The sequence below is a fragment of the Canis aureus genome, chromosome 9 (genome assembly GCF_053574225.1).
Source record: "Canis aureus isolate CA01 chromosome 9, VMU_Caureus_v.1.0, whole genome shotgun sequence".
NCBI classification, from domain to species: domain Eukaryota; kingdom Metazoa; phylum Chordata; class Mammalia; order Carnivora; family Canidae; genus Canis; species Canis aureus.
Genome location: NC_135619.1, coordinates 31,398,693 through 31,687,050, shown reverse-complemented (window position 1 = coordinate 31,687,050; position 288,358 = coordinate 31,398,693). Strand labels below are relative to the sequence as shown.

The 288,358-nt window shown below is 40.3% G+C and overlaps 3 protein-coding genes across 8 annotated transcripts; 1 reads left to right on the top strand and 2 right to left on the bottom strand.

Moving 5' to 3' along the window:
- Positions 1-37,409: 37,409 nt before the first annotated feature.
- NID2 (nidogen 2) lies at positions 37,410-98,344 on the top strand. 2 transcript variants are annotated; one of them, XM_077909290.1, is made up of 21 exons: positions 37,410-37,865; positions 38,512-38,820; positions 48,085-48,317; positions 51,852-52,573; positions 62,853-63,002; positions 63,433-63,678; positions 64,892-65,092; positions 66,453-66,683; positions 74,826-74,969; positions 75,650-75,778; positions 76,630-76,773; positions 83,129-83,248; positions 84,041-84,271; positions 90,450-90,671; positions 91,273-91,442; positions 93,713-93,842; positions 94,310-94,481; positions 94,959-95,116; positions 96,338-96,461; positions 97,273-97,385; positions 97,679-98,344. In XM_077909290.1, the coding sequence occupies exons 1-21, from the start codon at positions 37,425-37,427 to the stop codon at positions 97,687-97,689; spliced, it is 4,401 nt and encodes a 1,466-aa protein (XP_077765416.1). In that variant the 5' UTR covers positions 37,410-37,424; the 3' UTR covers positions 97,690-98,344. The 2 variants fall into 2 exon arrangements, with proteins under 2 accessions (XP_077765416.1, XP_077765417.1); XM_077909291.1 differs by lacking the exon at positions 97,679-98,344 and having other exon boundaries at positions 97,273-97,393.
- Positions 94,696-113,675, bottom strand: RTRAF (RNA transcription, translation and transport factor). 2 transcript variants are annotated; one of them, XM_077909293.1, is made up of 8 exons: positions 113,506-113,675; positions 111,803-111,927; positions 109,473-109,572; positions 104,650-104,736; positions 103,695-103,783; positions 101,172-101,240; positions 98,899-98,947; positions 94,696-94,993 (listed from the first exon to the last, which is right to left on the bottom strand). In XM_077909293.1, the coding sequence occupies exons 1-8, from the start codon at positions 113,564-113,566 to the stop codon at positions 94,914-94,916; spliced, it is 660 nt and encodes a 219-aa protein (XP_077765419.1). In that variant the 5' UTR covers positions 113,567-113,675; the 3' UTR covers positions 94,696-94,913. The 2 variants fall into 2 exon arrangements, with proteins under 2 accessions (XP_077765419.1, XP_077765418.1); XM_077909292.1 differs by lacking the exon at positions 94,696-94,993 and adding an exon at positions 98,449-98,780.
- Positions 113,676-143,503: 29,828 nt separating this feature from the next.
- GNG2 (G protein subunit gamma 2) lies at positions 143,504-257,395 on the bottom strand. Of its 4 annotated transcripts, none has more exons than XM_077909288.1 (4): positions 257,176-257,395; positions 240,542-240,583; positions 170,143-170,258; positions 143,504-146,739 (listed from the first exon to the last, which is right to left on the bottom strand). In XM_077909288.1, the coding sequence occupies exons 3-4, from the start codon at positions 170,227-170,229 to the stop codon at positions 146,611-146,613; spliced, it is 216 nt and encodes a 71-aa protein (XP_077765414.1). In that variant the 5' UTR covers positions 170,230-170,258; positions 240,542-240,583; positions 257,176-257,395; the 3' UTR covers positions 143,504-146,610. The 4 variants fall into 4 exon arrangements, with proteins under 4 accessions (XP_077765414.1, XP_077765413.1, XP_077765415.1 ...); XM_077909287.1 differs by lacking the exon at positions 257,176-257,395 and adding an exon at positions 256,741-257,058; XM_077909289.1 differs by lacking the exon at positions 257,176-257,395 and adding an exon at positions 256,143-256,235.
- Positions 257,396-288,358: the final 30,963 nt, after the last annotated feature.

Sequence of the window (288,358 nt, the reverse complement as noted above, 5' to 3'; positions counted from 1 at the left end):
GAGGATTCCTTTTACTTCAAATAATGTCAACACTTTCTATTTCTTGTGCTTCTGATTTTAGCCATTCTGACAGGTATGAGGTGATATCTTATTGTGGTTCGATTTGCATTTCCCTGACAATTAGTGTTATTGGCTATCTTTTTATGTTGGCCATTTATATGTCTTTGAAAAAAATATCTATTAAGGTCCTTTGAGCATTTTAAATTAATTAACTAATTAATTTTATTTATTTTTTCCCTTTGCACATTTTAAAATCAGAATATTTGGTTCTCTTTAGTGTGGAGCTGTATAAGTTCTTTATGTATTTTGGATACTAACCCCTCGTCATATATACCATTTGCAGATATCTTCTCCCATTCAGTAGGTTGCCTCATTGTTTCATTGATTGTTTCCTTTCCTGTACAAATGTTATTTTGGTGTATTTACAATAGTTTAATTTTGTTTTTGATTCCCTTTCTAGGTATGGAGACATACCTAGAAAAATGTTTCTATAGTTGATATCAAAGAAATTACTGACTATGTTTTTTTTTTTTTCTAGGAGTTTTATGGTTTCAGATCTCACATGTAGGTCTTTAATCCTTCTTGTGTTTATTTTTATGTATGGTGTAAGAAAGTGGTTTAGTAAAAAAAAAAAAAAAAGTGGTTTAGTTTCATTCTTTTGCATGTTGCTATCCACTTTTCTCAAGGCCTTTTGTTGAAGACATTGTGTTTTTCCCATTATATATTCTTGCCTCCTTGGCCATAGATTAATTGACCATATGTTTAGTTTTATTTCTGGGCTTTCTTCTGTTCTATTGATCTATGAGTCTATTTTTGTGCCAGTACCATACTGATTTGATTTCTTTAGCTTTGTAGTATATTGTAAAATCTGGTATTGTGATACCTGCAGTTTTTTTCTTCTTTCTCAAGATTGCTTTGGCTAGGGCATCTGGTTGGCTCAGTGGTTGAGCATCTGACTTTGGCTCAGTCATGTTACCAGGGTCCTGGGGTGGAGTTCCACATTGGGCTCCCCACAGGGAGCCTGCTTCTCCCTCTGCCTATATCTCTACCTCTCTCTCTGTCTCTCTCATGAATAAATAAATAAAATCTTTAAAAAAAGAGATTGCTTTGGCTATTCAGGGCCATACAAATTTTAGTATTAATTGTTCTAGTTCTATGAAAAATTCTGTTGGTATTTTGATAGAGATTGCATTGAATCCGTAGATTACTTTCAGTAGTATGGTCATTAAACAATATTAATTCTTACAATCCATGAACATGGAATATCTTCCCATTTGTTTGTGTCATCTGCAATTTCTTTCATCAATGTTTTATAGTTTTTAAAGCATAGGTCTTTTCCTCCTTGGTTAAGTTTATTCCTAGGTATTTTATTATTTTAGTGCAATTGTAAGTGAGATTGTTTCCTTAATTTCTCTTTCAGCTACTTAATATTTAGGTTAAAGAAATGCAACATATTTCTATATACTAATTTTGTATCTTGCAACTTACTGAATTTACCAGTTCTAGCAATTTTTTGGTGGATTCTTTAAGATTTTCTAAATATGGTATCATGTCATGTGAAGGAGTGAAAGTTTTATTTCTTCCTTATCAAGTTGGATGCCTTTTATCTCTTTTGGTTGTCTAATTGCTGTGGCTAGGACTTCCAATACCATGGTGAGTGAAAGTGGTGAAAGTGGACATTCTTATCTTCTTCCTAATCTTAGAGGAAAAGCTCTCAGTTTTTCACCATTGAATATGATGTTAGCTGTGAGTTTTTCACAAATGGCTTTTATTATGTTGAGGTATATTTCTTCTAAACCTACTTTGTTGAGAGTTTTCATCCTGCATAGATACTGCACCTTGTGAAATGCTTTTTCTGCATCTATTGAGATAATCATATATATTTTTTTAACTTTTTCTTGTTAATATGATGTATCATATTAGTTGGTTTACAATATTGAACCACTCTTGCATCCCTGGAACAAATCCCACTTGATCATGATGGATGATTTTTTAAATGTAATGTTTTTGTAATGTTCAGTTTGCTATTATTTTGTTGAGAATTTTTACATTGATGTTCATCAGAGATGTTGGCAGTTTCCTTTTTTTGCAGTGTCTTTATCTGATTTTCATATTAGGGTGATGCTGGCCTCATAATGAATTTGGAAGCTTTCCCTCCTTTTCTATTTTTTGAAATTGTTGGAGAAAAATAGGTATTAAGTCTTCTATAAATGTTTGGGAGAATTCACCTGTGAAACCATTTGGTCCTGAATTGTTTGTTTGAGTTTTTTGATTACTGATTCAATTTCAGTACTAGTAGTCTGTTCAAATTTTCTATTTCTCCTTGATTCAGTTTTGAAAGGTTTTATGTTGCTAGGAAGTTATCTATTTTTTCTAGGTTTGTTGCCTTCTAATTTATCGCCATATAATTTTTCATAATATTCTTTATAATCCTTTGTATTTCTGTGATGTCAATTATTTCTCCCTTATTTCTTTTCTTTTTTTTTTTTAATGTGATCCATATGTTGTTTTTTTTTTAATTTTTTATTTATTTATGATAGTCACACACAGAGAGAGAGAGAGAGAGAGAGAGAGAGAGAGGCAGAGACATAGGCAGAGGGAGACGCAGGCTCCGGCACTGGGAGCCCAACGTGGGATTCAATACGGGATCGCGCCCTGGGCCAAAGGCAGGCGCTAAACCTCTGCGCCACCCAGGGATCCCTCTCCCTTATTTCTGATTTTATTTATTTGAGTTGTCTCTTTTTCTTGATGAATCTGGCTAAAGTTTTATCAATCTTGCTAATCTTTTCAAAGAACCAGTTCCTAGTTTTACTAATTTATTCTACTGTTATTTTAGTCTCTATTTAATTTATATCTCCTCTAATCTTTATTATTTCCTTCCTTCCACTGGCTTTGGGCTTTGTTCTTTTTTTTAGCTTTTGTAGGTGTAAGATTGTTTATTTGATTTTTCTTGTTTCTTGAGGTAGGCCTGTATTGCTATAAACTTCCCTCTTAGAACAGCTTTGTTGCATCCAAAAGATTTTAGACTGTTATGTTTTCACTTTCATTTGTCTCCATGTATTTTTTATTTCTCCTTTGATTTATTGGTTTCCCCATTCATTGTTTAGTAGCATGTTATTTAACCTCTGTGTATTTGTATTTTTTCCAGATTTTTCTTGTGATTGATTTCTAGTTTCATACTGTTGTAGTTAGAAAAGATGCATATATGATTTCAATATTTTTGAACTTATTAAGACTTGTTTTATGGCCTAACATGTGATTTATTCTGGAGAATGTTCCACATTCACTTGAAAAGAATGTGTATTCCATTCTTTTTGGATGGAATGTTCTGAACATATCTGTTAGGTCCATCTGATTTAAGGTGTCATTCAAAGCCACTATTTCCATGTTGATTTTCTGTCTGGATGATGTATCCATTGGTCTAAGTGGGGTGTTAGATTCCCCTACTAGTATTGTGTTACTTTCAGTTTCATCCATATACCTATTAATAGTGTTTTTATATATTTAGGTCCTCCCGTGTTGGGTGCATAGATGTTTATAATTGTTATATCCTTTTGTTGGATTGTTCCCTTTATCATTACGTAGTGTCCTTCTTTGTCTCTTATTAAAGTCTTTGTTTTAAAATCTATTTTGTCTGACCTAAGTATTGCTACGCTGGCTTTCTTTTCATATTCATTTGCATGGTAAATGTTTTTCTAACCCCTTCACCTTTAATCTACATGTGTCTTTGGGTCTGAATTGAGTCTCCTGTAGGCAGTGTATAGATGGGTCTTAGCTTTTTTATTCATTCAGTCACCCTATGTCTTTTGATTGGAGCATTTAGTCCATTTACATCAAAAGTAATTATTGGGCAGCCCCGGTGGCTCAGTGGTTTAGCAATCCTGGAGACCCTGGATAGAGTCCCATTTCAGGCTCTCTGCATGGGGCCTGCTTCTCCCTCTGCTTGTGTCTCTGCCTCTCTCTCTCTCTGTCTCTATGAATAAATAAATAAAAATCTTTTTTAAAAAAGTAATTATTGATATGTATGTACTTACTGCCATTTATTACTTGTTTTAAAGTTGTTTTTGTAGTTCTCTGTTCCTTTCTTCTTCTCTTGTTCTCTTCTTCCCTTGCTTTTTGATGGCTTCCTTTAGTGTTATGCTTGGATTCTTTTTAATTTTTTGTATATTTATTACAGGTTTTTTATTTGTGGTTATCATTACATTCATATATAACATCTTATGCATATAGCAGTCTATATTAAGTTGATGGTTGCTTAAGTTTGAACCCATTCTGAAAAGCACTAAATTTTTATTCCACCCTCCATGTTTTATGTATTGGGATTTCATACTCTACATCATCTTATTTTGTGAATCCCTTGACTGAATTTTGTACATAAAATTGATTTACTAGTTTTGTGTTTTCACTCCCATACTAGTTTTACACGTGATTAATCTACTACTTTTATTTATGCTTGCTGTGAAATTTTATCCATTTCCTAATTTTCATGCTCCTGATTATGGCCTTTTTTTCTCCATTCAAACAATTTCCTTTAACATTTCTTGTAAAGCTGGTTTAGTGCTCATGAATTCCTTTAAGTTTGTTTGTCTGGGAAACTGTTCGTCTCTCCTTCTATCCTGAATGCTGGGTAGAGTATTTGTCAGCCTTACTGGATAGAGTATTTGTAGGTGCCAGTTTTTTTCTTTCAGCTTTGAATATATCATGCCACTCTCTTCTGACCTACAAAATTTCTGCTAAAAATTAGCTGACAGCCTTATGGTGTTTACTTAGTATGTGTTTTCTTCTCTCTTGCTGTTTTTAAAATTCTCTCTTTTCAGTACCATTTGCATTTGCCATTTTAATTGCTATGTGTATTGGTGTGAACCTCGTTGGGTTGATTTTGTTGGGAGTTCTCTGTGCCTGCTAGATCTGGATGTCTCTTTTCCTTCCCTAGATTTGGGAAAATTTCAGCTATTATTTCCTCAAATAAATTTTCTGCCTCCTTCTCTCTCCTTTCTCCTTCTGAGATCCATGTAATGTGAATATTATTATGCTTGATTATGCTATTGAGTTTCTTTCTTTCTTTCTTTCTTTTTCTTTCTTTTTTTCTTTCTTTCTCTGTTTATCTGAGCTTCCTTTCATTACCCTGTCTTCCAAGTTGCTGATCCATTCTTTTGCCTCCTCTAATCTGCTATTGATTCCCTATTGTGTATTTTTTATTTCAGTTATTGAATTCTTCATCTCTGATTAGTCCTTTTTTATTTTTTCTATCTGTTTGTTGAAGATCTCACTGAGGTCCTTCACTCCTTTTGTCTCAAGTCCAGTGATTATCTGTATGATCATGACTTTGAATTCTATCTCAGGCATATTGTCTATCTCCATTTCATTTAGCTCTTTTGCTGTGATTTTGTCCTGTTCTTTCAACTGGGATGTATTCCTCTGTCTCCTCATTTTGTCTAAATCTGTGTTTCTATGTATTAGGAAAGCCAGCTGTATCGCCTGCTCTTGAAAGACATGGTCTTATGAAGAAAGCTCTGTAGCACAATGACCCTTTTCACCAGGACCAGCACTTCAGGGGTGTTTTCTGTGTAGGCTACATGTGCCTTACTGTTGTGTCTGACTTGCATTTACCTTCAGTCCCATTGGCTGCAGTGGTTCACTTTACCTGTTATGGGTACAACGGGAACGGTTTGGTTGCTGTGTTGTTAGGGGGCCAGTCTACTGCAGGTTTGTAGTTGGATAGTGTCAGCTGGCAGACCAAAAGACTGATATATGTGTGTGTGTGTGTGTATATAAATATATATATACATTTTAATATATAGATTTATATATAATTTTGATTACATTTATTTTTAATATAACTTTCTTCCCCCAGTGTTAATTCCCTAAGAAGAGTGCATCTTCCTTTTTCTTTTTTTAAAATTTTTTGTGTATTTTTTTATTTATTCGATTTGCTGACATATAGTATAACACCCATTGCTCATCACGCCAAGTGCCCCCCTCAGTGCCCATCATCCAGTCACCCCCATCTCCCTGCCCACCTCCCCTTCCACTACCCCTTGTTCATTTCCCAGAGTTAGGAGTCTCTCATGTTCTGTCTCCCTCTCTGATATTTCCCACTCATTTTCTCTCCTTTCCCCTTTATTCCCTTTCACTATTTTTTACATTCCCCAAATGAATGAGACCATATAATGTTTGTCCTTCTCTGATTGACTTACTTCACTCAGCATAATACCCTCCAGTTCCATCCACGTCGAAGCAAATGGTGGGTATGAATCGTTTCTAATGGCTGAGTAATATTCCATTGTATACACAGACCACATCTTTATCCATTCATCTGTCGATGGACACCGAGGCTCCTTCCACAGTTTGGCTATTGTGGACATTGCTGCTAGAAACATCGGGGTACAGGTGTCCCGGCGTTTCACTGCATCTGTATCTTTGGAGTAAATCCCTAGCAGTGCAATTGCTGGGTCATAGGGTAGCTCTATTTTTAACTCTTTAAGGAACCTCCACATAGTTTTCCAGAGTGGCTGTACCAGTTCACATTCCCACCAACAGTGCAAGAGGGTTCCCCTTTCTCCACATCCTCTCCAACATTTGTGGTTTCCTGCCTTGTTAATTTTCCCCGTTCTCACTGGTGTGAGGTGGTATCTCATTGTGGTTTTGATTTGTATTTTCCTGATGGGAATTGATGCGGAGCATTTTCTCATGTGCTTGTTGGCCATGTGTATGTCTTCCTCTGTGAGATTTCTGTTCATGTCTTTTGCCCATTTCATGATTGGATTGTTTGTTTCTTTGCTGTTGAGTTTAATAAGTTCTTTATAGATCTTGGATACTAGTCCTTTATCTGATACATCATTTGCAAATATCTTCTCCCATTCTGTAGGTTGTCTTTTAGTTTTGTTGACTGTTTCTTGTGCTGTGCAGAAGCTTTTTATCTTGATGAAGTCCCAATAACTCATTTTTGCTTTTGCTTCCCTTGCCTTCTAGATGTATCTTGCAAGAAGTTGTTGTGGCCAAGTTGCATCTTCCTTTTTCATGTGTCCTTTATTTAAGTTCGTAGTTAGAGTTAACAAATGCTTCTTCGATAAATGATGACTATTTATATATATAATATTTATCAATATGTAAATAATACTGTTTAGAGTAACTAAATTACTTTGAGCATCTAACATTTATAGAATATTTTAATTTATTTATATTTCAATGGTGTTTCATAAGAATATATCCTCTATAATGTTCCTCTATATACCTGTGTATAAAATTAATAGAATATCTAGGGAAGATGGTAGACTTATTCTTTTTGTGGTTTTATTGAAATGTAATTGACATGTAACACTGTGTTAGTTTTAGGACTACAATATGATTTGATATGTGTATATATTCTGAAATGATCACCACAATCAGCTTAGTTGATACCTATCACCGCACATAGTTAAATTTTGTGTGTGTGATAAGAACTTTTTAAAATTTTTATTTATTTATGATAGTCACACACAGAGAGAGAGAGGCAGAGACATAGGCAGAGGGAGAAGCAGGCTCCATGCACCGGGAGCCCGACGTGGGATTTGATCCCGAGTCTCCAGAATCGCGCCCTGGGCCAAAGGCAGGCGCTAAACCACTGTGCCACCCAGGGATCCCTGATAAGAACTTTTAAGATATACTCTACTAGCCACTTCCCAATATATGATACAGCATCATTAACTTTAGTCATCATGCTCTCTGTACTTTACATCCCTAGAACTTATACATCTTATATATTTAGAAGCTTGCATCTTTTGACCACTTTCATCCACCCCACCAACCCCCACCTCTGGCAGCCACTGGTCTATTTTCTATTTCTAGGAGTTTGGTTCTTTTAGATTTTAGATATAAGTGAGATCATATAGTACTCATCTTTGTCCAAGTTATTTCACTTAGCATAATGCCCCCAAGGTCTATCCATGTTGTAGCAAATGGCAGAACTTGCTTGTTTTTTTCTTATAGCTGACTAATATTCCAGTGTGTGTGTATACACCTCATTTTCGTTATCTATTCATTTGTCAATGGGCACTTAGGTTGTTTCTGACTTGACTAATATAAATAATGCTGCAAGGAACAGGGGGAATGCAGATATCTCTTCAACATAGTGATTTCATTTCCTTTGGATAAATACCCAGAAGTGGAATTGGTGGATCATGGGAGAGTTCTATTTTCAATTTTTCTGAAGATACCTCATCTTGTTTTCCATAGTGGCTGTACTGATTTACATTCACATAAAAGTGCACAAAGGTTCCCTTTTCTCTACATTCTTGGTAATACTTGTTATCTCTTATCTTTGCTGATGGCCATTCTGGTAGGTGTGAGGTGATAACTCATTGTGGTTTTGATTTGTATTTCCCTGATTATTAGTGATGTTGAGTACCTTTTCATGTATCTGTTGGCTATTTGTATGTCTTCTTTAGAAAAGTATCAATTCAAGGGTGCCTGAGTGGCTCAGTCAGTAAAGTGGCTGACTCTTGGTTTTGGCTCAGGTCAAAACCTGGGATTGAGCCCTGCATTGGGCTCTGTACTCAGCACAGAGTCTGCTACAGTTTCTCTCTCCTTCTTCCTCTGCTCATCCCCCACTCATGAGCGTGCGTACTCTCTCTCCCTCTCTGTAAAATAAATACATAAATTTTTTAAAGAGAAATATCTATTCAATTCCTCTGCCCATTTTTTAATTGGATTGTTTGGGTTTTTTTTTTTTTTTTTTTGCTATTGCATTGTCTGAGTTCTTTATATATTTCAGATATTAACCCCCTATCAGATATATAACTAGCTGGAAATATGTTAATATTTAAGTATTGATCTCTATGTCAAGGCTACTAAACCTTGTCCAGCTAAGGATGGCTTTTAGATGTATAAATGGTCAGAAAAAAATTGAAAGGAAAATAATATTTTTTAACATGTGAAAACGTATGAAATTCAAAGTTTAGTGTCCATAAAACAAGCTATATTGGAACACAGTCATGCTTGTTTGGTTATGTATTGTCTGCTTTTGTGCTATAATGAAAGAGTGGAATCATTGCAACAGAGACTGTATGGTCTACAAAACTTAAAATATTCATTCTCAGGTCCTTTGCAGAAAAAGTGTGTGGACTACTGCTCTAACGCATTTAAAGACATAGCCTTACACAACTGAACACCCTTACAGAGGTAGAGATATAAGAGAGATGTCCCATGTGACTTAAAATCAAGTATTGAACTTATGTTCGCTAAATTTGTAGTGCTGCTAAATCAGGCAGGAGGAGAAAAGAGTTGTTAACCACATATCAGAAAAAGTATTAAAAATAAATATGATAAATGATTAAGTTGAAGTGGGTGTTTAGGATCTAATATGAAATGCTACAGGTGCAAAATAAGGAAAACCTGAGGGTATGGCATTAACAATCTGATGAAAGTTGTCAAATTATAGTGTTAAATAGTAATGCCATATTCTCAAGAGAACCAAACACAGGTAAGGTTTAATAACAATGACATGCTTATCAGTTTGAGATCAATACTCAAGCCTTGGGGCTGTACTTAGTGCTTTGGATCCCTTCACAACACATTCAGCCAATAAAGGCTATTGACACATGACTCTATATATATTAGGGTATCTGCATTTTGGATCTCTGAGTGCTAGTAAGACATGGGACTTAGGTTTCTAACAAAGATGATCTTAAATGGAGAGAAACAGATGTATGAAAAATGGTCAAATAATCTGGTATATTTAAATGGGGTAAGGAGCAGTTTAATGCTGTAGAGCAAGGATATTGTGAAAGATAAGGTTAGTTTCTAACGCCCAGTCTTACTACTTCTAGTTATGTACTATCTAAGCTTCTTTATCTAAATAATAGAAGCAATACCTACTTACATGATTTTTGAAGGAATTAAGTAAGATAATATTAAAAGGGCTTTGTAAATTCTAAAACACAGACAGATTTGGGAAAATGTTCTTGCTAGGAAGACAGGCTGTGAGAATGACTTATCCTGCAGTACTGATGAATTACTTTATACAGTTGTAAGGTTTGTTTGCTGCACAAAGGGTTGCAGCCAAGGAAGCAAATGGGGGCTTGCCAAACTGCTCTGGCTTAGGCAGAATTTGTCAGTAAGAGGAGCACATTTTTTTCATACCATGGCATCTTCTGCTCACCAGAATATATGCACCCATACAGAAGATTTATCTTTCCTCATTCATTCTTATGAAGGTGTAATTTTTACATGTTGATATATAGATATACAGTAGCATTATATATTCTGACAGTAGTCAAGGGGATAATGCTAGGTAGTTGTTTTTCATCTCCTTGAGAGAAGATGGGACATCGGCTCAACTTGTAATAACAAGGATCTCAGCCAGGCAGAGAAGCTGTCTGTTGATCTAAAAGAGCTCAAGCATTAGACCATGCAAGGTGAGAACAGAATACTCATCTTTGCAAGACCTTTTAAGACAAAATAGAAAACCTTCCAAATGCTTGCCATTTAACATCTGCCTGACGCTCCTGGTTCTCTGATTCTCACATTATCCTCAGATTAAAAGATGTGGGGCCTGCCTTGTGCATTACCCTGTGCTTCACATTTACTTGCCAGAAAATGATTGTGTCATTTTCTTAATGAGATTTACATTTATCAAACATCAAACTGTACTGCATGATGATAACAAGAAAAACAGGAAATACTTGAAACTTTTTGGAACTTTATATCTTATTTCCTGTGCATATATCTTATTTATGATTTTTTCCTGACATTTATTGATTAATCCACTCAATGCTTAACCTATGCTGCAGAAATGCTTTCTTTATAATGCTTCTCCATTAGCAAGAAACTGAGGGTAACACTGAGCAATATCATCTGCAGGCATTAGCAGCAATAATACTGTCTTCTCTGAGCATGTCTTTCTAGGTTACCTGTTTGCCTGAGCCAGATGTAGCTTTCAGTGATCCCAGCATGATGATTTCTCTTCCACTTTTGGAAATCCTGAGAAAATTGTAGCTGAAACTTTCTGAATCTTTATGCGAGGACTCTTTGCTTTCAACACATTTTTGTAAAACAATAACCTTGTCACCTGTATAAATTTGTACTATAGGGGACCATCTGTTTATTTCAGTGATAGCAAATGGCCCACAACATAATACTGCTTAAATTGCTTTTAGGGAATGAAGAGGTGCTAAAACACTTTTAATATTGAATCGTTTACATTCTAAATGCCTTTCTATAATTATATAAACTTTTATAACTCTGTGTGACACAGACAAATATGGTCCTTGTTTAGCAGAGGAGGAAATACATTTGGAAAGAGTCAAATGTTGGAATCAGGATCACACAAGAAATAATTAGCTAAATCAAGTTTGACCCATTACTCTTGCCAGATTCTTTTTGGGCCACTGTCTTTGAATAACAAGCAGAAAAAAAGAAGCTTCTTTTTGGCTATTCTGAAAGATAATAAGCAGATACCACCACCAGATCACATTGGATGTTAAATTATATTAATCTAGTCAACCTCCTTGCCACTGCATTTTCCCATATCACATGGTAAAAATTATTTTCAGAGGCCTCATGAGTAGAGTATGGGATAAGAAAGGAAGATTTTGACCTGCTTTTCATTGTTCTTCATTTCTCTAGGTTTAAACCTGTAGGAGTTATTTTCATTCCATCATCAATCAATAAAACTCCTCATTCACGTTAAATGCCCGCCCTTGAGAAATTTACAATGAAGTCAAGGCGGGCTGACTATACATATTCAAAATGGAAAATATCTGTGCAATCCTAGTGTCTAAAGCTGGTAAACACACTGTGGTCCCATTGACATACATATCTACATCTTGATGGCATTGATTACCAGAGGTACAATGTCTTCCAGTGTCTTTATCCCCAAATAAATCTTGGCATTTCCAGAATGCACACTTGTGTCCAACACCCTGTCTTGATTATTGAAGCAACAGGTATGAGAAAGCCAAGGTCCTGATCTCCTTGTTCTGACAGCCCCCAGAGGTGTCTCTGATGATGGTGAACACTGCTTGCTCTGCATGGCCACTGACAAGCGTATACATGTGGTTCCCACCAAGATGCACCTGGGCTGTCTTCCAAGTGTTGAGAATACTTCTATATTGTCCTCCATCAGTGCAGGAGAGGGAAACCTATTTATTCAGCAAATTCTTATTGACCATCTGTTACATGCCAGACACTATGACATCTAGGCACTGATGGTACAGTGGTGAAAAAGAGGTAGTCCCTCATGGAACCTATGTTTTCAATGGAAGAGAAAGACAATAAACAAATAAGGACACAATCTTGTTAAAGCAAACTCCTGAAGAATCAGTTTTTCCAAGGGCTTCAGTCTCTTTTTGGTGTTGTATCATCAGTAAAAGGCAGAACAAGGCAAACATGTATGAGGATAATTACAAATATAAAAAAAAATGGAAATTGTTTTGCATTCAATTTTTAGTCAGTCTAGGCCTAATCAGGAGAGTAAGTCTCAAAGGATTGGTTTGATCGATTTTAATTAAACAAGTGACTGTTATCCCTTTTATTAATTAATTGTTTTGTCTTTTTTGACGTATTTACCCAGTTCCAGAAAAATACATTAAATATTATCAGACAGCAACTTGGCTGACCAGGAAATGGGCCAGGGCAATTTTATTACTTAGGACTATTTTAGCCAATAAATGTATTCTAGCCTCTTGAGCAACTCAAGATTGAGTTTTCTTATTTTCTGTGGGGGACCATCGTCAGACATAAATTATGAATCTTACATTATAGTTCAGGAATCCTTGTGTAAACCAACAAAATCTATATTGGACAGCTCTTGGTAAGTTTTGTAAAGCTCTCAAATGTAAGTAAATGATAGAATGGTTTTAAACGCTTGGAAAGAACACATTACCATGTCCAAAAAATATTTTAGTATGGTAAGGACAAGAGGACTATTTCATTATTCAATAAGAATAGACTCAAGAGTATTGAGGTACTGTTACATGAGAATAGGGACTAATAACAATCTGATTTTATTTTATTTTTAACTTTTTTATGTATGTATGTATTTATTTTAACAATCTGACTTTAATTGGTCTAATTGTAGAGGACAAAATCCCAGGAGTGTTAAGAGAAAATGCAGTGATTCCTGCAGTTTTATGGAAAAATAGTTTGGACCAGTTTGCATGATTAATCACATGTCTCCTTATTTTCTGATGTCCTTGCATTCCTTTGAAGCTCGGAAAAATATCAGTAACAGGAGCTAATTGGTGGGGATCTAAAATCCCACTGAAGTATAGAGATGTGTCAAAGTTAAAATATGTATATTTTAGTGAATTTGGGGGCTATAGATTAAATTTATTATGCAGAAAGTTTAGTGGTCACTGCAATTCTTAGAGAAAGGCAAATTTAGTTCAGAGAATTCTATAGGAAAGGAAGTAGTTGAGAAGAGATTGAAAGAAATTAACACAAAAATAAATAAAGAAGAGACAATAAATCTTAAGTTTAATGATAGGTCCTTTGACCCAATCATAGATGTTCATCCAAAGGTGTTGAAAAAAAACTATCTATACTTAATGACACCTTTTTTCATTCATAGAGGGTTGGGAAGTAAGCTGATGACTTCCAGAAGTTGTCTTGCTTTTGGAGGACTTTTAGTGAACCTTGAGTCAGATATATAGTGGTCTAGACTTTAGGATACAAATGGAGGATACTAAGTATGTTTACTGGCACACATGTGTCTACAATATATGTCTTGGAATTTAAGAACAATATGTGTGACTAAGAGTACCTGAAATAGTCCTTTTTGGTGTAGTGTTTGTTTTGTTTTTTTTTTTTAAGGAGGCTCCATGCCCAATGTGAGCCTTGAACTTAGCACTCTAAGATCAAGAGTTGCATGTTCTACTAACAGAGCCAGCTAGACGTCCCAACATGTATTGCATTGCATTTTTTTTAAGTAGGCTCCATGCCCAGCATGGAGGCCAATGTGGAGCTTGGACTCATGAACCTGAGATCCAGCCCTGAGCTGAGATCACGAGCTGGATGTTTAACTGACTGAGCCACCCAGGAGCCCTGCATTTTTTTTTTTCTTTTCTTAAGAAAACTCTATACCCAACATGGGGCTTGGACTCAGTGCAGTTTTAAGGCTGATTTTCACTGGGGTCTGTTTAAATATATTTGGTCTCCTAAATCTATATCCTGTAGTGATAAATTCAACTATGTACCTTTTATAATGGCAGCTCACATCTTTTGCACCTGTGACCACATACCTACCTGATCATATCTGACAAGACCAAATAGAATCTGCCAGGGAAAGAGTCAAGCTTAGTCTCACAGTGCTTTATGCAGCAATTTTACAATTTTTTCACAGTGCATATTTATGGAGGTTTTGACAGATTCCATTAAAATGGAAAACTGGGACATTTTTTATTTTCAAGTACCATTAGCTCATTTTATTTTCATAGAGTTTCAGGAAGGATATTTCAATGATATATTTCTTTAAATATTTCTGCATATATTTTAACTGTAAAATGAGATTTTAAAAAAAATCATCCAGTTTTTCCTGAATTATGATAGCTAAATATAGCAGGATTTGATCATCTGTTGAGTCTCTCAGGTAAATTTTTTCCCATTCAGTTTTGTAAAGTCTGAACCGATTTAGCCCTACCACTGTCGCTTGGGTTTTTGCGAGTATGTGTGTGTGTGTGTGTGTGTTGATTTGTAAGTATAAAAACTTAGAGATGTGGTTTGGAAAGACATCAAGGGATGTGAGAAAATTTTGAAATAGTATCTTTTCTTTTTCAGTGGAGAAGATTGTTATATGTGAGGAACTCTATTTTATTCAGAAATCCTATAGAACCACTGTATTTTAATGGTAGTAACACCCGCAAGGGGTATTTGTTTTGTATAATAGTAGGTTAGTCTATTTTCTTTTAGAATGGTGCCAGTCTGAATTAATGAGACTTCCCTTTGGATATTAGACTGTTCCAATAAGTAGACATTAATTTTTTAAATTTGTAATTGGAGTTTCCAAGGAGGTTAGAAAATCCCCTTTTCTGGAATAACGTCAAAATCATGAAAAATATCAGCTTAGACATGTTTTAATTGTGGCATACTCATGTCAGAGCTATCTGAGGAGAATAAGCTATTGATAAAAGAATATCTAGAATCTATTACTCATGCAGTACAAACTATGTATTGATTATTCTTAAAATGGGACAATCACCAAATATATCATTGTCATGAGGGTTGAACAGTCCAATCAGAACAGAACAGGCTTTGAACAGCTCTTTCATGTCATGAGATTCTCTTATATTAGGAAGAGAATAGAATGTCTGGCTGCCTCAGTCGGTAAAGCATGGGACTCTTGATCTTGAGGTTGTGAGTTTGAGTCCCCTGTTGGGTGTAGAGATTACTTTAAAAGGTTTTTTAAAAAAATTTTTTAAAAGGGAAGGTTAGGGAGAGTTATTAGGTTTGGATCAAAGCGGCATTTAATCATGTATTGGAAATAGACAGCACAAGAATTTAATAGGTGAAAATCAACCAGCCTAAAATGCTGGTTATTGTTGGGTTGCCTCCAGCAGATAAACAAAGTATATAAGCCTTAGATGAGGGGTCAAGAGAAACATAAGCAATGGACTTATGATGAGCTCCTACTTTGGAATAAGTACCCTTAAAATATAACCTTGTCCGTGATGCACGTATTATGATAAAGGGTTGGTATAAGTCAAAATGTCAAAAGTAGAGAGTTAGTCGAGTTTTTGAAGAAAAGAAAGGCTCATTTTGTAACTGGATCCAGAAAGTGAGCATTGATACAATTATTTCAGTCACTCGTATAGCTGATGGAGCTAATTAAACTATAAAGAGCATGAAACATACCTTATTATTTTAATATCATTCCTTTTATAAGGTGAGGGGATAATTCTTTTTAGTTACCTAAGGACCATCTGGAAAACCTCAAAGATATTTAGATGTAAAAGACTCTTCACAGATTTTTTAAATAAAATTGAATTGGGGGTTTAAATTTTTAAAAGACAAAAGAGTCTCTATGCATTTAGGAATAATGATGCAGCATCTGTAGGATGACTTGGAATGGAGAAGGCTGGCAGCCAAGGAGATTAGTTAGGAAAATATTGCAATAATTTAGGTATGAGGTAGTGAGGACCTGAACAAAAATCTGTTCTTGAGAATGGAAAGGAAGGGAATGGTGTACAGTAGGGAATGAAGGGAGAACTGGCAGGTCTTAGTGAGTGCCTGAGAGAGAAGGGACAGGGGAAGCCAAAGATAAAGTCTAACTTTGATCCCAGGTCACTGGGAGAAAGAAGGGAACCTAGGACAGAAATGGGTTTAGAGTACAGGGGAGCTGAAATTTAAAAGGCAGGGGAAAAGGTATGTGTAATCTTGTAAAGGAGGAGATAGAAGGAAAGTTATGTGTATATTCATTCATTCATTCATTCATTCATTCATTCATTCATTCATCACATTACCTCATTCCACAATGGACCTGAAGCCACTTATAAAATTACAAAGTATAAATAGACAAGAGAATCAGGTGGTAAGAGAAATAGGAAGTATCAATCAGATGTGATATCAGCACATAAGTTTGCATGCTTAAAGACATTACACTGGATCTTACTAGGTCTATAGCCACATTTCCACTATAAACCTGATAAGACTAGGTTTTTGCTTACTAAGCTGCTTCTCCTCCTGCACGATTTGAAGACAACTCTGCCTTTGCAGACTCTTTCCCCCTGGATTTTGTTGATGACTAATTGAGAGAAAAGGGAGAAGGATGGGAGCCAAGATATGTGTGAACTAAGATTGGGAGAGAAACCCTCCAAGGACTTTGGGAGGAGTTTTGGCTTAAAGAAGCTATGAGGCATGAAAGAAACACAGAAGAACAAAATGCCCCCCCCCCCTTTTGTTTAAAGATTTATTTATTCATTTCAGAGAGGGAGAGAGAGTAAGAACATGAGGGGAGGGGCAGAAGGAGAGGGAAAGAGAGAATCTCAAGCAGACTCCCCACTGAGTGCAGAGTCCACTGAGGAGCTCAATTTCATGACCTTGAGATATGACCTGAGCAGAAATCAAGAGTTGGACACTTAGCTGACTGAGCCAGCCAGGTATTCCAAGAACAAAATGCTTTTAAGAAACATTGCTGTTGGGCAGCCAGGGTGGCTCAGTGGTTTAGCGCCACCTTCAGCCCAGGGCCTGATCCTGGAGACCGAGGATCCAGACCCAGGATCGAGTCCCACGTCGGGCTCCCTGCATGGAGCCTGCTTCTCCCTCTGCCTGTGTCTCTGCCTCTCTCTCTCTCTCTCTCATGAATAAATAAATAAAATCTTAAAAAAAAAAAAACCATTGCTGTTGATTATGTATCTCCCTCATAGTGTTTGAGAAATATTAGTCAAAGATTGCTTCACTTAGAAATCTTAGTTGGTGCTGCAACTTTTTCTGTGGATGTTGGCACCATTCTGAGACTGATGGATGTGGGTCATGGTGCCATTATGGACCTACAAGGGGCTTTCAGGTGTGATAGCAGACTCGGGTGCTGGACAGAAATCACCAACACAGATAAGAGCCAAGAAACAGTTTCCCTCTGATGGTTAGACCAAGAGCACTGGAACAGGATCCAAACAAGACTTGCTCTACTACAAGTTGCCAAATAAGGGATAATGCATGTAAGTATGTTCACTTAATTGATGTTTCATTAGAAATAAAATGAGGGGTGCCTGGATAGCTCAATTGGATAAATATCCAACTCATGATCCAACTCATGATTCTGGCTCAGGTCATGATCTCATGGGTCATGAGATGGAGCCCTGGGGGCATGGAGGTCCTTGCTCAATGGGGAGTCTGCTTGAGATTTTCTCCCTCTGCCCCTCCCCCACTCTTGCATGCACTCTTTCTCTCAAACAAATACATAAATCTTTTTTAAAAAGAAATAAAACAAAAACAAGACAGGAATCTCAAGAAATGACCAACTTGAAGTTGTTTTGTATGTCAATATATATGAATGCCTCCTTTTTAAAAGAGCTCCAAGAAGAGGTAAAGGCCAGATTCATGTTTTGCATGATTGTGATTGTTCCAGTAGCACATTTAATTATAGGACATTTCTTTGTGAAAGCTGCAAAAAAATGAGTGTTCCTAGCCTCTCCTTTGTGCCTCTATTGCTCCCCAGAGAAGATTCTGGCTTTATCTAATGAGCTTTCTTCCTCCTCTCCTACTAGGCAGTGTCCTGCCCTTAGTAGAACAATGTCTCTGGATTTTTCCTAGAGATTTAGGAGTGAGAATCAGTGGGAACTATAAGATGAGATGGTTGATCCCAGGTGGCATTTTTTTTCCAGTAGCTTTATTAGTTTTTACAACCTCATTGAGGTATAACTGACATACAATAAACTGTACATATTTAAAATATACCATTTGATGAGTTTTGCTATATGTATAGTCATGAAATTATCATTACAGGCGAGCCTGGGTGGCTCAGCTGGTTGAGCATCTGCCTTTGGCTCAGGTGGTGATCTCAGCATCCTGGGATTAAACCCTGTATCAGGCCCCTTGTTCGGGAGGGGGTCACTTCTCTCTCTGCCTCTGCTTCTCTTCCCTCACTCTTCCCTCCTTGTATTCTCTTGCTTTCTCTTCCATGCTCTATCAAATAAATAAAATCTTAAAAAAATAAGAAATTATCATTACAATCAAGATAATGAACTTGTGAAAATAAAGAAAACCATAATTATTAAAAATGGAGTCAGGAAGCCCAGAAGGGAAGTTCTCACACACTACTATTTTCATACTCCAGCAGAGGGAGGGGAGAACTTCTCCTTGTCCAGCAACAGCTCAGCCAATGAGAAATTGCTGCATGATGAGCAAGAATGTTCTTTTTTGTTTTTTTTTAAGATTTTATTTATTCATGAGAGACACAGAGAGGCAGAGACATAGGCAGAGGGAGAAGCAAGCTCCCCACAGGGAGCCAGATGCAGGACTTGATCCCAAGACCCCGGGATCATGACCTGAGCTGAAGGAGGACACTCAACCACTGAACCACTCAAGTATCCTGAGCAAGAGGGTGCTGAGTAGCACTTAGGACCTAGCTAAGGTTGTGTGAGCCCAGCCAGGCCTAGCAGCCTGAGATCACAGTGGGAAAAGCCAAGGGCTAAAGAGACTGGGTGAGGCCAATTACCCAGGGAAAGCTATGAACCAGGCTCTGGGGTCCAGCCTCTGCATGGGGAGAAGTAAATCCAGAAGGAGGTTGGTGTTCAAAGCAAATGGACCAGAAGGGTATTGTTCTGTGGGACTTTGGTTCAAAGTTAGCCTGAAGAAGCTGAATTCTGAAAGAATTCTGAATTTCTTAATTCAGAGAAAGAGACTTAAAGTTTAAGGTCTTGGTGGTGAGAAGTTGCTATCACTGTGTATCCTGGGAAAATTAAACTTGGAGGAAAGTTAAAAAAAATGTGCTCTAGGTACACAATGAACAAGCTGTGCAACCTCAGAAACAGGATTTCACCTCTTGGAGTCCTGTTATCAGAACAAAGTGCAATTCTAAAGTCCTATTTGTCTTTCTGGCTTCCATAGTAATGCAGCAATGGTGATATAGCTCATGGTTCAGAATGAAGGAGCAGCTGTCCATAGATAATCTTGATTTTACCCTGCTATAGAGTATATCAAATATATTACATATTCCCAGAAGTCCCTCCAGCAAAAGGAGGAGGTGGATGGTAGAGATAAAGAGGAAGTGATAGAACTTCCCCAGAACACTGAAGGACCTGCAAGGGACCATCCTTTCCACATCCTTCCTTCACCAGCTTATAGGGTGTAGCTTCCGGAACTCCACCAGTGCTCTTAAGTCATGTCTGCTTTCTCCTTTTTCTGCTCCACCCTGGCACACCCTGGCAACAGAGTGAAAAATGAATGGATGACCCTTTACCCAACTGCCCAATTGGACTGCCTTGAGCCATTGTGCCTCCACCAAAGGACATCAACAGGAGGGTGACCAGCTACTCCTTTAATGATGTGGGAACTAAGAGGAAGGCTTGAGTGTAGACAGGAATCCAGCCCTGTGGTTGTCTGGATTATTCTACACTATGGCAAGTGGAACCTCAGGCCCAGGCCCTTCATGTATATGCCTCTGAACCAAAGATTTTATTTCAAAAATTTATTCCTCTGGGCTCAATGAATTTGGATATTTTGAAGCTTGTTACACCCAAATTTTTAGCTACTTTTTTTTTTAAAGAAAAACAAAAAGGATGAAAGCTTTAAGATATTCTAAGGAGGAAGATTCTCTTGTTGGCATTATATCAAATTCTTTTCTCTGGGGGAGGCCTGCTGTTGGGGCAGGGTGGGGTGGGTTCAAAAGGGTTGTAACATATTCTGGCTTTGGGCCCAACATTGTTGAAAAATGCTCAGAGGAGACTCAGAGCACTTAGATGTTTGGCTTTAAAACTTTCTTTGTTTAGATGTTCAAATTTGTTTAAATATTTTCTGAAACAGAAACAATAAAAGAACTTGAATAGAATTTTTTTCCATGAAACAAATTCTTTCCTGACTTAGACTGACAAGTTCACTCTAAAATCACATTCATGTCTTTGTTAAATATTGTGCAGAAGTGAAATATATATAGGATTTGGTTAAGTTTTAAACTACTCCTGACTTTCCACACAATAATAACAACCACTATTTGATGTTAGGTCCTAGGTCCGATCCTAAATATTTCACATACCTTCTTTCACTTAATCTTCTCAATAGTTTTTAAACTCAGTAGTATTATTATCTCCACTTTAAGGGTCAGGAATCAGAGACTTGTGGCTCCAGGAACTTGCCCAGGGAACATTAGTGAGTGCAAAGTTTAGGTTTGGTTGCAAACCTGGATTGATTGGACCTCAAAGCCTGGTCTCTGCCAGTAGTGTTCAACATCCAGCTCTCTGGTACAGGAGTGGAGGTCTGCTTTAAAGAGCTTGCCAGTTTCCAGTAGTATAAATATTCAACTACCAAACAATAAACCACCAAATGTTCAAGCCACCAACTTGACCTCATTGAACACAGAGTGAGGAAGAAATACACAAAACCAACTCTTGCTGCTATCCACTGCCTCCAGTACACCACAGTTTACCCTGCAGATTATGTTGTCATCAAATACATGTTGGCGCCTGGAGGAAACCTGTGTCACTCACCATTGAGTGGCAAGGAGTGAAGTCTTATTACTCCTCATATTCCCACACATTTCCTCTTGTATGTTGTTCTCTTGGAGCACTGCTCCCAGGTACTTCACCTGGCCAAGTCATAAAGACTTCCCACACAATTTTCTCATCTGATTTTCTCTATAGTGGGAGACTACTGTTGTTTTCCTTCTTTCACAAAATGAGGAAACAGAGGCAAGAGTTTAAGTACTTTGGTGAAACACACAGCTCACAAGTGAGTGAAGTATTGTTAGACTAAGGCTAGCCTTGAGTCTGTCAATTCCTTAGATGATGAACTTTTCAGGAAGAACTGGAAAATAAAGGCGGAAGAGAGGTAATGTTAGCCAAGTAAGATTTTACATAGATGAAGTTTATCTATATCATGCCAAAAAAAAAAAAAGCTATGAGTCTGATAATAAATATCAAAATGATTAGCTGTGTTTTTAATTTTAAAAATCTGGATAATTTGGGAAAAGCAGTTATGGTACAGTGAAGAGAATGTGAAGAAATCAAAGAGTCTGGATTGAGTTCACTTCATCCAATGGATAGATACATGATCTCCAATGTGTCCCTTGACGTTTCCTAGCTTTGATGATCTCATCTCTAAAACGGTTGACTAGACATCAACTGAGACAATTTAAGTGAATGGAGTTAACCATCCAAATGTTTATATAATATTAAGTTTTGGTGTTGAACAGACATGGCTGAACAAAAGAAACTTCCTTTTGTTTACAACTTTTGAGATTTCAGGGAAAATGTTAAACATTGAGAATGAGGGGCACCTGGCTGGCTCAGTTGGTAGAGCATGCAACTCTTGATCCCAGGGTCATGAGTTAGAGCCCCACATGGGGCATGGAGTCTATTTAAAATAAAAAAAACAAATTGAGAATTAGATTAATAATTGCGTAATTTGGGTTTTGATGATGAAAAATGATACATTATTTTTTAATCTTCAAGAGTTTTAAAGAATGTGTCCAAAAAAGCTATTTTTTCATGGAACTAAAAAGTCGTGAATTTATTGGATGAATATCTGGAATCAGTCTTCTCCAGGAGAACATAGTCCAGTTGCTTTATTCTGTTTCTTAGACCTTTTGGTTCTTGCTGATTTTAAGGTTAGGATAGAAAGCCACCTGAATCTAGATGGACTAAACCTGTTGTTCCAGGTCCCTTCTTAGGGCTGTCTCTCTAAGTTCAGTTGGCACGGAAATGGTAGGTTTATCTAGCCACAGGCTTATGAAAGTTTTCTCATACATCGATACATGCAAATCACAGGCAGTATTAAGACTTGATGCTTAAGGAATTAAATCCTCTACATTCTCTTTTGACCAGAAGGAATGTTGAGAAAGAAAAGTATAGCTCTGTTCCCCCATAGATGTGATAAAGTCTGAGCCTTGCAAAAGAGCTTAAGTAGTACAACTTGTGTAAGAAGAATTCTTTGGGTGCAGTTAGTATAAACAAAGGGTCCTTGGCACGAACAGAGAACTAAGCAGCTGCAAGAGATTTGCTTTAAAAACCAAAAGATTAAATACTCTTAGGAGAGAGAGAGAGAAACTCACTAAGGTCTCTGATATTTCCTTTTTCTTTCTTACTTCTGTGTAGTCTTCTAGATTTAAATAATGCCTGTCTGTGGTTAAAAAGACCAAAAGAATCTTCTGCTTAAGAATGACCATATTGTCAGCATTTTTCCCTTTATCTCTCTCAGTTTAAGCAAGCATAGGAGTCTAAGGTTAAGTCACAAGAAATAAATCATTTTCATTCCCTTGCCACCATATCTGTTCTCTATGAGATCATCAATGAAAGGATAGTGATAGTAATTTGACCCCCATGAGAATATTATGAGTTAGTGGGAGTGATTGATGCAGAAAGTAATTGCCTTGAAATGAAATAATTAAAAGTACATGCCAGAACCAGTTTGTTTATTATGGAAAATCCTGGTGAGGAATAATATAGTGTAATAAATTTCTTTGTAGTCTTGCTATTCCTTATGATACAGCAGCTACTCACATGCCAAGTTTCTTAAGACATAAACATGAAATTGATTAGACTTTGTTTTATATTTCCACATAATTCAACTGGTCACATCTTTCTAAAACAGTCCTTATTGCTGCAACATAATTCTCAGTTCAAAGCTGGGAAATGCGCAGTGCATAATTTCATCAGGAAGTTTATACAACTTTAAATTTTACTCAGGTATACTAGAAATACAATTGCTATTACATTGAAGCATATGGAATTGTGGAAATGTGATTTCTTTAACATAAAAAACACAGAAAATTTTTTTAATTGGAAAATATAACACATTAGATGATTGAATAAAGCATACAATCGAATAGCATGATGTAGAAGGCTAGCCAAGATTATTGTTGGGTGATAAAAGCAAGTTTTCAAACTGTATATATAAAATGCCACTGTTTTTGCACTTGTATAAAACTATACTATATACATACTAGAGCACATCCATAGACACTATACGGAGGAATATACAGCTAAGCTGTTGATAGCAGCTATAACTAGAAAGTAAAATTATTAAAGGAAACTTTGGTATTCAATCTATTATATTTCTGAAACATTTTAATTTTTTAATAACAAGCTGTATATTGTGTTTGAAATCAGATAAAGGCATTTTTTAAAATCTGTATATACAGATGGCAAATAAGCATATGAAAAGTTGTTCAACATCATTCATAATTAAAGAAATACAAATTAAAACCACAGTGAGGGAATCCCTGGGTGACTCAGCGGTTTAGCGCCTGCCTTTGGCCCAGGGTGTGATCCTGGAGTCCCAGGATTGAATCCCACATTGGGCTCCCTGCATGGAGCCTGCGTCTCCCACTGTCTGTGTCTCTGCCTCTCTCTCTCCTCTGTGTCTTTCATGAATAAATAAATAAAATCTTTAAAAAAAATAAAACCACAATGAGCTACCACTACATATTTATCATAATGGCCAAAATGAGAAATAATGGCAAAATCAAATGCTGGAGAGCATACAGAAGAAAACAGATCATTGATGCATTGCTGGTGGGAATGTAAAATGGTACAACCATTCTGGAAAACAGTTTGGCAATTTCTTATAAAGTTAAACATACTCTCAGCATATGACTCCGTAGTTCCACTTCTAGGACAAGAGAAAGAAAAATTTAATTTCCACACAAACACCTGTACATGAATATTTCTAGCTGTCTTAGTCATAGTTACCAACATCTGAAAACAGCTAAGTGTCTTTCAACTGGTGAATGGATAAACTGGTATTCCAATGGAATGAACTACTATTCAGCAGTAAAAAGAAACAGGCTATTAATACATATGCAACGACATAGATGAATCTCAAATGCATTATGCTGAGTGGAAGAAGTCCACCCAAAGAGCTGTATGTTTCCATTTATATGACATTCTGGAAAAGGCACAACTGCAAGTTGGTATCCAGGGATTAGGGGTGGGGTGAGAAAAGTGGAAGCACTGGACAGTGTTTTAGGGTGATGGAACTGTTTTTGATTTTGAGTGCAGTTGTGGTTATACAACTCTAAACATTTTCAAAATTCCTATAACTATACGCCAAAAAGGTGAATTTTATCATATGTGAATTTAAAAAATACTTTTTAAATGCTATTAAAAAGGTCTAATTAATATTTTTATAAATCCACAAGTTTTGATTCATCCCTTGAATTTTCTGGGTCGTATTAAGAGAAACTGCTTTTAAATTGACCAAGGCGGTTGCCAATTGTAAATTAACTGTGAGATTCTTGCTACTTAAGGAGAGATTGGGAGTTCAGAGCCATATCTTGCAAAGTCTCTGCATAAATGAAGACTGTATGACGTGCAGGTCAATACTCGTTATTCAGGAGTAGACTGCAGATTGTAGGTGCCTTCTTTTAAGGCTTTAACCCCCTTTGCACCAGAGGGTGGCATTACCCACCCGTCACTTAGATGCAAAAAATTGTTTGATCACCTTTGTCTCAAATATCTATGCTGCTTCTTCCTTGATTCAAACCATAGTAAAGAAGGCCCTAGAGGGCTCCAAAACCTAAAATGAAATGCTTAGTGGGCAGCATTAGAATAATCTTTAGGGCAGCCTGGGTGGCTCAGCGGTTGGTTTAGCACCACCTTCAGTCCAGGGCATGATCCTGGAGACCTGGGATCGAGCCCCGCGTCGGGCTCACTGCGTGGAGCCTGCTTCTCCCTCTGCCTGTGTCTCTGCCTCTTTCTCTCTCTCTCTCTCTCTCTCTCTCCCTCTCTCTCTCTCTGTGTCTCTATGAATAAATAAATAAAATCTTTTTTAAAAAAGGAATAATCTTTAGCAGTTAGCATGGTACTCTGCAAAATAAAAACACTTTTCCAATTATATTTCCCTTTATGTTTGTGTGTCTTATGGAGGAGTAAATAAATGAATAAATTTTTAAGAGAGGAAAAAGAAGAAAATGGAGAAGACAACACAACAAAATCTGCTGCCTAAGGCTGAAAGCCTGAGCTTTTCTTGGCCACATCCATTTTACAGCTCAGCTTAGAAATGAAGTCTACTCATTTCACATGGCTTATTAATGAGTCAGGCTTGATAAATTTTGGTTTGTTAATAGAAGAGGCTGAAACAGATTGTTCCATATAAATAAGTTCTCAGAGTAGCACCCTAAGTAATGGTTATGATGCACCAGATGTTCTTAATGAAGTGACCACTTCACATAACAGCGTAGGCTAGAGTCTAAACTTAAGGAAGTTCCCCCTCCCCACCAAATGCCTGTCTATCATTTTATTTCCCTTCTTCTAATAGAACATCTCCTCCTGTCCGCATCAGAAAATAACAGTGGGGGGGATCCCTGGGTGGCGCAGCGGTTTGGCGCCTGCCTTTGGCCCAGGGCGCCATCCTGGAGACCCGGAATCGAATCCCACATTGGGCTCCCGGTGCATGGAGCCTGCTACTCCCTCTGCCTGTGTCTCTGCCTCTCTCTCTCTCTCTGTGACTATCATAAATAAATTTAAAAAAAAATTTAAAGAAAATAACAGTGGGACACTAGCTTGCTGCCTCTTTGCTTCTGTCATTCTGTTTACTGTGGCTGCCAGCTGCTTCAAGTCAATGCTAATAGTAGGTCTTTTCAACCCAGAGCATCAAGCTAATGTTTCCATATCTCAGTCAAGCGAACAGAGTCTATTAAGTCCTTCCTATAAACTTTGTCTTTGACAGGGTAACAGCCAGAAAGCTCAGGAAAGAGGGTACCACCACTGCTCGGCCCCGATCTGAGAGAGGGTGCTTTTTCTCACCATCACTGTGTATCTCTGGCATGCCTGCGCTAGTGCAGCAAGGGTGGCGCTCTGGCTTTGGGATTGCTAGCCTGGGAACTAGGCTTGATGTGTTCCTCCTGGTGCTATGACCTGTGAACAAGTGACTGTAACTTTCTGAGTCAGAATTTTGTCACACTAAAACAAGGAGATTAGATGACGGGATTTCCTGAGCCCCTTCCAGTTCCTTTTTTATTTTTTTTACTGGAGTTCAATTTGCCAACATATAGCATAACACCCAGTGCTCATCCCGTCAAGTGCCCCCTCAGTGCCTGTCACCCACTCACCCCCTCCCCCCACCCACCTCCCTTTCCACTACCCCTTGTTCGTTTCCCAGACTTAGGAGTCTCTCACGTTCCTTCACCCTCACTGATATTTCCCACTCATTTTTCTCTCCTTTCCCCCTTAATCCCTTTCACTATTTTTTATATTCCCCAAATAAGTGAAACCATATAATGTTTGTCCTTCTCCGATTGACTTACTTCACTCAGCATAATACCCTCCAGTTCCATCCACGTTGGGCTATGAGTCTATGCAAAAAGGGGAAAAGATGGGGTCCAATCAGTAGTGGAGTTCAAGGATACACAAGGCCTAGGATTCTTCCTGAATCATTAACTCACCTGCATATCAGTATACTACTCATTCAATACACAGACTACAGAGTGAAGAAGTGGTGGGTACAGGCAAGTGACACTATTAAAAGATGACAATTGGGCAAGATTGAGATGTTTCTAAAGTCCTAGGGCACATGGCATAGTGACATTAGATACTCAAGTTTTTGAGTCAGCCTGCCCTGGTTCAAATGTTAGTCTTATCAGGTAGCTGTGTATCCTTAGCCAAATTCCTTGCTTTGGGGCCTTTGCCCATCAGATGTGAAAAATGATAATAACATTACTCTCCTCAGAGAGTTGCTCTGAGGATTAAATAAAATAATGCATGCTTGCCTGGATCATGAAACATTTGAAGTCAATTACCAACACCACTTCTGCTGCTTCTTCCACATACAGTTTGTAGTGAATGATATGCTCCAGAACCACACTGAGCATCAGGCAGTGGTGGGGAAAGGAATAGCAGTGGTGAAGTGACTAAGGCACCAGACTTGGCCTCCAAAGTTGGATTTTACTTCAAGATAACACAGAGATCAAGAATGTGCCTGCAAACAAATTCCACAGTTTAATTTACGCTAGGCATGTACCGCCACTTCCTAGCCGGGTGACTTTGACCATGTAGCCAACCTCTCTGAGCCTCAGTGTCCCCATGACGGCACTAATGCTTATCTCTTAAGGATATCGGAATGAGCTACGTGAGATAATGCACATGAAATCATGCATTGTAAACCACAAACTCCTCCACAAACGCAAGGATTGCTATGTGCCAGTCAGAGTATGAATGAAAACTTAGGACAGAAATCTTTCTGAAATGATACTCTGTTTCTCCGACATACTGAAATAATTTGCAATTTTTTTTAATGACTCAGGGTTACCTTTGTGAACATCTATTACAAACAAAACATACCTGTCTGTGGTGCTTCACAATTTTACCCTGTTCACAGACCCAACTTCCTTCTGTTCCATCTGAGAGGTGCAGAAGCTGTTTGTTCTCATCCTGACCCTGTGCTTCGTTCCCATCAGCATCTTCCTTCACAGCTGCCATGGTCTGGCTGCTGCTCCCACTTCTTTTCTCTCATACCACATAGCTTTTATTGGAAGCAGATGTAAGAATCCTATCAAACCCTTCTGCCCAGGACGTGATCCTGGAGTCCTGGGATCAGGTCCCACATCAGGCTTCCTGTGTGGAGCCTGCTTCTCCCTCTGCCTCTGCCTCTGTCTCTGACTCTCTCTCTCTCTCTCTGGTCTCTCATGAATAAATAAATAAAATCTTTTTAAAAAAAAGAATCCTATCAAACATTCATCTTGAATGCTAGGGCAAGGGGAGCCTTTGAGTAAGGAAGAGGCACATTCAGGTGTTTTAGAAAGCTTACCTAGCAACCGTTGATATGACGGGATGAAGATGGGGACTGGGGTCAGAACAGAGTAGTGTTATTTACTGACAAGGAAAGATGAGAAGAGCCTGTATTTGAATGATGGCAGGCAGGAGCAGGAGGGGGTAAAGCCTAAACAGAGTACCAGGCAAGCCAGCAAGTCTCTAGACCTTTTTTTTTTTTTAAAGATTTTATTTATTTATTCATGAGAGACACAGAGAGAGGCAGAGACACAGGCAGAGGGAGAGCAGGCTCCATGCAGGGAGCCAGATGTGGGACTTGATCCCGAGTCTCCGGGATCACACCCTGGGCCGAAGGCGGAGCTAAACCACTGAGCCACCCAGGGATCCTCTAGACCTTTATTCATTCGATAAATATTTATCAAACATTTACCCTGTGTCAGAGATTGTACCAGGGAATACATTGGTGGGTGAAATAGGCAGAATCTTGATGTCTGTGAAATTATGGTCTGTTCCATTAACTGGAGGTCAGTGAGAAGGGAAAAGGGAAAGTCAAACAGAGGGTGCCAGTGTTTCTAGCTTGAGTGTCTGAGGAAATGCTGGTGCAACTGACAACAAGGAAAGGTGGGAGGACTGGGTCAGTATGAAAGGTGACACATTCAGCGTTCAGCATAGTGGACTTGAAGAATTGGTATCTAATTTAAATGCTTTCCTAAAATGAAATAAGCTTCAACTCTTGAGTTCTATGGCTGGAACCAGGTGATCTGTGTGGAGTGGTAGTTTCTCAGTGTCTAATTAGAGAGACATCCAGATTAGACTAGAGATGCTCATTCCTGGTCTCGGATTTGGGGAGACTTTTTTTTTAAACCTAAAATGAGAAAATTCATTAACATAGACAATATCTGTAAGTACAGTTTTAGAAAAAGATACTAAAATATATGTCAAGTTGACTTTTCCCATAAAGACCTTCTATAAAGTTGAAAGCATAAAAATAAGTCTTAACCCAGTCAAGGTATTTTTTGGAGGCAGCAAGACAAAATAATCCAAACACATTTATTTATAATGATATAAGTTAATATAGGGATGGAATATAGAACTTATGTCCCATAGGCCATGTTTCAAACATCAGATGAGTCTAGGAAACTACTGCCAAGGGCTGGATTTTGGTTAATTCTTGGCCAGAGAGATTCCCTGCCTGCTACCTAACACAGCAATATTCAATGTGCTCATCAAAGAAAGCTCTGTAGGCCACTGATACGGGCCAACAGAGTTGACATGCTGCTGGAAAAATTTAGAAGCCTTCCTCTTTTATTCCTTCTCAGGCCAGAGATCATTCCACTTCCTCATGGAGGTGTGCCACTGAGATGGTAAGATCATAGTTTCCTCAAAAATAATTAAAAAAAAAAAGTATAGTGAATCTGCTCATACTTTTAACGGATTTGTTTAAACCTTACTGCTTTGAATCATAACTACAGAAGAGATCATTTTATCTTGAAAAAATATTAAGAGTAGGTTCACACAATCAGTGACTTATATATAAATAGGTTTTCCTTAGGTCAAGGTAGCCAGCAAGCTATTATTTATAAGGTGTCTGTAGAACAGTGGTTTTCAACCTTGGCTATATTTTGAATCACCCTGGGAACCTTAAAACATATTGATACCCGAGTCTGACCCCAGGGGCTCTGTTTTAATTGGTCTTTGAGAGATAAAAAATTTCCTAGGTAATTCTCATGTGCAGCTACTGTTGAGAATCATAATTGTAAAACACTGGATTTGGGAGTAAGACCATATCCCAGGGACACAAGCTGGCCAAAAAACAAGGTCCAAAGAGAAATCCTTATTTACTATGACTCAGTGCTTACTTAGCCCTTTTCACTTTGATGTACTTTACTTTGGTGGTAGAAATGCACCCTAGCCAATTCAAGGAGTATCTTTATCAGGTTACATGTGCACGGTAGAAACAAAAAAACAAAAGAGAGGGCAGCCATGGGATATAGCCCCTTTACATCATTTAGAACTTGAGACCTTGTTCTTACTCATGTTAACCTTGGTAGTAGTATTACATTATAAAGAAAAAGAAGTAGCATCTGATATGGCCGCTCTACTGCTTGGGGGAATCTATCAATATATTAATGGAATCAAGCCCTGAGAAGGTTTTGTAGCCTTCACATTTTTGTCTTTTCTTCATTTATTTATCGGTTTTGTTATTTCTGCTACTTATGCTTGGAAGATTGCTAGCTCATTTTGGTGCTCACGCTCATTCTGGATGACTTATGTACCAGATTCCTGTCACTGGATGCATGAAACACAATCATATTTACATCTGATGTGACTGTTGGGGCCATCAGATCATAGTTCAGCTACTGCTTGTTGTTATAGCCTGAGCAAGTCAGTGTAGGTCTCAGAATCTCATTGTCCTTGTCTTGTAGGGTTGTTGTAAGGATTGCAAATAATATATTACAGTGTCTATTGCATAATAAATGCTCAATAAATTATAGCTGTTATCTCCAAATCTAGATTACGGACTCCTTAAGGGTATTGGGTCATATTTTCTCTATGAAGTTTAGGTATTTATAGTTCCCTAAACATGCACGAGATGGTTTCAAATAAAGGTAATACAATTCCAGCTTTATAAATGATGGGGAATATTAGAACGAATTGCCTTTATCAGGCATACAGAATTGAAGATAAACTGTCTACGACCATGTTACAGAAAAAAGTGACCATCAGGTCCACAGTCTTAAGAGGGTAAAAGCTTGGGTCCTAGAGTCAGACCACCTGAGTTTGAATTCTGGTTTCAATTCTTGCTGGCTGATTTTTTGCTCAAGTTGCTTAATCCCTCTTCACTTGTTTCTTCATCTGAAAACTGGATATGTTGAATGGATGAATTAAATAATGTATATACAGTCCTTACCTAGAATCTGGTACAATATAAAGGTTCAGCTAAGGCTTGCTATTATTATCTTTGGCTTTATTAGCATTGTTCTGACTCATGTACTAACTTCTAGAGGAAGGGACAATGGCCAGCAGGTCACATGCAAACAGAAATGAGGTGACTCAATTTGGTAAGAAGCACAGGATGTCTAGGAAAGAAGCACAGATGAAGCCAAGGACAACAGCCTTTGGAAACACAACCACAGCCACTACCCGATGGAGACAGCACACACTGAGGTCACTCTTGGGCAGTCGCTCAACTCATCAGAATTTGACCAGCCCTATTTATTCAACATTGTGTCCGATAGTGGTGAAAATATTTAAAGGAAGTGAAAAGTAGACCCTTAGAGGAACTTCTAGTCTGGGTGGGGAAAGAAGTCTTTGTGAAGAAGGTGGATGCTGATGTTAAGTGCTAACTTGTGAGGTTCAGCCTGTGCTTGCAGTGGAGTTACAAGAAGAGAGAGAACAATTTTGGCCCTTCTGCCACCATTCTTTCTAGAGGAAAATAATGCTGTTACTCATAATACCTTAAAATATAATTAGTAGTGAAGGTATCCTGGCTACCAACATAGAAGCCACACCTTTTAATTCCTTTTATTCCACAACAATCCAGGATATAACTAATCTGTGAGGAATCAGGGAGTAGATTATTCAGGAAAAGGTGTGGGAGTTATGGAAGATTTCTTTTTATTTATTTATTTGGAAGATTTATTTACAACACTTTTCCCCAGAAATAGCCCAGAAGGTTGTACCAGGTACTGTGCTAGACCTGTGATGTTTAGGATGAGAAAGATACAGTCCTGCCTTCAGGGTTGGTTCACATTCTAGTGGCCTATCAAGGTCTGTTTCTTTCTCTGTGCTCAGGATTGTGGTCAAATGATCTGAAATAGATATACTGAATCCATATGACTATATAAGAAAACAAAGAAGACAAAGATGTGCCATTATATGAAAACTACCCCTTGAGGCCCTTTTAACCAGTTGAAGGGACAAATATAAACAGAGCACTTTAGTATTTTTGGTGAGGACCTGAGACGGGAGTGTGCCCAGGTGTTACAACCACTTGTGGGGTAGTTCTCCGCCAGAACTCTGAGAGGCTGCAGATGTGTAGTGATGTCTGAACTGAAGTCCCAGAGGGAATGAGGGATTATCAGGTGATAAGAAGAGTATTTTAGGCAAGGAACAGCATAAATAGGGCACACTGGAGTCAAGCTATCTGTGGGGATGGAGAGCTACCAATAGTTTATTATCCCTGACGGTATAGGTAGGAAAGGGCAGGAATTGACAGACTGAGGGCAAGCCACAGGGCCTTTCCAGCTAAAGATTTAGCCTGCAGGTGAGGGAAGATCCAGCAAAGGGTCCTAGACAGGAATGTGTGGTGGTGAGATTTGTGCATTAGAAAGATGTAGAGAAAGGAGTTAGCCAAGTATCAGGATTAGGTACTGTTGCACCTAATGTTGGATTAACACCAGTGCAGGTTTGTTTTCTCACATAACTGACTATCTGGAGGTAGGCAGTTACGACCAAGTCACTCATCTCCTATCTTTATACTTTGCCATACTTTTGTCCTCATAATTGTCACTTTATAGTCAGGAGAGGGTTGTCCAGGCTCAAACCAACACATTGATATGTAAGGCAGCAAATGGAGAAAGACACAACTATGCCTGGAAATCACTTGCCTTCCAGCAAACTGTTAGCAGTTCAGCCTAACAGTTTGGTAACTAATGGTGACTCCAGCCACAAGAGAACCCGAGAGAGCACTCATCTCCTTCCATCTATGGTGGATTCTTGCAAGGGAGGAGATTGGGTATACAGGTTGGGTAGATAACCTGTCATTTCTGCCACAAAAGCTAGCCAGTAAGAGGAGACAAGGACTGGAAACAGGGCAATGGTAAGAAAGAAAGAGTGGTCATTGCTGCCACTAACAAAAACTGAACACTCAGAAATTCTGAGTAGTGGATCTGATTCTAGGAGTGGGTTTGATGTGTCATCCCACCTGGGGATGGATATAAATGAAAAACTCAAGTGAAAGCCTAGGGTTTGGGATATATTTGGAGGTCATTAGAATGTAGGGATCCCATCAAATATATCCCAAGCACTACTGGGAATTTCTAAGCAGTGCATGGTTTTTCTTAGGCCTAACAACTTCAATTAAGCCTAAGTCTGTGGAGACCTGCTAATTTGCACAGCCCTGTTTTTTCTACATGTTAATAAACCCACCCTGGAATTTAATGGATAGTAAAGTTATGCAAAGAATCACTGTGTGCAACAAGAACCAGAACATTTTCTGCCAAGCCCACCTCCAATACAAACACATACACATACCAGTCAGGGCTATACATAGAACTTGCTCTTGAAACCCAACATCTATTTGCCACACTGTGGAGCAAATGTGTTTTCATTCTCTTGATTAAAATAACAGGAAGTATCATCATTCTTGAAGTCTTGGTATTTATAACAGACATATAACCACACACAAAAAAATATAACTATGGAGACTCTTGATGAGGTCTGTTGGCAAGGTGTCTGGTATGATTCCTGGCTTGGGATAAAAAGTCCTGCACCTGAATCATCTTACCTCTCAAGTAATAGTGCTCAGAGCTACCGTGAAGATGCAATCCAAGAAGACTTCAACATCTATAGAGGTCCTCTTTGACCGCCAACCCAAAAGGGGCCTCTGCCTTTTCAGCCAGTCTGGCAAGTCATGGAAATTCTACTCTGGAACTGGATACAAGAGAGGTATTTCTTCAGTATTTACTTTGACCAGTGAAATTACTATGACAGATTTTTTTCTTTTCCTCAAGACACAGAGTGACATTTTAAAGGAGAAACCACTTGGTGCCATAGTCTTTTAAAAATAATATTAGAATAAGGGCTCAAAGGAATGTCTGCTCAGGCACAACTGTCTATAGCCTCGTATTTCAAGAAGAATTCGGCCACTCTAAGCAGACAAGGAGCCAGAACTGCTTATTTCAGCCCCTGCCCCTTCGCTGTACTCGGCATCAGATTAAAAACTAGTGACATCCTCTCAGTGCAACAGCTCTTTTGGCCTGTTTTTAAAAAAAACTATTTGAGAGAGAGTGAGAGAGAGAGCGAGAGCCCAGCAGAGGGGGAGGCAGAGGAAGAGGGAGAAGCCGACTCCCCATGGAGCAGGAAGCTGATGTGGCCTCATCCAGGACCCTGGGATCATGCCCTGAGCCAAAGACAGAAGTTTAACCTACTGAGCCACCCAAGTGCCCCTCCTTTTGCCTGTTTTGCTGCCGAATCTATGCTACATGGTGGTGTTGCTTTTTTCATATTTATACTTCATTTTCCTGACCAGATTAAGAGTTTCTTGACGTCAGGGGTCATACTTTATAATCCAATACATCTTGCAGAGTTGTGTTTGTCATGGTAAACTTGCAGAAAATAATTGTTGGATGGATGAATGAAAAAATAACAAAAACTGAAAAACAGTGGAAGATGAGTTGCTTTACAGCCCAGTAAAGAGGATTACGAAACTCAGGTCAGATTAACAGGAAAGGTGGTATGGGGGAAAGAATGTTTCATTTGTGTCAGCAGACATGGATTTTAGCCCCAGGCTGCCTTGCTGGTTTTCACTTATTCAACAAACATTTCTTAAATTTCTCCAGATGAGCGATGAGCGGTGTAATCCTTGCAGCAGGCCCTAAATAAGACCAAGTCCCTGCCCTCACAGTGTGGTGGTGAGGGTGAGGAAGACATGTGACAGTCAGGGAATATGGGAGATACAATGTGATTGGCAATACGATAATGGCACACACAGGGCACATGGAGATTCTAAATCAGACTGTGGATTTTGGGAAAGTTTCCGGAAAGAGAAAGATTTTTTCAAGTGTTGAAGGATGAATGAGTGATGGGTAGAGGAGATTGATTGAGAAAAGCATGATAGGTAGAGGGACTATCATGTGAAGGCGTTACGTACCATAAAATGGAAGATTGCATTTGAGAACTAAAGGCTCAGCTGTAATGGTAGCTGTGGCCAGAACTGAAGTTAGAGAAGTAGGCTAGAACTACCTTGCAAAGGGCCTTATGGAAATATGATTTAGTGCTTCAGAGCAGACATTTAGAAATCAGACAGAACTGAGTTCAAATCCCAGCTCTGGTAGTTAGCAGCCACATAGCTAACTGATTTTTTTTTTTTTTAACTCTAAGTCTTGGTTTCCTTAGCATAGTGTCTAGCTCTATCATTTATCTATTGCTGCCTAAGAAATTATCCCAAACCATCACACATTTATTAAATTCTCAGTTTCTGAGACCCACATTGGGTCCAAAATCTGGTCCTCTGCTTCAGGATCTCCACAAGGCTACAGTCTAAGTGTCAGCCAGAGATGAGGTGTCATCTCAGAACATGACTGGAGAAGGATCCATTTCCAAGCTCCCTTACATGGTTGTGGGCAGAATTCAGTGTCTTGCTGGCCATTGGCCAGAGGCTGCTCTCAGTTCCTTGCCATGTGGGCCTCCCCAAGATAACAGCTTGCTTCATCAGAGTCAGTAAGAGAGAATCTGTGGCCAAGACAGATGTAGCCTAATCACTAAAGTGACTTCTCAACACTATTGCCACATTTTATAGGTTAAAAGTCATCAGGCCAGACTACACTCCAGGGGAGAGGATTTTAAAAGGAAACGAGCACCATGAAACGGGGATCTTTGGGAGTCATTTTAGGCCACTAGCCTATAGATGGTAGCTTATATTACCACCAAATAAATGTTAGCGATTTTTATTATGCTCAATTGAGAGATTTGGAAAACCTAGAGAAAGCTGGTGAAGGATTTTATATCAAAGAGTAACTTTAGCTGATTTTGGCTAGGTCAAATCATGTCATGTCTTTGAGCCTTCATTTTCTCCTCAGTACAGTGAAAATACCTACTTCCCATAGAAATGAGAACATACATGTGCAAGTATAAATACATTTTTGTAACAACAAGCATACAACTCATCACAGTCAGAGGAAGCAAACTGCTTCGGGCCAGTTTTCCATTTTGTGTTGATACTGTGAGACTCACCGTCTGATATCTTCAAAGTTTTCAGGGCTTGGCCCTCTGGGCCCAGAAGGATTTGTATAACTGGAATAAACACCCACAAAAAGAAATTTGTCTTTTGAACATCCCTTAAGGCATTTCTAAGGGTTTGCTTTTTTCCCCCTTCTTTTTAAATACCTTTGCTTCCAAGGACCCCATGGGGGCTAGAGAGAGAAAACAGACTATCTGGGAAATTTCAAGCTCTTGATAATAAAAGTGGTAATAAAATCTCATCTGGCTCCTGATGCTTCACATAGGGTTTGTTTGTGGTTTATGGGGTTCCCCCACATCTAGCAGCTGGTTTCCAGTCCCAGGGAGCGACTCAGGTTACTACCCTCTTGCCCACCCCAAGGCCAACCCCTGTGCCCACAAGGCAGCGGGTGAGAGACGGAAGGTACCCCCCCCCCCCCCGCTCCCTAGCGCCACGCCCATTTCCGCTTGGTGCCCAAATGGGATGCTTCATTCCATGCCCCACGTGGAGCGGATCACACACAGTCGTGTTTCATGGTCTTCCCAAGTGCTGTTTTCCCTGGGAAAGGTACACAGCGCTCTCTTGACCCAGACGCAGACGCAGACGCAGACCCAGGCCGGTGGGCATTTCGGCTGGGTAGCCCAGTCTTCCCAGGTGGTAGCCTCTGGATGGGGGTCGGAACTTAGGAATTAGAACCCCCACCCCTGCACTCCACCCCCGCCCCCAGCCTTCATTCCGGCTTCACACAAAGGCGCGCTTCTCGTCGGGGCGTCTCTGGGTGGAGCAAGGGAGTTGCGGCCGCGACAGTGCCTCGAGAGCAGGGGCACCCGGGACTCCACCCCCACACCCAGGTCCTGCCAGCCTGGCGGGGCTGCACACGCCGCTGCGGGGTTCCCCCTTGGCGCGGAGCTCCCCGCTCCTGCAGCGCCGCTGGCCTCGGACTTCGCGGGCCATTTGGTCTCGGGGGAGGGGCTCGCCGACCCTAGCGGAGCAGTCCCCGCAGGAGGGCGGGAGCGAGCCCGGCAGCTCTCGGGTTGCGGAGGCAAGAGGCGGAGCAGCACTCCGGGCAGCCCCGGCCCGAGGCTTCTACCTCGCCAGCCCCGCCGCTCCGGCGACCGCTGCCGCGGAAAACTTTTAATAAGAACCAGATGTCGAACTTTCCCCGAGCCGGTGATTGGGCCCCTGCCGGGGGCCGCAGCCAATCAGCGCGCTGGGAGGGCCCGGAGTCCCGGCCCGCCCGGGCGCCCGCGGGGATCCAGGTTGCAGGCTGGCGCGGCGCAGCTAGCGGACCGGCGGGCCTGGCGGGCCGGGCGGGGACGCGCTCTGCAGCGGGGCAGCCCAGGAGCCGAGCCAGCATGCGGGGGGACCGGGCAGCCCGGCGACTGGCGCTGCCGCCGCTGCCGCCGCCGCCACTGCTGCTGCTGCTGCTGCTGCTGGCCCGGGCTGCGGCGCTGCACCCAGGCGAGCTCTTCCCCTACGGGCAGTCGCGGGGGGACCAGCTCCTGCAGGAAGGCGACGACGAAAGCTCAGCCGCGGTGAAGCTGGCGAGTCCCCTGCACTTCTACGAAGCCCAGTTCAGCTACCTCTACGTAAGTCCATCCCCCGCTTGGTGTGGAAACCGGCAGATTTCTCGCAGCTTCTTCCCACGGGTCGATGTAGTGTGGATCTCCCCGAGCCCCTGTTTTCCAAGGGGAGGAAATAAATAGAACGCACGCCGGGCTGTCCCCGAGCGCCCCCGGGGTGGGACCTGGCTTTGCAGCGATGCTGCTGACCTGCTTGCTTTGCTTTACCTCGAGAGGAAGGGCATTAATTCAGACCCACAGATTCGCAGCCACACAAGCGTCCCAGGCAGGAAAGGAGGTGGGGATGCTGGGGCGGCCAGTGGGATTTCCAGGAAGGACCGCGAGCAGGCTGCGCGCTTCTGCAGAGCCGGCCGGTCCCCCCTCGGACCCGGAGGTTTTCTCCCGCGCTGTGCGGGAAGTGGGAAGACACGTGGACCAGAAGTTTTGGGGGATTCCTGGACCCATCGCACCGCGCTGTGGGTTGGGGTGGCGGGTGGGACGTCGGCTGCAGTGGCGCTGGTCGCCCTGAATCCGGAGGCCGGTTCCCAGAGGGTGGAGAGGGGGGAGCGTCAGGCCCCCGGCCGTTGCCTTCCCTCCGTGCGCAGCAGGGTGGCCGCCCGTGGGCCTCCTGCCGCGAACGCGAGCGTCACCTTCTGTCCCCCTCCTCCCACAGGTGGGCACCAACGGCATCATCTCCACTCAGGACTTCCCTAGGGAGACCCAGTACGTGGACGATGACTTCCCCACAGACTTTCCGGCCATCGCCCCCTTCTTGGCGGACATCGACACGAGCCAGGGCAGGGGCCGGGTCCTGTACCGTGAGGACACGTCCCTGGCCGTGCTGGGCCAGGCCGCCCGCTACGTGCGCGCAGGCTTCCCGCGCACCGCGGCGCGCTTCACCCCCACTCACGCCTTCCTGGTCACCTGGGAGCAGGTGGGCGCCTACGAGGAGGCCACCAGCCGGGCGCCGCCCTCAGGAGAGGTGAGCGACCCGGGGTGCTTGGCCGCTGGGCCAGCGGAGGGGTGGGCTTGAATTCTGGGCTGGACCCCCGGCCCGGGTTTGGAGCTGCTCCCGTGCTGAGCCTGAGGGATGGGCGGGTGGCCCAGGGCTGACGTGGCTTGGAAGCGAAGAAGGCTGTTTTCTCCAAGGGCCCTCTAAGGTGGACCTGAGGGTGACTGCTTCAAGCAAGGCAGTATGAGGGCCCAGCCCAGATGCGGAAGGCCCTCCGAACACAAGGAGGTTCACTGTTAGGTTGTTTATATTTTTAGAGTCACCTCTAAGTATCTAAGAATTATTTCTAATTATATGTTCATTGAAGGAAAACATCAGCAAATACAGGCAATTTAAAAAAGAACAACCATCCATTTTCCCACCACTCAAAGATAATCACTGTTAAACATTTTCATTTCTATATTCCAGAGTTCTTTTTTTCCTATTGATATCTGTATTTATCTGTCGCTGTCTGTTAACACTAACGGGTTCACACAGCACGTACTGTTTTATAAACGATTTTTTTTCCCACTAAATAGTATATTGTGAGTATGTTTCAATAGAATCATCTATACTATTTGCATAATATTGCACCCAGTGAATTTGCCACTGAGTCCAGGGGTCATTAAGGTTATTTCCAATTTTTCATCATTATAAATAATTTTATGAAGCACTTTTTTTTTTTAAACTAAACATTTCCACATGTCCTTACTTGATATTCCAGGAAGTGGAATTGGTGGGCCACAGAGGATATACTTTTTATAAAGGTTCTTGATAGCTTTTGCCAAATGCCCTGCATACATCAGTTTACATGCTCCCTAGTTTGTAAGAGACTGTCCTCCATTTGTTTTATAGTCTCTACCTGAGAAGGTAAAACAACCCAAGCTCCCAGTCTTTAGATTTGGCAGCAACATTTAAGGTACTCTAAATGGGGGAGCCCGGGTGGCTCAGTGGTTTAGTGCCTGCCTTCAGTCCAGGGCATGGTCCTGGAGTCCCGGGATCAAGTCCCACATCGGGCTCCCTGCATGGAGTCTGCTTCTCCCTCCACCTGTGTCTCTGCCTCTCTCTCTCTGCGTCTCTCATGAATAAATAAATAAAATCTTTAAAAAAAAAATAAATAAAGTACTCTAAATGGACATCGGGTGGAACCAGGGTAGCTTGGCAAATGGGGAACTGCCTCATTCCTGGAATAGTTAAGGTTTTCCTCCCGTGAAATTAGGCGGAATCTAAAATGTCATACTCGAAGGGCTGAAACTCTTATAATTTATCTCTATTTTAACTCATCAGAGTGCTTCTAAGTTATAGAAAGATGGCATATATCCTCCCTAGAAGATTAAGTAGCTTGCTCACTCTCACTGAATCGTTCAAGAAGATGGCCATTCTTGTTTTGTGTTCAAAAAAGAAAAGAAAAATAAGAAAAATATTCCCAAAAGATATCTAAGAAGACCTAGAAATAAAAGATATTTGAATTTGTGATTTTTTTGACATTCATTTTTTTTTTGTCAGGCAGCATTTAGTTTTGTTTTTTGAGTAACTTTTTTTTTTACAGTTGTGGGTTTGACATTTCAGTTATTCAGGGCAACAGAATACACTCAATTTGAACAAATATATTGGGCACTTCCCTTTTGCAGTGCATTGGGCTAGGTGGAGGGCTGGAGAAAGATGAATGAGAAAGGGCTCTCCATTATTATGTTACATTCATTCATTCATTTTTGTATATAAGTTTTAAAAACATACTTAAAATTAGTGGTGCCTGCTTGGCTCAGTCAGTTGAGCTATGGACTCTTGATTTGGGCTCAGGTCATGATCTCAGGGTCCTGAGATCAAGCCTGGTGTCAGGTTCCTGGCTCAGCAGGGAATGTTTCCCCTCCCTTCCTCCCTTCCTCTGCCCCTCCCCCAGCTTGTGTGTGTGCTTGTGTGCTTGTATTCTCTCTCTCTCTCTCAAATAAATAAATAAATAAATACTAAAAAATTAAATTAGATATAACATACTTATAGTAAAAACTTAAAAAATAAGCATTATTTATAATTATAATTAGCAGAGGTTACCACTCCTAATAGCTTATTGTTTTCTGTCAATCTTTTTTTGTAGACATATATCTTATATGTGGTATATTCATATAAATGTGTGTATAAGTCATTTATATTTAAATATAGTTAAGATTTATTCATCCAGCAAATTGTACACTTACTATAGTTCAGAACTGGTACAGATACAGTGAAAGGATCTCATAGTTTAGTGGAGACATTGATTATGTTCAAATGGTAAGTGCAGTAGCATCTTCACTTGGAGACTAACTCTGCTACTTCCTGGTTAGGGAACTCAATCTGGGAAGGTTTTAATGAAGAAGCAGTTTTGAATCTGAGTTGAGCATAGTGGAACAGTCTCCAAAGAAATAGCATGTGACATATTACCCATGTTCTGTAAAGTATAATGTGTTTTGGGCATTGCATGTGGTACATTATTACTGAATAGGAAGGGTGTTTAGGCATGAGGATGAAAAGGCCATGGGGTGGGGGCAGATCATGCTCTTCTGGGAGTTTGGACTTGTTTCTTTGGCAGTGGACAGGTTTTGAAGAATTTTAAGCAAGGGATTGAATTTCTTTTTCCCCAGAGTTCTTTTTTGTCTATATTGAAAAGGTAAGGGCTCACAGGAAAGACTACTAAGACAATTATTATATATGTTGTATATTCAAGCTACCTAGTTAATTCTTAAAACCATTATTTTATCATATTGTCTTCCCACAACAATCCTACAAGATAAGTACAAGAATTACTGTTTGCATTTCACAGATAATGGCAAATAGAAGATAATGCAATTGTCCAGAATTCTGCTTTTAATGAGGCAAAGGTCAGTTTAGAATACACATTTGATTCCTAGTTTTTTTATTGCCTTTATTTTTAAGTAATCTCTACACCCAGTGTGGAGCTTAAACTCATGACCCCAAGATCAAGAATTGTATGCTCTACCAACTGAGCCAGCCAGGTGCCTGTTTTGTTTGTTTTTTGTTTGTTTGTTTTCTTATTGCTTTTAGCCCAGATTTTTTCATGCAAGACCCATTTTCTTGGCTCAAGTAATGTAGGTGGACACAATGATAATTGTGCTTTTCCCAAAGACTTCCAATAAATAAGGCTTGATGTGATCTTAGTATCAGAAGAGTACTTGGCATCATATTTCATTCAAAGGAAAAATGGACTTGCAATGAAATTGGCTGGCAAGGATGCTGCTGATACCTTAATACTTCCAAATTAGCATTCCAGTGCTCTGAATTCAGCTGCACCTGTCTTACTTTTTCAACAATATAAAGATGAAGTTGAGTTGAGTGAGAGGAGTCAGAGAGATGAACAGTTGTACAGAAGTGCTGGGATGGTGAAATCACACTAGAGCTTTAAGATTTCATTTTTTCACAGCTTATTTGAAACCAAAAATTACAATACAGAAAAGGTGACTTCGTTACTTATTGTTTCAATTTCGCCTGTAGCCTGGGAATACTGCTCTTTCACCCACCTTTCAGGGTGGTTGTGAAGACAATGACAATACAAAAACAGTTTGAAAGAAGATGTGGGTTGTGAAAGGTTAGCAGTGGCTTTGGAAGCAATGACTTAGCTTCATTCTTAGATTCCGAAGCTGTAAAATGGGGGACAAATGCCTACCTTACAGGACTGTAGTCAGAATTAACTAAGGTGACGTTTTTAAGTAGTCATTGTATTCTTTTAGACCTAGTGGATGTGGCTGCTCAGCCAATCTGTGTTCCTATATGTTGGCATGATAGGGGCAGATTCTGGTTTTTAAATTTCTCTATCTTGTAAGGACTCAGTGATGTAAGGCCTTTACATTAGAACTCTTTAAATATTAGGTTTTCTGAACTACAACTTCTGTTTGATCTCTTTTGGGTGGGAACTACGGGAAGATTTGTAGATTCCAGCTCTCTTTTCTAGTTAAAATCATTCTTCAGATATTGCCATATGCTGAGTTGGCTTCAGAATTTGTTTCATTTCAAAAGAAGATAAGGGTTCTGTTTGGAGAGAGGATGTTTTTTCAATTACCCATATTGAAGGTTCTTCAGAATACTTTAAAGAGCTCTGTGATTTGAATTCTTATTTTAATAGTTCTTTGGAGATAGATTTTGGCAAGCAGTCATCTGCCTTGCCTGAAGGGCTGTGTGAGTTCTACGTGGCTTTCTTAAACCTTGACACACTAACCCCTGTTTATCTGGGAAACTTGAAGATACCAGAGGAACAGGCATCTTTACCATTTAAAACTATTTCAGTTGTTGCCCTTCCTCTCCATGGATATTCACGGGGGGTATGACAAGATGTTGTACCTGATGTTGCAGGAATGGCAAAGTGTAACTGCAACTAAAAACAAAATGGATAAATATGGGGTGCCTCAGTGGCTCCGTTGGTTAAGCATCCAACTCTTGATTTCAGCTCAGGTCCTGATCTCAGGGTCGTGAGATCTACCTCGTTGGGTGCTTTGGATGTGTAGCGTGCTTAAGATTCTCTCCTTCCCTCTGGCTCTCTTTAAAAAAAAAAAAAAAAAAAAAAGGAACAAATAGTGTTTATCAGTTCAGTTGATCTGAGACTCCTCAACTGTCATAGGTACCTCACAGGGCAAAGAAGTCACAGTATTGACCTTCAAAGAACTTGTTGACAGAGACATAAAGAGGACTGCTGTTTACTTCAGCTGTGGTTTGCAGGGAGGGAGAGAATTGTTTTGTTGTTGTTGGATGGATGGGAGTTATGGAGAACTGGTCACACAGATCTTTGTGATATGCGGATTGTTTTGTTGACCTTGAATGTCAGTTGAGCTGAAAGGGCTGAAAGAATGGATCTCAAGAATGAAGCGGCAGGAGAAAATGTTCTAAGCAAGGCCTTGTTCTGGGAGCAGGCTGAGAGAGCTGAGGTGGGAGACATGGATGGAGTCATGGAGCCGTCACACATGAACGGAAGTCCATCGGGACTAGAGGGTGTTGACTTGTTTCAAGGGATGATTGTCGTTGATGGAGGGTGGTGAATCCACAGAGAGAATGAGAGGTAGAAGGACTTCATTGTAGCTTTTTGACTTTTGGAGCTGAAGTCCAGAAGATGGGAGGTCTGGGTCTATCCGAAAACATTTAACCTGAGGCTAAGACATAGCTGTGAAGATGTGCTGAATAGAGACATATATGGAAATTGGTTCATGAAATGTTTAAGCTTTCCTAAGGACTAAGAGTCAGGAAGGATGTCACGTTAGAGACAAGAACATATATCTTTGAATTTTGGGCAGGATCTGTAGGATTTAGGGCATAAAAAAATGAATGAGGGGAAATCATGCATGTGACAGCAACATACAGGTACTGGGAGGTGGAGAATTAAAGTAAGGGATGGAGGTTAGTGCTCACACCAAACACTGGAGGCCAGAAGTCAGTGATGCTACCACTGTAGAGAACATGTGACCCTAAGGAAGACTGGAAAGAGAACTTTGTGACCCCTGTAGGATTTACCCTACTTCTGAATTTTTATCGTAATCTTTATAAGCCACTATAGGCAAACCTGTTTGAGACAAGGCTGGCACCATTCTGTTTCTTTGCCAAATGGCTGGAAATTAATTAAATGAATTGTAAATTTAGAAGCCTATAAAGTAGCATGTTTTGTATCCCTCAGCCTGGTTCTGCCGAGTGTCAAGTCAACATTGATTGGTGATGTCCCATACCTGAAAGAGAGAGTCAGACCCTGCCTGGTTCCTGCTGACAACTCTGGCTTTTCTCTCTGATAACAGGATGGCAGAAACTTTGAAGCAAGGCAGCCACTGGCCCTGATCCTTTCTGTGCTACTTCTCTTCCCATGAAGGCCCCTCTCTCCTCCCTGGGATCCTGAGGAAGTTGGGAACCGGTGACCCTTTTGTAGGGTTTGGCAGCCCATCTGAGGGTTTATCTTCAGAGACAGAGCATGTGTGGTTCTTGCAAAGGCACTGGTCTCCAGGAATGTGAAGACCTTTCCGGTCTGGAAGCCAGTCGAGGAGTGTTTTGGGAGGAGGAGTCCTTCAGGACTTTAAGAAGTATGCTCTTTAGCAATTAGATGTAGAATTTTGTAGAGCCAAGAGAGAGAACTCTAAAAGTGATCATTTGGTGTGTGGGTGGTTTTTAAACAGCCAAACTCTTTTGGCCTGTACTTTAGTATCATAAATTCTATCTAAAATCCTCCTATTAGCCTTTTTCAGTGGAGACAAGTAGATTAAATACAGCCTTGCCACCTATATAATAAGTGCTTGCCTTAGGGATGGCGTATAAAAGGCATTGAATAAATTTTCATCAAACTGGATTTTTTGACTGACAGAATGAATAAAATAAAGTGCTAAATTCCCAGGCTCCACAGTAAAAGCCAGACACTCCCCTTCACAGCTCTGTTTATTTTCTCCCTCCTCTCCTCCCCCATCCCCTTCAGTTCCTCACAATCCATAGGACCCCCCCCCCCCCCGCCCTTATCTTACAGAATTTCTCTAAACTTAGAACCAGGGTTCTTCATATCTTACATTTGTTATAGGTAATCAATGCCAGGAGCTTGGAAAGCTTAGCTTGTTACAAGTCCTTTCTCTCTCCTCAAGTACTTTGATTTCCCTAGCTGAAGTTTGTTGATTCTGACCAAAGGAGTACTCTGAAGTTATGGAATCAACGCTAATCAATGACATAGTATGTATTATGTATAGACATACTGCAGAATAGGCTTTGTTTACATTTGGCAGAAGTTATGGTTTCCTAGCTTTGAGAAATTCTAGAAAGCATCTTTTGCCTTTTGTTTCTGGAACCGTCAAACTTTGCTGATGAAACTATCAACAACTGTAAAGATAACAAATATAAAGCCCTCTACCTCCACCATCTTTAAGTGTGTGAGCTTAAAGAGAGAAAGCAGGGGTGCCTGGCTGGCTTAGTCAGTAAAGCATGCGATTCTTTTTAAGATTTTATTTATTTATTCATGAGAGACAGAAAGAGAGAGAGAGAGGCAGGCAGAGACACAGGCAGAAGGAGAAGCAGACTCCATGCAGGGAGCCCAGTGTGGCACACGATCCTGGGACTCCAGGATCACGCCCTGAGCTGAAGGCAGATACTTAACCACTGAGCCACCCAGCCATCCCAAGCATGCGATTCTTGATCTTGGGGTTGTAAGTTTGAGTCCCATGTTGGATGCAGAGATTACTTAAAAATAAAATCTTTAAAAGAAAGCAAAATAAGTTAAGTGTGTCTATGTTAGAGAACAAAAAGAAAGATTGTGTGCTTTTTTTTCTTGAAAAGCATTTAACACCTGAATTGCTGTGTCCTATAAGCAAAATGTCAGAACTATACTTTGAAATTAAGCATTGGAGAAAGGAAGAATAAACATTGGAAGAGTCTGAACACCATATGGGGAAGGGCCCAGGACAGAATGAAATGCAAGGCACTTTCCTATTGTTTGCTATTTTATTTAGTAAGATATGATGTTCTTTTCTGGGGCCTACTTTTGTCTGTCTAGCAAAATGGAGAAATAATACTCCATTTATTTAAAATGTTATTTAAAACATTGTTTCAAATAACATTTCTAAGAGTCACATTATTTAGGAAGTAGTGGTATTTATAAATAGCTCCCAGTTCCCTACCAAATTGTAAAAGGAGAGGGATTTAGTGAGAGAAAGGAGTCCTAAATATAATACCGGTTTAAGATAAGGAAATACCACTAACAGATTACTTGGGGGTATGGATGGAGATAGCATTATATAGGTAAAGGCAAAAAGCGTCTGGCTGAAAATACAAGAATAAATTGAACTTTAAGGAGTGATTTTATGAGGGCCTAGGTGTGGAGTTTGTGGCTAATTCAGACTCCTGGCCTCTCACTCTGGTCTGCTTTGGCTCCTCCTGTGTTTATTAATGTTCACAGGCTGCCTCTGTGATGCCTCCCAGCCTAAGCCTGACACCTCACACACCCTCATCTGGCCTGTACTATCTTCAACAGTAACTGTCCTGAATTCCAGCCATGGCCGTTCCCTTCTAAGTATAAGACTGTCCTGGGCAGAGACTCCCTTCTTTGCTCCATTTTCTTCAGCACCAAGTGTAATGCCTCATGTTTAGTAGGTACTTGGCTGAATTAATGTGCAAGTGAATTAATAAGTGGAGTTTACAAACACAGAAACAGCTAACCAGGCAAGATGGAGGTAAATACTAACCAGAAACACCCACAAAGGTGTTATGGGTGGTCAGAGAACAGAAATAAATCTACAGAGAATCATAGAATACCTCAGAAGGGCAGCATTAGAAGGTTAAGGGGGTTTCCAGACACAGAGAAACATGAGCAAAAATACAGAAGCATTAAAGTATGTTAAAGCACAAAGGGGAATATTACTCAGTGTGATGAAGACCCAGCGGATCTAAACCTGGGGAAAGAGTTTGGGGCAGTTAGAAACCACCTTGAATGGGATGCTAAGGAGTTAGGATGCCTAGTGGTGCAGGGTATGGACTCTAGAGCCGGCTGACCTTAGGCAGATCTGTTAGCCCACATGTCTTGTTTCCTGGTCTGTGAAATGAGAGTCAGATAACTCAGGTGCTGGTGTGAAAAGGCAGATGAAAGAGAAAAGAGAGAGGCTGTGAGAATAGTATGGAGGCTTTTGGTCAGCCGGCCAATGGCTAACACCATGCCTGCCCATAATAGGCATTCAGTAAACGCACAAATGAATGAATGAATGAATGCTCCACATGAGTGCCCAAGGCAGTAAACTAAGACAGCAATTGTGGGAATACACAGGTGAATTTTGGTACTTGCTTTTTTTTTTTTTTTTAAGATTTTATTTATTTATTCATGAGAGACACAGAGAGGCAGAGACATAGGCAGAGGGAGCCTGAGGCAGGACTCCATCCCAGGACCCCAGGATCACGACGTGAGCCAAAGGCAGATGCTCAACTGCTGAGCCACCCAGGTGCCTGATACTTGCTCTTAAAGACGGTTGGATGAGAGAAGTTTGAAACCTTAAAAACATTATTTTTGGAACCTATGGTTCTTACCTATGCATATTTCAAGTATTGACCTAAATGATAAAAGAGGATTATGGTAATGATATAGCTTATAAAATTATAACTTGAAGAGGAATTTGAATGGAAAATAATATATAAAAGCAATTTGGAGGAATCCCGAGAAGGTAGGAGACCCTTTATACTTTAATGATGCTTTGCTTGCATTGTTTTCTCTATTCTTATTTAATTAAGAATCTTACCTATTTTTTTTTTTGTTTGTTTGTTTGTTTTTCATAGCTGAACACTTTCCAGGCAGTTCTGGCATCTGATGAATCTGATACCTACGCCCTCTTTCTTTACCCTGCCAATGGCCTTCAGTTCTTTGGAACCCGCCCCAAAGAGTCTTACAATGTCCAGCTCGAGCTTCCTGCTCGGGTGGGCTTCTGCCGAGGGGAGACCGATGACCTGAAGAGAGAAGGACCCTATTTCAGCTTGACTAGCACTGAGCAGTCTGTGAAAAATCTCTACCAGTAAGTAACATAGGGCATAAGCCCTTCCCTGTCAGATGTAAGGACCCTTTGCAGCTACCCAAACTTGAGTGGCCATAACACCATTAAATAATATCTTGATGACTTCTTTTTTTCTCTCTATTTAAAGATTCTATTTATTTATTCATGAGAGACACAGAGAGAGAGAGAGAGAGAGGCAGAGACACAGGCAGAGGGAGAAGCAGGCTCCCCATTGAAAGCCCAATGTGAGACTTGATCCCAGGACCCCGGGATCACAACCTGAGCCAAAGGCAGATGCTCAACCACTGAGCCACCCAGGTGCCCCTCTTGGTGGCTGCTAAGGGAGGCTTCAGGTCAAAACCAGGAACTAGATTAGACCCTGGGAGGAGCAAATTCACCAAAATATAAAAGGCTCCCTATCCTTTCTGCCCTATTTGGTACAGACATCAGAAACAGAACAGTGTGTATGTGTTTGCACAGCCACTGAGGCTTGCTATGGAAAACATTGCTCTTGGAGCCACATAAAAATATCCAGTAATATAACAGATTTTTCCAGGTTAATCATTTCACAGGAGGAGATGTTGTGATTTAGTCATTTAGACAGATACACGTTAAAAGTTAAGTCAAGAATAGTGTAATTTGGGGCAAAGGGAAAACCAAACACATTGGTAGCATTCAGAGGTCTCAGGGTTTCCGTACAGCTTCATCAACTGAAACCACACTGGTTGGTTTTCCATGAGGTAGCTGGCACATTCCTGAGACCCATCAGAGGTTTACTCTACTAGTGCAGTAATAAGCCCCTTTGCTCTTTGTCGGTCCACATAGTACCATATCTGGGTTAGCACCAGTTGGTATTTGTTAATTTTAGGGCTTGTGAAAAAAAAATCTTTGCTTTTATTTCTTTCCCAAGTCCGGGTCTAGAAGCCAGGCGGAATACACTGGTTACTTAGCCTCGCCTAACTGCTTTTCCCTTCCATTACATTATTCCTGAGCCCTGGAACACCTTACACTTTTGCATGCCATCTGCTTTGCTCGGCTGCCAGCAAGCAGGCCCTACAACCAAATATGGTTACTTAGAGCTGGCATTTATTGAGAGCTTGTTATTTGCCAAACACCATGTAAAACACTTTCCACAAGTTATCTTAATTAAAACTCACAAGAATCCTAGGAGGTAAGTTCTACTATTTTTCTCAATTTGACAAATGTGCATAGGGAAGTTAGATTGCCTGTGACCTCAGAGTTATTCAGGGGCAAGTTCAAAATTCAAGCACGAGCCTGGAGTTCTGAACTACTTCTTTTGTGCTGAATCCTCATCTCCTTTCCCAGTCTTATGACCCACCTTGGGCATCTTTAGGTCTCCACCCAGACTGCCTTTAGAAATCCAGTTGTGAGAAAACTTAGCTCTTTGCTTTCTCTTCTATGGTTGGTTGCACCTTCCTCTTCCACTTTTCCACAGATTCTCTTCTCCTCACACATTATTGAGAGATCACAATGGGCCAAACACTTGAAATACAAAGATGTCTGAAACATAGGCCCCGCACACACTAACAACCTGCACTCTGGTAGGGGCGACACACAAACAGATCAACAATTCCAGAGCATTGGAAAGAGTGCCAGCAGTACTCAGGGTACAGGAGGCAATGGGGGCCAAACAACCTGCAGGAAAAAGCAGTTGTGCTTCCCCACTGCGGTGATAAAGACCCTTTGGAACTAGGAGACACATGCGCATGTGCATGCACTCACACACACACACACACACACACACACACACACACGCAGCGCTCGCATTTACCTCTGTCAGTGCCTGCCCTCAGTTTGTATTTTTGATGCTTCCTAGAGATCTCCAACTTGCTTGATGAGAACAGAGAAAGATGTGGTACAGAGGGAGGGACTTTTCTTTAGTATAATCCATGATTAACATAAAAAAGAAAGCACAGACTTTAAGCACAAATTACCCAGTATCACTACCCATTTCACGTGATAACCAGTGTTAGTTATTTGAGGACTGTAGGACCATGCAGAAACTTTTAAAAACCAATATGGTTCTTTTGCTATCCATGCGACATTTTCCCATTTATCACTATTTTATAGGTATCATTCAGGAAGATACGTGTGTTTTTTCTTTTAATCATTTTAAGACTACAAAACACTGCATCATAGTTATACTATACCATTAAGATAATAACTTATTGATGAACACTTAACATGTTTTTTTTTATTTTTCTCATTATAAATATCATTGCAGAAACAGAACACACGTTGCTCAGATTCTCATTTCCACTAACGATAACTTCTTAAGAGTAGAATTGCTGAGAAAAGCTATACACAGTTAAACATTCTGATGAACAGGAACATACTGCCCTTCCAAAATGTCCAGTGTATGTCCTCACAGGATAGAGCTGTGATCAGCAGCTTGTCAATATTTTATTTTATTTATTTATATATTTATAAAGGTTTTTATTTATTTTATTTGAGAGAGAGAGTGTGCACAAGCAGGGGGAGGGGCAGAGATAGAGGGAGAAGCAGACTCCCCACTGAGCAGGGAACCCAACAGAGGCCTCCATCCCAGGACTCCAGGATCATGACTTGAGCCCAAGGCAGATGCTTAACTGACTAAGCCACTCAGAAGCCCTCTTTTCAATATTTGTGAATCTGATCAGTGTAAACGTTTATACTCTCACTCTGATTTCTTTGATTAGGAGTATAATAGCTATTTATCTATCTTTGTGACTTCTCTGCCCCTGTCCTTTGCTATTTTCTGTTGGAGTGTTTGCAAAGAGAGCTCGTAAATAAGAAAAAATATAGTGAGTATATCAATCCTTTTATATGATGTGAATATATTTGTCCAGTTGTTCATCTTTAAAGCTATTTACCATCTAGAAGCTGTAAGTTCAGGGTTGGCAAAGTTATTGTTCTCTTCCTTTATGATTTTAGGTCTTTGTTACTCTTAGAAAGTCCTTCTATACCTTCAATTGTAGGAATGTTCCTCAATTTAATATTCTATTTTACTTTTCATTTAAATTTTCAAAAATACACAGAAGAATTGAGGGAATACGTAAATGAACACCCAAAATCTCATCCCCTGGATTTAGAGTTGTTGATATTTCACCATATTCATCTTTTTTTAAGTATTTTAAAGTCAATCCCAACATTAAGGATCCAGGACATCACTAAGTCTCAAAATTATGTACAATAATGTATCATTATTGTTTGTTTGGCAAAGATTTTTAAGCATACATTTTCCCAAGCGTGTTAAAAGTAGAGAAGGCATAAAATACCCCATCATTCCCTATTCGTTTTCAAATAGCCAGATTTTAGACAAAATATGTGAATTTTAGAGATTTCTAATTTGATGGTCTAGCATTCTGAAACCTAATGTCAAAATTTCAGTATGGTCCTTTTAGTTAGCATGTAGGCCTGGTTCTATTTGGTTTTATACTAGGGAAAACTTTAAATCTGATCTTAATAGCTTTCAGTTTTGAAATAAATTGCTCACCATTGTAGGATGGTGGGTAAGTGGACACTTTTGTTATGCACCGTTTCCTTTTTATTTAGACAGAGCAACCTGGGGATTCCTGGAGTGTGGGCTTTTCATATCGGCAGCACCTCCCCACTGGACAATATCAGGCCAGCCACCATTGGAGGAGACCTTACCAAAGCCCACCCTTCACCTCCCCCAGAGCAGTCCTTCAGGCCTGAGGCAGCCCTGGAAAGTGACTACACTGAGGACAATTTGGATTATTATGATGAGAATGAGGGAGAAGTGGAATACCCCCCGAGTGAACCTGAGGAAGCATGGAATGGCCACAGCAGTATTGACGTTTCCTTCCAGGCGAAGGCTGAGCTGGGACCTGGAGGAGGTGGGATATCTCCACCGGATTCTGTTCCAGCCTCCCCTTTGCCGCCGCATCTGACAGCTAGTGATGGGCAATCCTACCCTGAAACAGAGTCTGCCACCTTGGACCCTCAAACCAAAGAGGGGAGAGTTCTAGAGGGGAGAGATGTTCCAGATTTAAATGGCCGAGTGGAGTCTTCTGAACAGCCAGGGACCAGAGGCCCAGCCCCATCAGAGATAGAAAGTGATTCACTGGATCCTACCCGGGGAACCCCACATCCCCATCCAGGTAGAGGGGCACCGCTTTCAGAAGAGGATGTTCCTCCAGCCCATCCTGGAGGAAAGGCAGTTCTTCTGAATTACTCCGTGCCAGCTCATACTCCACTGGGTCAGGGGAGGCAAGTGCTAGGTGTGGAAGATGTCATTGGTTCCAGCACGGAGGGTAAGTGCCTGAGAAGACTGGGTGCTGGGATTTCATTTTTAAGATGCTGGTTTGCACAGAGTTGCGATTTTTCTCTCAAGTGAGTTGGTGTGATGTTTAGCAAAATGAAGATTGGAATGGACTTTTAAACCTATGTTTCAGGAGATGGAGTAGCTTTCCTTTGCCAAATAAATCTTGGCAGGCAGATTCTGTTGGAATTTCTTGACCATTAATAATGTTTTCTACAAATGGGCCTCATGAAGCAAGTGGGGAAGAACTAGGTTGCTCGGGCCAGCTATGCTCTCAAGTGTAATGAAGTATTTCAATTTGAAAGTTCAGCAAAGGTGAAACGTTCTGGGGTTTCATAGACATTACAGGGATGAAAGGGTTAAGGCAGTTGTTTTAAGTGACTGGTTATGCTGGCTCAGAGGATCATTCCAGATTCGTACTCCACTATGGGACAACGCGTGTGCTCTTCTTGGTGAGAGATGCCTCGGTGGCGTGTGGGAGAGAGACCCATGGGGAAAGAAAATTGCTAACCACCTGTGTCTTGTCATTTTTGGTTCATGGCTGTGCAGCTGTGGTATTCACCTCCCTGGAGTCTTGTCCTCATTTCATGACTCACTGACCAGAGTGAGGGGCCAGAAAAGAAATGCTGAGAGGAGGCAGTGGTTAATTAATACAGACACGAAGTCATGTCGCCTTCCTTTCCTTGTTAAGACTTGTCACATTGGTTCTTTCTTTCCAATCAGGGATGTAAACATGTGAGTGGGCAACTGAGCCCATTTGTTCCAGGGATTGCTCTTCTGACCTCTAAGAGGAGGAAAGGGGCCAGAGGTGAAAGCATTCTTCAGGACCTCTTTCCCCCTTCCCCCCCCCACCTTTTCTGTTTCCCATTCTTTTGTAGTAAAAACAAGTCGACCTAGCAAAGAGGGCCTTCTGGGTTCTTCTGCCGTGGTAGGGATCAAACAAGAATATGTTTGAAGATGTGCCTATTCTAGGAGGAAAGAAACGATTTTGTGATGAAAGTGGCCTCGTGTAATGATTAGAGGGAGAGCTATTGGTGTCAGAGTTAGATTTGAATCCTAGATGCTTTGCTTGCTTGTGCGTTTGCTTGAGGCACTCATGGAACCCCCAAGTCCCTGATTTTTCTTAAATTTGCTGAGGGGACTAAATGAGATAACAAAGTTCTCAGTGTCTGCACTAACTGATCCTTAATAAATTGTGGCTGTTGTTTCTATAGGAGATTTAAAACAGGAGGAATGGGGTGAAGGGATGGCAAGAGACTAGCCAATAGGCTTGTTGAATCACCGTGCTTTATTTTGTGCTGAAGGGCCACATTTCAGTTAAATCCAAGATGTGAATTTTATCGGAAGGCTTCAGAACCTTCACTTCCTTATGACAACCTCCTGACTTTTCAGTGAAAACTCTGTATATCTAAAGAAAATGTAAAGCCAAGTATCAAAGATTCATAGTAAAGGGATTTTGAGGTAAAGATGGAATCCTAAAATGGTCTCTTCCCTTGTGACTTCCTGGCCTGGGAAGAGGTTGGAATATTAAGCAGATCTGTGGAGTGATTTATTAAGGAGTTAAGAAGAAGGGGCTGCACAGCCTGCTTTGAGCTGTGAGAGGTTAAGCTCGCTGCAGTAATAGGGGAGGAGGCTTAAGGAGAGTCAAGAACAGAGGCGGCAGCCATAACCCTTCTGGGGCATGAACTCTGATATTTAGCAGCTGCTGGAGGGCGTTTACTCCTGACGTCTTAAAAATGGCAGAATGCATATGAAAAAGCCGGTTAATACACTACGACATTTAGGGGGGAAAAATCCAACCAGAAACATTTGAACAACAACAAAAAAATCAGCAACAGCATGTTAGAAAGCACAGAGAAAGACTTGGAAACTTGAAAGCACAGAGGGAAAATGGGCAAGCTTCTGCTTTCCCCTCAGGTTTTAGGAAGACTGTGTGGCTTATGGGACTATGCAGTTATGACATTTTCTTTTTTCAGATGAAACATTGGCACCCCAGAGGTCTGTGTGGACTTCCTCTGGGACAGCTGGTGGGTGGGGATGGTGGAGACTCACACAGAACATTGCCTACAAGTGCCCAGCTGTGAGCCATCCTGCCTGGCTGTTTCTACTGATGGAGTAGAGAAGCATGGCTTTAGGTGTTAGGTGAACTTGAGCTTGATTCCCAGCTCTGCTGTGTGGTTTTTGGTAAGATGTATACTCTGTTTGAGCCTCATGTTCTTCAGCTATAAAATGGAGGAAATGTAGACCTCATGACGTAGCTGTGAGAATTAAAGTTGAATATGGAAGGCACCAAGCCCATTGCATTTTAATTTCCCCTTTAAACTTAGAAGTCATCTTGCCAAATTAAGATATTAAGATTTAAAGAACCCCCAAATCTCTCTCCCTTTCAATTTTTTCCCCTTAGGGACTCTTTTTAGAGGCTCTTCTTGTTATTGAGAAATCTAGATTCTTTTCAGAACATGTGTATACCACGCAAGAATGTCCCAACCACATTCTAGTTCTGTCCTCAAGTGTATTACTCACTTTGTTCTGTTCTCATAGACCACAGAGCCAGCCATAAAGTGGAAATGCAAGCATCCTGTCTGAGGTGCCTTGTGACTCCAGGGAGCTCCAGTAGCTTGTCGACAACCCAGAAAGTTACATGAGCACCTACTGCATGTCCTTCTCTGACTGAAACACTAGTAGAAGTTTTGCCTGGCATTTACCACATACCCAGTGGGTTGCTAAGTGGAACTTGCTTTAGTTTGTGCTGCCAGGGTCACTCTTCTGAGCTTCCCTGTGAGGTAGATACTCTTATTGTTCCCATGTTACAGAGAAACTGAAGCCTGGAAATACTGAGCGATTTGTCTGAGTAAGAGGCAAGGAAGCCATGGAAGGATTGGCACAGGTGGTAAGGTAACAGAGCAGAAGGTAGCCCTACGTGTCCCTGCGGTCTGGGAAGTCTTTGTGACGGAGGAGGGCCTTGAGCTGGACCATGGGCTCAGGGTCTGAGAAGGAAACTGGGGAAACAGTCTGCACAGAGGACTGACAAGTATGGAGATGGAGAGAGAGATGATGAGGGGGTGGGTGAGAGAGGTCAGAATTACAGCTGACCGGGTCTGCCTGTGTGGTGGGGAGCAGGGGTCATGACTTCCAGAGCTCTTAGATATTCTTACACCTGCTGAGGTGGTGCTCCCAGGAGCTTCATCTAGCCTCAGTCTGCATGGTGAATTAGAAAGGGGAGGGACACCCGGCTTTCAAAACCTACTCATACAGACTCCATTGTGGGATCCTTGTGTTCCTACTTAGATGGCAGTCGAGCTGGGAAAGCCCAGGCTGTCACAGGGATTTCCCTGTGGCTTTTAGTCCAACCATCCTTAGAAGAAGACTTTTGGCTTTGGGAAAGGCTGCAAGAATGTGTTACTCATGCAGCTTCCACCTCAGGATGAATTAGAACAGGCTCTGCCTCCCCATCCGACCTTCCAGAGGAGAAAGCGTCTCTCCTAGGTACACCTCCAGGGTGCTCAGGGTCTGTGAACACCAAGGCCTCCCATACCGGTGAAGACACCTGCAAGGGAGAGCCTGCTGGTGATCCTAATAACTGTTTGTCCAAGCAGCATCGCTACACCACACACACACACACACACACACACACACACACACACACACAAAATAAACACACATGAAAACTGGAGGAAAAAGCATGCCACTATTTTTCATTTACAAAGTTGGATGTGGTTTTTCTTACTAATCATTCTTCAAGGCAGGGAAACAGGAAGATCTTTCCTTTAGTGAAAATGTGGGTCCTTTTTTGAGCAGTGAAAGCTGTCAAAAGTAAAAGTCATGCCAGCTGCCAGGGGCAGCCCCATGCCGGGAGCCCTCTGTCCCCTCTCTTCTCGCACACTGTGCCTGGAGCCTGCCCACTGTCCCCTTCCACGTGGCTCCGTCAGAGCTCTTAGAGAAGGGGGCAGGCCAGGCCCAAGGCTGAAAATAGGTGCTTAAATGTTGCTGGCAAAAGGAAAAGTGAAGGACAGATCCAAAGCAGTGCAGAGAAGTTTCCATATGCGTGAGTAACTTCCAATTAGGACACATCTCAAGTACTTTGGTAATGCCTTTGCTTCTTTTCTCTTATGTATCCCCGCCCCATTTTTCTTTCTATTAAGGATATGAGTAAAGAAGCATTAAATGGGGATCCCTGGGTGGCGCAGCGGTTTGGCGCCTGCCTTTGGCACAGGGCGCGATCCTGGAGACCCGGGATCGAATCCCACATCGGGCTCCCGGTGCATGGAGCCTGCTTCTCCCTCTGCTTCTCCCTCTGCCTCTCTCTCACTCTCTCTCTCTCTGTGACTATCATAAAAAAAAAAAAAGAAGCATTAAATGGGAAAAAGAAATGATGTAAAAGTCCTCATGTGACGATTGCTTCAGCTACTGTCTAACCAATTAACAAAGCCTTTGCAAACTGATCACATCAAAACTGGCTGGCCTCCATCCTCCTGCTGTACCCTGAGTCACCAGCAGACTTGACTCTACTGTTCTGACTCTTTGGGACAGGTGCTTCCAGGCAGAGAGTGGGTCCCAGGAGGGTCTGGAAGACAGCCTGTGGGTAAATTCAGGAGACAGGAGGCCATGGAAGAAAAATGATTTATTAATATATGGACTCTAGTCCACTTGCCTCTGATTCACCTGGGTCTTTCTTTAAGATGCCACTTTCCACACCCCTTCTCCACCTCCTGAACCAGAATCTGCATTTTTAAACCAGGGTCCCTGGATGATTCCAAAGGCCACACTTGAGTACTGCCCGGTGTAATAGAGCATGGGACTTAGAGCCAGAAGACCATATTTCCATGGGCCTTAATTTTCTCATCTGTAAAATGGAGATGATATCTATTTACCAGAATAGAAAGAAGTGTGAAAATATATCCAAAATTGATGTGGAGAAGCATATAAATGATGACTGAAAGAGAAAACTGCCACTTTGTTTTGGGACATGCTCATCACACATCTCATCCAGTTGAGATTCAGACATTGACTCTATACCTTCAAGTAGTTCAGCATCTTTGGATCTCTCTGCATTTCCCATAGAAATTTGGCTTGAGGTTGATAGCTGCATGTGGGATCCTGTTTCTAGGTCCATTTCTGCCTTTTCTTCAGGGAGGGGATTTGGCTTCGAGGCTTCTGGATTCCCTCCACTAAAGGATCTTCACTTTGCATGCTTGTGGATCTGGGCCTGAGTGGGCAATAAGCACCGAGTCCTCCTGCTCAGCTGGCCAGGAATGAACGTGAGAGCATTCCCTGAAATCCCACCACCCCAGGAGCTGCTGTCAGATGAAATTCATTTACCACGCACGTTAATGAGCATTCTCTAGCTCTGAAATGGAAAATTTACAGATGTCCCGAAGGTCATTACCTATGGGCATAAGAACCACCTGGGGAGTGGTGCAGGTGCAGATACCTGGGCTCCACCCCTAGAGCCTGAATTGGTAGGGCTAAGATGTGCCCTGGGAATTGGCATTTTTAACAAGCCCTCCAGGTGATTGTGATGCAGTGATCCCCCTTCCCCAACCCACAGTGAAATGCCAGCTCTCCTTCTGCCTGGTTGAATGGTGCCCTGCTGAGGCTCTAAGTCCTGTGGGAGGGAGCAGAGCTTCCCTGATGCCTCCAAGCTGTTGCTTGAATGGATCCCTCACAAGCCTGCCCCACCACGGTGCCCCTGTCTCAGGAGACGGCAGCTCACCGAGATGTGAAGGTCACCATAGACATCTCTCTGTCTTCTCTTTCTCCCTCGCTCTTGCCTTCTCTCCCTTTCTGCCCTTGTTCTCTGCTCCATCCAACCCATCAGCAAACCCTGTCAGCTCCATCTTCAAAATATTCCATATCTGGGCCCTCTCCTCTCCAACAGCACTTCCAACTGCTGGCACCCACTTACTGGCTCGTTCTCTGAGGTATCCTTAAGTCTGATGTCATCACTCCTCTGCTCTGGACAGCTCAGTGGCTCCCCTTCTCACTTGGACTGAGGCCCAGCTCCATCCTATGACCTGCGGGGGCCCTCCATCAACTGGCCCATACATCCCCAGCCTTCTCTCACTGCCCCTGCTCCTCTCCCAGCACCCCCATGTCCTGCTGATAGTGTCCCTGCCTTCAGCCTCTGCCCGGAGGTACCCCCTCTTCTCCCATGGTCTTCTCTGATCCTGCTGTTCTAAAGAACAAAGTCCCCTCCCCATCAGCCCTCTTGACCTTCCCTAAGATTCTGCACAACTCTTAATCAACATCTGTGCTAAATAATTTACCTGTCTGTTCACTGCTGCCTAGGAGAATGTAAGCTTCAGTACAAATGTTTGTCTGCTGTGTCTCTAATTCCTAGAACAGAGCCAGGCCCTTAGTGAGTGCTCACATTATTTTTTTAAGATTTTATTTATTCATGAGAGACCCAGAGAGAGAGGCAGAGACAAAAGCAGAGGGAGAAGCAGGCTCCCTGCAGGGAACCCGATGTGGGACTCATCCCAGGACCCCAGGATCACAACCTGAACCAAAGGCAGATGCTCAACCACTGAGCCACCCAGGTGCCCAGAGAGCTCACATTATTTGCTGAATTAATAAATGAAAGAAAAGTGCAACGGGCATTTACCTTTCCCCTAATGAGCTGTTGTAAGGTGTGCATCTGTGTGCACATCTATGTGAAGGCAGGCACAGAAAAGCCATCCTAAGGGAAACATGTGTTCCCCATTAGGAGTGAACCCATCTTTTCCCTGTGTAGCTGTCCTGGGGCTGGAAGGCTGAGCTTCTATCTGTGATGCAACAAGCTCCATCCTGCGAATGCAATGTTCCCCCCGAAAAAAACTGCTTATGAATATCCCCGAGCCAGCTTCCCAATAACCACTAACCTGTCATAATAATAGTTTAAGCCTCCTTATGGCCTTTCATGGAAGCCTAACCAGTGTTTTTTGTTGTGAGGAAAAGTGCAGTCTGGATGGCGGTCAGCTCAAACTTTTGCACAGTTGCCTTTGTAAGCTGCTGGCTGCACTACCAAGCTCCTCTCCTGTTGCCCATATGAAAGCCATGCCTGCGCCTTTTTAGTTAAATTAACCCACTCTCCGTATTTATTGTCTTCCCGTGTCCCAGGTCTCCCTGTTTGATGACTCACTCTTGCAAAGGGGACTGAGTGCAAGGACACGTCTTCACCAAATAATAGAGGGAATATAACATAAACTCACAATTTAATTCAGAAGAACCGTGTTTAGAGCTTGGTTTTATTTTTCCTCAACCTGAAAATGACTACCCTTTAGATCTGCATCAGATTGCTTTTTTACCTTGGTACTCAGAAATATGTTCAGAAAAAGTGTGGCTTCTGGCGATGAAGGTATGAGAAGTCTGTCACCCTGATTTTAGAGAGGAAGGAATAGTGCATTTCTGCGGATTGCACAGAGCCACCTGAGCTGTGGCCAAGGTTGAGTTCTAGAGGTGGGGGTGCCCCCCCACTGTAATCCCCTATGCCATGTCCCTCCCCACCTGGTTCTAGAGGAGAGTCCTGCCTGAGGCAGTGCCCTGAGCACTTACCAGTGTGCTGCTTTCACTAAGCGCTTACCTTTGGAGCTGGAGAAACCCAAGACTGACCAGTTACATTAGTCTATTTTACTCAAACTAGGTCCCCACAGACTTCTTAAACCAATGGTAGACAATGATACGTAGTTTTCTTCACAACAGCATCTATAATATCCGTTCTGGTTTTTGTGGTGATGGTGGTGGGGGAAGGATGCGAGTTGTATATCACTTTCCTATTTCAAAAAAAATGTTCAGGGCAGCCTGGGTGGCACAGCGGTTTAGCGCCGCCTTCAGCCTAGGGCGTGATCCTGGAGACCCGGGATCGAGTCCCACGTCGGGCTCCCGGTGCATGGAGCCTGCTTCTTCTGCCTGTGTCTCTGCCTCGCTATGTGTCTCTCATGAATAAAATCTTTTAAAAATATAAAAAAATGTTCAGGGTTATGGCTAAGTTTTTATTTTTATCAAACTGAAATTTGTCAGCTGTATCATCAAGGCCATATAGCAAGTCTTGAGTCATTGACTTTATTCTCATGATGTTCACAGATATTCCACTTAAACTGTATTACCGTCCTGCCAGCCCCTCAGCCTGCTGCTTTCTCAATCTATAAGCAGCAGTCAAGTACTGCCCGAAAGTTAATGCTCCTCCTATGCTTTTTTTCTCTGCTTGCTGTAATCCCCATCTGGAACATCTCTGCTATCTCCTACCATTAGGCTTGATTTCTAAAGTATGCCTCACATGTTACTTGCTGAAGCCTATGCTGACCAACCTCAAGCACCTGATCAGATCCTTAACCTACCTCTCATGGTCTAGGTACCTGGGTTCCATTGGAGCACAGCTATTAGGAATCTGGAGCCAGACCTCCTGGGTTCAAATTCCAACTCTGCTACCTACCACCTGTGTGACTTCAGGAAGGTCCCTTTAATATTTTTTTGTTGTTGTTCAGTGATTACTATTTTTTTATAAATTTATTTTTTATTGGTGTTCAATTTGCCAACATATAGAATAACACCCAATGCTCATTCCGTCAAGTGCCCACCTCAGTGCCCATCACCCAGTCACCCCCACCCCCCGCCCACCTCCCCTTCCACCACCCCTAGTTCGTTTCCCAGAGTTAGGAGTCTTTCACGTTCTGTCTCCCTTTCTGATATTTCCCTCTCATTTTTTCTCCTTTCCCCTTTATTCCCTTTCACTATTTTTTATATTCCCCAAATGAATGAGACCATATAATGTTTGTCCTTCTCCGATTGACTTACTTCACTCAGCATAATACCCTCCAGTTCCATCCACGTCGAAGCAAATGGTGGGTATTTGTCATTTCTAATAGCTGAGTAGTATCTTTTATCTGCAGAACAGGAATAAAAAGAGCCCCTGCTCACATGCAAATTGAAAGCCTTAATAAACTTCACAGTAGTCTCTGGCATAGAGGAAACACTATTTAAATGTTCACTTTGTTCGATTTTTACTTGCTGATAAGTCCCTTTCTGGCTGTGTTGTGACTTACCATGGTGCTACATCTTCCCTCTGTTGGTTTGTTTTCTGTTCTTCCCCGGAATCCTGTGTGCCTACCTGTTGATCTTTCCATTTCTTCCTTACCCTCTTGTTTCCTCTTTCTCAGACCTACATCTGAAGCACAGCTGCCACCTAGGTTTGTCTAGGAGTAGGGTACCTGTCTTCCTTGGGAGCTGGCACTTCGCAGCAGCAGCAACAGAGTCCAGCACTGGGGTTCTGTGCTGTCCCTGGGCTCCCGGAGTCTCCCAACTCCCTCTTGCCCCCGGGGAAGGTGGAGGCCAGGTGTGCATGGCCACTTTGCCTCCTGGTGGCCACACTCGGATTAACATCATCCCTGGTGTCCAGAGAGAGCCTTCTCTTTTCCCTGAACGTCCTCTAGTCACACTCCACTCCCTTGGTCATTTCCTTTATGGACAATGGCCTCTGCCCCAGTTCCTTTGTTTCTTGGGAGTACAGATGGTTGCCTTTTTATTAATGGGCAGAATAAGTGGAAGATGGAAGGAATACTACTGGTCCACTGGGGTCTCCCAGAAGAGCTGTGATTGTGACCCACTGTCTTATACTGCACAGCAATCTTGCTTGTGCCATACTTGCCACCAGAAACCCTGCAAAGGCATAGGACATCTAACAGCTGCATTCCCCTCTCCCTCCTCCTCCTCCCTCCTCTCCATACACTTTCCTTAGGGGGTGTGCCCTTGAAGGCCCTATTCAGAAGAGAATCTACTTCCCTGGGCAGTGAGAAGCTACAAGTTATTCTCTCTAGGGTCAGTGTCCCCTAGAAGAAAAGCATTCTTGGACCTGAGACCACATTTGTTATTTCTCTCTTCGGTCTTCCTCTCGGGGTCGTTGCTCTCAGGTTGAGCCACATAGAACTGCTGCTATGTGACCATTGTAGGTTCATAAGATGGCAGCTTTGTGCAGGTTGGCCTAACCTGTGCTTACTGGTTGGCTTTTATGTTCCTGCACCACCCCCACCCGAGTGGTGAGTGGTGCAGCCTCCTCTGACTTCACCAGCTCTATGGTGAGACCAGATGGGAGCAGTCAGCAGTACTTCTTGTCAGAAGACCAAGTAAGTGAGTTCCCCTGGGTTGAATGTTGTTCCTGTCTCCTACACATCAACCTACTTGTTTATTACAATCTGAACTGATTTTATGGAGTAGATGTGGTGTCCCTAATGAAATTTGACAGCAACGATGCTGGAATCACTTAGTCCTTTTAACGCAAGTTTGTTTTTACTTTCCAGTCTTCACGTATAATGCTGCCAACAAGGAAACCTGTGAACACAACCACAGACAGTGCTCCCGGCATGCCTTCTGCACGGACTACACCACTGGCTTCTGCTGCCACTGCCAGTCCAGGTTTTATGGAAACGGGAAGCACTGTCTACCAGCAGGTAAGGGATACAGGCTTGACTGGACTGGGGGCTGCTCCGTGGGTATTTTCACTCATTTCCAACTGCTGCTGTGAGCTTATGGACCTTGCATCTCCCCTGCTTGAATCAAAGCACTGCCAACTTGCAGGTGCTTAATAAATGTTTGAGAAATGAACACATTTGGGCTGATTTCCCAATTTGAGGATTAGCCAGAAATCTTTTCTCCTCTTTGCCAGCTCTCATTAGAGTCAAAGTGGATGGGAGAGTGGGAGGATGGGAGAAGAGAAATCGAAGACAGGTCTGTTTTGTATGTAGATGGTTACTTGGTTGGTGACAGCATCACGAAGATGGCTAAAGACCGAGTTTTGGGAATTGTGAGTGGAATTGTTTTCTGTGCACCCATCCCCAACCTGGATGATGGTCAAAATTGATTGGATTTGCTGTCTTTTAGGAGCGCCTCATCGAGTCAACGGGAAAGTGAGTGGCCACCTCCGCGTGGGCCACTTGCCCGTGCACTTCAGTGACGTGGACCTGCATGCTTACATTGTGAGCAATGATGGCAGAGCCTACACGGCCATCAGCCACATCCCTCAGCCTGCGGCCCAAGCCCTTCTCCCACTCACACCAATTGGAGGCCTATTTGGCTGGCTCTTTGCTTTAGAGAAACCAGGCTGGGAGAATGGCTTTAGCTTCACAGGTGAGTAGGAGGGGCCTTTGAAGAGGAAAGAGGATTATTCCGTGAAAGAGGATTTGTTTGTTCAGTGTTGCAGAGCCACAGGTGTATAGTTTTCTGTGTGGAGGTAGTTGGGAATGGTTTGGTCTTACAGGACTGCTTTTGAAAGACTGATTTCTTCCACACGTTCTCCAAGTTGTCATGAGAAATAGGATGATGCCATCTGGAGCATTTATGTCCTCTCACTTAAATCAGTTGAAGCTTGTCAGGTTGTGTTTACTTGAGTTGTTAGATGCAGATCTGTCAAATAGGGATGCATGAATGGTGATTCCAGGGTATCTGGAGAGGAGTTTACTTCATGAGCAGACTTCCTTCCTCCTCTCACCCCTACGACCCTGACCTATAATGGTACAGACCAGTGCTTCTCAGACTCCATGTGCAGCCCTTGTGAAAGGGCAGATTCTGGCTCTGTGAGCCTGAGTGGTGGTTGGGAGGGCGGGGGCTGTGATTCTGTTTTCCTAGCAAGCTCCCAGGAGATGCTAATGCTGGTCTAAGGACCACATGTTGATAGCAAGTGTTTTGAGGATACTTTTTGCCTCTTTCCTCCCTACCTGAAAAGGCTTGTTTCCTATTGGATTTATCCTTATCATAGGTACTGAGAGAAAAGTTCTTCCCCCACCTCTAGCTATAGACTCAAGAGCTATTTGTAAGAACTTGTTTTTCAGCAAATTTTGAATGAAACTTTGAGTTAGAAGTAGGTAGAGTATATCCAGTCACATTTGAATTTCAGGTAAACAGTCATCATTTGAATAACCTAGTAAAAGTACCAAATATTGTATGAGATGTATCATACTAAAAATACACTCATTGTTTCTGAAATTCAAACTTAACTGGGTATCCTAAGTTTTTGTGCTAGTTTTTTTTTGTTGTTGTTGTTGTTAAATCTGGCACCTTACAAAGAGAAAGCACAAGGTGTTCCTAGTAGCTTCTCACAGAAAACAAGCTGTTACAAAGAGAAGCAGTTTGAAATGAGGCAGGATAAAATCACACTGTTTAATAGAAGATTTGGGGAACCAATGAAATCAGCAGCTGGTAGTACTTAGTTCTGGATATCCAATGATCTTCTGAGGCACTGTTTCCAACAGTGGTAGAAATTAAGATGTATGACGTGGTAATTATTACTGGAGGGTACTACATCTCATCCTAGCTGTGTGCTGAAGTCTCTCTTCCTCTCCAGGTGCAACCTTTACCCATGATATGGAAATCACTTTCTACCCAGGAGAAGAGAGGGTTCAAATCACTCAAACTGCTGAGGGACTTGACCCAGAGAACTATCTGAGCATTAAGACCAATATTCAAGGCCAGGTGCCTTACATCCCAGCGAATTTCACAGCCCACATAGCTCCCTACAAGGAGGTTTACCACTACTTGGATTCAGGTATGTGTAGTTTTGACATCTATAAAATGGGGACAGTACATACCTTATGAGATATTTGTGAGGATGACGAGTTATTACATGGAACGTCCTTAGAACATTGTGTGGCACATAAAAGGAGCTCAATGTCCTTTTTATTACTCTTACCAGGTATATAGTATAAGGGAGAGAAGTGTTGGCTGCTACACAAATGAATATCAAGATCCCTCTCCCAGTACTAATGTAATGCCAGTAATTAATCAACAGCAACCTTGTCTTGGGGGGTGGGGGGTGGGGTGTGGGGTGTGGGAAGGGGTTGTATAATTACATACAGTTTTTAACCATCTGTGCTCTTTGGGACACAGGAAATTATGGACTGTTGGAATTTTTACTTGTCCTATACCCTTGTTTCAGCCTGTTTTAAAATGAGATGCTGCCCAGTGTTGTAAAACTAATGCTAGATTTGGAGTCAGAAGATCAGAATTCAGATCATGGATGTGTAGTTTAAAATATATGGGAATAAGGTCACTTACCATCGGAGGGCCTATTTTCTCCTCTTTAGAATGAGCATTAAGAACACCTTTTCTCTCTGCCTTCCATAGTTGTTACATGTGAATTGTGATGAGTTTTGGAAGACCACCTGAATGCAAGACGCTGGCTTAGCAGTTGCTGGCCTGCAGCACTGCAGTTTGCTTTGGGCTTTGCCCTTCCTCCTTCTGTGGGGTGAGAGGTAGAAGCCAGGCAGGAGATAAAGAGAGGAAGATGGGTAGTGGAGACCCAGGTGGTAAACAGAACAGCTGATGGCCAGAAAACTAGCCCAGGCTTCCAATTCCACACTCAAACTGAGACAAACGGCCCCTTCCTTGGCCCAGAACTCTTCAGACTTATGTGCAGGGTGTTGGGAGCTGTCACATCTGTGTAATCTAGAAAATGGACTGGTTGAAAACTTGGGGTATAGAGTCAGGCTGCCTTGTGTTCCAGTTTCAGCTCTATCCCACACTGGCCTTGTGTCTTAGGCTGCTTCTCAACCTCTGTAAGGCTCCCTGTACAGGATCACAGGCTCACGTTGCTGGTATGAGGTATATATAAGGCAGTGCTTCTATAGCACTTGGCATGGCTGGCACAGAGAAGCAGAATTTATCCTTTGCTAATAATGACAGCAGTGATTCTATCTCCTGCCGCTTAGCACTTTGGCTTTGTGTCTTCTCAGATTCCTGGAATTGCCTTGCAGGTTTTCCATATAAACTCAGGAACTCCCAAAGGAATGTGCTCCAGGCATCATATGAAAAGCTGTACAGAAAAAAAAAATCTATGAAAATCTCCCACATGAAAATCTCTAACATCTTAAAAATTTACCAATTGGGCTAACTAATGTCTATTGCAGCTGTGACCTCCACAAGTTCCAGAGACTACTCCCTCATCTTCGGTGCTATCAACCAAACACGATCCTACCGCATCTACCAGAACATCACTTACCAGGCATGCAGGCATGCCCCCAGACACTGGGCCATCCCCACCACCCGGCAGCTGAATGTAGACCGAGTCTTTGCCTTGTACACGGAAGAAGAAAGCTTGCTTAGATTTGCTGTGACCAATCAGATTGGCCCAGTTGAAGGTATGTTTCCTTCTGTTGTTTTGGGCGAAAGTGGAATCTATTTCTTCCTTCCTTTGTGAGTAGCCTTAGAATGACTCAGAGTTTACTAAGGGTTACTGACTGCCAGACTCTGTGTTAGGTGCTGAGAGTAAGGATGAATAAAGCAGGGTCTGTCTTTGAGGTGGAGACAGGTAGGAATGGAACTTTTAGAACAGTGTTCCTGCCAAACTAGGGAATAGAGTGAAGCTGGTGTGTGCCAGTCTGTGTTGGAGAGACACATGTGAACAAGGTGAGACCAGTCAAGAGGGAAGATGAAGTATTATAATAAGAACAGGGTGCTGTGAGCCTCCTCTGGAAGTTGAGGGAAGGGGTCCCTGGAAAGTGACAGTTTAGCTAGAGCTTAAAGGATGAGAAGGATTTCACCAAATCAGGATAAGACAAAGAGCCAGTGCCTAGAAAAACAAAAAGAACCACATTTAAGAAAAACCCAAGTTAACATCATACTCAGGAGAGACTGGATGCTTTCACTCTCAGATCAGAAATAAGACAAGGATGTGTGCTGTTGCCACTTCTATTTAGCACTGTATTGGAAGTTTTAGACCAGACAATTAGGTAAGAAGATAAAAGGCATCCAGACTGGAAAGGAAGAAGTAAAATTATCTTTGTTCTCCTGTGATATAATCTTATATGTAGAAAATCTAATTCATTAAACTATTAGAACTAAGTTTGGCAAGGTTGCAGGATATAATTTTTGTGTATTGATCTTTATTTCTATATAATGAGCAAACTGAAAGGGAAATTTTAAACAATTTTGTGGCAAAAATGTTTAGAAATAAAAAAATTTTAAGTGTAATACTTTTCACTTTTACATTAAAACCTATAAAGCAAAAAAAAAAAAAAAAAAAAAACCTATAAAGCATTTAAAAAAAATAAGACCTGGGACACCTGGGTGGCTCAGCGGTTGAGCGTCTGCCTTTGGCCCAGGATGTGATCCTGGAGTCCCGGGATCAAGTTCCACATCGGGCTCCCTGCATGGAGCCTGCTTCTCTCTCTGCCTCTCTCTCTCTGTGTGTCTCTCATGAATAAATAAATAAATAAAATCTTTAAAAAAATAAAATAAAAATAAATAAGACCTAAATATAAGAAAATCAGAAGACCTTCTTTGATGGTTATGAGTCAGATGACATAGTATTAACATGGCAATTCTTCCTAAATTGACTTCAAGATTCAATACAATCCGATTCACTGACCTTTTTGCAAAGACTGAGAAATGGATCCTAAAATTCATGGACATTTAAGAAACCCAGAAGAGCCAAAACAATAGTGAAAAAGAACAAAGTTGGAGGAATTCCACTTCCTGATTTCAAAACTTAAGAGTAATGAAGACCATGTGGTCCTAGCATAAGAATGGATATACAGATCAATGGAATAGACGTGAGAATCCAGAAATAAACACATTTATAGCCAATTGGTTTTTCCCAAGGTTGTCAAAACAGTTCAGTGAGGAGAGAGTTTTTTTTAACAAATGGTTCAGGAACAGCTGGATATCCACGTACTAAAGAATGATGATGGACCCCTATCTTACACCATATATAAAAATTAACCAAAAATGGGTCAAAGACATTAATTTAGCTAAGATTTTAGAAAAAAAAATAGGGGTGAATTTTTATGACTGAATTTGGCAATGGCTTCTTTAGATAGGATACTAAAAGCATAAGCAAGAAAGAAAAAATTGGGTGTCATCAAGATTAATAGCCTGTGCTTTAGAGGATAGTATCAAAGTGAACATACAATCCACAGAATGGGATAAAATATTTGAAAATCCTATATATTTTTTTAAAGATTTTATTTATTTGAGAGAGAAAAAGCATAAGAAGGGGGAGGAGCAGAGGGAAAGGGAGAAGCAGGCTCCTTGTTGAGCAGAGAGTCCATTGTGGCTGGATCCCAGGGCCCTGAGCCAAAGGCAGATGCTTAACTGACTGAGCCACCCAGGTGCCTCCGAAAATCCTATATTTTAATAATAGACTTGTATCTAGAATATATGAAGAACTCTTACAATAAAAAGTAATCTAAAAGAAATTTAGAATATTTTTCAGAATATATACAAATACTCAAGCACAGGAGAAGATGCTCAATATCATTACTCCTCAGAAAAATGCAAACAGTCAAAACCATAATGATGCAACTTTACATGCATATGGACAGCTATAATAAAAAAAGTAGGTAATAACAAGTATTGGTGAAGATGTGGAGAAACTGAAACCCTCCTACACTGCTGGCAGGACTATAAAATAGTATGCCTACTATGGAAAACAGTCCAGTTTCTCAAAATTAAATACAAGGTTACCACTTGCACAATTCTACTCCTACTTACAGAGCTAAGAGAAATGAAAATTTATGTCCCCACAAAAATTTACACATGAATGTTCATAGCAGTATTATTCAGAATAGCCAAAAGGTAGGAACAACCCAAATGTCCATCAATTGACAAGTGCATTTTTTAAATGTTCTATATCCATGCCATGGAATATTGCCAAGACCTGAAAAGATGAGGTACTGATATGAATTTTGAAAACATGCTGAGTGGAGGTAGCTAGTCACAAAGGACAACCTGTTGCTTGATTCTATCTAGTGAAATATTCAAAAGAGGCAAATCCACAAAGACAGTAGATTAGTGGTTGCCTGGGGCTGGGCCATAATAAGAGGATCGGGAGTGGATAGCCAAAGGGTACTAGTTTCTTTTTTTGGGAGGGGGAGGTTCAGATGTTTTAAAATTGATTGCAGTGATGGTTGAGTAACTGTAAATATACTAAAAAACGTCTAATTGTGTACTTTAGATGCGTGAATTATATGGTGTGTGAATTATATCTTAACTGAAAAAAAAGTTGGGGGGGGGCGAAAAATACTAAAGCAGTGTTTCTCAATTTTGTTAGAATTAACCATACCGTGAAGCTTGATAAACATGATTTAAAAAGTTCTAGGCTTTTTAAGGCACCATCATGCCTTGTTAAGGCATTAAGGGTGTGAGGAATCTTAAGTAAATATTGCTAAGTGAGAAAAGCTGGTCTGAAAAGGCTTCAGCTGTGTGATTCCAACTACAGTTGACCCTGAACAACATGGGTTTGAACTGTGTAGGGTTACTTATCTGTGGATTTTTTTTTCAATACAGTACTGTAGTCTTATGATTTTCTTAACATTTTCTTCAGTTTATTATAAGAATGCCGTATATAATATACAAAATATGCGTTATGAGTAAGGTTTTTGATCAACGGTAGGCTATTAGTTTTTGGGGTGCCAAAGTTATGCAGATATTCAATTATGCAGGGGGCAGCACCCCTAACCCACATGTTGTTCAAGGGTCAACTGTATATACATTCTAGGAAAAGTGAAACTACGGAGCATAAAAGGATCTGTGGGTTTGGGGGAGGGAGGCGGGGTGAATAGGGAGAGCACGGGATTTTTAGGACAGAGAAGCTATTCTGTATGCTACTGTAATGATGAACACATGTCATTATACATCTGCCCAGACCTATAGAACTACATAACACAAAGAGTGAACCCTAATGTAGATCATAGATTTTAGGTGATATATCAGTATTGGTTTATCAGTTGTAAATGTACCACACTGATACAAGAAGCCAATGAATTGCAAATTGGAGAAAGTGGAGGGCTATGGAAGCTTACTTTCTGCTCAGTTTTTCTACAAAACTTAAACTGTTCTTTAAAAAAAAGAAATTTTAGGTGAGCCAGAAGATGAACCTGCGAAGTCTGGAAACCCTAATAGGTAGGAAATTGTCAGATGAAAGGGACATTTTAGTTCTGAAAGCCAATAGCTAGCGCTTTCCCCTAGAAGGGGCAATGAGGGGAAAAGAGAAGGTCTCCTTCCCTTGGCTACACACTGATACTTTGGAGGCCAGAATTGGTACCTCTGCGAGGTGATTCTATGACTCAGCATTGGAGAGGAGGGCTCCTCAAGCCTCCTCAGGCTCCAGGTGGGGCTGCCACTTCCAAATTATGATACTGAGATTGAGGCCTGAAGGCTGGACTCTTAAAGAATGCAGAGGTGACTTGAAATGAGAATTCTGAGTTTGCTGGTGCGGGGTGGACGGGCAGTTTGGTTTTAGGAAACTTGCTTGCAGGGTGCAAGCATCGGGAGCCCAAAGATGATAAGGTATTGAATTAATAGCATGAAAATGTCTGTTGATTTTAGAGAAATGTACATCGGAAGAGGGGAAAAAGATTATTGCCTATTTCTCAAGAAAAGATTTGAACAAAAACAACTGAGCAAACTGTCCTTCTACACTTTGCTAAGCATAGATGTCTGTATAAAAACAATGATTAGTGGAGGAGCCTTCCAGGCCCAGAATCCTGCTCAGATTCTAGAATTATGGAGGGAGAAGATAAATCTCTGGTTGTATTTTTCCTGGAGACCTACCAAGATGGGAGTAACAAAAAGAATGCCAGCAAACTGGCAGGTACCAAGCTGCTCGTCTTTTAGAATTTTATGTGATTTTTCCCTTCCATGCAAGTCAAACGATAACAGTAGCAAAGGATGGTTTACTGGGTGCCAAGCACTGTTCAGAGAACTTTCACAAATTAACATTTTTAGGTCCCACACAACCCCCTGCCCCAAAAGGGGATCACCATCCCCCATTTTACAGAGACTGAGGTATAGACATGAAGTAACTTGCCCAGTCACAGCTACAAAGTGGCCAGCTGGAAACCAGGCCTGGGCACCAGCCCCAGAGCCCATCTCATAACCTCACCTGGCACTGCTTTCCCACATGAACTCCACTGGCCTCAGGATGGCCTTAAAAATTGGGCCAAATTTCAAGAGGGAATGTGTATTTTAACCCTGTGTGTTTGTCCCCTGTTTCAGCCACCCATATGGAAAACTGCAGTACGGTTTATGCAACCTGAATAGGAGAGATGGGGGGGAAAGAAAACAAATGACAAACTAAAACCTCCCCTCCCATTCTTGCACCCCACCCCACCCCACCCCTGGCCCCCACCTCCCTGCCCTTGGTGCATCACAGTATCTTGAGTGAGTGTTTCCAGCCAGACCGTCATTCCCTCTGGAGGAAGGGAATGTGTGGGACCCAGCACAGCCACACCGGCTGATGTGGGCGCCCGTGGCTTCCCTGTGCTTGGGAGGCAGTGCTGTGGGGTCTGCCCAGTGACAGTCAGAGCCTGGGGCCCGGCCCGCTTCCCAGCTGCAGCTCCTACACCTCGCCAAGTGTTTGCACTTCAGGTGTGCGTGGGCGGTCTCTCCTGGGCTCCTGGAATGGGACCCTCTTGCACCCACCGTGGGGCTCCTTCTCGCTACTTGGGGAGACTGGGCAGAGGGCCACTCAGTGAAGCAGAACGGACTGTTCCTTGAAGGAAAACCGTTCTTCTCTTGATTAAATGAGTAAATTAGTTCCAGATCTCCTGTCAGAGAGTCAAGCTGTTGGAGAGGGTGAGGGCGAAACAGAACTGGTCGTGAGGAGGATACTGCTGTTCTTACTATAATAGGAGAAAGCTAACAAGCCATGGAGAATGAATAGCCACATGGCTTTAGAAATGTATTTTTAAAACTATATTTTTGGAAACCAAATTCAGCGAACAGGGCCTATGCTCAGAAGGGCTTTTATACTTGATTTAATGCTCTGCTGCTGTTCTTGTGAAACTCTTAATTTTTGAGCAAGGGGTTCCACATTTTCATTTTGCACTAAGCTGTGTGTATTATGTGGCCCATCCTGTCAGTGAAGTATATTTTAAATCAGTGTCAGATAATTATGGACAATTTTTCCCCTCGATTTTTAGGGAGGGCGGGGTATTCTGTTCAAGTTTGAAAGTCAACTTTTGCACTGCATGTTTTGCATGCCTAGCAGGCATAAGCTAGCAGACATAAGCTCTTGACATCTATGCATACTTACTGATCTGTGCCAGAATGTGCCACAGTGCAAATATGATGTTGGAAAGTACTGAGCAAAAAGGTTAAGCGTTAGTATTTACAAATTAAAACATTTCAGAGCTCACTTCTCCCTGGGTAGGCCAGGCATTTTATACAGAATCTTCTTCTAAAATGGAGAAATAAGAAAGAATTGTCTTGCATTGGGTCTTTAGTGAGGACATGACCCTGCTGTTCTTAATTATAACCATGCCAGGGACTGTCTCAGGAAGTTGGTCTGTCCTACCCTATAACCCCAGAGTTGTGCTTCCATCCTGTCCACCAAGAGATCCAGAGGTAAGAATGAAGGATATGCAAGGGTATCTGCTTGATTTGCAGAAGTCAGGCTCATGTGGACATACTTAAGTTCATCAGGTTTAAAAAGGGCCAGAGCCATTTGTTGGTCCTTTTTTCTTGGCAAAGATTCTGTGACATAATCCAGCTAACATCATTGAGGCAAACTGAAGATAAACATATGGCCCTCTTTTTTTCCCCCCTTTTTGGACCATAATGTGGTAATAAGAATAGTCCATTATGGGAACACATGGTGGTGTTTCTTTTAAGGCAATGGGAGGAATTTTCCAGAAAGCAGGGGGTCCCTTCAGAGACTCAGCCAAGGCATCCCAGTTCACAGCAGATTAACACAGAATATTGGAAGAGTCCACGTGGGCAATGGGACAAGCTCTGGATAGGTGGATGGACCTCCTGCAGGACTGGTAGGGAGTCTAGTCTGAGGCAGGTGGCAGCAGCAAGCACTTGGGTGTAGACCAAGAGTTACTTTGGGCAAAGCCCACCCACTTGAGATAAGGGGGCGTGAGAAGATATGGGTGAGCTAGAGAGAAATGAGAGGGAATCTGGAAGGAAGTGGGTCTAGGAAGTTAAAGTAGGTGGTACTGCCAACATGTCTACTGATACTGAGAGGTTAGTCTCTAGAGCTGTTGAGAGCAAGGCAGGTTTGGGTGAAGTTCCTAAAATCTTTTAAGTCTCAGATCAGAATTAATTCTAGGGACCGAGACAAAGCTGAAATCACATGAAGATGAGCAGTGGCCCCCACTGAGGAGGGAGAAGGAATGGAGTCACTAGGAACTGGGTAGGCCTTTCCATGGAGGAAGGGGGGATGCCTTTCACATATATCATGTCAGTTTTTCTTTATTCTCTTCAGTTTTTGTAGGTATCAGTATTATCTTTATTCCTATTTTACACAAGGAATCTAAGGAATGAATGGAAGTGCCCAGAGTTAATGGATTCATTGTGTCTGGGGCTCTTTCTAATACCATCTCTGTGCCCTTGGCTTAGATACCTCTCTGAAGGTCCTTTGGTGGTGGCTGTAGCAAAATGGTGGAAAGCAGACTGCCTGCTCCAACCACCTCTTCGGACTGTGTGAGCTTTGGCAGGTTACTTGGCCTCTCTGTGCTGTACTGAAAGTAAAGATAGTAATACCTTCCTCACAGTGCGGTGGTGAGGATTTAAAAGATAGTATGTGTAAGAGGTTTAGAACAGTGCCTGGCAAATACGTGTTACTACTGTGCTCTATTTAGAAATAAAACTTTTTAGGGAAGATTTGAGATATTAAGAGTTATCACTACCTAGGAATGGGTGGATCTGTGGCAAGGTTATTCCTAAAAAGTAAATACTGCAAAAATCATTCCTCTTTAGTCTTCCAGATCTTAACAAAGCAAGATGCTCCCAGTAATCAAATTGACTTACCAAATAGTTAATTTTAGTGAGAGATTGCCCAGTTTAGAGGCAGAAATTTTGGATGTGAGTTCTTGCTGTACCATTTCCTGGCTTTGTGAAACGGGGCATTTTTTTCAATGTCTCTCACTTATCTGAGAGACATAATTACCAATATCCATAATTACCAGTCACAGGGCTGACAGCCCACCTCACAAAGTTATCCCGAGACTCACACAAGGTGATAGAGTGAAAGCCACTTTTAAATAAAATTATGACATGGGTTGGATTCTTTTATTCCCTGGACACAGGCCTACTATAAGCAAGAAAAAGTTAGCTGTCTGCAGAGTAGGCAAGAGGAAGCCATTCTGGAATTTAAAACTGCAATTTAAATAATCTAGTCCAGCTTTGGGTATTAATAATTTAGTAAGGTAGCCAGGTGGGCCCCCCCAAAAATGAGTATACAGTCTGTCCCAAGGAGTCTTTTATCTTTTGTCTGTGCCATTCTCTTTACAACAACCAGATTGTGCTTGTGTGTTTTACTTCCTCTCCTGTAGAGAACTCGGAACCCACCCCAGTGAATCCTTGCTATGATGGGAGCCACACATGTGACATTACAGCTCGGTGCCATCCAGGGACAGATGTAGACTACACTTGTGAGTGTGCCTCTGGGTACCAGGGAGACGGACGGAGTTGTGTGGGTAAGTTGTGTGCACTCTGTTCTTCCATGGGATCCCCCAACTCGGTGTTAATAGAAGATAAGCATGTCTGCTTTAGGTTCTCCACTGATTGAGAGGCGCGTTTAGCAGCTGTTCACCTAAATGCTCTCATTTCAAAACTAAAGCACGTTCTGGTTAGGTTTGAGATCTAGAGGATAGTTTGGAGGGGCTAGGACTGGGAAAAGAAGACATGTTATAATTCCTGCATATTTTGATTTCTCAAGTTTTGTCATTTTAACCCTGTATTATTTCTTATATTTACTAAAACATATGTTTTCCGGTTATCTTTAGGTTTCAGACATTGTGTTCCTTTCATCCATTACATCCCCACAAGTCCCAGAAATTTCTTTATATTTCTAAAGGAAAAATTGTTTGTTTTTCTTTTAAGTGTTGAGTGGTTGTTTTTGTTTTTACTGTTTAAAGATTTTTCAGAATATTCAATATTTCTCCCTGTGACTTATACTTGAATGATTTGAGATAAATATTACAACCTGCAACATGCATTCACATCTGATGCTTAGAAATATGACATTTTGACTCCCACCCCCCAATTTATTTGTTCATTGAAGCTTCATGGTAGTGAGACAACATTGGGCTTTCAGAGCTTCCACTTGGAGAACTCTTGATTTAAGGAGTGCTTTTCTGTCTTTATTTCTTCTTAGATGTAAATGAATGTGCAACTGGCTCCCATCACTGTGGCCCCAACTCCATGTGTGTCAACTTGCCGGGAAGCTACAGGTGTGAGTGCCGGAGTGGTTATGAGCTTGCAGATGACCGGCACACTTGCGTCTGTGAGTGCATTTCTCTTTTTGGCCAAAATGGTGCTGATTCATTAATGTTTCCACTCTGACATACAGACATTCTGCCATATGGTTTTAGAAAAACTTTATGTTGAAATTACCCAAAGGTATGGATCAGTTCAGTCCTGTGTTGTTGTTTTCCTCTAAATGGATACTTCTGGTGTTGAGTTATTAAAAGGTGTTCTCCCAGTTGGGATTCCTATGTCTTGGTATTTGGCCCAATTGTGTAACAAGACTATGAACCTCTAATACCACCAGTTCTAGATAGAAGTAAGGTATTTATCAAATTTAAATGAAATGGATTATAATTCAAAGATGCTCATTCCACGTGACCGACTATAGACCTCCATCTGTAATAAATCTACTCTTGTAGGGTTAAAAACAAAACAAAAAAAAACCTTTGGATCTAAAGAAGTGGATCTGAGAGAACTTGGATTCCAAATTCATCCCACTGGTAGAGCCAGATGATGATAGAGAAAATACACTTTTTAACCCAGTGGGATGAAAAAGTAGCAGTGATCACAGAAACTCTGTGTGCTTGTGTCTAGTTCTGGTGATTTATAAACTTTAATCAAGGACCATCTCAATGACTGACCTTCATGTTTAGTGTTTTTGATTACAAACTCAGACCAGTACTCCCCAAACTTTAATATGTATCCATGCCATCTAGGGATCTTTTTGAAAGTCAGATTCTGATTTTCTGGCTCTGGGATATGGCCTGAGAATCTTCTGAGCCCTCAGATGTCCTGATGCTGTTGGTGTGTGGATCACACTGGGAGGAGTAAGCCTCACCCATTCGCAGGCCTGCACTCTTAGATGTCCTTGCCGCCTTCTCTTTTCAGTGATTGCCCCACCTTCCAACCCCTGTGAGGATGGCAGTCATACCTGTGCTCCTGCTGGCCAGGCCCGGTGCATTTACCACGGAGGCAGCACATTCAGCTGTGCCTGCCTGCCTGGTTATACTGGCAGCGGGCACCAGTGTACTGGTGAGTACCTGTGGACTGTCGACCTCAGCGATTCTGGAAGGTCGCTTGGATGCAATGTCTCCACATAGCCAGAACCTTTCTCAAAAGGACCTCTCCCTTCCTTCACTCATGCAGCCTTGGAATTATCTAAAGAGCAAGAGAAAAGCTGTATTTTGAGTCAAAAAGCAGAGCGAGGGGTGGTTTCCCTTGGACTAGATTTTTGAGCATATACAGTTATCCTTGGTGGAGACATTCTTGGAGCACTAGGAAGCCACTCTCAGATTGTAACTTTCTGTTCCTTGGAGCTGGTGTGGGCTGGAGGATCTTTGGGAAAGCCCACTCACCTGTTGGGAAGTCTCTATCCTTCAATCTCTTTGGTTAATGGCTTCATCTAACGCTTTTAGTCATGCCTAACTGGCTGAAGTGGTATTTTAAATAATCTCTACACTTACATGCAATGCTTTTTCTCTAATTTTTCCCCCTCCCCTCTCTCTCCTTTTCTCCTGGAAATCCGAAGACATTTAAGGTGGTTGAGGCTTGATACAGTATTACCATGAGACTGGAACACAGGACTAACTATTAACATTTAACTTGGCTAAATAATACTAATGACATTTGAGGTTGTTACTGAGCGAGGTATAATTCTCTGGATATAAATGTTCATGAAACCACAATGAGTAGTACTTTAATATAGTGATTATTTAGCAATCTGCATAATCCACCAAAGGTTTTCAAAATGTATCCAGTGACGTGATGGAATTGAAACCCAATTTCATGCTGTCAGTAATATCCCAGAATTATGGTAAAATGAGACCCTGGGAATGAGAGAATGGTGGGGAAAGGGTCTGTTTGGGGATTATAAACCTGAAACACAGGCTTTCTCCCTCTCTTCAAATCGCTGCCTGCATTGGTCCGGCCACTGTGCCCCTGGGCACCCCGAGCTGATGTGCTAGAACAGCCGTGTAACTCCTGGGAGCTTTACAGCAGCTTAAATAGCATAGAGCCCACCCCACTCCTTACCAAATGTTTGTTTCTCATCCTCCTCCCACTCCTCTTCCCCTCAGTTTCAGTGGAGGGGCTGGCTGGACCTGCAGACGGAAGCCATATGTTATGGACAGAACAAACGTGTCAGGGCAGCACAGCTGTCCTCTCCTTCCCAGATGTGGCGGGTCACTGGGCATTGTCTGCACTGGCTCTTTAATGTTTCCACTTCTGTTGTACAGAAGCTCTGCTGTATGGTTTTCTTGAAAATACAGTTTATACTGAAATGACCCAAAGCTATGGCTCAGTTCAGCCCTGTTTTTTTTTCTCCCCTCCTAAAAACACCCCCATCTTTAGAGCTCAAGTGTTTCTCCAGTTAGAATGAGATAGATTTGGAATTCACAGATGCTTCTCTCATTTGACCAGCCAAAGAGCTCCATCTGTCATAGGACTCTTCACAGACAGAGGTAGCCTCCACAGGTATGGGGGTCATGGTGTGAGGTGCACTAACTCCTACTGGTGTGGTTCTGTTATTTCTCACAGTGGGAATAATATCTTTTCCACCATCGTGGAACCTTGTCATTCAGTTTCATTTAACACATTTCTGGCTTTAAGAGATGAGACTGCTTGGAGAATCAAAATCTTGTCAGAATTTCATATTTAAACATTGGACTGCTCAGGACAACAGAGGTAGTGATTTTAAGGTATTTAACTCTTTAGGTCTTTGGTTTAAAGCCAATAAGTTGAAATTAATTGCAGCCTAGATGTGATGCATGTTAATAATCAGAATACTATTTGAGTTAGATGCTTATTGGCCTAATTCCTTCTAGAATTATTCTCTTATCCTTCTTTTAACTTCTACTTGTCCTGTAAGACTTTGATTATCTTTGGGGTCAGATTAGAACTCGGAATTTGGCCACTTTTACACATTGAGAACTTTCGACTGATGCCATTCATTGCTATTACTTCCATCTTGCTGATTTCTGCCATTTTAACTTAATTCTTTTGAAGATTTCATTTATTTATTCATAAGAGAGAGAGAGAGACATAGGCAGAGGGAGAAGCAGGATCCCTGTGGGGAGTCCAATGCCAGACTTGATCCCAGGACCCCAGGGATCACGACCTGAACCAAAGGTGGATGCTCAACTGCTGAGCCCTCAGTTGCCCTAGATTTCTGCCATTTTTAATTGTCCTCATTGAATCTCTGCTTCTCTACTTTTTAGATTTTCTCTGGAACCTGCAAACCTTAAAACACGCCAAACCCATCAGTTACTTCCCTAGTGTGTTAGTTATCTATTGCAACATAACAAATTACCCCCAAACAGAGCAGCTTAAAACAATACACATTTATGATATGTAGGTCAAGGACATGGAAAGGGCTTAGCTTGGTCCTTTGCTTTAAAAGATCCTTGCAAGACTGCAAAGGGTAGGCCTGGGGTCTCATCTAAGGATCTAACTGAAGAAAGATCCTCCCATGGTTACCAGCAGGGTTCAGTTCCTTGAGGACTGAGAGCCTCAGGTCCCCACTAGCTGTTGCCTGGAGATAACCTTCAGCTTCTTGACACACAGACCATGAGCAAGGTAGCTTACTTCCTCAAAGCCAGTGACAGCAAGTCTGCTAGCAGAATGGAAGTTATAATCACAAGAATGACATCCCCTCAATATTGCTTTGGTGTGTTGGCAAGATGCAAATGACTCAAGGGAAGAAGATTACACAAGATTGCAAACACTAGGAGGTAGGGATCTTTGGGATTCCTTAGAGGCTGCCTCCCAGAAGCAGTTGCCATGTGGTTGCCTTCCAAGCTTTTCAGATTGTAGAGCAGTAGAAAATGAATAGTAATTTTCCTAAAGACCTATGCCATGCCTAAATCAAGCTGGGCTAATCATGAAGGTGACTTACAGGATAAATATGTAAGAGTAGGAGTGTGTGTGTGTGCACGTGCACACGTGTGCGTGCATGCATGCATATATTTAAAGGCATGCCACAGTGCGCATGTGTCCCTGTGACCACAGAGAGAAAACAGCAAAATAGAGAAAAGGTTCTATTTTGTGGAAAGTGTGCATTCTTGAAGCACACATATTTTTCTTTACTCCATTAAAGTAGCAATAAAAGGGTGTGTGAGTTTTTCTTTAGCCAGTTTGTCAAAAACTGAGTTCCCTGGAGAGGCTGGACTTGGCTTTGGGTTCTCAGTCTATCTAGTCTGAGTCACTAGCAGGAATTACTTTTATCCAAGTATAAGTAAATCTTTTCCAGCTTCCCTCAATCAACCCTAATTTCAGTGGTTTCAGGGTTGATTTCAACCATGTATTGATACGAGTTTATAATGCTCAGGCCTGTTTGTCCTCCTAGATCTTGGTGACTTTGCTAAGTGCAAAAGCAGATTCTCTTGAGTCAGGATCTTTCCAGGGAGGAGCAAGTGTGAGTTGAATAGGTGGGATGTTGCTCAGTGTCCTTACCACTCAGGAGGGACATGAGAAGACGTACTTAAATTATTTTCTCTTAGATCTCCTGTCCTAAGAATGGAGAGGTTAGGAAAGGTATGGTCAAGTCGCTGCAGCCACAGGAGAAGAGAGCAAGGCTTGAAAGGAAGGAGTTTATTAGAGAGGGTCCCAGAGAGAGGGTCACCACATACCACGTGGGGCACAACCGGTGGGGTGCTTGACTGAATAGGTGAGGAGTGAGAACTTGTGGGCCTAATCCTTTTTTGGAACTTTCACTGAATGGTTTAGAAGCAAAGGGGATGGGGTAGGGTGGGATGGGTTGGCGGGAAGCTAGGAGGTGTTAATCTAGTAGTTGGATTTATTTTGAAAGGACTTCACCTAGTTTTGGGTGTGAGCAGAATAAGGCCAGAGAGAAGAGTGTTGAAACACCAAAGTATGAATTCAAGATGGAGGATTTTAACAGATTTTCCATACAGGTTTTTCACCAGCTTAATAGGTAATAGAATGGAGAATTATGCTGAGATTGAGCCATATGTCATTATCTGAATAGCAAAGGAGCTCTTGAACCTTGTTGTCTTGGCCTCAGTGTCCTAGCAACCTCTAAAGACCCCAGACGTTGGTTGTTAAGCATAAATGGCAGCCCCCTCCCCCAGTGGTACAACAAGGAGTTTCTCCTTTGCCAAGGGGCTGAAGGTCTTTTCATGTTTTCTGTCCTGACACTGACTCTGATCAGAATTCCTAGGCCATAGGCTTTAAGAACATAAGTTAACTTGGTAGCTCTGGGGAGTCCCCTCTCTCTTAGTTCAAAAATAATTTCAAGAAACTGATCCCTGGGTTCTAGAAATAGGCCCTGTGTCTCAGGAATTCCTGCTTCCTGTCATTGCCTGGGGTTCCTGTTAGCATGAGAAGTACTTTTAGCATATGTATTATGAATAGCTTTAACTTCCTGCATTTACTTTCCTGCTGGATGTTCATTTTTACAGCTTTGGTTTTACAGCCAGTTTTACAGCCTTTTGCAGGCCCAGGGAATTGAACGGCCACAGCTTCACTCAGCTAAGGATTTGAGTTGTCCTTTTGAAGAGACAGAGCCAAACTCAGGGGTAATTAAATGTGATAATAGAGAACCCATATCGATTAGATTGAAGATAGGGTTTTTGTTGTCATTGGTTTTGTTTGGTTCCTAAGGAAAAAAAAAGCTGAGGAACTAAACCAGAAAACCTTCTTTGTTTCCAACTTTGCAGATGAATTTATAAGTACTGTTCTGCCTTTGTAGGTAGAAAGGAAGGTAACCAAAGAGCCCAGCTGCTCATCTGGGCAGAGCCTCTTTGGGTGGCATTAAACTTGGTTGTATCAAGCATTCAGGATTCTTTTGGACTTAGGGGAGCTAATTTATTTTGACTAACCTTCCCCAAGACCGAGGATAAACAGAATGTGAATTTGCTAATAACAGTGTAAGGGATTCCTCTCCTGTGAACAGAGCATTTGGGTTTCACGTCCAGCATGTCCACTCAGTGGTACCCAGGAAAGCCCCTTAGCCATGGGAAGGTGTCTCAATGAGAGCCAGGTCATAGCCAGGCTGGTACTGACAACCCTAGAAGAGATTTCACCTGCTGCATTGAAGGTGGGCCGAGGAGCCACCTCTGTCCCCAGCTGATTCATGTCAAATTCAGGCTGTAACTCTCCAGATTCCTGGGTTCTCTGTGTTTTTGCCACTGGCTGTAGCAAATTGATGCAATTCACTCCTGGGCCCCACACTCTTCTAGGTTTCACACTGATCATCTCAACTCACATTTTTTTTTTTCCTATTCGCACATTTAAAAATCATTTTTGGGGTGTTTTTGTGGAAGCAACTGGCTTTCTTTTATTTTCAGTAGAGCCTTGTTCAGGCCTATACCCTGATCCTTCTCTAACTCTGGAAGACTAGGAAGTCTTTACAGGTAGCTTATCTCAATCACCTACCATTGGCTTTATTTTATGTATTTTTTTAAGATTTTTAATTTTTCTTTTTAACTAATCTCTACACCCAGCGTGGGGCTTGAACTCTCAACTCTGAGATCAAGAGTCGTATGCTCCACCAGGAAGGAGCCCCTGGCCATTGGTCTTAATAGTTTGACTCTCAGAGGTTTTTTGGGGATAAAGACAGTATGCCTTGCCATTGTCGGCATATGCTGATTACAGTAAATAAAAGGACTATAAATTGGCATTTGTTTGAATTTGCAGGATGTTGCAATTTTCAGAAATACGAAAATCTTCTGGTATCATGTGGAAGTGGTGCTGAATTGTTTATACTGATAAACCTGACAAATTTAGATTTTATGTGTTGTTTCAAAACTTCTGATAGTATTTTTCTTGCACTTTTCTATCTCTTCTAAAGACAGAAAGTAGAGAAAATATTTGATTAATTGGGCATTTGTAGATAGTAGGACTCTGATTACATGAGCCCGAATGTGCTTCTAACTTAGTTGAAAAAGCACGCAGAGCCTCACAGGCTGCTGTGCATCTGCATATTGGTGCTATAGGGACATGGTGCCAACAATGCAAGAACAAAACCATTGTTACACATATTTACTGCTGTGGTACTGAAAGGAAGTGAATGATTTACAGTCTAAAGACTAGTTCAAAGGTGATAACTTCCTGGAATTCACTGTGGATGAAAGATGCTCTAGAAATATACAGCAGGATATTTTTTTACTGGAAGTGACCACACATGCTTGATTTCTAATTAGACATTCTTAGTCTAATGGGTTGACTCTTCTGTCCCTCAACTTTGTGCATTAAGCTTGCCTTTAGCTGTCATTATATTTCTGCTCATGTGCAAAGGTCTTCTAAGGTTGACCCCTTGTCAGTGACCCATGTGTATTAAGGCCATGTAGTAGCCCCAGTTGGGTGCAGTGAAGTCATGCTGTTCCTTCCTCCCTCCCCCACCCCCTCATCCCTGTTCCTGCCTCTGCAGATGTTGATGAATGCTCGGAAAACAGATGTCACCCCTCGGCTACCTGCTACAATACCCCTGGCTCCTTCTCCTGCCAATGCCACCCTGGATATCACGGGGATGGATTTCAGTGCACACCTGGTAAGGTTTGGAGAGCCAGAGTAGGCCCAGAAAACTGGCTCCTTTGGTGCTATTTTTCTACAGCCTTCAGCCCACTCTTACTGGAGACCAAGGCTTTTCCTGTTCCCTCTAGCTGCCTATTTTACTGAAGCTCACTGGCTATTAGCATTCTGGGAGGCCAGGAGTATGACACATCCATTATCCTGCCGAGTGTCCTACCAGTTGTGGCAACTGCCTTAGTGATCTGCTCTGCCTTGGTACATGTGATTTAGATGAAGAACTTACATCACGCTTACTAAACAGGAGACATCTGCACTAGTGAGCTGCTAGTAAGCCCCATGACTATTCTAGGAGGTCTTGGCCAGCATGGTGCAATTTTCATGATTGCCATTGACTAGAGCTTCTCAGACTTAAATTCTAGACTTCAGGGGATGAACAAAGTTTTACTTATTTTCTCCCAAGTCTCTTGGGATGTTTGGACAGAAGCCATTCATGTTTCTTCATTTTACGCAGACAGCCGGGGGGACACTGAGGGTTGAGGGGGAGGGGCTGTTTTATAGTGCAGTCAGCTCAGGACGGGGGAAGTGTGAGAATTAGGGAGAAGTTAGGTAGGTTGTGGCAGAACTAAAAGTATCCAGGAGTTCAAGCTCAGTGCCTTGCTCTTTTTCCCATGTGATGCTATCTCCCAAGTATATGGAGGGAAACACAAAACACCTCAGACCAAGGACTTTGAAGTTAGCTGTAGAAGTGGGCGGGATGCAATGTGTTTTATTCCTCCTGTGTACATCTCCTTTACCACGGCCTCTTCGCAAGACCCCGCCTCAGGACTGAAACCCTGTGAGCAGCAGCAGCACCACGCCCACGCTCAGCAGGCCTATCCTGGCAGCCAGCTGCACATTCCCCAGTGCGACGATCAGGGCCACTTCCTGCCCCTGCAGTGTCACAGTAGCACAGGCTTCTGCTGGTGTGTGGACCCTGATGGTCACGAAGTCCCCGGCACCCGGACTCCACCCGGCTCCACGCCACCTCACTGCAGACCACCAGGTGAGCCGGTCAGGGAAGAGAACTTGTTCTAGCCCTGGCCTGGGGCCTGAGAAGCGGGACAGTGCCGACTAGGGAGGGGGCAGATTACCCTCCTTGCCCAGACCATGCAGACCCAGGGCTGATCTCCACCCTGTCACAGCCTCCTTCCTCCTAGGGACGTGTGAATGATCTGTGTACACCTGTGTGCTCACTCACGTGATGGGGATGGACAGACATACATACGTGATCACTGTGGCACACTGCACTGCCACCTTAGACTTGTCCAGTATAAGACTGGAACCTGAGATGGAGCGTGTAGGTCAGGCTGAGGCCACTGCCCTACATCAGTTACGTCAGCTTAGGGAGATCTGAGAGCTAGACAGATCTAGACAGACAGAGCTAGACAGACCCGCCTTTTGTCCACAAGGAAAACTGCTTTCCCATCTTCCTTTGTATCACTTCACTCTGCCTTCTGAATTGCAGCAAACAGTATGAAAGTCATTTCAGCATTGATAGGAAAAATAAGTATGAACCTATGGGTGGATCCACAGGTTCACAGCTAGTTTGCTGTCAGCTAATCATCCCGGCTGTCTCTAGCCAGGCCTGGCATGTCAATGGGGAGAGTCCCACTTGCCCCAGCCACCATCAGAAGAGGTGCGGGAACCCGTCATGGTCACCGATGCGGTCTGAGATGCTGATGGTGAACCTGTCTGTGTCATCTGAGCACTCCCCGTCTGGGTGGGGCCTGGTTCTCAAGTGCTCACATTTCATGCCAGCTGCAGATTGCCAGGGCAGGTTTATGCTCCCTGCTGAACTGTTCAAAGTGGGAAGAACTTTTTTTATTTTTAATATAGAAGGACTTTATTATGAAGAACATAGCATTGATATGATACCATTTTAGCCCAAATAATTCCTATAGCCATGAGCTTGCTATTCAAAGGTCCATTTTTACTACCAAAAAAGAGAAATACTAAGCTTGGCTTTTAACATATGAGAATAAGAAGAGCTGGAGAATTACCACCAGTTTAGCATCATGGTCAGGACATTAGTCCTTCTAAGATTCACAGAGGTAAAAATTGGTTAATGCTGGACATAGGTGTATGTCCTTATTGCCATGAAACTCCCAGTTTCTCTCCGTCCCTATTTTTAGGAAAAGATTTTGCAAGTCCCCCCCCCACCCCAAAAAAAAGGAAACCCCACCCAGAAAAATTGTTTCACTCCTGTCTACTTTTGAAAAAGTCTTGGTTCTAACTCCATCTGGGATTTAAAGAAATCAGATGGTTGCAACACGCCTTGGGGAATGGTTCTGAGTTCTGTTACACTTACTAAGACAAGTATGTGTGAACGACAGGGAGTCAGAAGAGAGCCAAGAGATTGAGAAGCTAATGACTGAAGGAGGGACATGTTCTCTTGGGCAGACTCTTTCCCCATGGCCCAGACTTTTCTTTTGGTGCTGGTTCGGCCTTGGCTGTCATTTCTGACTAGTCTCCTCTGCATTTATGGGGTTGGCTTGAAGGGAGGAAAACACTCTGTGTCCAAAATTTCAAAATATTTAAAACCCTGCCAACCAAAAATAGAAAAGAAAGAAATCTGTGGTTGAATTAAGGAGCTTCAAATAGTAAGAAATGAGAGGGAGGCATACATATCAGATGTGAGGTGCCTGTTTCCCAGAAGCTGGGTGTGCTGTGTGTCTGTCTGCATTCCAGACAGAGCTTTGCCTCACTGGGTGGTCCCCTGAACCAAGACTGTACCCTCTGAGTTTGCACTGGGAGCTTGGGGCAGTGTTGGGAACTTCTCCCAGGAATCCCATCTTGATGTAGATGGCTAGTGTTTGAGGAAGGGCCATTACCCTGTCGGGGTCTTTGAAACACATCTGGGTGAGGAAGTCAGAGACTCTCCTTCTCCATGAGGTCTTAAGAAGAGCTTGGCTCCCCAAGGGTCATGAGCTATGGAGGTGACCTGAAAAGCACCCACTTCCCCCAAACCCAATGAGTTTTGTAGTTGAGCTAGTTGGGTTTGAGCTGTGATGATTTTATTTACCACCCTCCCATCTTCCTGGAGGAATTGTAGGTACTAGAACTAAATTGTAATGTTTCCAACTTTGTTCTTTGAAGCCATTGGGGGTTTTGACCAAAGGAGTGACATGAAATGACTGTTTAAAAATTTTTTTTAAATTATTTATTTATGATAGGCAGACAGTGAGAGAGAGAGGCAGAGACACAGGCAGAGGGAGAAGCAGGCTCCATGCACCAGGAGCCCGACGTGGGACTCGATCCTGGGTCCCCAGGATCGTGCCCTGGGCCAAAGGCAGGCGCTAAACCGCTGCGCCACCCAGGGATCCTGAAATGACTGTTTTAAAGGGACTCTTCCTGGCTGCTGGTCATTTACACTGGGGGACAGGAGAGAGGGTGGAAGCCACAGAACTAGTAAGAAAGTTTGGTAATAATCCTAGCAGGAGACCATGGGGCTTGGACCAGGGTGACAGGAGTGTATGTGTTGAAAAGTGAAGATTTTCTGAATGTATTTTGAAGGGACAGCTGCCATTTTCTGACCTATCAGATGTGGTGAGAGAGAGAAAGGAGTCAAGGACGTTTGGGCTAAAAATGGAGGTGCTATTTACTGATACAGAAAAGTCTAGGGGAGAGCAGCGATGAGGGTAGAAAGCAGGTCCCCCTTCCCACTCCTGTTCTTGTTCTGAGATGATGTTCTACACCCAGTTGATGGTATCAAGGAGGTACTTGGCTGTACGATTCTACAGACCACAGGCCTTGAGTTCCTTTAGATAAGCGTATCCTAGATGGGTGTACAAGTTATTTCAGCGTCTTACAGCAGAGTCCCAGCAGACCAAGAACCGAGACCCACCACATTTGGGACAGAGTGACAGCCCTGTGGAAACAGGCTGGGAGGAAACAGCTAGAGACACGGTTCTGCAGGAGCTGGTAGGGGGAGCAGGGAGGGGATGGTGCTGAAGGGAGGCGGTAGAGCTACAAGGCGGCAAGCTGGATCCTACTGAAAAAAGGTTCAGCTCTGAGCCAAGGGCTTCTGGGAACTGGAGTGTTTAACAGTCAGTTTGGAGTTGTTGGCCACCACCTCTGCTGTGCTCACACATGCTCATCCCAGCAAGTCTCACTCCATATGGTTTTCCAGTGAGCAGACATTGAGGACCACATAAGTAGGGCACTCAGGGACCGTTTCTTTTTTCTTTTTTTTTTATAAGTGCCCCCCCAGTGCCCGTCATCCAGTCACACCCTCCTCCCCCGCCCACCTCCCCTTCCACCACCCCTAGTTCGTTTCCCAGAGTTAGGAGTCTCTCATGTTCTGTCTCCCTTTCTGATATTTCCCTCTCATTTTTTCTCCTTTCCCCTTTATTCCCTTTCATTATTTTTTATATTCCCCAAATGAATGAGACCATATAATGTTTGTCCTTCTCTGATTGACTTACTTCAGTCAGCATAATACCCTCCAGGTCCATCCACATAGAAGCAAATGGTGGGTATTTGTCGTTTCTTTCTTTTTTCTTTTTTGTATTTGTCGTTTCTAATGGCTGAGTAATATTCCATTGTATACATAAACCACATCTTCTTTATCCATTCATCTGTTGATGGACACCGAGGCTCCTTCCACAGTTTGGCTATTGTGGCCATTGCTGCTAGAAACATCAGGGTGCAGGTGTCCCGGCGTTTCATTGCATCTGTATCTTTGGGGTAAATCCCCAGCAGTGCAATTGCTGGCTCGTAGGGCAGGTCTATTTTTAACTCTTTGAGGAACCTCCACACAGTTTTCCAGAGTGGCTGCACCAGTTCACATTCCCACCAACAGTGTAAGAGGGTTCCCCTTGCTCCACATCCTCTCCAACATTTGTTGTTTCCTGTTAATTTTCCCCATTCTCACTGGTGTGAGGTGGTATCTCATTGTGGTTTTGATTTGTATTTCCCTGATGGCAAGGGATGCGGAGCATTTTCTCATGTGCTTGTTGGCCATATCTGTGTCTTCCTCTGTGAGATTTCTGTTCATGTCTTTTGCCCATTTCATGATTGGATTGTTTGTTTCTTTGCTGTTGAGTTTAACAAGTTCTTTATAGATCTTGGAAACTAGCCCTTTATCTGATACGTCATTTGCAAATATCTTCTCCCATTCTGTAGGTTGTCTTTGAGTTTTGTTGACTGTATCCTTTGCTGTGCAAAAGCTTCTTATCTTGATGAAGTCCCAATAGTTCATTTTTGCTTTTGTTTCCCTTGCCTTCATGGATGTATCTTGCAAGAAGTTACTGGGGCCAAGTTCAAAAAGGGTGTTGCCTGTGTTCTCCTCTAGGATTTTGATGGAATATTCTCTCACACTTAGATCTTTCATCCATTTTGAGTTTATATTTGTGTATGGTGCAAGAGAATGGTCCAGTTTCATTCTTCTGCATGTGGATGGCCAATTTTCCCGGCACCATTTATTGAAGAGACTCTTTCCCAGTAGATAGTCTTTCCTCCTTTGTCAAATATTAGTTGACCATAAAGTTGAGGGTCCACGTCTGGATTCTCTATTCTGTTCCATTGATCTATGTGTCTGTTTTTGTGCCAGTACCACACTGTCTTGATGACCACAGCTTTGTAGTACAACCTGAATTCTGGCATTGTGATGCCCCAGCTATGGTTTTCTTTTTTAACATTCCCCTGGCTAACAGTAACTTCTTGCAAGATACATCAATGAAGGCAAGAGAAACAAAAGCACAGAAGAGAAAAGAAACCTACAGAACGGGGAGAAGATATTTGCAAATGATGTATCAGATAAAGGGCTAGTTTCCAAGATCTATAAAGAACTTGTTAAACTCAACAGCAAAGAAACAATCCAATCATGAAATGGGCAAAAGACATGAACAAAAATCTCACAGAGGCAGACATAGACATGGCCAACAAGCACATGAGAAAATGCTCCGCATCACTTGCCATAAGGGAAAGACAAATCAAAACCACAATGAGATACCACCTCACACCAGTAAGAATGGGGAAAATTAACAAGACCGGAAACAACAAATGTTGGAGAGGATGTGGAGCAAGGGGAACACTCTTGCACTGTTGGTGGGAATGTGAACTGGTGTAGCCACTCTGGAAAACTGTGTGGAGGTTCCTCAAAGAGTTAAAAATAGACCTGCCCTACGACCCAGCAATTGCACTGTTGGGGATTTACCCCAAAGATACAGATGCAATGAAACGCCGGGACACCTGCACCCCGATGTTTCTAGCAGCAATGGCCACAATAGCCAAACTGTGGAAGGAGCCTCAGTGTCCATCGAAAGATGAATGGATAAAGAAGCTGTGGTCTATGTTTACAATGGAATATTCCTCAGCCATTAGAAACGACAAATACCCACCATTTGCTTCAATGTGGATGGAACTGGAGGGTATTATGCTGAGTGAAGTAAGTCAATCAGAGAAGGACAAACATTATATGGTCTCATTCATTTGGGGAATATAAAAAATAGTGAAAGGGAATAAAGGGGAAAGGAGAAAAAATGAGAGGGAAATATCAGAAAGGGAGACAGAACATGAGAGACTCCTAACTCTGGGAAAAACTAGAGGTGGTGGAAAGGGAGGTGGGCGGGGAGTGGGGTGACTGGGTGACGGGCACTGAGGGGGGCACTTGACGGGATGAGCACTGGGTGTTATTCTATATGTTGGCAAATTGAACACCAATAAAAAATAAAATATTCCCCTGGCTATTCGATCAGGAACCGTTTCTAAGACACATGGTTGGTCTCAAAATAGCCCTCTCAGGTGGTAGGTCCTGGAGCTGGAACCAAGTGGGAAAGAATAAATATTGTCTTTAAGCATCATGCAGGCCACTGAGTTCCCAAGGAGGGTCCCTGCTGAGTGCTCTTTAAGCAGAGGCTCTGGGCCCTGGCAGAGTGGTCTCCATGGGTCTCTCCTGGCCTGAGTGTGTCTTGCACCCCTGATCTTACCTCCTCTTGCTCTCTACTGATTCGGCTCGGCCCTGATGACTAATCCTCCCGGCCCTGGATATTTTCTTTCTCTAGATTCCTGCCGGGAGCTACTTAGAGCACTTTACTGCAGCGGCCCAGTGTCCAGGGGCCTGGCTGAAGCCTTCTGAGCAGACACTAGGAGGGCGGGAGGCCAGGTGCAGGGATCCTCAGCTACATGCTGCATTCTGTCCTTGACTCACTATCAAAGGCTTTTTGTCCCCATCTGCTCAGAGCCCACCCAGAGGCCCCAGACGGTCTGTGAGCGCTGGAGGGAAAACCTGCTGGAGCACTATGGTGGCACGCCCCGGGACGACCAATATGTGCCCCAGTGCGATGACCTGGGCCACTTCATCCCCCTGCAATGCCATGGCAAGAGTGACTTCTGCTGGTGTGTGGACCAAGACGGCAGAGAAGTGCAGGGCACCCGCTCCCAGCCAGGCATCACCCCTGCATGTAAGCAGCCCCCAGGGACAGCCGCCCCCTCCGCCCCAGTCACCTCATCGGCTCTGCGGGGTTTCGGTAGGGAAGCTGCCAGCTGTGGGTGACAGTGGGGAGGGAAATGAAGGGTAGAGTCTGTGAGAGAAGTCACTCCTACACTGTTGATTTATAATCTAGTCTACCCGAGAACCCAATTTGGATTTAGTGTTTGGTTTTGTCATTAGCAGTTTCTGTAATTAGAACATCTGGAAGTCAGTTTAACATGCAGTTACTCCTCCTCCCTAGCCCAGGGTGAAAGAAGACACGTGTCGCCCCGAGGGCCCAAAGAAAAGCGGACACAATACTGGCGGGGGTTCTTTTTTCCCCCTTAAGAAGAAAAAAAAACCTTTTGCTTTGTTCTGAGGGAAATGTTTCGTCTTCCTCCCTAGTAATTGGCAGTGTTTTACATAATCCTTGGGGGGAAAAAAACCCTTAGAAATTAGAATTTCTTTTAAGGAACATCTGGAACACATCTGTCTAGGGTAAAAACCTTTTGATGTTTGTGGAGGTTCTGCTATGTGGAAAGTAACTTCCCTTCTCCCCACTTACCCTTGATTCCTTTCCTCTTCCACGGCAGGTATACCCACCGTGGCTCCGCCCACGGTCCGGCCCGTGCCACGGCCTGATGTGACCCCTCCGTCTGTGGGCACCTTCCTGCTCTATGCCCAGGGCCAGCAGATCGGTCACTTGCCCCTCAATGGTACCAAGCTTCAGAAGGATATGGCCAAGACCCTGCTGTCACTGCATGTAAAGTGGACTTCTCCCGTGGGGGTGGGACCGCACAGGGCTTTCAGATCCGGGCAAGGGCCTGGGGTAGAGGGAGGTCCTAGAGGATTTCTGGGCTGTAGTCCGACTTCAGGAGTCTGACTCTGCTACCACAGCAAATGGGGGCAGTGTTGCCGGGAGTCACACTTTACCAACCAACGCTTTCTCCCGTGGTTCATGGGGTTTCAGATATGTGGAAAGGGAATTTCAGAGTTGTCAGGATACTGAGGCCATATGATGATCCAAGATGAAATTAACAGAACCCAATCCCCAGGGTTCTCTCCATGCTAGACCTTTCCAGAGGGTCCAACAGGTCCAGCTCAAGGGTGTGGTTTCTGTGGTCAGTTGAGAATCCCAAGTGGAAACAAATTCACCAATACCTCATTGTTGCAGCCCCCTCCTTTCCCATCCCTCCCCCCGTTTGGCTCTGTGGATCAGTCTCTTCAACTCCTTCACAGAAAATCTGGGTGAAGGGGAATGCTGAGAAAGGAGCAGACAAGCTTTCCTAGATGCTTGTTGCTTCCTGAGCCTGCAGGATCCCTTCTGCCAAGGCACTCCATTTTGGAGGAGGGATTTCTTTAAAGGAGAAAAGAGAAGGGAGTTCACCAGAAAGGCACAGACATTTATAAAGGAAAGCTGTGTGATTCCATTTCTAAACCTCATGCAGCAGGTACTCGCTTACCTAGAATAAAGAATAGTATAACCCATGTCTGCCTTTACTTAACAAACTAACCCCTTATCTGACTCCAAAAATTTAGAAGCAGCCAGTATTCAGAGGAAGATGTGTTTAAGGTTTAGGTTTTGTAGTCATGATTTAGGTTTTGTTGTAGTCAGCAAACACTAGCATGCTGTTTTGTAAGTTTCCCTAAAAGATGTAGAAACTCAGAAATTGTCAACACCTCAAATCCAACTATTCCAGCCAAGTCTGATGGCTGCACTGCATTTCTGAATTTGCCTCTCCCAGGGCAAGGTCATGGTGGTGGTGGTAGTGGTAGGGGTGGAATTGAAAGAGAATGGAACATGAGTTATAAGCACATCTTGGAGAAATTTACTTAATATGATTTATTCTTCCAAGAAACTTTGAAGTCAGTACAGGGGTTAACGGATCCCATGACTCCCTCAGTCAATGGAAACCCACATGGATGTACACTCCTGCCTGAGACAGAGGACTTTTACTTTTCAAGTAAAACTGTACTTTGACCTTCAGATCCTTCCTTATACACTGCCCATTTTTTTTTCACAGGAGCCAAATTCTGCTTTGTTCAGTATTTTTTATATTGACTCCTCTCCCAGAGGCATGTCAAGCCAGCCCCAGGAGGCTGTGTTAGGCAAGTCAGGACCTGGTGTGACCTCAGGGACAGCCAGATGGCCCCTAGATGTTTGCTTTGCACATCTGTTGGGTTTCTCAGACCAGGAGTCTGAGTTGGAAATTGAATGAAGCAAGTACTGTGGAGTTTTGCAAAAAAGTATCACAGACTCAGCATTAAAAAGAAGAAGAAGATTTATTTAGCAATAACAAAGGGAGGACCTCCCTAGCCAGAGGTTTGTTGGCCACCCACTCTCCAGTTCCTTAACTCATCCTAACTGGAGACTTACATAAGAGTACATCCAAAAAGTTTGCTTCATAGTTAAAAGCAGAAATATAGGGGTAAGCGATTACACCTCAAGAGAAAGATTATATTCACAGGGGAAGGGGGAGTAGATTTTGTCATTATATACTGGGGAATTTTAGAAAAGCTGTTTCAAAAGTGCTGATGCTGATCTCATTTGGAAGGAGTAACAGTTTTGTCCGTGTTTCCCCCACCCCCAGGTAAAATATTAAGAACTTACTTTGCTGAGACTAATGTTTGTCCTTTAATCACTAAAGGGGCTGATAAAATCATTTTATTACTGCTGGCAGTAATAGTGCTTATTGAGCACTTGCTCCAGACAAATGAGTGATTAGGACACTATACAAGAATTTATGGTACTAAGTTTTAGAGCAGCACCATCAAGTAGGTATTCTTATCTTCATTTTACAAATGAAGAAACTCAAGCACAGAGAGGTTAAGTTATACAGCTGGTCAGTGGCCAAGCCTGGCTGGGACCCCAGAAGTCGCCTCCAAGCCCACTTGTGTCACCATGCCACTTGGCTGCCCGTATGACTGTATTACAGGTTGCTCACTACAGCCATGTGTGAGACAGCTGAGCGAGAGCCCCAGGGACATGCAAGGAGTCCTAATTCTTCCAATTTCATGTTTTGGTCCATGAAGGGCTCCATAGTTGTGGGAATTGACTATGACTGCCACGAGAGGATGGTGTACTGGACAGATGTTGCTGGGCGGACAATCAGCCGTGCCAGTCTGCAACCAGGAGCAGAGCCTGAGACGATCATCAATTCAGGTCAGCAACTTCATCCAGAAGACACTTTGTTCTTCATTTGGTTCTACTAAGTTGAACAGGAGAGGTTAAGTGCCCCAGGAGTCACTTCACTGAGTGGTGCAATACCAGTCCCTCTGTAAACACGCATTCATAATGTAAGAAATGATAAAGGGATCTTACTGTGAGCCTACTGAGGAATAGGGCTCTCCGCAGAAAGGGCTAGCGCTGAGCACTCGGAGCCTGGCCCCAGCTGCTGCTGCCTGGCCCCAGCCCGGAGTTGTGCCTGCTGCGGTCCGGCTGGTGGCTGTGTTGGCCTAGAGAACTACAGGTGGAAGAACAAGTAACAAAGGTCTGTTTCTCTATTAACCTGGTTCTTATAACTGAGATCCTCTCAGAACTTGGACTTTTCAAACATAGTAGAGCGCTCTGCTTCAGGTTGTTCCCTTTTCATACCTGCAAATACTCCAGTCTTGTTGTTCTATTTTCAGGTCTGATAAGCCCCGAAGGACTTGCCATCGACCACTTCCGTAGAACAATGTACTGGACGGACAGTGGCCTGGATAAGATAGAGAGGGCCAGGCTGGATGGCTCTGAGCGCAAAGCTCTCTTCCACACGGAACTGGTGAATCCTCGAGCCATTGCTGTGGATCCAATCCGAGGGTCAGCTGGGCTTCCTGATTCTCCTGCTACCTGTAGATCCTAATTTGAAGCCCTTGGATTTTAAACGCCGTGTGAGGAGGATCAGAACAAGAGTGTAAAGCTCCAATGCATGAATATAACAAGATCTACTAGGTGTAAACACTGTTCTAGGCTAAGACAGAGTCTGTTCTTTCATGGAGCTCACATTCTAGAAGGAAGACAGTAAACTAATGAATAAAATAAAAATTATTTATTTGTGGTATGATACATAGAGAATTCAGAGACTATGTGAGAGGGACTGGGGGCTGATACGGATCAGGTGACCAGGCCAGGCTAACATTTAACCTTGAATGAGGCGGGTCTCCTTCAGTAATGCATTAGGAAATCTTCATGTTGAAGCCACAGGTTTATCTTCATTAAATGGTGAAAGTAACCAAACTCAGACTCTGACACTTACTTCTCTGGCCTCATTTTCACTATATTTAATTTATCCCACAGCAACTTGTACTGGACAGACTGGAATCGAGAAGCTCCTAAAATTGAAACGTCTTCTTTAGAAGGAGAAAACAGAAGAATTCTGGTGAATAAAGACATTGGACTACCTAATGGTTTAACCTTTGACCCTTTCTCCAAACTGCTCTGCTGGGCAGATGCAGGTATTACTGGTGGCAGGCAAACACAGAGCTCTTCATTACCATGGGTGCCAGCACTCTACCACAGATTTTACAAAACCAAATCTCATCATGTAGAACTTTTAAATTTTTAACAGTATAGTCCAGAACTACTCATTTAGTTGGTGTATAAACTTGTTAACACTTTGTATTGATACTTATAATCCTTCCTGGGGTTTTGGGCGGGGGCGGGGGGGCAGTGTCTGTGAATTAGGTGCTATTTGAGGGCTAGTTCTATGTCCAACTCATTTTTGTACCACTTGCCCTTCCCCACACAAGCACTTCGTATATTGTTTAAAGTAAAAAACTTTACCTGCTGTTGAAATTGACAAACCTAGGTAAGTGAACAAGAGGTTTTCTTTTTTTTACCAGTAAGAACATTTTAAGTATCTGTTGCTTTACCAGTCAGTAGGTTATTAATGCTGAGGAAACTCTTTGGAAAGTGACATGTCAGGATGGCCTTCAGGAATAAGCTGGGGTTGCCGAAACTCAAGGTCTCGCTTTCTGTAGTGTGATTTCCTCACTGGAACAACTGACCAGATGCTGTATGTCTACTTACATACTAAGGAATATGAAAATATCCATTCTTAAAGAATTTATAATCTAAGCCAGTTGGTCCAAATCAAGTTATTTTTTCTAATGTTACATTGTAAAAAACTATTTGAAATTTAAATCCAGGTTCAGTAAGAAACTGATTAGGTATTGCAAAATTTTGAAGACTGCTTCCTTTACACTGAAAAATACAAACCACGTTACCATTTTAACCATGTTACCATTTGACTTTCAATTTGTATCTAAAAAAAAAAACAAGTCTTTAAGAATTTTGTTAAAAGGCATTATACACTCCTTACAAAAGGCAAGTATTTATCTAGATGTTATGTTTACAACTTATGAGGTGATACTTGAAATTAATTAGGGTAAAGTTTATGTCTAATGTCCTACTTTGGGAAAAAAATGCAATCCTCTCTTCACAGGAGTCCAAATTCTAAAAACTAGAAGGCTATTAAACAAACTGAAGACTGAAAATAGAATAGGAAAATTTTAATTTTTAAATTTTAACACTGCATTGGGAATAAAATATCTTATTCCCTATTCTACCTGTTTCCTTTCAGAAGGCCCCTACCTGCCACAAGTATTTTTGGCAAAGGAGTTTTCTTTCCTCATGGTATGAAAGGATCTCATTTTCCCTTTCTGATGTTTTAAAAGGAACCAAAAAACTGGAGTGTACACTACCTGATGGGACTGGACGGCGTGTGATTCAGAACAACCTCAACTACCCCTTCAGTATTGTTAGCTATGCAGATCACTTCTACCACACAGACTGGAGGAGGTAAGCCTGACTCACACTAGCCAAGCCTGAAAAAGCAAACTGTTCTGGAAGACACACCACCTGTCTTACCTAATGTCACTAATGACTTTAGTAATTCAGTGGAGAGCGTAAGTTTTCATTATTTCTTAATTAGCAGATATCATTCAAGTGTTGCTGCTTTTAAAATCATAATGGTATTGCTCACATGTTGCTGAAAAGTGGCAGAGCAGATACTAAACAATCCAAAAATGAAGTGCATTAATCTAAATCTGATTTTCAGAGAATAAAAGACTACACATAAGTGGTAACATGAGGTGTATTAGCTGTATGATTTAAATTGATTTTTTTTAAATGACATTATGGATATATTGTCCACCTAGCAGGAGGAGAAATACAATAATTTAGGCTAATTTCCCTTAGCCTTGCAGTCTTGATTTCATTGGCCTACTGTTGTAATAGATCCTCAAGTAAATTGTTCAGCAAAGGTTGATTTACACTAGTGGTTCTCAAAATTTTAGTGTGGCATCTGAATCTAGCTAAGGGATTGTTAAAACATATTGCCAGGTCCCATCCCATAATTACCGATTCAGTAGTTGGGAGTTGGGGCCCCAAAATTTGCATTTCTATTAAGCTCCCAGAGGATGCTGGTCTGGGGACGACCACTTTGAGAACCACTGATATAGAAAATCTTCGAATCTAAAGGAGTCAAAACACATTTGGCAAAATTTTAAAAAATACATTCTAGAAGACTAGCTAGCAGACATTCTCTATTGGAATGGACTTTCTATCCCACCTTCAATCCCACAAATTTACTCTTCCTTTCTGTTACCAGGGATGGTGTCATATCAGTAAATAGAGACAGCGGCCAGTTTACTGATGAGTATCTCCCAGAGCAGCGATCTCATCTCTACGGGATAACTGCAGTCTACCCCTACTGCCCAGCAGGTAAATAAAATGCTCAGGCTGCTCCTTTGGACCAGCAGGGTAGAGAAGGATATACCTGGTAACAGATTACACTTGGCCCAGGTACCAGCTGCTGCCACAGCGACCAGTGAGAGACACTTTGAATTAGGAAAGTTAATGGCTGATACATAGGGGTAAACTGTCTTTACTACCCTAAGTCTACCTAGCTTAACTATACACAGAAAGGTCAGTCTATGCGGACATATCCTCCTTAAAATACTTGCTGTTGCAACTGGGTTATATTCACTCACTGTCCCTTCCACCTCCCCTCACAGGAAGAAAGTAAATACAGCATCATAAAGGACTTGGAGTTTACAATCAGAATCGGACCCTAAAGAACATTTACTACAAACAAAGGTGAAGAAAGTGAAAAGGAATTGGACTTACAAGATGAACACTTTCAGTACAAAAAGACTATCTTGTGGAAAGTTAATACCTCAATCTTTACTACTGTATTTTGAAAAACAGTTACTACAAGCTTTAAAAAGTAACCATTTTAATTGTTACTTATTAAAGCAATTTTTTGTACACCTTTCTATCATATTTAAAAGGTCAAATTCAATCAACTAAGAACCAATTAGAATATGTTAAGACCCTAAGTCTAATTTTTGCTAAGGATTCTTTCTGGCCAAGAAATTAAAGCATAGGTTATCAGTATAAAGACAATCCTGAAGATACTAAGCCTTGACCTAGAGAAGGCTATGCAGAACTGGTGGGGAAAAAACCAACTTATTTAAAGATCTTTTTTTTTTTTTTTACCTCTACATCACTGCATTTCTATTTATATTAAAAGGTGCTAGAATGTTTCAATTTGTATCTTCTGATCCTGTAAGTCCCTGTATACTTACCCACAGAAGTTACTACATTTATAAATACCAAAGATGTAACAATTCTCAAATTTTCTAGATTACTCCAATAAAATATTTTAAGTTTTCCTATGATTTGAGGATCTGTATTGTCTCTATAACAAAGCTGGGGGTTGGCATGTATCTCAACCACAAAGAAGATGATTAGTTATATACACAAACACAATAGTCAGAAAAAATCCACTTTCCTGAACTTTATTAAAGAAAAAAAAAACAATGATGGTAAATCTTGAGAACATAGTCAATTTTCTAGGATTCTTCCCTTGAAAATGTGACATTTGATTTCCAAACACATGCCAGAGCGTACATGGTTCCCAATTGTACTAATCAGGTGAGAAGCTGAAATCCTAAAATGTTCATCTTCCAACTTTACCCAGTCTGTGGTCTGTCTTTGGATCAGCAATAATTGCCTGAACAGCTACTATGGCTTCATTAATTTTTGTCTGTAGCTCTCTGAGCTCTTCTATATGCAGCAATCGCAGAATTTGAGCAGCTTCATTAAGAACTGCATCTATTTTATAAGAAAACTGCATTAATCAGTATTCAAGACCATTTATTGCCCATTTCTCCCCCAAATATTCATCCCCCAAATGTCTAAAAATAGTTTGAATTCAAACAAAATCACTTACCTCCTGTGTCAAAACCAAGAATGTGTTTATCTAATGCAACAGGCAAGCCCTTTAAAAAATAAAAAGGTCAAAATAGTTAAGAATCATGTTTTCTCACCTATAACTGAAAATCAACTAGCCATTCTGTTAACCCTTTTAGCTGCAGTGGCAAGGGGGCAGAGAATTTTCTCTCTAGATTTGCCTTTTGATGAAAGAATGGCCTCTACATGTAGTGGAAGCTAGTTCTGTATCACCCATTCCCTCTTTTAAGACAAGGCATACAAAACAGTAGCTCCTTTTACAGCTATGCTCTATCACTGCTGCTAGGGAAGGGCAGCTGAGCAGGGCTGCTGCTGCCCTACTTTAGCTATAGTTGGCAGCAGAGTACAGGGCAAATGGAACAGGATTATTTTTAATATTTCTGTGCACATTATCTTTATACGAAATCTAAAATACAACCTTTTCTTCAGCTAGCATGATGATTACCAGATTACCTATATATAATTTAAACTTTCAGTAATAGCTCATTTGGAAATTTTTCTGAAATCTACGAAAATGAAGAGACTCTAAACCATTTAGTTAACTGGTCAGTACCTACACAGAGATATGCCAAAGATGGTAACCATGATGCCAAACATATGGAGTTCACAGTAACAGGAACAGTCTAAACTCTGATCATACTGTATAAAATCTATACTTTCAATGTTATAAATACTAAGCTGTCACTACTTGATTCTTGCCTTATCCATTAATGTAAATCTACTTAGGCTCCAACTGCCTTAAAATAACTAATATTATCTAAGTGAAGAAATAAATGGGTATGTAAATTCAAACAAAACTAAAACCTAGAATTGCACTGAGTGGCTTTCTATGTCAGTCCTGTTTTTGCTTTGTCTGTCAACAGACCACCAAGCTATCCCTAAGGTGACCACATGACCCAAATGCTAGTTATGATTATAAACAAGAATACTTATTGTAAGAATTTCTGCACTGTATTACCATAGCATGGTACTAAACTTAGGACTTAGAGCACATAAAATAAAATTTTACTTTGCAAACAAGAGCAAAAAGATCTGGCTATGCCCTTATTTGCACTGCCTTCAAACTGAGGGCATAGTTTCGCTGAATGAATGAATAAATGATTTTATTATGCCCAAACAATTTACTGCCTGTTCTACAGTGTGGGTGAAAGAAGCTGATCTTTAATCCAATTTCCAGTGGTCTGATTCATACATAATTAATAAGCAATAAGAGCCTTTAAAACAAACAGTGTCTTTCAGGGGGGACTACACTGCCCTGGCATTAGTAACTTTTTAACACTGCTGGGCCTTGCTAAAGATGGGATCAGAGGACAAAAGACATTGGGGAATTAGGGGAGACAAAAAAGGACCAGAATCTAGAATGTCCGTTATATCCAAGGCATTCATTGCAGTTATCTATGCATAGCAAGCAGCATGATCAGACACCTCCAACAGCTGCTGCTAACCCCTGAGGACATTCTCTGCACTATCTTTAGTCAATGAGACTTTGAGAGTATTTGGATTTCTAGTATGCTTCATCTCTAACACCTCAGAATTAATGGAAACATAGTTATAGTGTTAAGACTATTCCTCAGCCTACAAATCAGGACAGAAAGGTGACAGCTGCAGTCACCTGTACCCAGAAACTTATACTCTAATATAGCCTCTGTGCCCCCTTACTCCCTTCAATTGGGCTGACCAACTAGCTCATACGGGCCTTCATACATAGACCTTTGTCCTCAACTACCATTAAGAGCACTGGTTCTTCGATCAGACTGCCTGAGCTCAAACACTTACTACCTTAGGGATAAATTACTTTCTCCTAAGTGATGCTAGGAAATATGAATAAAATGAGGAGAGATTTCTCTGAACAAAAGAGACAGGACAAGATTTAGGTCAAAAAAGAAAAAAATTAGTAAGACAAGTTGTATCCTGTTTTTGAGCAATTAGTCAAAATAACCCAATAATACTATTTTACAAGGTAAATTCTCTTAAACATTTAACTGGGCTCGTGCAGTGGTTGTGCTGGTAGACTGTGGATGTGCTATCAGTAGCTGCTTTAAGGTATCAAGTGAGATAAGTTTTTCACTCAAAAATCGCTATAAATTGCTTAAAACCAAATTCAATCCCACTGAAATAAGCTATCCTTTTTCTGGGCAGTTCTAACTAGAATGGTTACCTTAAGCAAATACATAAAAATATTAAATCATAAGAATACCAGAAGGAACTTTCATTAATAATTATTTTAAAATTTGTTAAAAAAATAACGCATACCTCTTTTGTTTGGTTTGCTTTGGCAACTGCATCTTGTGTCAGGCGCTCCTGTACCAAAATGCGAATTGCCTAAGAAACACAAAAATAGTTTTTACTTTTTACTGATGTTCGCCTTTTTGCTGAGTTCTATAGAATAATGATACCCAGTTTGAAGAAGTTAGAATTACCTATACCTCATTAACAAATTCACCAATAAATTAAAAACAAAACTGCTGACAGAAAGCTTTCACTCTTAATATTTTATAATGTGGAAAGATGTTCATAAACAAAACAAAATCATCCCTCTACAGTCAATGGAATCAGACTATTGTGGATCATTACAAGGACTCTATTATAAGCATGCTCCAGCATAAATGCACACACAAACTCTTGACACAGTGGGTTAGCATATAATACGCACTGTCCTTGATTTTTTTCACTTAATTATGGTAAAATGTTTTCAGATCTCTCATACGACATTGTTTTTCTTCATCACCAAAGCATTTTATTATGGCAGCTACAATTGAGAACATACATGCATGCATGTACCTAAGCAGATACTCTAAAAAATAAGATTTTTTAAATGGAATTTTAATTAGTGGATAACAATTTTAACTCAAGTGCAAAAACTTAAAAATATCATTAATGCAAGCCAAATGCTACATTTAAAAAGAATCATTAAAAGAAAAGAATCATTAAACCAGTCTTTAATAGGGATCACGAATTTATTCATCAGTCTAGTTGCCAAATAGTATATCAATTCTCAGTTGGCAAACCTATCAAAATGTTTTCCATGTTGTCATGGGCTGTTTGAATGCTTCTTAAAATAACTCCAAACATGCAGCTTAGAATTTTACAAAGTTTTAAAAGATTTTTATTTATTCATGAGACACAGAGAGAGAGGCAGAGACCCCGCAGGAGAAGCAGGCTCCCTGTGGGGAGCCCAACACAGGACTCGATCCCAGAATCCCAGGATCATGTCCTGAGCCGAAGGTAGATGCTCAACCAATGAGCCACCCAGGTGTCACATAATGCTTTTTATTATGGCTGATTTATACTTTCTCCCTTTGGGTTTTTAAAGTCTAACAAAAGCACCCCAAATATGCTAGTCTATTTGTCCTCTCACTCAGTTGATGAATAGAGGTGACATGGCCACTGCAGAACTACTGTTCCAAAGCAATTTACATAATGGCCTGAGTAAGGAACAAGCCTTTGAAAGGGCTAAATTTCAATAAAAACAACTTATCTATTTTTAAAAGTTTTTATTTATTCACTTAAGTAATCTATACATCCAACATGGAGCTCGAACTTATGACCCTGAGGATCAAGAGTCACCTGCTCTACTGACTGAGCCAGCCAGCTGACCCAACTTTTTGTCTCTTAGCATCCAATGTGAGTTAACATGCAGATCCAGTATAGAGAATTTTAATAATCTAGAAACAGTTTTTCTCTTATTACAACTGTCATTTAATACACACAATTCTAAAAAGTAGAATTAGTTTTGGCTAATCTTTTGTGGGTAGAATGGAATTTAATTACTGAATTTAACTGCAAAGTAGATTAAGGTAATTTACCTGTATATAGTCCAAAGCACTCAATTTCTCATAAAATCAGTACTAATTTCTATAATAATTTCTAAGTCTGGAATCTTAAGTACCTTAAATATACTGCTCCCTTCTCCCTATCCTGGCCTACTGTACTATCACAATTGCATGACATAAATCTTCTGAAGTAGGAGTATGTTTTTCCTCTTAGAAGAGACCTGTTTCAAATCATTAGGTTCCCTGAACTGCAGGCATGAATTGAGTGGCCTATGTAGGATGGAGCACTAGGAAAATAAAAACATTCAGTCCTCAAAAAGATTTTGGGGTATAGGGTAGCCCAGGTGGCTCAGCAGTTTAGCGCCACCTTCAGCTCAGGGCATGTTCCTGGAGTCCCAGGATCAAGTCCCATGTCAGGCTCCCTGCATGGAGCCTGCTTCTCCCTCTGCCTGTGTCTCTGTCTCTTGTTAATAAGTAAATAAAATCTTAAAAAAAAAAAAAAAAAGATTTTGGAGTTCATATTTTTTACCACATCCACCAGGACTAATTTGGCATTTTCTATTAGTGAATACAGATCACGCATCTTTAAAAGGACTTATTAAATAGAAGGGCAGATACAAGAAAAAGAATAAACCACAAGGTTAGAGTGCCTAGATTAAAATCCTGCCTCTCTCATCTTAGACATCATTTATCTATTCTCTTTAAGTCTCAATTTTTTCATATTAAAATGAAAGGATATCAGCATCTACCTCCAGGATTGCTAGGACTGAATGAGATCATCTTTGCCAAGGATTGAGGACAGTGGCAGGCACAAAGTAAACACTTTCATGTTAGTTGTTACCAGATAATCTAAAACAGATGAAGTCATGAAATCTGCTTTAAGTCTCACATTCCTCAATATTTCAGTCATTAGCCAGATATCTACATATAGGTAATTTTTAGAAACTGAAGTTTTTCTTCTACATAAAGAGTTTCTGTCAAGAATCAAGAATATGCAACTGACCTTAAGCATTACCAGGTAATCATCATGACGCTGAATCTGAAGAAGGTTAGCCAAAGCCATTACACCAGCCTTAAAATCAGGATTATTTACTATAAAAGATTAAAAATGGAAACTTATGGCTCTGCAAACATGTAGTTACATATATGTAAGCATATAAACTTACAAAATACATTTTTAATTTTCCAATAACAAAAAAAAGTCTTAGTTTTTAAAACTGCTGCTGCTAAGAGAATTGTTGGGGCACTGACGATTAGGTAAACTGATGAGATCAATGGGGTCTGTATTAATCAGCTACACTGAACAATCCAATAAATGACTAAGTTAACTCACATTCGGACTGTGCTGTCACTTTTCCGGCAGGGCACATTTATGTAACACTTAAGTAACATTTCTTTCCAAAGCTATTAAATTTAAACCAGACCCCTTCAATGGACAATTTTCCCCAAACCTTTTCTCTAAGCAGTAGCTCTAGTCTTTCTAAGCAGCTTATTTATTCTTAAGAGTAACTTGTAAATTACAGGTCACAATGAATCTATCATGAAAGAATACTTAAATTATTATAATAGAATCTTTATACTTTTAAAAAGAGAATACTTAAAGGCATCTAGAAGTGAAAATAATGAAACATTTTTACCACTTGTCTAATGTTATTAGATTAGAAAAAATATTTTATGGATCCAGAAAGGCAAACAATCACCACCATGATTATATACAAATCAAAACCCCCAAGTTAATATGAAGAGATCGAAGAATAGCATTCTAACATTCAAATATTCAGCTCTAAGAGGAGGGAGAAAACACACTGTAAATGACAATAAAAACAGAGAATAAAGCATCAAAATAAAGCATTCTTAATTTACTAAAACCAAGGAACCCAAGACTTCCTCATTCTAGGAAATAAACATTTAAGGGACCAAAAATGTTGATGATCATTTTTATGCACTTACATACTTACCATCCAAATTGATCAACGGCTCGGCATTTTTAGCTGCGTTGTCAGCATTCTTTGTATTATCGGGTACCAAGTCCTTGTATTTTTCAGCTGTAAACATAAGCAAAAATACAATTTGTAGAACTGCACCTTAAAGTAAAACAAACATTGCTTATTTATTGAATTTAACTGAGCCAAGCTGATAAGCATAAGATAACTCATCCAAACAAAATTATTTTTTGCTATAAAAAAATCCATCAGAAGACAATGCGATTGTAGCTTCCTGATTAAGCTAAAATGATTACTGACATATCTATACAAATATCTCTTCATTAACATTTCTGCAAGTAAGACTTTTTAAATACCATCTAAATTTGAGGACAGAAGGTATGCATTTACAGCTTGCTGAGAAACTTAGCAGGGGAAGAATCAGAGGAAGGTTAAGTATAGGTTACACAAGATTAAATACAAACTTGCTAAAAAGTTTCTTCCTAAATCTTTTGAATGCCATATATGGAATCCAAAAACTGTGCTTTCTAAAAAAAATCAGCGCTTCAAAGACACCATCATACAAAAATCTAATTTTATGGAGACCTGAAACTCACAATTCCAAAGGCAAGTTTTACTTACTTTTACTTGAGAAAACACTTAAAAAGACTTTACAACTCTTAAGTATTTAATAAAAATTCACTAAACTTAATGCCCCAAATGCCATAGTGTTTCTATGATTTATAAATGAAAGAGGGAAAATAAAAACATTAAAATTTAAGTCAGTCAGGGGTTACCTTAAAGGAGCTCCCACTGGCCAAACCTGGAACAGTGTAAACATCAAAATATACAACGACCAAAAAAAGATTATGGCCCATTGAGTAAAATAAGAATCCACATTTCTATAATGATTTAAATAGACAAACATAAATTGAAGAGAAAGGAAAGCTGCTCTTTACAGTAAAAAGCCAACACATAAATGTAGAACAAATGATGAAATTAGAAAAACACCACTGGCAATCATCAACATAATAATGGACTCAGGCAAGAATAATCAAATGGAAGCTAAAGGTAGAGGTAAAGTCTGAGGAGCAAAAGCATACTAACATCATAACATCATCTCAAAGTATCTCCCCACAAGATACAAATTTATTACAGAGGGGAAAATATTAATTTTACAGTGGAGAAACCTTATCAAAGTGATTAGAACATAACCAGTAAGAGGGCATATCACTAACTTTAGAAGAACACATTATTTCTGTGCTATTCTTAACAAAAGTACAAACCTTGAATCTACTTATGAAGAAACATCAAACAAACCCAAACTGAGGGACACTCTACAAAATAAATGTCAGCATCATGAGGCACAAATAATGACTGAGTAAATGTCCCAGATGACAGGACACCAAAGAGACAGAACAACTGAATGCAACACATGGTCCAGGATTGGTTGTTTTTTGCTATAAAGAACATTACTGAGACAACTGGTGAAATGTTGAGTAATAGCTATATATAACAGTACTGAATCAAAGTTAATTTCTGTACTGTAATTATGTAAGATAGTGTTTTTTTTGTGTGTGTTTTTTTTTTTTTGAAATGTGCATCAAAGTACATAAGGGGAAAGAATCATTTATAACTTTAAAATGGTTGAGAAAAAAGGTACATATATGTCTATGTATATATAGAGAATAATGCAAATTAAGTAAAATGTTAACATCTATAAAATACAGAAATGTGAAAATTCTTTGTAATATTTTGCAACTTCTGTAAATCACCTTAATTGACAAGCTAATGAAAGGATTTAAAAAATGTTAAGGCACAAATAATAGAAATTCACAATGGTTTCATCAAATGAGAATAAAAAATTTAAATACCTTACAAGTCTGGAAAAAAGAAACATATTAAAGTAAAGCAAAAGAACAACAGCACCTCCTATTGCTAAGGGATAGTTTTACTACTTTAACCCTTTTCCAAAAAAGGGTTTGCAATTCTCAATTTTAAAATTAAACAGAAACTTGTTTTCAAGTTTAGACTTTTAATATACTTTGATACTACTTACTTTTCAACTATAATTCAACTAACGTTTCAAATAAAATTCAACTATAATTTTTCAATATAAAAAAATTTATATTTCAGACATAAACTCTTAGTTTTTTGTTTTTTTTTTAACATACTAAAAAAAGACCCTGCTATTACTAATAGGTATTTGTACTTAAGAGCTACAGTCAACTGTAGGGACACACACTCATATGGCATCTACTGTTCTTGGTACCCAGGTAACCTAAACATGCAGTATTATAAAACAGGACAAGAGAAATAAAAGGGTAAAACATGAATGAACTGAAATGTGACAACTGTATTTGGGAATAGTTGGAAAACACCTTGGAAAAGCTGGGGAAAATTTTGTTGCAAATTAACAGTTTCTGCCAACTCAAACCACAACACATAAAGACTTTGCTAAAGACCCTAAAAATCAACCAATGCTACCAAGACTTGAGATTACATACTTACTAAAGGAAGAGACTTAACTATTTTTTTTTCTAAACTAAAACTGAAAGTAAAGAAAGTCTTAGAGCTTTCCTTAAGATTTCTGCCATAAGGCTTCTGAAATTTAAACTAGCAAAACACAGCTGGTTGGATGCTCTGTATCAGTATACCTAAACATTCATAAACCATATTCATCATTTATTAAAGTTGATAAGCACATCTATTGTATCTGACAAACTATGTCAGATTACTGTAGCAGTAAAATCATGACTGCTCCCCTGCCTCCCCAGCCCCTAACCCCAAGATATCTATTATCCCAATTCCTGGAACTTACGATTATGTTACATCGCAAAAGGGACTCTGCAGATGTGATTAAAATAAGGACCTTGAAATAGGTGGATTATACTGGATTATTGATGTGGGCTCAATATAATCATAGTATCCTTATAAAAGGGAGGCATGAAGATCAGAGTCAGAAAAGACGGGACAATGGAGCCACAAGAGAGATATGAAGATGCTATGCTGTAAATCTGAAGATAAAGAAGCCAGTCAAGGAATGCAAGCAGCCTCTAGAAGGTGAAAAAGACAAAGAAGAGATCTTCCCAGAAGGCCTCCAAAAGGAACAGGGCTGTGTAGACAAACTGACTTTAATCCAGTAAAACAGAAGTTGGACTTCTGACCTCCAAAACCGTAAGATAATAAATTGTGTCTTAAGTCATTGAATTTGTGGTAACAAGAAACTAATAGAGGTACTACATAGGAAACAAAGCTGAGTATCAGCTTACAATTTAGTGGGGCAAACAAGACATATAATATAAGCAAAGTGGAAAGTGACAAATGACCTAAAGAGTAGACAAGGTAGAGTTAAAAGCTATGAAAGTTGAGAAGGAAATATTGTTGCGAGGTGGCATTTGAGCTGGATCTTGCAAGATGAGTTGCATTTGGATGTGTAGAGCTAGACTGACATGACATAATGGCCAAGGAAAAGTGTACGCAAAAAAAAATCTAGGGGAGAAAAAGAGATAGAAACAGGAAACAGCACTCTTAAAGTTTGGCTGGGATGTCAAGTATGTGAATACTAGTTAGACACCAGTTATCAAAGGTCTTGAATCAGGCCAAAAGACCTGGAGTTCCTTTTGTAGACAAGGGGAAAGCCATGGTGTTTCTGAATATGTAAGAGCTGTTCTTTGAAAACAAAGCAGAGAATTCTAAAACATTTATGTTTCAAAAAATAAGCCCAGAGGGCCTGAGGATGAAAATAGAGGTTTATGCTAATGGAAAAGGAGTTTGAAACATACTGTAATAATCTCAGCAGAAAATGACAAGAGCCTGAACCAGGGTGAAAGGAGTGGGAATGAAGATACAATGGACATCAGAAAAGATGGATGGTAACAGAATGGGAGGAAAAAGAAGACAAAGGTCCAAAAGGCTTCAAATGGGGTGCTTAGTGGCTGGTTCGGCTAAGCGTCCAACTCTTGGTTTCAGCTCAGGTCATGATCTCAGGGGTCTTGAATCAAGTCCTGCCGTGTACTCCTCACTCAGCAGGGAGTCTGCTTGAGATTCTTTCCCTCTGTCCCCACCTCCCACTTCATGGGCATTCATGCATGTTCTGTCTAAAGTAAATAAATCTTAAAAAAAAAAAAAAAAAAGTCTTCAAAAGCAGAAGATGACAAGGACTGGGAATGACAGCCCCATAAAAGACAACAACATAAAACTCAGAGAATGGAGGTAAGATAACTGGACCTTTCCTTTAGATCCTGGCAGGCCTTTCAAAATGAAATGGTCTAATGAGAAGAAACAAGAGTTTACTGGAATTTCTTTTCTTTCTTTCTTTTTTAACTGCAGGTACTAGTATTCAAAAGTTTCCAAATAAGTATCTATAATAAAACAACATGAAATATAAGCAGTAAACATATTTTGGCCTATAGTACCTATTGGCATTAGATGTACGTTTCCATTTCTTGTGAAATTACCTGCTGCAAATAACACTCTGAAATACTATCCATTCTGATACTCTTAATAATTTAACTCAGAAGGCTAAGGTGCAGACTGTAAAAGACAGCAAATTTACCAAAGTAATGTAACTTTGTGAGAAGATAATTACCAGGAGACACCATTCCCAAATTCTAAAAGAAAAAATCTAAGTACCAATGAGAGGGCTGCTTTTCATGTTTTCTAATAAACGAAAAGACTGTAATTTTTGAAAAGAAAACTCTTTCCTAGACAATTTGGGAGTTGGGGGTAGAATGAGAGCTAGACATAAAAGGATGGTTACAAAAAATAAACTGTTAAGTTCCCTACATTTTAACATTCCTTTTGCCCCCACCTTTCTTCTCCCTCTCTTTAAAACACACATTCCCCACAAAACATACCATTATCTCCATATTCAAGTCTAACAGCTAAACCAAGAAGCCAGTCAATTGCTTCCTGTCGATCTTGAATCTTGAAAGGACAGTTAACATCTCTGAGATACTGTGAAGGAAAAATATCTAGTTTCATTATTACTATAATGTCACAGAAAGAAAAAATGGTAGAATTGAAAGAGATCTTAGTTTGGATCTCTATGAATGCAAACAACATTTACATTACTAAACTGTTGATGCAATTATATAACCCAAACAAAGGAAACATTTAAGTGTACTACTTAAAGAAAAAAATTGTTTCCATCATGCTTTTTAAAATTTTTGACTTTTGCAGATTCCTGGAAGGGCACCACTGATCTAGAACAACTTCGTTATTTTATAGATGAGGAAATAAGGCCTCAATATTAACACTTGTGAATAGCTACACAACTTGGATCTACGACTTGAACCTAAACTTTCTGATTCTAGGTCTGAAAACACATGGAATTTAAAACAAACAAACCTTTAAAAAGAATATACAAATAAACCAATTATTATCTAAATCTTAGCTTTCATATTATGGAAATGCCACAGCCATGTGACACAGATGTAGAATGAAACCAAGCATTTTAGATGAATGCCAGAAACTATATAAAGTGGCCACTATCCTTCAAATGCGTCTCTCAGGAGCTTAAAATCTCATTCCAGGAGCAATTCCAGGAGAAGTAAAAACTTCTGCAACTCCCTTTTGGGCCTAATTAATAAATCAGTACTTTTAAGCTATAACTCATTTTCTTTTTTTTTTTTTTTAAATTTATTTATGATAGTCACAGAGAGAGAGAGAGAGAGAGGCAGAGACATAGGCAGAGGAAGAAGCAGGCTCCATGCACCGGGAGCCCGATGTGGGATTCGATCCCGGGTCTCCAGGATCGCGCCCTGGGCCAAAGGCAGGCGCCAAACCGCTGCGCCACCCAGGGATCCCTATAACTCATTTTCTAACCAAAAATTTTATACCTTGCTTTAAAGAAAACATCTCATTCACATGATTTGGTCATGATACAAAAAAAACAAATCTACCTTCAAAGTATAAAAAATTATCAATATGAAAGATATTTAAAATATGTTTCATGATCTAAAAGTAATTACAAAAGTTATGCATATGCTTTAAACAATGACATCATCATTCCAAAGAGACCAACTTGAAAGATAAATGTCTGTTTGGACTGTAAATTCCAATATATTTAAGTTATCCTATTTTACCGTCACTTCTAAGTGTTTTTCATTAGAAGATTTTTTATATTCTTCAAATAGTCTTATATGATACTATGTGTTGTCCTGCACACACAAATGGGTCATGAGGTGTGATATAAACATGTTTCCAAGTCTCAAACATATTAAAAAAACAAACACAAAGAACTTTTTAAGAGCAAAAGAAAATAATCCAGTAGTAGCAATAATGGTAGTACAGGCAGGGTAAGAAATAAAGCATATAGCAGTTGCTATGGGCCAGGCCTGGCTATATTATCACTCATTAACAATACACTCCATCACTATCACATAGGAACCACTGTTATCTCATTTATTGATTATGAGACAAGGAAGTTTAATAAAACTTGCCTGTAGTCACAGAACTAGTGTGTAACTTACACAGTTCCCTAATTCATAAACTCTCTGATTCTAACGAGAAAGTATCTGATCACTTTGCAGAAGCAAATAAAAAATTTAGTCACTTTTTGTATTTTTATAAGGAAAATATATTACTCTTCAAAGTAATATAGCTGATTAAAATGTTTAATGTAAATATTGATACCGGGAAATGTGATTTTTATTCTAATTTGGAAACAATTCTCTTTTCTGCAAAAATGTTACTACAATTAAACTAAGTCAACGGGAAAATTACTCTAGCCACAAAAATAAGATATATACACAGACTTTTTCAGGATTAGTTATAGCATACACAACAATGGACATCCGTATATGTTAAACAGAACCACAAACAAATAATCTTAGTTTTTAAGCACGTCAGTGTCTTTAACAAAGTAAGTGTGTTATTGGTACCTTTTGGGTCTAAGTAAAAAATCTGATTTTGGCCACTTTTACCATTTATAGAATAGAAACCTCATAGCGTTTCCAGACAAAACTATTTCTAACACTGAAAGCTTGTAGGAAGAGACAATATAATTTGCTTTAAAGACATAATAAAAAGTTGTATCTCTCATATCCAGTTTTTCTAACACTGATCATTACTTTTACTATCTTAAAAGAACAAAATAATTTTAAGCTTGACTGTCTTCATATAATTTTTAGAAAAGCTCAGCTCTCTGTACAGTGTACTTTTATTTAACCTTCTAATTCATTACCTTTTCAAAGAACTTGGGCCAGTCACTGCTGTGGATGTTTCTTAAATTACCTCTGTCTTCAATCTTGTAGTGTCTGATTTTCTGGTCTTCAAGCCAAACAATAAAGTTTCTAAATTCTGTTTCATCTGCAACGAAAATATCTCATAAATCACTAGACGCACTAGATAAAACACTTCCTTCTCTACAAATAAATGGTCTTGTGGACTTTTTTTTATTACTCCTAAACAGTAAGTTAACTGAGCTGCTTGAAGTAGAAGTTGAAAGTGCAAGTTTTAGATGAACAGATTAGCAAATATTCTGTTCAAATTCTGGCCTGCATTCATATTCTGGCTACAGACACCTAGTGGTTGTGTGAACTTGGGCTTAAACTTCTTGTGCCTTAGTCTGATTTACAAAATGAGCATAATAATACGACTTACCTCTTGCGGTTGTTAGGAAGATAAAATAAAGATAAAAACAGTGGCTGGCACGTAGTTTTGCTATGTAAGTGTTGGTTATTATTCCAGTTCCTTTGGGGGGGTGGGGAGAGTGAGGGAGGACTGGGCAAAGTTAAATGTACAGCAAAGTAAGAGTAAAGTACAAGAAATCAAATGACAAAACAGGAACAGAGGATACCATTGTCATTTCCTGTCCTAAGTGTACACCTGAGAAAAGTTGATACATTTCACTTAGTCCTCCGAAATCTTTCTGAGGAAGGTAATATCCCCAATTTATACAAGAGAAAACTGAAGTCCAAAGATTCAAATCTAGATCTAAGCTCTGTTGCCACTGACCTTTTTTTTTTTTTTTTATTAAATAAAGGCAAAGTAGAAAGACAAAATCCTATACATTGATATGCTTCTACAGGAGATCAACAAAACACCCTTAACTGCTCAGAAATCATTTCCGATTTCAAACTCGGGCTTCCCTTATGAAGTCTTGAGAACCATACAACGATCTAAGGACCCTGGGTTGTACGAGATCACTTTCAAAGTTGTAAGTCTAACCCCGGGCCAAAAACTCTGGAAGAAATGGGCAGTGGTGGGGAGCAGTTAAGCAACAATGGGGAGCAATGCTAATGCTTTTTAGAATTTTAACGCTGGGAAATCGGAAACACCTTTCCATCCACAAATCAATCGCCCTGATCGCCTGCTATTAACTTTTTCTGCACGACTCCATAAGCCTGTTGCGGTGCGTACTTACCCCAACACGGTCAGTCCTGGACCTCACTGTGCACTCTCTTGATCTCAAACTGCAGGGTGGGCTCCGCCTGCACCCCCCTCCACCCACCCCTTAGTTCCTGGCGAGCAGCGAACTAGTCTTCAAGTTACTCAGCACCTTCCTCAGATTTCAGCACTGTGCTTCAGGTATCGCCCTCTTACCCGGGGGAACCAAGTAGCTGAAGAGCTACGTTAGAAAGCGAATACTCTTAGTGTGTCTCAGAGTGTGGGTGGGGGGTGGGGGCTGGAGTTTTAGCAAGTGCCCAAAGTGGCAATGCCCAGGCAGGAACCGGTGTGTGTGTGGGGGGGGGGGGGGCGGGCTCCGAAGCCCAGCACGGGCGGCGGAAAACAGGTGCTTGCGGCGGCCCGGAGGGGAGGGGCCAGGGGACCCCCGCGCGAAACCAGGCCGCAGAGGGTCCCGGTGGGGAGCCCGGGTGGGGGCGCTGAGGGAGCGGCCGCCGGCGGGGTCACAGACGCGCGGCCGGCCTGGGGCCGCCGCCTCACCTTTGCAGTTGAAGCCAGCCGGGTTGTGGTAGTCGAGGGCCGTCAGCTTGCGTCGGAACATGGTCCCCGCGTCTCGCTCCGGTCCCCCGGGCCTCGGCCGGGAGAGGAGAGGCGAGGAGGTGCGGGCGGCGCAGGCACCGGCGACGCGGCGAAAGGGCGGGCAGACGCCGGGACGCTCCGAAATGACGGCGGCCCTCGCCAATCGGGGCTTAGGAAGGGCGGGGCCTGCCAATGCCCACCAATCGCGGCTCCGGTTGGGGAGGCGGGGCCACGTCGAGGCACGTCGACGCTCAAATAAACTTTATTGTCAGCTTCCTGGTTGTACAATAGGCAGAAAGCGGCTGAGGAGCCAGTTGTCTCGTTTTCCAAGGCCGTTCCTCCTTGTGTTCCTCGCCTTTTTGATACAGCAGGCAGCGAATAGTAAATATGTAATTTCTACTGTTGGCCATTCCTCTCATTGGGCCGTAGAATTACTGTTTAGTATTTTCAGTTGTGTTCATTCGTTCATTGATGTATGGTGTGCCTCCCGCATAATAGGTGCTCTTCTTACACTGCCAATTCAAAGAGTTTTCGCAACGTCCCTTTCAGACGAGTTGGGAGAGACCCACGAGTAGACGTATAACTGTGACACTGCGTGATCGATCCAGACATCACCACCAGCTGCCGAGTCTGAAGCCAGAAACTGGGAGCCATCCTTTACTTGCTCTCACTCAAGTCCTAGCACCCAGTAGATCATCCATCCCTACTGTTCTCAAGTTTCAGGTGCCTCACCTCCTTCCAACTCCACCGATGCTACCTCAAATCAGGCCTTATTTTTTGCTTATTCTGATGATCAGATTTCTTAGAGTCAGTCTTGCCTTCTCCAATCCATTCCCCTCCCTCTCCACCTACAGCAACTAGAGTGATTTTCTAAAGCAAAACCTGTTTGTAATTTTTTCAATGGTTAGTATCTTTTGATGGTTCCCTGTTGCCTTTTGGAAATGGTCATAATTTAACTGTATCGAAGACTGATTGAGTCCCTGTCGGTTTTCAGACCCTGCAGAGATCACAGTGAGCGGGACAGACCAGGCCCCCACTTTCATAAAGTTTAAAGGGCTAATGAGGGAAGACAAACAATAAACAGATAAACAAGTATGAACTATGGCTTGAAGATGGCTAGGAGCTCACAAGGCAGTCAAAACTTTTTAAGATTTTATTTATTTATTCATGAGAGACCCACAGAGAGAGGCAGAGACATAGGCAGAGGGAGAAGCAAGCTCCCTGCAGGAGCTTGATAAGGGACTTGATCCTGAGATCAGGCCCTGAGCCGAAGGCAGATTCTCAACCACTGAGCCACTCAGGTGCCCTATTTTTTTTTTTTAATTTGCAATCTTTATTTTATTACTGAATATATTGTCCTACCCGCACCACCCCTCAATAAAAAATCTTACTTAGAATCCCCATCTTTCCTCCCAGCCCACCCCCACCAGCCTGGCACAAGCACTTCAGGATTCTCTGCCCACTGGCAATGTATTTTTAAGGGAAGCAACTGGAAAAGCAAGGAGTAAGCAGCAATGTGGCCCAGAGAGGCTAGAGTTTATGGGATCTGGAAAGTAGGAGAGAATGACAGCTGTTATGACAGTGGACAGAGATGGGGGCCTGATCAAGAAAGGCGTTTCATGCCATGCAAAGAGGAGCTATTGAAGTTCTTTGAGATAAGGCAACTCTATATGCTTCATTTCATTTCAACGGATTATTATTAAACACTGTATTAGCACTTGTGGGGCTTACAAATAAGCTATTTCAGGAAGTTAAATAAATACTTATAATCTAGAGTTAGAAAGTAATAATTTATGGGAAATACAAAGTGTGCTGTTAGATCCAAATACAGGTTTCCCCTGCTATCCAAAAGGAGAGCGTTCCTATGAAAATTTTCATAAGTTATAAATGGTGTAAGTGAAGAAGCAATTACCATTAATTTATATGGAAAAAAATTTAAGTGTTTCTAGACCCCCAAAACTACCTTTTCTTAGGCTTTTCTGATACCTTAAAACACACCTCGCTAATGAAAGCACAAAATAAATCAAAATACCACAGATAGAGTTCAAAGTTCTGAGGCTTAATGCAGAGATGCTGAGTGTATTTCCTGGGGAAAGGGACCTGTCTGTGCCACTGTTGCTGCTTCGGGTGCTGCTGCCTCTAGGATGGCTTACTGCAAACAAATGTTGCAAACTCTTTTTGCTTTTTGCCTCTTATTGTAAAAGCAAAAATTCAAATTTCTTTCAGTTAGCAAAAAGAGGTACTGAGAAAGGTCTTTCATAAAAGTGAGGTAGCATAATGTGAACTTTTAAAAAACAGGGGATACCTGTACAGCTTTAAGGAGGGACTGTGAGACAATCTATATATTCCAATTAAGCTGCTCAAAGAGTAAATCAAGAAAACCAGTTTAAAGAGTGTCTTGTCTCAAATAAAATTTGATCAAAGCTGAAGCTATAAGCATACACTGTGATGCATGCTAGTTGTATAATTAATGAAATACTGGTGAAAAAAAAGAAGAAAACAATGAGCCAGACAAGGAGGGAAAATAATAAATGAATGTTTACCTGCAGTTGCAGATAATGCATTTCTTTAACAAATGGGAGAAAGCAGCTCTTAAATTTGTCTTCTGGAATTGACCTTTTAATGCAAATCAACAGCAACAACAAACAATAGCAACAACAAAAACCTATATTGTTAGCATCTGACTTTGTCTACTTGAAGGCCCAAAGTTTCCAGCCATTTAGAACTGTCTCTGGTTATCAGCCCCAGCCATTCCCATGTGCGGCGCAGTTGGAATGCTGAAAGGGACCCACTAGACTTGAGTAGATCATAAAACTAATTTTGGAAAAGAATTAAAATAGGTTATAAGCATTCAATCTTTTTTTGTAAATTTATTTTTTATTGGTGTTCAATTTGCCATCATATAGAATAACACCCAGTGCTCCTCCCATCAAGTACCCCCCTCAATGCCTGTCACCCAGTCACCCCCATCTCCCCGCCCACCTCCCCTTCCACTACCCCTTGTTCATTTCCCAGAGTTAGGAGTCTCTCATGTTCTGTCTCCTTCTCTGATATTTCCCACTCATTTTCTCTCCTTTTCCCTTTATTCCTTTCACTATTTTTTATATTCCCCAAATGAATAGACCATATAATGTTTGTCCTTCTCCGATTGACTTACTTCACTGAGCATAATACCCTCCAGTTCCATCCACGTCGAGGCAAATGGTGGGTATTCATCATTTCTAATGGCTGAGTAATATTCCATTGTATACATAGACCACATCTTCTTTATCCATTCATCTTTCAATGGACACCAAGGTCTTTCTCTTTTTTTCCTGCATTGGAAGGAGTCCTTGGGCTTATCTCAAATGAAAATCCAAGGGAAAGTGCACATAGACAATTTCATCTCAAAGTCCTCTGTGCTTCAAGAAGGAGAAACCAGCTTTTACCATTAAATAAGCTGAACTCCAACCTAGTGGTTGATCTGGGGTTTGATAGGTCATGAATCTAGCTGTTTAATTATCCAACGAAGCTGTTAAGTGTCATCTGTGTGCTGGGCAGTCTTCCAGGCACTTTGGATGCACCTATACATGGAAACCTCTGCCCCCAGACAGCTTGCCATCTGTCAAGGAAAGACAAACAATATTGCCAACAAGCACATGAGAAAATGCTCCGCATCACTGGCCATCAGGGAAATACAAATCAAAACCACAATGAGATACCACCTCACACCAGTGAGAATGGGGAAAATTAACAAGACAGGAAACAACAAATGTTGGAGAGGATGTGGAGCAAGGGGAACCCTCTTGCACTGTTGGTGGGAATGTGAACTGGTGCAGCCACTCTGGAAAACTGTGTAGAGGTTCCTCAAAGAGTTAAAAATAGATCTGCCCTACGACCCAGCAATTGCACTGCTGGGGATTTACCCCAAAAATATAGATGCAGTGAAATGCTGAGACACCTGCACCCCGATGTTTCTAGCAGCAATGTCCACAATAGCCAAACTGTGGAAGGAGCCTTGGTGTCCATTGAAAGATGAATGGATAAAGAAGCTGTGGTCTATGTATACAATGGAATATTACTCAGCCATTAGAAACGACAAATACCCACCATTTGCTTCTATGTGGATGGAACTGGAGGGTATTATGCTGAGTGGAGTAAGTCAGTTGGAGAAGGACAAACATTATATGGTCTCATTCATTTGGGGAATATAAAAATAGTGAAAGGGAATAAAGGGGAAAGGAGAGAAGATGAGGGGGAAATATCAGAGAGGGAGACAGAACATGAGAGACTCCTAACTCTGGGAAATGAACAAGGAGTGGTGGAAGGTGAGGGGGGCGGGGGGTGGGGGTGACTGGGTGATGGGCACTGAGGGGGCACTTGATGGGATGAATATGGGTGTTATGCTATCTGTTGGCAAATTGAACTCCAATAAAAAATAAATAAGTACATTAATGAGTGTATTAAAATGTGTAAGTCCTACGTTAATCATAATGAAATAAGAGGGGTATGGGGTAGAGGTTGGGACCATGGGGGCAGTAAAAAATGATACAGTCGGCAGTTTTAAACAAGGATGGTCAAGTTAGGCCTCACTGAGAAAGGAAAATGCAGAGACTTGAAGGAGGTAAGGGAGTTAGCTACATGAATAAATGGAAGAAGATCATTTGAGATCAAGCACTTGGTACAAATGAGACAGAAGAAGGGCTTATAGATTTTTTAATAGTTGAAAAATCAAAAGAAGAATAATTGGTTCATGACACAGGGAAGTTACATGAAATTGAAACTTCAGTGTCCATAAAGTAATGGACCACAGCACACCCATTTGCTTATTGGCTGCTTTGGTGCTACAAGGGCTGAGTAACAGAAACCATATGGTGCATGAATCCTAAAATATTTGCAAGAGTTTATATGGACTCATAAATGCAAGGGTGGCAATTTTGTCAATATTATCAGGCCAACACATCAAGTAAGACAACAAATCAGAGATACAGGCTGTTCTTTGAAGGTTATTTTTGCAACATTTCTTAGAGTCTTAGCTGTTTTACTAGACCCCTTTGTTCGAATTACTCTTCCAAAGATAGTGAACAGAACAAATTGGCAACACTTAAAAATAACCACAGAAGTCTCTATCTTGCACAGAAAAACAAGTCTGATGTTTTAATGAATGTTATCAATTTAAATCAGATCTTTTAAACAAGTTGTAAATGTAAAGAAGTCTTTCTTCCTCGGAGCCTACTGAAGAGCAAACATCTCCTTCATCTTTTTCTGAGATTCTTTTTGTTAATTATGAAGACTTCATTTTTTTTTTTAATTTAGGTCAGGCACTGAAATTTCATGATTTAGCATGAAAAGCAAAGAGCAAGCAAATAGAGCTCAATTTTAATAGTAGAAACAGAATAGGAGTGAATTGGAATTTCCTTAGTCATACAAGGACCATGAAGTATTCACCTTCCCTATTTGACACAGCAAGGGAAAAGCTTGCCTTGATAAAGAAAACAACATAGAGAAAACAGACATGAGAGGTAGAGAAAGACAATTTCTGGAAATGTCTTATGAGGGCCTAGACATAGCTTTTCATATATGTGAGTCAATAAATTCCTTTTGGTGCTTGATCCAGGTTGGGTTGGATTTTGTCACTTACAATTGAGACAGTCCTGGGGCACATGACTGGCTCAGTCTGTGGAGCATGCGACTCTTGATCTCAGGGTTGTGAGTTTGATCCCCATGTTAGGTATAGAGATTACTTAAAAATAAAGTCTTAAAACTGAAATAGTCCTAACATGAGGACAGATTCCAGAAAGAGTTAAAAGAGATGATCCACAATGACTCCTGGGTGGCTCAACAGTTGAGCATCTGCCTTTGGCTCAGTTTGTGATCCCAGGGTTCCAGGATCGAGTCCTGCATTGGGTTCCCTGCAGGGACCCTGTTTCTCCCTCTGCCTCTGTCTCTGCCCCTCTCTGTGTCTCTCATGAATAAATAAATATAATCTTTTAAAAAAGGGGGTGATCCACAGAGTTGATGGGACTCAATGAAGATGAGAAGGAGAAGGATGCCTTAAAGGTGACCTTGGAAATGTCTTACATCAGAGGGCTGGAGAACAGTAGATGCAGGCATAGAAATAGGAGCACTGGGGACACCTGGGTGGCTCAGCAGTTGAGCGTCTGCCTTTTGGCTGTGATCCCGGGTCTGGGGATCGAGTCCCACATCAGGCTTCCTGCATGGAGCCTGCTTTTCCCTCTCCTATGTCTCTGCCTCTCTCTCTATGTGCCTCTCATGAATAAATAAATAAAATCTTTAAAAAAAGAAAGAAAGAAGGAGAAAGAAAGAAAGAAAGACAAAGAGAAAGAAAGAAAATAAGAAAGAAAGAAAATGAAAGAAAGAAAGAAAGAAAGAAAGAAAGAAAGAAAGAAAGAAAGAAAGAAAAAAAAACAGGAGCACCAGATAGAAGTGAACCAGCTGGGGAGGCTCAGGAATCAAGTTCAAGTTGAGTTTGAAGCGATGCTAGGTGTCGCCTACGTAGGAAACCTCTAAATATGCTGCTCTAACATAAAAATTATTTTGAGCTGGGGATCCCTGGGTGGCTCAGTGGTTTAGTGCCTGCCTTTGGCCCAGAGCGTGATCCTGGAGTCCCAGGATCAAGTCTGGCATCGGGCTCCCTTTTGTGCCTAAAGACAGGGCATAAATTCTCCTTTTCCTAGAGAAAAACTCTTACCAGCTCAATGATGCAACATAGGAAACTGCAAACAAACCTTACTCCATTTGTTTCCTCTCATATATTTACCTTCCCATGGTTTGCTGCCCTTAGAGACTAAAACTGCTGTTTTCTGTCATTTCTTTACAAACATACTGCTCCTTGTTGAAGAAGTGACATCAGCTGAAATCTAAGCCTCCATTTTGAGTTACTTTTGGTTTAGGTTTTTGCTGCGTGATGTGTGCTGTACGCATAAATACAGGCATATCTTGAAGATATTGCAGGTTCAATTCCAGACTACCTCAATAAAGCAAATACAAAATAAAGTGAATATTACAATAAGGTGAGTCAAATGAATTTTTTATTTCCAGTGCATGTAAAATTTTGTTTATACTGTAGTCTATTGAGTATGCAATAGCATTATGTCTAAAGAATGTATAATCTTAATTTAAAAATACCTTATTCGAAACCACCAACTGAGTTTTCATCAAATCACACTTTTTTGGGGGGGGGGTTGTTTGTTTGGTTTGGTTTGGTTTTGCACTGATGGAGGGTCTTGCTTCAGCATTAATGGCTGCTGACTGATCAGGGTGCTGGTTGCTAAAGGTTGGGGTGGCTGTGGCAATTTCTTAAAATAAGACAGGTTGAAGTTTGCTGCATTGACTAACTCTTCTTTCACGAATGATTTTCTCTGTAACATGCTTGCTGTTTGATAGCACTTTATCCACATTAGAACCCCTTTCAAAATTGGAGAGTCATCTCAAACCCTGCTGCTGCTTTATCAACAAAGTCTATGTCGGATTCTAAATCCTTTGTTATCATTTCAACAATCTTCACAACTGGGATCCCTGGGTGGAGCAGCGGTTTGACGCCTGCCTTTGGCCCAGGGCGCGATCCTGGAGACCCGGGATCGAGTCCCACGTTGGGCTCCCGGTGCATGGAGCCTGCTTCTCCCTCTGCCTGTGTCTCTGCCTCTCTCTCTCTCACTGTGTGCCTATCATAAAAAAAAAAAAAAAAAAAAAAAAAAAACAATCTTCACAACTTTTTCACCAGAAGTAGATTATAGTCAACATCTGCAAGGTTCAAACATTTCTTCTGTAGCTTCCTCACCTCTCTCAGCCTTCACAGAAGTGAAGAGAGTCAGGGCCTTGCTCTGGATTAGGCTTTGGTTTAGGGAAATGCTGTGGCTGATTTGATCTTCTCTCCAGGTCACTAAAACTTTCTCCATATCGGCAACAAAGCTGTTTGGCTTTCTTATCGTTTGTGTGTTCACTGGAGAGGCCCTTTTATTTATTTTTTACTTAATTTTTTAAAAAGATTTTATTTATTCATGAGAGACACCCAGAGAGAGGCAGAGACACAGGCAGAGGGAGAAGCAGGCTCCATGCAAGGAACCCAATGTGGGACTCAATCCCGGGACTCCAGGATCACACCCTGGGCCAAAGGCAGGTGCTAAACTGCTGAACCACCCAGGGATCCCCTGGAGAGGGAGTTTTAATTTCCTTTCAAGAACTATTGCTTCGCATTTGCAACCTAGGTAACTGGTGCCAGAGGCCTAGCTTTCGGCCCAGCTCTGCTTTCCACATGCCTTCCTTACTAAGCTTAACCATTTTTAGCTTTTGGTTTAAAGTGAGAGACATGCAACTCTTCCTTTCACTTGAGCACTTAGGGGGCATTGTGGGGTGATTATTGGTCTAATTTCAATATTGTTATTTCTCAGGGAATAGGGAGACCTGAGGAGGAATATCAATGATCACGGACCACAGATCACAATAACAAATATAGTAATAAATAAGCTTGAAATAATGTGAGAATGACCAAACTGTGGCACAGAGACCTGAAGTGAGCAAATGCAGTTGGAAAAATGGTGCTGATAGACTTACTTGATGCAGGGTTGCCACAAATCTTCACTTTGTAAAAACAAAACAACACAGTATCTGCAAAGTGCAATAACGTGAAGCTCAATAACACAAGGTAGTCCTGTGAACTGTTTTTCTCTTGTTAATCTTTTTGTTACCAGGGTCTCAGCCAAGAACTTGGAGGGTAGAGGGAACACCTAGATCTTCTCTCATACACCCATAAACACTCCTCAGACTCAGGACTGAGCTTGAGTGAGTGGTCCAACTAGAGAGGTCAGTGGGGGAACCATCCACATCAAATTGTGGTTGAAATTACTAGGATGAACTCCCTGAGAAGCCACATGGAAAGAAAAGAGGGGCAATGACTGCATCTCAGGAAAACCCAATATTCCCATCTGAATGGGTAGAAGAGTCATGGAAAAGTTTTCATGAGAAAGCAGTTGGAAGGATAAATGATACAAGAAATACATGGAATCCCAAAAAGCAGAGAGGAGAGGGTTTGGAGAGACAGGGCAGGGACTAAGGGAGAGATTATGATCTCATATATTAACTAACATTCAGTCAAATTTAGATAATCTGTTTCATAGACTCTCATTGATACTCCTCATTCCTCTCTCCATCACCCCAGTGAGCCCTCATGTAGATTGACTAATTCTCAGAAGTAGCCACAAAGGCTCTTTTTTTTTTTTTTTTTTTAATTTCTGAGAACTGCTCTTTCTCCAGGATGCTGGGAGTTGCCCCGAGGCTAACTACTGCAGGGATCCTGCTAGTGCTAGAAAGTCAGGTTTCTTGGAGGATCATGAACTTGTAAAAGGCACTGTCCTATTGAGTAGACTCTGAATTCAGGCTTCACTTTGGGACCAGACTTCTCAAGTACCTCCCTGCAAACCGCAGCACTGGAGCTCAGCCTGCAAACTGTAAAGAAGGCGGGGGATGGTGAACGCCTCCAGATCTGCCCTGATCTCACACTGGCTCTCAGATATGAGGACATTTTAGGTAAAATTCTATTTTGATGCAGGAACACAAGATTCTCTCCTTTTTGCTTCAACATGTCAGAATTATTCTGTGCTCAAAAGATATTCAGATACATAAGCCAATACATTCCCTTTGGTGCCTATGCCAGGTTGGGTTGGATTTTGTTAAATTAGGGCAATTTAGGAGGAAGTCAGACCTGAGAGAGGGTTGAGAGCATTCATTCATTCTTTCAGCAGATATTTATTGAATACCTGTTAAGTACTATGCTAGACATTTAAGATATAATGATGAAGACAAACCTGATCTGCACTTTCATGGTGTCTACAGTCCAACAGGGAGACAGAAAACAATAGGTACAGGCAAAAGAGATGGAGATGGACATAATGAGACCTACTTTAGATAGGGTAGTCAGAGGAGACCTCTTGTAAGAGGTGTCATTTAGGCTAAGACATAAGATATAAGCTATAATTAGATATAAAAATGAGCAGAAAAAAACAGAAACCAGTGTGAGCACAAAGGCCATTTAGTAGGAAGGGTGTGACACTGTGGAATTGAAGGTATGTATGTCAGAGTAGTAGGGGAGGCAAGGAGCAAGGTGGGTAGGTGGCCCGGTGTTCAGAGAGGAGGGAGTGATGACAGAGGAAGGGCAAATGGCAAAGACCCTCTCTGTGGCCAAACTCTAACCAGGGTCCTCCAAGCCCACTTCTTGACTAGCCTTCAACCTTGGTCTAGGGATGCCTGGATGGCTCAGCAGTTGAGCATCTGCCTTCGGCTAAGGACGTGATCCTGAGGTTCCAGGATCGAGTCCCTCATTGGGCTCCCTGCAAGGAGCCTGCTTCTCCCTCTGCCTATGTCTCTGCCTCTCTCTCAGTGTCTCTCATGAATAAATAAATAAAATCTTTAACAACAACAGCAACAACAACAAAACCTTGGTCTATAAAGACAAATAAACACTAACCTAGCTTCCAACAGCTCACAGTCACATCCCCAGGATGATTCCAGGACCCCACCCCCTGCCTTTAAGATCTTCCTACCTTAAAGTACCTGCCTGAGAAAACTCAAGATTGTCAAAAACCTTTACTATTTACTGTTTGGTCTGGAGCCATCATCTGGAGATAGGGCCCTGCCTCTTAGTTCCATGAGAGGATACAATCCAAACCTGGCTAGTTGCCAGCTAGCAGACATAGCTGGCCTAACTGCATTGATACTGACTAGCTCTTTGTAATTTTTCATTTCCCGCACTGTATTACCACCCGACACGTTAGCCGCCTCTCCCTCCTCTCTCATTGACCCATTCACCTCTACAAATGGGGGTTGAGTTCAGTTCAAGATGGACTCCTTTTTCCTATTGAAGTAGTTATTACAGATTAAAATCTGTCCTTACCAATTTAACTAGTGTTCATCTCTGTTTATCTTTGACTCAGGCCAGCAGGGCCTTGGAGGCCATGGTGAAGAATCTGGGTTTTATTTTAAGTGCAACAGAAAGCCATTGAAGGTTTTAAACAGGGGTGATGAGCTGTGACTTGGGTTTTAAGATCCCTCTGGCTGCTGCGTGCAGAACAGAATGTAGCTGGGAAAGAATAAGAGTCAGAGGCCAGTTAGGAGGTCGCTCCCATGGTTGGGTGAATATCCATGCTATGCACAGTATCCAGTACATCATAATCTATCAAGAGAGGATTAGCTGTTGCAAATTACCCTTTACTCTCTTTCAGCCATCACTGTGATTGAGTGAGAGTCATTCCCATGAACTGTTCACCTCCATGCCTCCCATTTGTTACTCAGCATTGCTGGAAGAGCCAGATAGCCATTTGGGTAATTTTTCAAATGCAGAAGAATAAATTCTAAGGCTGAGAGAAAGAGAATATTAGAAAGAAAGGGAGAAATATAGCTGTGATCAGTCAGGGCACACACTCCCCAGCTCTCCCACTGTGACTCTTAATTCAAACAGATTTTCCTATTTTCTAGTGAGATGCTGGTCCCAATTCCTCTCCTAGGCTTAGGAAGAGCACAGTGATTTCTGTATATGTTTTTCCTTTTACAAAGTCCCTGGAAAATATTGCAAACGTGTTACGACATTGAGTATCAAGAGCAAACTTTTTCCTCTAACACGTGAACATGGTATTTCCTTATTTTTCATGTTTACTGGGTCATTTCTGCTTTAGTTTTGGCAAATGAGAACAGCAAGCAGCCTCCTGGGAAGTTAGCATTCAGTATAATATTCCATGCTGGGCATCGGTGCTAGCAAGTATAAGGGAAAGGTAGTCTCTCCCATCCTCTCCTCTCCAGCTGAAATCAGGCAGGCTCTTGGATGACATGGCTGGAACCTGAGACCTGACCTCAATGGTCCCACTAATGACTACAGAGGAATAAATAATTGAGACTATTAATGAGATTTTGAGTTATTTCCCCAATGAGCCCAACTTTCTGGCAGCTGCTGTCATTTTCACACCCTTGTTTCAGAGTCAGGAAATATTTGCAATTTGTTTTTTGGTTTTGTTTTGTTTTGATACGGGCCTCTTTGAGAGTGCCACTAGGAGACAAAGTAGGTCCCAGCCTGTCCACTCCAGGCATCGCTGGAGAAAGTGAAATAAAAACAGTCCACAAATGTGAACCTATTTCCTGCTTTGAACCTCCTTTCTATACATGGTAAAAGCTAAGTCCCAAGTGTGATCTCTTTCTCTATGGGTTGCACCTAAATTTGGGGGGAACTTCTCTAAGGCCAAGGAGTGAGTGGCAGGAGTTAGATGGGTTCAGTGTCCTCATTGACCTCTGCTGGGATGTTCTCATTTTGTGCAGTCTTGGTTGGTTGGTGTACAAGTCCCTGCTATGCCTGGCTTATGGCCACTATTGGGTCTCTAGATTCTCCTCTGCGTGTGTTACCTTCAGTTGTTCTGGAACATCTCATGGCTCCTGCACCATTTAAGTGACAGGAACTCCATTTCCATGGCCTCTGGGACCCTGGGATTGCAGAATTAATCCTCTGCCACAGCCTATGAAACAAAGCAACCCAGCCCTGTCTGCCCACATTGAAGATCCCAACTGGTAGCCCACATGTGGCCATCAGATATGTTTTGTTTGACATGTACTAATTGATGAAAAAAATAAAAAATTATAGCCATCACATAAATCAGAAGACTTCACAGATTTCAGATCCTGCTCCTACCTTTTTCTGTCACTTTGCTTTCTCTGAACCCACAAATAGACTTATATCACCTTAAAAAAATCATTGCCCACAACATGCCTCAATCAACCATTTCAAGCTTTTGTTTCCAGTTCTGTTTTATGTGTAACACTGTATGGTGCTAAAGACTTGACTTTCCCGAGACCTCGTGTTTCTCAAACTCTTTGTGGCAAAGGACCAATTTTTAAATTTCCAGTCTATCACAGATCAATACTTTTGTAAAAAATAAAAAAAAGAAAGAAAAGAAAGAAAGAAAGAAATGTAACACCAGAAAAATGAAATTAAAGAGATACACACAAATACAAGCTCAATTTATTATTATTCTTAGTTTGAACCTAAGTAAAATTACTCTATAAAATTGCTGTATAAGCTTTTTAAATGCTTACTCACAGTTTCTGTACTTTCCTGACTGTGGATCAATAATAGTTGTAAGCATTGTCCTAAACAATTCCCAGACTTCTCTGCTTTTGTGGCTTAGCTTATGCTGTTCCCTCTCACAGGATGCTGTGCATGCTATCCACCTTCCCTTACTTCTCTCCCCCTCAATGTGCTCACCTTCCAAAGACCTCCTGATCCTTCAAGACCCTTTCAAATGCAATCTCTGGTAGGAGACATCTTACCTGCTCTGTAAGCCCCCATGGGGCACAGATTGACTGTCATCCCCTTGACATTGCATAATGATCATTGTATGTGATGTCATCATACCCCTACTTGATGTTAAACTTCCTTAACTCAAGCACTTTCTCATGGTACTGACCCAGAGCCTAGTATATGGTAAGCTTTCAACACACAGTGGCTGGGTTGAAATACTGCAATTAAGAAAAAAAAAAAAAAAAAGCAAGGATGCCATTGGATTGGTCATAATGTTACAGGCAAAGTGGGAACAAAATTCAGTGCTTTGGGCTTTTAGTTAATTACCATGAGTTCTCATAGATTTAGCCTTAAAAGTGAGGTAAGTCAGAAAAAGAAAGACAAATACTGTATGACATCACTTACACGTGGAATCTAAAAAAACTCCTATGTATGGAAATTAGAATGGTAGTTACTAGAGGTTGGGGTGGGGAAATCAGGAAGATGTTGTTTAAAGGTACAAACTTGCAGCTAATGGATAAATTAGTTCTGGAGATCTAATTCACAGAATAGTGAACACAATCAATAATACTGTATCATAAACTCCAAAGTTGCTAAGAGACTAGATCTTATTTGTTCTCACCACAAAAAAGAAGTGATAGTTATGTGACATGATAGAGGTGTTAACTAATCATATTGCAACATATAAATGCACCAAACCAATATGTCCTGTACACCTGAAGCTGGTGTCCATCTTGCCCCTTCAGATGGAAGAATGAACACTAGATGTCATGTCATCCCCAGGCACAGCCCAACTGACCAAGGAACCTATATGAATTGCAACCCCACTAGCTTATAAGTAGTTAACTAGCACCACTTTAGAGATGTAACCACAAAGTATACCGATTGAATTCTCTAACAAAGAATAAAGAAATCTTTTCAGATTCCAAGTCTCTTGAGATGGAAAAGATCTTGAGGGACTAGAAAAAGCAATACCAGATTGCTAGCATGATATCATGGGCATCCAGTCAGCAGCATCCATCTTCTCAAAAGGCACCCGCCCAAATTTTGCCCTTGAAATCCCTCAATTTGTAAGCCATCAGGGATTTCAGGACTTTGAGCATTAGCTCCCTGTTCTTCTGGGTGATCTCACACCAGCAAATAGGCTCTCTTTCTTCTCTGCAAAAGCTTGGTATCAGTTTTTATGGCTTGCTGCACATCAGGTAGACAAACTCTCATTTGGTTCAGCTATATACTTTAAACCTATACGATGTTTTCTTTCATATTTCAATTTTAGAAGCAAAAATAAAAACAAAAACCCTTGAGCTTTCTATTAAAGAGAATCACAGAAAAATCTGATTAAAGAAAGAAAACCACAGCTCTATTTATTGTTGCCAAGTGAAATTTGGCAGTCTGAGTATCTTACCTGAATTATAATGAAGGCTCAGACATCTTGAAGAAGTTCATGTGAAAGCCCCAGAATTAGAATTTGCATGCTTTGACCTTGGTACATTTTCACCCAAGAATTGAAATTCCCTCTTGTTTTTCAGTATTAATAAAGGGAGTGGGGAGAGGAACTCAAGAGAATCAAGAGATCCAAAAGGGGTATTACTCAGGTGGGTGCTAGAGGGAGATCACCCAGCCTCGAGGAGACTGTTCTAAGAAAGGATCACCTGTCAGGGCTGCAGCAGTGAAGGAACCAGCCAGCTAGGGAGGGATACTGAGGACACCTGTAAAATCCTGACTTCCCATTCAGGGCCTCCCTGAGGTTGAAGGAGGTCAGACCATTTCTGATTTTTGAGGTTTTAGGTTTATTTTGAAAATTAAGGAACTCAAAGCCTTGTCAAAATTGTGGTATAAATTAAGTGTTTATTACATACCAAATTAATACTTCTCTCCTTCCCCCACTCTCTCTCTCTCACACACACAGTGCATACATGGAAATTAAAAGCCTGTCTGTGAGGCTGTTTGGGATTCAGCCAAGATATTGGGGGTTCAGGTTACTTGTGGCTGATGTTCCATTCTTTCTGCCCCCCAAATTTTGAATATTTGCCTCTGAGTCTGTCTTGGGAACCATTTGCAGCCATTACTCCCTGCATAGTCAAACATTCCCCAACATTCTTATCCATTCCTCTGGTTTTAATTGCCATACACGTCTGCTTATTCTCAAGCCATATCCTCAGGTCTGGAGAAATTATTAAACATTCTATGCCTCAGTTTCCAGATCTGTAAAATGAGAATAATAATGGTGCTTATCTGGTAGGTTTATGAAGGTTAAAACTTTAATTAATATGGGCACCAATGTATATTATACATATATCACACACATACATGTACATATATGTACACATAGCACACATGAACTTGTATGCAGTTACATACCATAGACATGTTTTATGTACATGTATACATATGTATAGGTTTACCTCTATGTTAATTCACATGTGTATACATGAATACATGTATACATGAATATACAAGGAATGTGTGTTTATGTGGATATAAAGTACTTGCAACATAGTACACATTGTATTATTCTGCTCAGTGCTAGAATCACACTGAATTAACAGTGGTTTCCTCTGTTCTCTGCTCCTTTGCACCTGCTCCTCTCTTAGCCCAGAATAGCCTCCTATCTTCCCTCTGTTTGGCTGTCTTTCTGACTTAGATCAGGTCATGACCTTCAGGAGGCCTTAGATCACCTTCTCTCCAGTTATGTGTGCTTTCCACATGTGCAGCTTCCCTCAGCATATCACCACTCTATGTAATTATTTCTTATCTGTCTCCATCACTGGACCATGAACTCCTTGAGGTTACCATTTGTGTCTTACTGCTTTTGTATCCTCATTGTCTAGCACAGTGCCTGGGCACAGACAGGGTTCACAAAATACTTGTTGAACAAGTGCTCAGATATACACATATAAGTGTGGGTCAGTGACACCTGCGGGGAACCTAGGGGATCTACAGGAGAGGAAGGAGGCCCAGCATATGTACAATGGGAGAAGCCTCTCTATTTCCTGGTGGTGGAGGAAGGGGACAGCGTTAGCAGGAACATGGCAGCTTTCCAGGTGAATGCCCTGGGAATATTTTGCTGTTCTTATCCCTGTAATTCCGTAAATTCTAGTCATAGCTTTGCCCCTAATTTGTGATCTTGGAAAACAACTTCTTGTAACTTCAGCTTCCTAATCCCCAATTAAGTAAGTGACCTGGGCTGACATATAGCTGGACAGACCTCTGCAGCAGAGCCTATTTGTTGACTTCCAACATCCACACTTGCCCCTAGCTACATGCTAGGTATAAATGTAAAGTTGCTTTCTTTTTACTCTCCTATTTAGTAAACAGTAGTCATTTGCATACCACTTTCTGATTTTTCCTATATTCACATTTTTACCTACACTACTTTTTTGCTTAACAATTTTATTTAAATTCATCACTTTTTAATTATGACCACTTCAGCCTTGTTCCAAACAAAAATATTCTTAAATTCATGAATTTGATATGCAAGTGACACTTTTGAAGACGCGGGAAAACATACATATAACTGTCACAACGTATAACATTCATCTGTGTGCTTTCTAAAATCATCTTGGGTGATGGCAGGCCCATTAGCATTTGAGAAATCTCATACACTGTGCTTCTCAAAGGGGGAATCCCTGGGTTAACAGCATTAACATCACCTGGGAACTTGTTAAGAATGCAACTCTCCAGCCCCACCCCAGAGTTACTGACTCTGAGACGAGGGCGGGGGGCAACAACCTGTGTTCTAACCAGCACTCTCCCCCGCCCCCCACCCCAGGTGATGCGCTCAAGATTAAGAACAGCTGTCAGAGAAGTTGGTGCACTCTGGTGAGTTGACCTCCTTTACCCAGGAGTTTCTAGCTCAGATCCTTTCCCCAGCTTTGGCTCAGCCCTGCCTCCCTTCAGGACCATTCATCATTCTGTTTCAACCACTGAGACCTAAGCAACAGCACAGAGGCACCTGCTTTTCCTACAGCTGGCACAGCCTTCATTTGAACAATTTCCTTCCCACTTTATTGTTTCCCAATCTTTCAGGCATTGAGTTGATTAAATTCAGAGGAAGAAATAGGTCAAATCCTCTGTTCCATAAAAACTAATTACCTTCTCTGTCCTCCTCATTCTGACCTGTGAGGTGGGGTTGTCTTTTTCCTTCCTTTTTCTCAGCACAGTTTTCTATGTTGTCAAGGCCCTCTCCATAGGGCAGGGTGGCACAAGGCCCTCAGGTGTGTGTAGGTGTTCTAACAGGCATCTCTGGTCCTCTGAGAAGAACCACTATCCCTGAAAGGAGGAGCATAGGAGCTTGTAAGCCATCTTGTTTTGCTCAGCCATTGATACAGCAGCATATATACAGATGCCAGCAGTACAAGTTCAAGGACCCAGAGGAGTGGTCCCATAGAACCAGCCAAGAGGGTCCTTGGCTTCGTGCAGTATGCAAATCAAATGTGAGTCAGCAGGAGGTGAAAGCAGAGTTTACTGAAGAGATATGCAGAGAAAGATATAGACAGAGCATCTGGGACACTTGAAGAGGAAAAGAGGGAGTCTCATCTTTGCTTGGGTTCTGGGGTTTTTATTGATGATTATCTGGTGCACTTGTCCTCTGAGGCATCCAGAAACCTGTCAGAATGAAGACAAGGTCCGGGTGTCCATCATAAGTCACTTATTCCCTGAAGCCAGAGGTCTTGGAGTCAAAATGTCTAGCACCAGTGGTCTGGAATAATGCATGATAACTTCCTTCCTCTGGTCTTTTTCAGCTCAGCTAGTCCTTCCTTAGATGTTATCTATTCAAGAGAAATCATCAACCCCTTGTCCCTTAAAAGGAGGATATATGCTTATCGGCATTACAAGGCATGTGTAGAGTGGGGTGGGGGGTTGGGGGGTGCAGATCCTGGCAAGAAGAGAAGCCAGAAAGGAAGCAAAGGGGAAAAAAACCAGTTTTTTCTCTCCTAGGGTCCCTTCAGTTTCTCTGTCTCAGTATCACTGCTTCCTGCAGGGGACTTCTTCATCTCTTATCTGCCTATGCTGTCAATGATGCTGATTTCAGCTATTTCATGCTTCAGCTTCCCACCTGCCAGGGAAGCCTATGTACCTATCTATTCCACCCCCATCTCTCAGAGAAGCTCTACTGTTGTATTTCCTGGGCTAGCCCCATCCTCTGAAACTCCCAGCCAGCAGGCTCAAAGCTGAACATATCATCTTTGAGAGGAGGAGAAAAACAATTTCCCTTCTACCCTTCTAAATTCTTGGCTGGAGCCCCTGTTACAAAAGACAGGTTGGGATCCCTGGGTGGCACAGCTGTTTGGCGCCTGCCTTTGGCCCAGGGTGCGATCCTGGAGACCCGGTATCGAATCCCACGTCAGGCTCCCGGTGCATGGAGCCTGCTTCTCCCTCTGCCTATGTCTCTGCCTCTCTCTCTCTCTCTCTCTCTCTCTCTCTGTGTGTGACTATCATAAATAATAATAATAAAAAACAGCTTTAAAAACAACAACAACAACAACAAAAAAAGACAGGTTAACAAACAAGTTTATTAGCACATATATCTCATGTATATATGGGACACACCCAGGGAAATGTGAGAAACTCTCCAAGAGGTGGCTTAGAATTCAGGCGGAAATGCCATCTTCAGCTAGAAGCAACAAAAGGTAAGGGGAAGGCCAGTTGTAAGGGGATAACCAGGGGGAGTTTGGTCAATCAGAATTTTAAGTCAGTGGTTTCTCCATTGATGAGAGTTTCTTAAAATTCACTCATCTCTCTCTTTGAGGTATAGAAAGGAGAAACCCTCACAAATGCAGATTTCTTTTATAAATATAACTTTCCCTTGTGAAAGGGTAACTTCTCCTCTGTCTGCTGTTTCTTAAAATAATCAACTCAAAATAATCTTTGTGCCAACAGGGCATATATGCGGATAGCAAATTCTCACCTTTCACCATAAGCCACCTGTTTTCTTGCACCCTGGAAGCCATGTTCTTAGCCAAGGCCCTCAGTCTGCTGCGACAACAGCTCCCAGGCTGGTCCGTCCTTTCTACACCTGCCCAGTACTCACCAGCTGAAGCAGATTTTACTTTTATTTATTTATTTTTAGATGATTTATTCATGAGAGACACAGAGAGAGAGAGGCAGAGACACAGGCAGAGGGAGAAGCAGGCTCCATGCAGGGAGCCCGACGAGGGACTCGATCCCAGGTCTCCAGGATCACATCCTGGGCTGAAGGCAGTGCTACACCGCTGAACCACCCGGGTTGCCCTGAAGCAGATTTTATTTTATTTATTTTTATTTTTTATTGTTTTTGTCTTTCATGTTCTGTTACCCTCTCTGATATTTCCCACTCATTTTCTCTCCTTTCCCCTTTATTCCCTTTCACTATTCTTATATTCCTGAATGAATGAGACCATACAATGTTTGTCCTTCTCGGACTGACTTACTTCACTCAGCATAATACCCTCCAGTTCCATCCACGTTGAAGCAAATGGTGGGTATTTGTCATTTCTAACGGCTGAGTAATATTCCATTGTATACATAGACCACAGCTTCTTTATCCATTCATCTTTCGATGGACACCAAGGCTCCTTTCACAGTTTGCTATTGCTGTTGAGGGAGAGAGAGAATTTCAAGCAGACTCCCTGCTGAGTGAGGAGCCAACGCAGGCCTCAATCTCTCAACCCTGAGCCAAAATCAAGAGTCGGAGGCTTAACCAACTGAGCCACCCAGGTGCCCTCAAAATAACTTTTATGTCAAAGAGACGTATTTTTGGGTGACATATTCTGGTTTCCTTCATGGGCTATCTCATAGCCAGTCCCATATCTAAACATGAAGAGCTGTAAACACAGTTCCAACTCCTAACCAATCTGGAAGCCTGGAGCAGGCCAAACATTTTGCCTCAAGTCATCAGGGCACTGGCTATGCTGATATCCCATCCACACTGGGTTTCTCAGACAACATTCACCATCTTAAGAAGCTGAGAACCCAAACCATCCATCCCAAACCCCACAGCCTACTGTCTACCTTTACGCATCCTCACTGTTCTATCACCTTCATTAGCATCACTTTACTAGTCCAGAGACTCTGGGAAAAGCAAAGTTGCAAAACTTTTATCATTGTAGAAATTCTGGAAAGCCTTCTCAAATCATCAGCAGATAGTTTGCATTCCTAGATTTGCCTTACTTTGCTGTGTCCTCCAGTCATAGACTCTTATACCATAATCCTTACCCAATCCTAACCAAACCTTCTCCCTACATCAAAAGATCTACCGTAGGGACACGTGGCTGGCTCAGTCAGTAGATAATGTGACTCTTGATCTCGGAGGTCATAAGTTCCAGCCCCACATTGGGTGTAGAGATTACTTAAACACATCAAAATCTTAAAGAAAAAAAAAAAAAACCTACCTTAAAGCGTACCTCAAAGTCTTAATTAGACCTTGCCCTTTTCCTATCAACACACTATCAGACTTGCTTATGGTGATTAGGAATAAACTCAGCTTTGCCTTATTAACAGGTTGTTTGGGAACAATTAACAGTTCCCAAACAGTTGTTAGCAGTTAACAAGGCTGTGTTCTCCAGGCTTCTACCTACGTAGGAGATCGCTAGATTGTATTCAAAGGGAGTTTTGTTCTCTCACCAAGTTTGACAATGAAATTCCCTACCTTTAGGTGTTCATGCCCATGTGCTGTGAAAAACTAGACCATGACACTGAGACAATGCTTCTAGTCTCTAGACTAAAATCTGTCCTTGGCTTCTTCCTGGCCACAAAACCCACCTACAGATGAAAACGCGATGACGGTGCCTTCTGAGAATTTACCAGCAGAGGGTGCTCTTGAAAAAGAATTATTTGGAAGCTTCTTTTCAGGGACTGAAAATTCCCACACAGGAGGCACCACTTAATTTTAACTATTGTAATTAATGGTAAATGCAAGTGGAGCTTCCACAGGACATAAACCAGAACAGGCATAGAGTGATAGAGGTGCCAATGGCGGAAAACCCAGTGGAGAACCTTCCCAAAGTGTTGCTCAGATGAGGATATAAAGCCTCTAGTGGGGGTTGCCTCCTTACCAAGACTCCTGCAAGAACAGAATTTCCCCCTAAGTAATTCTGAAACCTGTCACGTTTAGCTCCTGCCGCGTTGCAGTCAGAACTACTTACTTTGGGGTTCCTGAGAAATTATTCCCAACATTCATGCAGAAAGTCACTCGAAGCCAGGAGTTGGCAAACTTCTGGTAATAATAGGTATTTCCACTTTTGCAGGCATGCAAAAACTGTTATTGTAGCTCCAAAGCAGGCACAAAAAATACACAATGAATGGGTGTGGCTGTTTTCTAATGGAACTTAATTTACGGACCCTGAAATTTTGAATTTTGTATAATTTTCACAGGTCACACATCTCATTCTTCTTTTGGTTTCTTCCAACCATTTTAAAATAGAAAAGTGTGTTTAATTTGTAGGCCATACAAAGACTAGATTTGGCTCATAGCCTGTGGTTTGCCAAACTCTTGCTTACCTAAGCCATCCCATCAGCCCAAACTTTCAACTCCATCTGTAAATGCTACACCTCTCTGAGAGAATATCTTTGTAAATGTTTCTCCCTGAGACCAACTAGAAACATCCTCCAAAAATAATGAAGGAAACAAAACATTTAAGATCCTACTATTAGTGAGCAGAGAATTGTTGAAAATTTTGCACTGGGTTAAGGGGTTAATAAAAACATATGATATTCCAGGGTCAAACAACTAACCGCTTTTTCTGGTGTGATTATTTACTGCCAAATGCACGTTTTGCCAGGGAGGCTCTGCTGGATCAGCACTGAACTAGCAGAGAGAGTGCAAGTGAAGCCAGATACACATAGTCTTACTGATCAAGGTCTCAGACATGTATGTGACTGAACTTCTTTAGTTGCTCTTTCCTAATCTATAAAATGACAGGACAATATTCTTTATCTGAAAGGGCTTTAAGGGGGATGTCAAGAACCTGAAACTCAGTAGGTGCTAAACGGATGACAGCTTTTATTACCTAGAAGATAGAAATGAACCCTAAGAAATACTTCATCAGTGTATGAGAACCAACATATGCTCCAACATTAGTAGTGGCTTATATAGTATCTTAGTCCATCTGGGCTGCTATGATCACAGAATATAGTAGTCCACGGGGGCTGGATACCATAGACAGAGTAGATTATTAACAACAGAAATTTATTGCTCACCGTTCTACAGGCTGGGAAGTCCAAAACTGAGGTGCTGGGAGATTCAGTGTCTGGTGAGGACTTGCTTCCTGGTTCAGACAGCTGTCTTTTCTCTGTGTCCTCACATGGTGGAAGGAAGGAGGGATTGCTCTGGAGTCTCTTTTCTAAGGGCACTAATCCCATTCATGAGGAGTACCCTCATGACTTAATCACCTTTTATTTTTATTTAAAAAAATTTTTTTAGATTTTTATTTATTTATTCATGAGAGACTGAGAAAGAGGCAGAGACATAGTCCTGCAGGGATCCTGATACAGAACTTGATCCCAGGACCCTGGGATCATGGCCTGAGCTGAAGGCAAACACTCAACCACTGAGCCACCCAGATACCTGCTCCCCCCAGTCACCATTTAAAGCCCCCCCCTCCAAATACCATCCCCTTGGGAGGTTAAGATTTCAACATATGAATCCTGGAGGACACATTCACATTCAGGGTATAGAATATGGTAATACGAATGGATTGTAAGATCCTTGAGAGCAGGGCACACACAAAGTTTCTCTTTTTCTGACTTATTCAGTCAGTACCTGGCACCTGAAGAGGGCCTCAGTTGTTGGGAAACACCACTGGGTGTGAATGGGTGACGGGCACTGAGGGGGGTACTTGATGGGATGAGCACTGGGTGTTATTCTGTATGTTGGCAAATTGAACATCAATAAAAATAAATTTATTATTAAAAAAAAAAAGAAACACTACTGCCTTGATGGCTTGATGGAAAGCTTGCGTGGCTCAGAGCACGCTCTTCTCAGAGATCTGGTTCTGAGGTCAAGGGGGCTCTGCACCTTTTCTTGCTATTTTATAACTTCGCGAGTTACAGACAACTGATAGGCATGTGAAATGTATCTCACTTTAGATATGCAACTAAATTCTGTCCAGGGGAAGTTCAAGTGATTTCTCTCTTCTTTTGTACAAGAAGATAGTTTTGTACCATTTGCAAATTCACTTCAGGATTCCTGATCTGTGTCTCTGCTTTTTGACTTTTGCTTTGAACCAGTTGTAACCTCTACCTGTGTCCTTATCAATAATGAGTTAAATAAAATCTTTGATGTATTTATTTTACATCTGTGTGAAAGTCATGATTTTTTAACTTTTCTGTGAAAAATTATCTCCTAATACACTGTTTAATTGTGAAACTGAATTCAGGAATGTCTTTTTAGAAAACACTTGAACAGCCTCCTAGGGGACAACCTGACACATTTCTGGCTTGTCCTTTTGAGTCATCTTCTTTTACGTTCTCCTCAGGACTCTGACACTAAATAGCTATAAGACTTTGAATAAAACATTTCCCCATCTGCAAAATAGGGGTTGAAGGAGAAACTGTTCATGAAGTGGCAGTTTTCAAACTTTATGGTCTAAGGACCCCTTTCCTCTTTTAAAATTATTGAGAACACCCTCAAATTATTAAGGATTTGGCTTATGTGGGTTATATCTATTGACATTTATCACATTGGAAATTAAAACTGAGAATTTTTAAAAAGATTTTATTTATTTATTCATGAGAGACACAGAGAAAGAGAGGCAGAGACACAGGAAGAGGGAGAAGCAGCCTCCATGCAGGGAGCCGGACGTGGGATCCCAGGGCTGGGATCATGCCCTGAGCCAAAGGCAGATGCTCAACTACTGAGCCACCCAGGCACCCCCAAACTGAGAAATTTTTATTTTATTATTTTTTTATTTTTTTTCACAAACTGAGAAATTTTTAAATGCACTTATTAATTCATTGAAGTAGCAATAACAAACCCATTACATGTTAATATAAATAACATATTTTTATGAAATATAACTGTTCTAAAACAAAAAATACAGCAAGACAAATGGCATTCTTTTACATTTTTGCAAATCCTTTTATTGCTTGGCTTAATAAAAGAGTCTTGGATTCTCACATGTGCATTTACTATTCACTTACTATGAACTACATACATAGAACTTACTGACGTCAATTTTACATATGCTCTAGAAGCTCCATAATACTTATAAGAAAATGCGAATAGAAAAGGTAAATAATATCATAGCATTATAATTTTGAGCTATCAGAACCTCAGAAAGGATCTTAGGATCCTCCAGAGTTCTGGAATATTTTTTGAGACCTGCTGTTGTAAAGTAAGCCAAGATGTCGCACAGGTGGAAGCGGTAATTTTTTGCTGATGGGATGTACCAGAGCATCATGCTGACCCCTTTCTTAAAGCGACAGTTTTCTTTTGCAAACAGTCTGGAACAGCAAGCTTTTCATCATGTGTGTGCTTATGCAAATACAGGAGCATCTGTTGCTCTGTGCTGGGATCCTGTGTGACAAGCTCCTGTGGGATATTGCATATTCCTGGAGCAGGGACAGGAAATGGGGTGACGGTGGGGAGAGGAAAGGGAATGAGCACTATTCTTATCTCTTTCCAAGAGGCTCTGGGTGAATTCTTGAAGCTGCATTTGCAAGGGCCCCTGTCCTGTGTTCTTCCTCTTCTCAAATCAGGGCTTTTGGAGGGAAGCCTCCCCCCCCCCCCCCCCACCAAGCCTCCACTGCCACCCAGACCCTGCTTCTGACCCTTGGAGGGTCACTGGGCTCTGAGATTACAGGGAAGCAGTTGTTAGAACAGCAGTTGGAAAGGGGAGGGATTTTCTCCTCCTGAAAGTCCTGGAAAAAAAAAAAAAAAGACAGACGGACTTCGGACCTTCGCTGTGAGGCTCCTCTTTCATGGTTTTCCATACACAGGCTCCTCCATACCAGGAAATACTTCTTGTGCAAGTGACCCTTTCTAGGTACCAAATGACCACAGTGGAGAAAAGGTAAGTATCAACATGAAAGAGTTCCCTGATTTCTTCCTTCCTGAAAAACAATCTGGAAAAAAGGTTGGACGTTTACAAACAATCTACTTATTCTACAAATGAGAACAGATTCAGAACTTTCTAATAACCTACTTCTCAAGTACTTGCATTACAATTTCCATGATAAGATAGTAGTTAAGGGTTAAGTATTTGGAATCAAGACAGGTAGAGGTTCTTCTTGATCTCTACTCAACAGCAATGGGAACTTGGGAGAAACGTCGACCTTTCAGATCTCAGATTCCTCAGGTGTAAAACGGAGGGGAATTAGTTTGAGTGTCCCCTGAAACAGAGCCTGGATCTAGACGTAGGGGGTGAACATAATTTAATGGTGGTGAGGGTAAGCTCAGAAAAGAGAAATGTAGGAAGAAAAAAAAAATGAGATAAGATGGAAAAAGTAGGGTGTGTTCCTGGGCTGGGTACTATTCTGGACAATTGAGCCTCCTTCCTGCTGGTGACCCTCTGAGAAACCATATGAAATCTATCCCAGAATTATCCTCTGAAGGGTGGGTGCCTGAGACATTAATCTCATCCTTCATTGGTTGAAGATTGCCCTGGTGGGGAGTGAACTTCCCCCGGGGAAAAATGAATCTCCACAGCAACTGTGGCTGAAATCAAAGTGGGTCACCAGATGTGACATGAGGCACCTAAGATATTTACTATAGGAGAAAGATGATATTCATGTCCATAGAGTCACTGTGAGCATGAAACACAGTGGTGTCTTAACATATTGAGCATTGTGCCTAACACATGGCCAAGTGCTTAACAAGCATTCACTTGATTGTTGCCACTGCTGTTCTGGCGGTTATCATCATGACCATGATCATTGCCTTTTCTTGAATGAGAGACATGGGGGTAACTTCATGGCTTGGAGACTCTGGGAATGATACATAACTCACAATATATCTCTTCTGTACCAAGCCTGTATGATTTACTGTGACATATGGCCAATTGTTGTGATTATCACAGTACTTTTATTTTCTCCTTGTGTGTGTGTGTGTGTGTGTGTGTGTGTGTGTGTGTGTGTGTTGCCAAAATTTGGGCACAAAGACAAGGCACATTCTGTCAGTTGTATGAGGTAGAAAAAAGGCTGCCAACCATTGCTCTGGAGCAACGCTAATAGTACTTCCTGCAACAATGGAAATGTTCTAGATCTCTGCTATCCCAAACAGTAGCTACTAGCTGCACATGGCTCTTGGACACTTAAAATATGGCTAGTGTGACTGAGTCACTGAATTTTTAATTATATTCAATTCTAGTTCATTTATGTCTCAGTTTAGACACAGGTAGACACAGTGGAGAGCGCTTGAAGAGAGTGTTCCCAGGGCATAGTGGAAATGACCCCACCACTCGGGCTAGAATTAAGGCAGTACAGCCAGTGGTGCAATTCATCTGGCCCTTGGGCCCCCCAGTGCCCACGAGACCTCACTTCTGGCCTGGAGAGTGGTGGTATCTTGGGGACCAAAGGGCTGCTGACTGAAGAGAATGAAGTCACAGGAACACTGGCTGGCTCTGGTTGGGAGAAGAGAGGCCGTAAGCCTAGTGCAGTGTGGTTCACTGTTGCGAGCACAGAGCCAATTGCTGACCATCACGGGGCAGGGAGCTGAATTCTTAGTTGTCTCTGGCAAGCTCTCAAGACCAGCTTTTACAGTTGTGCCTCTGTGTGGCTCCATTTCTCTCTGCAGGCATGTGGGCTGTGCTGAATCCATTAACAATCATTGCTGAGTACTTACTATGTTCTCAAGTGTTGTGCTAGACCAAGGCCTGTTCACTCGGTGTTTTCTACTCCCAAGGAAATTATAGGTTACCCAGAAAGACAAGATATTCATATAATAAGCCAAGGGTTTAGGCATCACTTCCTCTTTCCTCATCCCTACAGTGTTTTGTACTTTACAACTTCTCATTCAGATTGGTAATTGACTATTTTCTGGTCTCCTTCTTCCACTAAACCACAAAGTCCATGAAGGCAGAGAGGTAGTGTCTATCCCAGCACAATGTCTCAAATGCAGTGAAATGCTAAATTATTTGAGACTGATGACAAGAGCAATAGGAGTTGAGAGGAAAGAGATAAGTATTCCTGAAGTCATTCACTGTCAATATGGAATTCAGACTAGGTTTGAAAAATGAGCAAGATATACTTGTTTGAGGAGTAATGGATTCCAGGGCAGTAATATCCTAAACAAAGACATGGAGGTAGGATTGAAAATATTACATTTATGGGAGACAGGATCAACCACAAGAAAGTTTAGGAAACAAGGTGAAATTAGTAGGGTGGGGCTTGACTCCCCAGGCGCCAGAGTGTGGCTCTACTGGGTTGGTAAGAGCACCACAAGGCAGTGCACCCTGCATGTCTGAGTATGCTGAAACTGGAGGATGCCTCTGTGAGTCTGGCAAGATGGGATTGGCATCAGTTGTTTTTGCCTTTAACCTTCAATCTCTCTTCCTTGAGTGGCAGTACTTCAATTTCCTTAGATTCGCTGTTCTGTCCCTGGGGTACAGTGACCCCACCTCCATGCCCAGTTTCAGGGATGGCTGGGATCTCAAACCAGATCCAGCCGAGGAGAGTCTCAGGAAGTGTTGCAGGGATACAGCCGGGGACTTGTGCTGGAGCTGTTATTATCTTTCTTCTGTGATTACTAAACTGGTGAGAGGAAGTCTGCAACTGCTGACACTATACTGATGCTGCTGGGGAGAGTCTGTCTGAGTCTTAAACCAGTGTAGGGGAAAGCAGGACCAAAGAACATGAAAGACATCTGATGACATCATCTCAGCATCTGGATCCAGCTGAGCCTGAAGTGGGACTTATTTCTGAGCTCTTCAGTTCTTAGCCAGTTTCATTTAGGTTCCTGCCACTTGCAACCAAAGACATCCTGCTTAATGAATATCCAGGGTAAGCGGGATGGCTCAAAACGGGAGATGAGTTGGAGTGGTCACACCAGCAGACGCGGCAGGGATTCAGATGTGTGGTAGCGAGGGTCTGAACCGGCTGGGGGGGGGGGAGGGGGGGAGGGATGTGAGGGCCAAGAGGACAGGAGGTAGGTCAAGCAATGAGAAAAGGCACTATCTAGATTTTTCTTCCCTTCAAAAGTTGTGCAAGCAGTGTCTAACGATTCTTTATCACCTCTTCCTTCATGATGCCTCTGTACCTTCTCTTTCATTTGGTTTTGAAAACTTAGTGAAGCAAATGAAGCAGGTATTCTTGTCCCCATTTTATAGCGTTGGAGAAGTTCAAGGACTTGCCCGAGGTCATGTGGGAACTCTGGGGGCTGGTTCTGATTCTCTAGCGCACACTAGATGGCCTCTTGCATGGGTCCTGCGTGAAGCCACCAGGCACACCGTCTTTCAGTCACCTTAGGACGGAGGTGCATCCCCACCCCCAGGACATGGAGAAACAGTAGGAGCTCTTACCGAGGAAAGGCCCGGGAGCCCATGACCCTTTCATTAAAAATAAATCCTGCCTGAGTCTCCTGGTTCTAAATAGAAGAAAATGTAGATTTGGGGCAGAACCGAAGGGAAAGGGATTTCCCTTGGCAAATTATTTGCAATTTGTGGATTGGAGCTGACCCAGCTCCAATTCCCACGTCATTGTGAGTACTGTCTAAAATGTGACCAGCTTATTAAAGAACCAGAGCTGGAGGCAATCCTTTCACATGGGCTCAAAGAAAACAGGAGCAGAGTTAGAGCCCACCAGCTTCCTACTCACCGTGTCTCATGTGTAGGATCCATCTAGATTTTCACCCACAGGTTATAGGTCTACTCCTGGTCAGGCACTTCCCATGGCTGTGGGAATAAGAGTGAGCATACACACGATTGGTCTTAGGCGGTATGAAAAGCTACCTGTCATAAGTAAGCGGTCAGCGGTCCTCAGACTATCGCATGCAGTGGAGTGCCTGTATTTAAGTGCCACCGCCAGAAATTCTGAGTTGGTTGGGACCCCTTATCTGCCTTTTTAATAGGTGATTCTGAAGCAGATGGTTGAGGAACCATTGTCTGAGAAACAGTGCTCTTACGTGTACAAGCGCACCAACTCCTAGTGGCCCCTTTATCAGGGGCTGTCACTGCTGTGATGCTGCTGTCACTGACACAACCCTGGGAGAGCCAGCACTTTCTTGACTAACAGAGTCTAGTCCTCACTGGCATAATTTGCGGGACATAAAGGTTTTGTTGACTAAGGATACCTCTGAGGAGCTGCTGAATCCAGAATTCTAAGCATTTCATCTTCTCCAGTACTCCTTTTCAATCGTGAACAACTTATGGAGAACAGCATTCTCTGTGTTCTTTTAATTAATTAATTAATTAAATTTTGGTGAAGGAAAAATCCTAGTGTGGCACACTCACAGCATGTTCGAGCATGATCAGAGCTCATCTGTCCTCATCGTCCAGTCTGCTGGAGCCCTGGGCTCTTCCCCCTCACCTTTCTCTGTCCTCAGGCATGGGTCTCTGAGATGTAGAGCCCCAGGGAGAAAGGCTTTTAAAGTTTCCTGTGAGTCTTTCCTTCCTTAGGGCACTTCTATTAACAAAATTCTAAGGAAAATCAATGGGTTCCTATTTCCCCACCCATCCTGTTATGTCATCATCCTTCTCATGTTAACCATGAAATCAATGGGTGACGTGCCCCTATAGGCCCTTGCAATGAAATTGACTGCATATGAAATGAATTTGAAAATTCCATTTATTAAAACAAATACATTGTATGGGATGAAAATGTGCACATCACATTCAGCTTTTCCCGCTTTCACATTTCTGTATTTTCCTCTCTTTGAAAGACACACTCCATAGATATTGTATAGGAAAAATGTGAACAATCCTTGGGTTGGGAAAACATTAATGATACGTAATAATTTACCATTGCCAGAAGCAGCTTGAAGCAAATATTAAAAAAAAAACTACAAAAATCTAAGACAACATGCTTAATTTCCCCAAATCCCATTTGTGAATAGGAGCATGTGGAGAAATGGTTTTTAATTTTTCCTTGGTAAGCAATCTCTTTCAAATATTATTATCAAAATTAGTCTCAGGTCATAGTACTATTTTGCAATTTCTAATTTAAATGAAATAATACTTGATTTGAAACTGAAAAAAAAAAGAAAAAAGAAATCAGAGTTAATATTGCAGATGTGCAAGATTTTTTTTCCTAACATGAGGGTTATTGTTATAGTTTAACTGCATGGCAGATTTTCATTACTATCCAATACATTATACACAGAAATTAGGGCCTTGAATAATTAAGTTAAAATTTTCTATTAGATAAAGTTATGCTGGTGGAAATGATTGTTGGATTTCTAACAGCTCTTTCTATACAGAATTAAAGCTCTTTAGAGGTATAAGTCATCAAAAGATTTCTTTCCCCCTTAACAAGTAAAAATACCAATAAGCAAAAACTCATATAGACACTCTGGAATTATAATACCATACTACAGGACATGAATATGAAAAAGCTGAAACATTTTCCTTAAACTTAAATTCAGAGGGGCTGTGTATTTTCTGCTTTTTCTCTTCTTTTGTAAACAAGGTCACATGCAGTTTGGAACTTCCTTAACTTTTAATTACCAGAGCCATATTATTACGGTGCTTCCTTCAAGTTTTAATTCCATTTTAATTGCTCCAAAGATCTAGATTTACATAAAGATATAAAACATCCCTCTAAGGAAAATAAATGGTGTGGATTATGAAAATCCTTACAATGACGCCTTAATCACCATCAAAAGGTGCTTTATTCAAGGTTTGGTTTTTTTTTTTTTATGTGACCACATATTCAATTCATGTTTTGGCTAATTTTAAAAATGTGATACAGTTTTAGCTGATTCCACAGTATTACTAAGCTAATGGTACAATACGGCATATAGTTTAATAAATACTCTGCCAAGGTCTTCCTACTAAATCTTCATTAGTGTCTCACCGACTATTACAACATCCCAAGGTTTGAACAGAAGTATCTGGTTATAGAAGTACATTCATACATTTTGCAAGCATCTCAGCATTCCTTTGTTCCCTGCCCTAGGTGTGAGCTTTAATTGGATGTATTTATTCTTTTACCATCATGCCCATAAAAGGAGCTAACGAAAATATTTACTAACCCCTTCAAAATCTGTCCTTGGCATATTAAGCTTTTATATCTTCTCTTTTTCTTCCTTTCCATCTTTTTTTTTTTTTAAACAGAAGAGAATGAAAAGAAAATAGAATTTGGAAAAATAGAATTTGGAAATGGTCTTTTGCAATTTTAAAGTTAACAGTGAGTTGTAAGAGCAGTCCTCTTTTGCCTAAGAATGGCACAGAAAAAAGTGACACAGGTTTCCAGGACCTTCCATTACTGAAGAAGGCTAGAGCTGTAATGAAAAATCACTTTCAATATTATCTCTTGGGGAGAGAGAGCTCTAGCTGCAAGCAAGTTGTAAATAAAGACTGAGAGACTCTAACAAACAAGATGGAGAACAAAACTAGAAATGGTTCTATTGAAAAATTTTGTGAGTGAAAAGCGAAGACCATCTCAGAGGCAAAAAGAGCCAGAACCCCTTCTGGTGTTGCTGGCTTTGGGGTGAAAGGGGGTCATATCTGCCCCTCTCCCTGGCAGGTGAACAGCCAGGATTCTGAGAATGGGTCTTCTCTGGAGCCATTGATTTATTTCTCCAGGTACTTGAACAAATAGAACGTGTTCTTTCAATCTAGAATTTCCACGATTCAGGGAAAGATGAGATTTGCTCTTACACTATGACAAGAATGCCTCCCAACTGATGGTGAATTCTTCCCTTCTCCTGCTTGCTGTTTCTGGGACTGCTCTGGATCCTAGATACAACCAAAATGCTTCAGATTCTGGAAAATGCGTGGAAGAGGTGTCTACGTCACTGTGAACTCAGAGGTATTCTGGGCATGGCTAAGGCTCTGAGGTAATCTCAGTTTTCAAGACACTGAGTTTTTTTTCTTTTTTAGCTTCTTTTCTCTCTCATTTTGGTTCCAAACTTTAGTTAAAACCACAAACCTTCTGAATGGATGTAACATAGGGACATTTTCATGCAGTATTACTCAAAAATTGTCACAAATATATGAAAGCACCAGTCACAACACATGATTTACTTTTACTTGCAGAATCAAAGCTATCATGTACAAATGTTAAGAAGTGTGATAGGAGAACACAGACAACTGGCATTTTTTTGTTATTACCATGAGGGTCAACCACGGGGAACATCTCCCTAAATATTTGGGTGCTCATCCTTGGAGTTCAGTCTTATAGACAAATCCAGTCTTATCTCTGTACTACTCTAATGGGAAGGGGTGGAAGGAGAGGGATGAGAGAAGAACAAAAGAAAAAGGCACAAAGACTAAACATCAATGCCATTAAACCAAACTGCGGCTACACTGGACAATTCAGCTTATCAAAGGGTATTCTAAAGGCAATATTCATTCCAAGAAGGTCATACATATCTGAGCTCAGTACAGCTGTCTGTTTTATTTTTATTTTTTAAATATGAAGCAGAAACATAAGGTTTGGGGAGGGATAGCAGAAAAGAAATGAGGCGGATTTTATCTTTACATATTCCCCTCCTCCAGGCGGTTCTGCAGTGATCAGATCTCTTAACTCGGGATGTGGTTTGGCTTTCATTGTCATCAAGGGGACCAGTTCTTTAAACATGCATAGCCTGGAGTTTCCAGGATGGTTCTCCTCCCTCTCTTTAAATGCTGTGGACTAGAAAGGCGCCCACTTTGCTAAAAACTCGACATCAGTGTCCCAGGAGCCCTGAGGCTCTTCAGGCTCCTCGTGAAGACTTAAAGGATGGCGCAGAAGAACTTCTTCTCCCTAAATGGGTTTTCTGAGGCCGGGACGGGGGTCAGCAGGGGGTCTTCCTTGGCATGTGCCTCGCAGTAGGCCATCAAGTCTGCAGCCGCCTTGGATACCTGGAGAGGAGGACAAGAACAACGGGACCTTTAGAGGAGCATTTGCGGAAGCATCCACGCAGGTGCATGCAGCCAGGGCCCGGACTTCCAAGTCTACCTACACCCCCCCCCCCTCCCCCAGGACTTCGGCTCAACTCCCAGGGGCACGCATCACTAGCTCACGGGAAAATGAGGCTGCGCCCTCAACCTCCTTAGGGCCCCCATTTGCTCGTCTGCAAAGAAGGAGTTTGGTGATCTCGATCTCATGGGGTTGTCTCCAGCAGGTCCGGGACTCGGGCGAGGTGAGTGAGGCACAAAGAGAATGGAGTGCTGCTCACTGTTCGGGTCTTGTGAGGATCAACCTGGCATTGGTATAGCCCTGGTAAGGGGGGGGGGTTCTACTTAAATTTTGTGCCTCCTTACTCACCTCATTCTAGTTACTCCCAGCCCTGGCTGCAAGGGTTAAATGAGATCATCCAGGCAAATGGCTTAGTGCCTGGCACATAGTAGGCTTTCCACATGGCCTAGCCATGATTACTATTCCATAGTTGTACCTCCTTGCTTCTGGAATTGTTAGGATGCATGAAGCCATGTTGGTTAACTTTTTATTTTTATTTATTAAAAGATTTTATTTATCTATCTACGAGAGAGAGAGAGAGAGAAAGAGAGAGAGAGCACACGAGAGCGTGCACACAAGCAGGAAAATAGGGAGAGGGAGAAGCAGACTCCTGCTGAGTAGGGAGCTCCATGTGGGGCTTAATCCCAGGACTCTGGGATCACCACCTGAGCTGAAGGCAGATACTTAACACCCTGGAGCCACCAGGTGCCCCTGATTTCCTTTTTAAACCAACACGTTAGAATATATATGTGTTATATATAAAACAAAAAATGCACATATATAAAATACATAACTTCATGTATTTTCATATATTACAATATATACATATATATTATATATAATTTATTATACATCTGATAAATATATTACTTCAATCCAATACTGTATCCCTTAGGGAATCCCATTGTGAGGTTGGTCAGTGATTTCACTAATGCAGTTTCTCACATTTCTGTAGCTTCTTCTTGAGAATTGTCTGGAATACCTTCTTTCAACCAGCCTTGACAATGGCAAATTTTCACTACTTGAGGGTGGACTTAATTTGGGAAAATAAACTAAAGGTCAATTATGACCACATCTGGGAACTAGGTGGGTGATCTACCTGAGGAATGTCATTTGGGCTCAAAAACCCTAAATGGAGTTTAGGAGTCTGTTTCTTACCTGACATAATATACTTGCACTGGAGATCATTCCAAAAGATTTTTTAACATCACTGTACTACTATGATAGTCTTTTAAAGTGACCACTGAAAGGATAATCCTCTGTGAGAGCAGGATTGATTATATTATTGCTAAAAAAAATTCACTGCCCCACCCTACAGGTGGATTATACATACCCACATAATGACATCAGAGTTGCTCTGGCCAATGAGGTATGAGAGAAATGATATGGGTCACTTTGGGGCAGAAGTATCAAGAACCAATACATAGTTTGCCATGCTCTTCTCTCTGCCAATTTTTCCAGCTGAAATTATTTGCTGAGAATCACCTTAATTGATTCAGAGGTTTTAACAAAAGGCATAGTGGCCATATCCTTGATTTGTGCCTTGCCTTATGGCTGAGTTGATTACAGCTTTGTCACTTAAAGGCCTTTCAATTTTATAGTTTACTGCTTTCATCTTCTAATCCCATAAGTCCTTGAATTTTTTGACTCTCTGTTCCTTTCATCACAGGCCAGACAGAGGCAATATTCTGAATAGAGGCTGCTGCATCTGCCAGGGTCCATGATCAAAGTGACATGGTGTGGTGTGGCAGCTGATCTGTAAAGGACATGTGGTGGGAATAAGAAGTATATCTTTGTTGTTGTAAGCCCCTAAGAATGGGACGAGAGGACCTTTTGTTACTACGACAAAACCTCATCTACCCTGATTGATACAAAGAGATATAGGTATTATTAGATGTGTATTGGTTTCTTCAGTCTGCCTTAACAAATTGCCACAAACTGGTGACTTAAAACAACAGAAATTTATTTCCTGTCAGTGCTAGAGACTGGAAGTTCAGAATCAAGGTTCCCACTGGAGGCCTAAGGAGAATCTGCTCCATGCTTCTTAGCTAGTGCCTGGTGGTTTCCAGCAATCCTTGGTGTCCCTTGGCTTATAAATGCATCACTCCAATCTCTGCCCGTATCCTCACATAGCCTTCTGTTCTGTATGTCTCTGTCCTCACGTGGCATTCTCTTCTTTGTCTATCTTCAAATTTCCTACCTACCAATCATTGGATTAGGGCCCACCCTAATTCAGTATGAGCTCGATGACTCATACTTGATGACATCTACAAATATTCTACTTCCAAATAAGATCACATTCTCAGGTTCCAGGTAGGTTTAGGGGCACTATTCAAGGCAGTACAATATAGTTACGTAAAAGTCAGTCTCACCTTTTTTTTTGCATTTAAAATGACCTCTTATTTACCTTTTTTCCAGCTTTGAGATATAATTGATATATAATAGTGTGTGTGACTTTAAGGTGTACATTGTAATGATTTGATACACTACTATATAGTGAAATGATAACTATAGTAGGTTAATTAACAGCTCTCATAATTACCTTTCTTTTGTATGTATGTGGTGAGAACATTTAAGATCTGCTCTTTTAGCAACTTTCAAATGTATAATACAGTATTGTTAACTGTGGTCATCATGTTGTCCATTCTATCCCCAGAATTTACTCATCTTATAACTGGAAGGTTATAGCCTTTGACGAACATCTCCCCACTTCCTCACCATCCAGCCCCTGGCAACCACTATTCTACTCTGTTTCTGTGAGTCAAATTTTTTAGATTTCACATGTGAGTGTCTTTCTCTGTCTGTTTTATCTCACTTAGCATAGTGCTGTCAAGGTCCATCATATATCACAAATGGCCACGTTTCCTTTTTCATGGTGGAATAATATTCCATTAGTATGTATATAATACAGCTTCTTAATCCATTCACCCAAAGATGAACACCTAGGTTGTTTCCATATCTTGACTATTGTGAATAAAGCTGCAATGAATATGAGGGCACAGATATCTCTTTGAAATCCTGATTTCATTTCCCTTGAATATATATCCAGAACTGGAACTGCTGGATCATATGGTAATTTCACTTTTGATTTTTTGAGGACCCTCCACAGTGTTTTCCATACTGACTACACCATTATACATTCCCACCAACAGCAGATAAGGGTTCCCTTTTCTCTGCATCTTCACCAACACTTGTTATCACTTGTCTTTTTTGGTAATAACCGTTCTAACAGGTGTGAAGTGATACCTCATTGTGTTTTTGATTTGCATTCCCCTAATTGGTGATATTGAACAGCTTTTCACATACATGTTGGCCATTTATGTGACTTCTTGGAAAAATGTCTACTTAGTTCCTCTGCCCATTTTTAATCAGATTTTTTTCCTTGTGTGAATTCTTTATATATTTTAAATATTAATCCATTACCATATATATGGTTTGCAAGTATTTTCTCCTTTTCCATAGGTTGTCTTTTCATTTTGTTGTCTTTTGTTGTGTAGAACCTTTTTAGTCTCATGTAGACCTTCTTAATTATTTTTGCTTTTGTTGCATGTACTTTTGGTGTCATATTCAAGAAATCATTGCGAAGACCAATGTCAAGGAGCTTATCCCCGATGTCTTCTTCTAGGAGTGAAGTTTCAGGTCTCACATTTAAGCCTTTGATCCATTCTGAGTTAATTTTTGTGGTGGTGTAAGATATGGATCCAGTTTCATCCTTTTGCATATGATTATCCAATTTTTCCAATACCATTTATTGAAGAGATGATCTTTTCCTATTAAGTATTCTTGTCAAATATTAATTGATGGTATATACTAGGGTTTATTTCTTGGCTCTTTATTTTTTTTCTATTGGTTTTTGTGTCTATTTTTTATGCCATACTATTTTGATTACTATAGCTTTGTAATAGAGTTTGAAATCAGGAGTGTGATGCTTCCACTTTTGTGCTTCTCAGGACTGCTTTGGCTATTCAGGTTCTTTTGTGGTTCCATACGAATTTTATTATTATTTTTCTATTTCTGTGAAAGATGCCATTGGAACTTTAATATGGATTGCACTGAATCTATAGACGGTTTTGGGTAGTATGGACATCTTAACAATACTAATTCTTCTAATCTATGAACACAGACTATTTTTTCCTTTTGTGTCTTCAATTTCTTTCATTAAAGTCCTAGTTTTCAGTGTACAGCCCTTTCACATTCTTGGGTAAATTTATTAATAAGTATTTTATTGTTTTGGTGCTATTATGAATGAGAGTTTATTTCTTTTTCTGCTATTTAATTCTTTTTATTTAAAAACATAATGGATGTCTGATGCTGATTTTGTATCCTGCTACTTTACTGCTTAGCTTACTTTGTTGATTAGTTCTAAGTTATTTTGTGTGTGGGATCTTTAGAATTTTCTATATATAAGATCATGTCATCTTCCAACAGAGACAATTTTACTTCTTCCTTTCTAATTTGGACGCCTCTTATTTCTATTTCTTACCTGACTTCTCTGGCTAGAGCTTTCAGTACTATGTTGGATAGGAGTGGTGAAAGTAGGAGCCTTTGTCTTGTTCCTGATCTTAAAAGAAAAGCTTTCAATTTTTCATCATTGAAGATAATGTTAGCTGTGGGCTTGCCATATATGGCCTTATTATGTTGAGGCACATTACTTCTATGCCCAATTTATTGAGTTATCATGAAAGAATGTTGTATTTTGTTAAATGCTTGTTCCGCCTCTATTGAGATGATCATATGATTTTTATCTTTCATTCTATTAATGTGATATGTCACATTTTGTTGATTTGTTGCACCATCTTTGCCTCCCAGGGATAAATCCCACTTAACTGTAGTGTATGATACTTTAAATGAACTGTTGAATTTGGCTTGCCAATATTTTGTGGAGATTTTTTGCATCTATTCACTAGGGATATTGGCCTATAGTTTTCTTATCTTGTAGCATCTTTATCTGGCTTTGATATCAGGGTAATTCTGGCGTTTTATAATTCCTTTGGGAGTATTCCCTCCTCTTCAATTTTGGAAGAGTTTAAGAAGGATTAGCATACATTCTTTTTAAAATATCTGGTAGATTTCACCAGGGAAACCATCTGGTCTTGGGCTTTTCCTTGTTTGGAGGTTTTGATTACTGATTCAATCCCTTAACTTTTTATTGGTCTGTTCAGATTTTCTATGTCTTTATGACCTAGTCTTGGAAGGTGTTATGCTTCTAGGAATTTATCCATTTCTTCTAGGTTGTTATCCAATTTATTGGCATATCATTTTTCACAGTAGTCTCATGATCCTTTGTGCTTCTGTGGTATCAACTGTAATGTCTTTTTCATTTTTTATTTTGAGTTTTCTTTTTTTCCCCTCAGCCTAGCTAAAGATTTGTCAGTTTTGTTCATCTTTTCAAAAATCAGCTCTTAGTTTCATTGATCTATTCTATTATTTTTCTGATATCTATTTCATTTATTTCTGCTCTTATCTTTATTTCTTTATGTAACTGCTAACTTCAGGCTCAATTTCCTTCCTTCCTTCCTTCCTTCCTTCCTTCCTTCCTTCCTTCCTTCCTTTCTTTCATAGTTTATTTATTTATTCATGAAGGACACAGAGAGAGAGAGGCAGAGACACAGGTAGAGACACAGGCAGAAGGAGAAGCAGTCTCCATGCAGGGAGCCTGACATGGGACTTGATCCTGGGACTCCAGGATCACGCCCCGGGCCAAAGGCAGATGCTCAAACACTGAGCCACCCAGGTGTTCCAATTTGTTCTTTTTTAAGTTCCTGAGGTTTAAAGTTAGGTTATTTAGGATCTTTAATTATTTATTTTTTAATGCTGGTGACTATTGCTATAAACTTCCCTCTTGGAACTGCTTTTGCTGTTTCTCATAAGTTTAGGGATGTTGTGTTTCCACTTTTTTGTCTCCAGGTATTTTTTTATTTGCCTTCTAATTTCCTCTTGATCTATTGGTTTGCTGTTCAGGAATGTGCTGTTTAATTTCCATATATGTGTGAATTATCCAATTTTCCTCCTGTTATTGATTTGTAGTTTCATACCACTGTGGTTGGAAAAGATTCTTGGTAAAATTTCAGTCTTCTTAAATTAGTGAAGACTTATTTTGTGGCCTATTATTTGTCCTACCCTGGAGAACTTAATGTGTATATTTGAGAAAAATGTGTATTCTGCTGCTATTGGATGGAATGGTCTGTATATGTCTTTTAGATCCATTTGTTTTAATATATGTTCAAGTACAATGTTTCCTTATAAATATTCTGTCTGGGTGATCTATCCATTGTTAAAAGTGGGCTATTCCCTACTATTATTTCATTGCTGTCTATTTCTCTTGTCAGGTCTGGTGATATTTGCTTAATATATTTAGGTATTCTTGTGTTCATGTATATTTATTTATGATGGCTATATCCTCTTGATGAACTGACCCCTTTAACATTATATAATGACTTTGTCTGTTGCTACAGCTTTTGGCTTAAAGTGTTGCTCTTTAATTGACATTATATTGCTTGTAAAAATATTTTTATTTTGCTCCTATTATGTTTCAGACATTGAGTTTTCTCTTTTGATCTACACAATAATCCTGAGGTTGGAATTGTTAAATTCCTTTCATAGGTGAAAATTAAGGCTCAACAGATTGCTTGAATTGTTGAATGTCATACAGCAAAGTACATGGCAGGAAAAAAAAACTGAACCCTAATGTTTTGCCAGTAAGCCACAGTTATCTACATATGAGCTACTCAAATGCAGGGCTAGTTCTAAAGGTTGAATTTGAAATTCTTTGTGCATCTTTATGAAATGCTACTATGATAGAATGAAAGGAAACAGCCTGTTCTTGTCTTAGCTCCTCCAAATGAAAGCAAAGGACAGACTTTCAGACTGAATCTCAATTACTTTTTTTTTTTTTATGTGTGTGCCTTTTACTTGTTTGAGCCATAGTCATTATTATCCCAAACAGGAGCTCAGCTGTAAGCAGCAAAGACTAGGCAACAGTAATATCTAAAATTCACTTATTAAGCAGAAATCCAGCACCATCCCTACTCTTCTGCAATGCTCACACAAACACAGCCCTACCTTAGAAATATTGCAGGTTCAGTTCCAGACCACTGCATTAAAGTGAATACCACAATAAAATGAGTCAAATGAATTTTTTGGTTCCCCAGGGCATATACAAGTTATGTTTACACTATACTGTAGTCTATTAAGTGTACGATAGCATTATACCTAAGAAAACAATGTATATGCTTTAATTAAAAAATACTTCATAATTAAAAAATGCTAACCATCATCTAAGCTTTCAGCAAGTCACAATCACTAGTCACAGATCACCAAAACAAATAATGAAAAAGTGTAAAATATTGCAAGGATTACCAAAATGTGACATAGAGTCACCAAGTGAGGAAATGCTATGGGAAAAATGACACAAATAGACTTGCTCAATGCAGGGTTGCCAAAAACCCTTCAATTTGTAGAAACCGCAGTAGCTAAGAAATGCAATAAAGCAAAGCAAAATAAAACAAGGTATGCCTGTATGTGGCAGAAATGTTCAAAATCTTTTTATGATACAGTAAGTGCTATATTGGGCAAAATTAATAGCTTAAGAGTTGCTTATATCTTATATTTGAACACTTGATTCTGAATGGTTTCTTTCTCAAAATATTGTATGACTTTTATCTTGTTTCCTTAACTAGATTGCAATTCTGTGTGAGTGAGAGTCCAACACATTGTCAGAATCCTAGCAGTAATGAGAATAATTACTAATATTTATCTGCCCTTGCCACATGTCAGAACTGTGCTAACCACTGTACATACAGTATCTTATTTAATCCTTACAACAATATTATGGGTCACAAGCTATTATTCTCATCTTAAATATGTGAATTTGAGGCTTCATTAGGAAGGTGTTTACCATAGGTCTCATAGCTCACAAGTGGCTGAGCAGTGAGTCTTAGTGTTCCTGACTTAATCCTATGGCTACTCTTCCTTTCTAACCCATAGTGTCATCCTTGTCCCCTACCTTAAACGAGTCAAGCAGTAGTCTGCCTGGCAAGTCTCTTTCTGACTATCTCTACTATAACATTTTGCACACAGTGCCTTTTACATTATATAGCCCTAGGCCTACTTCCATTAAGGTTTCCCCAGTAACTCTAAGCAATCTCTCTCTTTTATGTCCTGTTGATTATTCCTCCAAAAATATCTCAAATTTGTCTCCTTATTGTCATGGCTGTTGTGACTACCCAAGTTTAAGCCTCCATCTTCTTGCTCCATGTTTACAGAAATAACTCATTAAATAAAAAGTGATTAATTTGGGTTTCCAAAGGAGTCTGCTAAAAAATTAATGTCTGTGCCCTCCAAAATGTATATGTTGAAACTTAAGTCCCAATGTGATGGAATTTGGAGTTTCTCATGAATGGAATTAGTGCCATAAGAGAGTATAAGAGAGATCACAGAGCTCCCTCGCCCCTTCTGCCATGTGAGAACATAGTATGAAGTCAGCCATCTACTAATCAGGAAGCATACTCTCATTACACATGGAATCTGCCAGTGCCTTGATTGTGGACTTCTCAGTCTCCAGAACTGTGAGAAAAAATGTCTGTTGTTTAAAAAGCACCCAGTCTATGGTATTCTGTTATAGCAGCTCAAATGGACTAACACAGAGTCAACAGATAGAATTCAAGGGGGTGGTTTATGAACATTGATGATAAAAATTACATCTCTATCTTCACTAACGTCAAGCATCTCTGTCCATTACATTCCCAGATGTAGACAATACACAACACTAACATTAGCAGTCCCTCTGACTTGATTAGCTATAGAAATCAGGTATTTCCCATCACATTAAAAGTTATTACAAATATCTCAACATTTCATTTATGTTCACCTACTTTATAATTACAGACCCACTATAAGATCTTATACAGTTAATAAAGGAGTACATATATAACTCTATCACAAATGTTTTTCTAAAAAATATTCTGATAAATTGCATTCCCATATGATTAGTTTCCTTTATAATCAAAAACATTACTCTGAGAAGGAGACCATATGCTTCAGTAGGCTGCCAAACAGGTCTAGGGCAGAAAAAAAGTTTAAGAATCTCAGTTGTAAACGAATTCCCTGCTTTGACTACCGTGCCAAGAGTAGTATTTTCCATATTGCAGCTAGAAAGTTAATTTAAAAATATAAATTGGCTCATACCACTCTCTTACTCAAAACCTCTAATAGTTTCCCATTGTACTTCATAGAGAACCAAAACATCTTAAAACAGCCCGTGGGTCTTGCACGCTTTGGGCCTGCCTATCTTTCCAATTTCATGTGTGGCATTCTTCCCTCCTCACACACGCCTCCGCTAATGTTATAGAAGCTCCAAACTCTTTTCTTTTCTTTTTTTTTTTTTCCAAACTCTTTTCTGTCTCAGAGCTTCACACATACAATTCCCTGGAACATTCTTTTCCCTATTTTCTCAACAGCCTGACTCCTTCTTCTCTTCCTTTAGGAGTCAGCTGAAATACTGCCTCTTTGCAGAGTCTTTAATGACCACTTCATCCAATAATGACTTTCCTCATTATGTTCTTTTTTATCCCATTCTTTTCCTTTATAGGAAAGCATTTCTCCCAATTTATAATGACAACCATTGTTTATTTGCTGTTTGATATTTGTCTTTCACTTTAGGCAGTATAGTCTATGAAGGCAGAAACTATATCTGCTTTATCTACCACTGTATGATCAATGCCAGACATGTGATAGACACTCAGATAACCGCTGAAGAAGTTCTCAAAGATAATCTTATTCAACAAATATTCTGTTCATCTAATATTTACTGAGTACCTAATAAGCCAGGCATAGGTCTGGATACTTGGAATAATAAAGGAACAAAATACCCAAAGATTTCTGTTCTTGTGGAACTTATGTAATTTTCTAGACTTTTAAATTCAGACTATAATGAAAAAAATACACCAATTACACTGGGAAAATATAGGAACAAGTAGTTTTTAAAGGTTAGGCAACAGGCAGCACAAGACAGTGATCAGTGAGAGAAGGGAGATAACATAAGCCCCATGATTGTCCCAGCTTACTGTATAAAAAGGGTTTTTAGGCCATGGCACAGGGAGGGATCACCAAAACAGAATTAAGGAAACTCTTTGAGTTGAGGGGAGAGTAAATAGAGAAGAAAGAGCTACACAGACACAAAAAGAGAGTAAGAGAGAAAGAACGTGTGAGCTCTGGAGGCCTCCGAAGGATTTCTTTTGAGTCTTTAGCTGAATACTGATTAGCACATATGTGAGAGAACCTGCTTGAGGCTTTGCAAAAAAAAAAAAATCAGAAAGGATCAAATAAAACAATCTCTGGTGATCACACAGGGCTGGAATAGTTTGTACCTGCCTTGATGAAGTAAAAACATCTCATAACACTGAGGGGTTGAGTAGAGTTCTAAAAAGGGTAGTGCTTTAAGTGTAGTATCAAACTGGCCTAGCTTAAAGGCTGATATGGATTACCAATGTTTAGTAGTAAGCCTTGATTAGATCAAAATGTTTCCAAGTAACTTAACTGCACCATAAAACAAAACCCCAGAATATTAAAAGGAACACAAAAAATTTCAGTATGCCACAATGTCTAGAATCCAATAAAAAAATCAGGCATATAATTAAGTAGGAAAAAATCTCTCCCATATAAGGAGAAAAATTAATACAAAGAAGACCCAGAAGTGACACAGGATAATAAAATTGATAAGGGTATTGTTAAGATAGCTTTTGTAAAATAAATACATACATACATACGATAGCTTTTGTAAACAGTGCCCATAACATCAAGAAGGTAAAAAAAAAAAAAAAAAGCAAAGCAAAACATGATAAAAAAGAGACAGGAAAGATATTTAAAAGACTCAAATCAAATCTCTGGAGATAAATAATACATTGGATAGAATTAGCAGCGGACTTAGACACTGCAGAAGAAAAGATGAGTGAACTTGATGACAATAATAGGAACTCTCCAAAATGAAGTATAGAGAAAATAGACAGAAAAAATATGAACAGAGCACCTAGCTAGAAGATAACATAAGGACCTGAATACACATATAATTGGGGTCTCTGAAGGACAGAAAGAAAATTATACACATATAACTGTGGGTGCAGAAGGAAGAAACAATATCTGAAGACAGTGGCTGAAAAAGACATAATAGTTGATGCAAACAAACCTAGAGATTCAAGTAACTCAACAAACCCCAAATGAAGAAACATGAATCAAACTATATCAATGTACAGTATAATCAAATTGCCTATATAGTATTTAAATGGGAGAATGGAGAGAACAGAAAAGAAAGCATAATTGTTAGAGAATGTTAGAAGGTAGTAAGTTTTAATTAATTAGTAAATTCAGAGAGGAAGAGAGGGGGCGGGAGGGGCAGAGAGGGAGAGAGAATCTCAAACAGGCTCCACGCCCAGCAAGGAGCCCAACACAGGGCTCAATCTCACAATTCTGAGATCATGACCTGAGTGGAGATCAAGAGTCAGATATTAACCAACTGAGCCACCCAGGTGCCCCAAAAGGTAGTAAGTTTTATAAGGAAATGAAAAGTAGAGCAGGGTAAAAGGGATTAAGAATGTGTATGTGTAGGGGGTGTGGGGAACAGATTGCAATAGTTGGGATTAATTGAGAAGATATTTAATCTTTTGATAAAAACCTACAGAATGAAGGGAAGGCACTGCCTTGCATTGTAAAGGAGCACTCTAAATGCTGTGTGGAAAACAGTGAGTACTTTGTGGGAATCAAGGGTCAAAGTAGAGACTGCCCTGGAGACTATTGTTGTAATTTAAGAGAGAGGTGGCAGTAGTTCAGAGGTGGTGTGAAATGGTATAATTCAGGATAAACAGTATTTGAATATAGAATCACCAGGAATTTATGATGTACTAGAGAAAGGGTATGAATACAAAAGAACTATTAAGGATAACTCTTTTTTTTTTTAATTTTTTTAATGTATTTATGATAGTCACAGAGAGAGAGAGAGAGAGGCAGAGACACAGGCAGAGGGAGAAGCAGGCTCCATGCACCGGGAGCCCGACGTGGGATTCGATCCCGGGTCTCCAGGATCGCGCCCTGGGCCAAAGGCAGGCGCCAAACCGCTGCACCACCCAGGGATCCCCAAGGATAACTCTTATCAAAGTTTTTGGATTGAGCAAATGGATGAAACTGTTCTCATTTCAGCTGGTGAAAGCTGCAGGGAAGAATCTTGGGGTGAGATCAGGAATATAATTTTGTTTGAAATTAAAATATCTGTTAGTGAGATATACAATGCTGGAGTTTGAGAGAGATACTGACTAGATCTATAAATTTGGGAATCAAGGCCATATAGAAGGTACGTAAAGCCTTGGGAATGAACAAGATCCTCAAGAGAGTAAGTACATTTAGGTAGGAAAGAGAGGGACAAATACTGAACCCTGGAACACTTCAATGTAAGAAGCTGGGGAGGCTAAGGGGAGCCAGATAAGGAAATTTAGACACAGTAGCCTGTGAGAATGGGGACAGAGGAGAGCCAAATGCTGGGGGAAATGCTTCAGGAAATAAGGAATCATCAACCATGACAAATGCTGCCAGTAGGTCAAGTACGATGAAACTGAGAATTAACTGTTAGGTTTAGCCATCTGCAGTCATCAGCAACCTTGGTGAGAGAAGGTTCAAGAGAATGGTGGGAGTGAAAATCTCACATGGTTTACAAACAAATGGGGCATCCTCCTCCTCCTTCTTCATGAATAATTCAGCCTATAAGGGATTGGGTGGGACTAAGCTAAAAGGACTCCATAGGTTAGGAGGTTAGGAACCCATGGTGGGATGTCAGAGCTTGAGGAGGATGAGGAGAGCATCTATACAGAAAATAGCCAGGTGAAGAGTATAGGAGCCTGAGGGGGATGTGAATGCATCCACGTTGGGAGGAGATGTTGTGGAATGGGACCTCAGTTCCCTACAGGATTGTTGTCCAAATAAAGACAAGGGGATCAAGGATCCTCATGGTCAGTGAAGGGAGTTATAAATATGGGAAGTAGAAAGACAGAATATACTCTGTGGTGTAGGGCAGGACCTGAGAGTGTTGGTATGAACTCATGGTTATGTATACACAGATACAAAGATAAAGAAATAAATGCAGATGTAAAAGTGTGTGTATATAGTATTCCCTAACTCTGTCCACTGAGAGGAACCTGGAAGAGCAACACTTCAAAACACTTCAGGAATGAGAACATCTAGCATCCAGATTTTCATTTCTAAATAAAAATATCAAAGGAACTAGTACTCTTGGAGAAAAGGGTGATTCCAGGGTTGGGGCAGGGAAATAACAAGAGGACCCTACATCATCTTTTTTGTGCCAGACACTAAGGAAGCACTCATAGAATGATGGAGTCATGTCAAAAGCACACGGTACCTAGTTTTTTAGTCTGTGCCAATTAAAACATCAAAATATATGATTGTAAATCATAGAATAAAAGAGGAAACCATATGTCCATATCAATATAATTAAATAAACTTTAAAAAACAGAATGTTTAATGAGGAGTGGGATAGTTAATACAGCCTCAAGGTCTCTCTCCAAAAATCTAAATATTTATTAACTATGAAAAACAAACGAACAACTTTACATGAAGAAACTGGAAGTTAACACCTTAATTAAGTAGTCAAAGTTAACATCACCAGTAAGTGACAATTTGAAATCATATGCCAATGATAAAATATAATGAGACAAATAACCCCATCAATTCTGTATTACTGTCCCAGTTTTGTTACCTGAATTTAATCATAAGGAAATATCAGACAAATCCAAATTGAGTGCTATTCAACAAAATGGATAGCCCATAATCTTCAAAAGTGTCAAGGTCACAAAAGTCAAGGAAGTCTATGGTCAGAACAACTAAATGTAACACATCATGCTGAGTTGGGTCCTTTAGCTAAAAGGGATACTACTAGGGTGATTTGCATGACTTAAATGGGCTCTGAGGATTAGAAATCAGTAACATATCAATGTTAACCTCCCAATTCTGATGACTATATTATGATTATGTAGAAGAATGTTTTTATTTATAGGTACCACACACTAAAGTATTTGGTAGTGATGGGGTAACTGTTGGCAAATTCTTTTCTTTTCTTTCTTTTTTTTTTTTTTTTAAAGATTTTATTTATTTACTCATGAGAAACAGAGAGACAGAGAGGCAGAGACACAGGCAAAGGGAGAAGCAGGCTCCATGCAGGGAGCCCGATGTGGGACTCGATCCTGGGTCTCCAGGATCAGGCCCTGGGCTGAAGGTGGTGCTAAACCGCTGAGCCACCCGGGCTGCCAGGCAACTTATTTTCAAATGGTTCAGGGGAAGATAAAAACCTTTATTTTTTAAAAAAGATTTTATTTATTTATTTGAGAGATTGAGAGCACAAGCTGGCGAGAGAGGCAGAGGGAGAAGCAGACTCCCCACTGAGCAGGGAGCCAGACACAGCCTGATGCCGGGACCCTGGGCTCATGACCTGAACTGAAGGCAGACACCCAATGGGTTGAGCCACCCAGCTGCCCGGAAGACAAAGTTCTTGGTACTGCATTTGCAATCCTATTGTACCTTTGAGATTATTTCCAGAGTAAAAATAATTTTTCAAAAGAAAGGGAAAAGAGAAATTAGAGATAGTGAATATAGATAACTTTTTCAGGAAGTTCTACAAAGCATAGCAAACAAATGAGGCAGTTGCTGGAAGAGGAAGTGGGTGATTCAGAGAAAAAAATTAAAATTTTATTTAAGATGGAGAAATAATACTGTGTTTGTACACTGATGGAAATGATGAAATAGAGAACCAAAACTGATGATTCAGGATGGACAGGTGGTGGAGCATGACCTTGGTTAGAGTGATGAGATCTGATGTACAAGTGAAAGAATTACATTTGATAAGAGTATGGGTCTCTTCAGATTGACCATTACTGAAACCCAGTTCTCCAGCAACCTCTCTAAATTACACTGGAAGTAAAGAAATGATGATCCTAGACAGTCCCAATGAAGGCCACCAAACTATGATTTTGCATCTGAAAATGTAGGAGCCCACTCTAGGAAGTCACCCTGACGTCTCTGAGAAGCAGCTGTTGGTAAGGATAAAAATCAAACCTAAGAATTTACAGCATGTAGGATATAGTTCTGTCTTCATTACATTCTGAAATTAAGAGACATTTTAAAATTGATGTTGCAGAATGCTTTTCTCATCAGGCAAAGAAGTAAGCACTGACAGGTGGTCACTGCCTATATGTGGAAAGTCACATGTGTGTTAAGGAAATCAATTATTCAGCCAAGTCCTTCAGTTGAGTTGCCTGCATTAAAGGCACCACCCAGGGTTGACTTAACTTTAATTTGTTGCTTCAAAGGACCTCAAAGACTGTGCTGCAATGGAGGCCTGAAATGGGAAGTTTATCATTGTCATAGACCTGGCAATATACCTTAAGCCAAAAGAAACTGCCAAACCTCTGGGAAGAGATAGAATTTCCAAAGTAGGGGCACCTGGCTGGGTCAATGGTTGAGTGTCTGCCTTTGGTTCAGGTTGTGATCCCAGAGTTGTCCTGGGATTGAGTCCCACGTGAGGCTCCCTATGGGGAGCCTGATTCTCCCTCTGCCTATGTCTCTGCCTCTCTCTCAGTGTCTCTCATGACTAAATAGATAAAACCTTTTCTTTTCTTTTCTTTTTTTTTTTTTTTAATAATTTTCAAACTAGGAGAGATTGGTCTGACATTTGTCTAGAAAGATCTTTTGCTCAGGTCAAAAGCAACTGGCCACTTTAAAGTCTTCATTTTTCTTTGAATCATTAATACATAATTTAAGTAAGAAAAAATTAAAATATTCAACTTAAACACTGGTGAATGCAGAGGAAACCTTAGTATTCTTTGACATGCTTTGGAAATATACTGAAAATATGAGAGGCATTGTGGACAGTAAGATTATTAAAGTCAGGAATGAAAGGCAGCAAGTCACCTATCATCTCACATCATCATCATGCCTGCATCACTGCTGGTGGCCAAAATGGAGTCTAAAGGATCTTTCTTGGGTGTGAAGAGCACCTAGGCTCAAACTTTGATTGTGATACTAGAGGAAGTAAAATTGCATGGAGAGATATTGACTATTTTTTATTTATAAAATAATGAGTGAATATTCTAAGTAGTCCTCCCCTCCCTCTCCTCCATGGGGGTATTAAACTAATGGTACTAAGGATTTTTTTGAAAAAAAAAGAAATAGAATAATATTTTTGAAATTAATAACTTCAAAAGAATTATCAAAAAAGTACATTATACTTCATTTACTCTATTTAATAATAAAAAAAAGATATTCAAAGTGTCATCCAAAATAGTTAGATTTTTAAGAAAAGAGACTTCAGCTTGCCTGAAAACTGGGCTATTCAGAAAAATTCATTTCTTACAAATTTCAAATTATCAAGGTTTAACAGTACTACTGTAGCTCCTAGACACAATGCATAAGGCTAAGCATGTACATGATGCTTAATAAATTATCTATTGAATTTTTAAAAGTTATTTCAACTCTCATCAAAATGAAATGTCAAGCTCAATTATTAACATATGTGTGAATTCAATTTTAAAGTTTTTGCTTCATTTTTAGCAAATTGAATGAGTTAGGATTGGCCAAGTATGAACACACAACCCTTTCCTCTTTAAGTCCTTTGACATATTATACTGATTTTATTATCTCTGAAAATACTATCAACTGGCCTATGAGGAAGATAGTATCTCATTCTCCCTAATAAATCCAATGCAAGCATTTTAAAAAAAATATTGATTGATTTATGATATATAAATAAATAAATAAATAAATATATATATATATATATATATATAGAGAGAGAGAGAGAGAGAGAGAGAGAAAGGAGCAGAGAGAGAACCTTCAAGCAGCCTCCCCACTGAGGACAGAGCTGGATGCAGGGCTCCTATGAGATCATGACCTGAGCTGAAACCAAGAGTCAGACACTAAACTGACTGAGCCACCCAGGTGCTCCTCAAATGCAAGCATTTTAGGGGAGTAGTGTTAAAACTTTCATTTCAAATGCTAGAAAAAGATTTCAAAAGTCCCAAACCTAGGATATATGTCTCCTCTTTACTACCAAGCATAATGTTTTAACTGGTCCATTTCTCAGTACCATTTTCTGTGAAGTTCAATTCTAATCTTTTACGAGTGAATATCAGAAAGATGATTTAATCATTATAAAATTTGGTTTAATAATTTATACATATTTGTCAGTTATGAAAATCAGTCTATTTTTATGTTGACCTGTTTTAAAGAGAAGATATATGATAAATTCTGGCTACTTATAATCAAACACAAGACATGAAGCTCTTCACCTGTCTTCTCTTCATTTTTGTATTTCTTTTTTTTTTTTAATTTTTAAAATTTATTTATGATAGTCACAGAGAGAGGGAGAGAAAGAGAGACAGGCAGAGGGAGAAGCAGGCTCCATGCACCGGGAGCCCGATGTGGGATTCGATCCCGGGTCTCCAGGATCGCGCCCTGGGCCAAAGGCAGGCGCCAAACCGCTGCGCCACCCAGGGATCCCCATTTTTGTATTTCAATGAATTTTCCCCTATGACTATAGGTTTCTTTTTTAAAGATTTATTTATTTCATGGGGGGAGAGAGAGACAGACAGACAGACAGAAAGCGCAAGTGAGCACAAATAGGAAGGGCAGGGGGAGAGGAAGAGACAATCCTCAAGCAGACACAGGGCTCAGTCCCAGGACCCTGAGATCATGACCTGAGCCAAAATCAAGAGTTGGACACTTAACTGATTGAGTCACCCAGGTGCCCCTATGACCACAGCTTTATTTGGCCAATTATACTCATGCTTGCAATTTCCTAAACCATAAATGTCACTGGAAATGTCATGTGAATTACAGCTCCTGATGTCCTGTTATATGACATTCTTAGTACATGAACTTAAAGCTATTCACTAAAAAAAAAAGTTTCTTGAATCCCTGTAGCCCAGCACCCTGAAGAATACAGAGAAGTAAATGACATAGTCTTTGTCTTTGAGGACTGTGGTCTAATTAGAAAATTTTATTTGATGAAAATGAAACGAATTAATAAATATAGGCAGAATGGCAAGAGATTCATGGACAAATGGGGACTGGAGCTGACCCCTAATGGGAAAGTAAGATTTAGACAGGGTCTTAGTGGGTTCAAATTCCTGTAACAAAATATTGTAGAATGGATGGATTATAAACTACAGAAATTCACTTCTCACAGTTCTGGAGACTGAAAGTCTGAGATCAAGGTGCTGTCAGATTGAGAGTCTACTTTCTGGTTCACAGATGTCTTCTTACTATTACCTCGCATGGTAGAAGGGTGAGGGATCCCCCTGGGGTCTCTTTTATAAAAGGGGCGCTAACCCTATTCATGAGGGCTAACCATCTTCCAAAGGCCCCACCTCCAAATATTATGATACTGGGGGCTGGGATTTCAACATACGAATTTTTTTGGAGGGGGGGTTACAAACATTCATTCTGTAGTGGATAGGAAAAGAATGAGGGAAAGGGCATTCTCATTGAGGGACCCAGAGTAACCAGAGAGATGGGACTTTACATAGTATATTCTTGAGATAATAGAGCAAGTTGGAAAGCTCTATTAGGAATATTTGGGAGAAAAAAGAAATAAATGACATTCTTATATGGGGTCAATTGATGGAATATACAAGTAGTTAAGAAGCAATCATTTCACACACGCTCCTAGCCTTGGCTTTCTTTTCTTACATCTATGTCATTTTTCATGATGCTGATGATGCCCACTGTCAAGGAGCATCTTTCCAGCTTACAGTGATTCTCACTCCTCCTTAACTATCTAACCCTTTCCCATTCATATGGGTGGGTTAGCTCCTAGGAGCAATGCTTGTGCAATGTGGTTTGATTCTAATGTCTGTTATTGGGGCTGTAGATGGTTCACTCTTGCTAGAACAGACATGCCATTCCAGGAATATGCACTTGAGACTAAAAGGAATTGAATCAACCAATCTCTTTCTTCATGGAGCTGGAAGAGACATGGGATCCTGGGAGCAGTGAGCAGCCATCATATCTGCCACATGGAATAGGCAGCTGAGAAATCTATTCTTCCAGGAAAAGAAAGAGGCAGACACACAGAGGCAGAGACATGTAACAGAGCTCTCCAGTTTCCAGCTCTTATTCCTACTGCTTACCCAGCTATATTTCTGCTCTTGGAATCTGAGACACACTGTATCTTTTATTATCAATCCCCTCTTCCTGCTTAAGTGAACTTGGGCTAGGTTTCTATTATTAGAAACCCAATGAGCCCTAATACAGTGGCGAACAAATAGATTTACTGAAGTCCTGCTGTCCTTTACTTTTGGACATGCTTCCTCAACTTGTGCTCTAAGGACAAGCTTCCTTTTATCCATCTTCACTCGACATCAGTGTGACTACATTGCTGTCTCATACATCTGAGTGTCACAGTCTCTATGCCCCTCTCTCTCCTTGTCCCCAGATCCCTTCCCAGCAGCTTCCTTTGATTCTCTTTACTTTCTGTCCTTGAATGAAATGCTAACAAAGAAACACAGAAAGGCTGGGAGTGTAATTTATATATGCCTGAGGCTTATGAACAGATAATGGGTTCATTAGCTCAATTCTCTCGGGATGTGTGATGCAAAGGGATAGGACACAAGAAGGTTTAAAAATGAATATGCTATGCAGATCCTCCTACGGTACAGCTTCTCTCTGCAGCCGCCCCTGCTGATGGGACTCTCAAAGCTCTAATGCCAGCTGTGTTCCCTGCCCCCTGCTCCTCATGGCCTCAGCCACAGTGGGCTCCGCCGGATGTACATAACACACTGCTGCCCAAGCTTGAAGAGGTCACTATCTGACTGCAGAATCACAGACGTAGGATCTTGAGAGAGAAGCCCTTTCTTGCTGACAGGATCACGCAGGCAAAGTAGGTGGAGAAGCCCAAGGGCTCAGAAGCCTTTGAAGGGATTCCTAAAGGCAGAATAACCAAGCCCTAAACCAGCTAGCTGACAACTCTGTCAACAGTCGCAGTTTAGCCAACGGCCGAACTAAAAATAATCTGACACTTTGCCACAGCATGCCTGCCTCGCTCTGATGTGCAGGAGAAGTGCTGAAACACTGGCTGCTGCTGTATCTCCAACAATGCGAGGTCTAATGATGTAGCAAGGGTCCAGAGGTTTGGATGTGAAGATGGCCTAGGAAGATCAGCACCTAGCGCTCAGTTTGTTAGATGAACACTTCTTCTCTCTTATAGTGGCGATTCCTTTGGTGTCTTCAGTAGTAGTATACGAAGGGAGTCAGGGTGTGGTGCTGGCTTCTTCCTGTTGATATTTGATGATTATGCTTTTTGGATATCTTATTTCTATCAGTGATAGGTCTCATTCATATTTTTTTTGTAACTTCCTCCTAGACTAGGAGATCTTTGAGGGCAAGAGCCATGTTTTCGTCTTTCTCCATCTCTATATCTCTAGGATCTAACAAGGTTTGGCCATTTAAAAAGCTATCAATAAAATATTTATTAGACAAAAGAATAAAAGAACAACTGAAAATCAGTAAAATTCCAATCTTATGATGAGATGAGGGTCTGGGAAACCTTCACAAAGGATGTCATGACTGGTCTGAGTCTTCACGGAGTTGCCAGAGTTAATAAAGGATAGAAAGGAGAGTGAATGTTCCAGGCATTTGAAATTTCCATCAAGAGCACCAGAAGTGGCTCAGTAAGGCAGGTGGGCAAAAAGAGGGGATGAAGCTGAGAAGAGCAGAGGCCAGAAGGACCTTGCATACTCTGCTAAAGAGTTTGAATTTTATTTTACAGGTGATGGGAAGCACAAAAAGATTTTCTGTAGGAGAGGAATGTAATACGATTTTCTTAGAGAAAATTGTCTTTGGCAGCAATGTGGAGGGTAATTGATGGCAGGCGTGGAAACAGGGCTGAGATGGGATTTCAGGGATCAACTAGGAGCCCCTGCAGTCAGTAATTCGAGTGAGGGATGAAGGAGGTCTGACTTATGGCTGAACAGACCTATTTCTGTCCTCTTTCTCCCACTGCCAGCTTTTCATCACCTCTAATACCATCACCTCCTCCTTCAGGAGATAAATCTGAGGATGCTGAGGAGTAACAGAAAAAGCCAACCACAATGATGCTTCACAACTACTTTTATCTTAGTTGGGCCACCCTAAAAGGCAAAGTGACATTTTCCAGAAGGTCCATGGGCAAAAGACTCCTCTCTCCCCACCATTCCCAAGGAAGGACTAAATGATACTTTTGGATGCCATGGTCCTTGAGCCACCTTACTTCCTGCAGCACATTCTGTGCCCACCTTCCACACTGTACTTTTTTCAGCAAGGGAATGAAAAAGAAGAGGCAAAGGGAAAAGAGAAAGGTGGTAAAGGAGCAAGGCAGATAGTGAGGACCTCTCACTTATCTCATTCATGAATAATAAGAGTTAGAGCTGCTGAGAGAAGAGAAGCTGTTTATATGGCCCCATTATCAGAACTCAAAAAAGAAGATTAGGACAGATGCCCATGGTTATTTACTCAGCTTATTTCTGAAGGAAGATCATCTTTCTCTTCACTTTCTAAACGATAGCTGATGAGAGTTAGAAGGAGCAAACCCTGGGTGACTGGCTGACTCATTTAGTAGAGTATATGACTCGTGATTTCAGGATCATGAATTCAAGCCTTACATCAGGTGTAAAGCCTACACCTGATTTTATTTTAAGATTTCATTTATTTATTTGAGAGAGAGAGAGAGAGAGAGAAAGTGTGAGTAGGGGGGAAGGCAAGAGGGAGAAGCAGATTTCCTGCTGAGCAGAGGGCCTGATGCAGGAATTGATTCCAGGGTCTTGGGATTATGACCTGAGCCAAAGACAGACAGTTAACTCATTGAGCCACTCAGGGACCCCTTCCCTAGGTTCTTAACCTTGGCTATACATTGAAACTAACTTATAATTAAAAACAAAATGCAAAAACAAACAAACAAACAAACAAACAAACAAACAAACAAACTAAGCCTGATGCCTGAATCATACCCCAAGAGATTCTAATTTAATTGGTATAGAGGGTGGTCTTGGAATTGGTCTTTCCACAGAGTTTCTGGGGTAATCTGAATGTATACAGGTGGGCTGAGAATCATTGTTCTAGAGCAGGGGTCAACAAAGTTTTCTGTAAAAGGCCAGAGAGAAATATTTTGTTTTATGGGCTACATGGTTTCTCCTGTAACTACCCTGCTCTGCTGTTATAGTGGGAAAGTATCCATAGACAATGTGTAAATGAATGGCTATGTTCTAATAAAACCTTATTTATAAAAACAGGCAATGGGCTGGATCTGGCTCATGAGCCTTAGTTTATTGACCTTTGCTCTAGAAGCATACTCCAAAGGTTGGGTGGGTTGTTCAGGTTGCTAACTCTGGCATGGAGAAAATAGGAGAAATGTTCTAGTTTTAAAAAAGAATTTTGGGGCAGCCCCGGTGGCACAGCGGTTTAGCGCTGCCTGCAGCCCAGGGCGTGATCCTGGAGACCCTGGATTGAGTCCCACGTCAGGCTCCCTGCATGGAGCCTGTTTCTCCCTCTGCCTGTGTCTCTGCCAATCTCTCTCTCTCTCTCTGTGTCTCTATGAATAAATAAATAAAAATATTTTTTAAAAAATAAATAAATAAACAAGAATTTGGCATTTGGAAGAATGTTCTAGCTTTATTTTAATAAAAATGAGATATGTTTCTGAGTTCCATTTGATAAAATACTTTCATTAACCCACTACACTGTTTGACTTCTTAGGGAGACCATGTGTGATTTTTGTGTTTTGAAGAAAAAAAAATCCAATGAGTTATTAAAAAGAAGATAATTACAACCCGAAGTGGTGACTAGAAAGATTAACCATGTCAGAGAGACACTTAACTGAGAACCTAAACCAAGACAGAAAATCTAAAATCCAAATGAAAAAACAGTCAGTACAGAGTCAGGGAGGTCAGCTGGTGACCTGGTAAGTTTTGCGTGTTCTCCAAGTTCCTTGGCTAGAACTCAACCAAGAGCCTGTTTCTCATTTGTTTGTTTTGCTGTTATTGTTTTGCTTTGAATTCTATGTGGAGAACCTGTTTTAATTTATGCTGTTTTTTTATTTTGGAGAAATCTGGAGAAGGCAAAGACACATTGGAAAATGAACTTTTACCCAATTATTAAGTTTCTCTCATGCTCTCACTGCTTTTTATCACTCTTTTTAGAAGGGGTGTCAAGTGATAGATGGCTGCAAATCATGTTACTTATAGTCAAGGCTCTAAGATCCATGTGGGTTATGTGGTCCTCACCTTTATCCTATCAATGTTGGCTTCCATCTTCAGCTGTTCTACCAGCTTCCTGGCTTGTGCTATGCTGGCGGTGTTGTTGCTGGCCATTGGAATGCTGGGTGGGTTTTTCGGATACACTAGGAAAGAAAACAGGAAGAAAGAATGCATCAGGGAATTCAGGAGCTGCCAAAAGAGCAGGTTCATCATGATGGGGGAAATTTAAAAGAGTGGCTGTGGTCAGGCCTGGCTCTCCCAGCTCTCTACATCACCAATCCAGGACCAAGCCTGATTACAGCAGACCAGGAGATGAGGTGTGGTTTTCCAAACACCCCACGCACAGCCCCAACACACACACACACACACCCCTCTGTACTTCCATCCCTTCTTCAGGGAAAAACAATGAAGCATCAGTTAGAAAAAGACATGCTGCTGAATTAAGAAAGCAAGTCATTAAAACTATCTTAATTTGTGAAATGAGTTTGAAATGGGAAGGGTGGCAGGATGCATTATTACTGTTGCTATTTTTCAGGTACTACTATTGTCAGATACTCTGTTTAAGTGCCCTCAGAGGATGAAGAATGAAAGGCAAGCAGAAAGGAATGGTAAATTATATAATCCTTTAGGACTAAAAACACCAAGTTTACAATGTTCTCCTGATGTGTTCCAATACCAGCTTTCTAGTTAACTGTAACCACTTCAGTCTATTATACTGCAGAGACCCTGCAAAGGATGTGTGGCTTTTCAGTGTTGTTTATCCAGCATTTAAAAAAATAGTCTTTTCTCTCTATTCTATTTGAAATATGGCTAGACACAACTATTTACTTAACTCACAATTCTTCATCTGTAATGTCAAAGGGGGAAGGACTGCCATGTCTAAATTGTTAATTGCATCAAAGAGTTCACCAGCAGAATTCTGTATTTAGTATAATGGACTTACTACTCTTATAAATATGGAAATGGAACACAAATGTTTAGAGAGTGGAATTCATACTTACGTAAATTATGAGATGGTTTCTTTGCCTCTGGCTTTGCCAGATCACCTCCCCATCCTTTCTTCCACCTGCTTCAAGTTCTATCCCAATTTCATTCCTCTTCTAATTCTTTCTTGACCCACCATCTCAATTTATTTTTGTTGTTCATCTTGGAAAGTACCCTATTTTATTTTTGGTGCCCATTTCCTCCACATTCTGATCAGGTCTCGCTCTATGTCAAGGTGTCATATGCTATTTCAGGACTGTCTGTGTAAATGTGCCCTTTGAGGTCACTGGCACCCCACAGTGAAGCAATGTCTGAGAGCAGCAATTTAGCTAGAGTGCATGACCCAAGAAATGAGAGGCATTAAAGCCTTACTTCAGTCAACAGTCGAATCTTGTTCTGAAGACATATTAAATAAAACAATGACTTATAGCTTTGGGGGAATATTTTTATCCAGGGATAAAGTAAAAAATCAGGCTACTATCTCAGAAAGGAAAGAAGATACATAGAAAACCCAGGGAAGGAGGTATAACCCACAGTAAGTTCAATACAAGACTGTTACTTATTCAGGAAAAAAAAATTGTTAATTACCAAAAAAAGCATAAATATGGAAATTATCTTTTTTGGTTCTTATATCTCAATATCTTGTTCTTTGAGGCAATAGAAGAAATTACATATAACACTGTAAACAAAGAGGTCCCTTCATAGTGAGTGTTATTTTATAAATAATACTGCAAAATCAGCCACCCCAACAGCATTTACAGTATAATTGGAAGATAATTAACTATTCCCTCAAAAAAAAAAAAAAAAACCTATTCCCTTAACTTATTTTCAAAGGCATCAGAGAATAAAATGGAAAGGAAGACTGAAGGGATTCTGAAGCCACAAAGATCTCTGAACTGTATTCATATCCTTGAAGAACAAGAGGAGGGATCTTTATGTAAGAACAAAAAAAACAGAAAGAGACTTTAACAACTCTGATTTGGGACCCCATCATTTCAAGCAGACTTCGTGTCGAGCACAGAGCCAGACACAGGGCTCAACCCCAGGACCCTAAGATCATGACCTGAGCCAAAACCAAGAGTGGAATGCCCAACTGACTATGCCACCCAGACGCCCTAAACTTTTAGAATTACTTTGGGCATTGTCTTCTTTTTCACATCCAGCTGCTTTCCTACAAAATTCTCCTCCTGAAGACTGAAAGCACTATAGAATCCTAAGCCAGTGTTCCAAAGAAATATGCGTTTTCCTAAAAAGTGTCTATGGTAAATAAGAAAAGTTAGTCTGTCTCCTAAGCTTGAGGTATTTGGACAATGCATCACACACACAGACACACACATGCACACACTAAGAACCCTTTTCATCTTATAAAACTGAAACTCTGTACCCAATAACTGTAAGTCCCATTCTTTCCTCCCCTCAGCACTAGAAATCACCTTCTACTTTTTGTTTCTATGATTTTGGCTACTCTGGGAACCTTGTAGAAGTGGAATCATACAGCATTTATCTTTTTTTGACTGGCTTATTTCATGAGCATAATGTCCTCAAGATTCATCTGTATTGTAGCGTGTGTCAGAATCTCTTTCCTTTTTAAGGCTGAATAATATTCCACTGCGTGTATATACATTTTGCTTATCCATTCATCTGATGAGAGACACTTTCATTGTTTCCAGGTTTTAGCTACTGTGAATAATACTGCTATGAACATGGGTGGACAAATATCTCTTCAAGCCCCTACTTTTAGTTCTTTTGGGTATATACCCAGAAGTAGAATTGCTGGATCATATGGTAAATCTATTTTTAATTTTTTGCAGAACAGCCACACTGATTTCCATAGCAGATATACCATATTACATTCCCACCAAAAGTGCATAAGGAATCCAATTTCTCATCTTCCCAGCACTCATTATTTTCCATTTTTGTTTTTCTGTTGTTTATTTGGTCGTAGTCACTTTAATGGATGTGAGGTGGTATCTCATTGTGGTTTTGATTTACATTCCCTGATGATTAGTGACATTGAGCATCTTTTCACATACTTGTTGACCATCTGCATATCTCCTTTGGAGAAATATCTATTCAAGTCCTTTGCCCTTTTTTAAAAAATGTTTTATTATTTTTAAGTAATCTCTACACCCAATGTGGGTCTCAAATCCACAACTCTGAGATCAAGAGTTGTACACTCCACTGACCAGGACATCCAGGTCCCCCAACTTTGCCTTTTTTTGAACCAAGTTTTTTGTTGTTGAGTTTTAGGAGTTCTGTACATATTCTGTATGTTAATCTATTCTCAGATATACAGGGTTTGCAGACATTTTCTCTCATTCCATAAATGGCCTTTACACTCCGCTAATAGTGCGCTTTGATGCACAAGAGTTTTTAATTTTCATAAAATGCAATTTTCTTTTGTTGCCCATTCATCTGGTGTAATGTTCAAGGAATCATTGCCAAATCCAATGCTGTGAAGTTTCTGCCCTATGTTTTCTTCTGAGAGTTTCATAGTTTTAGCTTTTATGTTTAGGTCTTTGATGTACTTTGAGTTAATTTTTGTAAATGGTGTTGGGTAAGGGTTCAACTCCATTCTTTTGCATGTGGATATCCAGTTTTCCCAGCACCACTTGTTGAAAGGATTTCCTTTTCCAAATTGAATGGTCTTGTCACCCTTATTGAAAGTCATTTAACCACATAGGTGAGGATTTATTTCTGGGCTCTCTGTTCCTAAGTTAATTCTAAGTCCCTATATATTTTATTATTTTTGACATTATTGTCAAATGGAATTGTTTCCTTAATATCCTTCCCATATTGTTCATTGTTGGTGTATAAGTGCTACATCATAGATTTCCAACGGGGAAGACAAAAACTTTTGTCTTTTGTCCCTACCTAAGTTGACAGCAATTGCATGCAATGGGAAATGTTGTTGAGAAAAGGGTGTTGCATCTTGTGAGCATATCAGGCCAAGAGAAAGTGTTGACAGAGTCCTGTTAGGTGCTTAGCAGAAGCATAGATGCATATCAGATATCCTTTGCTAATGTTCCTGTTTCACTTTACATCTGACAGAGATTGGGCAGATATTATTTTAAGAGGGAAGGAAATGGTTTGACTATACCAACCACTGAAATAGCTAAAAGAAAAAAAATTCTGCTGAAAAGATCACGTACACAAAGCTTTAACACACATACACACGCCCCCCCCCCAAAAAAACCTTTAGTTAAAAAGAGAGGGTGATTAATTTCTATACACCACTCCCCCCTCACCTCATCAGCTAGTTTTTGGATTGCCTTGTGATGCACCATATTTTACTTTTGCAGGGGCCCAGCCTGGCCCTGGAACCAGAGGCCCACCTCAAAGATGCACCTAGCTGTAGACCCTAACTCTTCTAGAAATCAGTGGGGCAGAGGGAAATAGAGTCAGAGTCTGGCTGTCATGGGGAGATTCTAGATTCCAGAGCTTGCTTCCAGAATCGCAAAACATGTCTGGGAATCAACTGGGGGTAATGATCAAATGCTGGTAGTGCTGGAGTGACACACTCTTCAGCCCAGCAATCAGTAGCCCACCCTTCTCAAGTACTGAAATGGGTGGTTACACATCTCTGAATTTGAATCAGAGAATATAATACTGCAGATTAATTCTTTCAGAATTCTACAGCCAAGATCTCTTTTCAAGATTCTAACAATCAATCCTCTGGAAATTCCAAGTGGGATTTAACTTATTCTCTAAGCCTCACTGACAATGGTTCTCAATGAGAGGAAGTGCCACCCTTTGAAGTATTTGGAAATATATGGGAGTGACCTGGGTTATGACAGTATTGAGGGGTATTGCACTTAGAGAACAGAGGCAGAAATTCTAATGTCCTGTAGAGTGCCAGGCAACAATGAATTGGACTGCTCCTGGTCCCTCAGTGAGAAGTGACACTGGAAAAAAAAATAGCCATAGATCCATGCATGAGGAATCTGCTCAAAGAAAGTAACTCCACAAGGAAAGATTCAACTAAATTGCTTTTATATTATGTCTTAGGATCCCTATTACCTTCCCAGGGATGAATAAGTGTTAAGTGCTCATAATTCTCATTAGCATTATTATGCTTTATGGATATTTAGTCCCTGCTTATTTAATGGAGAGCACAATCTCTTGCAATGTGCTGGTGGAATGAGATCATGCTGGGTCATATCTGCCAGTGAACAAAAAGAATACAAACAACCAAAGCTCCTAGAACAATTATAGAGCTTATGTGAGAGCGATTGGTAGGACTCTGGGAGAATGTCCTAATTATCCCACCTGAATTCCAAACCCAAGAATAATACAGAAGGCATTTTATTCTTTTCACTGATGAGAGGAGCATCCCTCCCCCTGAACATGAGATATAGGCTTGTTATAGAATAATAAGCATTAGATGAGTTTTCTTTTTCTAAAAATACATCCAGTATTTTAATTTCTTTCAGGAGGAACTTTTCTGTTAAGAAACCATACATTTTCTTGTCATTTAGGCTGGAGAGTAAACACACAACTCTTTATTTCTGTGGCACAAAGATAAATAAATGTTTTGATAATGAGATCTTTGCCTTAGAGAGTATAGGTTAATTGTGGAGGCTCCCTTTCTTTTCAGGTTCTAGTGGTGCTTTTTAAGCATGGCATTCAGGCAGGCTTTCTTATGGTCTTTGATTTTAATTACCACTGTGTGTTTCTCAGAAAACACTGTATGTTTCGATATTTGCAGTTGGTGCAAAGAGGGTTGATTTACTTGTTTTATATATTTACAAGTTAGGATGATATGGGCAATAAAACAAACAATTCTGGTCTACAAAACAAATCAGAGGTTTACAGTCTCTGGTCTCCCAGTCACTTGATATCTTTATTATTCTCATTTGTCAGTAAGCCATATCATTGGTGAGTTGTTGTTAGCTGCTTTTGAATGAGAGGACCAATTTCTAACAATTTCAATTTATAGTTCTTTAGAGCCCCTATAATTAGTCACCTGGGTACATGTCTTTGTTAATTGCTCATACCTCTACACAAGTTTAGCTTGGTCATTTTGCCAAACTCATTCTTTGTTGTTGTTTTTGTTTTTTGGATCCCTACTCTATATGATTCTGTAGCAAGTAAGAACCCCATCATCAAATTGATTAGAGTATATATCCAAAGAGTCCAGGGAAGGGCTTTCACAGTCAGAACACAAGTGAATTTCTGAGTTGTTGCTGCAATGTGAATAAAACAATAATTGTAGAAACAGCCTGCCAGGTTTCAGGGTACTTTTTCTGTGAGAGATCTCTTCCTATTACCAGTTGGCTACTTTGATCTGAAAACCCCCAAATAGCACATCTCAGTCTCTACTAATCAGCAAACACTAATTTCTTTTTGGTTATCCCACCACTAGGAATATTTTAAATCAATAGAGGATTTATTTGTGAAACTTCTTACTTCCCCTTCAACACTTTCAAGCCCCAGGGTGTCAGGGCTGGAATCCACCTCACATGTTCACTCTTTCCCAATCATGTGTTTCAACAACTGGAGCTGACACAAAGATATCTTCTGGGTGTCATAATGTCCTGGTTTCCTCACTTGCCTTTGCTCATTTTTGAGCAGCAGTGTGGAGGTTGGAGGTGGCAAATGAAAAAGATGAGAATGGGAAGGGGGGTGTCAGGGAGCGGGTAGAATAAAGTATGTCCGCACAGACTTTGGCATGGGGATAGAAGGTATGAAATGATACCGGACACCAGAGGATGCTAGTTGGTATCTGAATAGGGGAGGAGAGCCTGGGGGAGGGAGAAAAGGCACAGAAAGATAACTTCCCCTGTGAAGACCCAGGTTGTTCATGAGCACCCAGAATGTAGAGAGCTAGACCCCACAGTGCTGGCTAAGGATGGCTTTGTAAATAAAACAAAACAGTAATCTTCTAAGTACCTTCCCCCACTTCCTCTCTCCCCTCCCCATGTTTCAGTGCTTCTCATTTCCGGGAATTTGATTTTACAGGCCAAAAGCTCTGTTCTTTTACCAGAGGACCAGGAACTCATACTAAAAATGAGTATTAGCTTATAAACCAAGGGCTTGCCTCGTGACAGGCCCTGGGCCAAGTTCCTGTTTGATCCTTACATCTCCGGGGAAGTAAGTACTGCATCCCTAGCTGGAGGAAACAAAGGCATGGATTCAGTCAGAACGTTAGAGAGAGGGGTGTTTCTAAAGCAAGCCCCCACCAGGGAAAGATGTTCTTTCAGCCCTTCTCAATTCACATTTTTAGATGCTACAGACTGATCCTAATCTGGGGACTGTGGTATATGTTTGGCCATTTCACAAACATAATAGAAATTTTTACAGTCTTTGTAGTTACAGAGAGAGCTAATGAGAATGAGATGTGGTACAGAAGTTGTACCAAACAAAAATGCTACAGGGCCAATGGGGAAGAACATGAACCAAGGGAGCAACATATCAACTTAAACTCTACTCTGGACTATTTCCATGTGGTTTTGTTGGGACGTTGCCACTTACCAAATGGGAGAAAGACAACATTGCATCTAATTTCGCTCTACTCAGCATGGGAGCCGTTGATGCTGTGTAGGTGGAGAGTAAGACACAACACAGCTTCCCTGACTTACTTGGGTGCCAGAAACCATTATTTGAAATGACAGCGCTCTGCTTTCCAGTAAACTGCTGTTTTTGAAACAACATCTCTGTGAGATGTAGCCTTCTGCTTGGAAAGAGCATCACTGGTTAGCTGCTTTTAATGACTTTGACAAAAACAGTCCTTGAAAAATGCTGGCTTAAAGTCATGAATTTCACAGATTTTATAAAATGAAACAGCAATGAATAGACCATGTTGCAACTTAAAAATTACATGTGAGTTTTAGTTTTTACCTGAGCCTTGGATAATGCAAATGGCTATATCCACAAATGGGAGCTGGCATTCTTAAATGTTAGATGGGCTTTGTTCACTCAGAGGCAAAAAGACTCATATTTTGTATGGTATATGTTGGGTTTTCTTTAGGGAAAAAAAAAGGAAGCCTCTACCATGAACCAGTAGGGTTCCAACAAAAGAGAAATAACGAGCTTGTTTCCATAGAAATGGCTCTGTTAACCTACTGATGTCTAATGCTCTACAACAGCAGGCAAGGGATATCTGACAGGCAGTGGCCTTCTGCCTCTTTGTAGGAAATTATTTATTGGTTAATTAATTTCTCTAAAAAAAAAAACAAAACACTGCTTCAATTCTAAATCCTCAGTGGATCTCAGACCTTAGGCAACCCCTGGAGTTCAGAGAGACTAGGCTGCCTGAGTTACCTTGCCTCTGCTCAAATAGACCTTGGGCTCCCAAAATGGTAACACTCAAAGTCCTTTGGTCAAGATCCTCAATGCAGTTCCCCCAGTAATAACTGGACCCCATCCATTCAAGTCTGTTATCACCGTATTGTCTAGGAATATTCTCTGTAATGTAACTGACAGGTGGTACAAGAGTAGAAAAACAGGTACTAGGCACTAGAAGACACTAGACCTGAATCCTGTCCATTCTGATATTCCTAGCTGTTTGTTAAGTGGGAAAATCATTTAATCTTTCTGGGCCTCAGTAGCTCAGCTGGGTTGCAGGATCGCACAAGTGTGCCTAATGTTTGTGACAACACATTATAAAGTACGGAGTGCTATAGAAGGAACAGGCTCGAACAGGAAATGACCACCACCATTTATTGAGCAACTACTGAGCCCTGTAACCTAGAAGTATTACATACATGATCCCCAGTCCTTACAAGGAACATGGAAAAGGAATCAGAGACTATGAAAGACAAAGGGAAAAGTCTAGGATTATGACCAACTGTGCCTCTATTAACTGGGAACTTATGGGGAGGAAAGTGGGTAAATCACATCCAATTTTGAAATTTCTAATTTGCACTGATGGCTTCTTAAGGAGGCAATAATTATTTGAAAATCAATTGTGATTTAAAATTCATGATCAAGGATTTATTAAATGTTTAATGTGTGTGACTCAGAAGCATGTGCATGTGTTAGAAAGTTTCTACGGAAACCAGCCACTAAGTGGACGTGAGAACCCTACAGGCTCCTTCAATAATTCTAAGAAGGCGCTGCTCTTTCACTGGTATCTTCTGGAGGGAAAGGTTCACGTCCACCTATAGCATTTGTAAGGGTTTCCTGTGTGCACAGAATAAACTTGCAAGCCAACCACCTGAGGCTAATTGTCTCCTGTTTCCTCCTCGGGTCTATTTCCTGTATGTAATGGCCGGCAGAGTGAGCACACATAGCAGCTTTTCCATCAAAATCTACAGTGCCTGCCTCTGCCGCACATCATTAGCTCTAACTTCTAGCCAAAAAAAAGCCTGTTCTCTGTTCTCCCAATATAGCAGATGCCCAAGGCAGCCATGATTTCATCATACCACGTATTCCCTCACATGCACCTATATCTTGCAGCCAGGACCTAGCCTCTCTTCCTCGGAGAACCCTTCTTAGCAACTACCTACCACAGTGACCTCCTCACTCCCTCAAACTCACACCAACCCAGGAGCCTATGATAGTAGAAACCAAGCCATTTCTCTGGCCTCTTTAAAAATTGTATGCTGAGTGCTATAATTAATTATTAGTATTTTGTGCAGACTTTCTCCCATAAATATTTATTAAACCTACCTTTCTATCTCCAAAGTTGCCCTGTTTGTCTGTCTTCACTGATTGAACAGGCCAAGCCAGGTTTCACCTCAGGACCCTTGTACTTGCTATTTCCCCTGTCTGCCAAGCTGTATTGCTCTGGCTGGTACTTTCCATGGCTGCTGCTTTCTTTGAGCCTGTGTTCAAATGCCAGGTCTCCTGATGACACTATCTAATGAAGTGCCCCATCTAGCCTGTCATTCTTCCAGCATAGCACCCTGTTTATTTTTTTTCCCAATGCATTATAATAATCTGAAGCTACTGAATTAAGTTTTATAGCATCCATCTTTCTCCTCTTCCAAATGTAAACTAAGAGCAAATTCTGTTCACAGTAGATGCTCAATAAACATTTGTTAAATAAATGAAAGTCCCCCAGCTGGCACCCCCAGCACCCAGCCTTATGGATATTAGATGCATCAGTAAATGTTTGCTACTTGTGAAGATGGGGACCTGGAGCACAGAATCATCCATGCTCCTCATTGCAGCCCCACCAAACATTGATCCTCAAGATGGGCTGCTAATGGCAGCTTTTGTTTGGTAGCAAATGGGCTTATAAAGCATATTCCCAGAAAGGACACCTCTCAGACTATTATCTCATCAGATCTTTAAGTGTCCTCACATAGTTGGGGCAAAAGATAACCTTGGACTCGTGTCTTCTTCCCTCTCACCATTTCCTGGCTACGGCCAAGAAAGGGACAGATCCTCAGGTAACCACATGCAATCTGGGTTGTTCTTGGCAACATATAAATCACCTATAATTTTCCCCAGTTGCAAAGTTACACAAACACACTGTTTGAAAGGGTAAATCTGATGCTGAAAGCTCCTTTGTAGCGTTGGCCTCACATCCCCCACCTCCACCCCTCGGTGGCCACTGACTCAGGCAGAAACCCAGTGTGAGGCCACAGCCCTGGAAACGGCAGCACAGAGGACTTGGCTCCTTTTTATTAGTTTAGTGTCAGGGACAGCAAGGAGCACATTTGTCTCAAACTGACTTTTTAAAAATATTGTTAAAATATTAAAAATGAATATTAAAAATTTTTTAACTTTAAAACTATTTAAATATTTTTAAAAATACACACCCATTATTGAGAAACTGAAAAACACAGAGATTCAGAAAGCAAAAAACTCCCTACAATCTACCATCAAGAGACAACCAAATGGAACCTTGAGAGTCATTTCTCAAGTGCCTTTCCTCAACTTGGAATGCTTATTTTTGGGGGTCTGTAGTATCATATTTAGAAGATAATATTAACTAATATACATAATCATTTTCTGGGCCTTGCATCAATGCTGATCTTCTGAGATGTTTTCGCATTGTGCACACTGTAAGATTTATCCATCCCTCTCCTCCGCTCCCGACATCCGTAAGAGAATGAAGTTATTTTAATGTTTCCCCATTACTCAACTGTCACATTTTATATCCTCTTTTAAATCTATTAAACATCTCTGACATGGAGTCCAGAGCCATTTTTTATTCTTCTAAACAATATTGTTTTTACAACGACTGCTCTAAGTGCATAAAATAAATTGCCCTGACAATATCCTTTGATTATAAGGACTGAGTAGAGAAAAAATGTAAGAAGTTAAAGACGAACGGATAGGTAACTCACTTTTTTTCTTTCTTTCTTTCTTCTTTCTTTCTTTCTTTCTTTCTTTCTTTCTTTCTTTCTTCCTTCCTTCCTTCCTTCCTTCCTTCCTTCCTTCCTTCCTTCCTTTCTTTCTGATATTATTTATTCATGAGAGGCACAGAGGCAGAGGCAGAGACAGAGGCAGAAACATAGGCAGAGGGAGAAGCAGGTGCCCCACAAGGAGCCTGATGTGGGACTAGAACCCAGGACCTCAGGATCACAACCTGAGCCAAAGGCAGACGCTCAACCACTGAGTTACCCAGGTAACCCTTTCTTTTACGTTATCACTAAGTAGGGACACAGACAATTCTTGCCCACGCTGATTACCCTGCATGTACCCTTGATTGGAGGGGAGGAGAACCAAGAAGCAAGAAAGGGACCCTTCTCCACAGCACAGCTGTTTACTTGCCATCTTCAAAAGGTAAAGGGATTTTGTCTGAAATGTTGACCTGGGGACCAGGAGACTATCTTACAGATACTTTTTTTTTTTTTTTAAAGATTTTATTTACTTATTCATGAGAGACATGGGGCGGGGCAGAGACACATGCAGAGGGAGAAGCAGGCTCCGAGCCTGGCACGGGACTCGATCCCAGGTCTCCAGGATCATGCCCTGGGCTGAAGGCGGCGCTAAACCACTGAGCCACCCGGGCTGCCCCAGATACTTTTTTTTAAAGGCAGGTTTATCAGGATATAATTCATATACATTAAAACTCACCTGTTTTTAGCATGCCAATGAAGGGGTTTGATAACTGTATATGTGTAGTCTTGAAACCACCTCAAAACTGCACATACTATTTTCAGGATCTTCTTAACCATTTTGTCTGCTCTCTTTCCTCCTTTCTTAGTCTGGCCTCACAGAAGGCACACCTGAGAGATCAGTCCCCAGGTACCAAGAACAGTTCCAAGAAAGCAGAGGCTGTGAAACTGACTGACCTTCCTAGACACGGAGTATGAAATCTCAGAGCTTAGCAGGATCCAGAAGTTATCTTGCAGGACCATTTATCCAAAACAAATATTTTTTATAATCACTGATTTAATGCACTTTAATCACTTGTGATACAGGTTTCAAAAATATCTGAATGTATGGAGCCTGCGGTGGCACTGTGTTTTATTTAACAAGTTTGGTTCTGTTTTGGTATTCCCCCGGGGCTCATGGCAGGAAGGCCTCTCCAAGGTGAGGGGTGAGGATTTTTCTAGGAATGAGCAAGTTAAAAAAATGGCTCCAAGATGGCTCCTGTGCAAATATATGCCACTAACCCATAAAGAAAGGCTAAATACGAGGCATTTGAAACTCACTGAAACAAGATCTTACTTCACAACAACAAAATTTAAAGGCCAGAGTGATAAAATGAACTGCCTTCAAAACATATCTATAACCTAGTGTGAGAACCAGGGACTGGTTCCTAAGTATGTCTAATATCAGAAGCATTATTAAGGCTCAAATTTTTTTTAAGCTTTTATTTGTTTATTCATGAGAGAAACATAGAGAGAGTACAGACATAGGCAGAGGGAGAAGCAGGCTCCCTGTGGGGAGTTTTCCAAATCCAATGACCACTTCTCAGTCCTCACCTTACTTGATCTCTGTCTCAGTCCAGAAAGAACTGTGGCTGTGAAACCAACTACCACAAACTCGACGGCTTAAAACAACAATTTATTTTTTCACAGTTCTGGAAGATAGCAATTCAAAATCAGTTCCATTGAGGGGAGATCAAGGTGCCAGCAGGGCCATGATCCCTCCTAGACTCTGGAAGGAAGAATCTATTTCTAGCCTCTTCTAGCTTCTCATGGCTGCTTGAGATCCCTGACTTGTGGCACCATTGCTTGGGCTCTGCCTCTGTGGTCACATTGCCTTCTTCTCTTCTATGTGTCATCTCCCTCTGCCTCTCTCTTGTAAGGATACTTATCATTGGATTTGGAGCTCACCAAGATAATCTAGGATATAGATTTCACGTTAAGGACTTAATCACATCTGCAAGGACTCTTTACCCATATAAGTTACATTTAAGTTTCCACGGATTAAGACCTGAGATCTTTGGTGGCCATTATTCAGATATGACCACCTTCTGGCATTTAATACAATGGACTGCTCCCTTCTCCTTATATACCTTCTTCACTTGACTCCAGGGATGCTGCTTTTTTCTTGACTGATTGATTGCTTGATTCATTCATTCATAATTGTGGTAAAAGACACATAAAATTTATTATCTTAACCATCTTTTTAAGTGTACAGTACAGTAGTGTTAACTATATTCTCATTGCTGTACAGATCTCCAGAACTTTTTCATCTTGCAAAACTGAAACTCTATGCCCACTGAACATCTCCTTTCCCTGTCCCCAGCCCCTGGCAACCACAATTTTATTTTCTGTTTCTATGAGTTTGACTACTTCAGACACCTCATGTAAGTGAAATTACACAGTACTTGTCTTTTTGCAACTGATTTATTTTATCTACACTATAATATGTGACAGGATTTCCTTCTTTTTTTTTAAGGCTAGTATTCCATCAAATATGTATACATATACATATATATATGCCATATTTTATTTATCTCTTTATCCACTGAAGGACACTGGGTTGTTTCCACCCCCTTGGCTTTTGGAAATGATGATGCTATGAACATGGATGGACAAGATCCTACTTCCAATTCTGCCAGATATAGAGCCAGAAGTAAGATTGCTAGATCATAGGGTAGTTCTGTTTTTAATTTTTTGAGGAAACCCCATACCATTTTTCATAATAGTTGCATCATTTTATAGTCCCACCAACAGTGAAGTGCGCAAGGGTTTCAATTTCTCCACCTCCTTACAACACTTGTTATTTTCTTGATTCTTGTCTTACTTTCCTGTCAGGTCCTTCTCAGTCTACCTTCTTGGTTTTATTCATCTTCTCAATCCCCAGATCTCAGTGAGTTTGCACTTTTCTATATTTACCCTCAAACCAGGTGATCTCATTCAGGCCCATGGCTGAATTACCAGCCCTTGGCTTACATCTATTAAACTTCTATCTCCATTACTAGTCTTGCCTTTGGACTCTAGACTCAACTCCCTATTTAACCTCTCCATAAGAGTGGGCATCTCAGACTCGATATATCCTAAACCAAATATTTAATTTTCTCCCCTAAACCTGCTCTTCCTACAGTCTTCCTAATGGCAGTCAATGGCAGCTCCATTATTCTGGGTGCTCAGATTAAAAACTTGAGGACATTCTTGCTTCTTTGTCTCATAACTCATCTCCAATCTCCCAGCAACTTTCTGAATACTTCCTTCAAAATATACCCAGAATCCAACCCCTTCTCCTTCCTTCCACTGATAATAGTCTGAACTTTACCACTTTTATTTCCTGCTTGAACATTTCAATATCACCCTGTCTTCCCTGATTTTGCCCTTTCCCCTTTCAGTGTGTTCTTCATATAGCAACTAGAGGGTGCATTAATAAAGTGTATGTCAGAATGATGTCAGTCCTCTGTTTATAACTCTCTAATGGCTTCCCACCTCACTCAGAGTAAAAGCTCAGGCTTTTACATGGTCTGCAAGAGCTGAATGATAAAGTCCATAGCTTTCTCTCTAATTTCATCTTCCACCAGTGTCTTGTTCACTCTAATAGAGCAATAGTGTTTCCTTGCTGTTGTTTGAACATGGCAGGCATATGCCTGTCCAGTGCCTTTGCATCTCCTGATGCCCCTGTTTGGAATGTACTTCTTATATTCCCCCTCACTATATTTATTCAGGTGTCTGTTCAAACATCAACTTATCAGAGCCTTTCCCTGGCTTCCCCTCTCTAAAAATGTACCTCCTCTTCTTATAATGCTCATGCTCCTTACCCAACTCTATGTTCTTTTTTGGTACTTGGAACCACCTGACATATTTTATCTTTATTTATTTTTATTTTTATTGACTGTATTGCCTGCATTTATTTAGTATAGCTTACTAAAATATAAGCTCCATGAGCATAGCAAATTAGTCTGTTTTGATCACTGCTGAATTACTAGTGCCTAAAACAGGGTCTGGTTCATGGTAGGCTTTCAGTAACTATTTATAGAATGAATGAGGTGCCTAATGTCTTGTCAAAAGAGTCATTTCCCAGAAGGAGGTTTGCTTCTATTGATTATTTGTAGTTGGGCCTTGAGAGCATAGGCACTTTGGAACTTTTAAAAAGGCCTTACAGGAAGTTAGCTTTAAAACAAATTTCCTCTAAACATTGCCTTTACCTGTAGGGGATTTGATGCTAACTTGTCAGAGATATTCCTAAGGCTTATTTTGTTCTATTTAATTTTAGGCCATCAATATAAAGTATAATAGTGGAAGGTTACTTTCAAGAACTTGTATTGTATTTTCCACTGTTTGGGGGAAATACCTCTGAGACAAACTTGCAGATGAAGAAACAATAGCAAGATCAGGTGACCTGACCAAGGTCACAGATGGTGAATATAAAAGTCAATTCTTTTGTCTCTGACAACTAATACTTTCACTTACCCTAGAAAATAGAATCAATTCCTTATGAGGTCTTTCCTGTGAAAATGACTAGTCTCCTGCATAAAGTAGGGTTAAGGACAAAACTGACATCCAGAATCACTTTGCTTATGGTAGTAATGGATTAGTCAGCCTCATGACTACTATGTCCCCTATCACCAAGGGACATGGCAGGGTAGGATTTAAAGAGCACTTCTGTGGTCTTGCAACAAAACAAAGCTGACCCTGCTGAAGAGGAATGAGAGTGTTCCAACCATATTTGTACAGTGTGCTAACAAAGGAAGGACACATACAAGTCAGAAGAGCAACTCGTGCCTGGTTGGATCATTATTTGGATGGGGGTTCTTCAGAGTCTATAGGTTGAGACTAGGATGAATGGGATACTTCACAGACAGGGGTGGTGATTAGTCATCTGCATAGAAACATATTGTGGAATCTCTAGAGATAGATGCTTTCATTACTGGTGAGTTTAAAAGTAGGATGATACATTTTCTTTTGGCTGATGAGGACAGATAATATCATCCTGGCAAATAGTTTTCCAGAGGCACTGAACTGTCTATAAAAATGTTCATTTACCTGCCAAACTGGCATCAGAATAACCTCTATCTTCTCTTCTTTCAATGCCAGTTCCCCAGCTTTCTTATGTTTCCTGCCCTACCAAGCACAGAAGAATCAAGGGAGTCCCTGTGGCCAGTAGATTCTATCTTTTCTCATCCTAAAGAATATTTCCATGAAAATCAAAAGAATAATGAGTAGGGGGCAGCCCCGGTGGCGCAGCGGTTTAGAGCCGCCTGCAGCCCAGGGTGTGATCTTGGAGGCCCGGGATCGAGTCCCACGTCGGGCTCCCTGCATGGAGCCTGCTTCTCCCTCTGCCTGTGTCTCTGCCTCTCTCTCTCTCTCTGTCTCTAATAAATAAATAAAATATTTAAAAAAAAAAAAAGAATAATGAGTAGGAAAGAGAGGTGGACAGACTTTTAGTTTCAACACTCGGATATTCATTAACCTCACCCACACCCAATTCCTTTGGGTCTAGGCACATAAAGCTTATATTCATAACTAATACCTTGTATTCTTTCTTTATGTTTTGTCTCTCTTGGAGAAGCAAATTCTGCTGGAACTGCTAGAAAACTCTGTGGTTTATGGATACTCGTTTTCAGAAATGCTGTATGTCTTGAAAGGCTGCTTCATGAGTGACTGGATTCCCAGCACCCTTGCAGCTGTCCCCATCTTCAGCTAATGTTAGATGGGTCATGCAGATAGGAACTGCAACCACCACTGGGGGTAGGTAGGAATGGGATGAACAGAAACAGTTGTCCCTTTACGGCAGCTATGTAAAATAGCTGGAAAGAGAAACAACCCACAACCCAGTATCTAAGCCAGCTTACTCGCTAGGTCTGTCATTCAGGTGACTTCTGATTAAGAAAATAAGCCCAATTCATTTTAAAGAGATCTAATTAATACTCTGACATTACTGAGTCATTTGAAGTTCCTAGGATTTGGTCCTAAAACCCCTAATGTCAGTAGTCCCACTTGCTTGTGAAATGCTTCTATTCCTAAGAGCTTCACATATATACAAATGACAGAACAGGATTTTAATAGAAGTCTTTTAAAATTACTAAAGCTATGATTTGATGAGAACAAAGAATACATGATTTATATGAGTCAATGGTTCAGTTCATACCAGCTACTGTGATAGTACAAGGTTGAAAGAAGGCAAACACCCAACAGGGGCTTCAGAGAAGACTTGGTTTCCATGAAGTATTGTGGTGTCATGGCAAACACTTAGGATTCTACTGACACAAAGGGATCAGTTCATCTTTCTTACTATCATTTGCAAAGAACACTGGAATACTTGGTTTCAAAAACTTTCAGTCTTCCTTTACATAACAGATCATTCTTCCTTAACATCTGGGTGGCCTTATTTAATCTAACTGAGCTATTTAACAGAAATCTTGCCAGCCCTCTGGCACTACTTTTCTATCAAATATCAATGCAGTCTAGAGACTTGTGTGCCAGGCAGTGCTGGAGGCCAGGGAAGTAGACATGAGCTCAGTGTTCAAGGAGCTTATTCTCTAAAGGTAAAGACTGACCCATAAATAGGCAATTGCAACATGGTGTCTTATGTGTTAAAATAGGAGAAAGCTCATGGTATGATGGAAGCTCCTAGGAGGGGCATCTAAACCATTTTTTTTCCAGAAAAAGAAAAAAAATAGTTTATAGTACTTCTGTGAAATATAGTGATCAATTAGGTTAAATAAGATATTTCTCTATAAGTAGAATGGTGGTTGCCAGGGGCTGGGGTAAGGGAAGTAGGGAGATGTTGGTCAAAGGGTACAGCATTCAGTTATAAGATGAATATGTTCTGGAGATCTAACGTACAGCATGGTAACTATAGTTAACGATACTGTATTATGCACTTGAAAGTTGCTGAGATGTATTATGAGCCACTAAATGCCAACAAATTAGGCAATCTGGAAGAAATGGATGCATTCCTGGAAACCTATAAATTACGAAAACTGAAACAGAAAGAAATAAAAAACCTGAACAGATGAATAACCAGCAAGGAAATAGAAGCAGTCATCAAAAACCTCCCCAAAAAATAGAGTCCAGGGCCAGATGGCTTCCCAGGGGAATTCTACCAAATATTTAAAGAAGAAATAATACCTATTCTACTGAAGCTGTTTCAAAAGATAGAAATGGAAAGAAAACTTTCAAACTCATTCTAAGAGGACAGCATTACCTTGCTCCCCAAACCAAAGACCTCATCAAAAAGGAGAATTACAGACCAATATCCCTGATGAACATGCATGTTAAAAATACTTACCAAGATACTAGTCAATAGGATCCAACAGTATGTTAAAATGATTATTCACCACAACCAAGTGGGATTTATTCCAGGATGCAAGGGTGGTTCAATGTTCATAAACCAATCAATGCAATAGATCATATAATAAAAGAAAAAACCATATGATTCTTTCAATGGGATGCAGAAAAAACATTTGACAAAATATGGCATCCTTTCTTGATTAAAACTCTTCAAAGTATAGGGATAGAGGGAACATATCTCAATATCATAAAAGCCATCTACAGAAAGCCCACAGAGAATATCATTCTCAATGGGGAAAAACTGAGAGCTTTTCCCCTAAAGTCAAGAACACAACAGGGATGTCCACTCTCACCACTGTTGTTCTACATAGTACTAGAAGTCCTAGTCTCACAATCAGACAACAAAAAGAAATAAAAGGCATTCAATCTAGCAAAGAAGAAGTCAAACTCTCACTGTTCACAGATGACATGATATTGTGTATGGAGAACCCAAAAGGATCCACCTCCAAATTGCTAGAAGTCATATAGCAATTCAACGATGTGGCAAGATACAAAATCAATGCATAGAAATCAGTTGCATTTCTATATACTAACAATGAGCTGATGAAAGAAATTAAGGAATCAATCCCATTTATAATTGCACCAAAAACCATAAGATACCTAGGAATAAACCTATCCAAAGAGGTAAAGGATCTGTACTCTAAAAACTACACAACCCTGATGAAAGAAACTGAGGAAGACACAAAGAGATGGGAAAACATCCCATGCTCATGGACTGGAAGAATAAATATTGGGAAAATGTGCTACACAGAGCAATTTACACATTCTATGCAATCTCTACCAAATTACCATGGACTTTCTTGACAGCATTGGAACAAATAATCTTAAGATTTGTATGGAACCAGAAAAGACTCCAAATAGCCAGAGAAATGCTGAAAAAGAAAACTAAAGCTGAGGGCACCATAATGCCTGACTCCAAGCTGTATTATAAAGCTGTGGTCATCAAGACAGCATGGTACTGGCACAAAAGAAGAATAGAGAACCCAGAAATGTACCCTCAACTCTATGTTCAACTCATCTTTGACAAATCAGGAAAGAATAGCCAATGGAAAAAAGACAGTCTCTTCAACAATTAGTGTTGGGAAAATTGACAGCCAAATGCAGAAGAATTAAACTGGCACCATTCTCTTACACCATACACAAAGATAAACTCAAAAGGGATGAAAGATCTAAATGTGAGACAGGAATCCATCAAAATCCTAGAGGAGAATGCAGGCAGCAACCTTTCTGAATTTGGCCACAGCAACTTCTTACAAGATACATCTATAAAGCCAAGGGAAATAAAAGCAATAATGAACTATTGGGACTTCATCAAGATAAAAATCTTCTGCACAGCAAAGGAAACAGTCAACAAAACTCAAAGGCAACCTACAGAATGGAAGAAGGTATTTGCAAATGACATATCCTATAAAGGGCTAATATCCAAGATATATAAAGAACTTATCAAACTCAATACCCAAAAAAACAAATAATCCAGTCAAGAAATGGGCAGAAGACATGAACAGACATTTCTCCAAAGAGGACCTACACATGGCCAACAGGCATACGAAAAAATGCTCCTCATCACTTGGCATCAGTTTGTATTTGAAATACAAATCAAACCCACAATGAGATACCACTTTATACCAGTAAGAATGGCTAAAATTAACAAGACAGAAAAACAACAAATGTTGGCGAGGATGTGGAGAAAGGGGAACCTTCTTATATTGTTGGTGAGAATACAGCTGGTACAGCCACTCTGGAAAACAGTGTGGAGGTTCCTCAAGAACTTAAAAATAGAGCTGCCCTGTGACCCAGAAATCACACTACTGGGTATTTACAACCCAAAGATACAGATGTAGTGAAAAAATGGGACATCTGTACCCCAATGTTCATAGCAGTAATGTCTACAATAGCCAAACTGTGGAAGGAGCCATGATGTCCTTCGACAGATGAATGGATAAAGATGTGGATATGGAATATTATTCAGCGATCAGAAAAGATGAATATCCTGTCATTTACATTGACATGGATGGAACTAGAGGGTATTATGCTGAGTGAAATAAGGCAATTGGAGAAAGACAATTATCATATGGTTTCACTCATATGGGGAATATAAGAAATAGTGAAAGGGAACATAAAGGAAGGAGGGAACTGAGTGGGGAAATATTAGAGAGGAAGACAAACCATGAGAGACTCCTGACTCTAGGAAACAAACAAAGGATTGTGGAAGGGGAGGTGGGTGGGGGGGATGGGGTAACTGGGTGACAGCATTAAGGAAGGAAGGCATGTAATGGGATGAGCACTGGGTGTTATATGTTGGCAAGTTGAATTTAAATTAAAAAAAAAGAAATAAGAAACAATAAACATATTTTTAAAGAAAGAGAGAGAGATCTTAAATGCTCTTAAATGCTCTCACCACATACACACACACACAGGTAATTATGTAAGGTGATGGAAGTGTTAACTAACCTTATTGTGGTAATTATTTTGCACTATGTACATGAGTCAAAACATCGTATTGTACACCTTACACTTAAACAATGTCACATGCTAATTATATCTCAATAGAGCTGGAGGGGAAAAAAGAAGAATCTGGTGCATATACAGTCCCTGTAGAAAACAAAATAAGCACTACTATGAACATGCTTTGCAATTCCTGTGTAAGGAACACTGTGGAATCACAATTTGAGCCAATGACATAAAGAATCTGACCTGACTGACTTCAGAGGTCTGATGTTATTTTGTTATTCATCTAATGGCAGCTGGGTCTTAATCGAACTGGAGACTCTGAATTATAAAAGAAAAATCTGAGTTTGAATAATTTTAATGCTATTAAACTGAGAAAGGGGAATAGAGAAGAGAAGTATAGTGATTGTAATTCAAAATGACATCAGTTCCAGATAAACAGGAGACATCTGATTCCAGACAAAATTATTTACCATGTTGCCGGACTGCCGATGCACTCAGATGGAATTACCTGACCAAATGGAACTGCTAATGGTCAGGGGAGACAAAAAATGAGAAGACCAGCAAGCCCAGGAGTGAGGAAAGACTTTTCTAATTAATGGCCCAAAGAAAGGAACTGGTTGAGGTGTGTTTGGCAACTTCCCTCAATTTAGACACTCTCATCTGCCTCCCAGAACTGCCTCTTTCTGATTGATGAAGAGCTTAGGAAAGGTATCCACACACTCCAGTTATTATTGATCAGGCCATAAGTAAAAAGTTGTTTTAACATGAATGAGTTCTGAAAATAGAGAAATGCAAATATCTGGCACCATACCCAAGTATTTTCTGAAAAAGACTATTATTATCTTTTGGTGACTTTGATATCTAGACTATAAATGTTAGTCTATTTTCTATGGACTTAAGAAAAGTTGGTTAAGGATCACAAAATAATAATCTAATACAGCATAGGGAACAGAGTCAATGATATTATAATCGCGTTGTATAGTGACAGATGGTAGCTCTGCTTATGGTGTAGTACAGTGTAATACATAGACTTGTTCAATCACTATGTTGTACACCTGAAACTAATGTAACATTGTATGTCAACTATAACCAAATATTAAAAAATAGAAATCTATGGCAGAGGACCATGTTGGAGACACCCCTCTGTGGCAGCAGTGATTTGGGGTCTGTCACGGGGTGCTGAAACATCAAACTTTGGCCTTCATTTCTGCCCACTGAATCAGAGCAAATTAGTCTAGAGTTCATTCTTGAGTCAGATGTAAAGCCTTTGCCTTTCCCTTTACATGTGAATCTACTTTTGCCTTTAATTTCTATGACTTGTTTAGAAGGGAAGAGAGCATACTTTTAGAAGTTAAGGCTTAAATTCCACTATTTTTCTTTGCTCTTCATGACTTCTCTGTAAATAAATTTAGATGAACATGTCTTGGTGAAGCCTGGAGGTAGAAGCAAACACAATGTCAAACTGATGATTTCAGAAGATTTGCAAGACAGCAAAACAACTCAGTGTAACTTATCATGGCTAACAAGCAGATCTGAGAATTCATTTATTTAACAAAAGGGGATGCTTCTTTAAAAAAATGGACACTTTAGGGCAGCCTGGGTGGCTCAGCAGTTTAGCGCCTGCCTTCAGCCCAGGGCATGATCCTGGAGACCCAGGATCGAGTCCCACATCAGGCTCCCTGCTTGGAGCCTGCTTCTCCCTCTGCCTGTGTCTCTGTCTCTGTGTGTCTCTCATGAATAAATAAATAAAACCTTTAAAAAAAAATGATCACTTTACATTTTCAATGTCCCTAGACTTCTGTTCTTCCCAAATTTTTATTTAGCTTTAAAAAACAAAACAAAAAGGCAACTAACTACATTCTTGGAGTCTCTTCCTTTTTGGCCCTACTCCACCCACCCTCACCTTTCCAAGTATACATAAGGCTTCAAGTCAAGTCCTGTATAAGAGAATTTGAGCATCAGGTCCCAAAGAAGAGAGTGTCCTTTGATTTTCATAGAAGCAGATTCCATAGAAACGCTTCTTGTCTTCTGAAGGTTTTAATGCCATTGATTGGGAGGAAGAAGACACGGAATCTGTCTAGTTCTATAGTCAGCACTACCTGATTTCAGTTGGATCTTCTCCATACACTAACTGGTCAAGTTACTTACATACTCAGCCTCAGTTTTGTCACTTGTAAACTGGGGGTATTATCATACCTAGTTCTTAGTGCTAGAATAGTGCCTCATTCATAGCACATGCTTAGTGCATGTACACAGTACATACACAGGACATGGTATAGGGTTGCTGCCATTATTAGACGATGCACACCAAACATGAGACAATGGGCAGGATTATCAGAGGTAGACAAGAGCATTATATATTTTGAAAGCTAAGCAGGACCGGTGTTTACCTTAAATTATGTACAATTTTGGCAGATCCTTATTTTGAGAAACATTACACTCAGAACCGCATAGTCTGTGTGTTGGGGGTTGCCTAACAATTGAAGATGAATCTCTACTATTGACGTTTTCCTTGATAGCAGCTGGGGCCATCAGGGTGTAAGTAAGCCCTTGTCTACTCCAAGGGCTCCTGTGCTGAACTGCAGAACAGAACTCTATTCTGGCATTTTCTCACCTCTTTTCTCTTCCTTCTCTCCTCTGATTCATAATACTTTCAAATACCGAAGTCCATCACTGAGGTAACGCTGTGGGCCTGATCTTCCCAAATGTATTCTATTTTAAAATTACTTCTCCCTGTGCCACTCTTCTTCATCTGTTAACTAATCTCAATGAAAATGTGTTAATAACCATGATGACGTACCTCTAATCTCAACTAAAAGTACTGAGTGGTGACAGATATTTAAATAGTACTCTATAACTTAATAGAGGTTATCCACGTAAATGATGTCACTTTGATCTCATAGCTGTTCTTTGATGGCAAAGCAGATGCTAGCATTAGCATTCCTATTTTCAGATTAGGAAACTGGGGCTCAAATGAATGAACTTGCTTTCTCTAGTCCACAAAAGTTGTGACCCTAAATTAGGAATTCACAGTTTCTTTTTTTTCTTTTTAGAGATTTTATTTATTTGTGGACAGAGAGAAAGAGAGAGACAGGGCACAACAGCTTGCGAACAAGTAGGTAGAGCATCAGGGAGAGGGAGAGAGAGAGAAGCAGGCTCTCTGCTCAGCAGGTAGCCCGATGTGGGGCTAGATCCCAGGACGCTGGGATCATACCTGAGCCAAAGGCAGATGCTTAACTGACTGAGCTAACCAGGCACTCCAGGAACTCACAGTTTCTGATTTGGTCTGTGAAACCAGTCAAAACAGAAAGCTAGTTAGGTAATTAATTAGATAAAGCTAATAGGGTAATTCATACTAAAATGTGAATGACCAATAGCTTAAACCTACCAGGAGACATGTTTTTAAAAAGAAAAACCTGAAAGGCTAATAAATTTGTAATTATAGAACAAAAGTAAGGGTGGGGAATTTAAGTATCTTTGGGCAGAGAATCTTTTTGATTTTTGTTGTCCATTCTTGTTGACCTGTACGGTCATCTATATAAGTTGAGATGCCTCAGAGTATTTGCTAAAGCTGAGAGAAGAGAGTAAACTTATGCTACTCAGGAATCTGTGGGCCTTTCCAGTCACAAGCAAAGTCTACATCCCATTTTTATCTTAAATCTGTACCTACTTTGCATTTTATTCCATGTTTACTTTACTATAAAATAATTTTTAAATAAGGTGACATTTTTACCATATTAATCCTGGTATGTGGTTGCATTCTCCCAGTTTAAGAAGGCAGTATGAGGGGCACCTAGATGGCTTAGTGGTTGAACATCTGCCTTTGGCTCAGGTCATGATCCTAGGGTCCTGGGATCGAGTCCTGCATCAGGCTCCCTGCAAGGAGCTTCTCCCTCTGCCTATGTCTCTGCCTGTCTCTCAGTGTCTCTCATGAATGAATAATTTTTTTTTAAAAAAGGAAGGCACTATAAAATCCATTTAGAGTCTCACAAGCAAATGTCTTTTCACTTAAATCTAAATCACACACACACATACACATACGAGTACAGAATGGAAAAATGTAAATGTGTTTGCATACATATTCTTGTGTGTATGGGGAAAACAGAAAGTCACCGTTTGATTTAACAGTTTCAAAAATGTTGTGAATCACTAAGCCAACCCTCTCTATCCTTCTACAGTTCTTGATTTTCTCCAGGCTTGATGACCTCTAAGTAATTCTAACTTATGACCCAAGACCAAGAGGAACTCTTTGCCGACGAGCTCCGCCTGACTCTGGGCACCATCCTGATGGCTTCCACAGGAAATGCAACACTCTGGCTTCCCTGGCAGTGCTCTGCTGGCCTGCAATGGAAAGAACCCTTGGGTTCCAACCGTTTCCTACTTAATGCCTGTTATTTTCTCTGCCCCGTTGTTATTTTTAAATAAGGATATTTTGTGAAAAAGAAAACCACCCTGTACATGGGAAAGCATAAAGCAAGTTATTTGGCAGGAAGAACTGCTCTGCTACCGTCTGTTGGCCTGTTGAAGGCTGAGCTCCCGGGGCCCCTCTGAGTGACTCTTGCGGGTAGCACCTCCCCTGCCCCGCCACCCCCACGGCAGCTTGGAAGTGAGCAGTTGCAGACTCTGACTGGGCTCCATTGAGCCGTCCCACCCGCGGCTGCTCAGGAAGCACATACCAGCAAACAGAATGAAAGGGGCCTTTATAAACAGGAGTTGGTTATTTCTTAAACAGACTCCCACATAAAGACTTTTTTGTTTCTTACTCTTTAGGAAAAACTGAGCTCCTTCAGAGCAGTCTTTGGAGAGGGAGGAGAAACTGAAGATGAGGAGGAGGCTCCATGGGGGTATGCTCCTCGGCCAGGGACAAAGGAGGGGCAGTGCCAAGTGTCAGACTTCTGGTAAAACCTCCAGTGTCTCTGGCTGACAGGGAGTGGGGTCAGGGCTAAGAGGCATTGGCTGCTCACAACCCTTTTGGCTCTTCTCCCCCAGAATGGGAGCTACCCACACAAGGACCATTTAGGAGAGATTCTAGTGCGCTGGCCTCCAGAAAAATGCCTGGGAACGAGGTTTTTCCTGAATAGACTCAATTTCTTGTCTTTTTCTTCTACTTTCCTTTTTATCTAAAAAGCTACATTTTCTATTTCATGAGTTCATAAGCAATTTCCTTCCCGTCGTACTCTCCTGGTTTCTCTCTCTCCTGCTAAAGAAGCATCATCTCCTAAACTATTTCAGACATCCCCAGATCTGAGGGGTATGGAGGAAAAAGATCGAGGTTACAACTTGCGTGTTTGTCACATGATTATGCACACACATACACAGAAAAGAAGGGGATATGATGTCTCATTGATTTATTGTTTAAATATTTAATAAGAATTTATCATAATGTAGCTGAATCCAGGTGGTACCTCTACGGGAAAAGCCAAGGAACACAGTACAAAGGAAGGTTCATTTTGTGCTTAAGTAACCAATATGCTTTAGTTCCTATTCCATAGCCAGCTCCAAGTAAAAGCTGTCTTCTTTTTGTGCGATATATGTTAGTGTATTTATTTATTTACTTACTGATTTTGAGAAGAGTCTGCAAAACACGAAGTAAATAAGCACTCTCTTGGGGACCACGCCAGACATGAACAACTGCTCTTTTATTTTTAGAAAAGACTTTTGTGTAAGTTGGTATGGATAGATATTTTTTCAAATTGGAGTTCAACCTTAGGCTCATCTTATAAAGATGAAACTACAACATCTGGTCTTTTCTTGGAATGAAGGAGATAAAAGTCAACTTTGTATTTATAAGTGCTCTCCATTGGGACTTAACATCTACATAAGAGCAACCAAGAAGCAGAGTTAACAGAAAGCTGCTCTCTGCAGGGTGGAGAAAGTGTAGCTCTTTGCCAACATGCATGATTATATCTTGGTCATATGGCCAAATCTTAGGGCATAGCTTCGGCAGGTGTCTTTGACACTGTTAAGTAAGAATGCTTTAGGCATCACTTCTATGCCACTGTTCCCCCTGTCCCTCTGGCTCTTTACCCCGTAGCTTTGGTCTCTTCCTTTTTGGGAGAGAGGTGGGGCTTGTTTTGTTAGTTTTAAAAATAATACAGTATTTCTGATAAGAAAGTGATAAAAATTTGATTTGCTTTTATGATTGAGATAATCATCGCAAAATAGCCCAATGTATGGTTAAAAACAAACAAGCCTGACTTTTCCTCTCACAGATCAAAAAGCTCCCTTGATTAATCCTAAATACCTTTAATCAGAGGAAATTCAGTGTGTGCAGGATTTATACCATTTTCTTGATGTTAAGTACTAAAAAAGACATGGTTCTAATAAACCCGGCACTGGGCTACGGTTCTGGCTCTAATCTCCTAGAGGATGTTACATCTTATAGGAAGATTTCAGAGGAGATTGGAAGAAACCAGTCATGTCATTACCGTCTGACAAATGGGATGCAATTTTCCTGTGCTTTATTCCTGGGGCTGCGCAAGAACCTCTATGGAAAAATTGCTCCTTCTCCATCCCTCTTCCCAGCAGTGGCTGGGGTTCACTGGGCATTGTGGTGACCGTGTATTTTTGACTTGAGGGCATTTGGGGACTGCTTCTACTTTGATGGAAGAAATTTCAGAACAGAGATATCATTTTGAAGAGGAAGGGGGAGGAGATGGAGATATGCTTCCTTGCCAAAGGGCTACCAAAGGTTTAGGTCAAGTCCATTAGGCAGGTATTTCCTAGCCACCATCTCATCCTTTCTAGTGACAGCTGTATTTTCAGCAGGCTCTGCTCACCTGGTAACCAACCCAGCCCTGAACAAGCCGGGCTCTATATATAAAATCAGAACTCCAGCAATGGGTGAGGTTTGAGCCTTATAGCCAGAGAACTGAAGAACACCTAGGCATCCAGGTAATGTTTCCTGCATTCTACCTATGTGGCTGGGCCTTCTGCCAGGCCAGAACTTCCTCCTTGAATCTTAATAAACACTATTAAATAGGAGGCAGCTTTCAGCTGGCACATGACCCTGGAACCTTACGCTATTCTCTCCCTGACACCCCCTGTCCATCATACTGCACACCTGGTGTATCTATACCAACCTGGGTATGGTTCAAGGTGGCCCTGTACTGATCCCACCACATTGCATGCAGCTAGGTCTCCCTGGGCCCCACTCTTCTGCTCCTGGCTTCCTCCTCTCGCTTTGGCCATCAATGAAGATGCAGTAGCTACAAATCCAGTTTTCCCAAGAGAGTGTGTTTAATTTGATTAATTTCCATTTCTTTCTTTCAGAATTATTTTGGTGGTGAAATGTTAACACTCTAAGATGTTATAACGTCAGCATCCTAGTGATTGAAACATGAAATAACAGCACAGAACAGGTCCTTGTGGGAAGCCAATGTGCAAATTTTCCCACCATGTTCTGCCAACAGTACACTGTTCTCAACTACTCCATTTATCTCCAGGGGGCAAATAATGGATATGTTCCAGCACCCACTCAATTTCTGTGTTTTCTTCTGGCTAAAATAATAATAGATCTAAAATATGACTTTCCATCTAAAATTAGCCCTTGGTTAGACACTATCAGCTACCATTAGACACAAAGAATTTTCCACAGAAATGAAATGATTATGTAGATGGAATGATGCATAATTTCAACTGCCAAGTCAATCATTTTTTATGCATTTGATGCCTTCCCTATATAGTACGCTGTACAATAGGGAATAAAGAAATAAACAAAAAGAGATTCCTGTTCTTAGGGAATTTATCTTTGAGGCTGACTTTTATACTCCTTTATAGTCCCATTGTATCCTTTGTATTTCTAATGCCTCTCTCTCTAAAAATGATAGTAATTATAGATTTACCTTACAACAAATATTGTTGCATCTTTTACCTCCTGCCATACTCCCAGGAGAACAAAAAAGCCAGGGTGTGGTGCTCTTTGGTGTGTTTCTGCCTGAGAAAAGAGTATAGCAACTATTTCCAAAGTTCTCAGCACATACTCTTAATTCACATAGATAGGCAGAAAAGAACATCTCATGGTAAGTATGTGCTTTTTCAAAGAACTAATTTAAAGCAATGCCACTTTTTTTTTTCAAATGACATTTTGTTACAAAACATTTTAGAAAATTATCCATTTTCTGTTGCAGAGCAAATCTTTTAAGAACCTAAAATTTATAGAGGAAGGGTTGTTTTGTTTTGTTTTTAATGAAAAGTCACATTAGCTCTGGCTAGAGGGGAAGACATCAGTGAGCGTTGGGGTTTGCTTGAAAGGTAGTGTGAGCCAGACCCCATATTGAGAAGTCTTCTGTGGGAGAGAACTGGTAGCTTCTAGTATATTATATTTATATCCATTTTCCCTCTAATTTTCTATTTCTCCCAAGTTCAATCTTTTCATGCGGCCTCTCTAAATCTATCCTATATCCTGAGAGCAGTTTAGGTATCTTTGGTGCATTTGTTTACATTCTTTATTCTATTTATGTTATTTGAGGCAATAATACCTTATAAGGAAGAAAACACATTATAAGTCAGGCATAATTATTGATTCAAATGTGTCTTTTCCCCTCAGAGCAGAGACGCAAGATGATTAAATACAAATTTCTCAAAATTGCATTCTTTTTTTTTTTTTTTTTTTTAAAAAGATTGTATTTATTTATTCATGAGAGACAGAGAGAGAGAGAGGCAGAGACACAGGCAGAGGGAGAAGCAGGCTCCATGCAGGGAGCCCGACGTGGGACTCAATCCCAGGTCTCCAGGATCACGCCCTGAGCTGAAAGCAGACACACAACCGCTGAGCCAGCCACCCAGGCATCCCCACAAATTGCATTCTTATCCATGAGCCTGTTAACTGCCTTTATAATGCTCTTCTCCTTTAAGGACAATGTCCTTATTCTAAGAAAAGAACAAAGAAGATGAAAGGGAGCATAGGGAACAGATAATTAAACTGATGAATACATTTGATCTCTAAACATGGCTAACATGTCTTACTAGCTGAGGCAAAATGGTCAACACTTTGGGTTACGTACTTTTCTGGCAGGGTAAAGGCAAAGTAAATTTTTAAGTAGAAAGAAATGCCCCTGAAATCAAGTCCAAGGAAGAAGTCATGAAGGGACAGGCCCTTTGGCCCTTTCTGATGGCAGCATGCAGGGCAGTAAGGCATGATACCAGTTCATGCATATCTTTTGTCCATTTCCCTTGCTTTATCATGAGATCCCAACCACATTATCTTCAGGTTTCTCCCAAAGCTGAGAATGTGTGAGTGACTCTGGTCAGCATTAAATACCAGTTCAAACCTACACTATCTATACTTAAAACACATACATGCACACAAAAACACTTCAAACAAAATCTGATCAAGTTAACTAGCCCATGGGAATCTGTCCAACAAGTTTCACCAACTAAAATCCCTCTCTGTCAGTGGGCCTACCACATCAGGGCCACGAAGGAGCTCCCTTAGACTGCTTTAATTAGGTATTTCACTTACAAATGAATTAATTAGTGATAAGCACCTGAAACACATTACTCATGTGGTCTATTTAAAGCTTTAAATAGATAAAGATTGCTGACATCTTCTTACTATCAGATAATGTTACACAGGGGCTTAGCATACAAGATGATTTACCAAACCTTTTCCTAAAATCATCAGCATTTATTCTAACCCCTCCTCCACCCTGGGTTCCCTAAACAGGGAGAATCCTTTAGAAAGATTCAGGGAGAAAGGAAGAAAGCATGATTTCTGTGGACTTAATGAAGCTGCCCAAGATAGAGGTCTTCTTCCGTTTTCCCTTGGTCTGATGTCTAGTTCATGTTGCCTAATGTACCTTGTGTGATGGCGCCACCATGTATGGCAACCTGTCACTGGAATAAAAATAGTGACAGACCCACACAAGAGCCAAGAAAAGGACTACAAAGTGCTTAAGTACCTCCTGCAAAAGTAAATAAAAAAACAGCAGACAAGCAAAAACCCTTGAACCTTGTACAGTGACTCCCAGTATTAAGCATACAAGTAGAAATTCCTACCCAAACCCAGCTCAAAGAGGTTTACTAAATATGGCAGATTGGGGAATACAAAACAAAATACACACACATATATATATATAATGTTTGTGATGACTTTGTATCACAAGGTATCCTTTGTGGATACATCCTTTGTATCACAAAGGATGACTTTGTATATTCTTTATAAAACTGACTCATGCAAATTAAAAAAAAATCATTTGGTTATTTGTGGAGAGAATATGGGCCTAAGGATAAAAATATGTCAAGAAATGAAATGAATTATTGGCATTGATCTTTACTGAGGAAGCCACTGGAGAGATTCCAATTGAAAATAATCTTGCGACAGAGAAATGTCTGAACAATGAAATCAAACAATGGTAAATGTGTACCATATTCTTGACCAGACCGACTGACTAACTGCATCGAAATAAATTACCAGACCAGGATAGTTCTACTCAAGAGTTTAAAAATAAAAGTGAAATTGTGGAAGTATTGGCCAAAGCACTGTTAAAAATCAGTAAATGTGTAAAACTCCTCAAAAGTAGGCAAATTTTAAAGGTGGTCAAAATTTATAAAATCAGAAGTAGGAATAAAGCCATCAAAGGTTTTTCATTATCTCCTGTTAAGACACAGGACATACTCTCTGGAAATCTCTAATTTTAATTTCCAGATTAAAGGAATACATTTCCATTTGATGCCATGGTTAATAGTGGGAAATACAGAAAACAAGTTATGTGGAGATACGACATATATAACATTTATTTTTCATATAATAATGACTTTTTCCTGATTATAAAATAATCTGTCACTTGAAAAAAATCTATAAAATTTAGAGGTAATATAGGTAATATAATTTGTAATCCTACTATCTAAAGATTTTAGTGCTATTCTTTCATATATATATATAAATACATAAATGAAAAAATTGTCTGGATATGTGTGCATATATGCAACATTTCTGTTATTGTTGAATCAGTTTCAAGGAAGTATATGTAGTACCTTGATCCTAATATTAGATTTATGAGTGCAATTTAAAGGTTGCAACCTTCACTCCCACAGTAACTTTGATTTCTGTGACAGTAGAACAGCCAGGACATTTCTTCATCTGGAGCATCTTTTTCCATTTGTTCACTCCTCCCTACAGCCCTTCCATGTCTCGGCTGCTCCCACTGGTGCTATGGATGATGATGGGGAGGCAAACACCACTAACCCTGTACTGCCCTCCCATCAGTAGCAATTGTATTTTTTTACTCCTTTCCCATAAACCTTATTTTTAATGCTTTTATTTCCCCCAATTTATTTTTTAAAATTGCGAATGCACAGAAAAGTTAAAATAAAACAATGAACACCCATATACCATCGACCTAGATGTGACCATCATCACTTCTGATTTCTGCCTCCCAACCACCATTTGAAACGAGGTAGCAGATGTGATTAGACTCCAACCCTGAACATTTTAGCGACAGCATCACTCTGAGAGCAGAACTACGTGATCACAGGTTAAGATAACTCCCAGCAGAAGTTAGTGAGCTTCAGCAGTTTTACCTAAATATTTATTTTAGCTTTTCCTAGGCAATCTCCCACCTCAAGGAAACAAAACCAAACCAAGCCAGGTAACTTAAATGTGGATTGCAGTATTTAAGATATGGATGACACTTTGTCTGGTGTAAGGTTTTTGTAAAGGACTGCCCACATGATGTTGTTCCCCAGTGTGATGACTTTGGCCTTATATTAGAATCATTGACATATTAGAAGAAAGAATCTAGGCTGGTAACCCTGCAGGGAATAACTTCTCTAGAATGTCAGAGTTGGTCAATCATGCAATTTTCTTTTGAGATTTTCACTCAGGGATTTCTGGTTTGTCCAAAAAAGCCAGGCAGTAATGAAAGTGGACAGGACTCAGCCCACAAGAGGGGCTTTGCCCTTGGCATGGTGGCAAGTACCCCTGGACAGACCCCTGGCCAACCTTCACTAATCAGAGCAGCTGTAGCCACAGCAGAAAGTGACAGTCTATCTCTCATGTAAGTGGGGTCAAGGAGTTTCGGTATGGGGTTTAACATTCAGGCCAGACCCTGTGTCTCAGTCTGAGACACTGGAATTGAGGGATTTGAGAGTGGGGGTGAGGGGGTAGCGGTGGTAGGTGGATGGCGGAGAGGCTCACAGTCCAGTCCAAGGTCCAAAGGAATCTTAGTGTTCTCATCCCCCCCTTTTCTGGCCATTATCTACTGTATTTCTCTCATTCTTTCCTCCCTCCCCAAGAATAGCGACAGCTGACATTTGTATAGGATTGATAGACAGTGTAGCAATGCAGTGAAGAGCCTGGACTCAGAGCGCAACTGTCCAAGTTTGGGTTTCAGTTCTGTCCTCTCCTAGCCAGGTGATCTGGGGCATCTGGAAAGGGGGGCAGGGATGATGAGAATAATCACACATACCTCCTGGGATCTTGGAAGATTAAACATGTTAATACATTCAAGGCACTTAGAACGGTGCCTGGCACTGTAAGCTGTATTTTTAATCTACTAAATAATCATGTTAAACAGAGGCCTTTTCATGCCTCAACTCTTTTAATCCTCACAAAACCTCCACAAGAGGAGGCTACCATTATTCCCATTTTACAGATGAAGAAAATGAAACTCAGTTAAGGTCATTAAATCTACAAGTTTTCCCAGATAGCAAGGGGGGGGGGGCAGGATGTGAGTTGAGACAGGGCTTCTCCTAGGCCACATGCTTAGTCACGTGGCTCTGTGGTCCCCCAGATCAGGATACAGGAACACCAAGCTATGCTAAGGGACTATCTCATTCTCACAGGGCTAGATGAGCATTCCCTTCCCCACTGCAAAGCAGAACTCACTCATTTTCCCCATCCCAAACATACACACATGCAGTTTTTATAAAGCTTGACATTAAAAGCATGACGTCAAGCCATGTTATATTTTACACAATTGCGAAAGCTGAAGCTGACCAGGATGGAGAGCATCACTGACAGGTCCTTGGCCCAGTTCCCAAGGCCCTAGCCACATTTTCTTCTTACCCCCAACTGCATCGCTAGACAAATGCTGGTGCCAGAAGCACAGCTCTCCACTCTACCCCTCTTTATTAAATAATGGCTCAAAACCGACTTGAGCAGCAGTGACGCATTTCAGAAGTTCAAAAACTAAAGGCAAAAGGGAGGAAAAGTAGGTTGTTCTGGAAGCTCTGCCAGCTAATTCCATGTAGACAGATGACCCATATTATGTCAATTATGTGCTGCTTTAGAGGCATGCTGCAGTGGGCTTTTTAAAACATTGAACATTGTAAGGTAACGTGGAGATGGATTAAGGTTTGATGAATGCACTAGGGCCTTTCCTCTGTAATTCAATTAATAGAACCGGGCATGGACTTTCACTGGAATCCTCCCAGGCAGCCTCCAGGCAAAGTGGGGCACAGACTTGAAAGTCTATGAGGGGAAGAAAGGTAGGTCCTGGCAAGGCTGCTCAGCCCCTGAGCATATGCCATGTGTATGACAGGTCCCAGCCCAACAGCACTGTGCCTATGAAAACCAGGTAGACACTGAGGTACAGGAGCTGTATGGCTAATGGAGCAGAAGAGTTTCTTATCCAGCTGACACTTCTCCCTTCCAGCCCCATGTCCATCACTTTCCCCATTCTCCTCTATATCTGCCTGTACAGCATTTCCATATGCTGAATTCCTTTTTCAAACCGCCTCTTCTAACAAAATGTATAGGACCTGCATGATCTAGCTCTGGGCCCTTTCTTCAGCTTCATCTCTTGCCCGTGACTCCCTCTGGCCACACAGACCTTTACAGTTTATCAAACAACTTAGCTACTTCCCTCAAGTCCTTTGCAAGCATGCTACCTGTTACTTTGTCTTCTGCCCAGTGTGATTCTCCCAGGGTCTCTCCTACTGACCTCAAGCTCATCCTTTATTTTTTATTTTTTTAATTTAAATCCATCTAATATATTATTGGTTTCAGAGGTAGAGTTCAGTGGTTCATCAGTTGTATATAACACCCACTGCTCATTCTATCATGTGCCCTCCTGAATGCCTGTCACCAGGTACCCCACCCCACCCCTACCCCTGTCCCCTCCAGCAACCCTCAAACTCATCCTTTAGATTGCCACTTTTAGGACATCTGGGTGGCTCAGTGGTTGAGGTCTGCCTTTGGCTCAGGGCATGATCCCAGGGTCCTAGGATCGAGTCCTGCATTGGGCTCCTTGCAGGAAGCCTGCTTCTCCCTCTGTCTGTGTCTCTGCCTCTCTATCTGTGTCTCTCATGAATGAATAAATATAATCTTTAAAAAATAAAATAAAGTAAAATAAAATAAAACAAAATAAATAAAATAAAAGGTTGTCACTTTCCTGGCTCCCTGAAATATTGCTCACCCCTAGATATAATTACAGTTGGTAAATACATATCATAAACCACATGCGCGCACGCACACACACACACACACATATATATAATCACAAAATTATTTGAATATTGTCTACCTTCTCCACTGACTGGCAGCTCCATGTTGGTGCTTATTTTGGCTCCTGATTCTATAACCAGGGTCTAGGATAGCTTCTGGTCTACAGTGGGTACTCAATCATTTCTATTTGTTGAATGGGCTCATGAATGAATGAATTCCATTCTTTCAGAGTTTCAGTCTCTTCAACTAATATTACCTTTGCTTGCACATGAGTGACTGATGTCAACATTACTTTTCTAAGGCAATTTGTGTGCAATTTAAAGAATCTTGAATCCAAGGTGTCAGGCAAAGCAATGGTGAGATTCTCAGGTGGGAGGCTGTTGAGAAGAACTGGGGAACCTGGATTTTTCTGATCTATGTCTGGTCTGTTCTATTCCTTCCTTCACTGATGCATGGTCAGACATCTGAAGACATCAGAGTCATCTTATTAAGAGATAAACAGGTCAAATATCCCCAATGTTCATACTCAAGGCAGAGAAGCCACACTGGGGGGTCTAGTGCTGTGTGAGCTCTGGTGGGGCTGCTGCCACCTAGGAATCGACCACTCACAGGATCCTCTTCATTCTCCTGATGACTGCCTGATCTCACAGTAGCCTTCCTCCCCACCACCACCTTTTTTGACTCTGAGGTTTCTCTGCCAAGTACACCACCATTGCCTTCCTCAAAACCACATCAAGGTGTAGCAAAGTAAAAATAATGCTGACAGTAGATGGCAGGTGTTTGGTATACTTTCGTCACAAAATATTGTAAATACAATATTTTTAGTAGACAATTCAGTCATATCTAGTTGATTTTTAATGCCCATCCTTTTTCACTCAAGAATATACTTTGAAAATTTGTTCTGAAGGATTTTCATACAGCATGCAAAGATATATGTACAAATATGATTTTTATTTTGTCCAAAAATGGGGTAAAAACTCAACATCCAACAGTAGGAATTGGTTAGATAATTCCAGAACACTTATTCTATTTGCTACAATCATTTAATAGAATATTATGCAGTTTATACAAAATGAATGTATATTCTGACTTCAATATCCTGTTAAGTTAAAAAAGATTCAGAATATAATTTTTAAAAATAAATATATTTCATAGTGATATATAAATGCATGTTATAAATAGTGGTTCTAAGGAGTTCACGTAAAACTTTAAATTTCTGTATCATACACTAGTGTCTATTATTTACAGTCTTTATAACTACATTTTACTTGAAAAGAATAATAGTCAAGTTTATGTTTTCAAACAAAGATATGAAAATTATTTCAAAGTATGACAGGTCATTATTATTAACTTGATCAAGAGACTGTCCTTAGACTTATGAAGAAGGCAACTATTCAATCCATGATTTCTAGGAAAGCTAGTCATTTGAACCTGTGGTAGGCAGCCTCCAGGATGACCCACAATAATTCCTGCCCCCTGGTACTCATATTCTGTGTGGTCAAGAGAATGTGGCAGAACTGATGGGATGTTACTTCTAAAATTAGGTTATAAAAGACTAAGGCTTTGGTCTTGCTTTCTCTTCTTCCTGGATCACTCACTCCAGGGGAAGCCATGTCATGAACAGCTGCATGGAGAGGCCCCTGTGGTGATGAAGTGAGGCTTCCTGCCAACAGCCATATGAATGAGCTTGGAACTAATCCTTCAGACCCCGTCAAGTCTCAGATGACAGCAGCCCTGGCTGACACCTTAGTGGCTGCCTCATGAGAGCACCTGAGCCAGACTCCCCAGCTAAGCCAGTTCAGGATTCCTGACCTACAGAAACCATTACATAATAAATGTTTGTTGTTTGAAGACACCTGTTTGGATTAATTTTTATGTAGCCATAGATCACTAATACAGGACCTGATCTACTATATAATTTTTAGCGCCTGTCTCCTAATCTACACAAACAGCCTTTTATTTATTTTTTGTAAAGATTTATTCATTTATTCATGAGACACAGAGAGAGAGAGAGAGAGACAAGAGACATAGGCAGAGGGAGAAGCAGGTTCCTGGCAGGGAGCCCTATTGTGGGACTCGATGCCAGATTCTGGGATCACCCCTGAATGGAAGGCAGATGCTCAACAACTGAGCTACCCAGGCGTCCCCACAAACAGCTTTAAAAAAAAAGGATTTTATTTATTTATTCATGAAAGACACAGAGAGAAAGGCAGAGACACAGGCAGAGGGAGAAGTTGGCTCCATGCAAGGAGCCCGATGTGGGACTTGATCCCAGGACCCTGGGATCACACCCTGAGTCAAAGTCAGACGCTCAATCGTTGAGCCACCCAGGTATCCCCAAACAGCCTTTTAAAGATACCATCTTTGTGCTCTAAACTTAGTTTCGCATTGGTAAGGACCAGCAACTAAAGTTAGTATAGGGCATATTGTCCTGTACTCAAGAGGGTATCACTAATAATGAGGAGTGGGGACTGAATCCAAGGGAGGTCACCAGAGACATAGGACGCTGGAACTGATAGGGCTTCAAACCTTCAAATTAAATTCCTGTGTTTTACTTCTGCCTTTTTCTCTTTTAATCCGGTCCAATCAAACCATTACGTCATTGACCCAGGCAATGGTTCATATTAAATGTCACAAGAGATCACCGTAATTAAGAGAAAAGGACAGCAACTGAAAAGCTGCCCATTATTTCCTTGCTAAGTGGGGTCTCTGATAAAAGAAGAAATGGACCCTTTCACAAGTAGGTTTAATTCTTCATGCCAAGCACAGAGAAGGAAATGAGCTCTCATTGTCGTAGGAGACTTTTCTGCTATACTGTTGGTGAGTTTTCACTCAAGACCCTTGGTTTTTAATCGAGCCATGAACATCTGTTTAAATTCTAGGAATGGCTTTTATTTGCTATTTTAAAATGGCTTGCACATGAATTGTACATTTTTGTGTAACTGGAAAAAAAAATGTGTGCTTTGGACCACCACCTCGAAATCAATGAGAGATCAGGGAGGCACAGCCAGCATGTCCAAGGAGAACCAGTCTCTCCCAAGGCACCACTGATTCCCTGCCAGCTTGGTCCAAGGAGACTTGGCAGTGACCACCAACCTGAATAAACTCTGAGCTGGTGTGCCTCTATCTCCATAAAGCCATGGAGTCCTTACAAGGAGCTCTCAAACAGGGAGCATGTAAGATATATTCTACACATACGTGTTTTTCTATTTTCACAAATATAAGGAGATGCCAGTGTGATCATCAAATGCAAATTCATTTAAAAGCACTCTTCAAGTAATAGCTTTCTTAACCAATGGATATATTTTTTTAAATTTTTATTTATTTATCATAGTCACACAGAGAGAGAGAGAGAGGGGCAGAGACACAGGCAGAGGAAGAAGCAGGCTCCGTGCACCGGGAGCCCGATGTGGGACTTGATCCCGGGTCTCCAGGATCGCGCCCTGGGCCAAAGGCAGGCGCTAAACCGCTGCGCCACCCAGGGATCCCAACCAATGGATATTAAAAGTACAACTTATACACTGAGATTTGTAAAATTTTACTTAAAAAAAAAAAGACTTTTCCAATTGACATGTGGAGAGCCATTGTTCTGGAGATGCTACAGGGAGACCAGGGACATAAAAAATTTCTCATTATCCACTGAGATGTAACTGCATTCTAATTTCATTTCACCTACTCCCCAAATGTGAAGATGAATCATACATTGATTAAACAAATCATGCTTTATGTACAGATTTACATTTATAGAAAATACATTTTAAGCAAAAAGAAGTCTCCTTATACAGTAAGAATGGCATATAAAATATGTCATTATTTCCAGTAGGTCAAAAACTTTAATATGAAATGATAAAATTTGGAAGAGGAAAGAAGTAATAGAGCAAAGCCCTTGAGGCCAGGTGGTGGGAAAGGCAGGGCGTAGAAACCTCTGCCCCATGTGGAATATTCTAGAAACTTCAGTAAACAAGTAACAGCAATAGTCCCCTCTGAGTTTCCTGGCTTAGAAGAGTGAGTGAAGAGGAACGTTGTCTGCCTTAGGTCTCTCTCATACTTAACGGCACTGCCAAAGAACACCCCCTCTGTCAGTAAGAGTGACCCTTTTATATGGCATATTTGGCCTCCATTGCTCCTGAGTTTGTCTACAGTTCAAAGTGAAAAAGCAAAGGTAACTAAAATGAATTCAATTTCCCTAAATTTATTTTTATCTTAATTTTTCATTTATAATCTAAAGATGTGTTCAGAAAAACTCAGCTAAAGCATGTAGGGGAGGTACTTAGGGTGAAATTTTCATTGCAATGTTAACCTAAATAACTAGCATTTTTATTTTAAAGCTATCTACCCAATATCACTTTTAGTTATGTGGTTAATAGTCAGAGATGACAAACCCCACAAAGAGAAAAAACCTTAGCTACCTCACATTGCTATCTCAGAATTTAAAATAGTTAAAAATTGTTTTTATAAGCAAAACTTTTTCTTCCTTCCTTCCTTCCTTCCTTCCTTCCTTCCTTCCTTCCTTCCTTCCTTCCTTCCTCCCTCCCTCCCTCCCTCCCTCCCTTCCCTTCTTTCCGTTTTACTTACCTATTCATGAGAGACACACAGAGAGAGGCAGGGACATAGGCAGGGGGAGAAGCAGGCTCCTTGCAGGGAGTGCTGCGCAGGACTTGATCCCCGGATCAAGTTGAGCAGACGCTTAACTGCTGAGCTACCCAGGTGTCCTAGCAAAACTCTTTCAAATGAAATATTACTAGATCCCAAGTCTCTGCCGAAAACAATAACAAAGTTTTCTAAAAACTGGGGATACAGGAAGAGGAAAATAATTATTCTGGACTAACTACTTCCATAATGGATGATGGAGTGATTTAGGAGCATGGCTGCAGTGAGCCCTGCCAGGAATTGCAGAAAGCATACCATCTGCCCTTCACTTCTTCCCGCTCCCATAACAAGGAATTTACAGTGAGAATAATAAACAAGATGGTAAAAGAAAAGCATTTTTTAATGCAAATGTCTTCACTGTCAAGTTCCATCAAAATCCATCATATCCAAATCATTGTGTTGTATTGTATGTGTCCCCAGACAGTTGTGCAGTCAGGCACTCATTGAAACCGTGTGAAGATGTCTTATATTATCAATGGCATAAAGTGCTTTCTGAAGAATAATGTTTTTAAGAAATGAAATTGATCAAAAATGTTCTAAGACATAAACATGGCCCTGAAAATCGTATTTGCCTTTCACAATTGATGTGGAGGCAGATGACTTTGAGAGCCTAGGTTTGGGGCATGTCTTAGGAACATGCAGAAGTCAAAAAGATTGAAGTCTGTTTGGTATTTCTTTAAAAATGTTTTTTGGTGTGCGTGTTTCCTAATCACTGTATATAGCTTTTTTCTCTCTCCTAGCAGCAGAGTGAAAGAGGGATGTGCTCTGAGCAGCTACAGTGTGGGAGGCCCAGGCTCCCGTATGGATTGTGCTCCAGCAGCCAGGACAGGATGGTGAGTCTTTCCAACAACATACCTTGTGGTGGCCTGAGTCACAAGTGAACTCCTCTCACATAGGCTGTGCAAGATGGTAAAGCGCTTTTATCATTCTTTTCTCCTCCTTTTTCTGCCTTTCTTCCTACATTTTGAGGCAAAAGCTAAAATTCATTTCCCTGCCTTTCTTGCAGCAAAAGTACATCACTCAAGTAGCTGCCTGGATTCCATAATGGAAGCTTGAAACATGGAGAACTGGGGATGGTGGATGTGGGTGGTGGTGGCAGCTGCTCCGAGCTTTCAGAGACAGCTGTGGTAGCGGTTCCAGCAGCAGCATCCAAGTGCCCACCATCTGGGTGGCAGCTGTGTGAGCTACAGTGCTTACTCCCAGTAAAAGCAATAGTGACATCTTCTCTGGACCAGCTCTGTGGTATGATTTGGGTATTATTTCTGACTATCAATCCTCCACATATAAAGAACCCCCACCTCTCCCAGAGATTCTATGATCATTGCGTATCTTTCTGATAAAGTCCTTCTGTGGTAAAATTCACCCTAGTTATTACTGCTTATAATTAAGAATACCCACAGTGCATAGAGCTGAGGAACAGAGCACAGCTCTCTGTGCTCTGAGGTTTGAGTCTTTTTACATCCAGCACAGGCTATCCAATTAGGATTTAGGTCACAGGCACCCTGTCACCATCTGAGTTTTCCCAAACCAAAGAATTCGTAGTTGTCGGTTTTTGATCTTGTGGAGTCTTAAGGAATACAGGATACATCTACTAAGGTTCTGCCATCTTCTTAGGATTTATTATGCAGGTCTACACTACTCAAATGATAATATTCATGTTGATCTTGGAGGAAAAAAGGGATTGAAAGTAATCAAGGTCTAGAACTATGTGTGTTCACTACCGAAGTAAAACAATTTACCATAATCTAAAAACAGATGTCTTTTTCTGCCTTGCCCAAGTTTTTGTTTGATGATATTGGACCAGATGTGAACACATAAGTTTATGCTCCCACTAAAACCACAGTCAATTCTCATTATTCATAGTAGTTGTGTTCTATAAAGTTACTACAAACAATGAATTTGCAAATGCTGATTAGCATTGCATCTAAGGAAAATACAGGGCTAGGTTCCTGGGAGCCTGTGGTCACGATACTCGGTCAATTGATAATATATAATCTTATTTTATGTGTATTTCTGTTTAAAGACACCTTATTGAAGATATTTTTAAGACACGTTAGGGGCACCTGGGTTGCTCAGTCGGTTAAGTGTCCAACTCTTGACCTCAGCTCAGGTCTTGATCTCAGGGTCATGACTTCAAGCCCCATGTTGGGCTCCACACTGGGCGTGGAGCCTACTTAAAAGAAAAAAGACACTTTATTATTGATCCACTAACACTGAACACTGGGCTGACAGCACTATAACTCATGCCTAAACAAAGCTTACCTAGCACATATATTTTCTCCAAAAGGCACCTCACACACAGCCTTTTGACACTTGCAAATGCTAGACAGCATGTTAACACTATGCATTGGGGGCTATTCTAAACAGTAAAATCACCATTAACAACAAAAAAAGGGCACAATTATATGAAAAACATGGTACTAAGTGGACCATGGAAAGAACACTTATTTACAGTATGAGAGCTAAAACAAAAAGGCAGAATGTTGCTTTGGTTTGACTTCAGCTGGGTGTATGTGTGTTGAGCAACTCAGTATTTTTCACTCTGTTTATGCCTGAAAATTATCATGGAAGTATCATGAGGACTGACTTAGGGGTTACAAATAAATTTTAGTGAGTAGGCAAATTCACAAATATGGAATCCATGAATAATGAGGATTGACTGTACTTTGTTCACAAAAATCTTTCTGGATACCATGAACTGCCTTTGAATATTGTTACTGCACACCATCACTTTGAAGTTCATCAATAAATCTTTGAAGTTCATCATAAATCTTTGAGGAGCAATGTAAATTGCAGAGAGAAAGCAATCTTCAGAAAATATATTTGGGCTTAAATATTAATGTGCTAATGATGATTTTTAGTGACATCCTAAATTGGCAACCTGTAAGAGTGGTAAATTTTTCTTTAGGATATCTTGTTCATTCATAAGCAAAAGCAGCTTAATAAAATTATACCCTGATAGTTTTTCATCTAGATATTCTCCATTGCCTCTTACACTTTGATTCTGCAGGTAGATGTTGTGTGGTTTTCAAACATGGCTGCAAACACAAAGTGTGTATTAGTTAACATTTTTTCTAAGCCTCTCTATGTAAAGCTCACGTGTATCATTTCAAATGAGTACATACTATTTTACCTAGCTGTTGGATATTCTGATTGGTTCCAATTTTTGCTATTATAAACAGCTCTACTATAAATGTTTTCAAAGAAAGTTTTCATTTCCTTTAACATTGTGTCCTAGGATAAATCCCCAAAATGGGTGAGGAAATTAATTTATTACTGATTGCTAGTAATAAATTAATTAGGTCCTTTCAGAATGTGGTGACAAGTTTTCCTGTTTCCCTAGTGGTTCTCTGCCATTGGTCTTATTTCTTTAATTTGTTAAATTAATAGGTGTGAAATTATATCTCATGAATGTTTTAGTTGCATTTACTTAATTACTGGTGAGGATGAAGAGCTTTATCATATATTGATTCAGTCATTCGCTTAGTCAATTTACATTTATCAGATCCCTACCAGGAGACCAGGTCCATGTCAGACACCGTCCCTGCCCTTAGGGAATCTCTCTCCTGCCTGCTAACATTCAACTATCTGCCTATTGGAGACTTATGCCATCCTTTTAGCTTTGAATAGGCACCTTATTTATTTAAAGTTAGACAATAAATCATTATCTACTATGTCTTTCCATTTTTTTCCTTAGTTTTGATGGTTTTATTGAATAATTTTAATTTTTATATAGCCAGAAATAAAAGTCATACTCAAAATACTTACCTGGCAAGAGAAAATATTAATATGCAATATAATAAACCAAAATATATTTAACATTCCTTTATTTGCTAAATTAACTATATCCTTAAATATTTACAAATAATACATTGTGGAGAAAATAATTCACCAAAACATCCTAGAAATTTCTGAATCATTTGTTGATTTTTACAAACTGCTGCAATCTTAGTTGATGTAGCCATCACCTAGCTAAGCAATGCCCCTGTTCAAACCACATAAGAACCACATCAATGATTTCAACATTATATTAGCAGTCATTAAATCTCCAGTATCTTTGCTGCAGGTGAACATCTGAAGGCTTTTCATCACTGGTATATACCTGGATGCCAGTGCCCCTCAGAGGGCCCATGCCCACGTTGCCACTCCTACCAACTCTGGGCAGCCAGAGGTCTGAGGCAGAGTGCTGTGCACCACTCCACCGTGGCCTCCCAGACACTCAGTGGCTGCTGGGGCCATGAGCACCTGTGTCATGCTTCTCCCAGACCTGTTACTACCTCCACAGCCACTGATGGGAAACATCATTAGATACTTTATAATCTCAGTGGAGAGATCATTTCTCACCAACCAGTATGAAAACGTTTCAGTATTTTAACACCCAATGCAGCTCTATTACTATGTACCAGCTGATTATTAGGCCTAGCTAACCCCAAATCAGTGTTTATATGAAATGATTATTCAGAAATATAATTCCTACAGATTTGACATCTGCTTAGATAACAGATCCCAAGCATTCTCAAACACTTTAAGATGATCAACCTTCCAGGAACATGGGAACACACTAGAATCATCCTTCAATGTTCCACATTTGAAATTTGTATGCACTGGCTGAATATCTAACCTAAATAAACAAACCTACAGTCAAGCTGATGAGAGTATTTAAATATCTCTGGGTAAATTTACACCATCACTTTTATCCAGTTATGGATACTGAGCTACTCTTTCTGGCAATTAAACAACCAGTAGATGCAAATTCCAGCCAAGTCATTCTGGCTGGAAGGATCTCAAAAAGGTGACAATTAACTGAAAAGCTTCCCTCTGCTCTGCCCTCAGACCACCTTATTCTCTTCCACAGCACATGGGAACAAGGAAACTGATTGTTCTCTAAGAGTAAAACTATTAAGTCTGCTACAAAAACTTTTTTCCAAAACTCAGAAATAAGGAAAAAAGGTTCATGTGCCCTTTCAATGTGATATAAGAGCATGGTCTAACAAGCTCACCCAGCTTCATCGGACTGTGAGGAGGATAGTTTTTTAATTTACTGCTGATTAGGGTCCAGACTCTATAAAGCTAGATGTTCACTGGTAAAAGACTGATAAATTACAGAGGATTTTTTTTTCTGGTAGAAACACAAATTACTTAATTGGAAAACTAACTCCCAAACTTACGCCTTTATTGCCAAATAGAGTATTAGCCAGTTTGATATGGAACTTGGTGATATTCAGCATTCTTTCTTCCATTGACACTTTCTGTATTCTTCAAATCAGGTTTTTCATCTGTTGTTTCCTTTCATGAATTAATTAAATACTGGACATGGACTCACTATGTATGTGTATGAGATTTATGTTCTCAACTTTTTCAAAATTGACTTTGACATTCATAACCTAAATGGGTTGTGGTGAAGATGTGCAAAGGCTTATCAAAAAGACAGAATTACTTCCAGATACGGCTGGGTAGGTTGACGGCAGTAGCTTGACTGAATTAATTTCATCACCTGTCAGTTAGGAAGGGGAAGTTGGTAGATCAGCAATGGAAGCTTCATAAGTAAACATCCATCCAACTAAGCACCGACTATGGGGATGTGGGGTCCCCTTGGCAGGTGTATCCCGATGTCTTCAGTAGGCAACCAGCCTGATGTCACCAACACACAAACCATTTATCTAGCCCTTTTTTTGCCATGTTCATGCTCACTGAGTAACCTCTGGATTATAAGTTGGTTTCTTAGGCAGGGAAATGATTCACTGGTCAGGCCAATATGAGCAACCCATCCAGTTGGCAGTTTCTGTAGATTAATAGCTGCCATTGGCATGTGGTTTTCCATTCCAGTTCCTTGTGGAACTGACAGCATGTGTCTGTGTTGTGACTTAAGTCAACTGTGGTTCTTCTACTAGATCAAGTTTCTGGCCTACAGGCTGTGGCCTAGCCCAGATCATGTGATTCAATCAAGGGAAAAGCCAGCTGGTCAGAACTCTGGTGACAGTGCTTCTCAGGCAACCTGTGGCTATGGACATGCTATTTGTTCACTTGTTGGTTTTTAAGTTTCCAATTCCTGTGAACCAATGCTTTTATAAAATTCAATAAAAATATATTTCCAGAAAAATAAAATTTAAAAAGTCACAGAAAATATAGGCCTGTATTTTATTACTAGAGTCAATAAAATCCAAATTACTCTGTAATACAGAAGTTCCTTTTAAAAGTATAAAAGTCTCTAAATGCTTAATTCCAATTTATGCGCTTATCTCAAGTCCAGGGGCTACACTTTATGTGGGGACTTGTTAGAAATGAAAATTCTTAGGCCTTATCCCAAGCCTACTAAATCAGAAACTCTGGGGCTATGGCCCAGTAATCTGTGTTTTAACAAGACTCCATGTAATTCTGATGCTTGATCAATTTTATGATGTAAAACACTCACCTAGAATGAGTATACATCATTAGTCATAAGCTTAAATGGCAAAGGGGCCTGGTAGGCACAGAAATGTAATTGTGACAAGATAAGAATTATAAGGAATGGTAAATTCCTTGGCAAACTGGCCTAGATGTTCAACATGGGAACCTTCAAATCCGGATACACATACACACACATACCTCTGGATAAACAAAATTTCTACTAGCTAGTGTGGGACCCCAGTCTATTACTTTTTCTAAAAGTGAACTTATAGTAATCTCAGCCTTAAGAAAAAGAAAAAAGAAAATCTCAGCCTTTATTTGCTCTTTCCTGATAACTGTTTAAGCTCAGAGTATTATATATTAAACCCTGAGTATATGAAGCCTTATTTCTTGAGGTCTCTGTCACAATAATCTATTTCTAATTTCATATCACACTATTTTGAATTATGAGACATTATAATACATAGTGAATCATCCTATTTCTTTTTCTTTGTATGGTATGAAAGTTAATTCTTACCAATTGGTTTTAGAATAATTTTGTTATATTCCATCAAGCGTCCTATTAACATTTCAGCTGAAATTGTTAACTATTAGTTAATAATTAGTTAACAATTAGTTCACTTGGTGATGGATAAGAAAAAATAGGCTTTTGATTCCCATCTCAGCTCTGCTGTGGGTTGGGGCCCTACCCTGTGAACTGGCAATACCAACACCTCCCTTGCAGGCTTGCTGTGAGAAATCAGTAAAACACTATATGCTAATCACCTGTCTATTTGCATTTTCTCCAAAATGTCACTACCTTTTTGCTTCTTCCAATCCTAAACACTGTAGACCTCTTCTCTTTTCTATCCAGGTAGCAGTTTTCTTTATTCAAGGGATGAAATAAATGAAGAATAAAATAATCCTGAAAGCAATACATTTCTTCCTTTGTACTGCTGACCTATGACTTAATTATTTTATATATAGTACTTTCACTATAACTGTTTTGGGGTGAGGTATACTATCGTCATAAAACGTGATATCTGATATGATTTCTGATTTCCTCGTTCTTATTGAAACTTTCCATGTGTTCAAGTAAAGAATACATTTTTATAACTTCCTATGCATCTGAGAAAAAAATGTTTATTTTTCACAGGCAATAGAAGAAAAAAAATAGGTAAGCTAGACTACACTAAAGATAAAAATGTGCAAACAAGAACACAATTAACAGAATGAAAAGACAACCCATGGAATGGGAGAAAATATTTGCAAATCACATAATGGGTTTATATGCAGAAGATATTAAAAAAAAACAACTTAATAATAATTTAAAAAATCCTATTAAAAAATAGGCAAAGACTTGAACAGACTTTTCTCCAAAGAAGACAAATGGTCAATAGGCATATGAAAAGATGCTCAATAATCAGAAAAATGCAAATCAAAACCAGGAGATATCACCTCACATCTGTCAGAATGGCTATTACCAAAAAGACAAGAGATATTAAGTGTTGGTGAGGATGTGGGGAAAAGAGAACCTTTCTGTACTGTTGGTGGGAATATAAAATGGTTCAGCTGCTGTGGAAAACAGTATGGAGGCTCCTCAATAATAAAGAATTGAACTACCATATGATCCAGCAATTCCACTTCTGGGTATATAGCCAAAAGAATTGAAAGCAGGGTTTTGAAGAGATATTTCTACGTTCATGTTCATAGCAGCATTATTCCCAGGAGCCAAGAGGAGGAAGCAAACTAAGTACCCATCAGTAGAAGAGATAAACAAAATGTGGTATGTACACACAGTATACATATTATTATTCAGCCTTCAAAAGGAGGGAAATGCTGACACACAAATGAAACTTGAAGATGTTAAGCTAAGTGAAGTGTTAAGTGATGTGAAGCTAAGTGTTAAGCCAGTCAAAAAAGACAAGTACTGTATATCAATAGTTAATATGAGGCACCTAGAGTAGTCAAATTCATAGAGCCGTAGAATGGTGATTGCCAGGGACTGGGGAGAGGGAGGAATGAGGCATTGTTGTTTAATAGGTACAGAGTTTCAGTTTTGCAGGATTAAAAGAGTTTTGGAGATGGATAGTGGTGATGGTAGCAAGATGAGAATGTGCTTAATACCACTGAACTGTATACTTTAAAATGGTCAATTTTATGTTATGGGTATTTTACCACAATTTCAAAAGACAAAACCTCAAAAAAACCCAAGATGTTTATTTTCTTTTTTCTACCCTTACTTTTGATGTAAATCACAATTCTGCCTTATTGTTGGTACCATTCTTGCTTCAGTTCCAACTAAGATCTGGGCTGGGGATGGCCGGAGCCCCAGGGAAGGAGCTCATTCAGAGTCTGTGGGCTCCACTCAAGAATGGTTGGATCTTGGCAGAGGCAAGGCCAGGCAGGAGCGGATGGACAGAGATGGTCTGGGACAAGGAAAAAACACTGAGTTCCCCCAAAGAGCACAGAAGCAAACTCTTATTTGTCAGCAAAGGTGTCAGAACCAGAGGTATGCTGCAGAGACAGGGGAGAGTCTCAAACAAGCTGGGGCACAAGTTCTTGACTTTTCAATTCCAGAATAGAGATAGGTTTCTAGGAATCTAACAGAGCACTATCAGAGATGGAGATTTTACCACAAACAGCCTTCCTTCCATTTCTTCACCATCTTTCACTGATGCTGAAGGAAAAATATATCCAAACCTTAGGTCTCTAATTAAATACTGGTCTGGACCACCCTACCTATTTTATTTCCATCAAATCTTTATGGTTTAGGGGCAGAAATCTTGAAGGCAGGACTGACAATGTTCAGGTACTATAATGTACTGTCTAAGAAGGCAGGGACAGTGACTTGGTAGCACTTGTCTGGGGAGTTGCTCCGTAAGGTAGCAAAGGCACCCCTAACTCAGATCTCAGGGTCTGCACAGTTACAGAGCTGACGGGCTCTGCAGTGAAACCCACATTTATATTCAATGCATATCCTACCATTTTTAGTTATTTTTAATTCAGACGAAGAACTTTCCTTTGTCTTCTGTGGCTATTTTGTTTGTTCCATTGGGCTTTTGCTGGCACTATTATTTTGACAATTTTCTTTTTTTTTTTTTTAATGAGTGATCTTTTTAGCTTTGTTTCATGTTCCTTTATTGCATTTTTTGTCACTTTTATTAAGTGGGGATAAGGGAGGAAGGGAAAACTATGAAGGCAACCTTTTCTTCTGGCCAAGTCTGTGGTGTTTCTTTCTATATATCTATGCCTACTTCATATATCTACAATGGGAGACCCAGCAAAACCTAAATGCAGGAGCTATTTCTCCCCTTGAAATTCACTATGCAAGTCATTCAAAACAACCACTAAGAAAAAAAAAATTCTCTGTCCTTTCCTGTATAATTTAAATATTTCACAATCATTTGTAAGCAATAATATTAGCTTCAAAGGCAGCTTGGGGGAAATGGTTGGAATTACACCATTCCAAAATTTTCAGAATATGAGATCTGAAAACTAAAATCTGTGGTCTCTAACATATGTAACCACAGGACAGAGACAATTTTCTGGAGAAGCCCAAGCCATGGATGGAAAATAGGATAAATGTAAAACAATACCCAGAGAGCAGTAACCTTGTAGAGAAGAGCTGAAAAGTGTTAAATCCACAGTCAGAGGGTCTCTCTGCTGATAGAGCCCCTTTCATACTGGCCTGCCTCCTAAGAGCTTCATTTCAAAGTGGAACTTGAAAAGAATGTTGCTATTATGCAGATGTTTCCCATGACCTTCCTTTACACTATTCCTTCAACACATTGTGGGACATGCAGCTGCTATAACCTTATGGGACTCTGGCCTCAAACATGGTGAGGCCAATAACATGCTCTGTCTACATGGCCATGTTCTCTTCCAACTACCTTTTTACCAAAGGAGGAGTTCCCTGTTGTCTCAGAACCAGGTGAGAAGGGATCCCAAACTATCTGGTAGTCTACTCAGGGAAAGACAGACGACATGACAGATAGACTTATATCCCTAGGAAGCAAAGTTGATCATTAATTTCCCTACCTAAGATCTTTTTAAATCAACCTTCCCAAACTATCTCTCCTTGAAGTTACTGTTAGAGTGTAGATTTGACCAGAAACTTGGTTGCAACTGTATAATCTGCTCATCTTACATCACTTAATTCTAATATCACCATTTTCACATCAGAGTTGTTCTCCATGGAGCTGTGCAATGCGGCAACCTTGCCTTTGAATCTAGTCCATTCTCCTTAGCCATAGGAGCAATCTCTTTTACAGCTGGCTGACCTTAGGAAGTGTCTTTCTCTATAAGATGATTAAACCAAGGAAACTCATATGTTTCCTAACTGTAAGGGAATTAATGATTTATCTCAGTCCAGATAAAGCCTGACTGTCTAACTCTACTCTGTATTAGTAAACCAGGAGGGATACAATATTCATTCCTAAATATCAAGAGGCCAAAGTTGTTCCTTGGTTCTCAGGGCTCTTGGAATATACCCCACGATAAGTTAACCTTCACTCCTGGAACGATGCCACCCAAAGCAGACCCCCAACTTAATACCACCATTTGTGCATGCCAACATTATTTGCTTGTTCCTTTTCCCCTTTAGTCATTTTGTTGTGATATTAGTCCTCAGATATCACTATTCTCAGTTTCCCTATTATTTAATTAATGTATCATATTTCTACCTTATATTTTAATATATGACCTTTGTTGTAAGTGCATCTTTTTCACATGGGATAATTAATTTATATGTTATAATTGTTATATTTGGACCATCATCTATCATTATTTCCTCTTATTTTTGCTTAATATATGCCACTGGAATTAATTAAACACTGTATAAATACTCTCATCTCTTTTGAAATATCTTCGGAAGAAAGCATTGAATAAAACTACTTCTACGTAAATCAGATTTGTACACCAACACACATGTACCCAATCATGACAATCATCAAATTCATTTTTCTGTTGATTTCTGGTTATAGCCATAATAAAACCCAGAATTCTTAGGCTTCTTTTAATGAGTAGAAAAGAACATTTGAGCTATGGGCTGCAGCCCTTCTCCATCTTATTTCAGTATGTGTTCTGTTATTCTGAAACTTCTACTTTTCTTGGAGGTCAGAAAGACATGTATTCAAATTCTGACTATTACTTAACAAAGCAAGGTATGTAGCCTGAGACCATTTTCTCATCTGGAACAAGGAGATCATTCTACCAGGGGTATGAAGATTAAACGAGATGATGTACTGTAAAGAACCTGATACATAGCAGATGCTCTCTAAATATTAGTATCCTTCAAATTTCACAGTCTTATTCTGCAATGAGCCTTATTCTGCAGTCAGAGGCATTAATCCTTCCTACTAAGGGTTTTTAGTCTGTCATACTGAGAGTTAATAAGGCAGCCACAATATGAAGAAATCCCTGCTTGGGACCCAAAGTGTAAGGTCAGTGACTATTTAGGGGGGTGGGATATGTGAAAATCTTTCTTTAGCTTTCCCAAATGAATGACATCTTGCCTGGATAATTTTTTCCATAAAGGGAACTGCAGATGTTTCATTTCCCTGGGGAGTTTATGGTCTCAATTGCAGCTGCATCTGAAACCAGTATTTTGAATATTATCTGGCCTTTCTTCCAGATGTTTTAGGATTTCTTCCTCACTGAAGTTTGAAAATGTTATAAAAGTAATTTCTTGATATTTTTCTCTAGATGTTAACATCCATGTATAGGCTAAGCCTTTGATCAGTTCTGGAAACACTTCCTACCTTCAACTATTGATTCTGTAAAACATATTTCTTCTATTAGCTTAAGTACTTACTCTATTATTTTTAAGTTAAAACACTGCTCAATTCTAGAAATGAGTCATTGTGGTCTGCCATTATTTATACATACTTATGTAAGCCATCTAATGTCGGATTTGAATCTATAGTTAATAAGCATACTTCCCTAATTAAGTATTTGGAAGTTCTCTATGTAAACTCTTTATTACTTCTAGAAATGTTCTTGTGATATTGCAGTTTTTACTACATGGCCTTTGTTTCATGGCTTTCTATCCTCTTTATTATTTAGAGTATACTTAAGTCATTTCTTGAATTCCTACACTGAGACTTTTCGGTCATTCTATATCAATTTTAAAGTTTATATTTTTTTCTGTTCTTTTATAATTTTGTTCTTTGGCCTTCCAACATTTAAAAATTAGTTGGGTTATTTTGAAAATTCTTTTTCAATTGTTTTTAATTTTTTTTTTACTGATAACTCTGAGGTTATTATTTTTTTTGAATATTTTTGAGACATTTTCATTGGCATTCTAATAGATTTACCATGAAGGCTGTTTATACTGCTACCTAAGCCATTGGTTTCTAAGAGGTAAAAAATTTCTACTTGTAAATTCTACTCTTTAAAAGTAAATACAAGAATACTGTAGTCATTTTTTAAAACTGATGATAAAATTCTTCCAAAAAGTAATATTCCTCATCTACTTTATACCTTAAGATTTTGTCTTTATGAGCCTTTGTTCAACAAAGTTATGTTTCAAAGAAAATTGAAATGTAAATAATTAGTTTCCTCTCTTAAGATCTTACTTTTAAGGGGATGTCTGGGTGGCGCAGTGGTTGAGCATATGCCTTTGGCTCAGGGTGTGATCCCCGGGTCCTGGGATCGAGTCTCTCAACAAGCTCCCAATAGGGAGCCTGCTTCTCCCTCTGCCTATGTGTCTGCCTCTCTCACTGTCTCTCTCATGAATAAATAATAAATACAATCTCTAAAAAAAATCTTACTTTTAAGAATGTCTTGGATAATCCTGAACCAAATGAAGAAACAACATGCTTAACCACACAAAGTTCAGGTGCTGCTTTCATCTGCAAGAGGGTTGTCCCACTGTAGCCAAGTTGGAATGATATCAAGTAGCACAAAGCTCCTCTTCAATATTCTTTAAATCAATTTATCACGTCTATCCCTGGGGACTGGAACTAGGGACTCCTCTGAATTTTAGTCTAAGAACAAGTTTTAGCACTAAGAGAAGAAAAGCTATGTATTTTTATATTTATCTTACATCTAGCCATTTAACCAAATTACCAGTTCTAAAAGAAACAAAATCACTTATACACCAAAGAACACATTTTTTTAAAAAAAAGCTCAGTATCTATTTGAAAACCATTATAAAATATTTTTGAAAGATATAAAACAAGTTTGGAACAGAGAAACATGTTTCCTGGCTGGAAAAAAAAGAATATAAAAAAAGTTTATCCCTTCCAAATTAGTATAGGATTTTATTGCAGTTTTAATCAATGGTTGCTAACCTCTTTTTAGACTGTAACTAAATGAACTTAAAGTCTATATGGGAAAAAAGGAGGAAAAAAGCCAAGTAACACCAAAAAATATTGAAAAAGAAGAGTGAAATGGGACTTGGTGCTTTTCTATATATTACAACCTAAAACAAAACTACTGGAATCAAGAGAGTGTCATATTGACACAGGAATAGAAGATTGACTCTGGAACCATAATGCAACGTACAGAAATATACGAAACAGTAAAGAATTATGGTAGTGTTGCAATTCAGTAGAGAAAAGAGGGTTTTTAAAAATAAATGGTCTCATCAGACTGGATGTGCATTTAAAAGAACATAAAGTTATATTCCTGATACCATATGTAAAATATATTCCAGACAGATTATATATATATATATCAATATAATATATAATTATATATTATATATAATATATATTATTATATAAAATATATATTATTAATATGTATTGATATATATATCAATAAAAGTATCAGAAGAAGAGTTAGGAGAATATTTATATTATCTTAGATAAAGGAAACCTTCCTAAGCAAGGTAAGAAACCATAAAGAAAAAGATACACTAAATATAAAAAATATTTTTTGGTATGGCAAAAGAGACTATAAACAAAAAGGCAAATGAAAGACCAGGAAATAAGTAACTGTAACACATAGAGCAAAGTATTACTATAACTAATAAGCTAAAAGCCCCCTACAAATTGAGGAGTCAAATAACTTTTTTTTTTTTGAGGAGTCAAATAACTTTATAGAAACATGGGCAAAAGAAATGAAAATTCAGAGAAGAAATGCAAAAGAGCAACAAAAGCATATGAAAATATGCTTAACCTCACCAAAATTCAAGGGATATCAATTAAAATAGAATACCATTCTTCACCCAGTAGAGTAATAATACCCAGTGATCACCAGAATATAGAAAACAAGCAGTTTCGTACTTGCTAGTGGGAACCTGAACTGGTATGACTCTTTTGGAAAGAAATCTGGTAGCATACTTTAAAATTTGAGATATATGTGCTCTTTGACTTAACAACACCCCACCCCATGCCCTACTTCCACCTTGGGACTCAACAAGAATGAAGCACTTGGTGAATAAAGACATACTAGTTAAGGGAAATACGACTACAACCAAGGGAAACAATGTTAATTTCTCTCCATGGGTGACAGTGCAGTGAACGCTATGCACTCATTAACATGAGTGAGTCAGATCCATACCAATGAGCTAGGTGAATGCCTGTGACATTTATCATGTAAAACATAGTTAATGGTAATAATTATATTGGAAAATCTTCAAAAGCACAATACGCACGTGTGTGTTATTTAACTATAGGAAACTGCTGATATGTGTGTGTGATTGAGCCATACAAAATCGCTGATATTCAACTGCTTTGACCTAATAAAATGGCAATTTCATAAGTCACAGCCTAACATACATTTATCATATATGCCTGAGCATGAAAAAAAATGTGAAATGATAACAGCCAGGGCACTGACCCTGATTATCTGCAGAATGGAGAAGATAAGGAAGGAAAGAGTAAATAAACAGCCTTTTACCATTCTACCTTTGCACCATTCTACCTGTCAAACTTGCAAATTAAAGATAGCTAATAAAGAAAAAATTTAAAGAAAAAATAGCAAAGAAGATGCTCAGGCTGGATATTACTGGAACACCTATATCTAGGGGAAAAATCTACAGTAATGGTCTTTAATTTTCTTGAGAGAGAGAGAGAGAAAGTGAGAGCATGAGCCAGGCACCCTACGTGGGCTTGATGCCCAGACCCTGGGATCATGACCTGAGCCAAAGGCAGATGCTCAAACTGAGCCACCCAGGTGCCCCATAGCAGTGATCTCTTTAACGCTGTCAAATGTAGCAAACAAATAACTATTTATTTCCTTGTCTCTTTCACCAAGCTAGTTCAAAATGAAAACCTCAGCCAATTCTTTGCTACTTAAAAAAAAAAAAAAAAAAAGAATTTCAGAATACATTTGCAACAAGAGTAGTAAAAACAAAAAATCAGAAAACATTAAGAATTGACAAGGGGAGCAACAAAAACACTTTTCCACTACTATTGAAGAATAAATTGATGTACCCATTTTAAAACAGTATGGCATTACCTAATAAAGTTGAATGTTGCATATTCTATGACCTGGGAACTGAACTCCAAAGCTCATGTCCTAGAAAACTCCTGGACAAAAACAACCAGGACATATGTACAGAGTGTACAGTACAGCAGTTTCATGAGAGCAAGAAGCTGGAAGCAACCGAAATGGATAGAATGTATAATGTGTAGTATATGTCATACAGTGGAAGAATAATATTGATATACTAATTAATACTAGATAGAGGTGAAAATAAGTGAACTGTAACTACACATATCTATTTGCATGCATCTCAACACATAATATTGAGTAAATCCTAAATGAGAGAAAAGGCATGATTCCATTTCAGAAACAGACAACACTAAACAATTAAACAAACAAACAAAAAAAGAGTAGGAGAATGACAAATCAAAAGTCCAGATTACAGCTTTCTAGGAATGGGGAGAAAGGAGAAAAGGGTCAACAATAAGAAAACAGGAGTCTTTAAAAGTGATTCTTATCAATAAAGCTAGTGGGGGAAAATATGGGGACATGTATATGTGCTTGTTTTATTAGTAGTCTTTTTTTTTAAAGATTTTATTTATTTATTCATGAGAGACACAGAGAGTAGAGAGAGAGAGGCAGAGACACAGGCAGAGGGAGAAGCAGGCTCCATGCAGGGTGCCTGACGTGGGACTCGATCTCAGGTCTCCAGGATCAGGCCCTGGGCTGAAGGCAGCGCTAGACCACTAAGCCACCCGGGCTGCCCCTATTAGTAGTCTTTAGTGTGAGTGTGTGTGTACATGCATGTATTCTTATAGTATGGTATGTCTCATTCATGGACATGTGTACGCACACACAAAGAATCTAGGTCAATGTCTGCTTATGCCTACAAAGTTTGTCCAGTTACTGGAGAAGTCACTTAAAAATCTTACAGGCATATTTTGCATTATAGATGCTTAATACATAAATGGATTATTTGTAGAATGAATAGTTACAATATATCGGTATCTATATCTAGAATGGATGGATATAATATATCCCTATATATATTTCTAGAATGGATGGATATACCGCATAAATGAATGGACATCCCTGGGGGGCTATTTTCTTCCAGGGCCAAGGTAAAAACAGAATTTCTCTTATGCAATTTTTTGTAGTACACCAGAAGCTGGACAGAATATCACAGAAAAATCCAAGATAAACACCATGTCACCTTGGGAAGACTTCATTTGGTAAGTTACAGCAAAAAACAAAGGTAGCATTCCTGAGTAGAGTTCCATGGGTTTTATTTTCACCTTGGCTTAATACCTTTCATTCACATTATGATTTAAACTAAATGACACCAAAACTCAAACCATGGCTATTAAGATTGCTAATAGGAGGGGGGGGGTGAATTTTATTGAGTACAAATTGCAAGTACCCAGGAAACCCTGATTTATTGGGAATAGACCACATGGAGCTCTATTTCCAGACATTACAATGTTAGTCCTGAATCACAGCAGGGGGCAGCTAAGCGTATTCTAAATAAGGAGGTGTTTTACCAGGTGAAGGAAGGCAATTAGAAAGGAAGGAAATCTGTCTCGATTCCCATCCTCTACAGCTGCTTGAAATCAAGGTTATACCTCTGACTGAATCACTACTAACTCTGAGCTTCTGGCTTCTTTTCCTTTCCAAGGATTATTTTGAATATTTGGACTCCTACTTTACTCACTCTGTTCTATCTACTGTTATTAGGAGTTTGGTAAATACTCTGATTTAGCTAAGATGCTTTACTGACAGGATATCCTCCATCTAGTTAACTGAGGCCAGAGGAAAGGGTGATTAGACAAACTGAATACATGTTATTTTTAAAAGGAAAGGAAAAGACAAAAAAAAAAAAAAAGTGTCGCTATAGGCCCTTTATCATCTCAAGTAAACCAAAACAATATGATACTGAATTACCTCCAAAATACGACTTACTTACAGACGTGACATTTTTTACTTCCTAATGCTAGAAATTTCCATGCTGTGCTCAAAACCTGGAAATGCAGGTGCAGCATGATCAATAAGGAAAATAGCTTTAAGTTCTCCTTTAGCAAATTAAAAAAAGGGAAAGTAAATCAGTTGCTGCTGTTGAACTTTTTTTCCCCAGTTTTACAGATTGCTTTTTAAAATAACAGCTTTATTGAAATATAACACACATACTATAAAATTTACTCTTTGGAAGTGTATGGTGCAGTAACTTTTAGAATATTCACAGTTACGCATCTATCACTAGTATCATGCCAGAACATTTTTATCACCTTCCCAAAAAAACCCGTACCCATCAGCAGTCACTCTGCATTTTCCCCTCCACCACCCCAGCTCCTGCAACCACTAATCTACCTTTTATCTCTATTGATTTGACTATTCTGGACATTTCAGTAAATGGAACCCTAGAACATGGGGCCTGTTGTGTCTGGCTTCTTTTACTTAGCATAATGTTTTCAAGGTTTACCCATATTGTAAGCACGAATCTGTATTCATTCTTTTTTTATGCAAATAATATTCCATTGTATAGATGTATCATAATTTCATCCAGAGATCAGTTGAGGACATCTGTATCCTCCAGGTTGCTTATTTCTGTTAAAGAGCAAAAGAAAGCCAAAGAAGCAGAAAGAACTGAGCTTCAGGTCAGAATCAACCTAAGCCAGGGCTTAATGAACACAATTACTGTTACATCTGCTTTTCTACCCAATTGTAAGCCACACTACCCCCAGAGGATATTAATGGAAATGTCAACTGTGGTAACATGGAAGATGTGAGAAGTTTTTCTTACACTGTTAATGAAGAAAGAAGAAGGGAGAAGGAAATAAAACATAATTGAGTAATATCCTCTAACGAGTGAGCAAACTGCAGTATACCAATCCAATAGAATACTACTCTATAATAATAGAAACAAACTACTGATCCTTACAATATGGATGTGTCTCCTGTAATTATGCTAAGTAAAAGTCAGAAAAAAATACATAATATGATTGCATTTATGTAAAATGCTAGAAAATGCAAACTCTTCTAGAGTGACAGAAGGCAGATCAGTGACTGCCTAAATATGGGGATGGGAAGGAAAGACAGTTACTAGGCTTGAGGAAACTCAGAGATGGAAATGTTCATTATCTTGATTGTGGTGATGGTTTCATGGGTGTATCCAGTCAAAACTCATCAACTTTAAATATGTATCATTTACCATATGTCAATTATATCTCAATATAGCTGTTAAGAAACTTTTTTAAAAAGTTCATGGGTGTATCCAGTCAAAACTCATCAACTTTAAATATGTATCATTTACCATATGTCAATTATATCTCAATAAAGCTGTTAAGAAACTTTTTTAAAAAGTGAGTGTACCTCCCAAAAAAAGTATTTGACTGATTACCATGTGAAAAACACTGCCTTTGTTTTAAATAATTCTGTAACAAGTGAAATTATTCTCATTTTATACACAATGAAACTTAAGATTGAGAGAGTTCAATAATTTGCCAAGGTGGCCACTGTCAGTACTGAACTGAGAGATCTCTTATTCTTAACCCCAAAACCCATGTTCTTTTCTCTATACCACACTTCTGCTCACTGTTCCTCTTACAGACCCAGCTTTTTTTTTTTTTTTTTTCCTGGAATCCCTGTGTCCCAGCATTTCCTGAATCAGAGAATTTTCTGGCCCACAGAAAAGGTTTATGCTTTACAGTGGTATTCCAAATTTGTTTTCTTTTTGCCTATCATGGTATGCTCCCACAAATACCTCTCCAATTATGGGGATTAGTCTGAGTCAGTTGATTCATTTTGATTCATTTTCAGTGGATCAGAAGAGTTAATCTGGATTAGATCAAGGCAAGTAATCCTGGTCCCTGGATCAAAGAAGTGAAAATAATTCAACTGAGATTAAAAGCAAGCTGAACAAAACAAAACTAGCCATTCAGCTCACTAGCTGAGCATTGTACTTCATCAGACAATAGGTCCCTCTTTTGAATATGAGAGATCCAAGAACGTGGACTACTTCAAATTGCTCTGAAATGTCTATCTACCTTTGGCCATGCCTACCACTAAACTTGAGCTTTAGGTTGAAGATGCCATCCCCTCTCTATATGGGACAAGCATGAGGGTAGCTTCCTCACCTCTGTATGGCCTCCAGATCATCTTACCACATACACAGCTAAATTTTGTCCAAATGCTATCATCATGCTTGGGCCCATTTGAACATGGGCTATAACCTGGGTTAAGCAAAATTAATGAAAAAAATGCAAGTTGGTCAAAACATTTGTTTTTGTAAGATAGCTGAATTTGGGCCAGGAAGAAATGCCATTTCTTCCATGCAAGACTTTCATGAGGAAGGCTCTCTATGCTAGATATCTTCCATTAGCCCCTTTGGAACCATTCTCCATCCCATTCCACCAAGCTCTACGCCCCAGGAAACTAAACCATATGGACTCAGCAGCAGAATTCCTTGCTCTTTGTCTTCAGTCAGGTTTGGCCAATGGCTAGCACAAGCAGCTCAGAGGGAAAAAGAATCATTTCAATGTATAGGTTTCTAGGGATCTCTGCCTCCAGGGATGTTATAATCTGGCTCCACCCCTTTCCTGGGGGCTAAAGCACCACTCAGGAGGGCTCTCCTCCTAGTCCTCATCCCTTCAAGCCTATAGATAGGAAAGGAGCTCTGTAGAAGTGCACTTTCCCTAAACTCTGCCCACATCCTTGTAAATATTCTCTTTATTAAGCTCTCCTAAAATTAACTGACTTGAGGATGCCAACTGTTTCCAGTACAGAGGACATTTCTGAGGGCTAAGAGTATGCCTTATTCAGAAAATTAACTTATTCCAACTCCTTGATTTATATGAAAATGCTGACATTTGTGGGGTTAATGTCAAATCCAGGCAAAGATAAACAATGGCTAGGTGAGGTGTGGAATGGAGAGCTCAAAACAGCACTGGCTCAAACTCATTGCATTGGCGATCATGTAACACAAAGACATATTCACAAGATTTATGATCAAGGTGGTGGATGCAATCCTCAGATTTTAAAATGTGAGATATGTAAAACATTTTCAGGTTGCTATATCATCCTTCTTCATGCTTACAAATCATATTTCTATGGTACCTTCAACATTTCTGCATATATTGCTTAGATTGAGACATTAAACTATTTTTGGGGGAGTCTAACGATCAATATGAAGAGATGTTTGCTACAATAAAAACTGCCTAAATGGCAAATCTAAGAAAGACAGATTTCAGAGGTACCATCTGTTTTCCTTCATTGAGAGGTATTATCATATATAGTAAAAAAAAAAAAAGCTATAAAAGTGAAGTGATGCTTCCTGTGTCAGACATAAATTATAATCTCAAACAGATTTTGATTACTGAGAGCTTATATCTTTGATATAAGGAAAAAATGGATAAGGAAAAAGATGGATATTGATCCTATCTAAGCCCAAAACTAACCTCCCATCTCTAGAATTAACCCAACTATATTATTCCCAAACGAAGAAAATTCTATAACTAGAATAATTATTTTAAGGCTGATTTTCTTTGATGATTTTTCTCTAATAAAGGCAAAATGTCATGTAGCACAAATCTGCAAAGCTCTTTTAAGTAAAAAAGCTAAAATGTTGAAATATTAATATACTTTATTTTTGTTTGGTTTAACTGTGCATGTTTGCCATAGATTACAGCCACAGATCGAAAAGAGAACTCATTGAATTAAACTTGAGCCAGCAAGGTAAGCTTTATCCTTGTATTCATTATGAACATCTATAAGAACTTAAAAAGTATTTAAAAAGGATATAAAAAAAATCTGGAGGACGCTGGCAGCTTCCATTTTATTTTGCATAACACCAGATGGCTCTTACAAAGTTCTCACTTCTTATTTTCCAAATGAGTGGTAAATTCATGCATTTGATTTTTCTTAAGTCAATGCAACTTATCAATGAATAATACCACTTTGTATTTGTACAGCATTTTACAATTTACAGAATGTTTTCCAATTCATTATCTCAACTGATCTTTACAGCAGTTGTGATATAGTCAGGGCAAATATTATCATCCCCATTTTATGGATGAGAAAACAGACCTGGAGATATCATTCAGAACTCTTTGTAGCAACTTAAATTAGCTTAAGTAAAAAAATGGCAATGGAAATGTATTGACTCTCATCCACTGAATTCATGTTCTCTCATTGTTAGTAAGCTCTCTCTCCTTTCCCTTTCTCTCTCTTTTGCTTCCCTTCTGGGCATCAGACTTCATTCTCTCAGCAGACTGAAATATGGCCTTATGTGACTCTTACTGCCTTGAGATGAGAAAGGATGGGACCTCATCCCCAACTTGAGTTTGCATATTCTAGGGGAAGAACCTACTGGCCCCTGTTGGGTCACATGTCCACCCTTTGAACCCACTCCTGCAGTCTGGTGATGAAATACTGTGGTTTCCCAGCTTGGGTCAAGTCCCCACCCCTGTGGCCAGTATTATTCAAACAAACAAAGAAAACAGGGATAGACCGAGCCAGTGAGGAAACTGTGAGGAGAGAGCCAGCCACCCTAATCTGTATGTACAGCATTAAATCAATTGCCCTGGGGCAGAAGCAAATGACTTCATAACCAGATCTTCAGAGTGTAACTCCAGCACCCGAGTCTCCTGGATGGCTCAGTGGTCTGCCTTTGGCTCAAGTCTTGATCCCAGGGTCCTGAGATCCAGTCCTGCATCAGGCTCCCCACAGGAAGCCTGCCTCTCTCTGCCTCTCTCTCTCTCTCTCTCTCTCTGTGTCTCTCATGAATTTAAAAAAAGGGGGGGTGGCAGTAAGGTGAGCTCTCTTCCGCTTTCCAGCACAGCCCATCATGCAGGAGCACCAAGGTGTTATGGATCTCTTTGTTGCTCACAGTTACCAGCATCATTTGGCTCAAGAATAAAACTTGGAATAGACTCAGGTTCTAGTCTTGGTCCTGTCCCTTGTCAGCTTCATGGGCAACTTACTTAACCTTGGAGAACCACAGCTCCTTCCATCGTAAAATGAGTAATTCCTGTGTCACAGGGTCATCAACAGGATCAAGGGAGATAATGTATTCCAGATGACTTTGAAAATTATGAAGAACTACCTTAAAGTTTATTACTTAAGTTCTATATGTAAATTTGAGCTAGGCTAAAATTACACAGGAACATTCCTCAGCGTAGTCCTCCCTCCCACTATGCTCTATTGGCATCACTTTGGTGCTGACATTTTTTTCAGTTTTCAAAAGGCACAGCTCAAAAAGAAGCATCAAGTAGTGTCTTCAGATTTAGTCCAGGGACGCCCGGATGGTTCAGTGGTTGAGTGTCTGCCTTTGGCTCAGGTTGTGATCCCAGGATCCTGGGATCTGGTCTCACATCGGGCTCCCTGCAGGGAGCCTGCTTCTCTACCTATGTCTCTGCCTCTCTCTGTGTGTGTCTCTCAGGAATAAATAAGTAAAATCTTTTTAAAAAAAATTTAGTTCAGAAGAGCAGCTTACTAAGATGGTTTAGTGGCACTTGTCATACTCACCTTTTCAATACAGATTAATCAAAAGATGAACACTTCTGGAAGACACAGAAGACACATCAGAAACTACTAACAGCGGTAACCTCCAGGGAGTGGGACCAGAAAATAACATTTGGGAAGAAACTTTTATTTTTCATTTAGGACTGCCTCAACTGCTTGAATTTTTAAAATCTTACACATCTATTCCTTTCATGAAACAAAAACTAATTAAATTAAAGGCACGGTTATCACAAAGAATACAGTACATACATAATATAGTTCTGACACATAAAAAGCTTTCAGTAAATTCTTGTTTACTGATCAAACTAGGTATATTTATATACCTTTCCAGCAAAGTAAAATCAACTTCATTAGAATAAAAGCCAGCTTTCATCTCAGTGACTGTATATGTTTTCCATTAATAATATTGTGAGGAATGCTCACTGCCACCTGCTGAGGATATGATTTTAAACTCTTACATCTTCATACACCAAAAATGAGAGCTACCTTCTTAATTCCCAATTATAAAGCACAGTGTACGCAGCTACCTCTCAACTCTGTTACTGCTGTTCTTGTAGGCACACTTCCCTATTAAGTTTGGAGGATACTGGGCTTCTAGGAACCACTTTATTTTACAGTTGGGGGTTTGCATGATATTTTCTAAGAAATTAAAGGTTACATGGCAGCATATGCCAGAGCTAAAAGACAGATTTAAATGGTATTTTTTTAAATGGTGCAATAGCTATGAAGTTTGGATGCTGTGCACTGGCTAAGTGCTGTTCCTGGTTGCCTAGTTACATCTCCGTAGAAAGGTCAAAATGGTTCCCTCTAAATCTAGAAGGAATTAAAAAATCTTAAAGCTTCATAATTAAACCACGGACTGTGTGAGCCCTTATGTAAGCATCCCTTACAACAAGTCCCCATCAGACTCTAATCACATGACAGCCCTTGGGGATGTCTAAGGAGATGTTTTAATAAAAGGCATTTCTGTATCTGAAATTTGTTACCTTGCTCACATTTCATTAAAGTTATCACATCTGGACTCTTTCCATTTTATCATATCCAATTGCAGTCTGCAACTACAGGATATTAAAAAAAAAAAAACATCCAACCTAGTTGACACAAATCCTATCCCACGAAAGACAGAATAATGTCCTGTGTTTAAAATTATTCAACTTAAAAAAACAAATTTTTATTGTGATCAGCTTTACAAGGTATAGGCCAGTCTATAATCTAGTAACAAAAACTATATATTTTAATGAAAAACTAGTGTCTTAACTCTCAAAGATGTTCCTCCTTCACCCTCTCGCAGACATTTTTATGTCTAAATATCTTCTCTGAGTAATGGGACAGGATAGAATAACAATTTTGGTCCAGAAATTTAACAGGAGCTTATTAAAATGGCTAAGACTTCTTTCAGAGTTTAAAGAGAAAGTCTTTCTTTTTCTTTTTTTCCCCCCACTCAAAATCCAGTCAAATTTTTTTTTAGGTGAAATTCATATAACATAAAATTAACCACTGATCATTTGAAAGTGTACAATTTAACAGCACTTACTACATCCACAATGTTGTGAGGCCATCACCTCTCTCTAGTTTCAAGACATTTCTATTACCCCCAAAGGAACTCTGACCCAGAGTAGTCATTTGGACCTCTTATTTACATTTACTCTCTAATTTCTCTCTGGCAAAGAATAAAAGAATCTGGGTTTATATGATAGCATAATGATTTGGGATGCTTTCATTTCTTCTGGAACTTGTTTGATTCCAAAAAAAAAAAAAAAAAAAAAACCCCAGCAGAGGTCTGAAGCTGAAATGATGCTAGTCTTAAAATGAAACCAGGATTGGTTGTCCTAGAAGGCAGGAACCAAAAAAAGGGGTTGAGGAATATATCAAAATAATTCACAGATCTATCCAAGACCTATCCTTGTCAGAAACCCAGATCCTACCTACCTCCATGACAGAAAGTATTCAATCTATTTTTTGGGGGAAAAAAAAGTATTAAAGGAGAATTCTTTGTACCTACCAACTAAGGCAGTTTGGAAGATGGAGAACAATTAAAAACATTAAAAAGAGAGAGAGAGAGAGAGTGCCAGCTCTGGAAAGTCAAATGTCTGTTCTGGGGAAGCTAACTTATTGTTCTTTCAAGTATGTTTGCAGTCCTTTTTGTCCCAATGGCTTAAAGAACAAAAATATCCAAATAAAGTTCACAGAAATGTAAAAAATGAGCCTCTAGGACCTTCAGTATTCCAGATTTCTCAACCTGGCTTGATGAGGCTAACACAGGGGAACGAATTAGGGAAGCAGGGAGGAAGGACCGAACAAGAGTCTTTACCCAAATGCACCTACTTAGATCAGGGCAAGTAGCTCAAGCTCTACAGCTGGAAGGTCAGGAAGCACCAAATTCTTGAGCTGGGTAAGATGCCAAGACATTATGCACTCCAATCCTTTCCCCTCAGGTTTTCAGGATCATCTCCGTCATATTTTCTGAACAGTCTTCTGTCTCTTAGGTGGGAAAGTTTAATTTTGTCACACAAAAGACAGGATTCAAACTAAGAGAGCTCTTTGCTGCTTTGGCAAACAGGTTTTATCATTTCCATACATGCCAATGTGCTGGAAAAGATGCAGTGAGGTACTGTGGTCACTTCAGTGATAAAGTTATTACAGATGGGTTCATGGAAGGCATCTTGTAGGAGGGTGCTAGTAACTAACACTGAGAAACTGAAAGGGTAGGGCCTGAAATGTACCACTTCCTAAATGTCACAGTTTCTTCTTAGTTCTCAATCTGAAGGTTTGGTTTTTTTGTTTTTTGTTTTTTTTTTTTAAGTTGGTTTGGGCAAACATGTATATGTGGATACAGATTTTCCAAGAGTTGGAGTCACTCTTATCTTCAGCCTAAGCCCTGGGGGTTGTTGTCATTATCTATGTCAATTAAAATTTCTATTTTGGGGCACCTAGCTGGCTCAGTAGGTTATTCTTGATATTTTTTAAGTAATCTCTACATCCAATGTGGGGCTCAAATTCATGACTCTGAGATCAAGAGTTGCATGCTCTTCCGACTGAGCCAACGAGGTGCTCCAAAACAAAATCTTTAAAAAAAATTCTATTTTTAACAATTCATTGATGTGACAGATACTTCCCACATAGCCATTTGTTAGACATCTGGTGGGGTGATCAATTGTCCTGATTTGTCCAGGACTGGTCCAGTTTTAGCAGCAAAAGTTCTGTGTCCCAGGAAACCCCCGGTCTTGGACAAATTAGAATGATTTGTTATCCTATTACTAATTCTAGGTTTTGTCTTCAGATTTGCATTGTTGGAATGTCTAGAAGTGGATAGAAAAGGGACTTGCTACAAAAGTAGCTGAAAAAATTTAACATCTCCAACTAAAATTTCTAGCTACATTCTACTCCAGAGATGCTTTTCAAAAAATAACCCAGTGGTCTATTTCATTCCCTAGGCAAGAAATGGTTTCTTACTTTGTGGGGAGGACCTACCTGATATATGATGGAAATTAAACCATACTTTGAAATTAGCTATAATAAATGCCACTACAGTGAGGCTCTAAAATATTACGTTATGTTTTCCTCCAATTTCCACATTTTAGAGCCTAATAAATATAGCATAATATGACAGGCAGACGTAACAGCATAAAATAAAAATCTTACATTTCTTTGGTACTATTCAATGACTTTGGAACCTGCACACTGTGGGCAAACTCCCCAGAGTTACAGAAACTCCAAAAGCAGCACACTCTCCAGAGGCCACACCCATAGTACCAAAAGATCTGGCCAAGAAAGGAGCTGTGGAACTTCAACCTGTCCACTGGATCCAATGCTAAATACTCCAAGAAAACCTTCAGGGCCTGTATCTACAAAACAGGATTTGCAAAGTCAATAAAAGAACTTGCTTCAGAAACCTGGGAACCCGAAACCTGCTCAATAGTATGCAATGAAATGTTGGATACTTCTACCTCTACTAGCCTTTCTGCTTTTCTGAACAACTAATCTCTTTTACTTTGTAGTAGGCAGAATAATAACCCCCAAGTAAGTCCATGTCCTACTCTCTGGAACCTGTGAATGTGTAACCTTTACAAGGGAAAAGGGACTTTGAATTAAGGACTTTCACATGAGGGAGAGTATCCTGGATTATTCAGGTGGGCCAAATCTTACCACATGGGACCTTAAAATCAAAAGTTTTTCTGGGTTCAGAGTTAAGAGATGTAGATAGAGTAGAAAGCATACAGAGGGGATCCCTGGGTGGCTCAGTGGTTTAGCACCTGCCTTTGGCCCAGGGCGTGATCCTGGAGACCCAGGATCGAGTCCCACGTCGGGCTCCCAGCATAGAGCCTGCATCTCCCTCTGCCTGTGTCTCTGCCTCTCTCTCTCTATGTCTATCATGAATAAATAAAAGTAAAATCTTAAAAAAAAAAAAAAGAGAGAGAGAAAGCATACAGAGATGTAGTGTTAGTTTTAAAGATAGAGGGAGGTAAACTTTAGAATTCTCTCCTAGAGCCTCCAGAAGGGAACATAGTTCTGTTGATAGTGTGCTTTTAGCGCAGTGAGATCCCTAGAGAACTTAACCTGCAGAACTGTAATTTGTATTGCTTTAAGCCACTAAGTTTGTGATAATTTGCTATGGCAGCAAACATGAAATGAATACATCCTTCATCATTGCGGCTTTTTAATTTGCATAATACCTTAATAGTATTTTGCTCTTAACCTCAATATTTGACCATTTCTCACCCAGTGTTTAATTTGCTTCTCTGTATAGACTTAAAAGAAAACAGATTTGGTACTAGAGCAAATTTGCTCAAAATCCCTCCAATAGTGCAAACACCAGTTTTCTTTACATGTCTACTTCATTTAGTTTCTTTTAAAAATTTTCTTATTTAAATTCAATTTTCCAACATATTGTATAAAACCCAGTGAATTTCTTTCTTTAGTTAGCACAGTACCCCTTACATGAGGAACCATCGAGCATAACCGAAATCAGTAAATTTGTATGAAGCAAAAATGTTCATGAGAATGGAAAATGACAGAGAACCTTTCTAAAGCTGTGTGCAAAGACACAGTAGTTCTCCATGTCTCCTAAGGGTGCTCTGGATATCACAATGATCAGAAGATGCCACTGGCCTTTTAAAAGCCCCAAAATAGGAATACCAAAGAGTACAATGAAGAATTGTCCCATTCCACCTGCCAGCAACTCCCATTGAGAAATGCTGCCTGGATTGATATGAAACATTTAAGTACATTCATTAGCATGAAAGAAATCAACATAAACATCAGAGAACATCAAATACTTGTATGACAGTCTTCATTATTAGCAATAGAGTAGTCCCCCCTCAACCGTGGTTTTGCTTTCTGCAGTTTCAGTGGCCCTTGGTCAACCGCAAGGAAGCAGGTGACCACAATGCCTAGGTCATTCACCTCAGTTCATCTCACATGTAGGCATTTTATCATCACATGTCACCACAAGAAGGGTGAGTACAGTACAATAACATATTTTGAGAAAAAGACCATAGTCACATAACTTTTATTACACTATATTGTTATAATTGTTCTACTTTATTATTGTTGTTAGTTCTTACTGTGCCTAATTTATAATCAAACTTTATTGTAGGTGTATATACATATAGGAAAAAGCATAGTATATATATGGTTCAGTACTAGTGCAGTTTCAGGCATCCACTGGGGGTTTTGGAACATATTCCCCACAAATAAGGGGGGATTACTGTATTTGGTAGAATGTAGGGATGGTTCTGTACTCAATTGTAAAATATTAAGTACTTAAATCCTAAAGAACCTCATTATGAGATAGTAAAAGCTATACATGGTCTTAAAAGCACACTCACACAAGCCTTTCTTCTAATAAGCTCTAGACCAGAGATTTTTTTTTTTTAAGATTTATTTATTTACTTGAGACACACACACACACACACACACACACACACACACACACAGGGAATATGGGGGGAGGGGCCGAGGGAGAGAATCTTTAAGCAGTCTCCCCGCTAAGTGTGGAGCCTGACACAGGGCTCCATCTCACAACCTGTGAGATCATTACCTGAGCAGAAACCAAGAATTGGATGCTCAACTGACTGAGCCACCCAGGTAGCCTTCTAGACCAGAGATTCTGGGATTCTAATACTAGCAAGTACTAAATATTTGCTGAATAAATAAATGGATGAAAGACTAGCTGCAGTAAAGTAAATCAGGTCATAAGTAAGTTGTATTTTTTACTAGTACTTTTCTGTAACCACTAAATAGTTATGTAAATAAACAATTTAAAATCCAACACCCAAATTCAAGCCACTGACATACAATCCAATGGGGGAAAGAAGAGAAATAGGTGGTCAGATAAATGAAAAATATTGGCCATGAATTGATAGTTGTGGAAATTGAGTGATAGGTAGGGAAGTTCATTATATTATTCTATTTTGGAATATCCTTGAAATTTTTCCTGATGATGTTAAATTTTAAGATGGGGGGAAAAATCCAAGTTGCTGACTATAGGTCAGGGCAGGTAAATACATTATCACCTGTCTCAGCAATATGGTGACCTTTCAAGTCTACAACCAGATTCAAATGGCTTTAGCTACTTTCAAACGCCAAGTTAGCTTCTTTAAGAAGAAACCCCTACAGCATAAGATTGACCTTTTGTTATTATTGCTTTAGCTGCTGGAAAAGCCCTTACACTGTGTACAACCAATCTATTAAGAACTGGGCTTACCCTTCTCTAAACTAATCTACTGTGATGTCTGTCTTGCACAGGGAATGTCATCAATAGCTGCAACCAATTAACTGAGTATGGTGCCATAAGAAGACATTTTAAGGCTGTGACCTCAAGACTCTCCAACTTGTGTTTTTAGAAAAAAATGGGAAAATCTGAGTGAGAAATCTGATTTTAACTATCATCAAGGATAACTGCTTTTTTCCAAAATCCTGAAGTCCTGTTAATTTTGTTAAAGCTCCTATTAATATTTCTTATTGATAAACATCACATAATAAATGCATTCGTCTATAGGATCAGTTAAGATATTCTTTTCTCTTCAAGTTCTGGTTAGATTCAAGAATCTCCTAGGAGAAAATATTTAATTCTTACCTCTTCAGTTCCCAAAGCCTGAGGCTCACTGGCAGATCTGGGCTGTTGAGAAAGCAAAGAGGAAAATGAATGTTTTTTTATAAAGAGGAAAAATAACATGATACATAAGAGCTGAATAAGCAAATGAGTGTTTCTGTAAATAGGGTTTGGTGGTAATGGCTGAATAGCTCTAAGGGCAGAGAGTCTCACAGGTTTACATTTCTGAGCCAAGCAACAATTTGTTAATTCTTTTAAGAAGCAGATGTGAAAATAAGAGTCTGTTTCTTTATGGACTTCCCTGGCCTGCAAGAAAACATCAAAACATAAAGTCAACTTGGGAATCTAAGGGAAGAAGAGTTCTTGGTGTCATACATGACTAAGTGAGATGACTAAGAACAAGTTTTACTCTTGACCCAACCCAATTTGCTCCCAACAGAACCAAAAGGGCAGAGGTAGAACTCATCGATGCTCCAGGTGTTATGAACAGAGGTGGATCTTCCATTTGTGTGTATCTAGCCCTTTAAGAGGGTATATTTGGACAATTTAGTAATTATATAAGCATCATTGGTATCTAACGTTTCTGTAGGCTGCTTAAAAGTAGAGACACCGATACTCCTGGCTACAATGACTTCTGAAGATTTTAATCAAATTCACATTGGGTCCTAGGACCAAAGGAACATCCTTGTCTATAAAGACCTCACATTGCTTAAGATTGGCAGGCATGCTACAATCTCAGCCCAACCTATTCCCAGATGACTAGAAAGGATTATATGTTTTAAATGAGCCAAAGTTATTAGGAATACATTATGTTATGATTAATGACAGCAAAGAAATAAAAAAAAAAGCCAAGGGCCAAAACCAACCTATTTCAGAGAATGAACCCTGGGGATAACAATGATTAGTGGGGCTTGCAAAATAAGCCTGTCCAAGGGTGCTCTGAGTCCAGTACTCTCATGCATTTTTGGTGCTAGGAGCCTCTCAGGAAAATATTTTGGCACTATTCAAGATCCTCAAATATGTACCGTCTTAGTGATAATACTCCTTGACTTTATAAAAAAAAAAAGTATTTCCGGGTGTTAGAAATAGCCTAAATATCAGTAATATAATCTATTAAGTAAAACAAAAACTGTACATGATGGAACTTTGAAATGATAGTTACAACATAAATGATGAGGAAAAATACACAACATAAAGTAATGTGAAAAAAATACAAAATTATATGTATATAGTTGTGACCTCAGTTAATTTTCTAATATATAGGTTTCAAATACATATTTTTCTAATATATTTTTATATTTTTAATATGTAATATTCTTCTAGTACATCACAAATAATCTTTTCTAGCAAATAGTATACATAATCTTTCTGATATAGATTCTACAAAATTATTGGAAGGAGATGCATCAAAATGTAAACAGCATATTGCATCTTCTATCCTATCATCTATAGGATAATTGAAATAGCAGGAATTGCTAGATATGACCAGTAACTGCTCTGCTCTTCTATGCTTATAATAGAATTTTAAGCTACAAATGTACACGTCAAGGGTAACTACTTTTCCCAGCCTCCATTGCCCCAAGGTGTGTGACTATGAGACATAGTTCAATAGGATGACTACAAAAGTGATATGTGCAACATCTGGGTCATGCCCTCTCATTTCCAACACTCTCCCTTCATAATGGTCATAGGTGGGATCCTTAGGGAAAGCTACGTTAGATAATAAAGCAAGAGAAACATGCCTGAGTGATGGCCTAACATGACAGAAAAGGCTTAGGTCCTTGGATGATCTTACGGAGCTACCTTTCCAGCCCTGGACTACCCACCTCTGGATTATTATGTGAAAGAGAAATAACTTCTGTCACCCACTGTGAAATCAAGCCCCTGTTACATGCAGTTCAACCAACAATCTAATTAATAGAGAAGAGGTCATTTCTTTACAATTTAAGTATTTTCCAAATTTTCAGTAATCACCATGAATTACTTTACTAGAAAAAAAATAAGTTAAACACTGTTTAGGAATTTTAAGAAAATTAAGATAGTACAGGATTGATTTCAAGCAACATGTGCCTTCTATCCATATATGAGAGAAAAAAATGAAATCTACAATTTCAAGTAGTTATTATATCCTATCAAGGACATAAATCACATTCCAACTTCCTGAGTTTCTATGACCTTCTCATTATGCTTCATGGCACTTTATTTCAAACCTTTTGAAAAATAGTTTCAATACAGAAAAGTTTAGCTTTAAATAAAATCTGCTTTAGTATCTGCTTGAGGAATACTCTAAAAAAATAAAACTCTAGTCAACATAGTATAATTATCCATTTAAGAGGATATCTAGACACCTTAAAGTAAACTTAGAAACATTCTTAAAAACAGTTTTATATACACTAATTCATACCTTTAATTTAAGGATGTTGTTTGTTCCTCAGATAGAATCATAATGACTCACTCCTACTGTAAGTCCACTGACCCAATAACTCTGTTGACTGTCCATCAAACAAGTGTTATATTTTAATTTTACTTTCCTCTGGAGTGGTGACAGATTTGTCAGAACTCACATAAACTTCCTAATCTCTGCGACCCATGGGCCTGTATTGTAAGATGTGTCCAAGATAAAGGAGTCATATCTACTCCATAAAATGGAGGAAAGATACCTCATCTACTTGGGGATCAGCTTTGAAACAATAGCCTGAAATCAATCTCTACCCATATTAGAATAATGCACTTTACAATGACGATCCTTTAATCTGCTATAACATTATGCAAGTGGTATTTGGTGCCTTTTAGGAGATCATTAAAGTTCTGTGCACCTGCACACGAGACACTTCCCCAGAGAGAACTTAGAGACTTATATATAATTATATATCAGATAAAGGACCTATTTCCCCCTCTTTTTCCCAAGAGAATGCCAAATGGTCCTTTTCTCTCCTGTGAATCACAACACCGGACACTAATATGGCTAACTTATATTCAATAACAAAGGCAGGATGCCAGAGTTTCCTCACTTCCCTCTTAGGATGACTATGCTAGTACATTTTCAAGAACCCCCTAACTCTCTCTTGCAATAGGCAAATAAAGCTGATTGTCCAAACTCTGAATTCTCAGTTTCTCTCCCCCTCTTCTCTTGACAGGAACATAAGCAAGCCAACTCGACAGGCCTAATTACCATGGTAACAACATGCACTGTGATTATGAGTGTGTTTGTTTTTTAAAATGACTCACAGATTGTTCTCCCAGAAGTCCCAGACACACCGGTTTCTGGGTGGTTTATAAAAGCTATTCAAAGTTTTCTTGCAAATTTCTTGCTCCTATTAGCATAACTGCTGTGATAGAGAAGATTCATCAAATCAAATATGCTCTTCCCCTTACAGATGAAAAAGAAAAACCCCACTTGGTTCCTTAACTCCAAGATTAATCAATTTAAAACTTGGGTTAATAATGAAATTAATTTGAGTTTGTACACTGGAGATAATTAATCTGTCCCTAATTTAAATAATTAAGGTATTTCATAATGTAGTTTTAGAGAACCAAATGAAATAATCAAGTGAAATAAAATCAGCAGTAAAAAATATCAAATAAAATAGCCTAAATCTGTGGGTACGTGGTCAGTCACATGTAAAGTGTTATGAAAGAATAAACATAAGTTTTAGTACCAAGATGTTTTTAAACCAATGTCCAAAATAAAGATATTTAATTTTAATGCAAACATGGCAGCCCCTGGGTGGTGCAGTCAGTTGGCTGTCCCACTCTTGGTTTCGGCTCAGGTCATGATTTCATGGGTTGTGACTTGGAGCCACAAGTTGGGCTCGTCCTGCTTAGCACAGTCTGTTTAGGATTCTCTCTTCTTCTCCCTCTACCCCTCCCCCCTGTATGCACACGCATTTGTGCTCCGTAATAAATCAATCTTTAAAATGTAAACATGAAAGAGTCCAGGCATATGGAAAAACTGTGGACCACTTCCAATCATTTATTTAATACACATTATTTAAGACCCTCTATGTAGCAAGTGTCATTGTTTATAACAGGAACAGTGCTATAGGGCTTAAAACTCTAAAACTATTTAACTTAAAACTATCTCCTGATACTTACATATAACACAATGTATAACACACACACACAAAATAGTCATTAGAAATTACAGTTTCCCAATAGCCACATATTTTATGTACTGTTACCAATAATATACTTTTCCTCTAGAGTTTGAAGGGATAATCAGAATGAATCTGTCAGGATAGACTAGGTTATACTATGTGTTAATGAATAACCCCAAAATCTTAGTGGTGTAGACAGCAAAGCTTATTTCTCACTTCTACTACATGTCCATTGCAGGTCAGTGGAAAGACCATCCTTATGGTGTCTTGACTCCAAGACCCAGGCCTAAGAGTGCAGCCCTCATTTCTATGCTTCTACCACTGCCAACTGCCAAGGACTTCACTCACAGCCTGGTTCTTAGAAGGTTCTTCCTGGAAGTGGTCAAGAGCACTACTGTTCACATTTCACTGGCTAATACAAGAGATGTGGCTATACCTAACTAAAGTGGACAGGGAAATGTAAAGCAACCATATCAAGAGTTGGGAAGGAAAACTGGAAATATTCCAAGTTCATAAATTACTGGACAAATAGTCCAAGGCTGAGTGGACACTTAAGTCAAAACATCGACATCTAGCTATCCCAGAAAAATAGGCCTCCTGCAATGATTCCTTAACTCCACCTTTTTTGTATCTGTGATTAATGCTGGGCCATAATAATCACTTCTGCCAGAATTTGGTAAAAATCCCATGGACAAAAGAAAAGTTCTATTCTACCTTTGTGGTAACAATAATACTTGAATAGCTATACTTCTAAATAGTTACTATATGTCACTCACTATGCTACATAAACATTTTAATATATTATATAATTTTCTCCTGACAATTTTATGAGGCAGATATTGTCATTATTTCCCATTTTATAGATGATGAAACTGGGGCATAGAAAGTAACTTGCTCAAGAGATTCTGATTCCAAACACCATTCCATAGTGTTCTTTAACTACTATGCTCTCCTGTGTACTAAGCCTTAGAATATTATTTTTTTATACCACAGTATTTGACGGTTATTTTAAGACTAATAGTAAAAAAATAAATAAATAAAAAATAAATAAAAAAATTTTTTTACCTAGAAATTTTTACCTTTTCTTATTTAACTTTTGTATTATCTCAATTAAAAGAAAATCTAGGGGCTGTTCAATCAAAAGTTTTTTTTTTCTTAGTGATACTACTTTTATGTCCATCCACAGCAATGTTCCCTAAGCACAACCATCATTTATGAGATTTTTTAAAAATGTTAAAGATAGCTCAGTTCTCCAAAAAGTCTCTCTAAAATGACAGATATTTTTCCTGTTAATTTTTTTTCACATTTGTGTACAGATCAGATAAATACCCTTCTTAAACAGAGCACTGTTGGCAAAGCCTCGAAATTAAGTGTACTTTCCTGTTAAAAATGCAGATATGAGTAGGAAGCACTCCATCATTTACTACAGAAAAAGTACTCCTACTATTAATCCTTAGTCTGCAATGATGAGGGTGCAACGAAAGCACACCTTGAGACAAGCAGTCAAAACACTGTCATGTCAGCAATTCCACTTTGAAATTCCCCCTCTTCACCAGGCTGCCTCACATATATGGAGCCTCTGAAATACAACAGCACCTTAGAAAGTGGAAACCACGAGAAAAGGCAACAGTCATGGAAGTGCATGTTGCCTCCAGAGTTGGAAAGTGAAAACCGATTTTTCAAAATAACTCATAATCAGAAATTGCAGAGATTAGTCATTCTTCTTACAGGTGCTGTAACCAACAAAACACACACCTCTCTAGAGAAAATAAGGCTTTCATTTAAGTCCAACAGGTGCCATACACAGAGCCCTTGGCCCTTCTAGCTCCTGTCTTGGCCTAGGGTGGATTTTATTTACATCAAATTGATTTAACTGACCAGTCAGGAAAACTTGATTTATATATATTTAATTTTATATATAATTTATATATATATATATATATGAATATGTGCTCATATGAATATCTGCACTGTAAAAAAAAACTACTTTAATGTCCATTAAAAACTTTTTACAATGCAGATAAATAATCCAAGACTAAATTCAATGCTGTCTAAATTAAATGACATTCTTCTTGCTTTATAGTACCTGATGGATTTTTCTTCTGGAATGATTTGTTTAAAAGGTTATTCTTCACTAAGTCTCGCATTAGCCATTTTGTATTTTCTTTGAGAATTCTTTCTCCAGTCTACCTAGATTACCACCAGTAACAAAAAACTCTTTGTGTCTGTGTGTGTTTTTCTAAGGGAAATGCATGGAAACACTGTTCAACTCCAAGTTGTGTGATCTTGATGTTACTGAACCTTTTTGAGCCTTGGTATTTTCACTTATAAAATGGGAAGACTCCATTGACTTCTTACCTGATGATTGTTAACTCCTTCCTTCCTAACAGAACCAGATCTTTTCTCTGGGGTCTGGTGATCGTGGTCTTCATAGAGGCAGGGCTGCTCCATGGCCTCAGGAGGAAACACTCACATGATCCAGTCACAGTGGTTCCTCTGCCTCGTCTCTACAGATAAGGCATGTGCACTGTGGGGGGAATTCAGCCAGAGACAGCTTTTCTGTCACACTAATAATAGGTGCATGAAAAGAAACCAGACCCTTCACTATGCTTCTAGATATTGAAATCTGGTTGTTAGTTTGAAAGCAGCCATCTCAGCATGGGGAGGGGAGCATTTTAAGAGGGTATGCCAACCTGCTGAGGAAGTCAGAACAGGAGGAAGGAAAGAATGCAGGTTGCTAAGAACAGTGCCCAGTTATGAATAACTCTGGAGTTACCCTTCTTTCAGGTGGTCCTGAAGCAAACTCCTTGCTGTTTAAGCCTTTTTGGTAGGGTGTTCCTTTACCAGTAGCCAAAAGTGTCCTAATAAAAAAACCTTCTTCTCATCAAACAGTAATGTATATAAAGTATCCAGCACACAGCAGCACAAACAACATGCCTGGCAAATGCTAATTCACATCATGATTGCTGAAATGTGTTGATCTTCACTCATTCAACCATGAGTGAGTGCTTGACTCTGTGTGGTTTGAAAGACTCCTCAGTGCGATTTTCCTTGGTTCCTCCAAACAGAATTAAGGGCAGAAATCATTGCTTTCTCTACTTTGTTCATCGAAGAGATAATACCAAGTTCCTAAGGTTGTTTTAAACAATAAAACTGGCACTTGATTCAGACAACAGCCCTGTAATGCTGATTGTACTGTAGAAAAATATAATTAAACACAGTAGTCTTCCTGACTGTGTAAATCAATTTAATCTAAAAAAAATTTAACCCAGACCAAGTACACAACAGAGCAGCCAAGTACACTGTGTTTGGAGTCGGCCTAGTTTAATGGAAAAAGGTGCTTTCTGGAGAGGAAAGACATATTTCTATAGATCATCATACACTTGGGTGAAAAGGACACATTTTCTTGGAACTTCACCCCATCCTTGCATCAGGAAGGTACCTGCACCTGCTTGGAAACCCTTGCTCCCCAGATCCTCACATGGAGTTCTCCTCACTACCAGTCCCAATTCAAATATCACTTCCTCAGAGAGGTTTTCAGGGATTACCCAACAAAAGTACATTGCCATCACCACCACCATCATATGCACAATCTACAATATTCAGTCTGTTTCTATTTTCATTCATTTTAGCACTTCTCACTACCTGATATTTTCTTGTATCACAATGTGTTTTTCTTGATGGGGTCCAAACTTGATTGGCTGTGATCAAATCAGCCTGGCTGAGATTGGGACCTGGATATTTGCTTCAAAGTACTCCTCAGTGATATTGAATGTGCAGCCAGATCTAAAAGCCATTTGTTTATGTGTTTACTGGATCTCTCCCAACACTGGAATGTGAGTTCCAAGAAAACAAAGAACTGGACTGTTTTGTTCATCCAAGTCTCCTCAGCCTCTTGAAGGACACGTGGCACATTGCAGACATTCAGTTAAGACTTGTGGACAAGCTGACCAACTGGATTATAATTATGTCAGCATTTGCCTGCTTCCCCTGTAGTTTATGAGCTCCTAGAGAGCTTCTAGAGTATCTAGCCCAGTCTGCACCAAAAAATAAGCAACAAAAGTTCATTAAATGAATTATAAACAAACTGCATTTGTGAACTTAAACGTTCACACACACACAAATACCAGATATGCAAAGTGAGGGACGTGTTAATTAACTCAATAGAGGGGACCCTTTCACAATGTATAAGTGCATCAAATCATCACACTGTACATTTTAAATATCTTACCCTTTTGTCAGTTATGCCACAATAAAGCTGAAAATTAAAAACAAGTAAACCCAAAACCTCCCATAAAACTGTATTTGTGTGCTATAAGGAAGACAAAGATGGAATTGGGTGTGGCCATCACCCTCAAAGAGCTAGCCAAAGGGAAAAAAAATGCAGATTGCCATTATACACACTAGAATGTGCTTACTGCTGTGAAGAAAAAACAAAAGCTTTCAGGGGAAGTAAAGATTGTTTCTTACTGAGGAGGGGAGAGAAGTACCAAGGAAGGCTTTACAGAAGAGGTAGGAAGAGGTAGCATTTGAACTGAGGCTTACAGAACAGATGGAATTTGGCTATTCGGAGAAATAAGACTGGGATGAAGTGTGGAAGGGGAAGTAGAAAAGTTATTCTAGGGAGAAGCAAGAACACAAACAAACCAGCCCAGCTGGATGTTAGGAGGGCCTGAACTAAGACACCAGCTATCAACACGGAAAAGAGTAGATAGTGTCAAGATGTGTTTCCAATGACAATGCAAAAAGCCGTGGGACTGGCTACAACTTGGACTGTTCATTGAGAAAAAACTGAAATTGAGTTTTCATAAGTGAAAGACTGAGAGAATGAGGTGTCATTAATAGTCAGGAAATCAGGTAGGAGCTGGGTTTGAGTGGGGAAAGGCAATGATGGCACTGATTTAGACATGAGAGTTTCATTTCCAGTGGGTTGAATATTTGTAGGGTGCTTGATGTACACGTCTCGATAGCAGATGAGTGTTCAGGATGAAGGATGAGATTTGGAACTGACCTGCATGGTGACAATGACTGAAATCATAGTAAAGGATTTGATCAAGGGAGAGGGAGAGATTAAGTGGCAGAAAAATCAAGTCTTAAGAACAAACATCTTTAGGGAGCAGAATTTAGGAGTTAATAGGGAAGTTGGGAGCCTCTAGTGGCCTGTGATGGGTGGCACAATATACCGCCCCAACATATGCCTCTTTGACATAAGGATTATTTTGAGTAGGCTATTTTGGGAAACAACAGACACAGGAGAAATTCTGAAAACAGAGTAGAAGTTACTGTGTGTGTAAGGGAAATTTACATTTATAAAGGGAATCTCCATTTATAAGAGTGCCTCCCTCTCCTACCTGAAAGGGAAGGAGGACTAAATCACTAGAGACTCTCATCAGTAGACAGGTATGAACTTAAGTCTACACACCAAATCTTACTCTTACTTACCATGCTTTTCTTGGTCATCTTCCCATAACTGGCCTCCTCTACTCTTCCTCCTCTGTCTTTAGCTAAAGATAGTATTTCAGCCTGAATTCTAAGCCACCTTTGAGAGTTACTCACTTTTCCCTGGTTATGTCCCATGTATACAAGAAGTATACATGTTAATAAACATATTTGCTTTTTCTCTTATTAGTCTGCCTTTTGTTACAGGGTTCCCAGATGAGAACCTAGAACGGTAGTGGGAAAACTATTTTTCTGCCTCTACAGGTAGAAGGAGAACAGGTTAGTAGAGGTTATAAAAGTCAATGAGAAGCTTTGTTGGCAGCAGGTTTAATTTTAAATTTATGTGTATGAATTTATGTGTATGAACATATGTGCAGGCAAAGAGAAAAGGGCCAATAAAGAGAAGAAACCAAATACATGGGAAAGAGATAGAATTATTGTCAGAACATAGTCCTCTACCAAGTAAAAGGAAATGGAATGCAGAGTCCAAGTAGAGAGTTTACTTCTGGCTTGAGCAAAAGGGTGTGTTAATTTGACCTGGGAAGACAGGGAAAGAGAATGAATGGAGGCACAGAGAAATTTTGAGGTGATAAGTAGTGAGGTTGAGAAAGCCTGTAATATATGCCTTCTAAGATAAATAGAAATGAGGCCATCTGTAATAAATAAAGGTAGGAGTTGGGTTTAATAGATTTATTGAAAATGCACAGGAGGCAGTAAAATATGAAATTAAAAAAAAAAAAAAAAGAAGAAAAGGGTTTTCAAAGAAGAGACATGGCCCTGTGATGTTGCAGTCACTGTGGAGTAAAGCCAGTTCTTGACCCTTTTCCTTAGCTCAGAGTGCCAGGTGCCTGAGGAGAGGATTGTGGGAAGGTCTGACCCTGACTAGCAGGCTGGCAGGAAGGCAAGGAAAGGCCAAAGAACAAGGAGGAAGGGGTCAAGGGACTGGTTTTCCCAAGCCTGTCCACTAAGAGCTGGACTGTTTACATATATTTGCCAAGAGATAAAAGAGCTGATCCTGTCTTATCTCAAACCTTGGTATACAGTGGAACCATTTCTAAGAAATGTGTTATCACTAGAGTTTAAGATTGAGGTCCCTCTTTTTTAGTGTTTAATGAAGTCCCCTAGAGAGTGTCTGAACAATGACTCCCATTAAATATAACTCATTTTCTTTAACATAAGAGTTTGGGGAAATGTATAGATATCTCCAATGCTTTTACTTGAAAATCTGAATCTTAAATTCCACTGTGACATCTTTACATTTGAACAATTTTGAACACAGAAACTGCATACATACATAGGATGTTAAATCTTTAAAAAAAAAAAGTAGACCATAATGTTTAAATTTATTTATTTATTCATGATAGACATAGAGAGAGAGAGAGACAGAGACACAGGCAGAGGGAGAAGCAGGCTCCATGGCGGGAGTCTGACATGGGACTCGTTCTTGGGTCTCCAGGATCACGCCCTGGGCCAAAGGCAGGCGCCAAACTGCTGAGCCACCCAGGGATCCCCAATATGGTCTACTTTTTAAACAAAATAATTTCATCTTATAATTTTAAAAGTGACAGAATATAAAGGCTGTCTTTTTTTTTTTAAGATTTTATTTATTTATTCATGTGAGACACACAGAGAGAGCGAGAGAGAGAGAGAGAGAGAGAGAGGCAGAGACACAGGCAGAGGGAAAAGCAGGCTCCATGCAGGGAGCCCAACGTGGAACTCCAGGATCACGCTCTGGGCCGAAGCCAGGCGCTAAACTAACGAGCCACTTAGACATCCCGAGTATAAAGGCTTTCTCTGTCCATTTGCCCTAATATGAAAGGAGGTGAAATGGAGATTGAATTGGGGGTAAGGTATCAATCATCTGTGCAGCTCTAAAAAGGTAACTTAAATTCTGGACCTCTTCTATTATCCATCATGGAGGGTTTGAAACACACCAGGCTCATCCCCAGGTCATTTTCAGTTGTACCATTCTAGAAGGCCACAAGCCAGGGACTAAGTCTTAACACAGTTCTAATTCCCTTCTCCACCTGGATCTGGAAAGCCAGTCATGGATCCTCCCACTAGTTGTAGAATAAATAGATTTGCAAATTAAATAAAGTGGGGTTTATTACTCAACCAACCAACACACACAAAGACTGCATTACAAGAAACTCACCTATGATCGGTCAGGAGCTCTTCAAACTATTCAAGGTCAACCTCCATACCCACACCATAAATCTCAGATATTGTTGCTCTTAACAGAGACCCTTCATATTCCTGCGCAACTCCCCTCAGCCCTGTTCACACCCTGCTTCATCAGTTTCAGAATCAAGGGTGAAATGTATAGTGGGAAATGAAACTAAGAAGGATTCTCTATTTTCAAAAGTGAAATTTAGATTAGAATCACATTTTGCTAGAAGCCTCTCTCAGAAATCTATTGTTGTTTAACTACTATAGCCCTTTCTCCATAGGTTAATCCTCTCCATTAGAATAAGCTGAAGAATAATTTAATACTTTAGATTCTCTCCCCTTTTTCCAACCCTGCCAACTATTGGGGCATTCTTTCTCATCCATCTAATGAGTGGAGACTAGAAAGATGTGGGAACAGTCCCCCAGTGCCTCCTTTGCAGTAGCCTGGTCCACATTTGACCAGCAGGGTCATTGATGTGACTGTCTAGAATAAGAATTTGGATTCCACTATCAGATTCTTGATATCACCAATTATCAGGAGCTCTGCAGATTTTCTTACTTTCTCTTTTTAATTTTATTTTTAATATTTTATTTATTTATTCATGAGATACACACAGAGAGAGGCAGAGGCATAGGCAGAGGCAGAGGCAGGCTCCCTGCAGGGAGCCTGATACAGGACTCAATCCCAGGACCCCAGGATCACGACCTGAGCCAAAGACAGATGCTCAACCACTGAGACACCCAGGTGCCTCTCTCCTTTTGATTTTAAAAGTTACTCCTGAGAGAAGTATTTTACTTGGGCAGGGATAATACTGGTATATGCAGGAGACCAATTTCAAATATTATAATCAGGATCTTTAGGACACTCTATGTCAAGAGATCTTGCCATTTAAAAATGTCTCCTTGAAAAATGATCCAATTAAAAAATGAGCAAAGGATTTGAATAAACATTTCTCTAAAGAAGATATACAGATGGCCAATAGGCCCAAGAAAAGATGCTCAACATCACTAATCCTTAGGGAAAATTGCAAACACAAAGAAATACCAATTCATACCCTAATTAGTATGGCTACTGTCAAGAACAAACCAACCCCCAAGAAACACAAGTGTTGGTGAGGATGAGGAGAAATTGGAACTCTGGTGCACTGTTATGGGATTGTAAAATGGTAGAGCTACCGGGGAGCAGTATGGCCATTCCTCAAAAAATTAAACAGAATTACAGTTTGATCCAGCAATTCAATTATGGGTGTGCCTCAAAAAAAAGTGAATGCAGGGACTCACACAGATAATTGTACAGCCATGTTCATAACAGCATTATTTACAATAGCTAAAACATGCAAGCAACCCCAGTGTCCAACAGATGAATGACTAAACAAAGCATGGCATATACACACAATGGGATATCACCCAGCCTAAAGAAAGAAGGAAATTCTGACACCTGCTACCACATGGATGAACTCTGAAGACATGATATCAAGTGAATGAGGCCAGCCACAAAAAGACAGATACCATAGAAATCCATGTATGTGAGGCACCTAGAGTAGTCCTACTCAGAGACAGAAAGAATAGTGGGTTGCTCGGGGCTGTGAGGAGGAGAAAATGGAGAGTCATTGTTTAATGGGAATAGTTTCAGTTTGAGAAAATGAAAAAGATCTGCTGATGGATAAGTAGTAATAGTCATACAACAACATCAACATACTTCATGCCACAGAAAATTTATCTAAAAATCATTAAAATGGGAAATTTTATGTTATACATATTTTACTCCAGGGGGGAAAAAAAAAAGTCTCCTGGAACCTTGGAGGTAGTGGTAAAGGTTGAGAATATGCTAACTTTTCCTTTCACCACCCAGGAAGAAAAACTGACATCTGAGTACCTACTCAGATGAGTACCTACTACTCATAGCAGGCACTCACACAGTCACACACAACAGCAAAAAAAAAAAAACAAAACAAAATACAACAAAGAAAACCCCAAACCTTGATTATGTACTATTAACTTCTCTTTACAACAAAGAAACTAAGGTTTAAATGTTAACGTACCAGGTCAAGTAGTAAGAACCAGTGGTAGGATTCAAAGGCAGATCTGCCTGACTCTCAGAGCCAAAGCCAGTGTTCTTTTCATTCCATGATGTTCTTTTATTCTACCCCATAAGTTGTCTTTTTGAACTGGCTTTCTGCTTTGATGATAGAGCTTTTATACTTAAAAGTTAGACCTGCCTTCTGAAGTAGGCTGAAAAAGTCAGTCAACCAAATACATTCACTGTGTGCCCACCATATGAGGCCCAGGGCTGGCCATGAAATAATGGAGTCATGTTTCCACTCAGCCATTGGCCATATGGCAGAAAAAAAAAAAAAAAAAAAAGTACGATTAAAATTTCAGTGTAGGTCGACTCCCTCAAAAGCTCCTGAATACCCTGGGCAAAAGCATTATGTCTTTCAATATTCCATATGGCCAGAACAAGTGGAAACAGTCTCATTTTATAACACAGAAGCATTTTTATCTTTTTCCTAAACCTTCTACCATCACAGCTACTGATCAGCTGTTACTCACTCATGTTGTGCTTCAAGATGGAATTTAACAATTAAGGAAATGTTTTGTGCAGTACAGAAAACAGGCAGCTCTTAACCGTTTTGTGAAAGAGAATAGGGAGCCCTCTTGACTCTGCTGTGCCTAAGGGCCAAGGTTTCATTTTCTTACTCTTTGTGAAACACACACAGAGAACAACGCAGATTGTCTACACATTCCCAAACAAAGCAGGGTGTTGGCACAATCTAGTGAATACACAGCCTGTAGATAAGTAAGTACCAAGGGGTGAGCCCCATCCTCATACAGCCCAGCTTCCCAACTTTCCACTTCGTTTAATGATAGGTGGCTCAGTCAGGAACTCCAAGTAGCGGCATTTCAGATCCAAGATCAACCCCTATATCTCGTCTGTGGAAGATTATCTTTCCATATTTAATACTTTAGGAGGGAAATGGGAAGTGCAACTGTGAAATACACAGAATGACTTATCTTGCCTACAGGTTTGATTAAATTCAATGAGTCCACAGGGAAACTCCATGGTTTCAACACCAGCAATCTTTTGCCCCTTAGACAGAGTGCAAGTTTAATTTAATAAGTAACCTCAGAAAAGTAGATATTTTTTCTTTAGTACCTAAAGATTCTTATCTCTCAAAATGTGCTGCTACATCACAAATTTTGAGACGCCAAATCAATTTCAGAAAGATGGCACTAAAAAACAGACCTTACAGCTCTTCCTGAGAATGGTGATAAAGGAGGAAGCATATACACTCTCAATGGCATATTTAGTGTTTAAAAAAACCTACATTTTGAGAATTTATGAGTGTCTAAATATGACCTTTTTACTCTTTTGTACTCCACTGTAAGCAGTTTTCTTTCCTTTGAAAATTTATCTCCTTTCATTCTAAAAATTCAAGAAAAAACCTTTTATCAATGACCATTTATTGCTCACCCACACTTTCTGTTGGACACAAAGGTTAATTTCTTAAATCATTTCTTCACTTGGGTAGTAAACTCTTCCTGCTACGTAACCTGCCAAAGAAATCTTCCAATTTCATTTTCAATCTGTTAGAGCTCTTTATTGTACTTTCACATATCATTCATAAATATGAACAAGTCATGGTCATGGACTCTCATTAACAGGATCCATTGCTCAAGAGAACCAAAGAACAAAATCACATTCTGATTTTACTACTTGGCTCTGTTTATGGGGTATAAAGGTAAGGAAACAACCCAGCTCCACTTGTACATTTTATCCCTCACTGAGGTTAATATGCATCTTGACCTATAGATGAATAAAATCTACATAAGCATCAAATCCATACATATCTGAATCTGGACAAGTTAAACCTCCCACGCTCCTTTGAGAAAGGATGCAACTTTAGGAGGAGACCTACCCGCAAATGGTAGCTTGCTTCTGAGGCTATCCTGAAAGCAGCTGCACAGAGCCGAAGGAGGAAGGCACCTTTTTTTAAAACGGTAACTACTGCCCCTCATATACGCAATTCCAGTCTTTGTTGGCAAATTCTGAGCACAAAAGGATTTAACCGCGTCCCCCCCCCCGCAAAAAAAAAAAAAAAAGCTAAATCACAGTCACTATACTGGCAGAACAGAGACACCTCAGTCCAATATGTAAGAAAGATAACGTTTTCCACCACTTACACCCTTAAAACCAGGAGACTGCAACGCTCAGATGATGAGCCCACAGCCTCAGCCCCAATTGATTTCAACTGATCCCTGCTTTTCTTTCAAGAGAACTATGCACCCGGCTTCTTCCATCGAGCGTGTTTCCCCCAAGAATCGCCAAAGCTAAGCGCTAATGAGCCTTCTTTTTAAGCAAACGTGCCGCACGTTTGGTCCTTCTCCAGAGCCCTTCTGCAAGAGCCCAGCCTGACCCCTTCCCCAATCCCGAAGCGAAGTCCGGGTCTGCCCTTGGCCCCGCAGGCGTGGTGCTCCCGGCCGAGCAGGGAGCAAGCGGAGGAGCGGCGCCCTTACCTGGGGCCGGGGGCCGGCGGCCGGTGGCAGAGCGCGGGTGCGGGTGCGGGTGCGGGTGCGGGGTGCGGGTGCGGGAGCCTGGGAGCCGAGCGAGCAGCGAGCCCGGCGCCGCCCGCCCAGCGCAGCAGGAGCAGGAGCTGCCACCGAGCGGCCGCCGCTGCGCGCTGTGCGTGTGGAGCCGCGGCGCCTGCAGCCCAGGGACTAGTCCCCACCCAGCTTTGTCTTCAGTCATCGTGCTTTCCACAGGAAGCGGCGCATCTCCCACTTCCTCCCCTTCTTGGTAGCTCTTCGCTGCTTTCCTCTCCCCCTCTCCCTCAAGCTCACGCTTTCCTCCTCCCGCGCTGCTCACCCTACTGTGCCCAGCACCCCACTCCCCCTTTGTTCCAAGTCCCTCTGGGGCCTCTGGTTCCTTCCTTCCCCTTGTCACCCCCTCACCTCCACAGCAGCGTCCAGAGAGCCAGTGCTTAGTGGCCCCTTCCCCAGGCGCAGTCAGCGTCTTCGCCTGGCCCCGCCAGTCGGGGGTGGTGAGGCTGCTGCTCTTGGCTTTGGGGGTCCACAGCCCCTGGCCAGGTCCTGGCCCTGAAATCCAGCAGCAGCCTCAGTGGCTGCTCCTGATTTACTGTGGTCCCTTTCAAGACAGCTAGCTGGGAGCCTGCAGCTTGCAGCTTCTTGCTGCAGCATTTTGCTCTGTGGCCAACATTCCAGCAGCTTCATTTCTCCAAGGTCCCACTACCAGGGAGATCTTGCTTAACCCACATGCTCAGAAAGCAATGGCCCTGTTAAGTATCCTTGTGGGGCACGGGAGCTAAACCAAGTCTTGCACGGCTACCTGTAGCCTGGCAGTGAAGACATAGTCCCAAAAGATTCTCCGTGGTCCGAAGGAATGGGGTAGAGCTGAATGCTGTGTGTTCCTAGCCTACAAATAGATCTCTGCCCCCTTCCCCCCAACACACACACACACACACACACACACTCACTCACACTGGTAGGGCTCTAAGGACCCTCATAATCCTCTAGTCCTTTCCCCTCACTTTAGGATGTGGTGTGATGTTATGGGAAAGGGCGTCTGTCCACCAGGACTGGAACCCAAGCTGTCATTACTGACCATATGAACTTGGGTAAACTATTTAACTTGTGGGTTCCTTGATTTCCTCATCTGCAACATGGAGAGGATTATAGTCACGTCCCACAGCAGAATGTGAGGATTAAATGAGATGTACACAAAATGCTAATGGTTCTCTGAGATTTAGGAAGTGTTCAGTACATATTAGCTCTTATTATTCTTAGGGGATGTGGAAGCTCAGAGACAGCAGTGACTTTGACAGGCAGCAGTCACACCAGGACCTGTCCTTGGTTTCTGGATGCCCCACAGTTAGTATATTCATCACTAAGCCCCCAGTGCTCTCGGTGACAATTTATTCAGTTTGGGAGTCACTCTCCCCTCAATATGAACACAATGTGCTTTGGGGAAGCTACAGATTAAACATGGCCTGGGGGCAGGGTAAAATCTTTCCAGGATCCAGGCAGTGCTGTTAAACTTCTCTCTAGGCTTTAGTGCCTAGAAAGCTAATCCTCCCCAGGCAACAGAGTTAATTCCCCAACTCCACTTCTTTAAATCCATTCTTGCCTTAATCCTCTAGCAGGTCTTCCTAACCCACCTTGAGCACATTCACCTGGAAGGTACAGAACTTAATTTCTATGAAATGTTCTGAGACCTTCCCAGAATACCCCGTGTTTTGATTGGATGTTCCATGAACAGAGTTTGCTTTTCTTTCTGGAAATCTTTTTATCAAAAAAGGACCCTAATATCGACTCATTAACATCAGAAAATTATAAAAAGAATTGTTTTAAGATTGTAAATAAGAAACTACTTTTGAACCACAAGCAAACAGAATTGTAGTAGGGGCAGAGAATGGACATAGATTCCCAGTGCGTCCTGCAACCCAATGAAAATCAGACATGAATTACCTCCAAATCAGGAATCTTCATGTCAAAGGTTACCAAAAACTTTTAGATAAAAATTTAAATACAATGCATGTGATACAAGGCCTAAAAGAAAATAGGCAGCACAATTACTAATGGTTGGAAAGATTATGGAAACAAATCTCTGGTTAATTTTAGACTAGTGGATTTTGGTGTTGACTCTGGATTCCAACAGGTCTCTTTATTTCCTTTTTTTTATCCTCTCTCTCTTTCTCTCTCTCCTTCTCACATACTCTCAACCAGTAGAGAGTGGTTGGTACTTACCTTTACATCTATACAGGAAAATCTCCTTCAGACAATGAAATCAGCCAGGAATTTGTCCTGTTGCCTTCTTTTTTTTTTTTTTTTTTGTCCTGTTGCCTTCTGATTAGCTCTTCCACCTCTGGCCCTAAGAAAACTCATAGTAGGTTCACTTGGCTGTTGTGAACTACCAACCAACCTGTCTTCACAGCTGAAAACTAGATTTTGAGATTGTCTCTTTCTGTCATGGCTTTCAACTGTTCCTAAAAGCCCCTTTTGCTGGAGAAGAAAGAAAATATATGAGTGTGTGGCCTGGCCAAGATTAATCCAGTTCAGATCTCTTAACATAAGCATGGTAAGGACACCCTAAGTGTTCATTTCTTAGGAGATATAATTACATCTCACCATTAACAGTTCATGCCATCAGTAACTAAATATGAGCCTGTCCTTGCTGCATTTTATCAATGCATAACACAAAAACCATTCATCAAGGGTCCTATTTATAGGCATTATATTTCATACATTTCTTACCTTCTATTTCTTACATCTACCACGTAGAAGAGGTTGATGACCATAAAGAAGCTATCATTTTGGCCTGACATTTCTCCTGCATTACTGTACATTCTAGCTGAATGTCCTTTGAAGTTAACATTCCCCAAATTTTATATATTGCCTCAACCAAACCTATATTCTCCAGTCCATTTAATGAGGAATACAAACCAGTTGCCCACAGAAGGGATGGAAGAATGCTGTCAAAATCATTTGTCTTTGTTACGCAGTGTCTGAAAGTTCCTCAACCTTGCGCCCCCACCACCAAGCTATCCCCTTGAGCAAATCCCTCCCCTCTATTTCCTTGCCACAGTCTTATTACATAAACGCTTTGCTTTCCCCATGTGACCGCATGACTCCTTACTTTGTCCTTCTACCGCCATCTTTCTCCTAAGCTATGCCCACTAGAAATACACTCCTAAAATGAGCAGTTGATACTGTCACTGTCCTATGGAGCTTTGTCACTATCTCCCCTCCCCATTGCCTACAAGACAGTAGTCTTAATTCCTTTGCCCGACACACACGGCCTTCCAGAATGTCACCTGACTACACTCTCATATTATACAAACTGCTGCCAGCCCACCTCCACCTCCATAGCAGGTGTCTAATGGGACCATGTTCTTTTCTTTGACCTGAAATGCCCTTATTCCTTCTTCCATCTTGCCTGCTGGCAACCCCTCCTCATCCCTTCAGACGCAGCCTCACTCAGAAGCCTCCCCAGACCACACAGGCAGTGCCCGGTGTTCCCATGTTTCCTGCTCGGGGAGGGCACGGTGCCTCGCCTCTAGCTCCATGTCAGTGTAAGCTGCATGACTTTCTTCATAAGTTGTCATATGTCCACCTCACCTGTTCCTATTTGAGCCCCTTAAAGTTAGGCCCATGTGCTCTTCATCTCTGCTTGTCACAGAGCAGGTAGGGAACTGCTGTTTGGATAATAAAAAGGCATCATTGGCAGAAATTCCAAATCTGCCTTTGTATTCCTCTGGGTGCAGGGGAGGGGAAGAAAAGGGAAGTCTCCCATATGAGAAGTTGGTCATGGGATAAGAGACAATAATCCCTTGATTTTTTTTTTTTTTTTTTGCAAGTTGCAGAAAATCATGGTACCTGCATGCCAAATTCTGAATTTTTGTTATAGGTGAATCCCAGTTCTATGTCTGCACTGACTTGCTTATAAGGAAGCACAATCTGGCAACAAAAAGTGATTTTAAAAAATAAATTTTAAAAAGAAATAGAAAAAAAGGAAAGAAAGCTGTTCTTTACTTGCATTTCTGGATGAACTTTAAAGAGACTAATTTATAAGCCAAAAACACTTTTCACATTCCCTCCTGCACGCTCCAGTTTTTGCCAACTCGCAGCTGTCCCAGAGGCTCTCATATGCCAGATCCCCAAACTCTTTTCCACTCTCTTGACAATATTGTTCCTCTCTCTCCCCCGCCCTCGCCATGCCTACTAGTTCTTTACTAGATTGACTTGCACTCTCTGACAAGGCCCTCCCTACTTTTCTGTCCATGTCTCAGTTTGGATGCCTATCGTTTCTCATTCTATTGTACCGGACAGGAGCCATAAACCGTGCCAGAAAAGCCACTCCTGGAGTGCACATGTGGGCTGCCACAAAGGAAGGGAGAGTGAACCTGGCGGAAGGTTTAATGCAGATGTTAATAAATCTTGTCCCACTCAGATCTCCTTGCCTCTGCCCAGGGATCTGAGCCTACCCCTGGCTGTTAGGAGTCAAGAAGACTGAATCATGTTTGGTTTAAAGAGAGTCAGGGGATGAAGGAGACAGAGAGAGGAGCGTTTCTTGAAGAGAGAGTGGCTGCCCCTCACTAATGAGAAATGGCAGTCCCTGTTGCATGGTCCAGCAGAAAAGCTAGTAGGATGAGGGGTTTGCATAGTAGTGGCCAAGGGCTTCCCCTAGAGGATCAAATGTCCTCCTCTAGAGGCAAGAAGTCTACTTTCCCTTTAGCCTGGGCAGTGCTCATGAGCAGATTAAGTGGAATAGGATGATTTGCCCCAAATACTTCTCTGATATTGCTTGAAATTTCATATATACATTCATTAACCCATAGGTATATATGTGTATGTTTCAGGCATCCAGCCCTGGGGAGGTTGTCACTCATGAATGAGTTCTAGAAATTTGCTTTCCTAACATCTCATGAGAAAACAAACACAACTATTGATGGGAAGGATGGGGGTGGGTTGGGAGGCCGATGGTTGCTGGAAGCTGGCAGTGGAGGAGGCCAACCCAGAAGCTAGAGAAGACTCCAGGTATGGGGGGATGCAGGAAGGAAGCAGCCTGGAGATGGAGAGGGAGGCAGAGCCAGAGCTGGAAGTAAGTCAGAGAGGCCTGGATGCGGAGCCCGACTCGGGGAGTCTGGCCAGGCTGAAGAAGGCTAGACACTCCCCAGGTGGACACTGCCTGCAATGTGTCTGCAGTTCTGGTCTTCCCAGAAGGTGAAAATGTTCCAGACCTTCCATCAGCAGAAGTGGGGGCTGGACCATTGACAGGGGTTGATGAAAGAGTTTAAACCAAATGCATTGTTACCCTAAAAACAGAAACAGCAGTTCTGCAAAATACAACCTGTTCCCTCTCCAAAGTCTCTGAAGATCCACACAGAAAATCAGGGACAACAGGAAGCCAGCAACAGGATCAAGAAGTGGGAGTCAGCAACAAAGTATGACAGAGGTTAGAGAACACGGTGCACCGCAAAGCCTTGGAAAAACGACTGTTGAAAGGAGTATGAGAATTAAAGGCTACGGATGGATGAGATTAACATCACACAAGTAGACTATTTTGAAGTGCCTTGAAAGAAAAGCGATACAGTAAGAACTCTCATCATTTGCAGGCAAGGCAGAAAGGCAACACACTTGATTTTTCTGGGCCAGATATGTCAACCAGAGAGAGCGATGTATTTCAATAGTAAATAGGTTAACAAAGGCTGGAGAACAAAGGAAAACATTTGGAGGCCTCTGTCTTGGTGTCTTTGTTGATTTCCTGGCTGTAAAGAAGATTCACAGGTGGCTTATGACCTTGGTCCCCTCCTCCAGCTCTGTTTTTCTCCTGATTTTGCACTTTGAATTTTCCTACGGTAGAATTTCAGAAGCAGCAGCACAGGCATTGAGGAAGCCATTGGGGTGTTCAGTGTTCCATGGTGACATTGTCTCTCCCACAGAGTCCACTTGAGTCTACTAAGTAGACTGGGCACCGAGGACAACAGCTGTGCCTCTCTGGCTGCCCAGCATGTTCCATAGTGCTCGGCGTGTCACGTGTACTCAGTACCCATTTGTTGACTTTAACTGAATCTAAACAATTAGGCCCTGCGGGAGACAGTGATGAGTACTGCTGACCACTGTGAAAACACGAGAATGTACATTTTACACAATTCTAAGAGAATGTGCAAACAAACCACCACGGCTGCTTACAATAACGCTCAAAATGTCCTCGGAAATTGGAAAATAAGAAGCCCCGGCAAGATGGAAAATGTGATACCAATGTCGAAAAGGGACAGACCCTGAAGGTACTAGCTGACTACTATTAAACCAATGTGAAAATCCACTATTTGCACAGATGATAATGAAATCCCACCGTATGTAGAAAGTGCTTGTAAAGTTTTATCAACTGATTACTTACAAATCTGTACACTTGAACGTGCATTTTCAGTAATGCAAAACATTTTCTATAACTTCCTATGAAATGTTACCAAAATGATATCAGTTATCTTAATAAGAAATTATTCAACATTGTATAAGTACCATTGGTATGATCACGCAGGGAAATTTCAACAGAGAAGAATTAGGTGGTGTGTGGTAAATGCGGAAATCTCAAATTATTGACTTGACAAAAATAAACAATATGATTCCTCGGGAAATTACTATTTCACATGTACAATTTTCTCAAACAAATGGCTGGGTTAGGAGTGCCTGGGTGGCTTAATCAGTTAAGCATCCAACTCTTGATTTGGGCTCAGGTCCTGATGTCAGGGGCTTGAGATGGAGTCCCACATTGGGCTTTGCACTCAGCAGGGAATCTGCTTGGGATTCTTTCCCTTCCTCTCCCTTTGTCCCTCCTGCCCTCCCCTCCAAACCCACAGTCGCTCATGAGATCTCTCTCTCAAGTAGTAAGTAAACAAATAAATCTTTAAAGAAAATGGCTGGGTTAGGCATAGCCTTCCCTTTCCTCCACAAATCAGCTCTTGCTTCTCCTGGTTATGGTTCTTGTCACTCCTGATTGTCATTGTATGTTTCTCTTTCTCTATCCTCTACTGTATGTGGAATTCTAGAATACACAGGTAATGTCTTACTTGACACTATAGTGCGTTCTTCAATGCTTAGTGCATAGCACATAGTAGGTATGCAATAAATATTTGTTGCATGTATGAATAAAGGCAAAAGTGTGCCAAGTAAAGGACACAAATTAATTTTAGGAGGAATATTATAAGCCAAACATTTGTGGGTTTATTTGTAATTAAAAAAATTAATATAGTCCTGTAGTATCTTGTTGATAAGCAAGTTTGTCATTATTTGTACATGGTTCTTTATGACTTTGTTTTCAAGTGAAAAGAATGAGCTACTTGTTCAAGATCAGTTGCTGTCATTGCATCTTTCCCAGCTCAAAACACTGGAATTCACCCAGACCACAGCCAAGTCATTTGCTTGCTACTAAAATATTTATGTACATTTCTCCTAACTCCCCAACCTCAAATTTTGCATCTAGAAAGTAGGTAGATTTATACTAACTAAAAAGGAATAGCATAAATATGACTAAAAAAATCCCCACCAGTACCCAATAAACACACTTGGCATTCTAACATTTAAGAGCAGGAAACTACATGACCTGTTCTTACCTAAGGATTACCTGTATCAGTGGTTTTATTTATTTATTTATTTATTTATTTGTATCAGTGGTTTTATATCAGAAGAAGTGACAGCAACAACTTCAAATAATATAGTCAAGAGGGACAAAAAGTTATATATGATCATAACTGAAGGGATGCCAGTAGAGAAAAATAAGTTTTTAAGGAAGAAGTGAAAGTGTTCAGAATAAACAGATTTGCTTGTTTACCATTTCTCATCATTTCTCACAATCATCAGATGGGAAAATCAAAACGCCTTCCTACCCCTAAATTTCTAGGAAGATAACTTTGTGCTTCTCTAGATCAGCCAGTGTCTCAATGGTACCTGGTACGCAGTCAGCGCTTGCTAAATCTTTAAGTGAACGAACTTTGCAAGAATAACAGAAACTCACTATTTGTATTTGAGGTTTGGTATTAATAAGAGATAAAGCTATTGGATCTGGTATGGATTCTAGATAGTGCACCTCATTACCCAGAGGAATTCTAAGGAAGACTTCTGTGTAGATTTCATGTGGAACAAGTATGCACATGTGGCATTAGGTCGGTCAGGTCATGTCTGCTCACCATGTTCCCTCAACAACCAGCCTGTCTCCCCCACTCCAAGGGTCACTGCTTCATGGTTAACAGATTAATTTCTCCCACTTCCTATCTAAAAAGGTGTGAATTTATAATGCACCCTCTAGGGCTGATGCAGGGGAAAGAAATCTCCTTCTACCTACCCTAGACTGGCGGCTGTCATCTTCTTACAATCAGTCAGTTGGATAAAACATCATGAACGTGCACTCCACAGTGGCCCTGGGGGCCCAAGAGAAATGTTTTCTGCTTGTTGTTCTCTTCTGTCCGTAACCAGAGTTCAGCAATCTCTTCCACCTCATAAATGCCACAGAGGACAAGAAATTTCCACAGGTGCTCCTGGCAGATTTCAGGAAGAAACAGAGAAGGAGGGTGGGGGAGGAATAAAGGGGAAGATTGGGAGGGAAGTGCTTGTTTTTCTCCCGAAAGCCATTTTTTGAACAAGATCTCTGAAAACAGAAGACAATTTAATTTACTTTTAAGAGGGAGAAATGTGAAAACTTGGTTTTAAAATGAAGGGAAAACACTAACAACAACACCTCAAAGGAATAGCAAACCAAAGAGGCAGACAGGACTCAAAGGCAACTGTGTTTGCTTGCAAAGCTCACAGAGGCAAATTCTAATTCACTGCGTATCAGTGCTCCTGGAGGGGTGGAGGGGTGGAGGGGTGGGGGGCGGGGGAGGGGGGTGGAGGTGGGGTGGTGGTGAGCTTTTAGTTTAAAAAGGGAGGGGATGTTACTGGAATTGGTCATTTAAAAACATTTACTTTTTATCTAAAATTGGATACAATTTATACATCCAAATATCTAAGTATTTATTAGAAGCTTGCTAGGTGTCAGCAGGAAACAAAACAGACTACTTCTCTTATCTCATGAAGTTTATAGGATAGTGGGGGAATCAAAAATAAAACACAGTTTACCCCCGAACACCACAGGTTAAACTATACATGTCCACTTCCACGCGGATTTTTTTCCATACAGCACTACAAATATTTTTCCTTTTCCTAATAATTTTCTGACACTTTTTTCTTTAGCTCACTTTATTGTAAGAATACAGTATATAAAACATAAATAGTATGTGTGTTAAATGACTATTTATGTTATGGCAAGACTTCCAGGCAACAGTAGACTATTAGTAAAGCTTTGGAGGAGTCAAAGTGATGCATGAATTTTTGATTGTATGGGGTGTCAGGGCCCCTAACTCCCACGTTGTTCAAGGGTCAACTGTAGTTAACACATAAATGTAGGTCAGGTAGCACCAAGTCCTGTGAAGAATCATAAAACCATGTAAAGGGGAACAGAGTAGCAGGATTGTACACGATTATTTTTAAGATTTTATTTATTTATTTTAGAGAGAAGAGAGAGACAGCAAGTGCAAGCAAGGGAAGGGACAGAGGGGGAAGGAAAGGAGAGGACCCCAAATCAACTCTGCATCGAACATGGAGCCCAATGCCTGGGGCTCCACCTCACAACCTTTCGATTATAACCTGAGTGGAAACCAAGCCACTTAATTGACTCTACCAGCCAGGCACTCAGGCATACAATATTTTAAGTAGAAAGGTTGCTAGCTGTTCACTGATTTCTAACTTTCCCCACCCCTTTCAATTTATTCTCCACCCTTCTTTGCTTTGTCCTGTGCTGTGGGATCTCCAACATGTTCCCCCAGTTATTACTGGCTTCTGGTATTCACACCTTTGTGTGGTCTCCTCTCACATTGACTCAGAACTGCTTTATGTGACTAATAGTATGTGGCTGATGTGATTTTCAAGCTAGGTCAAAAAAGACATTGTAGCTTCCATCTTGGCCTGTTGGAGCACTCTGGGGGAAGCCAGTCGCCACGTGGTGAGCATACTGACGCAGCCCTGTGGAGACGCCCACATGCAGAGGATCTTAGGTCTCCTGCCGACAACCAGCAACAATTCGCCAGCCAGGTAAGTGAGCCACCTTGGAAATGGATCCTTCATCCCACACCAGTCTTCAAATAATGAACATCTTGACTACAGTCTCCTGTGAGACCCGGGGCTGGAAACATGAAGATAAGTTGCTTCCAAATTCCCAACTCAAGAAAGGAGATAATGAGGGCTTATTGTTTCAAGCCACTGTATTTTGGGGCAATTTGCTGTACAACCATAGATAACTTGCATAATACCCAATACTGTATCACCTGGACTCTCTCGGACTCTGGTTTCCAGCTGTGTTTGGCCAACACACAGGAAGTGAGGTCAGTGGCTTATTCCTCAGTATTCTGTTCTGGGCAGCTCCATGGGTCTTCAGGATGCAGCTCTCTTTGTGCCCCTATAATACTATTTCTTCCCTTTGCTCCCTCAAGACTAGCTATGGTCTCTGATCTCACTGTTGGCTTTTTAATTCCTGCAAATGGGGAACAAGTCCCTTCGTTCTCCTAAAAGTTGCATGATTTTCATTTCCAACCAAAACTCAGGCTGATACAAAAGGCTTCCTGTAGGAGAAGACATTTAGAGACTTGAGAAGTGAGGGAAGGAGGCCTCCTAATGTATGGGAAAGAATATTCCAGCAGGTGCAAAGACTCTGAGATGAGGGAATCCTTGATGTGTTCAAAGAAGAGAAGGTCAGTGTAAGAGAGTTAGAATGCACAAATGGGAGGTGTGAGAGTATGAGGATGGAGGGGTAGGCAGGGGCCACACCAGGTCGTGACTGCGTTCTGAGTGTTGTGGGTTGTGGGTTGGGAGAGGTCTCAGCAGTAGCATAGAATGAGCTAACTTGCCTTGCCTTGGGAGACCAGGATGGGAACTGGGAGACCAGTCAGTAGGCTCTTAGAACTCAGAAAGATGATGACAGCTTGGGTGTGATGGGTACTAAAGTGGAGAGAAGAGACGGAATTCAGGATAAGTTTTGAAACCAGACCCATAGGAAGTTGCTGTTAAATCGAATGTGAGAGAAGTAAGGCTGAGAAAGACTCCAAAGTGGACAACGAATGCCATTTACTGAGATGAACACAGGGAGCGGAGGAGGGCAGTTGGGAGGCAGGAGGGGTAGGAATCAAGAGTTGGTTCCTTTCAACTTCGAAAGAGGAAAAGGGTAACATTCTGCTGTTAAAAAGGAAGGCGAGAGGTTTTTTTCTCACTTTGCAAAACAGAACATCTCCTTTTACAGAGGAAATTTCCTACGTCCCTGTCTGTTGGAGAGTGTACTGACATCAGAAAACTTTTTAAAATCATGCAGTGCATTCTCAAGTTTAGTTATGAATGCAATTAGTTATGGGTCAGTTCTGGATCCCCAAAGGTCAGGCTACATAAAATCCAGGAGCCAAGTCTGTTCCCCAGGTCCAAGGTCCCTGTTGTCTGTCCTAAAACAGGATCTGCCTATCAGTTGAGGATCCTAATTATCAAGCCTGTAAAAGATAATCTTGCTGGTTAACCTCACATGACTCTTTAAAAAAAATTTTTTTTTTAAATATGACTACCATAAGCTCCAGAAGCAGATGCGGCAGGAAATACGACTTAACAGACATTTCCTTTTTTCTTGGGACAGCACCCTTTGCCCCATTTCCGCAGTTCAGGGCTCTTCTACCATAAAAGTAGAGCTGAGCCCCAACCCAAACAAGGCACTCACCCTGCTTGCACAACATCAGTTACCTGCCATTCCTCTGCAGACTTGAAACTTTAGAAAGAATTGGGCAATTCAGTGTGGAGCTTGTGTTTCTGGACTTCCCTGTATGGACTTGCTAGGAGACCGAGCCAGCACCCAGTGCTCTGAGGGGAGAAGGCAACGCCCTTTATCTCCTTGTGATGTTTGCCATGCGCTCACTGGCACCCTCCTCTACAGAGAGCTTTGCGATGCTGGTGCATGGTTGTCCTGACGCCAATCGGCATTTGTTGTTGTTGTTGTTGTTGTTGTTGTTGTGTTCATAATGACCTCTTTCTAAAAATTCTGTAGGCTTCCTGGAAGGGGCACAGCCTACTGTGATAAAATGGACTTCTCCCCTGCCCCCCTCTGGTTACCATGGCAACCCTGAATGACTGATTTCCTGGTTGCCATGTCGATGCAGTGGGATCCCAGCCACTACACCACACAAAGACGTCAGTAAGAGTAGAGAGAGAATGAAAATCATATTTAAAAAGACAAACAGTTTCACCTCAAGCCTTTTTCTCACACAAAGGCAGAGGAAAGGCACCAATTGTAATAAAAAATGGTGCTTTCCCTGAGGTAGGAGTGTGCCTCTCCCACATTGGAGGGAAGACTGGGAAAAAAAAAAAAAAGGGAGGGGAAATCCCTCCTTTGTAGTGGGGTTGGCATGGTGACAGGAAGACAGATGCCATTCTCAGGTGGCAGGAACCCCTTACTCAGTAAGTAATGAGCCTGAGTCCTACAGAGAGGAAATCTGAAATCTTTGACTAGAGTGGAAGAATTAAGTTGAATTGAAAACAAAACAAAACAGAAAACAAGTCTCATGGACATTGCTTAGAATTGCTTTTATAATTTTAGAATTAAGATTGCAAATGCCTCGATTTAATATCTGCTTGACAATGGGTTTTTATTTCTGTTCAATAACTCCAGAGAAATAAAGTGCAGTTATTTTTCTATTTTGAAAAGAAAATGGATTTATGAACATCCTGATAAAACCAGATGCCAAATATCAATTCAGATTTCTAGGATTTTCATAGCCTGGGTGTTGTGTTTAGTAATACCTATAAAAAGCACTGTGATGAAAAGATGTATATTTTGTATCACTCTAGGTATACAGAAACTGAAGCCGCTGATAACTAACCTCTTTGACTTCTCATCATATCTTAGAACCAAATAGTTTTAAATTAATCTGTTGTTTCTTTTCCAGAAAAATCTTTCTGCCTTTTGACTTATGTGTCATATAAAGGTTTTCAAAACGTAATCAGGCTGAATTTTCATAGGTTTGCTTAAAAACATATATAGAAAGAGCTATTGGTGCTTCACTATTAATTTTTGGCAGGTGAATCACAAAGTGATTGTTTTGAATGCCTATCCTGGGGAAGGTTAGAGCTGCAATGAGCCTCCCATGTTTTATAGATGGTAGAGAAGTGACAGCAGGAGATAAATTTCTGTGCCTGGGGTACTCCAGGGTACAAAGCAGACAAAGCCAGGCCCTGTAACTGTACTTCTTAATATTCTTTCTGGCATTCAATGCTGCTTTATTGCAAAAGCCAGCATGGCCCAAATTGGGTCAGTAACTGTGACACAAGGTAAAAAGTTGGGGCAGGAAATTCAGAGCTCAAATAATTTTGCAAAACGTTAGGTTCAAAAATGTTCAGCAGGTTATTTACTGCACAACTTCTCAGTGATTTTGATATTCCAGTATCTACGGTGATTCTCCAGGAGGGGGCCCTAGACAATATGCTGTTTCCCAAATGAATCTGACCACTGATTAATGTCTTCACAGAACATCTCTAGTTCTTCAGAGCACACTTTGAGAAATGCTGGGCCAGATTCTTTAAAATCTATTTGTAAGTTAAAGATACACAAATTTGTATTTAGGATTTAAAATTACAAAATTTTTAAAAGTGATTGACTCCACATGAAACCCTAATTTAGCCCATAGATAGATTCTTAAGAAAGAGGAAAAAAGAAAAAAACTTTTAAAAAGAATCCACCATAAATTAGGTGTCCTTTAGAATATTCACTTTGAACCTGAGCATATGAGAAAATTATTTTGTCAAGATGTTGTTGTTGCTTCTATAGGTATAATAGGTGAGATTCTCTTAATAAACTCTACAAGACCTTCCAATTGTTTCAACAAATGTTGTGGCAAGGAGCAAAGAGGGATTCAAATGATGCCTCCGGGGGTGGGGGGGTGGAGGGGGGGTGGGGGCGGCAGGTAGGTCAGCTGAAGCTGCAGTGGATTCTTCTGGGAAGGAACCACCCATGCTTAGGGGACTTTTGGGGACTGAATTCTCTGCAATGGAGATTTTGGGGCTTCCATCTGACCACAGGGACTCTTTATAAGACTAATCCTCCCTCCCCCGCAACCAACTGTGAGAAACAAGAGTTGTCAGTAGCCTCATTATTACTGAATAGGAAAAGTGACAAAGGGAAACTTCTGCTGCTCCTCACTCTGATCCTTTAAAGAAGGGGACTATGTTGGGGGTGCCTGGGTGGCTCTGTTGGGCAACCAACTAATGATTTCATCTAGGCCATGTCATAAAACAGATGCACCCCCAACTCAGTGTTCTCCAGTCTGCCCTGGGAAGATGGAGAGGGGTTTATGCCAAATAGGAGACGGTTACCAGAATCGATTGTCTTAACAGAAGCAACTGAAGAGTTCTGAGATAGAATGAACTATTGTTGAGAGAGCTTGCTCCCCAGAGGGAAAAGAGAGCAGAATGGGACAAACTGTCTTAGCAGCCATGGGAAAGATAAAATGGGTCTATGTTTTTACCTCAACAAGTTGAGTGCCTTCAATCAAACTGGCTAAGTAGCTGGGACAGCCATGTAAACAGTGTAGGAGCACAGATGGGGGAAATGGAGAAGAGGAAGCATAGAGAGAAGATAGATTTATTTTGCCTGGGTTACTAGGAGAGCCTTTAGAACAGAGTTAGCAATTGAGATGGTAGCTGAGGACTCAGTAAAAGAAAAGGGGTTTTGCAGGCTAGGTAATTATTTGTTCAGAATGGGAGTGGGGCAGAGCGTGACCTTATTCTGTGAACCATGAATGGTTTCTGAGACTGGGAGGAAAAACCATGGGTCTGGGACATTGCTTTGTGGTTTGCCATCGTGGGAGCACATGGCCGGGCTGCACTGGAGAGGTCCTCTGTGGCTTGTAGAGGTGGGCTGGGATCAGTTTGGGAGGTACCTTCAATGGCATTTCAACCAGTATGGAAAAATGAGAACCACAGATTTGAGTCAGAGGATTGATATAACCAGGTTTGCAGTTTGAAAAAAATGCTTCCATGGCAATGTGGGGTGGGCTTTGAAAGGGGATAGGGTGGAAGATGAGAGCAGAGTATACACACAAAATATTTGAGTGGTTTCCATAGCACTAGACATCTGAGAATGTCTTGGGAGGAGATGACAGGGGGAGAAGAACCGGAAAGAGGAGGTGAGGAGTACTCTCAAGAGCAAAACAACCACAGTGGATGATTGTGCCTTCATCTCTCCATTCGATAATTATTGATTTGCATTATTATAGAAACAACATCTCTTTCCTCTCTGTCCTGAAGACCTTCCCTGTGATTTACAGTAAGAATAGTGTTGATTAGAAGCACTTAGAATAGTTTAGCTATTTATAACTTAATTGTGTTGTTGGTTCTGCTTTCTAACAACATGGGTGGGTCTTTTGTTATAGCATCTCAGTCCACCAAGTTAGTGGCACCAAGATCAGTAGCAGAGTTCTCTAGAGGAAAAGGATTTTTTTTTTTTTCTGTCTTCAGTTCTGTCAATAACTCGCTCTGTGAAAAAGGGTCACACGTGAGCTCTGTGAAAAAGGGTCACACGTGAGCCATCTGTCTGGCAACATAGGCCAAACTGCCATCTTAATAAATTAATAGGTCCACGACTATTCTGGTGGGACCTCGGGAAACCCCACACCTATGCTGGGAGAGTAAGTGGCCAGCTTCTCAGCGATTTTGTTTAGGTGTGCAGAGCCCTGTGGCTGATGCCAAAGAAATTCTCTGCCTGCCAATCACAGGTTCAGTTACTGACTTTGACAGCTCTAGAGGATATAGAAAGAAGAAACACAATTAAGTGCTCTTGTGAAGACCTGAGAAAGATGTTTGCCCTCTCACTTCCTTTACAAAAATAACACATATTAAAATCGGATTTTTAGAAAACTTATTTGAAGACATCAACTCCAGACAAAAATATTTTAATTGTACCTTCTTTCATGAGTCCGTGTGTCTAGACTAGATAATATCAGGACAATTGTCTCATATCCGAATAAGCTTTTAGTGTCCTGGCTCTGAATAGGAGAGTTTTTCAAGGACCTCAATTTCATTACTGTTTAGGTCAGGAAAGGGCGAATAAGCATGACATCATTGGTGTCCATCTAGGTTAGACAAAAAAGGAGGCCTTTTACACAATGGGAAATAAAACACAGTGGAGTAAAAACCTCCTTAGGTGGATTGTTCAGAGATTCGCATGTTTCCCTTGTAGGGGCTTTCTGGGTGCAATTGCAAAGGTTAACTCATGTTAAATGCCTTTCTTAAATATGTTAATATGTACTTCATATTTTGCTTCTTTTATTTCCTCTTAATAATTCTGTTGAAATATTATCATAGTGTCTGAAGCCAGATTACCTGGGTTCAAATCAAGCTCCACCACCTACTGGCTGTGAGACCTTTCCTCTGTGCTTTAGTGTTCTCCTCTGTAAAATGGGGATAATAGTACCTTCTTTATAGAGTCCTTGTGAGCACTATATGAATTCACATAGAACAGTGGGGGGCTCTTTTCCTGGGGGAGCCTCTACACAGGGGGTTCCCGGATCTGGGCAAATGTCAGAGTCCCCTGGGGAGATATTTTAACTTACAGATTCCTGGGTTCACCACCGCAGATTCTGATTCAGTCATTCTGGAAGGGGGCTTGTTGCAGCTGATTCATGTAGTGGCAGTTAAGAACCATGACTTAAAATTCTGGCTCCTGTGGTGCAATCCTTGCTCTCTTGAGCTTCTCCCATGTCATATTGTCCCAAAATGGCAAATCTCAGATTTTGCAGCATTTGTTGATTTGTCTACCCATTGTGGACCTCCATAGAGCTACCCATCTTCTTACTAAACTGGTTTCATATTATACATTTCTGGCCATTTCTCAGTGTCTGTGATCTCTACTTTTATAAAAAAAAAGATCAGATAGAGACATGAGGGTTCCAATTAATCTATGTTTTCTATGGTGGCAAAAGTAATATGCCTTTGGCATTGCACATGCATGGGACTGAACTTAGTTTCAGGGCTCTGAGTCCTGCAAGGTAGGAGAGGTTTTAGGGACTTGTTTATATAATGTAACTTATGTAGAAGGAAGGGAGGTCTCTCTTCCAGCTATAAGCACAGGAGTGATGCCAAAAGGCAATCACTTAGAGGGCTGTGAAAAGTCAGACTCCTCCTGGATGCTAAACCTAGGGGCAGAAGGGCACATGTGGCTTTCTTCTCTTATCTATTCATTGGATCCAAAGCCTTCTTCAGCTCTCTCCAGGAAAAATGCTGAAGCAATGGAATAAGTGGCAACCCAGGCACAAGGAGGAGTAAAAGTAAAGATCAGAGGGTTTTAGGAGATTGGGAGACCAATGGAATGGAGAGGACCAAAGAGGGACTCCCTCAAGGGACTAGGAACTGGCACTTGCTGCATCTAGAGTGTATATCTGAGACTCTACTCAATTAAGAGGGACAGTCCAACAGGCTCAAGGAGCCATTTCTGATTTTCTGTTGAAGATGATTTTTGCATGGAACATTTCATATATGTCATAGGGGACATGATTGATAGGAAGATGCCAACAAACAATCCAGGAACAAGAAGTTTCAGAATGCTAAAATGATAAAGGATGAAATTTTAGCGTCGAGCAAAGCAGAAGACCAGGTGACATGCTCTCAGACTTGGGGACAGGCTATAGGTTCCTAGGGTTTGACAATGCCAGAGAGTTACTGATGAAGCCATCCAGGTGGAGTAACGGTTTCACCAGACATGAGAACTCACCTTGCCCATTCTTAAAGCTATTTTTATGCCTTCTTGAGTCCTTAACAGACCTCTAGTTGCCAGATGTAAGTAATGGATGCAAAACAACTATAGCACATTTCAAATGTTTCCTGCAAGATAGTTAAGCAAAGATGAATTCTCCAAGATCATCTTGCGACTGGCCAAAGTTTCAGGACTGTTGGAGATCTACTCCTCAAACTGCAGTAACTGGCCATGTCTGAAGTTAGACATGTTCTCCACATATTTTAGGACTCCTTATGTGTAATTGAATGACTTTTTTTTTTTTTGACTTTGTGGTACATCTTGGTCCTATTTTTCCATTAGAAAAATTAAGGTATAGTTTGCAGATAGCAAAATGTACACCCTCTTAATAGTATAGTTCTGTAGCTTTTAACAAATGCATGCAGTTGTCAAACCATCACCACATTCAAGATATAGAACAGCTGCATCACCTCCCCCACTCCCCAATTTCCTTATGCTTCTTTGTGGTTAACTACTCCCCTGACCTCTGGTCTCCAGCAACCACTGATCTGTTTTTATCCTACGTGGTATTGCCTTTTCCCACATGTCAAATAAATGGAATCATACAATATGAAGCCTCTGGTGTCTGGCTTCTTTCACTCAGCTTAATGCATGTGATCCACGCATGTTGTTGTGTTTTCTGGGTCCCTCATTGCTGAGCATCTTGCTCTTCTGATATCAAGAGTGTTGTGTATATGCTGGTGTGAGAGGATACATGGATCCAGGGTGGGACATTTGAACAGGGCATACAGGAATCCAAAGAGAGATTTTTTTGAGTGATTGAAGACAGTTTGAGGTAAGATTTTTAATTTCTTCTACTTAGCAAGCACCAATATATTGTTGCTGTGTGTCAGATATTGTTCTACATGCTTTATGAATAAAAACTCCTTTAATTCTCAGTCTTCTTAGGTTGGAGTTATTGCTTCCATTTTACAGATGAAGGAACTGAGGTACACAGAGGTTAAGTTACTTGCCAAGGGTCACATAGTTAAGTAATGGAAATAGGATTTTTTATTTTAAAAGATTTTATTTCTTTATTTGAGTGAAAGAGAGTGCACACAAGCAGGGAGGAGTGTCAGGGAGAGGGAGAGGGAAAAGCAGGCTCCTAGCTGAGCAGAGAGCCCAGTGTGAGGCTGGATCCCAGGACTCTAGGATCATGACCCGAGCCAAAGGCAGATGCCCAATTGCCCAACTGACTCAGTCATCCAGGTGCCCCTGGACATAGAATTTAAAGCCAGGCAGCTTAATTGTTTTTTTTCCTGCCCCAAATCATAGCTGTCTATTGAAGACTCACCCACAGTAGTAAAGAGAAGAGTCAGTAAATTCAGTCTGGCCATTGAAGGAAGCAGTCTTCCCTAGGGTCCTAAGCTATATTAATTAGTGCAGTAGGAATGAAAATAACTACATATTTAGAAATACGGTTGTAGATTGTTTAAAATGTAAATTCAGGGTATCTGCAGAAACTGTAAATTTTCTATAAATTAGCCAGTCTGCCTTGATTTAGGTAAATGATCTAATGTGGACCAGCATAAAACACTGAACAAAGAGGGCAAAGCCCCACTCAGAACAGATGATGAAAAGAGAGATATGCAATCTGTCATTCATAAACATTTATTGAGCACCATGTGTTTACTCTTTCCTTAGTCTAAGGACCCACTCTGAAGTTAGATCTCTCTATATTAATTGTATTTTGTTTCTATTTATGGTTAGATTTATTTAAATGTGCACAGTTCTTTGCATAGTAGTAGTTTCCTAACAGTCTTTTTATACAGTGCTAAATTTTAAAAAAGCCTTCTAATATTACTAAATATTTTTATTAAGTAGATTTGATTGGTAAATACCATCAAAATCATGGCATCCAAAATGAACAGAAGGGAATACACCATGAAAAGGCATAATTTTGGGGCACCTGAGGGGCTCAGTCAGTTAAGCATCTGCCTTCAGCTCAGGTCATGATCCCGGGGTGGTAGGATTGAGTTGAACTCTCTGTTCAGTGGGGAGTCTGCTTCTCCCTCTGCCTCTGACCCTCTCCCACTGCTTGTACTCTCACTCTCTTGTTCTCTCCCCCAAATGAATAAATTTTAAAAAATATTTTTAAAAAAAGATATAGGTTTATTTTAGTATGCTACACTGACCTATTAAAGTAGCCCCCAGGGCAGCCCCAGTGGCTCAGCCAGCGGTTTAGCGCCGCCTTCAGCCCAGGGATCCTGGAGACCCGGGATCGAGTCGCACGTCAGGCTCCCTGCATGGAGCCTGCTTCTCCCTCTGCCTCTGTCTCTGTCTCTCATTAATAAATAAAAAATAAAATCTAAAGTAGCCCCCAAATTGGAACACTGGGATCTATCCACTCACTCCAGGTACAGTTGGTATTATTTGCTTTCACTCTCTTAAACCTAATGCTTTATACAACTGTTGTATCATTTCCTTCCTTTATAACAGGAAAGGTAGCAAATGTAAGTACAGAGGAATACCTATTCATATCACAAAATAGTTAAAATTAAAGAGTGACAATATCAAGTATTGCTAAGGATGTGAACCTACTGGAATTCCCATAAACTGCTGGTGGGGGACTGTAACCTGGTGCAACCACTTCAGAAAAATATGTGGCAGTACCTACTAAAATTATGTATAATCTACAACCCAACAATTCTACTCCTGAGTATACAACCAACAAAAATATATGCTCACGTTCATGGAAAGGACAGACAAAAATATTCTGAACAGCCTCATGAATTACAGCTAAAATTTGGAAACAACTCAAGTGTCCTTCAGTAAGAGAACAGATAAGTAAGTTTGGGAAGATTCATACAATGGAATACTAAACAGTTTTTTAAAAAGAATACTAGCGTATGTAAGAACAACATAAGTGTGTGCCACATATGTAATTATGAGCAAAGGATACCAGACACAAGAGAGTATCTACTGTATGACCCATTTTATGAAAAACATAACTAATTTGACAAATAAATTAGACAAAACTAATATATGATGAGAGATGTCCAAAAATATGGTTACCTGGGAGTTAGTGATGATAGTGACTATTGAGTAGAAAGAGGCATGAGAACCTATGGGGCACTAGAAATGTTCGACTGCTTGATCTGGGTCATAGTAACACGTGTTTGGCAAAAGATACACACACACACACACATCCTTATATGTAAGAAGCATTAAATTGTGTACTTAAGATATCTGCACACTATCATATGTATGCTGTATCTCAATAAAATCAAAACATTCTTTGGCCAATATATACATAGTAGCTAGAAAAGCAAGGATTTTATAATTTAACAGATCTAGGTGATCATTTGTTACATTGAATTTGAACAAACTTGTCTCCTTGATTTTCAGTTTCTTTATCTGTGTAAATGGAACAACAACAACTTTTCAGAATTGTGTAGATCACACAAAATAACAAATACTAAATGCTTCCATACACTATGCATAAAGTTCTTTTAAACACAGTTATCCAAAATTTGGAAATCTATAAGTCCTTTCAGTATTGAGCAAGGGTTGTGGGTAGACCTGTTGGGTGGATTATCTGATTCTCTGGGTGGGTACTTTTGTTTTAAGTTGCTATTTATTATTGATTAGGATATTTTGAAATTCTTTAAATGTAAAATTTAATTTGTAGAGAATTGCTAGCAATGCAAATGATTCTTGTCAAAGAAAAATGCATATTAATTTTATCCAGAAGAGATGAAGCTGTTTTCTGGATTGAAAAGATAAACCCAAGATTATCCTGTTACTTCCCTCTAGGATATAAACCAGGTTAATACTTAAACTACAAGTTTTCAAGTGCTCCTCTTTCTTTTTCAGTCTTTATAAATACTTCCATCTTTCTGATTCTTTTTGAATTATCTTGCAGTTCCCTCATTCATGAGTGAAATGTGCTCCCTTTATATTTGAATGAGTCATGCTTTTTTAACTTTAGGCCTGATAATACCTAGCAGAGTGCTTTGCTCAGAGTGATGTTTAATAAATTTTAGCTCTTATTTTCATCCAACTTTTTCCCTTTCTTTCAAGTCTAGGCATGTGAAACAATATAAAATGAAGTGTTTCCTTGATACAAGGTTTTATAATTAATGTATGTTTTATTTTATCCATGTTAAGTTTCTTTAAAAATAATGCTAAAATATTTTACTGCATTTATAAAAACAAGCCTTTTATTATAGGCTGGATTTGAGTCCTTTCTTTAGTTGGGAAGTTGGAGCTCTGGGGCAAGAGTGGATAATCTTACAAATGTGCCCTACAAAGGTGTGTGTTTGTTTTTCCAGGTGCATCTGTTTAAGAGCATGTAGAGGAATGTGGATCATGAGAAGGAGTAGTGGGTTAGATGTGATATATTTTGGTCAGGTTACTCAAAAGTGAATGGTAGGTGACTACTGGGTACTTGCTAGGATTGTGGGGAGGAGGGAATACTGGTGAGGCAGTGATATATGGAGTTAACTATGAAAACACTATTTGTATGGCTTCTTATAATTCTAAAAGCTTTTCATACATACATAGTATCATGGGACTCTCAGAACACCACCTTAAAATGTGTTTTTCCATTTTGTATAAAAGGAAATGGAGGTACAAAGGGTCCTTCAGTAAATAAATTAGCGACAGTGCTGGGACCAACCCAAAGTCCTTGCCCTGTCACACCACACTGCCTTGACTTATGCGCCAAATCCAGTTGCAGCATAATCTTCCCTGCACAGTAGCATCTCATCCTGCAATATTCAAGCTTGAACATTTGAGCTTCCTTTTAAGCACCTGTTAGCAAGAGATCTGATGACTAGCAGCAAGACTAACATTTCCAAAATGGTAGGAAAAACAAAAATACAGTATGTTAAGCTAAGGTTTTCTATTTTGTTAAATGTTTACATTCATTCCCAATTCTGAAAGGAAGAGACTTTTGGGAGCCTCATAAATTTGGGTCTTTCCTTAATGGGAAGTTGTAGGTTAAGGGGCAGGAGTGAATATAGGTTTGCCTTAACGTGTCTTTCTTTAGGTACATCTGTTGAACTGTTTGTAAAGGAGCACGGAACGTGGGAAGGAACAGGTTTGAGGTTGATACGCCAGGGTCAGTGTATCTCAGACCAGTGGTAGGTGATCTTCTGGAGCTGCAGGGAGGGCAGAGGGAATGAGGGAGTACACTCTGAAAACCTCTATCTTATTAACTTATATAGCTCTGGACCTCTGAAATATTACAGGTAAAGAGAGCTGAGAGATCTGGAGGCCTAAATATAAAGTAATTTTTCTTCTGCTCAAGATAAAAGACTGGGGGGAAAAAAAGGTAGGTGTAGATGCCCAAAGAATAAGAGACCTGGATGCTTGGTTTTTCTCTTCATTTCCTATTTTCTGGCTTCATGTCTCTCATCTGATATGATTAGCTCAGTGTTCCTTCCTGCTTCACATGGGAAGTACAAAATCTCAGCTCCTCTCTCTCCCACTGAGCCTGGGGCCATTAATAAACATCGGATTAGCCTCGAAGCTTTCTTTTGTCTCCTCTTCTGCTTGTTCCTCAGAGGGCATTAAAAAAAATGTAATGTTGGTAATAATTCCAGGCACTAAAACCTAATTCCACAGAGTTCGCCTTCTGTTCATTTGCCTTCCACTACTTTGGTGAAGACCCTGCTAACCATCAGAGTTGCCTACTGTTTTTAGAATAAGGAATTTGCCCTTATCTGTTTATACATCAGCTGGGTGGGCATTTAGGGGATCTTTAAACCAGGCATATAATAAAGAGTTCTAACTGCGAGCATAAAGGAAAAATGGGTTTCTTTGGACATAGCAGAAATAAATGGAATGCCCTAAAGGGAATGAAAAAGAAAGTCTATTTCCAGAACATTTGCATTATATTAATGAGTACTTCAGGCCATGTACCCAATAACTTTGCATTCATTACAGCCCTAGTTGTGTTCCCAGAATCCACTTAAGCAATGTCTCTGATGCTTTCTTTCTCCCCCATAAAAGGGACTCTCCTGGAAAATTAAAGCGGCTTTAGCAGCCTCAGTGTTGAGTAGTATGTGTTTTTCCTTACCCACGACCCCGTGGCACTAGTATCCACAGGGCACATGAACACAAAGCTTGTTGCACAAGGCAGGAAAACCTTTCTTCTGATTTGCTACCCTCTGGAGGAAATGACATTAGCCAGCCTTTCATCTGCCACCTCTTCCCAGTGCTTGACTCTTGTCTCCCAGCTGGTTGACAAGCTCTGTTCTCAGTCACCAGGGAAGGCCTAGCTTCCTTGTGGCTCTTGTGTCAGCAGTGAGGCTCGGACAGGCAGAAGTCAGGCAAGCTCAGAATGGAGAGCAGCGCAGCACTGGCACCTCTGCACCTCTGTGCAGCTTCTACATGCTGAGCACCAGCATGCTTTGAAGGATTTTTTATAGAGAGAAAAATATGCATTTGCATTCATCTAGTTACCTTCTCCAAAAGCCTCAGTATTTATTTAATGCACTTTCTGACTGAAGTCAACATTCTGCAAATCTATTTGCCAATTTTTTTTCTCTCTTTTCATAAGTGTTCAGACCATGTTTCTAATTCAATTGAGATTGTATGATAAAGTGATTTAAAGGCATTCTGATGCTCATGTTGAGTGGATCTCAAGCCAGCTACTTTAAGCTAGGAAAACACAGGGTATCCCATACTACCCATAAAGCCACCAATACCATTGTAAAAAGAGAGAAAAAAATGGCAAGGAGAAGTGGTGGCAGTTCTGATTTGCTGGTGATTTCATTCATCATCCCAGCAGATGGTACATGGGAATGATGTTGCAATGAACCAGTTATGGGGACAGGTGAGTGATATTCTGTTGAATGTGTGTTTCTGGTGGCTTTTCTAAAATGCAATGCTGCCATTCTTTATAACCCTCAAATATCACACACCTCATCTCCTCTACCTGAAATTCCACAGAGTGGTTTTCATTCCTTTAAAGCTTCCTGATTCTTGTTAAAAAAAAAAAAAATCCCTGAGGAAGCTATATGTAGGCTTTATTACTCATTCTCACCTTGGTATAAAGAACTATTGGATTTTCCCCCAAAGAGTAAGTGTTGAGAGGGGCACATATCTTCATATTCACAATCTTATCCTATTACTATTGAATTCTAAGAAGGGCTCTTTTTGCTTCTTGCTGTAGAGGTAATGGGTAGCAAGTTGGAGAAGTTGGAGATGTTACAATGAATTATTTTAGAAGTTGGAGATGTTACAATGAATTATTTTAGAAAGACAGGAGAAGAAATTCATGGACCAAGAAGATCTGGAGACTTTTGAATGGGAAGGTAACATTATGCTAAATAAAATAAGCCAGACACAAGAGGACAAGTATTGTGTGTTTCTACTTATATGAGGCATCTAGATGTGGCACATTCTTAGAGAAAGAAAGTAGAAAAGCATTTCTCAGGAGCCAAGGGCTGAGGGGAGTGGAAGTTGTTGTATAATGGATGCAGAGCTTCCTTTTGTGATGATGGAAAGTTTGGGAAATGGATAGTGGTGATGCTTGCATGACACTGTGAATGTATTTAATGCCATAGAATTGTAGACTTAAATATGATTAAAATGGTAAACTTTGTGTTACATATATTTATCACAATAAAAAATACACACACACACAAGTTTTGAATGGGGAAAGGAGATCAGTGAAAGATGGAGATTTTTATGGAATGTTTAAAAGAGAAAAAAGATTTGGGGGGGGAAATGTGGAAATTGCTACCAAAAGGGCTGGAGATGAATTTTCTATGATGTTCTCACTAGCACAGACCCCTTTTTAAGTTGCTGGGACTCAAGGACTGTATTTACATGCTCCTGTTACATTCTTCTTTATACAGAGCACCCCTCCCCCAAGTGTACAAACTTCAGACCTCATAAATCTGAATCACGAGTAGGTCTATAGAGAAGCAAATGAATGATGTGAAGAGAAATTTTCCAAACACCAAAAGGTAAATGACTTCCTTTTCATGCTAGGGTCCTGTCTAATAGGCCTTTGTAAGGGTCATCTGAATTCAGAAGAGTATAAAGTTGTCTGACTAACTACCAATTATTTACTAGACCATTTAACAATTTATTAGGGTAGCCTTTAAACTTTGTAGAAAACTGCTAATGCAATGTTTTTTTGCCTATTGCTATGGATTGAATTGTGCCTCCCCACACGTTCTCTCAGTTTGTATGTTGAATACCTAACCCCAGTATGATGATATTTTAAGATGAAACATTTGGGAGGTTATTATATCGTGTCATGGGGGTGGTGCCTCATGATACGATTAGTGCCCTTATAAGAAGGGATACTAGGAAAAAAACAAAAATTAAACAAATAGAAAAGGCACAAGAGAGTTCATTCGTTCTCTCTCTCTCTCTCTCTTTCTCTCTCCCTCTCTCCCATCTGAGGATACAGAGAGAAGATGGCTATCTCAAGCCAGGAAGAGATCTCACCAGAAACTGATCATACTGGCACTGATCTTGGACTTCCTAACTTCTAGAGCTGTGAGAGAATAAATTTCTGTTGCTTAGGCCACCCAGTCTATTATGTTTTGTTAGGACAGCCTGAGTTGACTAAGACATCTATAGAAAATAATTTTTGCCCTGTAGAGATGAAAATTATTTCTGAACATAGAAAAGAGAGCTCCAGGATAATGGTTTATTGCCCATAAGAAATAAACTAGTTTTATATCTAACAATCTTATTTCTGCATTCATTCATTTTTGCTTTCACTAACTACATAAACATTATATTCTCTTATCATCTTTGAACTGGCTTAATCATTTTACTAAGTTAAAATAAAACTCTGACATACACTGTGTACTTGTATCAGTCATGTTTTTAATTTTGAAGATAATACTTTCAACAGTGAAGAGAATCTTTAGGAATTATGCCACATGTTGTGTAGTATATTCCATTTTGGTATCTCTTCATGAGACCTCAGTAAAGATTTAAATTTTTGGAAAAGCAATCCTAAAATTCTTATGGAATCACAAAAGACCTCAAATAGCCAACATTTTCTTGAGAAAGAAGAACAAGGCTGGAAGCATCATACTTTCTGATTTCAAACTGTATTATAAAGCTATAGTAATCAAAATAGTATGATACTGGCATAAAAAAAAAAAGAACATAGACCAATGGAATAGAATCAAGAGCCCAAAAATAAACCCATGTTTATATAGTCAGCTAATATTTGATAAGGGAGCCAAAAATACTTAATGGAGAAAAGACAGTCTCTTCAATAAATGGTCCTGGGAAAATTCGATATTTACATGTAAAAGAAGGAAACTAGATCCTTGGTTTACACCATTTTAAAAATTAATTCAAAATATATTGAAGACCTAAATATAAGACCTAAAACTATAGAAATTCTAGAAGAAAATATAGGAATAGACTCCTTGACATCAATCCTGGTAATGATTTTTTGAATATGAGACCTAAAGTATGAACAACAAAATAAAAATAAACAAGTGGGACTACATCAAACTAAAAGGCTTCTGCACAGCAAAGAAAACTATCAGCAAAGCAAAAAGACAACCTGTGGAAAGAAAGAACATATTTGCAAATCATATGTCTGATACAGGGTTAATGCCCAAGATATATAAAGAACTCATACAACTCAATAACAAACAAAACAATCCAATAAAAAATGGACAAAGAAATCTGAAAAGATTTTTCCAAGAAAGATATTCAAATGGCCAACAGGTACATGAAAAGATGTTCAACATTGCTAACCATCAAGGAAATGGAAAACAAAACCATAAGATACTACCTTACACCTGTTAGAATGGCTGTCATTAACAAGATAAGAGATAACAAATGTTGGCAAGAAGGTGGAGAAAAAGAGAACACTTGTGCACTGTTGGTGGGAATTTGGTAATTTGGTACCACTGTGGAAAACAGTATAGAAGTTCCTCAAAATTTATAAATAAAACTACCATTTGCTCTAGCAATTCCACTTCTAGGTATATATCAGAAGGAAGTTAAATCACAACATAAAAGAGAAACCTGCATTCCCATGTTCATGGTAGCTTTATTTATAATAACCAAGACATGTAAACAAACTAATGTCCATTGATGAATGAATGAATGAAGAAATTGTCACACACACACACACGCATATACACACTGGAATACTATTCAATCATTAAAAAAAAAAAAAAAAAAGAAGAAATCCTGCCATTTGTGACATGAATGGACCTTGAGGGCATTATGCTATGTGATATAAGTCAGACAACACAAATGCAGTATGATTTCACTAATATATGGAATATTAAAACATAAACAAATGAACTCATAGATACAAGAAACAAATTTGTGGTTACCAGAAGCAGAGAGCTAAGGACTGGGGGAGTTGGGTAAAGGTGGTCAAAAGGTACAAACTTCCAGTTATAAATTTGTACTGGGAATGTAATGTACAATGTGAATGTAGTTAAAAATGTTGTATGGTATATTTGAAAGTTGCTAAGAGAGTAGATCCTAAAAGTTCTCATCACAAGGAAAAAAGTATTCTTGTAACTGCATGAGGTGATGGATGTTAAATAACCTTATCATGGTAATCATTTCACAGTATATACATATGTCAAATCATTATGCTGCATGCTTTAAGTTTATACAGTGTTGTATGTCAATTATATCTCAATAAAACTGGAAGAAAAGTATAAATTATTTTTTAGATACTAGGCTGATTTCTTTCAAATGTAACACTATGTTGGCATTGGCCACGAGGTAGTTCAATTACATTAGGATTTCTCTAAATTTCTGTTAAATTTGAGTTGAGGTTAACATTTGAGGTCCACTTCCCTACCAGCCATGAGAAGGAAAAGTATCAAGTAATGTCTGATTGCTAAAAGGAAATGAGTTTCTCCCTTTCTTCTCATAGGATTGGTTGCTTATGCAACATAGTACTCTTTTGTGACTCCTTTTACTATATAATGCTTCCTGTGGTTTCTGATACTGATGGTCTAGGTTTTACAGATAAAAGCTACCTTTGCTCTTCGTTTTATCTGTATTCATCCATTTATTCAGAAAATATTTATCATCAGACACTATGTATGTGCCAGATACTGTTCTAAGTACTGAGGACAACACATAAACAAGTAACAACTCCTGTCCTGTCGTAATGGAGATTATATCCAATTAAGAAACACATACAACAAACAAACAAATACATGTGTTAAATGATGGTTAGGTGTTGGAAAAAATTTTAAGAAGAAAAGAGGGGTAAGAAGTGCCAGAACCAAGGATGAGGAGATAAGTTGAAATATTAAGTGGTCCCTGGAATATGACAACAAAGCTGTTGGCATTAAACAATTTTTGGTGTTGGAGAACTAGCAAAGCAGATGCCTGAAGGATGAGCATTCCAGGCAGAAAGAAAAGCAAGTAAAAGGTGTTGAAGCCAGAACATGCTTGGTACATCTGAGGACTCACAAGGAAGCCACTGCGTGGCATGAACCAAGGAGAAAGTAGTAGTACACAGGTCAGAGAAGAATAGTGGGAGAGAAACAGATGGTGTTGTAGGCCCTTGTCAACCATATTAAGGATCTAGCTTTTGCCTTCAGTGAAATGGGTCCTTTGGGGAAATTTTAGAGGAGGAACTTTGCCATCTAATGTTTGAAAAGAATCACTTTAGTTCCTATATTGAAGCTTGAGTGGAAGAGCAACAATAATGAAAGCAGGGAGACCAATTAAAAAGCTACTGCAATAACTCATAAGAAGCGTTGGCAGCTTGGACTGTGGTAGAAGTAACTGAAGTGATGAGAAGTGGTTAGCTTCTGGATATATGTTGAAATTTGCTGATGGATAAGACATAGGGTCTGACAGTAGAAAGAAGATACCTGGATGATTCCATGATTTTTGGCTTGAGTAACTGGAAGAGTAAGTAGAGTTGCTATGTACTTAGCTGGAAGAACTGTAGAAGGAACCATGTAAAGGTAAGGAGGAGTTTCATTTTGAACCTGTCAAAAATGAGATGCTGGTTATCTATCAAGTGGAGATGTCCAACAGGCAGTTGGCACGTGACTATGGAGTTCAGGTGAGAGGTTTTTGCTAGAAATATAAAATTGGAAATATCAAGGCAAAGATAGCAATTAAAGCCATGAGAAAAAATGAGCTCAGTAAGGGAATGATGTACATAGAGAAGAGGTCTGAAGACTGAGCACTAAAGTGCCTCCCTATCTAGTTGTTACGATGGGAACAATCCAACAAAGGATTCTGAGAAGGAATGACAAATGATTGGAAGGGAAAAAATAGGTAAGTGTGAAATCCTGGAATTCAAAAGAAGAAAGTGCTTCAAGAAGGGAATGATCAGCTAAGAAATGCTACCTATGGAGCAAATAGGGTAAACACTGAGTACTGTCCCCTGAGTTTTGCAGAGGAGGTCTGGTGGCCTGATGAGAGCATCATTGTGGGAAAATTGGAAGTGAAATCCTGCTAGGACCTCCACGAGAATGGGAGGAAGAGATTGGACAGTGAAGACTGACAACTCTTTCAAGGGATTTTACTATAAAGTGGATGGTGGTGGTGGAGGAATGGCTCAGTGGCTGGTGATGTGGGATCAAGATAGCGGTTTTGTTTTTAAGATGGTAGGAAATAGCTATGCAAATATGAGTCTGTAGTGTGCAATGAGGTGGATTTCACTAGGAGAGCTGTCACATGTGTACAGTAGAGCGAGAGAGCCGAGAGAGATGAGCTTGAGTGACAATAATGATGAACTGTGGAAACTGAGCTAGATAAAGAGGGAATGAGGGATGGAGGGATAGGGAAAAAATGGGAGAATCAAGAGCCTGTACATGAGTCAAAGAGCTGCTGGGATTAAAGAAATTTAGAGTGGGAGAGAGAAACTGCAAGGTCAGCATATGGTGGCTGAGATGGAGAAGGGATCATTGTTGATGGCAATGACAAGTCCAGAATACACCCACAGGATGCTCTGGTGGCTCAGTGGTTGAGTGTCTGTCTTCGGCCTAGAGCATGATCCCGGGGTCCTGGGATCGAGTCCTGCATCGGGCTCCCCTGAAGCAGGGAGCCTGTTTCTCCCTCTGCCTGTGTCTCTGCCTCTGTGTCTCCCATGAATAAATAAAATCTTAAAAAAAAAAAAAAAAAAGGGAGGACCACAAACCTGGATGAGCAGGATGTACCCCGCCACTTTACTGAGGTAGGCCTGTTCTGGCTGGTTGGTGCCTTGGCCCTGTCAGTTAGGAAGGTTATTCCTAAGTCCAAACAATTGAAAGTTTCATCACTGTGGACACTCACGTCCCCAAGAATTGTAAGAGGAGTATTTAGGGAGTGTGACCACGGGCTAAGAGCCTTCAGGGAGAGACAATCTGTAATGACTGCCTGTCAAAACATTAGGTAGAAGTCGGGGGAAAACCTTCCATGCTGCCCCCACCCTCCAGACCACTGAGATGTTCCTGAAGTGTGAGCTCAGGACTATAGGGAAGGAAAACCCAAGGAGAAGGATTTCTGGAGGAGGAAAAAAGGTCCCCAAAATGGAGTACAGTCAGAAACAAACTTCACCAGCTTCACAATTTAGTCTTGGGCCAGCCCAGGCAAGTGCACTGGTCGGTAAATGAAGTTATGTCTTGTGGAAGACATAAGAAGACTTAATTCCCACATGCATATCATTCATTCCAGAATTCTCTGTGTGCTCATGAGTCAGAGAGAGAGAGATCATAAGCCAAACTACTGAGCCCAGCAACAAGGATCTGTTTTCTTCTTGTTCTGTTATCCTCTTGATTTATCCCTTCCTCCCTTTCTCCTCCTGTCTCCCTTATCAGCCAGAGCCAGGAGAAGCAATATCTAAAAGTGTTCAAGGTC

What these genes read in the sequence shown, in the direction of transcription:
- NID2 (XM_077909290.1), top strand. Translation starts at nt 37,425, where the DNA reads ATGTCGAACTTTCCCCGAGCCGGTGATTGGGCCCCTGCCGGGGGCCGC. An exon ending in GAATGGCTTTAGCTTCACAG is followed by an intron (nt 63,679 to 64,891) that starts GTGAGTAGGAGG and finishes CTTCCTCTCCAG; the next exon opens with GTGCAACCTTTACCCATGAT. An exon ending in AGACGGACGGAGTTGTGTGG is followed by an intron (nt 74,970 to 75,649) that starts GTAAGTTGTGTG and finishes ATTTCTTCTTAG; the next exon opens with ATGTAAATGAATGTGCAACT.
- RTRAF (XM_077909292.1), bottom strand. Translation starts at nt 113,566, where the DNA reads ATGTTCCGACGCAAGCTGACGGCCCTCGACTACCACAACCCGGCTGGC. An exon ending in GGCCCAAGTTCTTTGAAAAG is followed by an intron (nt 109,573 to 111,802) that starts GTAATGAATTAG and finishes TTTCCTTCACAG; the next exon opens with TATCTCAGAGATGTTAACTG. An exon ending in ACTTGAATATGGAGATAATG is followed by an intron (nt 104,737 to 109,472) that starts GTATGTTTTGTG and finishes TTATGTTTACAG; the next exon opens with CTGAAAAATACAAGGACTTG.
- GNG2 (XM_077909286.1), bottom strand. Translation starts at nt 256,972, where the DNA reads ATGACTGAAGACAAAGCTGGGTGGGGACTAGTCCCTGGGCTGCAGGCG.